Genomic DNA, 288,358 nt, shown 5'->3' with positions numbered 1-288,358 from the left:
AAATCATGTAAAATGGAAACACCTAGGTCAAAAGTACAGTCTAAAAGACCGAATCCCAGAAACTTCAGTAAGTTAGGAGGCCCTTGAACCCATCATGTCTGTCTTAATGTTAATTTTCCTCCTGAACCTTTAGACTCCTAATGGTACAGAGTTTCTATAAATTACTTAATGGGATATCACTAGTAACGTCAACATTTGTTGCTCACCCTTAACTGTCCTTTTAAAGTGCCAAGATGTGATTTAAATTTGTATCTCCACAGCATTATTTGGGACCTCTGATTTACAAGATCAGTAAGGTTACTACACTACCACATCACTAACCCAATTGTTCCCCATTAGGTCTTTGGTAGCTCTTTGTAGAGTAATCCAGTAAGTCCTATTTTATCCCTGCAAGTAAATATTCCTCCAGTGTCCATCCAATTTTCTGCTGAAATTATTGGAACTTTCTGAGTCCTCCAATTAATTAAATAATTAAATCAATTTTTCAACATTAGCTGTAGGAAAATTATTACATACAATTTAAAAGAACATAATTAATCCCACATGGGGAGGTATGTGTTACAAGGAAGATACACTTCCAAAAAAAATTGATAAATTATCACCCAACAGACAAATCAGAAATTAGTACATGGTATAAAAGAGAGCGCGGCAACTTGAGTATGCAATTTACCAAGTGATTGGATGAAGAGTGGTGGTAAACAGCTGTTTTGCAAACTAGAGAAAAATATCCATGGACATTCTCTTGGAGTTGCTGTTAGGGCTGTTGCTTTTTTTGTTAAATATAAAAGACTTTGAATTTGATATAGGCACCACAACTTTTAACTTTGCAGATATTTTAAAACCTGGCAATATTGGAAGTAATCAGAAGGAAAACAACTGACTTCAGGCAAACGTAGACAGACCAGAGAAATGGTCTGACATGGACAAATACATAGCAGATGCAGTTTAAGGCCAGTAAATGAGAAATAATGCACTTTCAGAAAAACAACATGGACAGATAGTATGAAGCAAATCCCCACTTAATGTTGACTCAAATTAATGAAGTATTATCAGTACAAGCATTTAATGTTGTCAGTTTAACTTTAATGTCATTAACCTTTCTGCAAGTAAGATAGCCTTTTTCCCAGTGCGTTCGCTTTTGTCCCAATTCCTCCTTACTCACAATGCCATCTTCATTTCTTTGCATTATTTCCCTCCCCATACCCTGAACTCATCAACCAGTCCCCCGACCATGACACTCCTGGCCTCTCTTCCTGTCATGTCTACTAGTTTCGTCCATCTCAGCCTTATTTCCAATTTTTGGTCTGTCTCTGCCTTCCTTCCTAATATTGCTCTTTCCCAGCCTTGCATTCTGCCTGGCCTCACTTGCTACCTCTTCTTACTTGAGCTGCGGGTCTGTTCTCTTTGCAACTAATTCTGTTCCAGAATTTGCGTTGATTCTTGTACTCTATCTAGTGGGAGAGGTCAACGTGCAAAGATAGTTCCGTGAGTCTGTCTGCTAACTGCACGGACCAACTTCTACTCAGTGGAGCCTGGTCAGACTACTGCACAGTATTTTTCTTTAACGTTGTACTGCATTTTGTTTATGCAATGTGATGCATTTTATTTATAAGTTATTTCATGTAGTGATGAGGTATTGCAAATTTATGGTACAGTATTTCAACTTTTACATAATATTTTCTGGGTGAGATTTGTAATGCAAGTTGTTAAGGTGGGTAAGAAAACACAAGGATAACTGGATTTGTAAATCAGTGTTGAATTCAAAACCAAGGAAGTCTTCCTAAACTTTTACAGATTAGATTAGACCAAAGTTAAAGTATTGTGTCTAATTCTGGGCACTGTTTGAGGCATGATGTCAGAACCTTGGAGAGAGAAAAGATATCCTGGACTAGTGGTGCTGGCAAAGCACAGCAGTTCAGGCAGCATCCGTGGAGCAGTAAAATCGACGTTTCGGGCAAAAGCCCTTCATCAGGAATATTCCATATTCCTGATGAAGGGCTTTTGCCCAAAACATCAATTTTAATGCTCCTCGGATGCTGCCTGAACTGCTGTGCTTTTCCAGCACCACTAATCCAGAATCTGGTTTCCAGCATCTGCAGTCATTGTTTTTACCGAGAGAAAAGGTATACCAGGATTCCAGGAGTGAGGGAGCTACTGCAAAACTTGGATTCGTCTCCGAGCTGAGAATTAGAAAAGGGAGATTCAATAGAAATATTCAAAACTATGTGGGGAGCAAGAGAGTCAGGAAATAGGGGCTGCAGATATAATTGGCAAAGGATTAGAAGGAAAATAAGAGATATTATTCACATAAGAGTTTATTAAAATTTGAAACACATCTGAAAGTGTGGTGGAGTCAGATTATTTTGGGACTTGCAAACAGCAGCTGAACATGTATTTGAAGAAGACTGATTTGAAGCATTACAGGGCAAAACTGGGGAATGAAAAGATATTGGTAACTGAAGTTACAGATAAAATGCAACTCTTACTTCATGGAGTTAGATTTTAAGAGGTATCATAGCCCCTTCCAACACCTCTCCCATCCCTGCTCCTAGCTACTGAATCAGGGATGTCAGTATTTATTAGGCAGCATACATTACTCTCCGTAGTACTTGCTGACTTAAGGACCTCATTTGACAGGTGGGCCACCTGACCCCACCCCGATGCTAGGAAAATTGTAATGGGAGTGAGGGTGGGGCAAGTAGGCACTTGAGCAAGCAACCCACTGAACATTACATTTACTCATGCCTTCAGATCCCCTGCTGGGGGAGCCTAAAATGATCTCAAGGATTGTCCTGAAAGGAAAGTTATAAAGTCATAGGCATGTACAGCACGGAAACAGACCCTTCTCTCCAACTCGTCCATGCTGACCAGATACCCAACCTAATCTAGTCCCATTTGCCAGCACTTGGCCCTTATCCCTCTAAATCTTTCCTATTCATATACTCATCCAGATGTCTTTTAAATGTTGCAATTGTACTAGCCTCCACCACTTCCACTGGCAGATCATTCCATATACGCACCACCCTCTGCATGAAAAAGTTGCCCCTTGGGTGCCTTTTATATCTTTCCCCTCTCACCCTAAACCTATGCCCTCTAGATCTGGACTCCCCCATCCCAGGGAAAAGACTTTGTCTATTTATCCTATCCATGCCCTTCATGATTTTATAACTCTCTATGAGTCACCCCTCAGCCTATGATGCTCCGGCGAAAACAGCCCCAGCCTATTCAGCCTCTCACAATAGCTCAAATCTTCAAACCCTGGCAACATCCTTGTAAATCTTTCCTGAACTCTTTCAAGTTTCACAACATCCTTCCGATAGGAAGGAGACCAGTTTTGCACGCAGTATTCCAACAGTGGCCTAATCAATGTCCTAACAGCTGCAACATGACCTCCTAACCCCTGTACTCAATACTCTGACCAATAAACGAAACCATACCAAACACTTTCTCCACTACCCTATCTACCTTCAACTCTACTTTCAAGGAGCTATGAACCTGCACTTCAAAGTCTCTTTGTTCATCAACACTTCCTAGGACCCTACCATTAAATGTATAAGTCCTGCTCAGATTTGCTTTCCCAAAATGCAGCACCTCGCATTTATCTAAATTAAACTCCATCTGGCACTCCTCAGCTCATTGGCTCATATGATCAAGATCCTGTTGTAATCTGAGATAACCTTCTTCACTGTCCACTATGCTTCCAATTTTGGTGTCACCTACAAACTTATTAACTAAAGCTCCTATGTTCATATCCAAATTATTTACATAAATAACGAAAAGTAGTGGACCCAGCACCAATCCTTGTGGCACCCCACTGGTTACAGGGCTCCAGTCTGAAAAGCAACCCTCCACCACCACCATCCGTCTTCTACCTTCGAGCCAGTTCTGTATCCAAGTGGCGAGTTCTCCCTGTATTCCATGAGATTAACCTTGCTAACCAGTCTCCCATGGGGAACATTGTCGAATGCCATTTAGACCATGTCTGGCACTTTGCTCTCATTAATCCTCTTTGTTACTTCTTGAAATCACTCAATCAAGTTTGTGAGACATGATTTCCCAAAGCCATGTTGACCATTCCTATCAGTTCTTGCCTTTCCAAATATGTGTAAATCCTGTCCCTCAGGATTCCCTCCAACAACTTGCCCACCATCAACAACGGGCTAACTGGTCTATAGTTCCCTGGCTTGTCCTTACTACCTTTCTTAAATAATGGGACCACGTTAGCCAACTTCTAATGTTTTAGCACCTCACCTGTTACTAGTGATGATACAAATATCTCAGCAAGGGGCCCAGCAATCACTTCCCTAGCTTTCCACAGAGTTCTAGTGTACACCTGATCAGGTCCTGGGGATTTATCCACCTTTATGCATTTCAAGACATCCAGCACTTCCTCCTCTGTAATATGTACATTTTTCAAAATGTCACCATCTATTTTCCCAAATTTATATCTTCCATGTCCTCCTCCACAATGAACACTTATGCAAAATACTTGTTTAGTATCTCCCCCATCTCCTGTGGCTCCACACAAAGGCTGCCTTGCTGATCTTTGAGGGGCCCTACTTGCTCCCGAGTTACCCTTTATCCTTAATGTATTTGTAAAAACCCTTTGAATTCTCCTTAACCCTATTTGCCAAAGCTATCTCATGTCCCCTCCTGATTTCCCTCTTAAATATACTCCTACTGCCTTTATACTCTTCTAAGGATTCAGTTGATCTATCCTGTCTATGCCTGACATATGCTTCCTTCTTTTTCTTAACCAAGCCCTCAATTTCCTGCACCTACCAGCCTTTCCTTTCACCCTAATAGGAATATACTGTCTCTGGACTCTCCTAATCTAATTTCTGAAGGCTTCCCATTTTCCAGCTGTTCCTTTACCTGCAAACATCTGCACCAAATCAGCTTTTGGAAGTTCTTGCCTAATACCATCAAAATTAGCCTTCCTCCAATTTAGAACTTCAACTGTTAGATCTGGTTTATCCTTTTCCATCACTATTTTAAGACTAATAGAATTATGATTGCTGGCCCCAAAGTGCTCCCCCAATGACACCTGCGTCACCTGCACTGCCTTATTTCCCGAGTAGGTCAAGTTTTGCACCTTCTTTAGTAGGTATATCCACATACTGAATCAGAAAATTGTCTTGTACACTTAACAAATTTCTCTCCATCTGAGCTCTTAACACTATGGCAATCCTAGTCTATGTTTGGAAAGTTACCATAACCACCCAATTATTCTTACAAATTACTGAAATCTCCTTACAAATTTGTTTCTCAATTTCCCTCTGACTATTAGAAGGTCTATAATACAATCCCAATAAGGTGATCATCCCTTTCTTATTTCTCAGTTCCACCCAAATAACTTCCCTGGATGTATTTCCAGGAATATCCTCCCTCAGTACAGCCGTAATGCTATCCCTTATCGAAAACACCACTCCCCCTCCTCTCTTGCCTGCCTTTCTATCCTTCCTATAGCATTTGTATCCTGGAACATTAAGCTGCCAGTTCTGTCCATCTTTGACCCATGTTTCTGTAATTGCTATGATATCCCAGTCCCATGTTCCTAACCATGCCGTGACTTTATCTGCCTTCCCTTTTAGGCCTCTTGCATTGAAATAAATGCAATTTAATTTATCAGTCCTACCTTGTTATTTGCTTGTACCTGCCTACCCTGACTGTTTGTCTCGCTTCTTTTCTCAACTGTACCAGTCACAGATTGATTTCTTTCCTCAGTATCTCCCCGAGTGCTACCCTGCCTCCTTACTAGTTTAAATCCTCCCGAGCAACTCTAGAAAATCTCCCTGCCAGTATATTAGTCCTCTTCCAATTCAGTGCAATCCATCCTCCTTGTACAGGTCACATCTACCCAGAAGAGGGTCCAATGATCCGAAAGTGTGAATCCTGCTCCATTACACCAGTTCTTCTGCTCTATTTTCCTATTCCTACCCTCACTAGCTTGTAGCACCAGGAGTAATCCAGATATTACTACCCTTAAGAATCTCCTTTTAAAATTCCTGCCTAACTTTCTATATTCTCCCTTCAGAATCTCATCCTGGTACTAATGTGTACAATGACCTCCTGCTAGTCCCTCTCCCCTTGAGAACATTCTGCACCCTCTCTAAATCATCCTCGATCCTGGCACCAGGGAGGCAACACACCATTCTGATTTTTTGCTGCTGGCACAGAAACATCTGTCTATGCCCCTGACTACAGAGTCCCCTAACTTGATTGATCTCTTGGAACCCGATGTACCCCTTATTACATTAGAGCCAGTCTTGATACCAGAAACTCTGCTGTTTGTGCTACATTCCCCTGAAAGTCCATCATCCCCTACATTTTCCAAAGCAGCATACTTGTTTAAAATGGGGATAGCCACAGAAGACTCCTGTACTACATGCCTACCTTTCCTACCTTTCTTGGAGTTAACCCATCTACCTGACTGTATCTGTGACTTTTTTCCCTTCCTAAGACTGCCATCCATCACACTCTTAGCTGTTGTAAATTCCTCATTGCCTCTAACTGTCGCTCTAACTAATCCATTCAATGTGTCAAGATTCGTAACCAATGACATTTATTGCAGATATAATCCTCAGCAACCTTTAAACTCTCCCGAAACTCCCATATCTGACATATCACTCTACTAGAGGCCATTTTGTTCCTTTCAATCTGCAGACCCAGAAAATAGTGCTGTCTTATTGTTCTACAAAACACTGCTCCAGGCTAACTGAATTCTTATGGCTTATATTTTTAAAATTTAATAGAGACAGGTTCCAATAAAAACGTATAATCAAGAAAGAACCCACTGTACTCACTACCCTAGACTTACAGCAAAACTATACTTAAAACTATTTACTTATATGTTTCTGTGCTATGACCTCTCTCAAACAGGTTCCTCCAAGATTGGTTGTGAATTTCGCTGTTTGTTAAGTTTTCCTAGACACACTCCGATGTCCAGCGATAAATGAATTCAAACAGCAAAGGCAGTAACTGCGCAGATTAACTGCTGTGTCAGTTCGCGGTATGGGTTTCTTTCTATCTCTCTCCCTTACAGACCATGTGCTTGCTACCTTTGTCTGTCTTTCTCCCTTTTAAAAATGCTGTTTTTTTGACTTCTTTTTCAAAGTTCAAAACAATTGCAATAACATATAAAACAGTAATTGCTGCTCCTGGAATTCAAGGAAATCACCTCCAACACCTAAAATACCTCAAAAAAGGAGCAGCCTATTACAGCCAGAAATTTTTCGCATCCTCCATCTTGGATTACCCAGATTCATCCAAATTGTCTGGCTGGAGATCTGTTGGTAATCATCGAAACAAACTAATAATAAGTTAATATTTCATGGCAGTCTGTTACCAAGGCTGCCTAATCAAAACTATGTTTCCAAATTGTATAGCTATTCATTCTAATCTGTTATGTTTGCAATGTCTTGACCTTGGACAGCTTAATACGTTTATGGCTTTTAATCTAATTTAACATTACTGTTTCTAATTCAATCAAGCCACCGATTTCAATTGGGAACCTTGTAACCTTAATGATGCAGTCATTTGTTTAAAACAGTGAAGTCAATTTCACATTAATCTCAAGGCTTCATTTCAGGCTCTCAAGTAGTAAAAATATATTTGCTCCAAGTACTCTTAAGGGATGAACCACTGCCCCTACTATAAACTATTCTTAATGCCAAGGAAGTTGGGGGAAAACATGCTTTATATAGCAATTTCCAGACCCTTGAGTCAATGTAAAATGCTCCACAACCAATTAATTATTTTACAGCTTTATTGTTATTATGATGTAATTGGGCAATTTGCCCAAAGCTAAATGCCATACAAAGCAAACCAGTTACACTTTTTGGAATGGTTATAATTGAGGGTGGAATGTGGATCAGGACACTATGACATTGTTTCTGTTTCTGTTTGGTGCCATGGGATCTTTTATATGTAACAGAGTCATTGGTTTAATGGTTTAATTGCTTAGACTTATAATAAAGGTATGAGCCTAACTCAAGTTTCTGAAATAGGCTTCAAATTAGAAGTTACTGGCTTAGGTGCTCACAAACTATGTTATGAAAGAGGAAGTGCTTCCTAATTGCCAATTTGTGGTCTAAAAGTCTTCATTCGGGTCTTATTTCCTCTCAAATCTGGTGACAAAGGCATCAGCACGGCAACCTCCTAGCTGTGGGCGGCACGGTGGCACAGTGGTTAGCACTGCTGCCTCACAGCGCCTGAGACCCAGGTTCAATTCCCGCCTCAGGCGACTGACTGTGTGGAGTTTGCATGTTCTCCCCGTGTCTGCGTGGGTTTCCTCCGGGTGCTCTGGTTTCCTCCCACAGTCCAAAGATGTGCAGGTCAGGTGAATTGGCCATGCTAAATTGCCTGTCGTGTTAGGTAAGGGGTTAATGTACAGGTATGGGTGGGTTGCGCTTCGGCGGGTCGGTGTGGACTTTTTGGGCCGAAGGGCCTGTTTCCACACTGTAATGTAATCTAATCATAACAGAATGGGTTACATCTTCTGTAGGTGGAAAGTTCTATTGGAACAGAAGTGCCAGCCTGTGCTCGTAGGGATGACAAATGGAGAAAAGTGCAACTTGTTTATGGTGCGTTGATCATCAGGTTGCTAGGGCAACTAGATTGCTGGAAAGATTCACAATAAAGAAGAGTGGGAGTCAACAGCTAACAATAGATGAAAGATGGGAATATACAGTAATGAAGGCAAACGGATGGAGTTGGGAGAGACACTTTAAAGTAATAAGAGAAAACTTAGGAGCAGTATTTCAGGGTGAGGGGAAACTGCATTATTTAATAACTTAATATCAGGGTATTCATGTTAACTGTGTTGCAACTTCCCATCTGGAGCTAAACTATGAATACAATCAGGCAGTTACAAAAGGAGCAGGACAAGGACTGCAGTTAAAAAATAATGAGGTCAGTATTGTGCCTGTTTCATAAAAAGGTGCCAAGTACTTCTCACCAGGCATCCAGCTCCTGCAATTTAGTCTAATGTTTTAGGATTGAATTAAATTGGCCCATTTCCTTCTCTAGTCAAATCGCTATGACAAAGATAAGCTGTAACAACCATATGATGATGGCCAGAGAAACATCACAAACATGGCTGTTGTTTTAAATCAATCCACTGTGTTTGTACAAAGTAAACAAAAGCAGCTGGTTCTGCACAATAGCTTGTAAGAGATCCAAGCATGCTAGTCTGAAATATCAGTGCTGAAGCTTTAAATGTGGCTTCTCCCAGCTGTTGAGCTTCTTTCCAGACTTTGTCATTACTCGGAACTCCTTCATGTGTAGCATTTAAATTGGAGTTTGAGCCATCATTTACCAAATGAAGGAGAACAGAGTGACCCCACAAAAAACTCAGGGTATATCCTTTTAGAGACAGAATCTTTTTGAAGTCTCAATCACCAACAAATCCAACTTTGTGACAGTCTGATTTGATTACTAGATAGAAAATTTCAGGAGTTCAATGCTTGAGGCAGCAATTTGTTCCATTTCCTTGCACCAATCTTTCTCACCTCAATTGGCAACATGAGGTTTGAGGCATGATTGAAACTGTAAAACTGATGCATCTTTTTGAAAAATACACACGGAAGGAGAGTCATGCAGAAATGAGGAAAATTAGATTTTCAGCAACAAGTTAGTTTGAAATAAAACTGAAACACTTAGCTCAGAGGAATGAACAATTACATTGATGGAAAACATGCATGAGATGGGGAGATGAGGAGAAAGGGAATGTAAGGAATGAAATATATGGTAAAGACACAACATGGAAATCTAACATAAAGGGTGGGGTCAAATTTATTATAATTTGAATTCATTTTGCTCTCTAGTGTCAGTGTACTTTCCCTTATAATATAATTCTGGCGCAGAAGTTTTCTTGAATTGTCTGATTTCTTCCCCTTATATTGGTAATTTTGCTGTTCTTTGATTGGCAAGTTCTGAACGTTGGACCAACAGAAAGATAAAATTGGAGGAAAGGTCCTTCTGTGCCATTGTTGCTAAATTTCTGTGTTTAGTCAGCAACCTTTCTAACCAAGAATTGTAAGTATTGCTGGCAGAATCAAAAATGGTGGAAATGATAGTGTGAAACAGCATTTTAAAAATACTTTCAGTATCATTGAATTAAAACGCGTGTCCTTTTGGGTAGGCTTATGCCCATCATCCTATATATCTTCCAAATTTCAGCTTTGGCACTTTTTCAGGAGCAAAGAGAAGAAACCATTTTTTTCTGGGAAGAGTGAGTAAATAACTAAACTAACCACTGGGCACAATCTCATATTTCCTCATTACCAGAAGCAGAGGCCAAGTTGTAGATTATCGTTCTGTCAGCCCTCTTGCCAGCAGTCAGTCTATGACTTTTAAAGGAAATGTTTGTACTTATCTTGTGGATGACACATATGATGCTGCTTTTATTGCACACCTCATTTGCCCTGATACATTGCTTGATTTTGTTGGCCACTTTAGAAATCATTAACATAGAAGCGTGGTACTGAAATCATGAGTAGACAAGATGAAGTCATGGTGTAACGTTCCCTTTCTCAACAACATGAGTAACTAATTGTGTCTTTTGGTAACATTCCAGCACCATCCAGAATCCTCCTTTTGTGGTCATCCCACAAATTACCAGTTAATTCAATTCAATTTGTCAAATTGCCATAGAATTTTAAATTCTCCTCCAAAGGATTGATCATTCTGGATCTGCTATCTGACTCTATATCCAATGAGGTTTGGAGAGAAATTCATGTAATGTCAATTTAAAAGTAAATAATTAAATAAATACAGCTCAATCATTAAAGCCCTTTTCAGCTGACTCATCAACTGAAGCTATTTGATAACAGGTAGGAAGTGTTTCTATAAGAAGAACATACCATCATCATCAAAGCCCTCTGCCTGGTTGACAATAACAGCTTAACAATTTATTTTGTGATGAGTTCTGACCATTGAAAATAATGCTTTTAAAATGTAAGCTTGTTTGTTTTGTTAGTAATTATTCAGATGTCAACATATATAACCTCAAATCACTTTTTAAATGACAATGCTGTCAGCTACATGTCCACCTTGTCAAGTTTGTATTTCATGGTATCTCGACTACTTTGTAGGCCAGGCAGAGGGGAATTGAACAAGTGGTCTGCCTGGTTTCCCCCTCAATGTAACCAGCACTGAATGAGGATTAATTTTTTAAAAATTTCAGAACAGTTTGCAGGATGTTGTGTACCTCAAACAACAACAAAAAACCGAGTATCGTATATTTTGCACATGAGACCAATGATTAATGAAGGAAGACACATCTGTCCTATTTGGGCCATTGAAATTCTAAATTAATTCTTTTTTGGAAAATGCATCTGTTAAGTGAAGTATACATTGGTTCATTTACATGTACAGGTATATGTTTTAATTAATAACTTGAATTATTCTGTGATCTTACATTCTGTACCAAACAGATGTTGCCTTAACTTGTGATTTTATGTACAGACGACAGTCTGCTAGCCCTGTTGCAAATTCTATTAGGCTTCGTGGAAATGCTGATGATTAGAACATCTGTGTTAAATTATTCTGCTCTCTAACCACACTTATGTTTTTCATGCTGCAAAGTGTTTTCAACCTACAGTGGTGTCATTAAGTTCTGTGGCACTCTCGACAGGATCACACAGTTGCTTTATTTGATTGGGAAGTTTAGACTAGATGGTCAGATTGGTCTTACCTCCATACAATGATGCTCTGATAGGATAAATGGAAAGAGGCTGTTGAATAAAGTAATATCATTCATGCCAGTCCACAATCAAGCTCTTTGTCAGTCAGTGACCTTCCCTACCTAGTATCAATGCTAATGAATGATGTTGAATGTTGCACTGGACATTCAATCAAACAACGTTACTGTTTTTTTAAACAGTCCGTTTTATGATTAAGCCCTTATGTTGATGAGTATTTTGGGTGAATTGTGTTTTCCTTTTTCTCTATTTTTCCTTTAGTTCAGGTGGCCTCATTCACCTTGCTATCCTTTTGGTCAAAAAATTGGAATGATACTGTTCTATCCTTTCTATCAAATATAACAGCAACAGTCAATGATGCTCTTTATTCAACTTGGCGAGAGTCATCTCTTCAGCCTTGTGGGAAGTGACCCACAGACAGTTCCCACTTCTTCTCCAGACAAGTGGGCTAAGACTACATAAAATTTGCCTTCTGGGAAAGTCCAAGAGAAAGTGCTAGTCAAGGTTGGCAATGTCTCCTACACTCTTACGACTGTAGCACCCAAATTCTTCTAGTTGAATAAGACCATTATCAATACGTAAGTAAAATATCAGCAACATGAAAAGCCAAGTCTTTTTATAGACTGTTGATGTAAAATAAATATTAAATCATACTTCTTGCAGACAATGAAATCTTTGATTGAGCTCAATTAAATTTGCAGTTCTTAATTTTTGTTGCAAATTTTCTTTACCATTTGATCATACCGATAATGACCTTCTTAAAGTAAAAATCAGAGCCCCATTCATCTTTTGTAGCAGTCTTGTTTCAGTTTCAGGACTCAGCAGCTCATGGACTTACTGGCAACTAACACTATATTCTTTTCTTTGTTTTTGATGCAAAAAGTAAAGAGCTCCTAAATGGCAAATCATAAATTACTGAAATTGGTGTCTGCTATGAAATAAATGATACTCTGAGTGATATCTTGAATTTTTTGACTATTTATCACTTTTATAACTGGCTGAAATGAATCTTTTAAAAAGCACGATTTTATTTGTATATCACTTTTTTTTGTCCAGATGGTTTATAGATTTAATCTTTAATTTCAAATAGGTCACAATTCCGCTTTTTTTCCCCTTCCATGAATAAGGCTCTTTCAACAAAATCATGGAGCTTAGCTTCCACCTATTTCTTTAGAAGCAGGCGTATATTGCTACAACAGATTCTCACTTCAGACATACCTTAATGGTGACATACTGGGTTTAATTGAAGCAAAAATAGTATTGCAGGCTGGTTTGAGCACATGTCATATTTATAATTATTAATGAGAAACCAGTACATGTGAGAAATGTTAACATGGCTTACAGTGAGATTGAGTTATAGTAAATTTTCAATTTGAAACATTTTATGTTTGATTATGTTATGCCATGTTTGCTGAGTACTGCTGTGCGCAGGCACCAATATTTAAGGAGTTTGTTATAATTCTGTCTTTTGCTGATGCCGTTAAAACTCATTGCAAGACACTGCTATACTTATTGAATCAGAAAATGGATTAGGGCAGGAGATCAATTTTACCTCATTTAATATGTTCGCCAAGTTGAAAGTTACTGATTCGTTTTTTTTTCTTCTACCTGTTTGCTCCTAGTGTAAAGTTGGAGGTGAAAATACTTAACAGTGAAATAATTTAGAAGTTTCACTAATTGTTGGTTCCTATTTTTGATACTATGGTAGTGTAAAACTATGGAAATATGTCCAGAATAATGAGGATCAGCCTATTCTAGGGGTGCACATTAAACTTTTGCAGGATTCTAGAAGTGTACTCATGACTGCCCCAGAACATAATTTATTTCTGCATTCTGCAGTGAAATAGAGTGCAAAGTTTACCACTGACACTGGCAAGATAATTTTTTAAAAATTAAATCATGCCATTTTAAGGCTGCACTGATTTATTAATGAATAGAAATCATGTTCTTTTTTCTTTATGAATCAATAACAAATATCACTTTCTCAAGGTTTCAAACTGACCTTTTCTATGCTTTAAAACCCTCCACAGAGAGTTCAATCTTTACTTTATCCATCACCATCCACATATCTGTTTGTGCAAGCTTATTATACATCATGTGGCTGCCATGTTTACCATATAACAACAGTTGACCGTGCTTAAAAAGTATCTTATTGGTTGTAAAACAGTTTGGGACATCTTGAGAACATGAAGGTAAGATATAAATGTAAGTATTTCATTTTCTCCTACTGTTGTTATCGGGATTATTAATTAAAGCATCATATGACATGGAACTTGTTGCTTGAAAGGGTGGTTGAGTCAAAAACTCTCATAACATTTCAGCAGTACTTAGTTATTCACTTGCATTTGCAGAGCCTCCAGGGCTGTGGGGAAAAAGCTAGAAAATGGAATCTGTGTAGCCAGATGTTTGCTGACTGCCATGGACCAATGAATCTCTAAAATTATGCTTAGTGAGAGAATTGCACACTCAAACTGAAATGAAGCAGATAATATTGAAGTTCTAATGGATCACCCAATAGGGTGTCTTATTAACTGTCATCAGAGTTCTTGTTTGCTCTCAGTAATCATAGAAAATGACCACTAGGTGGCCACTGAATCCCTGGAAACTTTCCACATCTTCTGGAAACTAAAAAGAATTGCAAACTTCACTCATTCCAACATGTCAAGTACTTTTGAAAAAATTAATGGTTATTGAGCTTTTTTTCAACATGAACAGATTACCCATTTTACGTTTGTGGTACTTTGCTTAGAATAGAAGTCATTGTGTTAACAGTCTACAAAACAGGATACTTGCTGAAGTGAAAAAACATCTGTAAATTCCATAACTTAACCCTTACAAGCTTTGACCTAAATCTGTTAGTAGCTTGCAGTCCAAATTGCCAAGACTGAACAATCAAAGCTTCTATATGGTTAAGAATAGTGACTTTTAAATTCAAAGATATGAAAACAACTGAAGCATAATGAAGGTGCCAAATCTGAGTTGTCATTACTCTACACAGCAATTAAATATTATTGATGGAACTAAGTTTTTGAGAAAATACCTCTGTTTTGGAACTTTCCTCATGGGACATCACAAAAAGTGAGCTATTCCCAGGTTTTCCATCAGTCTGAGCATGGCAAGGATTTAAGATTTAAGATCGCACATGTTTAGTGGTAGTAATCATTTATAGCTGCATTGAAACTACATGAGCAAGTTCTTGCCAGGTTCCCACGCACATTTTAAACATTGAGAAATATATTGTTACAATAGTATCACTCAAATGACAGGATATAAGTAGTTAAATTTTATTGAGACTCATTCATCTGATGTGTTCCTCATGTCGTTTATCAAAAATAGGTTAGATTTTAAAGTCTGTGAAGACATTAAGTATGCTGTCTCATGCTGTAATTTTGAACCCTACAGAGTGGGAAAGTTCTGAGTCCAAAACCTGCCCTTTATAGTTTTAGTTCATTCCAGCAGCAAAGATGGGAGTACGAGAATTAGCCAATTTAGTTGATGTACTCTGTATCACCACCTGCTGGTCATTGCCTCAGATGTTTGGTGATCAACTGCAGGACTAAAGAAGATCACTGAGTTCTGTTCAGCCAACTTGTTGTGAGACTTGAAGATTTGGATAATGATTTGAAATAATAGGAACACAGGAGGTTAATCCAAGTTGGTGAGAACTGGATCAATAGGAGTGTGGGATTTTGAACAGCTCAAAATTTTGGTGAGGATTTTCTGAATAAATTTGCAAATAATGGAGGGTGAGTAGGTCATGACTGTAACAGATGTGGAGAAGTAACTCAGCTTGGGATCGATCAGTGTTCCACACCAATGGATAAAGTACTGGTTTTAAGGGGAAGTTTAAATTAAAGGTGAACAAAGAGGTTTCAATTTTTTCAGCAGTGGAAAACTTAGATGTGGGGTCAGGCAACCATAGCTACCATAGATGATGACAAGGAGTAAAGTGAATAAATGCAATCCAAGATTGCCAAAATAATGCCTCCAGTTTCCGGAAAATGCCATAGAAAGCTTTCAACAACAAATTCTGAATTTTCTCTTCAGTCTACAAAAGCCTTTATCATAGGAACTGAGGAAGGACATTTGGCCCCTTAAGTCTGATCCACAATTCATATCTGATCTGAAGTTTATTCACCCATCTTAGTTGCAAATCCCATACCTATTAAAAATCTATCCAGCACGGCTTTGAAAGCTCAAGTTGTTCCACAGTGCAAACAGCCTTCCAGGGAGAAAATTCTAGATTTCAACTGCTCTTTATGTGAAAATAAGTTCTTCCTGATTCCATTTTAAGCTATGTTCTCCAGTAGTTGTTTTTCCCACTAGAAGAAATAGTTTATCTGTGTTCAATGACCAAATCCTGTTGAACTTGTCACTGTCCTAAGCAAAAATGTTGTTCTTTTAGGAAGCATGTATCCATACTTTTCAGTTTCAGTAGGATATTTAAAAACTTTGTTCACTATTTATGTTGTAATTACAAAGTCTTTTGGAAATTAGCTTTGCTTTGTTCTAATTGCCAATTGACAAAGTTGTTTCATATGATAACTAATGTCGAAAATCAGAAACATATGAAGGAGGAGCCAATATTACGCACAATCTTTATGTTTTTTATGTTTAATTGTGGTTTCATGTAGAAAAGGCCAAGTCACAGATGAGTAACGTGGATGATCCAATAGTTCCATAAAATTCACCAGTTGCATGTATCTTAGAGGGAAGTTGAATATATCTGATGAGCTTGTACTTTATTAGCTGGCCTTGCATAACAGTATTAATTTCAGCTCAAACTTCAAAAGCTTTCTAACATCAAAGGCATGTGCAGAATGTATGAGTGGTTTCAGAAACACACAGCCACTACCATTTTAAATAGATTTGATAGCTTTGAAAGCAAAACATGTTGGGAGGAAAGATTTAATTACAGTCTGTAGTTAATGTTGAAGGTAATAGAATATTTTTGCAGGTGGCTCACGTTAAAAAATCATTTGCTTTAATGGTAATTAATTCAACCATTGTGATGCCCAATTTGTTAAAAGTCCTGAATAGTGTTTGGATTGGACAGAGCATTATGTCCATGGCTGCTGATGTGCTCAATAATTTGTCCAACATTTAGATTAGATTAGATTCCCTACAGTGTGGGATTAGATTCCCTACAGCCCTTCGGCCCAACCAGTCCACATTGACCCTCCGAAGAATAATTCACCCAGACCCATTTCCCTCAGACTAAAGCACCTAACATTATGGGCAATTTAGCATGGCCAATTCACCTGACCTGCACGTCTTTGGACTGTGGGAGGAAACTGGAGTACCCGGAGGAAACTCAAGCAGACACAAGGAGAATGTGCAAACTCTACACAGACAGTTACCGGAGGCTGGAATCGAACCTGGGACCCTGGTGCTGTGAGGCAGCAGTGCTAACCACTGAGACACCATGCCACCCCTATACTTAATATTAGCAAACCAGATCTCTCAAAGATAGTTCTAAGACTAAGAAGATAAGGTGGCTAAGAAGGCATATAGGATATTTGCCTTTATTAGTCAAGGCTTTGAATAAAAAGTAAGAAGGTTATGGTGGAATTCCATATAACATTGGAGCACAGCTGGAGTACTGTGTGCAGTTCTGGTTGTCACACGATAACAAGGATGTGATTGCACTAGAAGGGGTGCAGAGGAGATTCACCAGGATGTTGCCTGGATGGAGCAGTTCAGCTGTGACGATAGACTAGATAGGCTGTGGTTCTTTTACTTAAAGCTGAGAAAGTATAGAAAGTAAGGGGCACAGATAGGATACAAAGAGAGTAATGTTTCCTTTAGTCAATAACCAGGAAGCACAGATTTAAGGTAAGAGGCAGGATGTTTAGAGGGGATTTGAGGAAACAAACCAGAGGGTGGTGGATTACTGGAACTCTGCCTAAAATGGCAGTAGAGATTGGAATCTTCAAGTCAATTGGGAAATATTTAGCTGATCACTTCTAATGACATAGCATGTGGTTACAGGCAAGGTATTGGAAAATGCGATTAGAATAGATAGATGCTTGATGACCAGTGTGAACATGATGGGCTGAAGGGTATTTTTCCATGCTGTGAAAACTCTTGAGACTATGACCAGAAAATTGAAGAGTGGCAAGAAATGGGTTAGAAATCTAATAAAGGAAAAGCTAAACAAAACTGCAAATCTAAAATTTTTAAAAAAACAGAAAAGTTAGAAGCACAGAAAAAAACTTGTGAAGTGAAATATCCCAAGGTGTTTTAGAGAGCATAATGAACCAAACTTGACAACAAACAACAGGAGAACAGATTTGATCTCAGGAGTATATTTCAAGGGATGCCTTAATGAATAGCACGTTAGCACAGTGGTTAGCATTGCTGCCTCACAGCATCAGGCATCTGGGTTCAATTCTCTGTGGAGTTTGCACTTACCCCCAGTGTCTGTATGGGTTTCCTTCCATTGTCGAAAGATAATGGTTAGGTGATTAGCCATGCTAAAAATTGCCCCATAGTTTCCAGGGGTGTGCAGTTAGTTGTGTTAGCCATGGTAAAAGCCCCATGCAGGTCGTGGTAATGGGGTGGGTCTGACACAGGGCAGATTTGATGGGCCAAATGGCCTGTTTCTGCACTGTAGGGATTCTATGAGAAGGTTAAAGGAATGGGCTGAATGGCTTGCTTCCGCACTGCAGGGGTTCTATGGTTAAAGCAGTAACACAGGGAAGAGCCAAAGTGACACTATAATTGAAGAGAGACATCAGTTAGTTTCAAGCATAGAAAGCAGAAAGATAGAAAGCACTTACAGGAAAACTCCTCTTTCCCAATACTACGTAAAATTGTATTAATTGTGTTCTGTGCAATTAGAATATTACAATACTGCAGCAGAAATCAACAATTGGATTTTCTATTAATGTTCCTAGATCCAGATCAGTACTAAATATACATAAGGTTTATTACCACTTTAGTTGATACTGCTTTCCATTCTGTTGTCCTTAGAGTTTTGTTCAAATAGGGAAAATATATCCCCAAGTTCATTAGAGTCATACAGTGGTAGAGTCCTACAACACGGAGACAGGCTCTTCGGCCCAAACTGGTCCATGCTGACCAAAATGTCCATTCACATTGACCCCATTTCCCTGCACTTGGCCCATATCCTTATAAGCCTTTCCTATCCACGTATTTGTCCAAATGCCTTGTTCAAATGTTGTTAATGTTCCCACCTCAACCACTTCAGATGGTAGCTCATTCTCTGTTGAAAATGTGTTGCTGGAAAAGCGCAGCAGGTCAGGCAGCATCCAAGGAATAGGAGAATCGACGTTTCGGACATAAGCCCTTCTTCAGGAATGAGGAAAGTGTGTCCTCTTCCAAGGATGCCTTCCTTGAAGAAGCTCTCTTCCTCCCTCTACAAAGAAGGGCTTATGCCCAAAACGTCAATTCTCCTGTTCCTTGGAAGAAGGGCTTATGCCCGAAATGTCCATTCTCCTGTTCCTTGGATGCTGCCTGACCTGCTGCGCTTTTCCAGCAACACTTTTTCAGCTCTGATCTCCAGCATCTGCAGTCCTCACTTTCTCCTAGCTCATTCTCTGTGTAAAAGAAGTTGCCCCTCCCCTCTGACCTTAAACTGATGCCCTCTAGTCGTTGATTCTCCAGCCCTGGGAAGAAGGCTGAGTGCATTCACTCTATCTATGCCTCTCATAATTTTATACACTTCTATATGATCGCCCCTCAGTCTCCTACGCTCTAAAGAAAAAAAGGCTTAGCTTGACCAACTTCTCGCTTTAACTCAGACCATTGAGTCCTGACAACATCCTTGTAAATTTCTTCTGCACTCTTTCCAGTTTAGTAACATCCTTCCTATAGCAAGGTGACCAAAACTGAACACAATACTCCAACTGCAACCTCACCAACGTCCTGTACAACTGCAACGTAACTTTCCAACTTCTAAATTCAATGCCCTGACTGATGAAGGCCAGTGTACCAAAAGCCTTCTTCACTGCCCTGTCTATCTGTGACTCCACTTTCAGAGAATTGTGCACCTGAGCTTCAAGTTTCCTCTGTTCCACTACATTCCTTAATGCCCTACCATTCACCATGAAACTCCTGCCTTGATTTGACTTTCCAAAATGCAAGACTTCACACTTATCTATATTAAACTCTATTTGCCATTTCTCAGCCCACTTTCCCAGCTGATCAAGGTCCTGCTGCAATTTCTAATAACCTTCCTCACTGTCCACGCTACTGCTTATTTTAGTGTCATCTGTAAACTTGCTAATCATGCCTTGTATGCTCTCATTCAAATCATTGACATAGACAACAAACAGCAATAGACCCAGCGCTGACCCCTGAGGCACATCTCTAATCACAGACCTCCAGTCCAACAAACATCCTTCCACCAATACTCTCTGCTTCCTACCATCAAGTCAATTGTGTATCCAATTTGCCAGCTCCACCATGTAATCTAACTTTCCAGAGCAGCCTACCATGTGGAAACTTATCAAAGGTCTTACTGACATCCATATAGACTACATCTACTGCCCTGCCCTCATCAACCTTCCTGGTCACTTCATCAAAGAACCATAACAAATTTGAGGCATGATCTGCCACATACCAAACCATACTGACCACTCCTAATCAAAGCTTCATACCACACTTTCAATGCAATGGATGTGCTGAACTATTTTGAACATCAGTAATTTTCTCGTACAGGGAATTTTCCTATTGAATAGTTTTATGTAATCTGAATCCTCTAGTCCATAACTCACCACCTGACTCCCAAAAGCATGTCCACCATCCAAAAGGCATAGGTCGAGAGTGATGGAATACTCTCCATTTGTTTAGATTAGTGCAACTCCAATATGCTCAAGAGGATTGACACTATCTGTAACAGAGCAGCCCATCGCCATCTTAAATGTTTTCTGTCTCCATCAGTAATGCACAATAAAGCTTAGCTTGTGTGCACTATCTCCAAGATGCACTGTAACAATTCACCAAATCTCCTTCCAAACCCATAACCAGCCAGAAGGACAAGGTCAACAAATGCATGAGAACATGACTACCTGCAAATTCCCCTTTAAGTCACACATTATCTTGACTTAGAACTATATTACTATTCCTTTGCTGTCACTGGGTCAAATTCTAGGAACTCCCTAATGTCCTTGTGTAATATATCTGCACCTGATGGTCTATAGCAGGACAACAAGTGACTCATCACCATCTTGTCCAGGACATCTACAGGTAGGCAAGAACTGGCCTTCCTAATTTTCAAATAAGGGACCCTGATAATTATTCAGAGATAAGAGCACAAGCAATGACATTTTCTGATGCTGTTCTATTCAGGAAGCCATTAATTGTTTAACTTAACAATCCAAACTCAAACTTCCAAAGATTACCACAAATGTTAATTGAAGGTAACCATCTATGCAATAATGAATGTAGCGGAAATGATGGATAAATTATTCCCGTCACTGTAACTGCATGCACTTAATGGTTAATTTTTTAAAAAAATTCACTTATGGAATGTGCGGTGTCTCTGGCTAGGTCAGAATATATTACCCATCCCTACTTGCTCAGAGGGGCATTTGAGAGCTGACCACGTTGCTGTGGTTCTGGAGTCACATGTCGGCCAGATGATAGATTTTCTTTTCTAAAGGACATTGGTGAACCAGACAGGTTTCTCCAACAATTAACAATGGTTTCAAGGTCATCATTAGATTTTTAATTCCAAATTCTTTATTGAATTCAAATTCCACGATCTGCCATGGCCGGACTTGAACCAAATCTAGAAAACCATTCACTGAAAATTCAATGCCAAATGTAATATATTGTAACTGAAAGTCTAAATGGATATCTCCCCTGTGAACCCTATAGAAATGAGAGTAACTCTATCCCAAGACTTTTGACAGTCAAATAGTTTGAAGGATAAGAAATTGGTATCAATGTGTCTTTTAAGTGCTCAACAGTTAACTACCCTACTTGCTCCTGCAGCAGTGGGCTTCTATTCATGCCTGTTAACAAATTATAAAAGGCAAAATGAATGTCTCAGAACTTGCTGTTACGTTTAGCTGTAAACCGGGATTAAACTTATAGCAGAACTTTTCACAGAACCACCTTTCTGTTAAACATGTCTCTGAAATGTACTGAATCATTCCAAGTATTATAGTTCAACTATGGGTCCTGTGTTTTCTTGATTGCTAAATCACATGAGGGAAACTGCCTAAAACTCCCAGAAACAGGAATGGATGAGCGTCACTTCTCCTCACTGCTGCCACTTTGGATCACTTCTATAAAACTTAATATATTTGCTTTTCTCAGTACCATACTCTTGGGTACAGATGATATATACTTCATATTCTAAAGTTTTTCCAAATTAATTTTACCAGTTGAGATTTTGCAATGCACTTCCTGCTCAAGCCACAATTGTACATTTCACCTTGTAATAAAAATGAAATATTGCAGATACTGAAAATCTGAAATAAAAACAAATTGCTGGAGAAACTAAGCACATCTGGCAGCATTTGTGTAAAGAGCAAAACAGTTGGTGTTTTAAGTTCGATGACTGTTCTTCTGAACTCCAGCTGAGTTTCTCCAGCACTTTGTTTTTATTTTAAAGCAAAACACACATTGTTTATATAATTACCTGATTTCCTTGTGAACAAGCCAGCACAAGATAAATCATAATGATGAGAATTTATTTCCTGCTTCTATAATGCCAAGCATAATTGACAAGTTTCCTGTGTTCCCAGCAGCATTCACACTCTCTTTTCTTCTGAGTGCCTCCCAATCTTTTCTAAATTTTCACAGTCTCCCAGAATCCAGTCCCTCACAATCGCTTTGAGTTTGAACTGCTTTTGCTTATTTGACTGCTACCTCCAGCAAATTCCAAATACTTTCAGAGGAGCACTCTGAAATCCAAATAGATTTAAATGAATTGTACCCATTTTTCAACACTTGCAAACCATACTTCTTCAATTTTACTTTTTGAAGCACATCGAAAAATCCAGAATTTATACATTTTAAAATTGGGATATTTACTGATTTGCAAATGGAGACTGAATGGTGAGCATTCAGACTCTCCTCCTATGTCTGTTCCCAGGCCTCTTGTGTCAGGCTCTTTTTTTCATCGTCATGTCAGATTGGGCTTTTGACTTATATGACAGAATGCAGATAGCTAGAATGCATTTCATTGCAAGTCGCTGATATTTTGCCCTTCAACTGAGGATTCCTACCTACCATGGTTGATCGGGCTCTCAAACTTATCTGTTTTCATTCACATTTTTCTATTCTCAGCCCCTCCTCTCTGGCCTCTCTCCCAGAACCACAATAGGGTCCTCTTGTCCTTTTCCACTCCATGAGTTCTATATTCATTTATTTTTAGCAACATGCTGCCAACATTATCCCTTCCAGGTCCCTTTCAGCATACCCAAGGGACCGTTACCTGCTCCTTCTGTCACCCCCAACACATCCTTTCCTTTCCAACAACATTGTTGTATGCATGCACAGGAAATATCACACCTTGTTCACCTCCTCCCTTCTCTCAGTCCAAGGCCTCAGACACTCCTACTTAGTGAAAAAACAAATTGTTGGTACTACTTTCAACCTCATGAATTGTATTTGCTGCTCATGATGTGGTCTTTTCTACACTGAGGAGATCAAACATAGATTGGGTGACTCCTTTACGGAATATCTCCATTCAGTCCACAAGCGTAACTCCAAACCTCCTATTATCTGTCAGCTTAATTTTCCATTTTACTTCCACTCTATTATTTCTGTCCTAGGTGTGTGTAATGGAAAATTATCCATTTACTGTGAAATTTGAAAGAGAATGCTTTTCTAAGGTCTGCAGTCAGCTTACCTCAGTTTGAATTCTGTAAACATTCAACTTGACCTTGTGATAGTCGAACTCAGTGAAAGCTGAAGAACTGTTATGTGTTGAGACTAAGGGATGAGAGAATAACAACTTGAGTCTTTGCCCTTGAGAGCGTGATAACAAACAGTATAAGGCAAGCATCTGAACAATGCTGCTTACACTTTACTTTGAGGCATCTAGCTGAGTGTAATGGAGTCAATTCTCCAGAATTTAAAACAAAGCTCCTTTCTTTGCTCTTGCTAATACTTGAATCAAGTCGATTTAATTTCCACGACAGCATGCTACAATGTTCCAACAAAGTACGGTGCAAATTTGAAGAACAGCACCTTTTTTTATTGAGCACTTTGTACGCTTCCGGATTCAACTTTGAGTTTGAGAGATTCGGGTCTGTAATTTCTGCCTTGTTTTGCTTCATGTTTATTTTCTAGTTTGTTTTTTTTTCTTGTTCCTCTCTTATTTCCTTTGTGTCTAGATGGCAGTTATCCTGCCATTCACACCCCGTCTAGACATACTTTTGGTTCTTCATTTGTCCATTCAAATGCCTTTGACCTCGCATCACAAAACCTTTTGAAATTTAATCTCTCATGCCCTCCAGCATACCATGGATCTTTCATAGCATCATACAGCATGGAAACAAGGCCCATCGGTTCAACTCGTCTGCGCTGACCAGATATCCTAAACTGATACAGTTCCATTTGCCAGCATTTGGCCCATATCAATCTAAACCTTCCTTTTTCATATACCTATCCAGATGCTTTTTAAATGTTGTACTTGTACCCACCTCCTCTACTCCGTGAAATGGTTGCCCCTCAGATCCCTTTTAAATCTTTCTCCTCTCACCTTAAACCGATGGCCTCCAGTTTTAGACTCCCCTATCTTGCGAAAAAGACCTTGGTCCTTCATGATTTGATAAACCTCTACAAGGTCACTCCTCAGCCTCCAGTGCTCCAGGGAAAATCGCCCCAAAATATTCAGCCTCTCCCCATAGCGCCAACCTTCCAATCCCAGTAACATTCCTGTAACGATTTTCTCAACACTTACAAGTACATTTTTTTTGTTTGTTTTTCCACCCATATTCCTTAACTTGCTCAAAACCCATTACATTTCCAACTTTTCCCAGTTCTGATAAAAGATCACAGACCCGAAACATAATTCACACTTCTGTCTCCACAAATGCTGCCAGATCTACAAAGTATTGCTAACATTTTCTGTTTCTGTTGCTGATATTTTAGTGGCCAGCTCTGTGCTCATTTTTCCGAGTAGATCTTTTAAGGCTGAGGGTGGATGGATGTGTGAAAATGCTGATTTATGTTTGTTTAATGTAATGCCTGGCTTTCAGTACGTAACTAGAAAACCTATTTAGTCTTGTTTAGAATCCACTTTCACTTAGTTTAAAAATCTTTGGGAGTTCCCCTTTTATATAAAGTAGTCATAACTTGTTATTCCTTCCAGGTCCAAATCAGAAGGAGGGTGGAAGTGGAACATGACGAAAAATAAAGTTGGTGCAATAAGGCTGATCATTGTGCTGGGAATGTGAACATGATTGCATACTGTTACCCACATTTCAGCTTCCAGTCAGTCACAGAGTGGGCTTTGATAGCCAAGGCTGCCTTCAGTCTGTACGGATATAAAGAACGCTGCTACTGCATTCACACTGTCTTGCAATACCTCACTGTCACACTAATGGGTTTTTCTGTTAAATGTATACATGCATACACAGACACACAATGTGTTGTACTGGGTCAGGAAAAGCTGGAATGAAAACATTTATAGCTGTATTTATGACAAATGATGTCAAGAACTGAAATTAGAAATAAGCTTTATGTTATTCAAAGTTAACGTCCTTTTCATCATCTCTGTTTTATAGCATCTAAAAATATTTCGGCATTGCAAAACTTACACTTGCTCTACCACAAGTAAGAATTCATTAACTCACATTACTCTTTATTACAGCCTTGAAATATAATCTCTCAGTTTGTGTATAGATGTTTTAAACTCCATTTATAATCACACGGTGAGTACATTTTTTTGGTTTTCACCTCTTCTTTTCTGCACCCATCTGTATTAATGTCATTGAATTTTGCCAGGATACAAATTTCCAGCTGAAATGTTCCTGACTCCTTTAGGACCACCATCCCAACAAAAATCAGTGACTTCAGCAAAAGAAAGCAAAGCAAATAAAATTTGTTCTTACACCAAATGTCACCCCTGAAGTAAACGGGGTCTCTCGTTAGTGGAGCCTTGTGACTGGTATTGGCGTTCCTGGTGCCATTTCATTAGCCTCCCCCCAACCCGGGTCTGGGAAGATTATATTTAACCTGGTGCAAAGTCTTCTTCCCATTAGAAGCTTTGGCGGAGCTACCCTGGTAGCTTCATGAGGGGTGGTCCTCCAGTTTGGTATTTATTGAAGCTGTAGGCTGTTTCTTTCAGCTTGCCTTCAAACTTTGGACTGCTCTTCATGCCAGCCCATTGGATGATGAATTGTATAGAGCAATCCTTAATGTGTTGAATACCATTCAATATTAGGAAATACTCGAATTCCCGGCTGGTAAACAATGGCCCAAGATCTGAGACCAACATTTCTGAGCATCTTACTCATGCAAAAGATGCATGCTGTTATTCTATTGTTGTTCTTGTGTTTGATCAAATAACCTTACGCATATACAGCCACTTTGAATGGGAATCCACTACGACTAAGAACATTGAGCCCATGAAAGGACCTGCATAGTTGGTGTGGATGAGTCCAGGTTTACACTGGATCGTGGGAGAGCTGCTGGCGGTAAATTTTGTCCTTATTAGCATTCTGGGCACTGCCCCACCAATGTGGCTATGTCTGCCATCCAATCCTGGCCACCAGATATAACCCCTCACATAACATCTTCATTTTGGAAACCCCTGGATAGCTCTAGTAGATTGAGCCAGTATCTGTGGTGATCTTTGCTTGGGACAACACTCTTGCTCCCCTTAATAATATGCTGTCCTCTAATATGCTGTGATCTGGTCTCTCCAGGTCCAAAAAGGTTTTATTTCTGGTTGTGACAGCCCTTTGTTTTCCCCTATCACGACCAGCTATTTCAGTTTTACCAGGATCAGATCTCTCTGTGTCCAAGTCTGATACTTCCAATCACAGCTGACAATATGATTAGATTAGATTAGATTAGATTCCCTACAGTGTGGCAACAGGCCCTTCGGCCCAACCACTCCACACCGACCCTCTGAAGAGTAACTCACCCAGACCCATTTCCTTCTGACTAATGCACCTAACACTTTAGGCAATTTAACATGGCCAATTCACCTAACCTGCACATCTTTGGACTGTGGGAGGAAACCAGAGCACCTGGAGGAAACCCACGCAGAGACATGGAGAATATGCAAACACCACACACACAGTCGTCCAAGGCTGGAATCTTGGAACTTGGAACCCTGATGCTATGAGGCAACAGTGCCAACCACTGAGCCATATAAAACCATTACAAACTCTTCCAGTGGTGTATCCACCTGTGGGAGGTGGCTCAATGCATCTGCATTTGCTACTTGGCCTCCTGGACTTGTAATTAGGCACACCTAGTATTAGAGCCCATTGCTAAACTTGGCCTGAGCTTTGGGCGGCACTACCTTGTCCTCTTTACGTAGACCTAGCAGGGCTATGTGGTCCATTATTATTGCAACTTTACATCTGTAGAGGTATTGGTGGAACTTCCTGACTTGAAATATGACCAAAAATCTTCCTTCTGTATCTGTGATTTTTATGCTCTGCATTAGCCAAAGATCTGAATGCATGTGTTCCTCTCCATTGGGCCACCTGTGAGTTAATGCTACCATAATGTCAGAGAGGGAGGAATACTGAATAGGATGAAGGAGTTATAATGAGGCTTGTGAAGAATATGTTCACTGGCAAGGACCATTTGGATCAAGTGGTTTGAGTGCTATAATCAAGCTACTTGCACTAAACCATAACCTAAGTCAGAAAAGGAGTGATAACATTACAGAGAAAAAAAATGTTTATTCTATATTTGGTAAAAAAGGAGGAAGATTGAACTCTCCCCATTCAGGTTTGCATTTGAGTGGTGTGAGACACAGACTGTTTTTTTATGACAAGGTTATATCGCTGATGATTCATACAAATCCTGTTGCTCCGTCAACCTGCCCAATTAATGGACACTTCCTACTGGCTCAAGAGGAAAAAATGATGAGCAGGAGACAGGGTCATCTTATACAAGTATACCACAGAGGTAACTTATAAGGGGTATTTTAGAGGAGGCAAAGTGGACAGGCAAGAAATTTCAAGGAGGGATTCCAGAGTTCAAGGTTTAAGGTATTGAAAGCATGGCTGTCATTGGACAATTGACATAAGTTGATGATAAGGTAAAAACAATGACTGCAGATGCTGAAAACCAAATACTGGATTAGTGGTGTTGGAAGAGCACAGCAGTTCAGGCAGCATCCAATGAGTTGTAATCAGAATTGGAGATCTGCAGATATCTAAAAGGGTTGTAGGACTAAAGAAAGTCACAGAGCTGGAAATGTATCATAGGTTTTTATCTTTGCAAAAGACAGCAGATATATATTATCACAACCAATTGCAAGTTCCCTTCCAAGCCATCCACCATCCTGACTTGGAAATATATTACCATTCCTTCAGTGCTGCTAGCTCAAATCCTAGAACTCTCTATCCAAGAGCATTGTGGGTCTATCAATGAACAGCAGTAGCTCAAGAAGGCAATTCGCTATCACCTTTCCAGGGCACCTATGGATGAGCAATAATTGTTGGGTCCAGCCAGTGATGGCCATATCCCACGACTGGAGTTTTAAAAATCACAATTATGACGGTTTGGGGGAAAGATATACTATTTTCAAAGGAAGGTTGGTTGATAACTAATTTAAGACATAGGCATAAACAAAGACATGAGATTTTTTTAAAAATCAGTCAGTGTATGATATAAAATATACAGTCTGAAAGCAGGTACAAGAATAACTTTTCAAAAAGAATTAGATAAATCATTAAAAAGGATTGTGGGGCACATAGGAGAGTGGGTGTAATTGTTCACTTTTTCAGAGAACTAACATGATGGGCTAAATAACTCCTCTATCTGTGCCATTAGATTCTAGGAACTTACGACTAGGACTGCAGCAAAATAATTGCACCATTTACATTTGGGAATTTGTTGACCAGAGGCAGTTATTAATATAAACTTACAGTTGCAATGTAAACGGAATGTCAGAGAGCTGAAAAGGAATAACTGTGGGTGAGTATATTGGACCCAGCCCATGTCCTGAGGCCACATGGAGGTGCAAGGATGTGACTGAAGGAGAGGGGAGATCGGAAATGCAGAAGACTCAAAAGCCCCCGATGGCCAACTGTTCTGGTCACTCTTTCTTAAAATGAAAATGTTTTCATGTCTTGATTTGAGCCAAAAGTAACACACATTGCAGGAAAGTTTTACAAAGTATTTACTGCACTAACGGCAAATAAATATTTGCTTCAAGAATGAAAAAAAGTAGAAGAAATAGGATACTTTCGAATGAATAGAACTTCTTATTACCTCTGCTTGTGATGTAATACAACATAAATGACGTGGAAATTCCTTTCTCATTAGCTACAGCAGTTTCAGTTGATTCTGCAGTAGCTGACACATCTGCAACATAAAAGAAAGCTCAACGGTTTCATAATTTGCAGAGGCAGCTCAGCAGATAAATGCATAACCTGCTGTGGGAATGAGTTATACAAGCCAAGAAAGTTCCAGATTTAAACCCAAGTCTGTGAACTACCTGAACCAAATTAGAAAGCTTTGCATTGTTGAGCATCTTTCATGATCCTGGACAATCTAAATTGTCTTAAGGTCAATTAAGTAAAGCAGCTGCTGTTTTGTAGAAAATATGGCAACCAATTTGCATGCAGCAAGTTTTCTGATACAGAAAGTACAGTAATCAGACTATTTTAGTGAAACGTGTTTGGAGATAAATATCAGTGTCACGTCGGGAGGGACATCTTTGTTGTTATGTGATATAGTCCCATCAAATCTTATACATCCACCCAAGAAGACAAATTTGGATTAATGTGCCATCTGAGAGGAAATAGAGATAGTATGATTTTGAAAAGTTTGCTAACAAGTTGACTGCAATGATTGACCAAAGTGGCAACTGGGTATCAACAAAAGGGGGACTGGGGGAAAGACATGGGATTGTTCCTTTTAAAGATCTATTGACCTTTTGGATTTCTCAGTGAAGTCTTGCTTTTAAATGCTTATTGGTTCCAAAAGTCAAAAACATTCCAACATTCAAATTCCTTACATCTTTTCTCTCTGATTGACATTGATTCACAGGTGCAGATGAACACATGGTCATCCTTAGAAATGATCATGTAGCCAATCTGCAAGGGAGTCATGTTCCTTTTTTTCTGGTGGTAAGCTTGGAGGCAAGAAGAGCATGTAATTAGATGTAACTGAACTCTGTCACCTTTCAGCTCCCACCAGAATTAAATTCTCGGAAGGAAGTGTAGACATTGTAATAACATCAGCTAGGTGGACCTCCTAGAATATGAGCTCCCTCATTGGGGCTGTTAATCTGGTCTAATCAGTGAGTCCTGGCTGATTGGTAAGAACAGGAGTATCAGACATCCTGTACCCTCTGAGAGTTGGCTCTGAGGGAGCTGGGTCAGTATCAAGGACTCTGCACATGTCGATAACAAGAGACAAGGTGGCAGGGTACAAGACTCTGTGGTGCTATTTCAATGGTGATGAAAGTGGGATTTGCTCCTGAAGAGATTCGCAATAGTCATCTTTGAGTTAGGGTATGCATTTCTGGCGTCATGCCATTATTTGGGAAGTTTGATTCGCTCAATCCTACCGTCGAAGACTTGGCCAAGTATGAGGAAAAAATACATTATTTTTTTCTGGGCAAATGACATTGTGGCAGATGAAAAGAGAGGAGTAATTCTCCAGAAAGATTGTGAACCTACAACTTTTTCAGTTATTAGCAGCCTAACTTTCCCTGAGGCACCAAATACAAAACCTTTCAAGAGTTGACCAACTTAGTTAAGGAATGTTACGACTCCAAGCATCCTCTAATCCTGAGACACTCCATTTTATCTGGTGGTTCAAGAGCCAGGGAATCCTTACTGGGATTTTTGACTTGGTTAAGATGACTGATAGAGGCATGTCACTCTGATTTAACCCTAAATGAGCTGCTGAGAGACCGTTTGCTATGTGGCTTAAATGATGTAACTGTGCAAAAGTGCTCACTTGCTGAAGCCCACCTGGACTTCATACAGGCTCTACAACTGGCTTAATCATTGAAAAATGGAGCATATGAGTTGCAGGGTATTCCGATGGAAGTGGGCACACTCACCAGTATTACTAACCTTGATGAAGGCAATTTCAAAGCCTCACTTGGACATAATCTGAACAGCAAAACTCCAAAAACAAAGCCAAGCCTCAGCCAAACAGTTTAAATTTTCTTCAGGATCTGGGCCAGTAAGCCATTGTGGTTGCTGCTGGAATACAGACTCAAAACAGCAATGCAGTCCCACTATACTTAAATTGATTAAGAGAACTCATAGGCAGGTATCCAGGAGAGTGCACTCCCTGAAAAGTTCACCAATATCTGGTTTGGAATAGTTAAATTACTTTGTACCATCCAAATCAGAACTCATCAAAATAAACATCTGGTTGAATGGTCACCTGGTTCTAACGAAAGTCAATACCAGCATAGCTGTTTCAGTGATAGCAGAACCAGTCTGGACTCCAACCTTAGGTTTGCGCAAGACCTTGGCGAGACTGAGAGCCTATATCGGGAAACTTTTACAGATTAAGGGTATAACTTTGGTCTGGTCTCTAATGAAAAGCAGCTGATTTTGTTACCACTGATTGTAGTAAAAGGCTTGGGCCCAAGCTCGATGGGGCAAAGTTGGTTAAGAAAGATTCACCTAGATTGGCTCAACATTTTTTGATTAGAAAAATAGCTGCCAGAATGAAATCCTAAATCCCATAGGTTTTTCAGGAAGGAGCCAAGGACAATTTGCATGTTGACCAGGAAGCAGTCCCACAATTCTGCAGAAAGCAGGAGGCTGGGAAATGAAGGAATCATCAAACCAGTCCAGTTTGCAGAATGGGCAGTACTGGCCGTATCGATTGTGAAGCCTGACAAGTTGGTTCACCTTTGTAGGGATTTTAAACAAACGGCAAACCACTTTTCACAGTTGGATAAATAATCAATCCCTCACATAGAGGATTGAGACACAAAGCTGGCAGGTGGGATGTCCTTCACGAATATGAGCCATGCATACTTGCAATTGCAGATAGATGAGGATACCCAGAAGTATGCTACAATTAATACCCATAAGGGTTTATAGATTTGGGGTATTGTCAGCCTGTGCAATTTTTCAGCGGATGATGGAGAAGATTTTACAAGGTCTACCCCAGGTTGCAATTTATCCAGATGACATGCTGATAACAGGGAAGACCATTAATGAGCACTTACAGAACTTGGACATGATTCTTAATCATTTCTCCCAAATGGGCATATGCTTTAGAAGGGAAAAATGTCTGTTTCAGGCCCCCGAAGTGACCTACTTGGGTGACAGAGTCAACAAGATAGGGTTGCACCCATTGGAAGATAAAGTTAGAGTGATTAAAGGTGTCGCGGCATCCATGTCTGTGCTGAAGCTTAGACCTTTTCTTGGGCTGGTGAATTATTACAGAAAGTTCACTCATAACCTGGCCTCTATCCAGGCACCTTTGCATCAATTCTTAGAAAAGTGTCATCCTTAGAAATGATCATGTAGCCAAGCCATAGCTTTCAAGGAAGTAAAGAAACAGCCATCATCCTCTAAGATGTTGGCATATTATGATCCCAAGCAAGATCTGGTATAGACAAGGAATGCCCCCCCCCCCCCCCCCATACAGCATCAAGGTAAGTATTAGTTCATAGGTGGCCCAATGGAGAGGAACATCCAATGGAGTATGCATCCAGAACTTTGGCTAATGTAGAGTGTAAATACACCAATAGAAAAGGTTGGTCATATTTTGAATCAGGAAGTTCCGCCATTACCTTTACAGATGTAAATTTGTAATAATAATGGACCACAAACCCATGCTAGGTCTACTTAAAGAGGACAAGGCAGTGCTGTCCATAGCATCAGGCCAAATGCAGCTAAGTGTGTATAATTACAAGTTAGAATACAGTCAGGGAGGGCAAGTAACAAATGAGGATGCATTGAGCTGCTTCCCACTGGCAGATATACCACCAGTAAAAGTAATGTCTTGGGATTAGCCATTGCTCTGGAGACAAGAGTACCATGGCAGATGGTGAAACTTGTATTCAGTAAAATAATCTGGAAGAAAGCTGGCTGAATGTCAACTATGTAACCACCGTTGATTGTTGTGAAAACCCATCTAATTTACCATTGTCCTTTAGTTATCATACTCTAAGGTGTGGGCACACTATGATCCCAAGAAAGATCTGGTATTAACATGCAATGCCTCCCTGTATGTTATTGAGGTCGTGGCCCAATGGAGAGGAACGCCTAATAGTGTATGCAATGGGGATTTCAGCTAACGTGGAGCTTAAATATGCTCAGGTAGAGAAGGAAGGCTTGGCATTCATATTTGAAATCAAGAAGTTCCACCAATACCTTTATAGACATGAATTTGTAACAATAATAGACCACAAATGCCTGCTAGATCCACTGAAAGAGGTCAAGGCAGTGCCACCCATAGCGTCAGGCAAAATTCAATGGTGGGCTTGAATATTAAGTGCATATAATCGCAAGTTAGAATACAGTCAGAGAAGCCAAGTAGCAAATACAGATACATTGACCTGTCTCCTGCTGGCAGATACACCACCACTCAAATAGTCCATAATGTTTTTACATTTTCTGGACACACTTGCAGTCACAACTGACAATATCAGATTTTGGACACAGAAAGATACAGTCCTGACTAACTGAAACTGCTGGTGGTGATGGAGGAAACCAAAAGACCATCGTAACCAGAATTTAAATCTTTTGGGCCTGGACAGACCAGAACACAGTAAAGGACAACATGTTATGATGGGGAGCAAGAGTGATTGTCCTGAGCAAGTGATTGTCCTAAGCAAAGGTTGCTGCCAGATACTGGCTGAACTCCATCGGGGTCATCCAGGGGTTAGCAAGAAGTTATATCTGGGTGGCCAGAATTGGATGCAGACATAGCTTCATTGGTGGGGGAGTGCCTGGGGTGCCATCAATGACAAAAATTACCGTCAGCTGCTCCCCCACATTCATGGGAATGGCTGGATAAACCCTGGTCTCAGTTAGACGTTGACTATGCAGGTCCTTTCATGGGCTCTATGTTTTTAGTCATTGTGGATGCCCATTCAAAGTGGCTGGACATGAAGGAGTTCATTCATCATATATGAGGCTAAAGATAGAAAAACTGCACATGGACTCCCAGAAGTGTTGGTCATAGATAACTGGACATCATTGACCAGCAATGAATTTGAGTTTTTGCTAAAGTCAAATGGTATTCGATATGTAAGGACAGCTCCATTTCATCCATCATCCAATGGTCTAGCAGAAAGTGCAGTTCATACTTTGAAGTCAGGCTTAAAGCAATAGCCTACAACTTCACCAGATACCAAACTGTCCTGGTTTATATTTGTATCTAGGACCACCCTTCATGCAACTACAGGGATAGCTCCAGCAGAGTTGCTAATGGGGAGAAGATGCTGTTAAATCTGATCTTCCTGGTCCTGGGTGGGGTGAAGGTGAAACAGCATCCAGAACACCAATGCCGGACACAAAATTCCACTGCGTGAGAGAGACAGTTTACTTCAGGGGACGAAACTTGATGTAAGAACTATGGGAATGGGCCTTAGTGGGTAAGAGGCATGGTCCATGCAAGGTCAGGTCCAGTGATGTATGAAGGTCGGTTAGATGCGATAGTCCTGAACAAGCATATGAAAGCTGCCAACTCACAAATGGTGTGCAAGCAAAACATACTTGACTTCTCGACTGCCTTTTTGACTGTTCTGGAAGCCATAGGTTCTCCCTTCCCATCATGCATTGAAGATACCTCCAAATCTGAGATAGACACGGTGGATGTTGCCGCCTCAGCGTCTTTGCCGCCTGAAGAAGAGAATGAATTTCTTCAGCGATGCTCTGGGCCCTAAAGGCATGCTACTGTGCGTTACGCACCTTCCATATCTGAGGAGAGTAGAACGAACCTGACCCGGTGCTAAAATGCCCAGGGGAGCTACAAAAAAGAGGTCCAGCCTATGTCCTCACACTTGACAGGGGAGAGATGTAGTGACTAGAACAAGGTGGGCTGGGTGGACTTCATAGAATATGTTAATCTAGTCTAATCAGAGAGCCATGGCTGACAGGTAAGAACAGGAGGGTCAGACAACTTGTTCACTCTGAGAGCTGGCTTTGAGGGAGCTGGGTCAGTGTCGAGAACTCTGCATGTATAAACAACAAGAGACAAGTAATGTTGAGAGAGTTTGAGCAGCTTGTGGGTAAATTAAGAAACAAAATCTCAAGGGTAACTTTCTCTTAATTATTACCTGAGCCACAAGCAAATTAACATCAGGGCAATGAAATTAGAGAGGTGCATGCGTAGCTCAAAGATTGGAAAGGATTTCATTTCCAGAAGTACTGTAAAAGGGACTTTGTACTGTTAGAACAGTGCTTCACCTGCTCCATGCTAGGATCAGTTGTATGGTGAGTGATGTAATATTTTATTCTTAACAGTGGGGCAAGGAATCAAATTTGAGAAAAAAATGGTCAATTAAGGAGTAGAGACAGGAAGGGATATTGAGAGTAAAAGACTACAAGTAAATCAATAGATGTGCATGGAGTCTACAATAAAAGGAGTAAACTATAACCTCTACATCTGAATGCATGTAGCATTTAAAATAAAACAGATGAACGGACAATGTATGAGCACAACAGAGAGGGGTGACCAAAATTCAGGTAACTAGGACAAAGAGGTGATCTGGGTAATGATAAAAACAAGAAGTAGTTTGTGAAAGTTGTATAAACCTCCTAACAAAAGCCATGCAATAGGATGCACTATAAAGGAAGCATTAGTTAAAAATTGTCAGAATGGTATGGTGATAATCATGGGAGACCTTAATCTACATACATCCTGGAACAATCAGATGAGTAAAGGTAGCTGAGAAAAGGAGCTCATAGAATGAAAAATGGGAATTTTGACGCATAACCTTACCCATCCTCCACAGTACCAAACTGTTTATCAACCATATTGTTGATAAAAACTGCTACTCCTTTACTATGTAGCCACATTTGTATGTTTTCAAATAATACAAATTATAAATTTAAAATGAACAAATAAAACTATAAATATACGAATATTTATCAAATATTCAGGGCAGGAGTGAGTAAGATGTTTCCCTTTGTTTGGCACTCTTGAACCTGGTGGCACATTTTGAAAATAAAAAAGCTGCCATTTAAGACTGAGGGTACTCAGAGGGTGGCATCTCTTTGGAATTCTATACCCTAGGCATTTGTGGAATCTCAGTCTTTCAGTGGATTTGAAGTCAAGTTTGGTAAAGTTTTGATTATCAATGGTAAAAGCAGACGATTTCAACTGACATGCCATTACAAGTTGTGTAGTGTGCCACAAAATTTTTAGGTACAGCATTATTTTGCATTGTGGCTAATTACTTGTAGCAAAATCAGGGAAGCCCCTTACCATTACCAAAACCTTAATCATGCCGACACTTGAAAATGTTGTAGTTGCAATTACAGTTGATAGTGCAAAAGAGATCAAAAAAATTCCACTCTGATAATACAATTAAATAGTGAATTGATGACATGTCAGTTGATATTAAGGTGGTGTAAGAGAAGTTAGCTATGAGTGGAAAGTTGGATTTGTAGATTAACCAGTCCACCAATATAAGTGGGCATTGCCAGCTGCTGGCCAACGCTCAGTATGTTGATGGGAACTCCATTCAGGAGAAATTTTCTTTTGTATGCAGCTACTGAGCCATGTGACTGGTGAAGAAATGTTTTGGGCAGCAGGTGCCAACTTGCGGGGAAACAAACTTAATGAGATTGAACTGATGGAGCAGCCTTCGTGAAAGGGAGAGCCAAAGGATTTATCAGTAAGGTGAAAGAACAAGATATTAACATTCAGCTCACCCATTGCATCCTCCACCATGAAGCTCTTGTAGTTGAAATAATGCCACCAGATTTCACTACAGTATTAGAGCAAACTGTGAAAAATGTGAATTACATTAAATCACTGGCCATTGAAATCATGTTTCTTCACTATTTCATAAGCAAAGATGGGAGTCAAGCATCAGAGTTTAATGTTACACGTTGAAGTGCAATAGTTATTGTGAGCAAAGTTTCTCTCCCATGATCATGATCTCCGGATGGATCGGACTAAGTTTTCAACAATGCATGAACTACTTTGTAAAGAATTCCTGTCTGATGATTACGGTGGGTTAAACTGGCATATCTCTTGACATTTTCAGCCATCTGAATGAGCTGAAATGCTAAAATGCTAAGAACCAGATGATCATGACTATTGTGAATAAACTTCAAATTTTACGTCATAGAAACATAGAAATATAGAGGTTAGGAGCAAGAGTAACCCATTTGACCCCTTGAGCCTGTTCCACCATTCACTATGATCATGGCTGACCAAGCTCAGTACCCTAATCCCATCCTCCCCCGACATCCGTTTAGCCACAACCTCCTTCATTAAAGCACATAATGTTTTGACCTCAAACACTTTGTGTGTAGTGAATTCTACAGGCTCACCATGCTCTGGGTGTAGACATTTCTTCTTATCTCAGTCTAAAAGATTACCCCTTATCCTTAAACTATGACCCCTGGATGAACATCCTCCTGCATCTAACCTGTCTAGTCCTGTTAGCATTTTATAGGTTTCTTTGAGATACCTGCCTCATTCTTCTAAACTCCAATGAATACAATCCTGACTGACTTGTTCTGATATCCAGGAATCAATTTGGTAAACCTGGGTCAACAACTGGTCTTCAGCGAGAGACAGTGGCAGGGGCTTCATTTGAGATATTTCCGCTAGCAACGTTAGTACCACACACAGGTGTCAAGGTGCACAGCCTCAAATTTAAATATTTCAAAGCATTGTAAGAGAAGTTCAAATTTTGCTTCCCCTCAACAAATATGGATGACTGTAACTGGATACGGGACCTGTTAAGTACAGGTTCTGATTCATCACAAAAAGTGACATTGAAAGAAAAAGAGGAATATGCAGAGCTATGAATGGATTGTACAATGAAGCTGAAGTTTGGATAAGTGGTTTTATGTATGTTTTGGCTGTCTGCAGAACATGAGTAAGTGAGGACTCCAGATGCTGGAGATCAGAGTTGAAAAGTGTGACACTGGAAAAGCACAGCAGGTCAGACAGCATCCGAGGAGCAGGAGAGTCAAAGTTTCAGTAATGTTTTGGCCTCAAACCTGATGAAGGGTTTCTACCTGAAACATTGACTCTCCGGCTCCTTGGATGCTGCCTGACCTGCTGTGCTTTTCCAGTGCCACACTTTTCAACTGCAGTACATGAGTATCTGATAATGTCTAGCCATGCTATTGCTGTACTCTTACTTTTCGCAACAACATAAATACGAGCCTCCCAGCCTGCCTTGATCCCGTACGATTCGCCTGCTGTTGCAACAGGTCCACAGCAGACAAGGGACCCCTGGCCCCACATTCATTTCTGGAACATCTGGATAGCAAGGATACCTATATTAGACTCCTACTCATTGACTACAGCTCCACCTTCAACACTATAATTCCAACCAAACTTATCTCCAAACACCTTATTCCACCAGATGGTGGAATAGACACCTAGGTCTCTATTCCACTATCTGCAACTGAATCCTCAACTTCCTGACCCACAGATTGCAACCAGTGAGAATACGCAACAGTACGTCCTCCATGACAAAGCTCCACACTGGCGCCCCACAAGGCTGTGTGCTTAGCCGCTTACTATAGTCCTTGTCCATTCATGACTGTGTGGCCAAATATTCTTCCAAATTCCACCTACAAGTTCGCTGATAAAACCACCTTTGTAGGCTAGATCTCAAACAATGATGAGACACAATACAGATGGAGTGCTTGGTTATGTGGTGTAAAGATAACAATCTCTCTCAACGTCAGCAAAACAAAAGAGCTGGTCATTGACTTCAGGAAGCAAGGTGGAGGGCAAGTACCTATCTACATCAATGGAGGTGAGGTGGAGATGGTTGAGAATGTCAAGTTTCTAGGAATGATGATCACCAACAACCTGTCCTGGTCCACCCAGGGTGATGCCACGGTCAAAAGGCACAAAAGCACCTTTACTTCCTCAGGAGGCTAAGGAAATTTGGCATGTCCGTAAAGACACTAACCAATTTTTACAGATGCACCATAGAAAGTATTCTGTCTGGATGCATCACACCTTGGTAATGGCAAATGCTCTGCCCAGGATTGTAAGAAACTATAAAGATTTGTGACCATAACCCAGTCCATCAAGCAAGCCAACTTTCCATTTATTGACTCCATCTGTACTTCCTGCTGCCTCGGAACAGCAGCCAATGTAATCAAAGACCCCTTCCACCATAGTTATAATCTCTTTCAAAATTACAAAAAATATAAAAGCTTAAACATGCAAGCCAACAGATTCATGAACAGCTTCTTCCCCACTGTTATAAGGTTCCTGAATGGACCTCTCAAATTTCAAATTTAATGTTGACCTCGTTCTCTGTGCACTTTCTCTGAAGCTGTAACATTTCATTCCTTGCTCTATTCTATTACCCTTATGCACTTTGTATGGTATAATCTGTCTGTACTGCACGCAAAAAACAACTTTTCAATGTACCTAGGCACATGTGACAATAATACATCAAATCAAATCAAATTGAGCTAGCATTTTCAACACTGGTGTACAAAACAACAGGAGAGAGCACAGGATTGGGGCAAAACTTGTTTATTGCCCTCTCATCAATTCCTCCCTGAATTAAAAGACTCTTCACCCACTGGCAACCTAAAGTTATTTTCTCACTAACTCAGTAAATTGCAATTTACCCTACATTGTGATTTTCTCTGACCCATTGTTCATGATTAGTTACAAATAGTTGAGTTGACCAGATTTTGAAAATATGTCTATGCTTGGAGTCAAAAAAGGTGTACCTTTGCTGGTGGGTTTGGAACATTAATGCTTTGATCCCTCTTGAGATTGTTGTATGCACTATGTTGCAAACCTATTTAGCAAAATTGTGACCATACTAAATGTAAATATATGTGGTATTTGTGAGAAATCGATTCAGCTAAAAAAAAGTGGGTGTGCCATGGTTTAGATACAGTGGATTTCCAACAAGAGATGGAGGTTCATGGTGCATAGTTCTTTAAAATGCCACAGGTGCAGAAAATAGTCAAGAAGGTTTACAGAATGCTAGCCTTGAAAGGCTGGGTTATAGGGAGGCAGATGTTACGCTGCAGCTATACAAAACCATAATTAGACTGGGCATCACACCTTAGGAAGGATGTTTGGCTTTGGAAGGAGTTCAACACAGATTTATAAAAATGATACCTGGGCTTCAGCGGCTGTATTATGAATAGTTACACAGCAGATGTGACAGAGGTCATTGGGTATACTTTCTTAACCATAGCATATTACTTATAGTAAATGATTCCAAAAAAAAGTAAGCATTAAAATAGCTATCTGATTAGTCTCATTTGTTCAATGTTATATTTTTCATTTTGCACTTAAAATGATTGTATTCTTTATTTTGTGATGATACCTGGTGAGTCACTTTGATAGGTCACACAGGTTGGCCACCACAATCTCAAACTGGTTTTGACTGACCTCATTGTGGTCCAAAACTAACACGTAATCTCATGTGTGTTATCCTCAAAGCAAGACATACGACAAGTTTACAAGAATGTTGGCTAAAACTGTTGAGGATATATAAAAAATTAATCAATTGGAATCTTTCCCTCCCACCTCTGCTGGATCTGCCCTAGTAGTGGGACAGGACATATTCAGGGATAGCGATGATGGTGTCTGGGGTATTGTGTTTATGTATGGTTCCATGAGTATGACTGAGTCAGGCTATTGCTTAATGAGTCTGTGAGACAGCTCTCCCAATTTTGACACCAGCTCCCAGATGTTAGTAAGGCGGACTTTGCAGGGTTGACAGTTTTTACTGTTGTCATTTCTGTTGGCTAGTTTAATGCCAGGTTGTCCATCAGATTTCATTCGTTTTTTTTAGACTTTTTAATGATTGTTACAACTGAGTGGCTTGCTCGGCTATTTCAGAAGGCAGTTGACAGTCAACCAGTGGTTCTAGCGTCACATGGAGGACATTAATGAACAATTTGGGGTTTTCCAACAATTGACAGTCATCATTAGACTGGTCATCATAGTCAGCATTAGACTTTTTATTCAGATATTTATTGAATTCAAATTCCACCACCGGCCATGGCAGGATTCAAACCCATGTCCCGAAATGTCTAATAGATTAATGGTCTAGCAATAATATCACCCTGCCATCCCTCCCCATTACCAATGTGTAATGAGTCCAGCAGTGGTTATTCTGGCAGAAAATTGTTCAAAATATTTGAAGAGGCATGTTTGAACTAAGAAGAATAATGGTATTGATTTCGCAATCCTTTCTCATCAGTTGACATTAATAAACCTTACATGAAGTCTGGATTTCTGCTAAACCAGTTAAGTTGCAAGATATTATTCTGGCTGCTTTACTTCTCTCTGCTTGCACAAATCAGCCTTTTTTTCAAGATACTTTGAATCCCTTATCTTTGTATGCTTCTAATCCACATACACTTCAACTGTATTTGAATCAGCTGTTTCTATTTCAGCTATTATTTTTGAGAGCTATGCAAAAGGGGCAGTAGATGGAGGTGAAACAGAGAATGCAACAATAGCTGACTCTTTTTTTTAGGTAATAAGGCAACTTGATGCAATATTTAAAGGCTTAGCTTGTACCTGTGATTTGCCATCTTGATGTGAGAGAGGATGCATTCTAATTTCCACTGTTACTGGGAATTGGACTAGTTGCTTGTGATCCTAGTAATGTGCAGGCTACATGGATCACTTACTGATCAAATATAGTCTGGTCTTCTGATTTGTCACAACTGCGCCAGCTCTCCATCTGCTGTGTACATCAGGACTGGGACAAGAAGGCATTTGTACCATTTTAATGGCTAACATTATTCTTTATTTTCACACATTCTAATCAAGAGTTTACATGACTCTTCAAATGGTGCTTTAAAAAAAGTATTCAGCAGTAGGGTTCTCAAATTTGCCACTCTTGTTTTTTTTCTGACAGTTTTAATCTGGTCGCTATTTTTTCAGGTGAACATCTGGAATATTTTCTTTTATGAAAATATTATTTTTGTTACAGGAACACTCCAAAATTGATCAAGGTTAATATGCAATGTATTCTGGAGGGAGTAATTGACAGCCATGTTTTTCACTGAGTTTACTGTTTTTGATTCCAAGGATTCTGAAATACAGCTTATTTCCATAATAACAATGATTAGTTTGCCGGTTAGGGCTGTAAATTAATTTCACCAGTGTCAAAGCAAATATGGAAAAATATTGAACAAAGTGCATAATTTTTTTAGGATAAGAGAAATTTAACTGTGTATGTCAGCACAAGTTTTCTGAACAAATGGGAATTTTTTCAAGGGGTTATCCAGACTCTCTGTCGTAACTCCAATGCAAGATCAGCAAAATCTCCGGATGCATGTTCAAATGGAGTTTCCACCAGTGTTGAAGTAAAGAAATTCCCAATTAAGCAGCAGAGTTTCAGTGGTTTATCATGAATAACAGCTGATCTGTCAAATCTCAGTAGTTGTTGCAGTACTTGCAGAATAATAGTCCATTGTTACAAGCCACACGTGAAAAATTAGCAAACTCCATGAGTGAAGTCTGCTATTGTTCCTGTAACTTTCAAATCTGGCGTTTTGGTTTTTTAAAATTTCTTTTTTGGGTTGATTTCTCAATTTTGGTTCTCTCCCTGAAAAGACTGATCTTCATTGGAAGGGTAGTGAAATGAGATGCACCACAGTCTTCTCAGGCTGACATGTCAGGAGACTTGGAGAGCAAGTTCTTGTGACTGGTTTTGGAGATCAGCAGTCAGAATTTCCTAATTATAAATGACATTCTGACTCTTGGGAGATTCGGGTAGTGGGTCAGAAGGAATTTGTAGCTACGTTAAAGAGAAATATCTGAAACTAAGTATTAATTTCAAAACTGGAGGCTGGAAAGTACCTTCTGCTGTCTGATCAGCATGGCAGTGATTGAATTGAAATTATGTGCACAGCACTGTCAATGCAGATCAGATCCCAATGCCATACTGCCCCCTCCAAATATGATCTTAGTAAGAAGCATTCCTGGGGTCAAAGGTCATGTGAATCTATTATCCTTTGAGTACTTCAGCCAACAATATAAAGGAATTTAAATTGGGATCATTCAGCCTGGAACAACTCTCAATGATGCAACTAGCTTTGTTGTGAAATGGCCATTAATTGTACGAGCTGACTGCTGAGTTTGGAAGCAATAGGAATTGCCCAAGGTCAAATATCTGACATTCACTGACAAAGCATCATTGGTTATTACTGAAGTTTGTTTCTGTTCACTATTGATCAATATCCTGGTTACTTAAATTGTGGGAGCTACTTTGTCCACAACTTTCATTGTTGTAACAGTGCTGTTTAAAAGGTTGGGTTTCTCATTGGCTGGAGCTCTCTGGGATGGTCAATGTTTCAGATAGTTATAATTTCACAATCTTAAGAGTGTGAAATCCCTCTGACTACCTGTAAGTTATTCATTCAGCAAACCACAGGCTGTCTTTAAGGGTAGCATGAAAACCTGTCTTGTTTAAGTGAAGTGCTTATTCTGTCCTCTTTCCACAAAGAAAAGAGAATTTGTTAAAATTTAATGTATTCAAGTAACCATGTATAAAGTGTTAATATCTGTGCAGTTTGCTAGTATTTAATTAGGTATTGGACAAAAAGGGAGTTTATTCCAGATGATTGGGAAGGGTTGGGTTTATGGTTTGGGGGTGGGGGTGTCAGAGAAGAACAACAAATCCGCTCACTGGAGTAATGGATAACCATAAACCACAAAACTCAGGGGATATCTAGGCTCCAAAACCACGAATGATGACACTGAAAAATCATCAAATTTGACTTTGTTCTGTCTTTTGGGTAAGAACTCTCCAGTACATAATTTTGCATAAACTATTATTATTGATTGCTTTTAGAAAGTATGTAACAGTACAAAGTTATTTTCTGTGTTGATCTGCTCCAGCATTTGCCTTACAATGCACTCTGATTGCTTTCTCCCTTATGCTGGCCTAATAAATATTGACAGTGCCTTTGGTGATATATGTTTTTCCACTCAGTTAGCATACTTCTAGCAACATTTCCTGCCTTGTATTGATTTATTGCTAAATCAGTAAACCACAAAAAAGTTGTGTGTCACATTTATGCCATCAGAAAATTAACAAATTAAAATGCCATATTGATTAACAGTACACAATGTTCCTAAAATGTCGTTCATTGTGAACTAAAGATGAATAATAATTTGCCCTCGGACAATGTAATTAATATCTGAACAATCCTGAACCTGCATGATTCCTATCATCCAAAATCTAAGGCATGTTTCTCAGAATGAATTCACCTTCTTGCATCTGCAAAACAGTATCCATGGAGAAGGACCAAAGGGTCTGTTTCCATGCTGTACATCTCTATGACTCTATAAGTCCCCTCATCAGTTTCATGATTCTGTTGTCTCATTATTTTAACAGAAGTTTACAGTGCACGTACTGGAAATTTCTTTCACATCCACTCTTGTAAGTTTTCAATTAATCATTTTCAGGTCATAATTTCATTACTTAATCATCTCCCCTAAAACATGTATTCAGCTCTAATAAACCATCATGTCTGACATTGATACACTTTCGATATCCCTGAATACTCATGTTGGACATAATCTTAAGAAATTCTGATTTTGCAAATTGAATAATGTGCCGAATTCTCAGTTTGGATGCTTTGTCTTATCAAAGTGTGAAATGCTGTGATAGATGAATAGGAAATTTAAATGCCAATTTGGAAGAGAATTTGCTCTTTAGCTATTGAACTTTATTTAGTGTTACAAACCAGTCAATGAATTCAGAAAGGTGTGGAGTGATTAAAATGTACCTTATGCCACTTGGAATGAGTAATGTTCCAACTGTTGGAGCAGAAAGCAAGCTATTTGTAGAGCTTGCAAGTTCAAAAGTAACCAGTCTTGAGCAAGACTAGAGACTGGATGAGTTGAAAAGTGTGGCGCTGGAAAAGCACAGCAGGTCAGGCAGCATCTGAGAAGTAGGAGAGTCGACATTTCGGGCATAAGTTAGGAATGTGGAGGAGGAAGGAGGCTGAGAGATAAATGGGGTGGGGTGGGGTGTGGGGGGAGAGGAATGGTATCTGGGGAGGTGATAGGTGGATGCAGGTGGGGGGGGTAATTGTAATAGGTCAGTGGGGAGGGTGGACCTGTCCTCCCTATCCATCTTTCTTCCTACATATCTGCTCCACCCTGTTTCCGAGGATAGGAAATAGCCAGCAAAGTTATTCATAATAGTGTGTTCTTTAATTCTTTCAAGACAAAACTGGATTAATATCTGGTTGGAAGTGGAATTGATGGAATTAGTGCCTCTTTGTTCTGAGACTATGCCCTCTGATCCTAGACTCTCCCATGAGTGGAAACAACTGGCCAGCATTTACCCTGCCAAACTCCTTAAGAATCTTATATGTTTCAATGCGATGCAACAATTCTTGTGATATTGTGGTACACAGTAATCAGAGGTTTATTGTTTGTGGAAAGCAACCTGCTATGGTTGAACGTAAGTAATAGTGTGAACCTGGACAGGCATTCTCCAGTTCTCATGAATCACCGTCAAGGATCAAAGAATATTTGTGCAGAACTTCCCCTTTCTCTAAAGCAGATTGAATGAGTGAGATGATGTTTAGGAATGGGCAGATTATACCTGAGTGTGTGGAAGGAAGTATTCTTGATATGATCTGGTTCACATTACATGGGATAGTTCACTATCATGTATGTTATATATGGGGTTTTTGATATGGTGAGATACACAATGGAGGAACTTAAATGGGTGAGTAGAATCCATGATAAGTATGTATAACGTGACATAGAACTAGATTCAATTTATGGCATAGAGTCTATGTAGAGTAGATAGTAGCATTCTGTAGAAGAAATGGATATGGAATGCTAAAAAGTGTTTTCTTAACTCCATGCTTTTTTGTCACCTGGAGTTTTTTATTATGGTTGATGGGATATTTGCCAGTACGTATTGCCCGTCCCTAATAGCTCTTAAGAAGGTCATGGTCAACCACCTTCTCAAACCACTGCAATTTAGTGTAATTACTAGGTATTCCACAATGTTATCAGGTAGGGAATTCAGATTTTCAATTCATAATGATGAAGAAATGATGTATTACCAAGTCAGGATGGTGTGTCACTTTGAGGCTCATGCTCTACATGCGCACTTCGTTTCCTTGTCCTTCTCAGAGATAGATGTTGGGGTTGAGAAAATGCTGATGAAGAAGCCTTGGTAAGTTGTTGCAGTGTTTCTTGTAGATGTTGGCAATGTAGTCACAGTAGTGGAATGAGTGAATGTTTAAGGCAGCGGATGGGGTCTCATTCAAGCAGTTGTTTTGTCTTGGATGTTATTGAGCTTCTTAGCTATTGTTACAACTATAGTCACACAGAAATGTGGGGAAAATTCCTTCATAATCCTGACTTGTGCCTTATAGATGGTAACGGGCTTTGTGGAGTCAGGTACTGAGTTACTTTGAAGAATTCCGAGCATCTGACCTAATCTTAATGCCACAGTCTTTTTATCGCTGGTCCAGTTTGTTTTCTGGCTAATGGCAATCAGCAAGAAGTTGATGATGGGCTTTTATAAATGGTCATGCTGTTGAATGTCAGTGAAATGCTATGTCCCTTCTCAGCTGTGCGTGACGACAGGTGTTCTGAAAGTCACTGTATGCGTGGATCTCTGATGCCTGCACAGCCAGTAAGAAAATTAGAGACAGCTCAGATGGGAGGTAGCGTAATGAATCTGTGCGCAAAACCTATATTTTTTGAGACAGGCCCCATTGATAAGGGAAACCAACAATGGAATAGGCCCTTCCAGTTGTCGAGAAAATGAAGACTGAACCTGGTTAAAATCATATATAAGTTCACAGAGAGTATTAATAACTTAGCAGTAGGTAATAAATCTAGTGGCATGATGTGGCGGGCTAAAGAAGATAGAGGCTCGATCTAATAGCTGAGAATAAACACAGATAGTTGCTGGAGCTGTCACTGTTATTTGAAGAGAATATTCTTGGATCCACACCATTGAGCACGTTGAGGAGATTCTGCAAGATATTTGATAAAGACTGGAGCTTGCACTGGTTGTGTGCTGCTATTGGCTGGGGATCGAGAAGAAGAACTGAATTTCTTTAGAGTTATAGAGTGATACAACATGGAACCAGACTCTTCAGAGCAACCAGTCCATGCTTAACGTAATCCCAAACTAAGCTCATATCCCTCCAAACTTTTCTTATTCATGTGCTTTTCTAAATGTCTTTTTTTTATATAGATATTTTTATTGAAAATTTAACATGTTTTTACAAGTTTACAAATGAAAAAAAACACAAGTACAAACACTAGTATACAATTAAATCTTAAATAAATAATAGCCAAAATTTGTCAAACAAAAAGAAGAGATACAGAGAAGAAAAAGAAAAAGACAAAACTCAACTAACTACTAATCTAACCCATAACTAACCAGAGCGTATGATCAAATATCTTACATTATTCAAGAGAAAAAAGAAGGATAACATAGTAATTAAGTAGTGAAGTACATGCTTGGAATGAGTTAACATCAGATCGTAATAAAACCTGTATTCATGCGGGATTCCTCTCCCAAGGGGCCCCGGACCAGCCAGAACCGTTGCCTCAGCTAGATGAAAGCCCTTGATAGAATGGCCAAAATATCTATCTATTTAATTCAAAAAGGGCTGCCATATTTTATAGAATAATAGTTTTTTGGAGCACCATATTTGTAAGGAAATCAAGGGGAATACATTCCATGATTAATCTGTGTCAATTCGGAAGTCCCGGAGGGCCCTCAGCCACCCAGTCTACTTAGATATTTTTCCTTGCACAGAAGGTGAGAATGGAAAATAATTTCCTCCTGTGCACATCCAGAGAAGGTAAGCTCAAAGCCCAGAAAAAGAGATACTGGATCTACTGTAATTTCCATTCCCAAGATTTCTGTCAGGGCATTTACTACTTTGGTCCAGTATTTGTGGATCGTATGATATGTCCATAAGCAATGTGTAAGAGTGCCCACCTCTGTTTTACATTTGGGACACATTGGAGATGCTCCTGCCCTAAATTTTGCCAATCGTTTCGGTGCTATATGGACCCTATGAAGTATCTTTAACTGAATGGCCTGGGTTCTGTTACAAATGGAGATTTTTTTGCCATTTTTCCAGATGTCATTCCATATTTCCGCAGAAATTTCCAGCCCCAAATCCTGATCCCATGTTCTAAGCAGACGGTCCATATCTTCCGACGCTTTACCATGTAATAAATGATAAAGAGTGCATTTATTTATCATTCCGAGGGTACACCCATTGGCCACAACATCCTGCGCTCTCTATCTGGTTTACAGAGACTATCTAATAAGCGTAGTCTTCTTCTATGTGTAGTCTCGAATTTTGAAGTATCGAAAGAGGTCTCCATTAGGTGATCCAAATTTCTGATGCAGCTGTTCAAAACACATCAGGACCTCCTCCTCAAGCAGATCCCCTAAACAGGAGAAACCCCTGAATGTGGCATCTGTAAGCCCTGGTTGAAAACCCCATGCCCCCACTATAGGAGTATAGGGGGATGTTTTATGTGAATTACCCTCGTTTTGCTGCATTATATTCCAAGCTTTAATTGTGTTTAGTACTATAGGGTTTTTACAGTGGTCTGTAATGATTTTCACCTTATCTAAAAATAAGAGATTAATAAGAGGGCACTTTACTTGAGAAGCCTCAATGTCCACCCAGACTGATTGCAGGTCAGACGAGACCCAATTGGCTATGCAGCTTAACAAGGAACTTAACTGATACTTCCTAAAGTCTGGAAAATCCAGCGCTCCCCTTGCCTGTGGAAACTGTAGCTTCCTTAATTTAATGAAGGGCCATCTATCTTTCCAGATGAAAGAACCCAGCCAACCATACAATTTGTGCAGTGCCAGCCTCGGCAACATCACCAGGAGCATTCTCATAGGGTAAAAGAGACGGGGCAAGACATTCATTTTAATTAGGGCTATTCTACCGAGCCAGGAAATTGGAAGGTCTCCCCAACTTTGAAGGTCCTGCCTTATCCTTTCCAATAGATGCACAAAATTGGCCTTGTATAGCTGGCCAAATACTGGGGTGATAAAAATGCCTAAGTATAAGAAACCCTCCAGAGACCACCAAAAGGGGAAGTGGGATCCGTCCAATAATTGGGACATACTAATGAGGCCACCCATCGGCATGGCCTCCAATTTTGAAAAATTAATTTTGAGGCCTGAAAATGCACTAAATGTATTAATAACTTGGATTAAGCGAGGCACAGACATCAGAGGATTACTAAGAAAAAGGAGAATAAAGGGTAATTTTATGTTTACCTGTCCCAACCCTTGGGGCCGTTATATTAGGGTCAGCCCGTATAGCTTCCGCTAGTGGCTCAATTATTAGCATGAATAGCAATGGTGAGAGAGGACATCCCTGACGGCAGCCCCTACCCACACTGAAGCTATCCGAACCTAATCCATTGGTGATCACAACTGCTTTGGGATCATTATACAGTGTTGAGACCCATTTGGCAAATACTTTTCCAACACCAAACCTTTCCAATGTATAGAACAGGTATGACCATTCAACCCTGTCAAATGCCTCCTCCGCGTCCAATGAGACTACTATTCCCGGTATATTTTCTTGATGATAGACTTGAAACATATTCAAGACCCTTCTAATATTATTAGATGATCTACGGCCCTTGATAAATCCCGTCTGGCCCTCTTATAGGATATATGACAGTACCCTCTCTAGCTTTAATGCTAATGTTTTAGAATTTTAAAATCTATATTTAACAAGGATATTGGTTTGTATGATGTGCAATCTTCTGGATCCTTTCCTTTTTTGAGAATAAGAGAGATATTCGCCTCTTTCAGCAAAGGAAGGAGGCAGCACTGACTATATGAGTAGTTATGCATGTCCATAAGTGGGCCAGCTAATAGTCCTATGAAGTCTTTGTAAAATTCAACCTGAAAGCCATCTGGGCCAGGTGCCTTATCACTCTGAAGTTTATCACCAAATTCATATAATCTTTGTTTTGCAAATAATATTTCCCTCTTTGCTGTTTGGGTGAGCACGGTATTCAGAGCTGTCCTAAGGGCTGTAATCCTTTGTAATTTGGCAATAGAAGGTCTGTCAACGTCTGCTGTTTCAGCTGCTTTTAAGCGAGTCTCAAGTAGACGCTGTTGTTCTCCCTTTAATTTTTTTCTGGTTTGCCGAGTATGAAATGATCAGACCTCACGCATAAGCTTTAATAATCTCCCACATCATTGACAGATTACTAGCCATACCTGAATTAATTTACAAGAAAGTTTTAAATTCTTGAGAAAAATGTTTTACAAATTTACTATCCTTAAGAAGGAATCCATACTCATTGTTCCTAGCCTTGATTTCCATATACACAGCAACGTGATCAGAAATTATTATATCATCTATTTTACAGGATGATATGGAATTTAAAAAAGTCGAGGGGGCAAAAAACATGTCAATTCTAGTGTGACATTTATGTGGATTAGAGTAAAAAGAGAAATCTCTGCCTTGTGGGTGGAGCCACCTCCACACATCTTCTACTCCTAATTCTTTATTCAAATCCGCCAATTGTCTAGGTCTGGGGGATACACCGCAGTACTCTTGGGTATCCTGTCTATTTCTGGGTCCATAATATAATTAAAGTCTCCCCCCCCCCATAATTGTATGACGAGAACTGAGAGCCATCAGTTTGGAGAAGGCTTCCATTATAAATTTGAAAAGATGCGCCAGGAGACAATACAGATTTAAAATCCCATATTCCTCTCCATTTATAAGGGCTTTAATTAGTATATATCATCCAGATTCATCTTTTATCTGACTTAGGATTTTGAAAGGGAGATTCTTCCGAATAAGAATGACTACTCCCCTACTTTTTGAGCTGAAGGAAGAAAAGAAGGCCTGACCAAAATCCACCCTGTTGTAATTTCAAATGTTCTTTATCCAATAAGTGTGTCTCCTGTAGGAGAGCTATGTCAACCCTTTTTTGAGATTTGATAATATTTTCTTCCTTTTGATTGGAGAATTACTCCCCTTGACATTCCAGGTGCACCATTTAATCGAATGACTGACCATAATCATCCAGACAAGTCCAAGACCCCCTGGGAGGAGAAACCCCATCCAAAACACCCGGAGCATGGACCATAGAAAATTCACAAAAATAGAGATTCTTTAATACGCTCACACCAATATAATAAAAAAACTTATTTCTAAATAGAAAAAATATAAAACATATTTAAACGGAGATTTTCCCCCTTGTTTCCAGGGGGCATCACTTCCTTTCTGAAAACCCACCATATCCTCTCCCAACCAGTGTCCCACCCTCGACCCAAACACCCCATAATAAAATGAAGAAAATTCAAGTGTACTACAAAGCTAAAGTTAACAGCGAGTACCCTACCCCCCCAATCCACACCAACAGCTAGATATATTTGGTGATGTTAATACCACGTATAAACATATAAAACTATAAAATTACAGTCTCAGCAGATAATAATTAAGTATGGTAATACAAAATAACAGGGGGAAACAACCCCGCTTTAAACGAAAGAGAAAAAAATAAGACAAAGCAGAGACCTCTCCTCACCTAAATCGACTAGACCACCTGGCTTATATATATTTTTTAAAAAGGGAAAAATTGCAGAGTGGAGAACAAATAAGCCCCCCTCCCTACTCCCTGGAGATAATATTAAGCAATAAAGTAATAAAAGAGAAAAAAGGGTGAACTGGGGAAGGGCGAGGGCAGAACAACATCATTCACCACACAAGTTAACTTTTACAATTTATCTAAAAGAGTCCAAAAATTCCTTGATCTTCTCCAGCAATCCGAAGTTATACACTGACCCTTCGTGGCTAAAACGTAGCGTCACTGGGTAGCACAGGAGTACTGAATGTTTAAATCCCTTAAACGCTTCTTCATTTCCTCAAACGCCCTCCTCTTTCAGACCAGAGCTGGGGAAAAGTCCTGAAACAACATAATCTTGGATCCTTTGTAAATCATGGCTTGGGGATCTTTCCCAAGATTTCTGGAAGCTTCCAGGAACATCTGCTTCTCCTTGTAGCACTGCAGCTGGAACAGGACCGGGCGGGGGCGCTGGTCCAAGCCACGCCTGCGTATTGCAACCCGGTGGGCCCATTCTACCCTTACCTGGCCTGATCCAGCCTCCAGATTCAATAACTGCAGAAGCCACTGCTCCAGAAAAATTGTAAGCTGGCCTTCCTCTTCCCATTCGGGAAGGCCCAGCAAACAAATATTTTTTCGATGACCTCAATTTTCATGGTCGTCGATGTGATCTTCTAAGGCCCGGACTCGCTGTTCGAGAGTCCGGACCTGACCCACGGCCGATTCTGCAACAGCCTCAGAGGTCATGGCCTTTAGCTCAGCCCCTCTAACTCGATGTTCAATTTTTTCTCTGTCTCGGTCGTGCTTCTGCAGTGCGACTGACAATGATTTCCATCTGTTCCTGGATTCTTCTATGAAGGCGTGAACCTTCGCTTCAAGCTTGGAAATCGCTGCAACAAGGCTCGCCACCAAAGGTAAGTCCCCCGGGGCGGTTGCGGACGCCTCTGCTGCTGCTGGGGAGAGTGGGGGAGGGGTTCCTGTGTGCTGTGAGCTGCGGGCATTCTTTCCTTTAGTCATTTTAACGGGGCACTAAACTGCTCACGTTTGGTGCAAAATAACTAGCTGTATTAAATAAAAGCTATTTTAAATAATTTGGTAGGTGTGGTGGAGGCGGGCAGCCCATTTTGCCTGAGTCTTGGGCAGAGCACTACAGACTCAGACTTGCTGGGTTGCCGCCATCTTGGATCTCCATCTAAATGTCTTTTAAACATTATAACTGTACCCACGTCCACCACTTCCTCTGGAATTTCATTCCACACACAAGACATTCTCAGTGTAAAAAAGCTGCCCCTCATGCCTTTCTTAAATCTTTCTCCTCTCACTGTAAAAATATGCCCCCTGGTCTTGAAATCTCCCCCTCTATGGAAAAGACACCTGCTATTAGCATTTCCTGTTCTCTATAGTTTATAAACCTCTATACGGTCACCTCATAACCTCCTATGCTCCAGTGAAGAAGTCCCAGCCTCTCAGTATAACTTAAACACTCCATTCCTGGTAACATTCTGGTAAATCTCTTCTGAACCCTCTGCAGCTTAATAATATCCTTCCTATAACAGGGAGACCAGAACTGCGCACACTACTCCAGAAGAGGTCTCACCAACATCCTGTACAACCTTAACATAACTTCCCAACTCTTAACTCAAAGGTGAGGAAGTAAAGATCTTTAAAAACTTTGTGACAGAGTTTAATTACATAAATGCTGTATAGACTCCTGAGTTGATTTAGAAGATCTGTCTTAGTTATATCTGCCATTTAAAAATAATATAATTTATATCTAACTGCAATTTTCCTGTTAGTTCATGTTTAGTTAATATTGACTTTGGGTTTAGAGATGGGTGATGAACCAAAATAATATTTGATGTTTGCTTTTTTGACTGTTGTATAACAATAATTATATTTTAAACCATTGAATCTTATGATTTCATTCTTCCAGTAAATAACAGGAATTTTATATTTTTTTCTAAAAGTGTCATAACCATTTTTAGATTCTCTCGTCAGAGATTGCCATTCCTGTGACTTGAGTGGCACAAATGTTACTTAGAGTCATAGAGATGTACAGCATGGAAACAAACCCTTCGGTCCAACCTGTCCATGCCGACTAGATATCCCAACCCAATCTAGTCCCACCTGCCAGCACCCGGCCCATATCCCTCCAAACCCTTCCTATTCTTATACCCATCCAGATGCCTCTTAAATGTTGCAATTTTACCAGCCTCCACCACATCCTCTGGCAGCTCATTCCATACATGTACCACCCTCTGCATGAAAAGTTGCCCCTTGGGTCTCTTTTATATCTTTCCCCTCTCACCCTAAACCTATGCCCTCTAGTTCTGGACTCTCCAACCCCAGGGAAAAGACTTTGCCTATTTATCCTATCCATGCCCCTCATAATTTTGTAAACCTCTATAAGGTCACCCCTCAGCCTCTGACGCTCCAAGGAAAACAGCCCCAGCCTGTTCAGCCTCTCCCTGTAGCTCAGATCCTCCAACCCTGGCAACATCCTTGTAAATCTTTTCTGAACCCTTTCAAGTTTCACAACATCTTTCCGATAGGAAGGAGACCAGAATTACACGCAATATTCCAACAGTGGCCTAATCAGTGTCCTGTACAGCCGCAACATGACCTCCCAACTCCTGTACTCAATTCTCTGACCAATAAAAGAAAGCATACCAAACACTGCCTTCACTATCCTATCTACCTGCGACTCCACTTTCAAGGAGCTATGAACCTGCACTCCAAGGTCTCTTTGTTCAGCAACACTCCCTAAACTTGACACTAAATATTCTGTAATGGTTAGCAACTATCACTACTTCTAAAGTTATGTTGGAGAAAAGACCATTAATAAATCAGTTGTAAATGGTCATGACCTGAACACTATCCTGATAAATTCCTGCAATAGAACATAGAACAATACAGTGCAGAACAGTTCCTTTGGCCCTTGATGTTGTGCCGACCTGTGAACTATTCTCAGCTCGTCCCCTACACTATCCCATCAGCAGCCATATGCTTATCCAAGTACTGTTTAAATGCCCCGAATGTGGCTGAGTTAACTACATTGGCAGGCAGGGCATTCCACGCCCTTACCACTCTCTGAGTAAAGAACCTGCCTCTGACATCTGTCTTAAATCTATTACCCCTAAATTTGTAATTATGCCCCCTTGTACAAGCTAACATCATCATCCTAGGAAAAAGACTGTCACTGTCTATCCTATCTAATCCTCTGATCATCTTGTATGTCTCTATCAAATCCCCTCTTAGCTTTCTTCTTTCCAATGAGAACAGATCCAAGTCTCTCAACCTATCCTCATAAGACCTTGCCTCCAGACCAGGCAACATCCTGATAAATCTCCTCTGCACCTTTTCCAATGCTTCCACATCCTTTCCGTAATATGGCGACCAGAACTGTACACAATATTCCAAGTATGGCGGCACTAGCATTTTGTATAGTTGCAACATGATATTGCGGTTCCGGTACTCAATCCCTCTACCAGTGAAACTTAACACACCGTATGCCTTCTTAACAGCACTGTCGACCTGAGTGGCAACTTTCAGGGATCTATGTATATGGACTCCAAGATCCATCTGCACATCCACACTACCAAGAATCTTTCCATTGACCCAGTACTCTGCCTTCCTGTTATTCTTCCCAAAACATCACCTCACATTTAGCTGCATTGAACTCCATTTGCCACCTCTCAGCCCAATTCTACAGTTTATCCAAGTCCCCCTGAAACCCATAACATTCTTCCAAACTGTCCACTACTCCACCAACTTTAGTGTCATCTGCAAATTTACTAATCCATCCACCTATGCCTGCGTCTAAGTCATTTATAAAAATGGCAAACAAAAGTGGTCCCAAAACAGATCCTTATGGCACACCACTAGTAACTGGACTCCAGGCTGAATATTTTCCATCAACCACCACTCGCTGCCTTCTTTCAGAAAGTCAGTTTCTAATCCAAACTGCTAAATCACCCTCAATCTCATGCCTCAGCATTTTCTGCAACAGCCTACCATATGGAATCTTATCAAAGGCTTTACTGAAGTCCATGTATACCACGTCAACTGCTCTACCCTCATCTACATGCTTGGTCACCTTCTCAAAAAACTCAATGAGGTTTGTGAGATACGATCTGCCCTTGACGAAACCATGTTGAGTATCTGAAATCAAATTGTTGCTTGCTAGATGATTATAAATCTTATCTCTTATAATCCTTTCCAAAACTTTTCCTACAATAGAAGTAAGGCTCACCGGTCTATAATTACCAGGGTCATCTCTACTGCCCTTCTTGAACAAGAGCACAACATTTGCAATCCTCCAGTCCTCTGGTACTAAACCTGTAGACAATGACGATTCAAATATCAAATACTATCTCCTCCCTAGCTTCCCAGAGAATACTCAGATATATCCCATCCGGCCCAGGGGACTTGTCTACTTTCACTACTTCTAGAATTGATAACATCTGTTCGTAACTAACCTTGATCCTTTTTAGTCTAATATCTCGTAACTAATTCTTCTCCTCTACAATATTCTCCTTTTCTGAGTGAAACCAATGAGAAATGTTTGTTTAGCACCTCTCCGATCTCCACAGGGTCCACACACAACTTACCACTTCTGTCTTTGACTGGTCCTATTCCTACCCTAGTCATCCTTTTATTCCTCGCATACCTATAGAAAGCTTTAGGGTTCTCCTTTATTCTATTTGCTAAAGACTGCTTGTGTCCTCTCTTTGTTCCTCTTAATTCTCTCTTTAAATCCTTCCTAGCTGATCTGTAACTCACCATCGCCTCATCTGAACCATCTTGCCTCATCAACACAAGCCTCCTTTTTCTGCTTAACAAGAGATGCAATTTCTGTAGTAAACCACGGTTCCCTTCCCTTATCACTTCCCCCCTGCCTGACAAGGACATACCTATCAAGGACAAGGTTCTTTAAACCAGCTCCACATTTCCATTGTCTGCACCCCCTGCATTTTGCTACCCCATTCTATGCAACCTATTTCTTGTCTAATTGCATTATAATTGCCCTTGGCCCATTGATAACTTTTACCCTGTGGCATGTATCTATCCCTTTTCATCGCTAAACTAAACGTATCTGAATTATGGTCACTCTCTCCAAAGTGCTCACCTACAACTAAATCAAACACCTGGCCTGGTTCATTACCCTCCCCTCTTGTCAGCCCTTTGACATACTGTGTCAGGAAACCCTCCTGTACACATTGGACAAAAACTGATCCGACGTACTAGCGTTTCCAGTCAATGTTGGGGAAATTAAAGTCCCCCATAATGACCACCCTGTTCCTTTCACTCTTACCCAGAATAATTTTGCCATTCCTCTATTCCTGGAATAGCGGGACTGTCTTACGCTGAAAGATTGGAGCGACTAGGCTTGTATACGCTTGAGTTTAGAAGGCTGAGAGGGGATCTGATTGAGACGTATAAGATTATTAAAGGATTGGACACTCTGGAAGCAGGAAGCATGTTTCCGCTGATGGGTGAGTCCCAAACCAGAGGGCACAGTTTACAAGTAAGGGGTAGACCACTTAGAACAGAGTTGAGGAGATTCCACCTCCCTGGAACTTTGCGGAGACCTATAAAAAGCTCCAAGCAGTGTGATGTCTCTGTTTCTAACCTCAACCCACACTACCTCAGTAGACGAATCCTTGTCAAAGGTTCTTTCAGCCACCATTGTACTATCCTTGACTAACAAGGGCACACCTCCCCCTCTTTTACGACCTTGCCTGTTCTTAATGAAAGATCTAAACCCTGGAACCTGCAACATCCATTCCTTACTCTGCTCTATCCATGTCTCCAAAATGGCCATAACTTCGAAGTGCAAAGTATCTATCCACTTCTGGTGTTGAATGATGTCCTGGAGCTGAGATGATTGACCTCCAACAGTCACAACCATCTTGCTTTTTGATATGAATGAATCCAGCCAGTGGAATGTTTTCTTCTTAATTCCCATTGGTTATGAGATTTCTTATTTCTATTGCATGTTGCATTTGCTGTTTTGCATGCATCTTACTCTGTATTGTAACTTCACTAGGTTGAACCTCACTTTTAGATCCACATGTGGTATCACTGTTCTCTCAGACACACTTCATTGAACCAGGATTGATTTCCTGACTTGTTAGTAATCATAGGCTCAGAGAAAATGGTCATGAGGTTACAGATGCTAAAGAGCAGGTGCAGCATGTGGTAAACAGAATGAAGCGATCCCACAATCAATGGATCAGATCAAAAATATGCAGTCCTGCCCCATTAATCATGAATGGTAGTAGACAAGTAATGGTTGCCAATAGTATCGCACAGCACTCACTCAGCAAAAACCTGCTCACTGATATTCACTTTGGCTGCTGCCAAGATCATCATTACAGCCTTAGTGCAAACATGAACAAAGGAGATGATTTCCAGTATTGAAAAATGTGATGCTGGAAAAACACAGCAGGCCAGGCAGCATCCGAGGAACAGGAGAAACGGGAATAAGCCCTTCTTCAGGAATGAGGCTGGTGTGCCAGGCGGGCTGAGATAAAAGGTAGGGGGGAGGGGATTTGGGGGAGGGGTGCTGGGAATACGATAGGTGGAAGGAGATGAGGATGAGGGTGATAGGCCAGAGAGGGGGTGGGCGCGGAGAGATCGGGAAGAAGATTGCAAGTCAAGAGGGCGGTGCTGAGTCCGGGGGTTGGGACTGAGATAAGGTCAGGGGAGGGGAAATGAGGAAGCTGGAGAAACCTACATTCATCCCGTGTGGTTGGAGGGTTCCTAGGCAGAAGATGAGGCGCTCTTCCTCCAGGGGTCGTGTGGTCAGGGTCTGGCGATGGAGGAGGCCAAGGACCTGCATGTCCTTGGTGGAGTGGGAGGGGGAGTTCAAGTGTTCAGCCACGGGACAGTTGGGTTGGTTGGTGCGGGTGTCCCAGAGGTGTTCCATGAAACATTCCGCAAGTAGGTGGCCTGTCTCCCCAATGTAGAGGAGACCACATCGGGTGCAACGGATACAGTAAATGATGTGTGTGGAGGTGCAGGTGAATTTGCGATAGATATGGAAGGATCCATTGGGGCCTTGAGGGGAGGTGTGGGTGCAAGTTTTGCACTTCTTGCAGTTGCAGGGGAAGGTACCGGGAGTGTAGGTTGGGTTGGTGGGGGGTGTGGACCTGACGAGAGAGCCGCGGAGGGAGTGGTCTTTCTGGAATGCTGATAGGGATGGGGATGGAAATATATCACTAGTGGTGGGGTCTGTTTGGAGGTGGCGGAAATGAGGGAGGATGATACAATGTATCCGGATGTTGGTGGGGTAGAAGGTGAGGACCAGTGGGGTTCTGTCCTGGTGGCGATTGGAGGGGCGGGGTTCAAGGGTGGAGGTGCGGGAAGTGGAGGAGATGCGGTGGAGAGCATCATTGACCATGTCGGAGGGGAAATTGCAGTCTTTGAAGAAGGAGGCCATTTGGGTTGTTCGGTAGCGGAATTGGTCCTCCTGGGAGCAGGTGCGGCGGAAGCGAAGGAATTAGGAATATGGGATAGCGTTTTTACAGGGGGCAGGGTGGGAGGAGGTGTAATCTAGGTAGCCGTGGGAGTCGGTCGGTTTGTAGTAAATATCTGTGTAGAGTCGGTCGCCCGAGATAGAAACGGAGAGGTTTAGAAAGGGGAGGGAGGAGCCTGAGACAGTCCAGGTAAATTTGAGGTCAGGGTGGAAGGTGTTAGTAAAGTGGATGAACTGTTCAACCTCCTCTTGGGAGCACAAGGTAGCACCAATACAATCATCAATATAGCTGAGGAAACGTTGGGGGTGGTGGTGCCAGTGTAGCTGTGAAAGATGGACTGTTCCACATATCCGACGAAGAGGCAGGCATAGCTGGGGCCCATGCGGGTGCCCATGGCTACTTCTTTGGTTTGGAGGAAGTAGGAGGATTAGAAGGAGAAGTTGTTAAGAGTGAGGACCAGTTCAGTCAGTCGAAGGAGGGTGTCAGTGGAAGGGTACTGGTTGGGTTGGCAGGAGAGGAAGAAGCGGAGGGCTTGGAGGACTTCGTGATGGGGGATGGAAGTGTATAGAGACTGGATGTCCATGGTGAAGATAAGGCGTTGGGGGCCAGGGAAGCGAAAATCATGGAGGAGGTGGAGGGCGTGGGTGGTGTCCCGAACGTAGTTGGGGAGTTCTTGGACTAAGGGGGACAGGTCAGTGTCGAGGTATGTAAAGATGGGTTCGGTGGGGCAGGAGCAAGCTGAGACAATGGGTCGGCCGGGGCAGTCGGGTTTGTGGATTTTGGGCAGGAGGTAGAAACGGGCGGTTCAGGGTTGTGGGACTATGAGGTTGGAGGCAGTGGATGGGAGATCTGAGGTGATGAGGTTATGGATGGTCTGGGAGATGATGGTTTGGTGGTGGGAGGTGGGGTCATGGTCAAGGGGGCAGCATCACATTTTTCAGCGTCGATTCTCCTGCTCCTCGGATGCTGCCTGGCCTGCTGTATTTTTCCAGCATCACATTTTTCAACTGAATGTAGATATCTCCAGCTTCCTTATTTCCCCTCCCCTGACCTTATCTCAGTCCCAACCCCCGGACTCAGCACTGCCCTCTTGGCCTGCAATCTTCTTCCAGACCTCTCCGCGCCCACCCCCTCTCTGGCCTATCACCCTCATCCTCATCTCCTTCCACCTATCGTATTCCCAGCGCCCTCCCCCCTACCTTTTATCTCAGCCCGCCTGGCACACCAGCCTCATTCCTGAAGAAGGGCTTATGCTGGAAACGTTGATTCTCTTGCTCCTCGGATGCTGCCTGGCCTGCTGTGTTTTTCCAGCATCACATTTTTCAATTGATTGTAGATTTCTCCAGCTTCCTCATTTCCCCTCCCCCCACTTTATCTCAGCCCCTACCCTTGGATTCAGCACCGCCCTGTTGACATGCAATCTTCTTCCCAACCTCTCCGCCCCCACCCCCTCTCCGGCCTATCACCCTCACCCTCACCTCCTTCCACCTATCGTATTCCCAGCACCCCTCCCCCTACCTTTTATCTCAGCCCACCTGGCATACCAGCCTCATTCCTGAAGAAGGGCTTATGCCCGAAACGTCGATTCTCCTGCTCCTCGTTTGCTGCCTGGCCTGCTGTGTTTTTCCAGCAGTCCTCACTTTCTCCTAGATGACTTCCAGTGGTCAAGTGCTAGTGACATTAAGAGAGTAGTTAACTGAGTGTGGCATCAAGAAGCACTTGCAAAAAATAAATGTCAGTGGGAACCAAGAAGAAAACTAGTTAGACTTATGTCTCTTAAAAATGAAGATTCAGTAGAACCTGCACCTGCTAGTGCTGATGGCCCACATCACCCTTACTGATGCACAGTTTTTGACTCCTAGATCTGATTTCCCATTTAGCAGCAATGATATTGCCACACAACACACGGAGGATGCTCAGTGTGAAGAAAGTCCCATCTTCCCACCAGGGCTGTACAGTTGTCACTTCTCTGAATACCATCATAGTTAATTACATTTCAATGACACGTAGATTGGTGAGGACAAGGTAATCTCCTGTTGATTCATTCACCATCTGTCAATGTCTATCTGGCAGATATGCTGTTGGCCAACTTGGCCATTTATGGTGCTTCTGAGCTACATTTGCTCTAATTTCTTTTCTGCTGAGCAGACGCCAGAGTTTCATGCATAGCAGTGCTCCTGGAACCTGATGTCAATGTTTTAGTCTGTGCACACAGCTTAGAGGTAATGCTGCTATTGAGCCACATTTAGTGATGGACATTGAATTTTCTCACCCAAAACACATTCTTTGCAATCCTTCTCTCAGTGCATCTTCTAAATCATTTTCAGTGTGCAGAAGGACTGATTTATGAGGTGAGGGGGGTTGTGTTATGATAATCATGAGGATGGTCTTTAACCCTGATGGTATGAAACTTCCCAGGGCCACTCTACATTGCAAACCACAGTGCCTCCACCTCTAGTGATTCAGTCCTGCCAAGGACAGGACAGTGTGTCTAGACGGGGTACACTGAAATATAGAAATGGAAGAGTCTGGGAAAATGTCTGAAAGGTATGATTGTCTGCGTATGACTAGTCTGTAGGACAATACTCCTCGCTTTTGTACAAGCCACCAGTTGTTAGTGAGGAGGACTTTTCAGGAGTTACTGGCTTTGCACGTGTATTTATCATGATTAGTGCTTAATCAATGTCAAATGATTTTATCCATAGAGTCACTGAGATTTACAGCTCAGAAAAAGGCCCATTAGCCCATTGGTCTGCATTGGTCAACAGTGGACACCTAACTATTTTAATCCCATTTTTCAACGCTTGGCCCATTGTCTTGTATGCCTTGGCACAAGACTTGGAACAAGTACTTTTAGTGATGGGTTGAGGGGTTTCAATGAGCATTTAAAAGTCAGTCAGATTGCTGTAAGTCTAGAATCACATGTAGGCCAGGCAAGGCAAGGAAAGCAAATTTCCTTCCGTTAAGCAAAATGGTGAGCCAGATGGATTTTTTTTACTATAACCCTGTAGCTTCAAGGTCACATGATTAGTAGCAGCATTTTTTCCAGATTTATTTAATTAATTGAAGTTAACTTCCACAGTTGCTGTGGCCAAGCTCATGATTCTCGACTATTCATCCATTATATGAACAAGCCACTCACAAGGAGCTGCGGTTCATGATGAAGATTGCTGCCACCATTCTAATTAAGCATATGAGGGCCTGCTTTTTCTAGCATGGTAGAAGGAAACCATTTCCTGATCTGACCAGAAGAGTGTCTGAAAGTTAACAAGATATAGTTTATTACATGTTAGCAACTAGTTACAGATTACATTAACACAATAGACAGTGTAATAGAACTTAGACAAGGACTAGATGTTAAGATCCTAAGCTGTTTTACCTTTGAGTCCCTGTGACATCATGGCTGGCACTATGGCACTCTTCAGTATCAACCCTTAAAGACCTTCATACAAAATAGCCAAGTAGCATAATTGTTGTGGTCCAGTGGCCCCAACTGATATGGGGCAATGCCCAATTGATGTTTTTACCAGACAAGTCAAATCTCTGACAAGACCCTGGCTGGAGAAATTTTCTTTGTGATCATGGTGATAATTTACTGAAACACAAGCGTACAATGTTGCAGTCTTTTTGTTTTATAAAACAAAAATGCATTAACAACAGAAATGAAGATAAACAAGAAAAGAAATTGTTCCATTTCCTCATAATAGATTCATACACACAATAGAAATAACCCAAGAATTCTTTTTGGATTGAAGAGAAACCACAGATTTGCATTGGGGTCAGTATACCTGGTGCAGCTTTACAGTTGTTGTTGCAATCCTAGGAGCATCTAGTGCTGTACTTTTAGCAAGGCTGAATCTGGCTAATTTTCAAGGAGGGGAGAGAGAGAGAGAGAAACTCTTTTAATACTTTATTGGGCTTGAAGTAACAAGAATTTCAGTTCATATGCTGCAACTGTCGATGACTCTTTCTTTATTATTATGCTCCTGACTTGGCTTCCTCCCGATTCTACACTATCCCACAACTTCCGTTTCTTTTTTTCTTCAAATTTTCAAAAACTTTTCTTTTCCATTGACTATCCCAACACTGAGGTCTGGAATTAATAATAACTTCTTATTCTAAGATAATTTAATTCCACAAAGCTCCTTTTTTTTTAGGAATGCCACTTAACACGTTTTTCTATCAAAAGATTTGTGAGTACTTTGGAGCATAATATATGCTTTTCTCTCAAGTGGTTTCCTAGTCCAGACTGCCAAAAATGAAAGGCAGAGACTACAAAGTTTGTCTCGCATTATGGTATTATGTGTATTATAGTTTCATTTTATTAAAATCTAGCTGCCTCACAGTGCCAGGGACCCCCAGGCGACTGTCAGTGTAGTTTGCACATTCTCCCCGCATGGGTTTCCTCCAGGTGCTCTGGTTTCCTCCCACAGCCCATACATGTGCAGATTAGGTGGATTGGCCATGCTAAATTGCCCGTAGTGTCCAGGGATGTGCAAGCTAGACGGATTAGCCATGGGAAATGCAGGGTTACAGAGGTAGGATAGGAGGATAGGTCTGGGTGGGATGCTGTTCAGATAGTCAGTGTAGATTCAATGGGCCAAATGGTTCCACACTAAAGGGATTCTATTCTAACTCCAAACACACAGACAAACCCATAAATTTAACCTCAAAGTCCAAGAAATCAAATTTTGAGCAAATGATATTAAAATGCCTCCATATAACCCCCACAGTTTCATTATAATTCTTTCAAAGAAGAACAAAACTGTATCAGGAAGAGCATTTTCATTGCTAATCAACGTTATCTTGCCACTAATTTTATGTCACACTGGCAATAATAACATGTTAGTATTAAATATACAATAAATGATATGACATTTGTATTTACATATTACATAATCTCTGCACTGTGTAATTGTTCACATATATTGCAGTTCATTTTCAATGGAGAAAAATACCAAAGTAGAGTCATACAGCACAGAAATAGACCCTTCGGTCCAACCAGCCCATGCTAAACATAATCCCAGACTAGACTAGTCTCACGTACCTATTCCTGACCAACATCACTCGCAGCCTTTCCTATTCATGTACTTATCCAAATGTCTTTAAACATTGTAATTGTACCTGCATTCACCACTTCCTCAGGACTTGCAATGTGTAAAATAAAGTTGTCTGCTGCCATGATCTGATTTAATTGGAGTGGCAGGATTTTTTAAACCCTGCTTCTGAAGGTAGAAGAAATGCTTTGCAACGTGCCACCCCTCCACTTATTTACAGGTGATGAATATCCATTCTGTCACAGAAACTGGGAGCATTTGTTAGGACAGTTGCTCCATTTTGTATGCTTGGCTGAATTCGTCAATTCCCCTGCTCCTTGGATGCTGCCTGACCTGCTGCGCTTTTCCAGCAACACATTTTCAGCCCTGGATTTCGAAAGCTTGAGATCAGCAGGTGGTCTTTTGATCAAAGAACTATGGAAAGTGTTACTGGACTGCAGTATCAGAATACATCTTTGGTACGGTTTCAGAAACTTCAAGGATTGCAACCTTTTGCTCTTGAGCTTTTTTTGGTCTAGTATGAATGATGATGCCTTTGAAATAAATATTTTCTTTTTAGTGGTTTAATGGTTTTCAGGCATTTTAATCTAAATCTCATTGCTGTTGCATGGTCCCTGAGAACTGTACATTCTCTATAGTGGATGTAGGGCTATAAAGGATTCATCGGAGTATGCAAGTGAGATGAGGAAATGTGTAGTAATATGGCATTGCATTTTTGATGAATGTAAGAAGGATAGAGAGTGAGGGAGTGTGGTTGGTTAGGACTGCAGGAGCTGGGCTGGTGTTTTGAGACCCAGAGAGGGACATCACATCAGCTGCATCTGAATCATATTGCCCATGTACTTCCCCAGGCCTGGTACAATGCAATATGAACTCAACCCCTGTGTCAAAAGACAAAAATTCCTTGTCAGGCTACAAATGGGACAGATGTGCACTTTGCGAGTTGTGCAAGTATGCAGGCTGGATTTTCCTGAGGCCAGATAAAAAATATTGGCTCCTGGTGTGTGTTGGTTTGCAAATAGCTTGACATAAGTAACCTGTATCTTTTGTCACAACATTAGCATGCACAAGGTTAACACGTATTCCTGATGATTGGAGCCAACCGAGGAGGTTCACTAAACTGTGACAGTTAAATGGAAGAAAATTACAATAACATTACATGTTTATCAGTCAAAACACTGATCAATCTAATTTGTAATTGAATGATTCACAGATTAACTCAGCCAAATAATAAATAGTATAATGCTTTGCACAAGAGAACCAGAAACAGTCCACTATGTATTAATGTACTTTTCCAGAATGTTCTTTTTGGCTTTTATTAAAATGCAGTAACTTATTGAATCAAAGGAGCTTTATTCAATTACCTGTGGAATACATTGACTAGTTCTGGATTATAATTGTACCTCTATGTTAGGCTTAAGGAACTGGAGACTACACCTGAGACTTTAATCACTCTGAACCTTATACAAGGATGTCATGTACCAACAATGATTAAATACATATTAGGGAACCAAAGTTGCATATATCAACAGATTTAATCATTTCCCCTCCCATTGAAATGAATCCTTCAGCTACTAATTATCACTCTTCCTGATTCTCACAGATGAAGAATACCTGTTCCATCATTTTGGTCTGAATCTTACATTCCTTTAGCTAAGTTTGCGTTACATTTAGTTTTTTGGAGGGATTCCCACTGTGAGACCTTGAGAGATTTCTCATCATAAATTACCAAACTCACATCATTAAATACCTACCCTTTCCTAAAGTGTCCTTCACATTTGATTCCATCTCCATCTTACCATGTGCCATTCCTTGAACAGCTCGCCACTCACCAGATATCCACCAAATGATTGGCATTTCTTGTACCCATACCATCTTAAAGAGCCCATTGAGCATTTAGACCAGCACTATCAATCTACAGCTGTCCTGCAAAGTTATGAACATTTGCCCCAAACATGCTAAACAAGGGGAAATTGGCACCCACTGTGAGGGCAGGGATCTGGAGGTGGCATGGACATGGGATGTTCTGTTCACCCTGGACCAGCAGTGGAGGCCATGATACCTAGAGGAATGTCCAGCAATGTAGGAAGGAGGAGGAACTGGTCACTGACTTCAGGAAGCAGAGTGGAGAGCACACCCCTGCCTGCGTCGGTGGTGCTGGAGTAGAGATAGTCCAGAGTGTCACTTTCCTGGGAGTGATGATCACCAATAATATGTCCTGAATTAGAGTAGTGCTGGAAAAGCACAGCAGGTCAGGCAGCATCTGAGGAGCAGTAAAATTAATGTTTCAGGCAAAAGCCCTTCATCAGGAATGAGGCTGGGAGCCTCAGGGGTGGAGAGATAAATGGGAGAGGGTGTGGCTGGGGCGGGTGGGGGGGGGAGGTAGCTGAGAGTGCAATAGATGGATAGAGGTGGGGGCAAAGGAGATAGGTCGGAGAGGTAGGAAGGAAGATTGACGGGTCATGAGGACGGTGCTGTCCTGATCCATCTACGTTGATGCAATGGCCACCAAAGCACAACAACGACTCTACTTCCTCCGAAGGAAATTTGGCACGTCCACAAAAAACTCTTACCAGTTTTTGTAGATGCACCATAGAAAGCATCCTACCCGGATAAATTACAGAGTGGTATGGCAACTGCTCATCTCAAGACCACAAGAAACTACAGAGAGTCATGATTGTAGCCCAGTCCATCACACAGACCGGCCTTCCATCCACTGATTCCATCTATACTTCCTGCTGCCTTGGGAAAGCAACCAACATAATCAAAGATCCCTCCCACCCCGTTTTTACTTTCACCCTCTTTCATCGGGCATAATATATAAAAGTTTGAATACGTGTACAAACAGATTCAACGTTAGATTAGATTACTTACAGTGTGGAAACAGGCCCTTCAGCCCAACAAGTCCACACCGACCCGCCACCCACCCAGACCCATTCCCCTACACCTAACACTACAGGCAGTTTAGCATGGCCAATTCACCTGACCTGCACATTTTTGGACTGCGGGAGGAAACCAGAGCACCTGGAGGAAACCTACGCAGACACTGGGAGAACGTGCAAACTCCACACAGTCAGTCACCTGAGGCGGGAATTGAACCCGGGTCTCTGGCACTGTGAGGCAGCAATGCTAACCACTGTGCCACTGTGAAAGCTTCTACCCCACAGTTATCAGATTTTTGAACAGATCTCTCACATGTTAATGTTAATCTCTCTCTCTCTGTACCTTCTCTGCAGGTGTAACACTATTCTACACTCTGTTCTGCCATCCTGATACACTTCATACATTACAATCTGCCTGTACAGCACACAAAATAACACTTACAGTATATTGGTAAGTGTGACAATAATAAATCAACCTCAAAACTGAAACTCTATTAGTATGAGTGCCATCATTTTCTCTGCTACCTTCAAACAAAGCTCGTGCTTCGCTACACTCTTTACTACAAATTCTTCCCCAGTCACACTCATCCCAACCCTTGACATCTCCAACCCCGTATGCTGTCTGCATTGCCTATTCACTCACTAGGGATAACTAACAGCTATCACTTTCATTTCCCATAATACCTGCCTCTGCCTCATTCTGACAGTAATGCAGTCCACAGTAGGCCAGAAATAATTAAGATGGATGGTGGGCTGCCAGGCATTCAGTTCACCACCTCTTTTGTCATGAGTATCCTGACTCTTGACCAGTCCAAGCTGACTGTGTTCAAGCCCCTTGATTGATATCAAAGGTTGCCTGTGCTGTGCCCACTGAACCAAGGGGACTCCCCTTGACTGAAGACTGTTGACAACTGTGAAAAGCTCCCTGACTTTGTGTCTGCTCTGAATAGCAAGGCAAGATAGAACTAAGATGAACCTGACTGAGGCAAAGCAGAAAAAGGCAATGCACTGTAAGGCAGGGATGCTGTGAGCATCCAGGTAGGCTCAGAATGAGCAAGCAAACAGCCTGGACTCGCCGCTTGATCCAGTCCATGAACTGGGTGTGTATCCCTGACAGTGCAGTGTCATTGTAGCAGTATTACAATGATAGTTGCCAGTGCAGCATTGAAGTTCAGAGTGTACAGATTGAAGATGTACCGTAAGAGTTCTTAGAGGATGGCACATATCAATGTTTGTGGATGCAGGGTTTGTGTGGCCGGTGCCCTGAGATATTGATGCCTGATATCAAACGTGGAGATCCTTTGGAGCAAGTGGTGAGTTGCTGAAGTTTCCAGGTATTGGCTCTGATATCTATGTCAAGAATTCTTGAAATCTAGCTTATTCAGCTCAATTGGTAAGATAGGAAGTCGAATATTAATTATGTCAGTGGGCCATTAATAAGGCACTTAACAAACTATAATCCCCCTCATCTGGCAACTCATTGCTGCCTAGTGATAAATTTGCCTTGCCACTCGGTAGATGCATAGAAGATGCAGCGAGATAGTCCCAACATCAAGGTAGGCTTTGCTGGACATCTCAACTGATTCCGCCACAAATCTAGTTGTGGCCAATATTGGTTAGGCCTCAATTCTGTTTCAGGGCCCATTTTACTCAGTGTATCTGCTGTTTGTTCAGTTTTTTTTTAAATTTCACCATTAACCTGTCACTTATTCTGAAATTTGAAAAAATTCTGAATTCCGAAAACCAGCTGGTCCCAAGCATTTCGGATAAAGGATTGTGCACCTGTACTGTAATTTCAGAGATGTGCAGCCAATTTACACACAAGCTCCCACACACGCAAACAGAGAATCTGTTTTTGTAATGTTATTTGAGTGTTGAGGCAGGGATAACTCTTCTGCTTTTCTAAGTAGTGTTATAGGATATTTATGTTCACCTACGAGGGCAGACAAGGTCTTTATTTGATGTCTCATCTGAACTCCAGCAATTCAGCAATTTCCCAATTCTGCACTTGAGTATCAGCCTTTGCTTTTGTACTAGAGTCCTGGAATTAGACTTGAACCTAGAAATTCAGAAATGAGAATGGTACTAACTGAACCATAGCTGACACACAAAATATATTACATACATATGCTGAAAAGCCATCAAAAGTTTTGTTTCACTTCATCCAGCTAAGACTAATGATCACTGAATAATCACTGTAAATTCTTAGGACTTTCAAAGACATAGTTTGGTTCAGAAGCATATTGTATACTGTATATTGTTTAGATTACTTACAGTGTGGAAACAGGCCCTTCAGCCCAACAAGTCCACACCGACCCGCCACCCACCCAGACCCAGACCCATTCCCCTACACCTAACACTACAGGCAGTTTAGCATGGCCAATTCACCTAACCTGCACATTTTTGGACTGTGGGAGGAAACCACATACTGTATATTGTTGTTCTGGATCAATGAATTAATGTGCCAATATCTTACGTTAATCCAGTTATTTCAAGACGCACATAAGATACTGTTAATTGGGTGGAAACTTTATGGGGAGAGAGGGCAACTCCAAGTTTATGCCTCTTAGATGCAAAATTATCTCTGATTGCATCTGAGGGGATGTAAAATATCTGTTGTCAATTAGCAAGATGGAAGAAAATTGTAATGCTCGAACACATTGTGCAAACCAAATTACAGATCATGTTTATTCATAATTAAAATGATTCACAGAAGCAAGAATAATGCAGCCAAAATATTAAATAGCACAGTACTTGCGTCAGAGGACTGGAAAGGATCCACAAGAAATTAGTGTACCCTTTTCAGGATCTGACCCGTGGCCTTTGTTGGAATTCAATAATTTATTTGAATCAGGTGAACCTTGTTCTGTTCCTAGGTACTGCACATTATTATTGTTTCTTTCAGAAGGAGATATTGCAAATGAAATGTTCGTGATGCTAAGAAATAATTTTCAAATACATTTACATCAATTTTGATTCAGCGGGATTCTGGAAGTTATTATGGATAATAAACCTTGTTTTCCTATTTCATAAAAAATTATCAGTAGCAAATTCCAGTTTACAAAATAGGAAGCTGGGATTTGACCTGATTGAAGGTTAGACATCAGAGCCAAAATGAGAGGTAAAATTTAATTGAAGGATTATTTTACAAGACATATACAAGAAAGTAAAAACTAATAAGGACTGGCAGCTATATAGAGAAGTGTGGAAAGTAAATTATGTGATTACTTGGATGGTCAGAGGGAAATAGGAAAATGGTTTATAGTCAGTGGCAAAGAGGATCCAAAGACATTCTTGTGTCTGATTAATTCAAGAAGTGCACAGAGTGTTCTTTTAGTCTTTTAGCTAAACAGTTGGAAAATAGCAGATTAATTAAAGGAGTGTTTCAAATAAGTATATAAATGAAAGCTATGGACAATTTCCAGATACTCTCTAATTGGCTCAGGGATCTATAATGTTGATTAAGGTCAGTGTGACGTGTTACCAGTTGATTCTGAGAACACATTTCATTCAGTGGAATGCAAACTTTTGCAAGGAACTTGTACTAAAATAGGTGTACGAATATTCAATTTTGTTAAATTGAATACCTTGCTTTACTCCAGCACGGAATCTTCATTTGTCATGCATGGATTTTTTGTTTGCAACCTTCATGTTACAAGTGGGCGTTCATTTATCGCTGCTGTTTTCATTCCTCAGTTATGTTATGAAACAGCTTCTAATTTGCTGCTGTGAAGCATAAAATCTCACGTAATGCAGAAAATTTACTTTTCCAATTTATTAATTAAGTGGCACTCTGCCATTGATGAATTCTTATTGTTGGTTGAGCAGAAAAATTAGAGAAGGTGGCTTTGGTTTCCCACCTCCCTCTTCTTTGGAATGGGTTCAGACATTTGGGATGCAGGTTATTTGGTATCTGACTTCCTGTACAGGATAGGTTGTATGTAATTCACCATGAGTAGCTGAAAGCAATGCTGTTGCAAATTTAGGATCTTGTCTTAAGTTTTCCCTTTAGGACAGCAGTTCTAATTTTTATAAGACAATGGTTCTGAAGAGGTTTATATTCATGTTACATTGGCTCTGACCATTCTAGTGACGTCTCACCACAGTCTGTGGCTGGAGACAAGGGGTTCTACTCTTGCCTTTGAAGGAAGGAAATATTTCTGTAGTTACTCCCTAACTTCCTAGTAATTATGTCTGATCAAATCTAGTTATCCTTATTGCTATCATGCAATAAATCTTCTTGTTGTCTCAAAGAACAGTGTATCTTCTATAAATACTCTACAGTGATGTATCCTCAAGAGAAAACTGGTAATACCAAACTGCTACGGACGATTCTAATCCCGTACCTCACGCTGTTAGAGAAAGCAAATACCACAGGGTACCAGGAATGGTCACCTGGAAAAGTACGACACTGATTACTCATGCATTGAACTGACTGAGTTATGTTTTGGGTATTTATCAAATTACACAATAGCAAGAGAGAAATGGGCGAGTTGAGAAGGACTCTATGATAGGCAGTCAACATCACAGAGGAGTGGGTGATGTGACGACCCTGTGACAACTTGTGAGGAGAGGGTTCTGGGGTTATAAAACCAGAATGAGAAAAAGTGAGGTTTCAGAGGAGCTTCAGATCATAAAGCCAGCAGAGTTAACAGCAAGAGATTGAGTTGGAGTTACAGCTAACCCCACCAGGAATCCCACTTGTGAAGATATGAAGAGGCTGATGAAAGTGACGCCAGCACCATGCAAAGAGCCAAGCTGTAGTAGTGGGTAAGTTTTTTTACACCTTAAACCTGCATTAAAGGAAAGCTAGGAGTTGCAACTTTCCTCTTGTATTGATTGGTATATGTGACAGATAAATGTGATAAATAAATCTACATAACTCAAACTACAGTAAGAAGCTTTGTTTACAAGCAGTACAGGCAGATCATAGTAAGCAAGGATGTACAGAACAAAAGATTTAGATGGAGGCATACAGTAACATTGCACAGGGCCTACAAGAGAGATAAATATTAGCAAGATCAGCATTATTTGAGGCTAGAGAGTCCATTCAATAGTCTAATAACGGCCAAGAAGAAGCTGTCCTGAGCCTACTCGCGCATGTATTCAGGCTTCTGTATCTTACACCTGATGAAAGAGGTTATAGGCGATCATTACTGGGGCGCACAGGGTCCTTGATGATATTGGTAACCTTTCTGCGACAGCGAGCCATGTAAATGGAGTCCATGGATGGTTGGTTCCTGTGATGGCTTGGGTTGCGCACACAGCCCCTCTAGTTTCCTACAATCCTGGGCATAGCAATTGCTATACCAGGCCATTATGCACCCAGATAGTAAGCTTTTAATTGTGTGTCTGTAGAAGTTGGTAAGGGTCCTTATGGACATGCCAAAATTTCCTGAGCCGCCTGAGAAAGAAGAGATGTTAACGTGCCCACTTGACCATCACAACTACAGGGGAAGACCAGGACAGGTTGTTGGTTATCATCTCTGAGAAGCCCTCAGTTCCATTGATGTAGATGAGGGCACGTTCTCCTTTCATACTAAAGTCAATGATCAGTTATTTAGTTTTCCTGACATTGAGAAAGAGATTGTTTTCATTATACCACGTCACCAAACCCTCTATCTCCCTTCTGTATTTTGACTCATCATTGTTAGATATCTGTCCTACTATGGTGGTGTCATTAGCGAACTTATGGATGACATTTGTTCAGAATTTGGAAACACAGCCTTGGGTGTACAGGGAGTACAGTAGGGGGCTAAGGACAGATCCTTCGGCGGAGGTGGAGGGGCTCCAGTGTTGTGTCATTGTGGAGGAGGTGCAGTTATCCTATCTTAACTGATTGCGGTCTGTGGGTCAGAAAGCTGGGGATCCAGTTGCAAATGGCAGAGGGCAGAGCCAAGACCAAAGTCATGGAGTTTTGAGATCAGTCTGGAGGATAATAGTGTTGACTACATCTCTGCCTTCAATGAGAGGAAGTCTGAAGTAGGTGTTCTTGGTGTCCAGATGCTCCAGGAATGAATGCAGGCCTGGGGATATGGCATGCTGTGGACCTTTTTGCCAGTAGACAAATCGTAGGGGATTGAGGCAGGCTGGGATGCTAGAGTTGATGTGGGTCATGTCCACGCTCTCGAAGCACTTACGAAGCATCCCGACTTGAATGCTTCACATCTGGCCTTCAGTAGGGAGTGGATTTCCAGGTTCACCCAAGGTTTACGGTTGGGGGAACACTGACTTCTTTGGTACACAGTCCTCTACACATTTGCTCATGAAGTCCATGACGGTGGTGGCGTACTCATATTGGTTTTATGCTGAGTACTTGAACACAGTCTAGTCCACCAAATCCAAGTAGTCCCAGAGACAGTCTTCCACAGCCTCAGTCCAGCATTGTACTTCCTTTTGTAAAGAACCCTCCCGTTTCAGCTTCTGCTTGTAAGCTGGGAGGAGGAACATCACTGTGATCTGATTTTCCGAAGTGTGGTCGCTACGTCCAAACAGCAAGAGATGTAGATCAGGAAACAAACCCCAATGCCCTTTGCCTTACCGGAGGATGCTATGTGGTCCATGTGGTGTATGGAGCACCCATCAGCTTGTAGGGTGCAGTTGCAATTGGTAGGGGTAAGCCAAGTCTCTATGAAACAAAGCAAACAACAGCCTTAATGCCCTCTGTTAGGTAAGTCTAGATCTGAGTTCATCCATTTTGTTTTCAATAGCCTGGACATTCACTAAGAGGTGGATGGAGAGAGTGGGGTCATGAAACCTCACCTTCAGGCCAGCATATTTTCCCCCGTTTCCTACTATCTGGTCATTCCCGTGATTTGGTGGACAAAGTCTGCTTCAGCTGGTTGAGCTGGGCCACCCCCAGGGCAGGATGTCGCAAGGTTGTAGATTAGGTGTGGGCTGGTTTAGTCTTCTTGGGGATGGGTCCCAGCACTGGAATTTTTGCTTTTGGGCAGTCCAAGACGCTGATGGAGTGAGTCTTTTTCTGTAGGTAAGTGAGTCAGGCCTGGTCAGGCTGAGGATCCTGGAGGTCATGTTGATGCCAGTTAAGTACTTGTCATTCTGGTTCTATTTGGCTTAAATTTAGGGTGCAGAGTATTTTAACTAAAGGTATGGCAGAAGAGCTCAGCCCCATATGTTATATGGCCCACAATACATGGGCAGTCTTAGAAGCTCTTGTAATCTGGATGATTACAGCTACAGGAAGTGCACCAGTTCGACCAGTTTCAGCATCAGCTGGAGCTGCAGCAGTGCATCTATGAGGCTTAGAGTTACATGGATAGCACACTGATTTGATTTATTATTGTCACATGTGCCTAAGTACAGTGAAAAGTTTTGTTTTGCATGCAGTACAGGCAGATTATACTATAAAAAGTGCATAGGGATAATAGAACAGCGAGAGGAAAACAATATTACAGCTGCAGAGAAGGTGCACAGAGAGCAAGATCAACATTAAAGTTAAAATTTGAGAGATCCCTTCAAAAGTCTAATACCAGCAGGAAATAAGTTGTTCTTGAATCTATTTGTACGTGTATACAAACTTTCATGTCTTCTGTCAACAGAAGAGGGTGGAAGAGAATATAACCACAGCTTAAGAAGGTGCAGTTATGGGAAATAATGGCCGAGCAGCAGGCAGAAGATGGGAGGCTGACAGGTAATCGGGAAAACCCCAGCATGCATCTTACTCAAGAACAGTTGCTCTGTATTGGTAAATGGGAGTGACATTCTTCTGGGGAATGCAGCCAGAGACCAGCTATAAGGGAAAGGGGAAAGAGACTGACAGCAATAGTGACAGTAGATTCATTAGTGAGGGTGTTATAGAAAAGCATTTCTGGGGCCTTAGATGTGACTACAGGATGCTGTATTGCCTCTTGTGGCCAAGATCAAGGATGTCACTGTGGCTGTAAGGGGGAGGGCAAACAGACATTGTGGTTCACTTTGGTGCCAAAGAATTGGGTAGAAAGAGAGTTAAGGTCCAGCAACAAAAACTTAGAAAATTAGGTAGCAGTTTGGGGGGAAAAAAGGACCTCAAGAGCTTGTGGTGCTGTTACTGCGGTTTTGAACCAATTTGTCAGGGTGATGGGATACAGAGTGGAGGTACAGTAAGGGGCAAAGTACAGTCAAGGAGTCTTGCAAGTGAGGCAGAAGAGTTCAGGGTGTTGATTAACACAATTGCTATCATGGAGGCATGGTTGAGGGAGGGTCAGGACAAGCAGTGCAATATGCCAGGATATAAAACCACGGTGGCTCAGGGGTTAGCACTGCTGCCTCACAGCACCAGGGTTCCAGGTTCGATCTCAGCCTCGGGCAACTGTCTGTGTGGAGTTTGCACATGCTCCTAGTGTCTGTGTGGGTTTCTTCCGGGTGCTCCAGTTTCCTCCCAAAGTCACAAAGATGTGCAGGTCAGGTGAATTGGCCAGGCTAAATTGTTCATTGTGTATTAGATTAGATTAGATTGATTAGATTGTTTACAGTGTGGAAACAGGCCCTTCGGCCCAACAAGTCCACACCGACCTGCCGAAGCGCACCTACCCATACCCATTCCCCTACATCTAACACTACGGGCAATTTAGCATGGCCAATTCACCTAACCTGCACATCTTTGGACTGTGGGAGGAAACCGGAGCACCCGGAGGAAACCCACGCAGACACGGGGAGAATGTGCAAACTCCACACAGTCAGTTGCCTGAGGTGGGAATTGAACCCGGGTCTCTGGCGCTGTGAGGCAGCAGTGCTAACCACTGTGCATTAGTCAGAGGGAAATGTGTCAGGGTGGGTTACTCTTCGGAGGGTCGGTGTGGCCTGGTTGGAATCTAATCTAATCTAAAATCTTCAGGCACGACAAGTAGGCAGCGGCAAGGGGAGGATGGGATGTTGGGAAAGCAGTTAAAGAGGAGATAGTGTCTGAATATTCATCAAACTGTCAACTACTGATGATATCTGAGGAGGTTCTTTAAATAAGGCCACAATGGGTAGAAGATAAAAACAAAAAGGGGACCAATCACTTTGCTGGCAGTGTCCTATAGACTCAAGAGTATGTTGCTGGAAAAGCACAGCAGGTCAGGCAGCGTCTGAGGAACAGGAGAATTGCTGTTTCGGGCCAGAGCCCTTCATCAGAAACGTCAATTCTCCTGGTCCTCGAATGCTTCCTGACCTGCTGTACTTTTCCAGCAACACACTCTTGACTCTGATTTCCAGCATCTGCAGACCTCACTTTCTCCTAGTGTCCTACAGACCCCAGACAGGAGCAGTAGAGAAATGGATATGTCGGCAACTTTGAGAAGTGCTAAGATAATAGGGTAATAGTAGAGGGTTTCAATCTCCTTAAACTGTGATGTACAAAGTGTGAAAGGCTAAGTGGGGGCAGAATTCTTAATGTTTCCAGGAAATTCTCTTAAATCACCAAAGAGGTGGTAGTGCTGGGCTCAATTTTGAGAACAAATACCAGGCAAGTGGTAAAACTGTTAGTGGGGGAACAGTTTGGTGATAGTGATCATAACTCTGTAGGATTTAAGATAGTTATGGAAAAAGGAAAAAGATGGACCAGAATTAAAGGTTATGAATTGGAGGGAGATGATTTTAATATGTGAGACAGAATCTGGCCAAAGCAGACTGGGAGCAGCTGCTGTAAGAAAAACTGCACAGCACAGTAAGAGTCTTTAGAAGAGGAAATAGCGAGAGTGCAGAGCTGGCATATTCCTTTAAAAAGGTGAAGGGGCCAACATGTTGAGAGATTTGAAGCAATTGGATAAGGGAAAAATAGAAGCTCATGGTAGATACTGATGACTGAATCCAGCGGAAGTCTCAGAAGGATATAGAAAGTGTAACGATTACTTTAAAAAAAATTAGGCGATGAAGAGAGGATGGATAAAATAAATAAAAATCCAAAGATATTAAATAAGTGCATTCAGGGCAAGAGGATAATCATGGAAAGGGTAGTACTCATTATGCACCAAAGTGACAATCAGTGTGTGGAGCCAAAAGGTGTAGGTGAAGTGTTAAATGAGTACTTTACATCTGGGTTTACGATAGAAAAAGACTATGCAGTTATAGAAATCAAGGAGGGGGAGTTGTGATATTTAACAAATTAATACTGAGAGGGAAGAGGTATTAGGAGGCTTAAAATTGGATAATTCTGCAAATGAGGGAGTACCAGGCTATAGTAGGCGGCAAGGAAGGAAATTGCAGGGCCATGTCATTAATTTTCAAATTCTCTCTGAATATGAGAAATGCATCAGATAAGTTGAGAACAACTAATATGGTACCTTTATTCAAGAAGTGCAATGGGAATAAACAAGGATTGATAGTTTAAAAATTGGTCATAGAGCAACTGTTGAAAACAAAAAATCTGAGGGACAGAATTAATCTCCGCCTTGAAGAGGCAACGATTAATCACAAATGATCAAAGTAGTTTTGCTGGGGAACATCACGTCTAACAAATTTGATAAAATCTTTTGAAGTGAGTAGGTGTGTAAATGAGGGTCATATAATCAATGTATTCCGCATGGACTCAGTAAGGCTTGGTTAAGAAGGTAACAATACATAGAATCTAAAGTTTTGCAAATTAGATCCAAAACTGGCTTAGTGGTATGACACAGAAGATGATGGTGATTGAAAATGTTTTTGCAACAGGAATTCTGTGTCCAGTGACATACTGCAGAGTTCGGTGCTGGGTCTTTTGCTATTTGTTGTGTATGTAAGTGATCTAGACATGAAAGGAGGGGATATGATCAGCAAGTTCATAGAGTACACAAAAATTGGTGGTGTGATAATTAGCAAGGTGCAAAGCCTTAGACTACAGGACAATATAGATGGGCTGGTCAGATGAGCAGAACAGCGGCAAATGGAATTTAATGCTGAAAAATGTGAGGTAATGCTGAAAAATGTGAGGTGATGCTTTTTGGGAGGATTAAAAAGGTAACAGAATACGCACATTGAATGGTAGGACCTTAGGATGTTCAGAGGATCAGAGGAACTTTGGTGTGCATAGACATAGTTAAGAAGACATATGGGATACTTGCCTTTATTAGTCAAGCCACTGAATCCAAGAACAGGGAGGTTATGATGGAATTGTATCAATGTGAGTTAGGAATACTCTGCAGTTCATATTGTCATACTAAAGGAAGGATATGATTGCTGAAAGTGAGATAACTGGCTGCATTGGATTTGAACTGTTTTGTTGAGCAAAGGCATACCTGAACAATTTTCCAAATTGCTGAGTTGAATTTATATTGCTGGGGACCTCAACATTGTGCCGAGATGGATCATTCACTCGACACTTCTGGTTGAAGATAGATGTAAGTGTTTTAATCTCGTCTTTTGCACTGGTGTGCTCGGCCCCCTCACCATTTGAGGAGGGGGATATTTTTGAGCCTCCACCTCCTGTTGGTTGCTTAATTAGACACCACCATACACCATTGAAAACAAGAATGTTTTTTAAAAAAACCTTTTTTCCAATGATTTATCTCCAGCATCATTCACTGCAATGATCTGGAGATCAACTTACAATTCCTGGTGACTCCTGAACAACCCTGGAGATTTGGCTACCCAAGTTTGGTCTTGAGTCACCAGAACATCCAAAAGGCATCAAAATCCAGAAAGCAGAAGTGATCCAAGAAACAGTGTAAAAGCACAACTACTAAGCTGGCTAGGGAAATAAGGCTGATTTTAGTTGTACACGTTCAATTCCCCACTCCCAAAACCATAGTGATAGGCAAGATGTTAATATGCAGAGACAGCAGTCTTGACCTTCGTGTTGCAGCCCTGCATTCCAGCTACCTTACCACTGTTTTCCACAAGAAAAAAAATAAATCTGATTAAAGGCATCGTAAAGACCTGCCAAGTTTCTCTCTCAAACCTGTTGTAGTTCAAGCTATTATTTTTTTTTATTATGCCTGACAAAATGTTTACTTAAAATCTAACCTTAGTGATTTTCCTGTTATGCTGAAACTCATTGAAGAATATAACATAATTAAACTGGACTCCATCTGGAAGTCACTAAAACACACTGGCAGGTAATATGGAAAAACACGTGCAGCACATTATCTCATTTCTCAAGTATTTAACCATTTTCTTCAACTTTATGTCTTGCAATATGTTTTTAAACATATGACTCCATCTTTATCCTCAATAGCACTAAAAACCACAGGCATCTGTATTTGTTTCCTTTGTAAACTATACAGCTCAGACCCCTGCTGAATAAAACTAGTAATTTAAACTTAAGGTGGCTTTAAAATGTAGGGTAGCTATTGCTCTACTGGATAGAAAACTATAAGGCAATATATTTTGTGTGTTAGATCCTAATGGGCAAAAGTTTTTTGGCTCATTTGTACTTTTCCTTTTTAATTATATTTTGTCAGGACTATCTTCTTTCAAATACTCTGTTTGGCTGTGCTGAATTTTTTACTTTGTCATCCAACTTTATTTCATGAATGCAACTTTTAAAATTGTAACTGCATTGCTAGTTAGTTTTGGAATATTTTGCCTGTTTTATACTCTGATAGACACAACTCGTACAGATGTTTCACATAGAAAAGTTTTGATATCTACAAAATGATTTGTAAGATGAAGTACTGGATTGGCAAATAACATCGAGACTGAATATTAAATGGCGGCATGATGTAATTCCATCTTCCATTGATGTCTTTGGCATGGTCCACTAATGTCATTGTGTCTGTAAAGAAAATCTATTAACAATCCTTCTTGCTGAAAAAGATGCCAAACCATACTAATCGGGTAGATGCCGAGTTAAATCTAGCAGTGTGTGAGCTAATTGGAACCAAAGCACTGTAATTGGTTTTGAATGAGCATCCCTGTGCCAGGAAGGGTTATCACCTCAGGGTTTTCTATAACTGAGTGCACTGGAGTAACTGCTACTGGAAAGCACCTCTTTTGCAAATGTTGGATGTGAACAGAGTCAGAGTCAGCAGTGTTAGCCAAAGTTGAAAAGTTTCTATTGCTTGGTATCAACACGGTTGCATGGTGAAAGACAACTTGCATGAAATACTCCACTAAGTTGACGCCACTCTATGCAACCCAGCATAAAGCCTGTGGGAGATGAGGGAGGAAAATAGCTCATGTCCAGCTTGGTTGAATTGGTAGCAGAGCTGAAAATGTGTTGCTGGAAAAGCACAGCAGGTCAGGCAGCATTCAAGGAACAGGAGAATCAACGTTTTGGGCATAAGCCCTTCTTCAGGAATGAGGAAAGTGTGTCCAGCAGGCTAAGATAAAAGGTAGGGAGGAGGGACTTGGGGGAGGGGCGTTGGAAATGCGATAGGTGGAAGGAGGTCAAGGTGAGGGTGATAGGCCGGAGTGGGGTGGGGGTGGAGAGGTCAGGAAGAAGATTGCAGGTTAGGAAGGCGGTGCTGAGTTCGAGGGATTTGACTGAGACAAGGTGGGGGGAGGGGAAATGAGGAAACTGGAGAAATCTGAGTTCATCCCTTGTGGTTGGAGGGTTCCTAGGTGGAAGATGAGGCGCTCTTCCTCCAACCGTTGTGTTGCTATGGTCTGGCGATGGAGGAGTCCAAGGACCTGCATGTCCTTGATGGAGTGGGAGGGGGAGTTGAAGTGTTGAGCTATGGGGTGGTTGGGTTGGTTGGTCCGGGTGTCCCAGAGGTGTTCTCTGAAACGTTCCGCAAGTGGAAGGCCTGTCTCCCCAATATAGAGGAGGCCACATCGGGTGCAGTAGATGCAATAGATGATGTGTGTGGAGGTGCAGGTGAATTTGTGGCGGATATGGAAGTATCCCCTGGGGCCTTGGAGGGATGTAAGGGGGGAGGTGTGGGTGCAGGTTTTGCATTTCTTGCGGTTGCAGGGGAACGTGCCGGTAGTGGAGGTTGGGTTGGTGGGGGGTGTGGACCTGATGAGGGAGTCACGGAGGGAGTGGTCTTTTCGGAATGTTGATAGGGGAAGGGAGGGAAATATATCCCTGGTGGTGGGGTCCGTTTGGAGGTGTCGGAAATGACGGCGGATGATACGCTGTACATGGAGGTTGGTGGGGTGGTAGGTGAAACCAGTGGGATTCTGTCCTGGTGGCGGTTGGAGGGGCGGGGCTCAAGGGCAGAGGAGCGGGAAGTGGAAGACATGCGGTGGAGGTCATCGTCGACCACGTCTGGGGGGAAATTGCGATCCTTGAAGAAGGAGGCCATCTGGGTTGTACGGTTTTGGAACTGGTCCTCCTGGGAGCAGATCCGGCGGAGATGAAGGAATTGGGAATATGGGATGATGTTTTTACAGGGGGCAGGGTGGGAGGAGGTGTAGTCTAGGTAGCTGTGGGAGTCGGTTTATAGTAAATGTCCGTGTTGATTCGGTCGTCCGAGATAGAAGTGGAAAGGTCTAGGAAGGGGAGGGAGGAGTCTGAGACGGTCCAGGTAAATTTGAGGTCGGGGTGGAAGGTGTTGGTAAAGTGGATAATCTGTTCAACCTCCTCGTGCCAGCACGAGGCAGCGCTGATACAGTCATCGATGTAGAGGAGGAAAAGGTGGGGGGTGGTGCCAGTGTAGCTGCGGAAGATGGACTGTTCCACATATCCTACGAAGAGGCAGGCATAGCTGGGGCCTATGCAGGTGCCCATGGCTACTCATTTGGTTTGGAGGAAGTGTGAGGATTGGAAAGAGAAGTTGTTCAGGGTGAGGACCAGTTCAGTCAGTCGAAGGAGGGTGTCAGTGGAAGGGTACTGGTTGGTATGGCGGGAAAGGAAGAAGCGGAGGGCTTTGAGTCCTTCGTGATGGGGGATGGAGGTGGACAGGGACTGGATGTCCATGGTGAAATAAGGTGTTGGGGACCGGGGAAGCGAAAATCATGGAGGAGTTGGAGGGCGTGGGTGGTGTCCTGAACGTAGGTGGGGAGTTCTTGGACTAAGGGGGACAGGACCGTGTTGAGGTATGTAGAGATGAGTTCGGTGGGGCAGGAGCAGATTGAGACAATGTGTCGGCCGGGGCAGTCAGGTTTGTGGATTTTGGGCAGGAGGTAGAAACGGGCGGAGTGGGGTTGTGGGACTATGAGGTTGGAGGCGGTGGATGGGAGATCCCCTGAGGTGATGAGGTTATGGATGGTCTGGGAGATGATGGTTTGGTGGTGGGAGGTGGGGTCATGGTCAAGGGGGCAGTAGGAGGAGCTGGCGTTTAGCCTCAGTGGTGTAAAGGGCGGTGCGCCAAACTACTACCGCGCCTCCCTTGTCTGCTGGTTTGATAGTGAGGTTGGGGTTGGAACGGAGGGAGTGGAGGGCTGTACATTCCGAGGGTGAGAGGTTGGAGTGGGTGAGAGAGGTGGAGAAGTTGAGGCGGTTAATGTCGCGGCGGCAGTTGGCTATGAAGAGATCGAAGGCGGGTTAGAGGCCAGCACGGGGTGTCCAGGTGGATGGGGTGTGTTGGAGGCGGGAGAAGGGGTCGTCAGGGTGGGCAAGAGTCTTTGTTGAAGAAGTAGACACGGAGGCGAAGGCAGCGGAAGAATTGTTCGATGTCACGCTGCGCGTTGAACTCGTTAATCCGAGAGCGTAGGGGAATGAAGGTGAGGCCTCTGCTGAGGACTGATCTTTCATCCTCGGAGAGGGGTAGTTCTGGAGGGATGGTGAAAACATGGCAGAGCTGGGAGCGAGGACCTGGGGCGGGGTTGGGCATGGGGGGGCGGGAATGGAGATCGACGTGGGGGCGGAGTTGGGCGTGGTGACGGAGATCGGCGTGGTAGCAGTGCTTTCAGATGATTTAGGATGGTCTTCATTGAACAGAGTGCTTCAATTTGTCTATGAATGGTGCTGAGGATGAGCAGGGGTAGGTGGTAAGAATAGTTTCTCTGTGGCATGTTTCTTCCTGAAGATGATCAGAAGAAAATTCAACATGTTGACCTATCTTGGGCTGTTATCCAAAAGGATTGAACTAGTAGTCATTCCAACAGTGAACAAATGGCCTTTTGCACAGATGTATCTTTCAGTCAACCATTTAAAATGGCTGCATCTCCCATAAGGCACCTGGAGCCTATGTGAACAGGACATGCAACTGTTCCTCTCTTTAAATCAAATTGAAGAATTGTTAATGAATAACATAACCTGAACCAGGAAAAAAGGTGTCAGTAAAAATGTTGACTTCAATGCTAAATTTGGCACAGAAAGCAAATTAGAGAAAAGATGAGATTAAGAGAGAAATTAAAAAGTCAGGAAGAAATCATCTTTAAAGTCTCCAATGTTAATCCATTGTGAAGGAATCAGATTCCAGACTAGTGGAAGTTAATTTTCAGTGCAGGGAAGGTTGTTTCATGATTGTTACAACTTGGTTCTTTGAAAGGGTACTTCTATTTGGATGAACAAGCACTAACCTTTTGTTGTGAATTTTGATGGTATCCATGAGTTAAATATGGAGACATCATGTTGAAGGCAGACAGTGAGGTACCACGTTCAAACAGCTCTTGAAGGTGTAGACAAATCCCTACAACAACCTCTGGATAAGAAGCTAGTGAGATCACTGGAAGCCACTGCCTAATTTGCAAATAAATAAACCAGGCCACTGTTACTTCTGCAACAAAATCATTGCTAAATAATTGGGTGAGTGAAGAAAGTTTTAAAAAAGGGACCTAAGGGGCAACTTTTTAAACATAAAGTGGTTCATATGTAGAATGAATTGCCAGAGGACGTGGTAGATGGAGGTACAGTTACAGTTAAAAGATATTTTAGATAGGTAAGTAATTAGGAAAGGTTTAGAGGGATACGTGTCAAACTCAGGTAAGTAGGACTAATTTAATTTTGGAAACTTGGTCAGCGTGGATGAGTCCTGCCAAAGGGTCTGCTTCATGTTGTATGACTGAACAGAAATAAAAAAAAATTGCAGTTGCTGGAAATCTGAGAATTGACACTGATAGTTGAGCATGAAAATGTGAGGAAAGGCATATTTATGGACACCATTATACTTATACACATATTGAAGATCTTGGATATTTTTCACTACCTAACTTTGTTTCTTCCTTCCTCAGTGCTGTTGATGGAGCTAAAATTGTACTGTACAAAGAGTTTAGATAACTTTATAAATATACAACAGGTCCATCAGTCTCTTTTAAGAGAAACAAACAGGGTTAATGTCACTACACTATTAACCTGTCCTGCCACCTTCAGGGATATGTAGACAAGCACCCTAAGATCTCTCTGTTTGTCAAGCTGCTTAGTGCCTTGCCATTCAGTGACTACTTCCTTGTCTTGTTCCTCTTTCCAAAGCACATCACCTTACATTTATCAGAGTTAAATTCTATTAGCCATTGATCTCCTCATCTGATCAATCCAATTTTATCTTCCTGTAACCCAACACCATCCTCCTCACTGTCAACCATTCATACAATGTTTCTGTCATCTGTAAACATGTTTATCATTCCTCTCACATTTTCCTCTACATCTCTGAATATCACAAACAGTGGAGGACACAGCACTGATCCCTGTGGTGCGCCACTCTGGTTTGAGCTTCAGTCACATAAACAGCCTTCTAACATCACCCTCTGTCTCCTAGCACCAAGCCAATTTTGGATTCATCTTGCCCAAGTTTCCCTTAATCCAATGAGCTTTTACTTCTATCAAATTTCCCATGTGGAACCTGGTCAGAGGCCTTCACTGAAACCCATAAAGTATGCCAACTGCCCTACCCTCATCCAAACACTTGGTCATTTCCTCAGAAAGTTCCAGTACATGTGTTAAGCATGAACTCTGAAATAACTCTACAGAAACCGGTATTCTGACACCAAGTTACCCTTTATTTACATGTAGAGACTCCTTGACACTGATCTAGCTTGGTCAGAGTCAGTTCTCAGAGTGAACAGAACCTCTGACACTCAGATTTATATCTGTCAGCCAGGGCTCCCTGTTTGGCCCAGATAAACAGACTCAATCAGGGAATTCATTCTATGAGGTCTGCCTGGCTTATATCATTACAGTCACTATATCCTCCCCCTCAGAGTCAAAGGATATAGGTCAGTTTGTTTTGTAGCTCCTCCTGGGGTGATTTAGCACCGGATCATGTTCCTCTAGCTCTGCCTTTGATATGGGCGACATGCAACAAACAGTAGCTCGTCTCTTGTGTCCAGAGCGCCTCCAAAGAAATTCATTTTCCTGTTCAGGTGGCAAAGACGTCAGGGCAGCGACATCTGCTGTGCCTATCTCAGATTCCAAAGTATCTTCAGTACTTGACAGAGATGGAGAACCCACGGATTTTGGAATAGTCGGAAAGGCAGTCGAGAAGCCAGGCACATTTTGCTGCCACACCGTTTGCGAGTTTACAGCTTTCATATGGTCCACATGATTGCTCAGGACTGTCAAACCTACCCGAACTTTGTGTCACTGGATCTGACCTTCTGTCAACTATGCCTCTTACCCATGTAGGCCCATTCCTGTGGTTCCTACACCAAACTTTGTTCCCTGAAGTAAACTGTCACTCTCACTTAGTGGGATCTTGCATTCATTATTGGTGTTCCTGATGCCGTTTCACCACACCCCCACACCCCTCCCCCACCACCACTACCACCCCAGGTCTGGGATGATCAAATTTAACCAGGTGCAGAGTCCTTGCTCCATTAGCTGTCCCTATAGTTGCATAAGATGTGGTTCTTTAACCAAATAGGCACCAGGACGGTTTCTTTAAGCTTACCTTCAAAGTTTGAACTACTCTTTCCTCTGGACCATTGGATGATGGATGGTATGGAGTTGGCCTTATATCATTTGCCTTTAGGAGATACTCAACTCCCCTGATGATAAATGGCCCTTTAACTGTGACTAACACTTCCAGCAGTTTATGTATTGCAAAAGATGTGCAGTTTTTCTATCATCATCCCTGTGTTTGAATGAACTCTATATCCAACTACTTTGAGTGGGCATCCACAATTACTAAGAACATTGAGCCCATGAATGAACCATGCATAGTCAACATGTAACTGAGTTCAGAGTTTGCCCCTGCCATTTGCACAAGTGTGGAGGAGCTGCTTGCAATAATTTTTGTCATTGGCACTCTGGACACTGCCCACCAACACAGCTAGGTGTGCCTCCTATCCTGGCCTCTAGACATAACTTTGCAACAAAATCTTCATTTTGGAAACTCCTGGATGATACTGGTGGAGTTCAGCGAGTATCTGGTTGTGATGACCCTTTTGTTTCCCCCATCATCAGCTGTTTCAGTTTTGCCAGGATTATTCTTCTACATTCAAAGTCTGATATTGACAGCTGTGACTGGAAGTGCGTTCAGAAAATGTTAAACCATTTCAGACTATTCCAGTGGCTATACAGTGTATCTGCCAGTGGGAGGCGGCTCAATGCATCTGCATTTGCTACTTGGCCTCTGGGATGGTGGCTCCAACCTGTAATTATACGCACTTAGTATTAGAACCCAATGCTGAATTTGGGCTGAAGCTATAGGCGGCACTGCCTTGTTCTTTCTTTTATTGAAAAGAAAAAAGGTATTTTACAAAATTACAAAACTAATACAAAATAGTGTAATCACTTTACAGTTAATGACAATTTCAGTATAAAAAAAGCTAACTACTAATCTACTCTACAAACTACCAAAGCACAAAATAAGATATAATAAGAAGAGCTCTATATATTAAAAAAAGGCTACAGTATAGTACATAACTAACAACAAAAAGAAAAGAAAAAATATAAATAAATACGCACTCAAAGTAAAATTATGTCAAGTCATAACAAAACCCGTACTTATTCGGGATTCTTCCTCCCAGGGGCCCCTGAACCGACAGACATAGTCCTCATGGCTAAACAAAGGTCCTAGACAATATGGCCAATACATCTGCATCGACGTAGCTCAAGAAGGGCCACCACATTCTATAAAACAATTCCATTTTTTGGTGCACCATATTTGTAGGGAAGTCTAGAGGGATATATTCCATAACTATATCCTATGCCAATTCAAAAGTCCAGGGGACTTTCGGATACCCAGCTTGCTAATATGTTTTTCCTTGCACAAAAGGAGAGGATAGAAAATAATTTCTTCCCATATCCATCTATAAGAGGGAAAATTTGAAGAGCCCAAAAGTAGAGACACCGAGTCTAACCCAATCTCTGTTCCCACAATCTTTGCCAAGACATTCGCTCTACTGTCCCAGTATCTACGAATCTTATGGCATGTCCACAAACAATGCGTGAGAATACCAACTTCTAGTTTACATTTAGGACACATTGGAGATGCTCCTGCCTTAAACTTTGCAAGTCACTCTGGTTGCCATATGGGCCCTATGAAGTATCTTCAACTGAATAGCTTGAGTCCTATTACAGATAGAGATCTTCCTGGCATTTTCCCAGATGTCCTCCCACATCTCGAAGGGGATTTCCATCCCTAATTCTTGAGTCTAGGTTTTACATAGCCGTTCCATGTCCTTCGATACATTATTACCTAGCAAGTGATAGAGAATACTGACCGAGTACTAAATGCATCGGCTGAAGCCCTCCCCTTTCCATATCCATTTTATAAGGATTGGTCATCAATGTGGTCTTTTTCTGTACGAAGTCTTGTACTTGAAAGAGCCCCTTGGTAGGCAACCTGAACTTCTGACATAACTGTTCAAAGGACATCATGACCTCCCCATCAAATAAATCTCCCAAGCAGGAGATTCTTCTGGACTCCCAAAGTTTAAATCCAGCGTCTGTCAATCCTGGCTGAAATCCCAAAGTTCCCACTATAGGGTTAAAGGGAGAGGTTTTTTGTACATTACCTTCACTGTGTCGTATCATCCTCCAAGCTTTGATTGTGTTTGGGACAATCGGGCTTTTACAATGATCTGTGACCGTTCTCATCTTATCCATAAACAATAGATTGATGAGGGGGCATTTTGATTGGGAAGCCTCAATACCTAGCCAAATTGATTGTGAATCGCAAGAGACCCAATCAGCCACATATGATAGCAGAGAGCTCAATTGGTACTTTCTAATATCTGGAAAATCTAGACCTCCCCTTACTTTGGTAGCTGTAATTTATCTAATTTAATAGGGGGCCATCTATGATTCCAACCAAAAGAACCAAGCCAACCATAAAGTTTGCGCAGCACCTGTCTCGGCAACATCAAGGGAAGCATTCTCATGGGGTATAATAAGCATGGGATAATATTCATCTTAACCAAAGCTATTCTTCCTAATCAGGATATTAGGAGATCTTCCCAACGCTGGAGGTCCTGCCTTATTTTCTCTAATAGATGAATATAATTAGCTTTATATAGCTGACCAAATACCGGGGTAAGAAAAATATCTAAATAGAGAACACCTCCCAGTGACCACCGAAAGGGGAAGCGGGATCCATCCGCAAAGTTGGATATGCTAGTAAAACCTGCTACTGGCATGGCCTCTGATTTTGTGAAATTAATTTTGTACCCTGAAAACACACCAAATAAATTAACCACTTGTATTAAGCAGGGTGCAGACGTCAATGCATCATTTAAGAAAAGAAGAACGACATCCACATAAAGAGTAATTTTATGCTTGCCTGATCCTACCTCCGGGGCTGTTATACTGGAGTCAGTTCGGATGGCTTCTGCCAGCGATTCAATCGGTAGTGAAACTAATAGTAGTGAGAGAGGGCATCCTTGATGACAACCTCTGCCAACACTAAAACTATCCGATTTTATGCCATTGATAATCACCGCTGCTTTCGGGTCATTGTAAAACTGTGACCCATTTAGTAAAAACCTCTCCGATACCAAACCGCTCCCTAGTACAAAAAAGGTATGGCCATTCTACCCAATCAAATGCTTCCTCTGCATCTAGGGAGACAACTAATCCTGGTATTGCTTTTTGCTGGCAGGCTTGTGCCATATTTAACACTCTTCTGATATTATTAGTAGATCTGCGACCCTTAATAAACCCTGTCTGATCCTGTTTTATAATAAACGGCAAGATCCAGTCTTATTGCTAGCACTTTCGAGAGGATTTTAAAGTTCATGTATAATAAGGGTATAGGCCTGTATGAAGTACAGTCATCTGTGGCTTTCCCTTTCTTGAGGGTGAGAGAGATATTTGCTTCTCTCAGGAGGATGGGAGATAACCCTGACTAAATGAGTAGCTGTACATGTCTATAAGTGGTCCGGCCAACTCGTCTATAAACTCTTTATAAAACTCAACCTGGAATCCATCTGGCCCGGGCACTTTGCCACTCTGGAGCTGCCTCACCACCTCCTGCAGCTCCTGAATTGTCAGGGGGCATTCAAAAAGGACACCTGCTCTGAGGTTATGCCTGAAAGATCCAGATTCTTTAAAAAAAAGACTCCATCCTCCTTGCTCTATACTCACAGCCCTCTGACTGGTACAGCTCAAAATAAAACTGTTGATCTTTTTAGGATCACAAGTCAAAGTACCAGCATCATCTCTAATAGATGTAATGGACTGGAGGGCCGCCTTCTTTCTGGCAAGGTATGCTAGATACCTGCCTGGCTTATTTCAGTACTCGAATAGTCTCTGCTTCCCAAATAGTATCTCCCTCTTTGCTGTTTGAGTAATTGTAGCATTCAAGGTAATCCTGAGGACTGTAATCCACTGTAATTTAGTAATGGACAGCCTATCAGCATACGCTGACTCAGCTGCCTTCAGACGAGCCTCGAGCAAATGCTGTTGTTCTCCCCTCTGTTGATTCCGGGTCGTAGAATATGAAATAATTAAGCCGTGCGCATTTTAGATTAGATTAGATTGCTTACAGTGTGGAAACAGGCCCTTCGGCCCAACAAGTCCACACCGACCCTCTGCCTTAGCAGTCTCCCACATCACCGATGGGTTATTGGCCGTACCTATGTTAATCTCCCAGAAAGCTTTAAATTCCTGCAGGAAATATTCTATGAACTTGCTATCCTTTAGTAGGAAAGGGTCCATACGCCAAAGTTGGGAGTCTATCTTATCACCGCTAATCTTGACTCCTATATAGACTGCTGTGTGGCCAGAAATAGGTATATTCCCAATTTTACAGGACAGTATCGAATTCAGAAAGATCGAGGGGACAAGAAACGTATCAATTGTGGTGTGGCACTTGGGTGGGTTAGAATAAGAAGTGAAATCTCTCCCCTCAGGGTGAAGACACCTCCACACGCCTACCAATCCCAGCTCCCTATTCAGATCAACCAACTGCCTAGATCGCAGAGATATGCTGCAGAGCTCCTAAGTTACCTGTCCACCTCGGGATCAATAATACAAGTAAAATCTCCCCTATAATAATGTGGCGTACCCCAAGGACCACCAGCCTGGAGAATGCACCTGTTATGAATTTAAAAGGATGTACGGGAAGGGGGTGGGGTGGGGTGCAATATACATTCAAAATCCCGTACTCCTTTCCATATATTAGAGCTTTAAGTATTATAAACCGTCCAGACTCATCCTTTATCTGGCTTAACATTTGGAATGGAAGATTTTTCCGAATAAGAATGGCCACTCCTCTACTTTTTGAGTTGAAGGATGAAAAGAACACCTGGCCAAATCCTCCCTGCTGCAGCTTCAAGTGCTCCTTGTCAGTTAGGTGTGTCTCCTGTAAAAGGGCTACATCAACCCTCTCTTTTTTTTAAGACTTGATAATATCTTTTTCCTTTTTATTGGCGAGTGGGTCCCTTTAAAATTTCAGGTTCACCATTTAAATGAACGGCTAGCCATGATCGCTCAAGAAAGTCCGAGACCCCCCAGGAGGAAGAACTCCACACAACAAACAGAGTAAAAACCGTAAACAATTCATGTAAGTTTAAAAAAGCAACCTTTACAAAACTACTAAAAATTACTCCTAAAACGTAATAACTAAAAAGTAACAGGGGGCACTCCTACTGTCCAATAATCCCGCCATGACTCCTTCCAGCTGGAGCTATGCCCTCACCTCAGACATCACAAAATAAAATTAATGAATACCAATGTCGTATAACAAGGAAATTAAAAGTGGGCATCCAGCCCATCCCCTCCATATTATTACCCTAGGCATTCTTAACAAAGCAGCATCATGAAATAATATATAAAAAATTACAAACCCAGAAAATATTAAAGGAAAACTCAAAAAAAACTTGAAAACACCCCCCAATAACCAGAAAAAACAGGCAAATTATAAATAACAGTTAAAAGACAACCCCCCCCCCCCAGAAAAGATAAGAAGAAAAAGGGGAAAGGAGGAGAAAAAAAGGGAATAAAGAAAAAAATAATTGTCCATATAATTCAAGTCCTTCAGCCTATTTAAGAGCATCCGAAAATTCTTTTGCTTTTTCTAGCGAACTGAGCTGATACACAAACCCTCCATGTCTGAAGCGCAGTGTTGCCAGGTATCTCGAGGAGTACTGAATATTTAAATCCCTCAGAGGCTTGTTTACCTCGTCAAGTGCCTTCCCCTTACATACCACAACTGGAGCGAAGTCCTGGAACAGCATTATTTTCGATGCTTTGTATACCATAGTTTGGGGATCCTTCCCCAAAGCTCTGGAGGCCTCCAGTAGCATTTGCTTGTCTCTGTAGTGCTGAAGTCGCACTAGGACCGGGCGGGGGTGCTGGTCTGACCCAGGCCTTCAAACAGCAACCCGGTGGACCCGCTCAACCCGCACCTGGCCCAGCCCCAACTCCAGCTTCAGCAGTTGTGGGAGCCATTGCTCAAAAAAAATCTACAAGCTGGTCTTCTTCCTTCGGTTAGGGAAGGTCCAGCAACCAAATATTCTTCCGATGACCTTGATTTTCAAGGTCGTCAATCTGCTCTTCCAAGGCCCGGACTCGGCGTTCCAGACCCTGGACCTGACCCACAGAAGATTCAGCAGTGGTCTCGGCGGCTGCAGCCTGTTGCTCTGTCCCTCCGACACGCTGCCTGAGTTTTTCGATCTCCCGGTCATGCTTCTGCAGCATGGCTGAGATTGACTCCCACTGGGTCTCCTTCATCGAAGCATCGATCTTCTCTCGGAGCTTCATAAACTCCAGGATCAGGCTCGCCTCTGCAGGTAAGTCCCCTGGGGTGGCCACGGATGCATCTGTTGCTGTTGGGGGCAGGGGTCATCCCTGCCTGTTGCGATCCTTTTCCCTTAGTCATTTTGAAATGTACCAAACTGCTAAAATTTGGTACAAAAAACTATTGTTAGCGGTTTAAAACGTGAGAGGAGGGTGGGTCCCCTACTTTGTCTGGGTCTTGGGCAGAGCTCTGACATACTGGGTCACCGCCACCTTGAATCCCCACCTTGTTCTCTTTTAGTAGCCCCATTAGGGGTTTGTAGTATTACTTTTCCAAATTTATCTCCATAAAGGTATTGGTGGAAGTTCCTGATTCCAAATATGACAATAAAGTTTTGCTCTCTATCTGGGAGTATTTATGCTGTTCATTAGGCGAAGTCCTGGATGCATATGCTATTGGGTGTTCCTCTCCATTGGGCCATCTATGAGCTAATACTACCCCAATGCCATAGAGGGAGGCATCGCATAACAATACCAGATCTCACTTGGGATTATAGTATGCCAACACATTAGAGATTGATAGCGGTTGTTTCATTTCCCTGAAAGTTATAGCTGAACTATGTGACCATTTCTAAGGCTGACCCTTTAGGGGCTGATACAAAGATGCCAGATTATGTGTGAACGTTTTGTAATAATTCACCAACCAATAAAATACCTAAGCTGTGGTACAGATGTGGGAGCCAGGACACTTTTGATTGCCTTCACTTTATCGTTAAATGGTGTAACCGGGTCTTCTCAACTCTGTAGCCCAAATAGATCACTTGGGATGCCTAGAACACACATTTTTCCCTCCTAATGCATAAGCCCACCTCAGAGAAATGTCGAAAAACTCAGTCTAATTTCTTGAAATGTTCCTTATTGGTCTTTTATTAGCATGTCATCCAGATAAATGGCAACCTGGGCTAGACCTTGTAAAATGGTCGTCTTCATCTGCTGAAAAATTGCACAGATTTCCATTTGGGGGATCGTTAGTCTTGTACATTGGAACAAAGCCTTATGGATATTAATTGTAGCGTACTTCTGAGTATCCTCATCTAACCGCAATTGCAAGTATAAGTTGCTAATGTCCAACTTCGTGAAGGGTACCTGCCATGACAGCTTTGTATATAAATCCTCGATGAGAGGGACTGGGTATTTATCCAGTTGTGAAAAACAGTTCACCATTTATTTAAATCCCCACAAAGGTGAACCAACAAATCGGGCTTCACAATTGGTATGATTGGCACTACCCATTCTGCAATCTTTGTTTTCCAGCTCTTGACTTCTGCCTTACTTTTGCCTGTAAGGAAAATGGCACTTTGCAGAATCATGGAATTACTCTCTGATCAACATGCAAGGTGGCCTTAGCTCCTTTGTTAGTCCCTGGACTTTCCTGAAAAACTTCCAGATATTTACATCCATGGTCAGCAAGGTTTTGGAAAGAATTCTGAGAGATAGGATTTATGGCTATTTGGAAAAGCATAGCATGATTAAAGGCAGTCAGCATGGCTTTGTGAGGGGCAGGTCATGCAAAACTAATCTTATTGAGTTCTTTGAGGAGGTGATGAGACAGATCAACGAAGGTCGAGCAGTAGATGTGTATATGTACTTCAGCAAGGCATTTGATAAGGTTCCCCATGGTAGGCTCATTCATAAAGTCAGGAGGTATGGGATACAGGGAGATTTGGCTGTCTGGATTCAGAATTGACAGAAAGCAGAGAGTGGTTGTAGATGGAAAGTATTCTGCCTGGAGGTCAGTGTCGAGTGGTGCCCCGCAGAACTCTGTTCTTGGTCCTCTGCTCTTTGTAGTTTTTATAAATGACTTGGATGAGGAGATTGAGGGTGGGTTAGTAAATTTGCAGACGACACAAATGTTGGAGGTGCCATTGATAGTATCGAGGGCTATTGTAGGCTGCAGCGCGACATAGACAGGATGCAGAGCTAGGCTGAGAAATGGCAGATGGAGTTCAACCTGGATAAATGCAAAGTGATGCATTTTGGAAGGTCGAACTTGAATGCTGAATATAGGATTAAAGATAGGATTCTTGGCAGTGTGGTGGAGGAACAGAGGGATCTTGGTGTTCAAGTACACGGATCTCTCAAAGTTGCCACCCTAGTGGATAGGGTTGTTAAGAAAGCATATGGTGTTTCGGCTTTCATTAACAGGGGAATCGAGTTTAAGAGCTGCAAGGTTTTGCTGCAGCTCTACAAGTCCATGGTGAGACCACACTTGGAATATTGTGTCCAGTTATGGTTGCCCTACTGTAGGAAAGAAACTTAGGCTTTGGAGAGGGTGCAAAGAAGGTTTACCAGGATGCTGCCTGGACTGGAGGGCTTATCTTATGAAGAGAGGTTGACTAAGCTTGGACTTTTCTCTCTGGAGAGAAGGAGAAAGAGAGGTGACCTGATTGAGGTATACAAGGTAATGAGAGGCATGGATAGAGTCAATAGCCAGAGACTTTTCCCCAGGGCAGGATTGACTGCGATAAGGGGTCATAGTTTTAAGATATTAGGAGGAAGGTATAGAGGAGACGTCAGAGGTAGGTTCTTTGTGCAGAGAGTTGTGAATGCATGGACTGCATTGCCAGTGGTGGTGGTGGAAGCAGAGTTATTAAGAACATTTAAGCGCCTGCTGGACATGCACATGGACAACGGTGAATTGAGGGGTGCGTAGGTTAGGTTATTTTATTTTACAGTAGGAATAATCCTTGTCACATCATCATAGGCCAAAGGGCCTGTTCTGTGCTGTACTTTTCTATGTACTATGTTCTATTTAATTAGGACTTAAAACTTCGATCATGGCTGATATCATCCTCACCACCAATCTTCTGCCTTCTCTCCATATTCCTTCAACCCATCACCAAATAAAAATCTGCAACTCCTCCTTAAATTTACTCACTGTCCCAGCATCCACCACACTTTGGAGTAGTGAATTCCACAGATTCACAACCATTTGGGAGATGTAGTTTCTTCTCAAGCGGTGGTAACTAAAACCAGCTGATTCTCATCCGAGATTGGAATCAAAGTTGAACCCTTAATCTGTAAAAGTTCTGCAGTATAGGTTCTCAGTCTAGCTGGTGTCTTGCACAAACTTAAGGTTTGGAGCCCAGAGTGAACTTTGTTAAAAACTGGTTCTGTGATCACTGAAATGTCCATGTTGGTATCGTCCTCTATTAAAACTGGGTGACCATTTAACCAGACATTTATTTTGATTGGTTCTGATTTGGCTGTTGCTAAGCTGTTTAACTGTTCAAAACCAGATGTAAGTGGACTTTCTAGACTGTACTTTCCTGCATACCAGTCTATGAGCTCTCTTTCTCAATTTAGGTCCAATGGGACTCTTTTGCTGTCCCTAGTCTACATACTAGCAGCAACTACAGTGGATTGTTGGCCTGGATCCTGAAGAAAATTTAACCATATGGCCAAAGTTTGGCTTTGATTTGGGTATTTTGCTATGGGCTGATCTCAGATATTTCCGGCGTGAGACTATGCAATTGCCTTCACTCAAGTACTGTTCCCCAAGCTTAGTCAGACTGGCAAGGGTTTCTACTTACATCAGAATACCTTACAATTCACATGCTACACTTACAGCATTTTCAGATGATCAGACCAGGTGTAGTGCCTGTTTGAAGTCCAGTTGGGCTTCAACTAGAAAGTGCCTTTGCATGATTACATTATCAATCCACACACCAAATGGTCTCTCAACACCTCATTAGAGTTGAACCAAAGTCACATACCTCTGCCAGTCATCTTAACCTCATCAAAATCATCTGATTCTTGAATTGCCGAGGGAAACTGATAGCATGTTAGAATCTTTGGGGTAGTAATATTCCTTAACTAAATCCACCAACCCTTGAAATGTTTTTGTATCTGGTGCCCCAGGGAAACTTAGGTTCCCAAAAAAGCTGCAGGTCCACAATCTGCCTAGAGAATTACTCATTGCCTCTCGTTTGCCCAATGTCATTTGCCCAGAAAAAATAGTACATTCATTCCACAAACTATGCCCAATGTTCAATGGTATGATCAAATGGGTTAAGTATTCCAAATAACAGCATGATGTCAGAAATGCTTATCCCAACTCAAAGACAACTGCTGTGAGTGCATTTCTTCAGCAGCATGTTTTTTTTCTCTTGTCTCCACTGAAACAGTTCCAGAGAGGCTGGTATCCTACCACCAAGTTACCCTTTATTTACACATGGAGAGTCCTTAACACTGATCCAACTTCCTCAGCACCAGCTCTGAATGACAAGAGCCTCTGACAATCCTGTTTATTATCTATCAGCCAGGGCTCTCTGATTGAACCAGATGAACAGCTCCAATCAGGGAACTCATTCCATGAGGTCTACCTGGTTGGTCTTGTTACAATCACTACAACCGTCCTCTGACAAAGCCAATGCTAAATATCCTGAATCAAACTTTGTCTCTTTAAAAGGATATTAATTTTCTCCTTTACTATTTTTTCCAATAGCTCCCTACCACTGAGGTTAGACTCTCTGGTATATAGTTCCTTGGTCTATCTTTGCCACCCTTCTTGTAAAGTGAAACCACATTAACTGTTCTCCAGTCTTCTGGCACCTCCCTGTGGCCAGACACAATTTACAAAATTGAGTTAGAGCCCCTGTAATTTCCTCCCTCGTCTCCCACAACAACCTATGATACAACTCGTGTGGTCTGGGGTTTTGTCCACCTTTAAATCTGCCAAAATTTCTAATATCTCCTCGCTTCTTATTATCAATCTGCTAAAGAACTTCACTATCCATACTCTTGAATTCTATATTTGCAAACTGCTTCTCCCAAATTAGGACAGAAATTAAACAGTCATTTAATACTCTACCAATGTACTTCGGCTTCTCATGCACAGATTGTCCCCTTTCTCCCTATTAGGCCTCTATCTTTCTCTGGTTTCTCTCTTCCTGTTGATACACCTGTAGAATATAATGGTATTTTCCTTAATCTTGTCTGCCAGCATTTTCTCATGCCCCTCTTTACTTTCTTAATTGCTCTCTTGAGCTCCCCTTGTACTTCCTATAGCCCTCTTGGACCTCCTTTGTTTTGCTCCTTTTGTACCTGTTGTACGTCTCTCTTTTCATTTTTATCCAGTCCTGAATATTCCTAGACCTCCATGGTTCACTAGGCTTATTCTGATTAGCATTTCCAAAACTTTGTTGCATAAAATCACCTCAAGCTGGACATACTTGTTGTTCCTTGGGGCCAATTCAATTCCTGCTCTGTTTTGTGTTAGCCATCCAGCTGAACGTGGTTACTGGACCTATGAGGCATGAGTTTGTGAAATAAAGACCCATTGCATGCCTCAGTACACCACTTAACTGCATTCATTTTGAGGGTGTTGAATTTGGCTGTAGTGTTTGAAAATGCTTAAGATTTCAGAATTAAACTGTGGTTATAAAGTCTCTGCAAAGAATTTCACTTCTACTAAGGATTATTAACAACACTGCTGGAATTTTCACTTGCATTTATGTAGTACCTGTTATGCTATAAAACAGCTCAAACTACTTCCTCAATGGCAAGTAGGGACAGGCAATAAATGCTGGCCAGCACATTCTATGAGTGAATTAAAAAAGGAATTTCACAGGAGTATTATAAGACAAATGATGCTAACGCATGTGTGGAATTAGATAGGTGACAAATTGTAGATAGGTGAAAGAGGCAGAGGCTCCATAAAGGAGGATAGAGAAGTGGAGAGGTTGAGGCAGCTTAGTAGCTAGGCAGCTGAAAGTGTGGCTGTCAATGCTGGTGAGATTTAAAATGGGTAATATGAAAGAATTGGATGGGTGCTGAGATTCCAGAGAGTTGTATGGAAAACTGGGGGAGGTGCTGGAGATAGAGAGGGATGAAACTTTAAAATTGAAGACACTGAAGATATTGAAGATATGGATCAGTGAACTATGGGGGAAGGATGATCGGGACTTGGTGGTTTAATTCCTTGCTGAAATATGGTTCAAGGGTCATTAAATGCTCATCACTAGTTACCACCTGTCTTCTCTCTCTCTTTCTCTTTCGGAGAACAGGACTATGGTGATTATACCTAGTTTGCTAACATTCACTGTCAGGCTTCACACATGAATAGTGGGTATTTAGTTGCAGTTTTGGAGGTCACATGGCAACTATGGAACTAATTCCTTGTGAGGAATTAATTAGGTTTAAGTATGTCTTTGCCGAAAACAAATTGATAGCCTATTTTTTGTTATATTGATGCTGTGTAGAGAACCTCTTGCTGTACCTTCACAAGCATCATGAGAGCGAGATAATGTGGCTGGAATGTTTTCCTTGGATATCAGTTATTGGCATTGTTCCATGATATTAAACCAAAAGACTGCAGAACATCATAAAGGTTATAATGAGATTTAAGAATGTGATTGTGGTTTTAAAAAATATGTTTGTATTTTCCACAGGTAACCACTAGATGGCTGCCTAGCTCTTCGAATTTCTTCAAGTCCAGAACACAATCCCTAAAGTTCTGTTCTGCTGAACTCAATCAAATGGTCTGCAGTGATAAACGTTAAACAGTTTTGTTTTAGAAAATTTGTATCATATGTTGAATTGATTTTAACTGGTATTCAAATGTCTTCAGATGTTTTTTGCTTTTCCAAAGATGCTATATATATAAATGCAAATTATTTATTATTTTGCCCTGTAGAATTCTTGGCTTTCTCAGTACTTTCTGAAACCGATCTGTTGGCTGGAGATCTGTTCCCAGCACTTTGCTAAGATGGAAAACGGTGATAACCTTCCTGTTACTGCAGTTAAACTGTTGTCAAATAATTTTAATGAAAGTCATTTTTTTTAAAATGTATTTTTTAAAACTTTTTTTTTGACTCTCCGTACATCATGTTGCTGTTGCCCCGTCATGACTAGATGATGCCTCAAAGGCAAACCAGAGAGCACTTGGGTGTCTGTTCCATTAATGTTCCTGGATTGTACTGATGCAATTTCTGTTTACCTTTGCCTTCTGCTGGTGTGACCTTGTAAGGAATCATCAAAATAAGTCTATGACACATCTTCTCTTCAGGGTTGAGGGGCAGGTGGAAAGCCTTCTGGCGACTAATATTAAATATTGGGGTTGCTCTCCCTCCTTCACCTCACTGTAATCTTAGACAAATGAAAAAAGTCAACATGAGAATCAACATTCTTTTGGAATTAATTTCCAAAGGAAATTTCATGATAGGATATTGATTAATTCCCCAGCATATCTCAGATAGCGATTGAAGAAGACTCCAATTATTGTTTTTAGTCACCCAATAGCTTACAGTGGCATTGGTAAAGGTTGGGCACTAATTCACTCATCCAACCTCTGAAACATAAATAGTCATGGCTCTGGGTTACACCATTAAAAAATGGTTCAGGACTGAGGTCTCAAAACAATTTTGTAATATCTTCAGTCTGTACCTTTCTGCCTTTTGAAAAATCTTGGTTCATTATCTAAATTAAAGCTAGAAAATTAAAAGCTTTGCAGAAAACCTGGATGTACATAAAGATTTTGTTATATTAGGAAATAATGACATTTTTACACCTGAGTCCAACCTAGTGTGCTTTTTATAGGCTCTTCGGGTCAGTGCTACAGTCCTGGAGATGCAGTCTTTTGGTTCTTTTCCTGATGAAGTGCTTTTGCCTGAAATGTTGAATTTTCTGCTCCTCGGATGCTACCTAACCTGCTGTCGACTCAACTCTAATCTCCAGGATCTGCAGTACTTACTTTCACCTTTTGGTCCTGCCTGTCTATCCAGGGTCTCGGGTAAATATTTGTGAAGAACTTAGAAATGGAGAAGATAGGAGTAAGCCATTTAGCCTTTTGAGGCTGCACTACCATTCATTACAATTATGGTTGATCATCAAGCTTAATACCCTAATCTCATCCTTCCTCCATATTCCTTGATCCCTTTAGCCACAAGAGCTATATATATACCCCTTCATTAAAACACAAGATTTATTGGCCTCAACCACTTTCTGTGATAGTGAATTCCATAGGCTTACCACACTCTGGGTGAAAAAAATTTCTCTTTCTGAGTCCTGAAATGTTTATCCCTTATCCTTCAACTTTGTTTCCTTACCTGGACCCCCCACCCCCACACCACCCCCCCCCCCAACCATTGAAACATCCTTCCTACATTTAACTCATGTAATCTTGTTAAAATTTTATAGATATCTATGAGATCTCCCCTTATTCTTCCAAACTCCAGTGAATACAATCCTAGATTAGAGTGGTGCTGGAAAAGCACAGCAGGTCAGGCCACTCTAATCTAGACTCTGGTTTCCAGCATCTGCAGTCCTTGTTTTTACCTAGTTGAATATAACCCTAACCAACTCAATCTCTCCTCGTACATCAGTTCTGCTATCCCAGGAATCAATCTGGTAAACCTTTACTGCACTCCCTCTTTAACAAGAACATCCTTCCTCAGATAAGAAAGCCAAAACTGGACACAATATTCCAGGTGTGGCCTCACCAATCACCTGTAAGGTGTCCTGCTACTGCTCCAGCCAATATCCTTCCGTCAAGAAATAACACCACAAAACAGAATATAACTGACCATGCAGACATGGCTGTTTGTGCATTGCTGGTTTAATGGATGCTGGCACAAGAATCAATGGACTGTAGCACCAAGGGAGATTTTGAGACTTCCTGTCTGGCAGAACCATGGTGCAGAACTGCAGTAGAGTGCAGGAAATGGTGGGCAGACACCAACTGATCTGTTTCCAATGTCACTGTGATTGCCATAGCCTTTCCCACACATACACACCCTAGCCTCAGGACAGCCGGAGGAACCCGGACCCAGCTTATTTGAAATACACCTTGAGAATGGAAGGCACACAGAGAACCCTGCTTGCTACTTTAGGACAGTGTGAGAAGTACTGTTGCTTTGCATGAGTTAGACATGTTTTAACATCAAGTTGAGTCAGATCTTGAGAATTTTTCAATTTCATGCTCAACTATTTCAATCCCATGCATTAATTTTCCATTCTGATCATGTAGTCAATTTGTAAAGTTATCTTCATCTATCTATCTTCATCTATCAGTGGCATGGTGGCTTAACAGTTAATACTGCTGCCTCACAGCATGAAGGACCCAGGTTGGGTGACTGTCTGTGTGGAGTTAAACATAGAATTAGAATAGTACAGTACAGGAACGGGCCCTTCGGCCCATGTGTGCCAAACGTGATGCCAAATTAAACTAATCCCTTCTGCCAGTCATTGATCTATATCCCTCCATTCCTTGAATATTCATATGCTTATCTAAAGTCTCTTTAACATCCCTATTGTGTCTGCCTCCACGACCTCCCCAGCAGCGTGTTCCAGATTCCTATCACTCTCTGTGTAAAAAGAAACTTGTCCCTCACATCTCCTTTGAACTTTCTCCCTCCCACCTGAAACACATGCCCCCTAGTATTAGACTTGTCGACTATAGGGGGAGAAAGATTCTGACCGTCAACCCTATCTATGCATCTCATAATTTTATAGACTTCTATCAAGTTTCCCCTCAGCCTCCGCCACTCCAGAGAAAACAACCTGAATTTTTCTAGCTTCCCCTTATAGCTCATACCTTCTAGTCCGGGCAGCACCCTGGTAAATCTCTTTTGCAATTTTTCCAAAACCTCTACATCCTTCCTGTAATGTGACGACCAGAATTGAATGCAATACTCTGAATATGGCCTAACCAAAGTCTTGTAAAGCTGCAACATGACATCCCTACTCTTGTACCCAATTCCCTAACCAAAAAAGGCAATCATGCCATCTGCCTTCTTTACCACCCTATCTACTTGTGTGGCCACTTTCAGGGAACTATGGACTTGAACACCAACATCCTCACTTGAGATGTGCCAAAGTTTTGCACATTCTCCATCTGTCTGTGTGGGTTTCCTCTGGGTACTCTAGTTTTCCACCCACATTCCAAAGATGTGTAGGCTAGGTGGATTGGCCACAATAAATGTTCTGTGGTGTCAGGGATGTGTAGTCTAGGTGAATTAGCCATGGTAAATGTGGAGTTATGGGCGTAGGATGGCAGTGTTGGGATATTCTTTGGAGGGTCGGTGCAGACTCAATGGGCCAAATGGCCTCTTGCTGTGCTGCAGAGATTCTATTATTCTATCTTTCTTTTGCTTTGTCCAGCTCATGCTCAGACAATATAAAATAGGGGATTCAATTCTCAAGGGGCTGCAGGAACAGGGGGTTCTGAGAATGTATATGTGCAAATCGCTAAAAGTTGCAAGATGGGTAGAAAGCATACTAAGTGATACAGCATTCTTGACTTCATTAATAATGGCATAGAGTACATGGGCAAGGAGGAGATGCTGAACTTATGCTGCATTTTCTGAGAGTTAACATCTCTGATTTCACTGCTCCCCTTCATATAACCAGTTTGGATTGGAATTGTGCATCCACATTCAAATGCTTTAAATTATTGATAGTTGGGTGTTCCAGCATCAATCCTTCAAACATTCAACTTCATTCTTCTCATAATTCCAATGCAAATTTATGTAACATGTGCTTATTGTTTTCTATTCTCCAGCCAATTTCTAACTCCTATCCTGAATAGCCAAAATTTAATTCACAACATAATTCAAAAGCTTCTGGAAATAAAGATATGAAAGGTATGTGGAAACCTGTACCAAGAAGCACTCCAGAAAAAGAGACCCTAAAAGGAAGCTTTGTGTTTAGTTTTCCATAGCTGATGGGAGCAGGGGTTCTCCTCCTGAATCCACAATACAATCCTGCATTGCTGCCAGCATGGGCTCTTCACCATCACAGGATTGGACACATGCCTGCCTCTCCTTTGCAATAAACCAAACTAGTTTCTACTCTGATATAGGCGAAGGTGAGGACTGCAGATGCTGAAAACCAGAGTTTAGATCAGAGTGGTGTTGGAAAAGCACAACAGGTCAGGCAGCATCCGAGGAGTAGGAAAATCAAAGTTTCGGGCAAAAGCCCTTCATCCAGAACGTAAATTTTCCTGCTCCTCGGATGCTGCCTGACCTGCTGTGCTTTTCCAGCACCACTCTGATCTAAACTCTACTCTGATATGGGATTGGCTCCACAGCTGGTGGGCTGATCTGGTGCACTCATTTTCTGCTTATGGCTTGCCAATTGTATCCTATAATTGGGCACTAGCACGCATGTTCCACCAGAACTCTTGGGTGTGGAGGGATATCTATGAAGCCCTTTGGCACACCTCAAGTCGGAGTGTGCAGCAGGTCAGCGTCACAATGAATGAGACTGGGAGGAGTGAGCAGCAGGTCTACCTCACTGTGAAGCAGACTCATTTTTTTTTAGATTAGATTAGATTACTTATAGTGTGGAAACAGGCCCTTCGGCCCAACAAGTCCACACCGCCCCGCCGAAGCGCAACCCACCCATACCCTTATATCTAGGATGGCCAATTCACCTGACCTGCACATCTTTTGGACTGTGGGAGGAAACCGGAGCACCCGGAGGAAACCCACGCAGACACGGGGAGAATGTGCAAACTCCACACAGTCAGTCACCTGAGGCGGGAATTGAACCCGGGTCTCTGACGCTGTGAGGCAGCAGTGCTAACCACTGAGCCACTGTGCCACCCTCAGGAATGTTGTGGGGAAGCTTCTAGAGATAGTTATTCTGGATAACATTAGTAGTTACATGGAAGAATGGTGAGTTGTTTAGGAAGAGTCAACATGGATTTCTAAAGGGGAAATCATGGTTTAACTAAAGGTTTGGAGTTTTTTGAAGAGATAACAAAAAGGCTTGATGTTGTTGATGTGGTGCACGTGGATTTTCATAAATCATTTGATAGTGCCTCACAACAGACTTGTGAAAAAATTATAGGTTATGGAATAAAAGATTCAGTAGCAACATGGGTACAAGATTAGCTGAGTGACAGAAAGCAGAGGGTAATCATCAATGGATATTTTTCAGGCCGGAGGAATGTCAGTAGTGGAGTTTCTCAGGGTGTGGTATTGGAACCATCGCTTTTCCTAATATGTATTAATAATCAAGATTTGGGTGTTTGGAGGAGGGGATTGCAATTTTAAAGTTTGCAGATGACACAAAACTCTGAAGAATTGTATACTGTGAGGAGGACAGCGTAGAACCACAAAAGAACAGTCAAGTTGATAGAAGTGGGCAGATAGGTGGCAGATGATTTTCAGTGCATTGAAGTGTGAGGTCATTCATTTTGCAAGGAAGAACATTAAAAGACAATATAAAATAGGGGTTACAATTCTAAAAGGGGTGCAGGAATGGAGGGGCCTAGTATGTATGCATGCAAATCATTGAAAGTGGCAGGAAAGGTCGAGAGTGCAGTAACTGAAGCATGCAGTATTCTTGGCTTCATTAATAGGGGCATAGAGTACAAGCGCAAGGAAGTGATGTTGAACTTGTATAAGATGCTTGTTTAACCTTAGTATGAGTATTGTATACTGTTCTGGGCACCACATTATGGGAAGGATAATCATGCTTTGGAGAGAGTGCAGAAATGATTTACAGGAAGGCTTCTAGGGATAAGGAACTTCACTTAAGAAAACAGATTGAAGAAGTTGAGACTGTTCTGCTTGGAGAGAAGAAAGCTAAGAGGAGATCTGACAAAGATTTTCACTTTTGCTCGAAACGTCGATTTTGCTGCTCCTCGGATGCTGCCTGAACTGCTGTGCTCTTCTAGCACCACTAATCCAGAATCTGGTTTCCAGCATTTGCAGTCATTGTTTTTACCCAAAGATTTTCAAAATCCTTAGCAGGCTAGATAAAGTGTCAGGGAGAAGCTGTTCCTGCTCACAAAAGGAACAAGAACAAGAAGGCATAGATTTTAACTTACGTACAAAGAAGCAAGGATGAAGTGAAGAAAACCTTTTTCTTTCAGTGAGGAGTGAGGGTGTGGAAGGCACTCCCTGGAAATGTGGCAGAGGTAACTTCAATTGTGGTATTCAAATGGGCATTGTATAGTTATTTGGATAAAAATAAAATGGGGAATATGAGAGAAAAGGCAGGAGATTATGTAATGATGCTCATTTAACAAGCCCATGCAGGCGCAATAGGCTGAATGACTGTTTATAATTTTGTGTGCAGCATTTCAGCATCACTTGTGAAGCAGACTGGAGAGTGGACCTATGTGAGAAGTGCAGAACTGTTGGAGATAAAATCCTGTAAGAGAGAGCCATTTCAACCTGTTTCTGTTTATCAGAGTCAAAGTGGGATATGTAATAGGAAAACGGGTAGGTAATTGTTGGGTGTAGATCTGTTTTTTTGTGGCAAACAGTTTAAATTAGGAGATGTTCTTATGGGCTGAAGAGTACATGCAAGAATTTCATTTTTAAAATAATCAGCAGAAAAATTAATTAATTAAATAGAATAGAGATGACCGGGCGGGTGATGCATTGTAGCTATAATATGTGAGAGCTAGTAGGAGACAATGTGATCTATAGTGAACACACCTGTAGTAAGTAGGTAAAAACAATGACTGCAGATGCTGGAAACCACATTCTGGATGAGTGGTGCTGGAAGAGCACAGCAGTTCAGGCAGCATCCGAGGAGCAGTAAAATCGACATGAAGGGCTTTTGCCCGAAACGTCGATTTTACTGCTCCTCAGATGCTGCCTGAACTGCTGTGCTCTTCCAGCACCACTAATCCACACCTGTAGTAAGTGTCGGCTGCACAAGGAAATGAGGCTCAGATTTGATGTGCTGGAGTCTGAGCTGTGGATACAGGTTGTTCTATTATTATGCGACAGTTGTGTTCCTCTGCAACATTATGCTATAGAAAACTGCTATAGAAAATCACGCTGTAGAATATCGCTCATAGAATATCACTATGCCCATTCAGTAGAAAGTTTGTGTTATGCAAACAACGTCCAGAATTCATCAATCATGTTATAGCCAATTCACACTGATGAAACACGTGCTATAGCAGAAAGACTTGTATTATGACACATTAGGGAAGTAGAGAGTTATCTGGAAAGTCTGTTTCCGGAGGCAATTACACCCCTTAGAATAATTAAATAAAATTTGGTCTGTGGTCAGGAACCAAAAAGTATGATTGTAGTGAGGCAGGTATTACGATTCAGAAGTGAAGGTTATTGAAGAGACAAATGATAATTAAAGAGTGACAGGAAGGGGCATAAAATGTAGGCAGAAGAGAGCAGCAGTAATTAGAATAATAACAGTAAAAAGTCAAAAGTTAAAGGCTCTTTATCTGAATGCATGCAGCATTTGTAACAAAATAGAGATGATGGCAGAAATAGAAATAAATGAATATACATTACAGTTAGCCATTACAGAGATGTGGTTGCAGGGTGACCAAGAGTGGGAACCCAATATCTGAGGGTTTAATGTTCTGGAAGAAGAGGCAAAAAAGAGAAAGGAGATGGAGTTGCATTGTTAATTAAGGAATGTACAAGTGTGGAGTTGAGTAGTCGTATAGGTGCAGTAGATTGTGAAGTTTGGGTGGGATTAAGGAATGGCAAGGGAAAAAAGTCACAGGAGTCATCTATAACCCTCCCAAAGAGTCGTCTCACTCTAGGACAAAGTATTAAGGGAAAGTGGTGGCATTATAGTAATGGTGCTTGTCTGAACTGGAAACTCAGGCTGATAGTTTGCGGATGTGTGTTTCAATCCTACCATAGCTGGAATTCTTTGAGGAAATAATAAGCAGAGTTAATACACCCCATTGTAAAATGAATTTCTATTGTTGTTTTCACAACCTTATGGCTATATTTGTACACCTGTCTCTGAATCTTATATCAAAGCTCTTTGCTAAAGAATGTAGGGTAGTACAGTGGCTCAGTGGATAGCAGTGCTGCCTCATAGCTCCAGGGACCCGGGTTCAATTCTAGCCTTGAACTGTCTGCGAGGGTTTCCTCAGGATGCTCTGGTTTTCTCCCATAGTCCAATGATGTGCAGGTTAGATAGATTGGCCATGCTAACATGCCCATGGTATCCAGGATGTGCAGGCTAGGTGGGTTAGCCATGGGAAATGCAGGTTCCCAGGTAAAGATTAAATCTTTAATAAAGTATGCAAGAATAAGGGGTGAGGAATATAATAAACTTGTAGAAGAGATGAATAGATTTAAGATTTGTAAGAAACATTGAAGGACAGTGTCACAGCTTATAGTTACCCTGCTCTTAGCAAAAGATTTCAATGAGGTAATGGCCATGGACTTAAGGTTTTGAGGAAAAGAAAAAAAATGTACTTACATATTTAGTAGATTTGGCAACCAGATATTTTTCAGTCATCAATAATACAAAGTAAAGATAAGAAAACAACTATGGCTAATGTAACGGAACAGTAGATAGGACCCTGTTTGTACCACTGGCAAAATGGTTATTTATATGTTTGCAAATATGACCATAAAGTTGTGAATACAGCAGCAGAAAATTCTTTTGCTAATGGGATACATGGAAAGAATCATGCGATAATAGACAAAATGATTCATAAAATTTTGGCAGATCAGCAAAACTGTAAATTATTGTCTGCTCCAGTATGGACTGTTTATGCTAAGAATTTGTTGCGGTTGGTGGGATTATGTAGTGCATATCAATTAATTTTTGGTGTGAAATCTAAATTTCCATCAGTATTAAGTGATCAACACCAAGCATGAGAAGGAGCTACAGTTAAGCTTTACTTTTGTGGAGTATTTGAATGCTTTGACTGCAGACAGGCTCTCATTAAGATTGAATTCTTAAAGAATTCTATGAATCTTAATGTCTAAGGCCATTGGAAAACAGTTTAAGTCAGGGAAATATAGTGGGCTTAAAGAATGGACATGCCCTTGGAAGGTTATTGGTAAAGATAGATAAAGTTGTGCAGCAGGAGCGATGACAGCAGAAACCAGGGGGCTGTTGGGAAGGTAAATTCTCCATTTAAAAACTTGCCTCATGTACGCCTCTAGTGTCTCCTAACCACACCAACTCCGCCCCCCACCCCCCACCCCAACTCCTCTAACCAGACAGAAAAAGACTCTGGTGTGCTGATAAGCTACAGCTTTTCTATTTCTTCTGTAGAGTGCAATTGGTTAAAAATTTACTTTCTCTTTGTATTTATCTATTAATTGGTTATTTGAAAAAGACCATAGCAGAGAATTATTAGAAATTATTTAACTCATAAATTTACATAAATTTATATAATACAGTAATTAACTCAGTAGAAATGGCTGGGTAGGTGATGTGCTGTAGCTGTATGATGTGGGAGCTGGCTGATCCCATTGTGAACGGCACTGACCACATCTGCAGCAAGTGTTGGTTGCTGGAGGAACTGCAGCTCAGAGTTGACGATCTGGAATCTAAGCTTCAAACACTGCAGCATATCCAGGGGTTGGGGGGAGTGGGGGTGGGAGGGGGGGGGTGTTGTTGGGGCGGAGGAGAGAGAGTTACCTGGACACTTTGTTTCGAGAGGCACTCACACCCGGGAGATTAAGTAATTCAAATTCAGTTAGTTATCAGAAACAACAGGGTGTGATTGCAAGTGAGGCAGGTAGGGGGAGCCTGAGTTCAGGAGTGGAGGAGCCTCAGCTTTTGACCTTATCCAACAGGTATGTGGATGAGGAAAAGGGCTGTGAGGAGGATGAGCCATTTGACCATAGCATCATGGTGCAGAAGGCTATTCAAGAGGGGGGAGCAAAAAGACAAGTGGTATTTATAGGGGAGTCTATAATTAGGGGGCTAGACAGTATCCTTTGCAAGCCGGATCAGGAGTCCCATGTGGTGTGTTGCCTGCCCGGTGCCAGGGTGCAAAATATCTCTGACTGGCTTAAAAGGATATTGGAGTGGGAGGGGGAGGATCCAGTTGTCGTGCTCCACATTGGGACTAACAAGGCAAGGGTAGAGGACCAATCTGGGGATTTCCGAGCACTAGGAATGGAATAAAATTAAGGAACAGGTCCTCGAGGGTCATAATCTCTGGATTACTGCCTGAGCCAGGGATAAGAAAATTGGGGAAGTAAGCACGTGGCTAATGAAGTGCTGTGGGAAAGAGGGGTTCTATCTCATGGGTCATTGGCATCAGTTTTGGAACCGAGGGGATCTGTACCGATGGGACAGACTCCACCTGAACTGATGTGGAACCAGTGTAGGACTGTGTGTGTGTGTGCGTGTGTGTGGTCGCAAAGGGAAAACAACGGAAGTATGATGATAAATACAAAGATAAACAGCTGGTTAGCATATGTGCAGGAGGGTTAAAGTTCAAGGCAGATTATGAAAGAAGTAAACAGGAAGGATAATTCAGGAGATGATATTAGAGATGTTGAAAATCATGAGGGTAAGAAAGCTCATATAAAGGCACTTTACCTGAAAGCTTGTAGCATTTGTAACAAGGTTGATGAGTGAGTTAACGGCACATATCATCGTGAATGAATATGATTTGGTAGCTATTACAGAGACATGGTTACAGATGGTCACGACTGGGAGTTAAATATTCAGGGGTATCAAACTATTTGGGAGGACAGAAAGAAAGGTAAGGGAGGTGATGTAGCTCTGATATTCAAGAATGACATCAGGTACTGAGAGATGATATAGGTTCTGTGGAGAATACAGTTGAATCTATTTGGGTGGAAATTAGAAATTCTAAGAAGAAAAAGGCAGCGTGGTTAAGGTAGCCTTGAGGAAGAGTTCGTTGAGTGTATCTGGGATAGTTTTCTTGAACATTATGTAATGGAACCAATGAAGGAGCAAAGTATCCCAGATCTGGTCCTGTGTAATGAGACAGGAATAATTAATGACCTCAGAAATAGGGATCCTCTTGGAAGGAGTGATCACAGTATGGTTGAATTTAAATAACAGATGGAGAGTGTGAAGATAAAATCTAATACTAGGGTCCTGTGCTTAAACAAGGGAGGCTATGATAAAATGGGGGAGGACTTGGCTAAAGTAGACTGGAAACAAATATTTTATGGTGGGACAGTTGACGAGCAGTGGAGGACTTTCAAAGCAATTTTTCAAAGTGCTCAGCAAAAGTATATTCCAGTGAAAAGGAAGGACCGTAAGAGGAGGGGTAATCTGTCATGAGTGTCTCAGGAAAAAAGGAAGGCTATCAAATTGAAAGAAAGGCATAAAAAGTGGCCAAAAACAGCATGAAACTAGAAGATTGGGAAAACTTTAAAGGTCAACAGAAAACCACAAAAACAGCTATAAAGAAAAGTAAGATAGATCATGAGGGAAAAGAAACTAGCACAGAATACAAAGACAGATAGCAAAGGTGTCTATAAATATATAAAATGAAAAAGATTGGCTAAAATAAACATTGGTCCTTTAGAGGATGAGAAGGGGAATTTAGTTATGGGGTATAATGAAATGGCCGCAGCATTAAACAGGGATTTTGTATCGGTCTTCACAGTAAAGGACACTAATAACATGCTGGTAATTGACAAGGAGATGAAGGTAGGTGAGGACCTGGAAACAATCATTATTATGGAAGAGGTAATGTTGGACAAGCTAGTGGAGCTAAGGATAGATATGTCTCCTGACTCTGATGGAATGCATCCCAGGATATTGAAAGAGATGGCGGGAAAAATAACAAATGCACTGGCAGTTATTTTCCAAAATTCGCTGGACTCTGGGGCAGTCCCAGCAGATTGGAAAACAGCAAATGTGATGCCACTGTTTAAAAAGGGAGGTAGACAAAAGATGGTGAATTATTGACTGGTCGACTTAACCTCTGTAGTGAGGAAGATGATTGAGTCTATTATCAAGGAAGAAATAGCAGGGCATCTTGATAGAAATTGGCTCATTGGGCAGACGCAGCATGGGTTCATGAAGGGCAGGTCATGCTTAACGAATCTTTTGGAATTTTATGAAGACGTTATGAGCAAGGTGGACAACAGGGACCCAGTGGATGTGGTGTACCTAGATTTACAAAAGACCTTTGACAAGGTGCTGCACAAGAGGCTGCTGCATAAGGTAAGGATGCATAGTGTTATGGGTAAAGAATTAGCATGGGTAGAGGATTGGTTGACCAACAGGAAGCAAAGAGTAGAGATAAATGGCTGGCTATTCTGGCTGGCAATCAGTAACTCGTGGTGTGCCTCAGGGATCAGTGTTGGGACCACAATTATTTACAATTTATATAGATGATTTGGAGTTGGGGACCACGTGTAGGGTGTCAAGTTTACAGATGACACTAAGATGAGTGGCAGAGCAAAGTGTGCAGAGGACTGTGAAACTTTGCAGAAGAACGTGGATACATTAAGTGAGTGGGCAAAGGTCTGGCAAATGGAATACAATGTTACTAAGTGTGAAGTCATCCATTTTGGTAGAAGTAACAGTAAAAAGGATTATTACTTGAATGGTAAAAAGTTGCAGCATGCTGCTATGAAGAGGCACCTGGGTGTCCTTGTGCATGAATCACAAAAAGTTGGTCTGCAAAAGTAATTAGAAAGGCAAATGGAATTTTAGCCATCATTGCTCAAGGGATTGAGTTTAAAAGCAGAGAGGTTATGTTGCAGCTATACAGGTGCTGGTGAGGAGCATTGTGTACAGTTTTGGTCTCGTTACTTGAGAAAGGATGTACTGGCACTGGAGGGGGGTGCAGAGGAGGTCCACTAGGCTGATTCTGGAGTTGAGGGAGTTGGCTTATGAGGAGAGACTGAGTAGACTGGGATTATATTCATTGGCATTCAGAAGAATGAGCGTGGATCTGATAGAAACATGTGTTAGAGGGATGCAACTGTTAGAAGAGCAGGGAGAAAATAAAAGCTGGATGAATGTACAGGATTAGATCTCCATGGATTCAGAATATTAAGTGCAAAGATGGAAAGCACAGAAATGCCATGGAAGCTCAAACAACATGCCTGGGGGTGAACATGCCCCCAGTCATTTTCCAAATAAGATATTTTCCGTAGTGACACTTTGATCCAATCTGTTCGATTTCTAATCTAGTGTACTTAAAGATTGACTTCCAGTTTAGAATTCTGCTTTAAGTCTATTTATGACAATGTTTTCAAATTCACTGCTCCTGATCTACAAAAATATCTGCATTCATCATAAAGATGCTTGAACTGTGCCCCTTACGGTGCCAGAGAAACATGGCAGGGTCTGCTTTTAACTTAAGACTACCCAATTTTACATTTGGCAAAGGTTCTAGCTTTAAAGTTGAAAGAATTCCTATTAATAGGAGACTCATAGGTGGTCAAACAGTAGCAGTCCAGAAAGTGATAGAGAGCAAGACAGAGGGTGTCTTTTAACAAAAGTAAGAAATACTGTATAAACCAGGAATACCACCAGAAACAGAAGGCCATGTGATCAGGAAACCTTCATGCCATGATCAGACCAGAAGACAAATGAAGAAAAAATGCCAAGCAACAAGAACTATAAAGCTGGAGAGAAGTTGGGGTGCCAAAAAGATGCCAGATAGGGGACAATCAGCCTATCACATAGATGACTACATATTGAAAAGAAGTCCCCAATAGGACTTGTAAGGTTAAAGCAAGGCTAATTGGCACAAGGATTTTTAAGAAGATCTGAGGTATCAAGATATAAGGTTAGATTTACCAATAGCAGAATAAGTAAGAAATGTTGACTTGTTTGGTTTGTTAGAAACAAATGCCTGAGAGTGTGGATCAATTGATATTAAAGCTGCATTTTTGCTTTATGTTTGGAAACTTCCATCATTGAGGGATGACATGAACATGGAACTTGTTGGCTACAGCAATGCTTCTCATGAAAATATCTGTGCTAGGTGTCAGTGCAGGAAGGTTTTTAATTTTTTTGTGGGGAAGTGGGGTAAATGCTGTTCTTTAGTTTGGGCACCTAAAAACGTCAGAAGAGTAGAAAAACATACTTTAGTAATGGAGACTCTTACTCTTCATGAGGCTGTAAATTGTGGCATTTTTTCTTAGCAAAAATATTGGAAGAAATGCTAAAGAGATACAGCGCTGCTACATTGATAAAAATTCATGATAAAATAACATACACTCTATAGATTGTGTGAATAGAAATGTCAGGATCAATAAAGATAGAGAATAGAAAGACCTTCATATTGAAATGGGTGGATAGAAGCAGTTAGCAACCTAATTGTTTTACAAAGAAAATAGCAAATTCTGAGAAAATGTTAGACATAACTGGGAAAAGGACACTTGGAACTTTAATGTGCAAAGAAAAAAATTGAATATAATTCAAATAACTCCACAAAGGCAGGTATCCTATCACTCTTTATTTACATGAGCATAGTACAATGATACTGACCCAACTAGCTTAGAGATGGGCCCTAGAGTAAGCAGGGCCTCCAACACTTCTCTTTATATTTTTTTTCAATAAAGAAAACCAAAATGAACAAATATCTTCCCTAGAAAGGGGATGGGGGAGAAGAAAAAGGAACTCCTCCTCCTCCAATGCACAGAGACCATCAACAGTAGCAGCAGAAACACACTGACTGTAGCCTAGTGAGCACAGAGCACCCCTCTTTATTTTTTTCTGTTTTTTTTCTTTTTTTTCTTCTTTTTCTTTCTTTTTTTTATTTAACCCCCACGCTACTGCCTAACTGCGGTAGTGCTTATTTTTTTTTTCCCCAGCACCCATGTTGTGTGTGTGCAGGTGTGAGACACAGTAAAAGACTCAAGGTGCACGAAATCTTTATTCAGTTTCCACCACCAGGAAGAAAGGAAACACCTGAGTGGCCAGTGACAAGCAGTGCCCTTCACCTCAAAGGGCAATGTTGTGTGGTCAAACAGTGAAGGGGAGGGAGCACTCCTCTTTTTTTTTACCACAGGGCAATGCGTAGTTTTCTTTATTTTTTTTTTAAATCTCCTGTTTATTTTTTTTTCCTTTTTTTTTGTTTTTAACCCCCACACTACCGCCTAAGTGCGGTAGTGCTTATTTTTTTCCCCAGCACCCATGGTGTGTGTGTGTGTGTGTGTGTAGATGTGAGACACAGTGAAAGACACAAAGTGCACAAATCTTTATTCAATTTCCACCACCAGGAAGATAGGAAAAACACCCGAGTGGCCAGTGACAAGCACTGCCCTTCAAACCACAGGGCAATGCTGTGTGAGCAAAACAGTGAAGGGGAGGGAGCACTCCTCTTTATTTTTTTTTATTTTTTTTTCTTTTTTTTCTCTTTTTTTTCTTTTTTTTTCTTCTTTTTTTCTTTATTTTTTTTTGTTAATTTAACCCCCACACTACCGCCTAACTGCGGTAGTGCTTATTTTTTCCCCAGCACCCATGGTGTGTGTGTGCAGGTGTGAGACACAGTGAAAGACACAAAGTGTACGAATCTTTATTCAATTTCCACCACCAGGAAGATAGGAAAAACACCCAAGTGGCCAGTGACAAGCACTGCCCTTCAAACCACAGGGCAATGCTGTGTGAGCAAAACAGTGAAGGGGAGGGAGCACTCCTCTTTATATCTATCAGCCAGAGCTCCCTTATTGGACCAGGTTAACAACCCCAATCAGAGAAATCATACTATATGAGGTCCACCTAGCTGACCTCATTCTGATCATTACAATAATCTGTCATTTTGAATGTTTTTTTAACAATTATTGATTGATTTGTCTAAAATGATAAATTTTTATCATCTAATATAATTGAAGGAATGCCTCAGCCCTAATGAAATGAGGGAACAAGTGGTAGATATGTTAATTAAGAGATAATTGGGTTTGAATTGATTTTATAAAAATGGAGAGATAGTAATTTGTGGAGTGATGTTTTATGCAGTGTGGTAAGCTGAAATAAAGTTCTCACATAAAAGTGTAGACTTGAATTTTGTTTCAATATAGTTATCTTTTGGAGTTTAACACAATGATCTTATGAAGTTTTTGAAATGGTCTTTGTTGGCGTGGGAAAGCACAGCTGGAAGAGACGTGGTCATCAGTACATTTTGATTTATTTCAGTACTTTATCAATTATTTAGTTGCAATGTATTGATATATTACATTTTTAGCACACAATGAGAACAATGTCCTAAAGTATTAAGTAAATTTAGAAAATTTAAAAAGTTAATATGGCAATGACAATGTTTTTACATTGTAGCTTTTACATCCACATCATTCACATTTTCTGCGTGTAGTCAACCGTTATTGCAAACAAGTTAATTTGTTTGTACTAACAAATTAATATACCTGCGCCACTGGCAACTTAGTTTGCTGGCAGTCATGACAGCTTTGCACAGTTCATTTTGTGATTGGTTTTGGCTATGCTTTCATCTATGCTAGAGTGGCACATTGATATCTTTTAAACTTCACTGGCAAGGATTCAACACAAGATGGTGCCTTGAATATTTTAGATACATGTATGTTGAGAGTGTGGTGCTGGAAAAACACAGTAGGTCAGGCAGAATCTGAGGAGCAGGAGAATCAATATTTTGGGCAGTAACAATAACAAAATAATACTGACTAAAATTTGTTTCTATTATATTGGGATTCGTTTTGTTAGCACCCTGCCCACTGATGCTTGATCATTGACCCAGCCACTGATGACAACATTCCCCAAACCTACCTTCTTATCACTGGCCCATGGGCCACTCATCCATCTCAATGACTTTCATTGATCACGAGTAATAATTCAGTGACAGCTTATCATCACTTGAATAAGAGGCTTATTATCAGGCCCAGCTCAGGCCTCACTGTTCATTTACAGGGATTTTTGCACTGTGAACCCAAAGAGGGTCATATCCAAATTTTTAGGCCTTAGAATTAAAAGAGGAATCAGACTTGCAAAACAACTAATTTTTCATGATTGTGCTTAATCTGGTTTTGATTAACATTATAAGGTAGTGGCCATCCTAACTTTCTAACTCACTGTGTTGGCTGGCATAGATGTGTTTTTAAGAATTAAAATATAACAACGGTGAATAATTATGCAAATGTGACGTCACGATATCTCCCAAGTGTCTTAGTTGCAGTCTTTTCACTAGCACCTGGCAAACTCAGTTAACCTTTGTCTCCATCTAATTCATTCAATTAAAATTGTTTGCTAGATGCTTCTATAGTCCAGCTGCTATACTTGTTATAGGGAGGAGGTAAACCTATGGTTTTATAATTTTTTTTAAACAGACTGTCTTATGATACTTGATTGTAAAAAGAATATAAAGCAATTAATGGGAAAGCCAATGAAGTGTTAAAACATAAACAAAAATACAAGTCGCTCTGCTATAATGCGACAGTTACATTCCTCGTGCTATCAAGAATCATGCTATGGAAAACTGCTATAGAAATTTGTGCTGCAGAAGATTGTATACCCAATCAGTAGAAAGTTTGCGTTATCCAAACAGTGTCCGCAAGTTGTTAATCATGTTATACTAGAATGACCTGTAAGGAACATAAAATGCAGGCAGATATTATGTAAAAACAGCAGGGCAGTCATCAGTCTGTGTGCAGTTATGGTCACCTGGACACAAGGGAAGCGTCTACCTTGGAGATTGTGCTGAGGAGGAGCTATAAAAGTTGAACTCACTCCTCAGTTGTTTGAAAAATATGGAAAGATATGGACTTTTCAACTATGAATAAATGTCTGCTGAGAAGTAATCTAGAGTTATATAAGATTGTAAAGAGTTGAAAATTACTTTGACATAAATTGTGAGTGTACAACAAAGATGTTCAAGTTCAAATTAGTAAAAGATAACTTTAAAATTAGAATTAATAAGTTTTTCATGCACAAAGTAGTTTCCTGGGTCGAAGAGTGAGGGTGAAAACCTCAATTCATTTTAAAAAAACAAATGTTTGCAGCAACCTGGGAGTTTAGTTATTTCAATCAACTAACTAAAATGGCCTTCCTCATCCATGTTCACCAAGACAGTGAATCTTTCTTGGTGGTATGTTGAAAGGTGTATTGGATTTCAAATGTTTTAAAAGCATGAATTGTAGTCAATGCCTGGGAGAACTTTGTAGGGCTAATGGATAAAATGTTTATTCTATTGGGTTTACGACAGGCAGAGAAAACACATCAATGCAATTAGCTTCTTTATGATTTCAGAATGGAAGGTTTAAACTTTTAGTTCAGAAGATAGAAAAGTTTCTCCTGGCAGGAGAATCAGATCAGTTCAGGGGAACCAGTCACTTTAGCTGAAGTGTTTTAGCATAAAGCTTCCAAAGTAGGAGACTTTGGACAGAAGCCTTCAAGTTGGTAGAATTGAAAAAGATTATGCCATCAAACTGTGAGGGGTTCATACCAGTGGAATCAAAAAGGAATTGTAAAAAAGAATTGGGATTTACAATCCAAGGGGAAAAGTAGTACTGGAAAGAGTCAGTTAAGAATTAAGTAACTGAAATAGGAGTGATATTGGTCTGATATAGGAGTGATGGAGCCTCTGCGACTCATGGTGTTGTGAATCAGATTGAAACTTTGTTTTGGTGTTCGTGCTAAGATCTTTCTGTCCTCTCTAAACATAGCTTTATTTTTTATAGGTAGGAAACTTTTATGTTCTGTTACTAAAGAACATCCGTAGCCTCATGTGATTATGTTTCAGTGACCAATTACCATGTTAACCAAGTGCAAAAATTCAATATATTATCTAACAAACCAGATTTTATTTTGGGATCTGACTTGCCTAGTATTACGATCAGTTGAAATCATAACTGTGGAGTAACATCAAAGCAGAATCTGAGCCTGTCCTCATCTGATGATCATACACAATTGTCTTATGATTTTTCTCTTTCAGCACTCCAACTGCTGCATAGATTGGGGATCAAGCTGAGCTACTACACTCAGTACAACCAGACAATTTTCTGATCTAGGTTTGCACTTGGTATATATTTTGTCTCAGATTGTTAGCTACATTTAGGGAAATAATATGCATGTGCCAGTTATTATTTATTTTAGATAGGAGCAAAACAGTAACGGGAAATGGAGAGAATTATGAAAATTGATTATGTACCTCTGAACAGCTGAAGCAAATATTAAAATTAAGGAGTGATCTGCTCTGATCTAACCCAAAGAGAGGAAAATGGAAATAATCATTTTGCAAACTACTGTTCAATATCCAAACTTAATTTCCTTTCTAAGGCCATGAAAAGATCGTCTCTTCCTAAATCTGTGCTCATCATTTCTGAATGGACCTCTTTAATGTTAATGATGATCTCTCTTTGCACCTTCTCAGCAGCTGTTTGGTTACCCTGATGCATTTGTATACAATGATCTGTCTGTAAAGCACATAAGACAACATACTCTGTACCTCTTCATGTGCCAGTAATAAATCAATTAAATCAAAGTGGTGAAAGGAATGTTCCATAATTGGAACTGGCAAATGTTAATCCTTGATTCAATACCACCAGAATGAATAACTGGTTCTCTCATCTTATTATGGTTTGTGGTACTTTGCTGCACATAAATTTATAGTTGCGTTTGTCTTCAAGACAATGATTTAAATTCCAAAAGGAATTCATTGATTTTCATATTCTTTGTAATCTTCTGAGTGTAAGAAAGTTGGTTTATAAATGCAAATTTGTTCTCTTTTCTGGTTAAGATTGTGGTATATAAATGAAAACAACAAAGTAAAAGAATGAAGAAGGGAATAAGAGTCAGGTAGGCTGGGAATATTGCATTTAACTCATAAGCATTTTAAAATTGCTTATTTGCATGTTAGTTAATTGAAACTAACAATGTTGTCATCGCTCCAATGGAAGAGATCAAATTGTAGCAATTTCCATGATTTTGGAATCACAAATTAATTTGAATCTGATGGGGTGGTGGAGAGAACCGTGGGGACCATGCTATGTTTCTTCTTACTTCAGTCACACCAACCTAAAGACTTTTTTCCTGATGGCTTTAGAAATGGTGTTTTTGAAAGGCCACTTCCCACTGTTGCCCTGATCTATTGACAGATGACACTTGAAACGATGGACATCCATTGCTACAATTTTTATATTCATCAGCTATGACTCCTGAGGGACCATCCTGAGGCACCACTGATTGAATTATCTCCCTGTAGAAATCTATTCACTAGTGACAACTGTCTCGTATTGCTTCAGGAAACATCGAAGCTAATGGAATTTACACCTCAATGGTCTACCATCCTATCTCACCTATATTGGCATCCAGGCATCAATTTGTTCAGACTGTAAGCACATCTCTGTCACTTAGCCTGCTCTCATGCACATTTTATCTGCCACTCTGGATCCTCATTCATGGTTTCTCTTTCCCTTTTTCTTTTCACCTTTCCTGACATTTTAGCTTCTTTTGCTTCTTCATCTTCATGTATTCTTTCTTCATAAACAATTATTCTTCAGTATTCATATCTTTCATCATTAAAACTACCCCAGCCCTTGCTACAGCTAACCTGCTGCCAAAACCTTTATCTGTTACTTTTTTACTTCGAGACTGAACTGTTGCAATTTGGCTGGACTCCCAAGTTCTATCTTTTACAGACTTGAGGTCATTTAAAAATTTTGCTGCCTATGTCTTATCTCATGCCAGGTCCTGCTCACTAATCACCCTTATGCTAACTGATCCATACTGATTACTGGTTAAGAAACAGCCTGATTTAAAAATTTTAAATCACTCCACAGCCTCTCCCCTCATAACTTCTTTTTAAAAAAGGTCAGACATTAATATTCCACCTAGCGAGTTTTGAGGAGATTTGTGGCACAAGTTGAGGTTCTGGATGTAAGTTTGCTCGCTGAGCTGGAAGGTTTGTTTTTTAGACATTTCGTCATTATGCTAGGTAACATCATCAATGAGCCTCCAGTGAAGCACTGGTGTTATGACCCACTTTCTATTTGTGTTTAGGTTTCCTTGGGTCGGTGATGTCATTTCCTGTGGTGATGTCATTTCCAGTTATTTTTCTCAGACGGTGGTAAATGGGGTCTAAGTCGATGTGTTTGTTGATAAGAGTTCTGGTTGGAATATCATGCTTCGAGGAATTCTGTCTGGCTTGTCCTAGGATGGATGTGTTGTCCCAGTCGAAGTGATACACCTCATCTGTATGTAAGGGTACGGGTGATAGTAGGTCATGTCTTTTTGTGGCTCTTTGATGTTCATGTATCCTGATGGCTAGTTTACTGTCTGTTTTGTCCATTGTAGTGTTTGTTACAGTTCTTGCAAAGTATTTTGTAAATGACGTTCATTTTGCTTCTTGTCTTTTAGGGTCTTTGAAGTTAATTAGCTGCTGTTTTAGTGTGTTGGTAGGGTTGTGGGCTACCATGATGTCAAGAGGTCTAAGTAGTCTGGCAGTCATTTCTGAGATGTCTTTGATGTAGGGGAGTGTGGCTAGGGTTTCTGGATGCATTTTGTCTGCAAGTTTGGGTTTGTTGCTGAGAAATCGGAGGACTGTGTTCGTTTCTTTTTGAATACACTGTATAGGTGATTGACCTCTGCTCGTCATAGTTCCTCTGTGCTGCAGTGTGTGCTGGCTCATTGAAATAATGTTCTAATGCAGCTTTGTTTGTGGGAATTGGGATGATTGCTTTTGTAGTTCAGTATTTGGTCCGTATGTGTTGTTTTCCTGTAGACACTGGTTTGAAGTTCCCCATCAGCTGTTCGCTCTACTATCACTAGTATCCTTACATACAGATAAGGAAGGACTCCACTTCGACTGGAACAATACATCCATCCGAGGACAAGCCAAACAGAGACTTGCGTGAGAATTCGTAGAAGCATGGCATTCCAACACAGAACTCTATCAACAAACACATTGACTTGGACCTCATTTACGACCCTCTGAGAAAAAGAACAGGAAATGATGTCACAACAGAAAATGACATCACCAACTCAAGGAACATAAATAGAAAGTGGGTCATATCACCAGTCCTTCATTGGAGGCTCACTGATGATGTTACCTAGTATGGTGACAAATTGTTTGAAAATGAACCTTCCAGCTCAGCAAGCAAACTTAATTCTAATAATCCATTTTTTAAGAACTATTGGATGTCTCAAAACAATACTTCTGGTGCAGTCACTTTTGAAATTTCAGAAACACTCCTCTAGTCTTACACCTCCCGTGATCTTTATACTCTGCCAATTATGGTCTTTTGAACATTTCCCATTTTAATTTTCCAACTATTCATGGCTGTATCTTCTACTGTGAAGATCTTCAACTCTGGAACTTTCTTCTTGGTTATTTCCAACTAGCCTGATATTTCTATACGTGACTTGGTGTGGATATTTCAAATTCAGTTTGGCTCTTTGGAACTCGGTCTTGAAATGTTAATTTTGTTTCTCTCTCCACAGGTGGTGTCTGATCTATTGCATTTTTCTAGCACTTTGGTCGTTGGATCTGAAATAAAAGTTCAATATTTGCTTCATTTGCAAATTGTAATGGAAGATTTGGTTTCTATCAAAATATTTTTTAAGATCCTTCATTACACATTTCATGTGTACGTCCACATTTCTTTTCCTTTTTAAATCCTATGTCCACTTTTTATTTAAAGGTAAGTATTTGGGTAAAATTGTCATCCTTTTCATCCCTGCAGCATCACCAGAGGCAGGATGTGTCATTACACAATGACAAGTTTACACAGGTAATTGCCATTACAAATGTTGCCATGTGCAAGTTAGGTGAATTGGCTATGCTAAATTGCCCAGTGTTCAGGGATAAATTATAATAATAGGGTAGGGGAAAATATCTGGATGGGTTACTCTTCAGAGGGTCGGTGTGGACTTGGTGGGTTTCCACACTGTAGGGATTCTATGATCCTGTATATATAGGAAATTAAATGTAGGATTACATTGTATTGATAGTCATTCTTGCAGTGATCCCCATTTCAGTTGTTGACACGTCGGTTATACCTACGTGGGACAGGGGCGTGAGACTGGTGTTACGCTTTCTGAGAGGGGTGGAAATATGAGTTAAGCAGGAGAGAAATACACACAAAAAAAAATGTACGCCAGGGGTGCCACCACTCCAAAGCAGAAGATGGGGGAAATGTTTAGGGCGTATTGCTGAGAGAAGCAGTGTGTGGTGGGTTGGGTCATCTGCCTCGTTGGTGGTTTCCCCTTCCTGTCGGTGCAGCAGGATCAGGGACCGGGTGCGGATTGAGGGTTTTGTCGGCACTCGGAGGGAGGTGGTCGGTGTGCGGTGTGCGGGCACCGCATTGCCACATGATCGGTGAGGAGGCAGCGGTGGCGGGACGGTCACATTGAGCGAGCGAGCGAGTGAGTGAGTGAGTGAGGAGCCGAGGGCCCGGAGCGCGAGCCGCCAACCGACCCGGCGCGAGGGGCTGGAAGCAGCTGGTGAGTGAGCGACAGTTGGAGCCGCGGGCTGAGGGGAACGCGGTTTTTTTAAAAAAAAATAACAACAACAACGGCCCGGCGGAGGCCTCAGGGCCGAGAACGGCACCGGGATGTCGTCGGTGAGGTGATGGTCCCTTCTCGTAAATGGACAGTGAGGAAGCCGTGAAACGTGCGGCGGCCAAGCGGCCCCCTTTCCCACGCCCCGCTCACTCGCCCAGTGAACACACATTGACCTCCCACTCGCCCACCGGTGGACCCCCCCCCTCTCCCCGTGCCTCCACTCCAGCCCCAAAACGCACCGCCCACACACACACACTACCCCCCCCACCCCCCCCACACACACTAACCCCCCCACCCCCCCACACACACTACCCCCCCCCACACACACTACCCCCCCCCCCACACACACACTACCCCCCCCCCCACACACACACTCTACCCCCCCCCCACACACACACTACGCCCCCACCACACACACTACCCCCCCACCACACACACACACTACCCCCCCTCCCCCTCCCCTCTCCCCCCCGCACGCTCTCCCCCCCTCCCCCCGCACGCTCTCCCCCCCCTCCCCCCGCACGCTCTCCCCCCCCCGCACGCTCTCCCCCCCCGCACGCTCTCTCCCCCCCCCCCCCACGCTCTTCCCCCCCCCCACGCTCTTCCCCCCCACGCTCTTCCCCCCCCCACGCTCTTCCCCCCCCCACGCTCTTCCCCCCCCCACGCTCTTCCCCCCCCCACGCTCTTCCCCCCCCCACGCTCTTCCCCCCCCCACGCTCTTCCCCCCCCACGCTCTTCCCCCCCCCCCACGCTCTCTCCCCCCCCCACGCTCTCTCCCCCCCCACGCTCTCTCCCCCCCCACGCTCTCTCCCCCCCCACGCTCTCTCCCCCCCCACGCTCTCTCCCCCCCCCACGCTCTTCCCCCCCCCCCACGCTCTTCCCCCCCCCCACGCTCTTACCCCCCCATGCTCTCCCCCCCCCCCCGCTCTCCCCCCCCCCCCCCTCCCCCCCCCCCCCCCCCGCTCTCTCCCCCCCCCCCAGGCTCTTTCCCCCCCCCCCAGGCTCTCCCCCCCCCAGACTCTTCCCCCCCCCCCCCCCCCCCCAGGCTCTCCCCCCCCCCCCCCCCACGCTCTCCTCCCCCCCCCCCCACGCTCTCCCCCCCCCCCCACGCTCTTTCCCCCCCCCACGCTCTTCCCCCCCCCCACGCTCTTCCCCCCCCCACGCTCTTCCCCCCCCCACGCTCTTCCCCCCCCCACGCTCTTCCCCCCCCCCACGCTCTTCCCCCCCCCACGCTCTTCCCCCCCCCCCCCACGCTCTTCCCCCCCCCCCACGCTCTTCTCCCCCCCCCCCACGCTCTTCCCCCCCCCACGCTCTTCCCCCCCCCACGCTCTTCCCCCCCCCACGCTCTTCCCCCCCCCCACGCTCTTCCCCCCCCACGCTCTTCCCCCCCCCACGCTCTTCCCCCCCCCACGCTCTTCCCCCCCCCCACGCTCTTCCCCCCCCCCACGCTCTTCCCCCCCCCCACGCTCTTCCCCCCCCCCACGCTCTTCCCCCCCCCCACGCTCTTCCCCCCCCCCCACGCTCTTCCCCCCCCCCACGCTCTTCCCCCCCCCCACGCTCTTCCCCCCCCCACGCTCTCTCCCCCCCCCCCCCACGCTCTCTCCCCCCCCCCCACGCTCTCTCCCCCCCCCCCACGCTCTCTCCCCCCCCCCACGCTCTCTCCCCCCCCCCCCCATGCTCTCTCCCCCCCCCCACGCTCTCTCCCCCCCCCCACGCTCTCCCCCCCTCCCCACGCTCTCCCCCCCTCCCCACGCTCTCCCCCCGCACGCTCCCCTGCCCATATGCTCGCCCCCCCCGAATGGCAGAATAAAAAATATCTGTTTAGTTTCATATTGTGAAGCCAACTCATCCGAGTTGACTAGTCTCACTAAATAGAATTCCTTTGTTTAGAATTCATGAAGTTTTTGTTTTTGTGGTATTGAGTGAATCTACAACTTTTACAATTAAAGAATCAATTTGATTACATAATAGTCGTGGCATTAAATAATTAACATAGTTAATTCAGCTATGTACAGTGGCAAATCTACTTTGGAGTAAATGTTTAATATTGTATCCAGTTAAAAATAAATATTCAGTTATGAATCCACCAAAACATAAATTAAAGATTTGCAAACAAGTAACATGTACAAGTTGTACCTTCCATCCCAGTATAAATTTGTAGTTTGTCTTTTTTGGAGAATTCAAATTTACGTACTTTTCAAAAATAATGAAGTCTGCAGTATGTCATGTATGAAGGCTAACTTTAAAGAGGACCTCTGTTGTATGTGGATCTGGAAAAGTAATACCTTCTGTTGTCATGGTTAATTCATCTTGAAAGGGCGAATTCTTGATGTATCAAAACAATTTAATGGTAAACAAATTTCAGAGTTCAGCATCAGAGTTAGCAGGTGCACTGTTCTTAATGCCTCCCTGTGCTTGCAGCAAAATTTATTTATGAATCTGCCTTTGGCAGAAATTCAAGTTCTGTTTTGTATTTGAAAAGAATAAACATTTTTAGAATTTGTATTAAGCATTTTTAACACTCGCTTATTAATTTTTTTATAACGGAGAAAGGTATTTAGAACATTTATGGGAAATGTAAATAGAATGGGTATGTTTCTGTTGTAAGTACAAGTCTGAGATTAGAAATTATAAGTTGTTCTGCAGCAGGCTTCATGTTATTTCTACTGCTTGATTCTAACACCATATATACTCAGGAGATAGTTCTGTGAATTCTGGGCATGTCCAATTTCTATTCTCATTGAATAAATTTTAACATTCTTCATGATTTGGAGGTTCTGGTGTTGGACTGGCGTGGACACAGTTAAAAATCACACAACAGAAGGTTATAACCTGGTGTTATGTGATTTTTAACTTTAAAAATTTTCAACAGCTTGGATTGGGTTGATTAGAGTGTCTTGACTAGTCAACTCTGTACAGATCATTTAAAACATGTTCAGTGAACCCATTGGAACTGCTGTCACATTTTAAATTAATTTGACACTTCCTTGGAGTTATATTTTGTGTACGATAATACGAATAGAGTGGGATGCTTTTTCTGGTTTTGATGTTGCTCCTCTGCCCATGGTCCATGACAGAGCACTTAACAAGAAGGACTGTAAAGTTGAACACACTTTCTCTATTTCTTCATATTTCTGCCTTTATATTCTATCTTTTGGTTTATTTTTCTAGGTTTAAAATGGCACTGGAGAGTGGCAACACTGTACAATACTTTTCACTGTATTTTGTTACAAAATACATGTGACAATTAATAAATAAAATCAATCAAATCAAATCAAACCAGGACTGATCGCTAGAATTGTACCAACTTGACTCGTGCTTTCATGTGTTATTTGCTGTGTGATTTTCTAGATTTGCAGTTTAATGCACCCTCATTTAACACTGACTTCATCCTTGCCTTTCATTTATCAAGGTTTTGAGCCTTGTAGTCTCCTTTTGCATCAGCCTTAATATTGAGAAGCTTGCTTTTTGCTTTGCTCAAGTTCTTTTCCTTGAATAAAAAATGTTTCAAGACTTGCGTGTTCTTTCTTCATTTGTATAGGCTTCTGAAATACCAGCTTAACATTCCAGGACTAGAGAATAATTGGAATCTAACCATTTCAGCCCCAGGATATCACTTCGAGTTCTCCATGGAAATGTCCTAGGCTCAACCACCTTGAAACTCTTCATCAATGGCCTTCATTTATCATAAGGTTAGAACTGGGAATGTTCAGTGATGATTGAATATTGTTCTGTTTCATTTGCTGCTATTCAGATAATGAGGCTGCCTGTCCCCAAGTAGCAACACCTAGACAACACCCAGGCTTCCACAAATGATTGGCTGTTCTCGGCAATGACTGCCTTCAACGCAAGTGCCTGACTAGCTCCCCTTGACATTCAATGACATTACCATTGCTGAATTCTTACCATCAAAGTTCTGGAGATTACTGTAATCAGAAGCTTAATTGGATCAAGTTAAGATCATAATACTGGTGCCAAAAGAGCAGATCAAAATCTGGGCATTTGAGCAAATTACCTGACTCCCTAAAGCCAACATAGAAGAAAAGTGCTGAAGCTCCTTATTTAGTAGTGCCGTGGGAGAGACTTACATGGGCTGTAATGTAGTAGAAAGTGAGGACTGCAGATTCTGGAGATCAGAGTTGTGAGTGTGGTGCTGGAAAAGCACAGCAGGTGAGGCAGCATCCGAGGACAGGCGAATCGACGTTTCGGGCATAAGCCCGATGAAGGGCTTATTCCTGAAATGTCGATTCGCCTGCTCCTATGGGTTGTAATGTGTTAAAATGCATTTTGCCAGGTCAATTAGGGATCAACAATAATCACATTCCATTAATTAATTTGTGAAAAAGAAGTATTGTCATCACCTCTAGTTTGCAGTCTTTGTTCCCAGCCCATATCCCATAGTCAGTATCCGTCTTGATTTCCTTTCAGTAATCCAACACTGTCACAACACACCCATTTTGCAACCCCATTTTCTCTTTTTATTGAGATCAAATCATGTTGCAATACTCTGTTTTCAGGACTGCAGAACTTAAATCCTTCTTGTCACTTAGTGTTTCCTACCGGCTATAAAGCTCAACCTTTAAAACTTAATTTTTTGCATTTTCTAATGGTTTTTGATTGACTTCAACTTTGCTGTCTTTTAAAAATCTTGCTGCTGTGCTGCAAAGTGGAACTTCACCCTTCAACGAGGTTTCTTTCTAATGAAAAAGGAAAACTACTTGCATAGACAGATACTTTAAATGAGATGCAGTCAATTAGTGAGCTGATGTGAACAAATTGTTGAGTTCTCATTTAAAACTGAATTGTATTTAAATTCCTTCTGTGTAATGTTAAGGTTTATCATCATTTTGTAGCTGCAGTAAATATTATTTTATCCCAGTTGTTTTTGCAGTACCACCTATTCTTTAAAGTGTGTTGCTGTTAAGCTGTGAAGTGACTCTACGCCATTCAAACCTTTGGGATGTAGGTTTGAAGATAATACAGTTTTAAACTACTACATAATGTTTGATTTCTTTTTGTATTTCAATATTTATGTCAGAACCAGAGTAATAATCAAGCAATTATATCTGAGTCAATCTGTTGGTTATTTTGTTTAATCTCTGTTAGGTCTAGTTGATCCAAAGATGTTTTATTTTTCTATTTTCAATAACTGAGCAAATTCTCGTATTGAGCACATAAATGAAAACAACAGTAGTAGACTTGCCAACATTTAAGGGCATTTAAATGGTTCTTGGATAAACATATGGACGAAAATGAAATAGTTTAGATTGATGGGCTTCAGATTGGTTTCACAGGTCAGTGCAAAATAGAGGCAAAAGGGCTTGTAATGTGCTGTAATGTTCTATGTTCTAATGTTTTTGGGAGCTGGAAGTGTACAAGTTGCAACCTGCAATATGTCTGGATGTCTTTGGTGCTGGAAGTGCAGAATTTGTAACCAGCAATATGTATGGATGAATCTCAGTTAGTTTGAACAATTAAGTGTTGCAAAACTGTCAAGCTTAAATGTTTATTTGTTCATGGCATGTACGAGCAGGGCTAGAATTTATTACATTCTTAATTGTCTTGCAAATGTGGTGGTGAGCTGCCTTGTGTTGCAGTTTATCTGGTGGAAGTTATTACAGTGTGGTGTTAGGGAGTGTTCCAGGACTTTGACCAAACAACAGTGAAGAAAAGGCAATATATTTATGAGCCAGGATCATATGTGATTTGGAGGGAAAACTGGCAAATGTTGGTCTTCTCAGGCATTTGCTACTTTGGTGTCATGAAATTGTATAGGGTACTTGTGAAGTGGAAGGCAAGAAGCTAGAATTTGTTTGTAAAAAGGATAGGAAGTGTGTGTGGTCCCTTTAAGATGTATTTTTCAAAGCTTGGAGATTTTAAAATAAGTCTGTAAGCTGCTGTAGACATACACACAATTTTAAATTGGAAATGTGTAACAATTGGCTGTGTGATTGGAAAATCTTAGGCTTGTTTTGATGTTAAAGCAAACAGCTTGAGTATTAGCCGATTAATTTTAACCAGGCCCCAGATATCAAAACCCAATTAAATTTATATCTGATGGTTTTCACTATCTTACACCAATTTGGTTTGTAAGAGAATTGTTCTATCATCATTGGTATTAAGAAGGGGGCAATTACACAGAGGAGAGAGCACACCCACCATCTGAGAAAAACATCTCGCGCTCTCAGAAATCTCCATGCTCTTTTTTTTTTGGAAAAACAAAAGCTCCACCTATTCATAAAGATGCACAGCACTCTTAGAAAATATTCCTGACACCAAACTTCATTGGAGAGAGGTGTTCAGTAAGAAGAAATTATCTAAGTAACAAGAAATATCTCTATCAATAGGATCAGCAGAAGAAAGGCTGGACAGACAGAGGGAAAGGCAGAGCATTCCAGAAGACACATTATATGTGAAGTTTGAGAGGCTTTGTTTTAATTTATTACTTGGATTTATATGTGGGACTTGAGTTTATTGATGCAGCATATATGCCAGTAGAATTTAGTTCTGTTAGGAAATAGTTAGTAATTAGGGGGCAATTGTGTGATTTGCTGGTAATTTTGTTAATTTGTTCACTGTTAGAGTTGAATAAATAAATTGTTATTTATTGCTTATGAAGTCAGTATCAGGGATTCTTTTTATTTCACCACTCTTTTAACAGATTATGAGGGGCAAGGTGAGCTTCTCTGAGTGTTTCAGGTTTAATTATTAGAAGAGAATCTCTACTGCTGTCATAACAGATTGGGGCTTGTGTTTGGCTTAATTATCAGAGGGGTTTGACCTTTTGTCACACTAGTTCTATTAGGTGGTAGAAGTTGTTGCTTTGAAAGGTGCTGTTGGACGAGTTATGAATTGTTCCTGTGTATGTTTTAGATAATAGTGTTGCCGTACTGTGTCAGGAACAGAATCAGTTCTCAAATGGCCTTGGCTGGTGTTGAGCATTTTGAGTGTTGAATGAAGGGCATTTGTCTTAACATGAAATGTACTCCATGCAACTTGAGACTTGAAGTAGACTGGCTTTGGGTGAGTTTTCTATCATAGAATTCTGTGCCTCTGACCCACTCTTGTAGCTGCAATAATTATAGGCTGCATTTGCTGACACTGAGGAGCATGTGTAGTATTGTCCAGGGCGGTGATTTTAGCTCATGAATGGTTTCTTTGGAGATCAGGCACTGGCTAGAGTTGGGGGGGTGGGTTGGGAATGGGAATGGGAGGAGGGGTCTTGGAGGTCGGGGAGGGAGGAGAAAGGGAGAAGCCTCTTAAATTTCCCCCCATCCAGGCCAGGTTTTGTCTCCTCCCTCCTCTCCAAACCCCTTCTCTCCCCCCCCCCCCCCCCCCCCCCCCCCCCAATCTCTTATGATCTGCCATTCTCTGGGGGGTCTTTTCTGCCACTGAACCCTATTTCCGTCTTGTGGCTATTCTGTGCACAATGTGGTGTACATTTTGGGCATGACACAACAATGCGTGCATGCATGGTTCCAAGTGAGCAAGCAGGCTCAGTTGTCACTCAGTTTTGGTGTGAGCACCTACTGTCATATTTATGTGGCAGGTCCAGTTGTTAATGGTGTAATGTTGAATATCAAGATGGTTGGATTCTCTCCTGTTTGGGATTGTTATTGTCTGAAACTTGAATGACATGAATGTTACTTCTTATCAGCCCAACTGCATCTTGCTGCACTTGAGCTGTTTCTGTATCTGAGGAATTGCAAATGGTGTTGAATAATGTGGAAATGATCTGTCAACAGCACACTTTTGAGTTCATGATTGAGGGCAAGTACTGTAGTTGATAAAGCAGCTGAGGATGATTTAGTCTAGAATAGTCTCCTGAGTGAGTGACTTCTAATGGTGCACTGGTAGTGCACCATAACTGTAAGTCTGGAAGCCTGGGTTCAAGTCCTATCTGCTTCAGAAGTGGGTGGAATTAACTCTGAACAAATTGATTAGAAAATATCTATCCTGAGTGAGTGAGGGCTGTTGTATTGCAGTGGATGTGTTCCGACCTCTGAACCAGGAGACCAAGATTCAAATCCTACCTACTAAAGAGGTGTGTCATAATCTCTCTGAACAGATTATTTTCTTCTAATCAATGTCTTGAGTGAGTTAGGGCTCTTGTAGTAGAGTGGTAATCTCTGAGCCAGAAGACCCGGATTCCAATTCCACCTGATCCAGAAGTGTGATGTAATACATCTGAATAGGTTGATTAAAATAACTATTCTGAGGGAGTTAGAGGGCTCTTGTGGCACAGTGGTCTGTCTCCACCTCTGAACTAGGACGTCCTGAGATAGGAGGTTCAGATTCATGTCCAACCTGTTAAAGTACAGATTTGAGACGGCCCAGAGAATTCCTTGTGGACTCAGACCTGTAAAACCTCTCTCTAGGTTCATCCTGGAAATCGTACTCTTTAGAAGTCTGAAATAAAAACCTCTTACAGCTTAGTTTAATTTTAATCATCCCCGTTATTCACGAATAGCATCACTGTTACAACATAACACTGATACCTATAAGCTAAACTAACTAGGTTTTAATAACCTAGGAGAGTAGGGTACCAGCTCTTCACGTGCCCCAGCAGGCTACTCCGATATACTGATACAAAGTGGCTTCCTTTATACAAAGGTTGACAAAAACCTTGCATGTTCATAATTAGATAACAGTGAAAGACAATAATTCGTAAGGAAGAAAAGTTAATTGACAGGTCTGTGTATGCTTGTCTAATTATTCCTACAGGCCCTAAGCCATTCATCAAGTTGGAAAAATATACCCAGCCAAGTTAGGCTCTGCTAGCGAGATAAACTCCTATCAGAAGGAGGTACCAGTCTGAGTTAATTGGAGAGTTCATAAGGTAACCTTGCACAGCTCACATGTCAGATACAATTGTTTTAGCAAGGAGGGCAAACTTTTGATTATAAAATGGTTTCCTGACACATTGTGCCAGAATCTCTTCAATGTTAGGCTTTGAATAATTTCTAAGCTAGGAGCAGACTCCTGCTTTTCAAGCACTGAATCATTCTGTACCTGAGGCTAAGATGTTGCCGTAAGGTTGCATTTAAACTGATTCATTAGTCTTTGAATTAAACATGCTTTCTTCTCAGAGTTGTGGTTCAAATCCAAATAAGACATAACATCTGATTCGTTAGAATTGACAGTGGGGCAGTCTGTAGAGTGGTCTGCAAGAACAGCAAGTAAGTTAAAGCTGCATCAATATTACCTTTTACAGAGTTGGTATTTAATAACCGGTAATGGCTACTCAATATTATCATAAAGTCCCAAAATGCAATTAAATTCAATTCCTACTGGCTCCAACAACCTTAGCACCAAAATGGTCTCTCTCTCTCTCTCTCTCTCTCTCTCTCTCTCTCTCGTGTCCTTTTGAATTCTCAAGTCAGGGTCTTGTAACAGCAAAGATGTTTTTCTCTCTATGACTGTCCTGCTTGCAAGGGGTAATAAAAATCCATTATAATTGACAGGACATGACCGTTAATTACAAGGCTTTTGATAGTACAGAGTTATGTTTCAGGGTCAGAATCAAACACTGTCTTAATTTCGTAAGGGAACGGCTGTGAATGTTATCACTTGGTGTCCTGTTCACACAGATTCACTAATGCTAAGGCAAATGTTCATAATTGCCTTACAGCATCCTGTTATCACTTGGTGAGCACAGGTGTCCCTATCTTCTGCATCCCATGAGTTCCCCCCCTTTTTCTGAGCCTTCGTGCCTATCTATTTTCTAGTGCAGTAAATGTGTTCTATAATTCAGCATTACATTTTAGTCTAAATGCTTAAAGACAAGTATTAAGGCCATAGACTTTCTCAAACCTGCTTTGGAGTTGTGTGATAACCTTTCCTAATGTGATTTTAAAAGTTTCAATGCTGAGGAAGTTTAGGGTTTTTGTGCAGTGATACTGTCGCTACCCCTGGGCCATGGTGGAGTTGAGTGCTGTCTGCTGTAGAGAAGTATCATAACATGTCTGAGCAGGTTGATTCAAAAACATCTTTTTAAGGGTGTCCTTAAGTAGTCTCGTAGAGGTGAGATGATTTGTCCTCAGCAACCACCATCCTATTTCTTTGTGTCAGGTATGACATCAATCACATAAGTGGATTCAACACCAAAATCAGATCAATCGTGATCATGCTGAATGTGGATAAAGCTTAAGAGGCTGTGTGTCCTACTCTATGATATCCTCCTTAATGGTACAAAATTACAATGAATAAGTACTAAACATCTAAATAGTTCCTTGTGCATAGCCCTATATTGCATTAAATGTTGCTGATGCATTTTTGCACTTCAGTCACTGGCAATGAGTTGACATGATCAGAGCCTGTTTCTCAGGATGAATTCAAATATTTAACAGCCTTTAGTATGCATCAAACTGAATGGATTTTGAATGGTGAGTAAAGATTGAATTAGGGAGGGTAATACACAAGAATGACAAAATCAAAGTTTCTTTCAAATTAAAAGTACATTAAGAACTGTTGTAGATTCATGGATTAAGAAATGGATTATGTAGTTCCTTATCAGAAAGAAAGAATACAGAACAAAGTTTGGTGTAAAATGCATTTTTTATTTCTACACAATCAAATTTTGTAAATGTAGCTGGAATAATATGTAATGTTCAGTTAAGCTGCTCTGGCATTAAAATATCCGAAATGTTATGGAAGAATTCTACATAAACGTTCTACACAACAGCTTTGTCTTTTTAGAATTTTACAAGTAGTCAATGAGAGCATGTTGAATTTTCCCTGAAATAATATGATCAATAGAATGCACACTGTATACATTGTGTGGCAGGGCGAGCATATCTCCACATATTACTTTTGATTCAAGCTGCCTTACAATTATATTACAGCTGAGACAAGACCATTAGGATATTCTATGGAGCATGTTTAAGCTGACAGAATTCACCTGTTAAAACATTTCAATTTTCTTTTTACTAATGAATAAAATTTAATGATATCCCAATGTAGTTGTTTTAAATTGCTGTCCAAATTATTTAAAGGGATTATAGTAAGTTTGACTATAAATCAGTGTATTTATTTTATGTGCCTGGAATGTAATATTGTACATGAGATGACAACATGATGGGTGTGTTGCTGGACTAGTAATCCAGAGCCCCAGTCAAATGATCTGAAAACATAAGAAATAGGAGTAGGCCATCTGGCACTCTGCCATTCAATAAGATCATGACTGATCTTTTTGTGGCCTCAGCTCCACGTAGCCGCCCTCTCCCCATAGCTCTTAATTCCTTTATCTATCTTAGCTTTAAAAACATTCAATGAGGAAGCCTCAACTACTTCACTGGGCATTAAATTCCACAGATTCACAATCCTCTGGGTGAAGAAGTTCTTTAATTCAGTTCTTAATTTTGGGACTATGCCCTCTTGTCCTGGTTTCACCTGCCAGTGGAAACAACCCCTCTACTTTTATCTATTCCCTTTTTAATTTTATATGTTTTTATAAAATCCCCCCTCATCTAAATTCAAATGAATATAATCCCAGTCTACTTCATCTGTCCTAATAAGCCAACCCCTTCAACTCAGTAATTAACCTAGTGAACCTCTACTGCACTACTTCTAGTGCCAATATATCCTTTTTCAAGTAAGGAGATCAAAACTGCGTGCAGTACTCCAGTTGTGGCCTCACCAGCATCTTGTACGGCTGCAACATAACCTCCCTGTTTTTAAACTCAATCCTTTTAGCAATGAAGAACAAAATTCCATTTACCTTTTTAATTACCTGTTGCACCTACAGACCAATCTTCTGTGATTCATGCACAAGGACACCTAGGTCCCTCTGCACTGTAGCATGCTGCAATTTTTTACCATTCAAGTAATAGTCCTTTTTACTGTTATTCCTATCAAAATGGATGACTTCACATTTATTAACATTGTATTCTATCTGCCAGACCTTTGCTCACTCACTTAAACTATCTATGTCCCTCTGCAAATTTTCACAGTCCTCTTAATGTCATCAGCTAACTTTGACGTAGTACACGTGGTACCCAGCCCCAAATCATCCATGAAAGTAGTGAATAATTGTGGTCCCAATACTGATCCCTGAGGCACACCACTAGTTACTGATTGCCAACAAGAAAGGCACTCTTTTATTCCCACTGTTTGCTTCCTCTATCCATGCAAATACATTACCTGTAATGCCATGCATCTTTATCTTCAGCAGCAGCCTTTTGTGCAGCTCCTTGTTAAATGCCTTTTGGAAATCTAGATACACCACATCTACTGGGTCCCCTGTTTCCACAATAATGTCTTTATAGAATTCCACCTGCCTTTCATGAAAGCATGCTGCATTTGCCCAACGGGACAATTTCTATCTAGATGTCTTACTAATTCTTCCTTGATTATAGATTCAAGCATCTTCCCCACCACAAAGGTTAAGCCAACCATCTATAATTCTACATTCTCTATTTAAACAGTGGCATCACATTTGCTGTTTTCCAAACTGTTGGAACTGCCTCAGAGTCCAGTGAATTTTGGAAAATTACCGCAAGTGCATTTGTTATTCCTCCTGCCATCTCATTTAGTACCCTGGGATGCATTGCATCAGGGCTAGGAGACTTAGAGTCATAGTCATAGAGATGTACAGCATGGAAACAGACCCTTCGGTCCCACCTGCTCCATGAGCTTGCTCAGTACTACCTGTTCCATGAGAATGGTTGTTTCCAGGTCCTCAGCTACCTTCACCTCTTTATCAATTACTGGCAGGTTATTCACAGCCATCCACCTTGAAGGCTGACACAAAATGTGTGTTCAATGCCTTGGCCATTTCCTCATATCTCATTACTAAATTCCCCTTCTCATCCTGCCTCTCTTTTGTTTTATATATATTTATAGAAGCACTTGCTACCTGTCTTTATATTCTGAGCTAGTTTACTCTCATAATCTAACTTTCTTTATAGTTTTTGCTGTTGGCCTTTAAAGTTTCCCCAACTTTCTAGTTTCCCACTGGTCTTTGCCACTTTGTATACCTTCTCTTTAATTTGGTAGCCTGCCTTATTTCCTTGGACACCCATTGCAGATTACCCCTTTTATACAGTCATTCCTTTTCACTGATATATACTTTTGCTAAGTATTTGGAAGAATTGCTTTGAAAATCTTCCACTGTTGGTCAGTTGTCCCACCATAAAGTCTTTGCTTCGTGTCTGACTTAGCCAACTCCTCCATCATCCTATTGTAGTCTCCTTTGTTTAAGCTCAGGGCCCTAGTATTGGATTTTATCTTTGCTCCTTCCGTCTGTATTCTAAATTCAGCCATACTGTCATTGTGCTTTCCAAGAGGATCCAAAACTATGGGATCATTAATTATTCCTGTCTCATTACACAGGACCAGATCTCTGATAGCTTGTTCCCTGGTCAGTTCCATGACGTACTGTTCAAGGAAACTATCATGAATACATTCAGTGAACTTATCCTCAAGGCTATCCTGTCTGACATGCAGATTAAAGTCCCCCATGATAATTGCTGTGCTATTTTTATAGGGATAAGTTATTTCTTTGCTTATTGCCCGCACCAGATATTATTATTTAGTGGCCAATAGACTGTGCCTGTCATTGACTTTTTCTTCTTAGAGTTTCTCATAACCACGCAAATGGATTCAACATGGATTCAAATCCTACTAGTACAACTGGTGGAATTTAAATTTACAAGTCTGGATTATAAAGCTTATCTTTGCGACTATGACAAACGTCATGAATTGTCGTATAAACAAATTTGGTTTATTAATGCCCTTGGGGAAAGAAATTTGCCATCTTTACTGGTCTGGCTTGTATGACTCCAGATCCACAGCAATATGCTTTATTCCTAAATGCTGTCTGATGTAGTTGAGTAAGCCAGTTTGTTCAAAGACAAATGGGGTTGGGTATCAAGTGTTGGCCTTACCTGAAATGCCCATGCTCCATTAAAGAAATTCTTAAAAAATTAATACTGAAAGATATAAGCTTAAATTAATACTGAAAGATGTAAGTTTTGAGTATTTTGATAAACTTCTGACGTTGCAAGGAATGACAGTTTAAAAAAAAATTAAAGGTTCTTTTTCTGAATGTGTGGAAACATTCACAATAAGTTAGACAATACAGCAAGAGATTGTGGATTAGATTTTAAACATTTTAGAGACATGAACACATGTTTATGTTGGGAAATTAATATTTCAGGGTGCTCTATTTCAAGAAAGTAGATAAAATGGCAAAGGAGGAAAAGAAGGCTGACAATAAGAGATGACATCATGAGGTTAGTGAGGATGAATCTTGCCTAAGAAGATTGTGAAGTAGAGTTAGGGAAAATGCTGGTGGGAATAGTTTATAGACTAGCCCTATGTAACAGAGGCAGTGTAAAACTTGTGGAGAAACTTGAATGTTTTATAAACTTGACCAATCAAACTGGAAAGGATGGTCCAGAAGATGGGTGTTTGACAGTCTCCTGAAACAATTCATTTAATGATCTGAAGCTGAGAGATTGAAGTGACCTTTAATTTTAATGTTTTTATTTACTGCATAAACTCATTTCGTACTGATCTGTTCAGCCAATAAACTGATATGGGTTAGTTTTCATTTCGGTCGTTAATTTGAAAGACCATGCAATAATATGCCATGTGTGGGGTTCATGGTGTGGGGCAATTTTATTATGGAGGGTAGAGAACAACTGATAAACAGAATTGAGATAAATGAAACATAAGTGAGCCATTCAGTTAATCTAGCCTGCCCCACCATTCAATAAAATCATGGCTGATGGGACATTTTGCGTTTTACTCACCCATCCCCATAACCCAGTACACCTCTATTAATCGATTTCTACCTTCAACATACTCAAAGGCTGTAGACTCCTGCACCACAGAAGGCTGTGAAAACAAAAGTGCCTTCTGAGTAAAATAATTTTTTCTCCTCTTGGGCCTAGGTAGCATCCGTTTTATTTTGAAATTGCTCCCCCCACCCCAGTTTTAGGTTGTGCAACGAGGGGAAACATTTCACTTGCATCTACCCCGTCTATCCCTTTAAGTAGGTTTTAATGAGATCAGACCTCATTCTTCAAACTTCTAGAGCATATAGGTCCTGTTCCTCTAATCTCTCTTCAGAGGAGAGAGACCATAAGACCACAAACTATAAGAGCAGAATTAGGCCATTTGGTCCCTCTAGTCTGCTTCACCATTTGATCATGGCTGATATGTATCAACACTAATTTCCTGCCTTCTCCCTGTAACCCGTATCCCTTTACTAATCGTGACCCTATTTATCTATACCAATCATGAACCTATCCTTAATGCACTAGATGAATTGGCTTCCACACCCTTCTGCATCCATTCCAGGAACAGAGCTGGTGACCCATCAGTGCATACTCTCTATGGCAATCCTGAGATAAGGAGACGTAGACTGCACACACTATTCCAGATATGGTCTCATCAAGCTTTTACTCAATTGAAGCTAGACTTCACTCCTCCCATACTCTAATCATCTTGGACTTAAAAGCTAGCATTCCATTAGTCTTCCTCAAATCTTTCTGCACCTGCTTATTAGCCTTCGGTGATTTATTGACAAGGATACCTGGGTCCCTTTGCACATCTGCAGTTTTTGACCTTTTACCATTAAATAAGTAGTGTGCACATCTGTTTATTCTAACAAAGTGGATAACCACCTATTTTTACACATCATATTTCATCTTCCATATTCTTTTCACAAACCTTTTCCAAATCCTGCTAAAACCACTTTACATTTTCCACATGCCACGTGTTCCCACTTAGCTTTGTATCATCTGCAAATTTAGAAATAATACATTTGATCCTACCTCAATCATTTATATATTTTGAATATCTGAAACCCAAGCACAGATCCTTGCAGGGCTCCACTAGTCATAGCCTGTCAACATCAGAATAACATTTATTCCTGCTGTGTTTTCTGTTAGCCAATCATTGATTCATGCCAGTACATAACCCATGTGCTGTAATCTTTCTAAACAGTCTCCTGTAAGCGGCTTTATCAAAGTCTTAATATCCAAGTATACTATATTCATCATTTCTCTTTTATCAATTTTGTTAGTGACAACTTTAAAAAATTTGGAAGTTTGTTAAATATGATTTCACATTAGTAAACTCATGCTGACTATGCCCAATCAGATCTTTGCCAACCAAATATCTGCTTATCCCTTTCTTTATAATAGTTTGTAGCATTTATCCTATGACTGATTTAGGGCTGATAGGCTTGTAGTTTGCCATTTTCTATTTAACTTCCTTAAATAGTGGGAGATGACTTTTGCTACTTTCCAATTTATAGGAATCATTTTGAAGTCTAGAATTTTGGATGACAATCACCATTGCATCAAATATCTCTAACTACATCCTTCAGTGCTTTGGGATGAAGACTATCAGAATTTTGGGAATTTATTAGCTTTCAGCCCATTAATTTCTCAAGTACATCATCTCACGAATCCTAGTTTCCAAGAATTTCTCGCTCTCCTTAACCACTTGGATATCTACTTCCAGGAGAGTTCTTGCATCTTCCTCTGTGAAAACTGATGCAAACCAATCATTTAGCTTGTCTGCCATTTCTCTGTTCCCCATTGTAAATATTCCTGACTCAGCCTCTAATGGATCCACATTTGTTTTTGCCAGATGTTGCCTTTTCACATGCCTATCAAAGCCTTTGGAGTACGTTTTTGTTATTTGCTAAATTGCATTCATTTTTCGTTTCCCCATCCTTTTCAGTTTCTCAGCTGCTTCTTTGTTGTATTCTACAAACCTCCCAGTCCTCTCCAATTGCTGCTATTTCTGGCAACTGTGCAGGCCTTTTCTTTTAATATTATGCAAAAACCAGGAACTTACTTTGTTAGCCATAGTTGATTGACTGCTTTTGAATTTTCACATCTTGAAGGAGTATATAGTTGCTGTATACCAGTGGCATGGAACTTCCTAGATAGACAATCATACTTATTACCAGTGATTGCTGACAGCAACAGTAGTTGCTGTATGTCATTACAATAGCACTTCAAAGACTATCCATTGCTTATGTGCAGTTCTTTAAAATATATTTTCCAATTTACCTCAGCTATTTTGTACCTCGTGCCTTCATAATTTCTCTTATTCAAATCCTTGCTTCAAAATGAACTACCTTACCTTCTGGTCACTAAAGATTCTTTTATAACAAGTTTCCCAATTAGCCTTTTTTCATTACATATCACAAAATCTGAAATAATACGTCCTTGAGTTGCTCCTCAAATGTACTCTTGTGGAAAACCACCTCTAACACACTCCATAATTTCTTCCCTCGCAACTTTAATGCTCAATTGGTTTACCTGGTTTGTACAAAAATTGAAGTCACTGACGATAATTGTGTTACCCATGCCACATTCTCCCTTCATATAATTAATACTATGCTCTACACTACCAAACCTGTTCGGTGGAGAAGTGAGGACTGCAGATGCTGAAGATCAGAGTTGAGAGTGTGTTGTTGGAAAAGCACAGCATGTCAGGCAGCATCCAAGGAGCAGAAGAATCAACATTTCAGGCATAAGCCCTTCATCAGGAAATCATCTCCCCTGTGCTAGTTTCCTAGAACTTCTCATTCTGTTTGTTCCTTTTAAATAACTGCAGCCAAGGTCTGCTGCCCGTTGGTGTTTCTTAGCTCCACCGAAACAAATTTCATATTGTTCTTCCAATCTAAGATCCTCCCTTACTAATGTAATGACCCCAACCCTGTTATCAGCGCACTTCCACCTTCTTTTCCTCACTGTCTATCTTCCTAAATGCTGAATATTCAGTTCCTAGCCCTTGTCACCATGCAGCCATTTTGATGTAATGGTAATTAGATCGTGCCATTGTATTTTCATTTGTGCTTGTAGTTAATTTTCCTTGTGGTTGCTGCATGCATTCAGGTAAAGTGCCTTTAACTATGGGCGGCACGGTGGCACAGTGGTTAGCACTACTGCCTCACAGCGCCAGAGACCCAGGTTCAATTCCTGCCTCAGGCGACTGACTGTGTGGAGTTTGCACATTCTCCCCGTGTCTGCGTGAGTTTCCTCCGGGTGCTCCGGTTTCCTCCCACAGTCCAAAGATGTGCAGGTCAGGTGAATTGGCCATGCTAAATTGCCCGTAGTGTTAGGTAAGGGGTAGATGTAGGGGTATGGGTGGGTTGCGCTTCGGCGGGGCTGTGTGGACTTGTTGGGCCAAAGGGCCTGTTTCCACACTGTAAGTAATCTAATCTAATCTAAACTATGTCTTTCTGATATCTTTTTGACTTTCTGTTGCTAATTTTATTTCCTTCCAATTTGGGTTACTCCTGAGCTTCACATCAGGCTGACAAGCCAGTTTAAGCTCACTCTAACAGCACTAGCAAATATCCCACTGAGGATATCTATCCCAGTCCCATTAAGATGTAACCTATCCAGTTTTTATAGGTCCTACCTGATAATAAGTAGGTAGGAAAGCAAGTTGTGAGAATGTTAGAATTTGTTAAAGGGTATAGATAGGTTCAGTGAATGGCAAAGATTGGCAGACAGTACAAAATATGGCAAGAGGAGAGGAAAACAAATGAAATGCAGAATGTTATTTGCAATCCCTACAGTGTGGAAATAGGCTCTTCAGCCCAACAAGTCTACACTGACCCTCCAAGGAGTATCTCATCCAAACCCATTCCCCTACATTTTAGCTTTCATGCATGAATCACAAAATGTTAGCTTACAGATACTTTGATTGCAAATTGTGTTGTTTTTTTAATTGCAAGATCAGTGAAGTATAAAAGTATGTAAAATATGCTACAACTACAGGCCATTAGTGAGATCACATCAAGGGTGCTGTGTATGGTTTGGTCTGTTTGAGGGGGAGTATAATTGCATTGGAAGGAGTTCAGAGTAGGTTCGCTAGGCTGACTCCTGGGATGAGGAGAATCTGAGGAAAGGTTGAAGCTATGCTCACTGGAGTTGAGAAGAATGAGAGGTGATCTGAATGAAACACAAAATTCTGAAGAGGTTTGTGCTGACTAAATGCTTTCAATCATAGGAGAATCTAGAACGGAGACCATGTTTAAAAATAAATGAGGTTTCCCATTTAAGAATAAGAAGAATACCTTCAGTTTGGTCTAGTCTTACACTACCTTACCATAGAGCACTGGAGCTGGGCCACTGGAATGTATTCAGTGCTGAGTGGATGTATTTTTGATGATCAAGAAAGTTGAGGGTTACCGAGAAGCAGGCAGAAAAATGGAGTGAAGCCCATACTTGGACCTACTAGCATCTTTATTGGTAGAGCAGTCTTCTCTTGTTCTTATTTCGTATGCTTTTATTTATTGTCGGTAATGTTACAATGCCCTTTTCACATGTGCTGCACAGTCAAGCATATATAATTTGAAATTGTACAGCTTGTTTTCAACTCCAAAACTGAGTTAGTTAAGTGGTATTATAGGGTTTTGATGGCTATTTTGGGCATGATGCAGGCACCTTAGAAAGCTAAAAGGGTCAATCCTTGCATTTTGTAATTCTAGACATACAAATAACATATCAGCATTCTGAAGATGAGTTACTGCACTCAGTGTTAACTCTGCTTGCTTTCCACAGATGCTATCAGACCTGCTGAGTTTCTTCAGCAATTTAATTTTGTTTGATTTCCACCGTTCCCATTTCTTTAGTTTAGTTTAGAAATGTATCTTGATATATCTGATGTTCTCAAGACCTACACTGGAACAAAATTGTGGCAGCTGGTGGAATTTAAATTGAATTAATAATTTTAGAAATTGAAAGCCAGTTTTCAAGATCAGTAGTTACTATCATCGTTGGTTGTAAAACTCATCTGTCCTTTAGGGAAGGAAATCTGCTATCTTCACTAATCTGGCCTACGTGTAATTCCAGGTCCACAGTAAAATGGTTGACTACTTAACTGCCATAAGCTAGTAGACCACTTGACTCAATATGTGGTTGGGCATTGGCAACAAATGCTAACCTTACCAGTGATGCATCCTATAAAAGAATAAAGGAAAATAAACTGCAGACAAAAGTACCGATTGCTCAGTAGTAAGGGAAAGGTTAAGAACCTAAAAATAATTTATGGTATATTCTTCACCGTGTTGCAGAGGAAAAGACTGTAATGTCAAAATTGGGACTTATTTGTAAAATCAATGAAAATCAGCAATTTATTGTTTCTAATAAATGACTCTGCAGATGAATGACACCTTGATAAATTATTCCACTTGACTCGATTGTTTACCTTCATTGGTAACAATTGCTATAATTGGTTTTATCAGTGAAATTTAGTATCCCTAAGATGAGTGCTTGGTTTAGGAGAAAGATCTCAGGTTATTTAAAGCAGTTATCAGAGTTTATGAAACTCCTCTCAAGACCTACTGTATGGAGTGGAAGCTGATCAGTTTATCAAGATTTTGTTCATTACAATCTTAATTAAGTTGCAATTTGTATCACAATATTAGTTAAATAGCTTAAGCCTATGAGCACAGAAAGGAATATATGGTCTAGCCACATAGAAAAAGAGCATTGTTGGACACTGAATGTAATTCTGATTTGGAAGGAAAGCTCAAATAATACTCTAATAGACATGGTTATAGGCTCTGCTTGATTAGATTAGATTATTAGATTCGATTACTTACAGTGTGGAAACGGGCACTTCGGCCCAACAAGTCCACACCGACCCTCCGAAGAACAACTTATCCAGACCCATTCCCCTAATTTACCCCTTCACCTGACACTTCGGGCAATTTAGCATGGTCAATTCATCTAACCTGCACATCTTTGGACTGTGGGAGGAAACCGGAGCACCCGGAGGAAACCCACACAGACACTGGGAGAATGTGCAAATACCACACAGACCATTGCCTAAGGTGGGAACTGAACCCAGGTCTCTGGCGCTATGAGGCAGCAGTGTTAACCATTGTGCCACCGTGCCGCCCACAGATGTAGCAGGTGATTAGCTCACATTACTTTATTATCCTCAATATTAAAACTAGTTTTGTATTAAAGACTGAGTTTAATAAGGTTGTATTCATGCATCTCCTTGTCTGACTTAGTATTAACCCTGGCAAATATGATTTAACTATACCACTCCTATACTTCTGAAACTGATTTGAACTGATTTAGAACACTTAAAAGGCAAACCAACCTGGGTGTCATATAAAATTATGCCGATATAATTGGTAATACCATCATCTATGTTTGTATGTAAGGGATGTTGTTCAAGGTGGAAGTGCTGCAGAGCAATTAGCTGGATATTTTATGACTAAATGTGTGTTCTGTTGAAGATCTCTTGTACAGTCAGTTCTGCTGTAACACGATCGATGAATAGGGGAATGCTTCTTCTAAAACGTGAAATGTATAATGTGTGTTGGCTATAATGCGATATATCGCCAGCATTTTGTTATTTTTATAGTGCGTTTTTTATATGTCGTGGGGTCGCACAGGAACACAACTAGTATTATTGAAGAACTGGCTGTATATGGTACAGGATTTATCAATGAAATATCTTATTTTTGTTTTAATATCAGGGGTAAAGTTAAGAGCCAATTCTACTATCAATATGACAACAAATTGGTCTTTTTTGGTCTTTTTTTGGTAAGTACTCATGAAAACAAGATTTTACTGCCTTGCATGAACCACTTCAATATGGTGTTTCTTAATTTGGACAATTGAAAGGATGCTGTCTCATTTTTAATGTAATGCAGTGTTCATTACAAGTGAATTGTAAAGCTGGGAAATAAGGAGACTAGTGAGTTTTGAGGAGATTTGTAGCTCAGGTTGAGGTTCTGCATGTAGGTTTGTTTGCTGAGCTGGAAGGTTCATTTTCAGATGTTTCGTCACCATAACAGATAACTTCATCAGTGAGCATCCAGATGAAGCACTGGTGGTATGGCCTGCTTTTTTATGTGTTTAGGTTTCCTTGCATTGGTGATGTAATTTCCTGTTCTTTCTCTCAGGGGATGGTAAATATGATCCAAGTCAATGTGTTTGTTGATTGAGTTCCAGTTGGAATGCCATGCTTCTCGGAATTCTCGCATGTGTTTCTGTTTGGCTTGTCCTAGGATGAATGTGTTGTCCCAGTCGAAGTGGTGTCCTTCCTCATCTGTATGTAAAGATATTAGTCAGAGTGGGTCATGTCTTTTTGTGGCTAGTTGATATTCATGTATCCAGGTGGCTAGTTTTCTGCCTATTTGTCCAATGTAATGTTTGTTACAGTTCTTGCAAGGTATTTTGTAAATGATATAGTTTTGCTTGTTGTCTGTATAGGGTCTTTTAAGTTCATTAGCTGCTGCTTTAGTGTATTGGTGGATTTGTGGACTACCATGATGCCAAGGGATCTGAATAATCTGGCAGTCATTTCCAAGATGTTTTTGATGTAGGGGAGAGTGGCTAGGATTGTTGGACGTGTTTTGTCTGCTTGTTGCTGAGAAATTGGCGGACTGTGTTCAATACAGGAGACTGTCAAAGATGGGCATCGTGTTTTAAGCTCAGGAATGTCCAGATGTTTAGTGTAGAAAAACATGCCAATATGCTTAGAAATCTTCCATTTGTTGTAGATAATGTCGTCCTTGGGTACTATAGCACAGGTGATTCCTAAGAATACTCTGTTTAGGTCCAGAAGTAGTTCCACACTCGCCATTAAATAGTTATGCAGTAATGAGAGCTCTTGCGGTGTAATGGTACTGACCTTAACCTATGAGCCAGAAACTGAATTCAAATTCCACTTGTTCCAGCGATGTATCATAATATCTCTGAACAGATTGATAATTTACAGTAAGTATTAAGGCTGTTATGGTGCAGTGTTAGACCCATGTTTAAGTCCCATCTGCACCAGAGATGTGTAATAATGTCTTTAAGCAGGTTGATTATAAAAACAGTCTGTACTTATTTAGGAGTGTAACACTAAACTATAGCAAGAGAGTGCCCTTTATTACCTGTATTATATGTTATTGAGTGCAGATAACTACATCTTTCGCAAGGTGGATTTAAGCACTTAATGGAATCAGATCAGAGTAAATCCATTTTTTTGCAGTTAGCTAGTCCATGAACAGTGTTAAAATTGACTGTGAATTTTGCTTGATTCAGCTCATATGGAACCATGCTTGAGGAAAATAAATTTACCACCTTATTCATATTGGTGGGGTCGTTCAACTATTCTCAGTTGGTTTACTGATGAGACGAATTCTGGGTTAAATATGATTCTTCCTTTTTTAGGGCTGAGCTTTTTTTTACCAAAAGGAATTGATTTATTAATTGAGTATCTGTGCCTTTCCTGGAGATTTCCCTTTGACTCTTTACCCTGATCAGTGATCTGTCATTAGACCTTCATGTGTAATAGTGAAAGGGCATATCGTCTGTTAATGTGTCCTTAGATTAGATTAGATTAGATTAGATTAGATTAGATTAGATTAGATTAGATTACTTACAGTGTGGAAACAGGCCCTTCGGCCCAACAAGTCCACACCGCCCCGCCGAAGCGTACCCACCCATACCCCTACATCTACATCGACTCCTTACCTAACACTACGGGCAATTTAGCATGGCCAATTCACCTGACCTGCAGGTCTTTGGACTGTGGGAGGAAACCGGAGCACCCGGAGGAAACCCACGCAGACACGGGGAGAACGTGCAAACTCCACACAGAGAATCGCCTGAGGTGGGAATTGAACCCAGGTCTCCGGCGCTGTGAGGCAGCAGTGCTAACCACTGTGCCACCGTGCCGCCCATTTTACTGTCTTGTGTTTCCCTGTTGAATTGCATGTAGGAGCAGCCTCAATTTTAATGAGGAGAAAAGATTGAGATTGAGGAGAAAAGAATATATTAGCTGCTTTCCTTCCTCATAGTTGCTTAAAGGATACTGATATCTTCTTCTTAAAGGATCCTAAACTGTAAGCAGTTGCTGTCCCTCAATTTTCTAGCTTTTTGCCATCTCAAACAAAAAAAAGGCAGAAGCCCTTTTTAGCACCTTGAATTTTCATATGATCATTCAAATGAAGGTGTGTCAAATGACAGGCTATTTTGAAAGAGAAATTGGATGTGGACATTGCTGGCTCAGCCTACATTTATTGTCCATCCCTCATTCCCCTTGAGAAGGTGATGGTGAGCTGCCACTGCCTTAAAGCTATGCAGTCCATGCGGTGTAGGTACATCTTGTGTTGTCAGGAAGGGAGTTCCAGTTTTTAGGTTCAGTGACTGTGAAAGAATGACTGTTATATGTCCAAGTCAAGATGGTGTGTGGATTTGAGGGGAACTTGCAGGTTGTGATGTTCTATTGGATCTACTGCCAAATCATTTTAGGTGTTAGAGTTTTCAGTCCTGGAAAATGCTGTCTGATGAGACTTGTAATTGTGGAATCATTGAGTCATACAGCAAGGAATTGAAAAGTGGGGCCGTGGAAGGTCAGGCAGCATCTGAGGAACAGGAGAGTCGACGTTTCTGGCATAAGCCCTTCATCAGGAATGTCGGCAATGAGGGGGGGGGCTGGGGGGAGGGGAATGCTGAGAGATAAATGGGGGGGATGGGGAAGATGGGAAGGTAGTTTGGAAGGAGATAGGTAGTTGCATGTGGTGGCGATAGGTCAGAGCACAGGATGGAGCGGACAGTTGGGAGAATTCAAGACGGCGGTGCCGAGTTGGAGGATTGGATCTGGGATGAGGTGGGGGAGGGTAGATGAGGAAACTGGTGAAATCCATGTGGTTGGAGGGTCCCAAGGCGGAAGATGAAACGTTCTTCCTCCAGGCATCGGGTGGCTAGGATTTAGTAGTGTAAGAGGACCAGGACTTGCATATCCTTGGCGGAGTGGGAGGGGGAGTTAAAGTGCTCAGCCACAGCGGGTCGCGATTGTTTGGTGTGTGTGTCCCAGAGATGTTCTCTGAAACATTCCGCAAGTGAGCGTCTTGTCTCCCAAATGTAGAAGAGACCATGTTGAGAGCAATGAACACGGTAGATGAGGTATTTGGATGTGCAGGAAAATCTCTGCCGCATATGGAAGGAACCCTTTTAGACCTTAGATGGTAAGGGGGGTGGTGGCGAGGGAAGCTGCTGGAAGTGGAGGGTGGGTTGGTGGGGGGCATGGACCTAACAAGGGAGTTACAGAGGAATGGTCTCTGTGGAATGCTGATTGGGGTGGGCAGGGAAATATATCACTGGTGTTGGGGTCTGACTAGGTGGTGGAAATGGCAGAGGATGATGCATTGTATCTGGAGATTGGTGGAATGGAAAGTGAAGACCATGGGGGTTCTATCCTTGTTGCCATTGGAGGGGTGGGGTGAAAGGGCAGAGGTGCAGAAAGTGGAGGTGGTGTGCTGAAGGGCATTATTGACCACGTGGGAGGGGAAATTGTGGTCCTTGAAATAGGAGGCCATCTGGGGTGTTCTGGAGTGGAATTGCTCCTCCTGGGAGCAACTATGGTGGATGTGGAGGAATTAGGAGTAAGGGATAGCATTTTTACAGTGAGAAGGTGGTGGTGGAGGTTGTGGGAGGAGGTCTAGTCCAGGTAGCTGTGGGAGTTGGTGGGTGTGAAGTTGATATCAGTGTTGAGTAAGTCACCGGAAATGGAGAATTCCAGGAAGGGGAGGGAGGTGTCCGAGGTGGTCCAGGTGAACTTGAGGTCAGAGTGGAAGGTGTTTGTGAAGTTGATGAACTGTTCAACCTCCTTATGGGAGCACAAGGTGGCACCAGTACAGTCATCAAAGTACTGGAGGAGCAGGTGGCAAATAGTGCCAGTGGAACTACGGAAGATGGACTGTTCCATGTATCTGACTAAGTGGCAGGCATAGTTGGGACCCATGCGGGTGCCCATGGCTCCCCCTTTGATCTGAGGAAGTGGGAGCATTCGAAGGGGAAGCTGTTGTGGGTGAGGACCAGTTTAGCCAATCGAATGAGTGTGTCGGTGGAGGGGTACGAGTTGGGTCGGCGGGAGAGGAAGAAACCGAGGGCTTGGAGGCCTTCGCCATGGTGGATAGACATGCACAGGGACTGGATGTCCATGGTGAAGATAAAGCATTGGGGCCCAGGGAAACGAAACTCATGGAGGAGGTGGAGGGTGTGGGTGGTGTCCTGAACATATGTGGGGAGTCCGTAGACCAAGGGGGACAGGATGGTGTCAAGGTATGAAGAGATAGGTTCATTGGGGCAGGATAGTGGGAGATGATGGGTCGACCGGGACAATGAATTTTGTGAATTTTGGGTAAGCGAGAGTAGGTGGTGGCGAATGGCTCCAAGGATGGAACGGGGGATCCAGAAGGAGAACTGTTTCTGGAGGCTTTGGATTTGCTGTAGGTAATGGTTGTCCTGATCAGGTCCAAATTGTGATGGTCTGGATGTAGTCTAGAGTCCATGCAAGATAAATTGGTTGCATAGGAAGATGCTGAGGAAGGAGATGTGGCTGTAATAGTGGGCTTGAGTCTGACGTGGTTTAAGAGCTTCTGGGCAGAAGAGATGACCTGATGGGTACAGTGTGAGAGAGAGAGCGAGACTCATTGAGATCTTTGTGGAGGCAGGAGGAGAATTTCTTCAAGGTGGACATCCTTGAAAAAGGCTTCGCAGTAAGGTTATAACGACTAGGAGAAAGTGACCACGAGTCAGGCAGCTTCCAAGGAACAGGAGAGTCAATGTTTTGGGCATAAGCTCTTCATCAGGAATATGACGGGGGTGAGGCGGCTGAGAGATAAATAGGAGGGGTAGTGGGGCTAGAGGGAATGTAGCTGGGAAGGTGATAGGTAGATGCAGATGGAGGGGGTGATGGTGATAGGTCAGAGTGGAGGGTGGAGCAGATAGGTGGGAAGGAAGCTGGATAGGTGGGAGAGTTCAAGAGGGGGGTGCCGAGTTGGAGGGTTGGATTTAGGATGAGGTGGTGGGAGGGGAGATGAGGAAACTGATTAAATCAATGTTGATGCTGTGTGGTTGGAGGGTCCCAACGTGGAAGATGAGGCATTCTCCCTCCAGGCGTCGGGTGGCTAGGCTTTGGTGGTGAAAGAGGCCCAGAACTTGCACATCCTTGGTGGAGTGGGAGGGGGAGTTGACGTGGTTGACCGCAGGGCAATGGGATTGTTTGGTGCATGTGTCCCAGAGATGTTCTCTGAAATGTCTCATGAGTTAGTGCCCTGTATCCTCATACAACAAGGAAACAGACCCTTTATCCAACCCATCCATGCCGACCATGTTTCCCAAACTAAGCTTATCTCACTTATCTGTGTTTGACCCATATCCCTCTCAACCTTTCGTATTCATGGACCTATTCAAATGTCTTTTAATTGTTGTAACTATACCTGAATCTACCACTTCTTCTGGGAATTCATTCCACAGATGCACCACCCTCTGTGTGAAAACGTTGTTCCGCAAGTCCCTTTTAAATTTTTCTCCTCGCACTTTAAAAATATGCCCCCTAGTTTTGAACTGCTCCACCTTAGGGAAAAGACTTTTGAACTGCTCCACCTTATCTATGCCACTCAGGATTTTATAAACCTCTAGAAGGTCACCCCTCAATGTCCTTATTATGACACGGGGAACCCCTGTGTTAATTAAACAAAACACCTAGAAAAGCTTACCTTGCCTCATAATCTGTTAAAATATGAGTGACAGAGAACTCCCAAATTCTACTATTTAAAGAAAATAATATCAATTTATTCTTTAACTCTAAAAGCGAACTTTAAACAACTATTCACAACTCTAAGCCCCTCTTTCTCTTAATTGCTTATTACCTGCCTCCAACTTTATAACAACATGCTATTTCAATAAGGCGCTTAATAAAATTACATTAACTTAATTTCAAAACCACGGCTGTCGTCGTCAGAGTCTTCTTCCAGCTAAAGATCTTCCTGGGTCGTCGTCTTTCTTTTTACTATGAATGTTTCATATGAAAAGGTACCTTTTGACAGAGAGTTTCCGAATTTCTTGGATCTGTCTTGATGGCAGTTGCTCTCTCTCCAGTTTTCAAATTGCCTGCATTTTTATATCCCCAACATCGGATCGTTTCATTGGTTCAATATTGGCAAAGGAGAAAGTGAGGACTGCAGATGCTGGAGACCAGAGTTGAAAAATGTGGTGCTTGAAAAACACAGCAGACCAGGCAGCATCTGAGGAGCAGGAGAATCGACATTTCGGGCATAAGCCCTTCTTCAGGACTCAATATTGGCAAAGCAATAAATTCAGACTTGATTGGGTTTTAGTATCCTGGGGCATAATTTAAACTGGTTAACTTTGAACAGTTGTCAAAACAGCAAACTACTCTGGTATCCATTTGACAGCCAAATATTACGTATTTTCAATTTTCCAGTACACTCTGAAGCTGCCATCTAGTCATATCACAGGTGCTTGTAAGCTCTCACTCCAGAACGGCATTCATTTTCTTTTAAAGGTACAGTACATGCTTTGAACTTCATAACAGTTCTACACTCCACTGAAAAATGTCCCAACCTATCTATCCTCTCCTTGAGAAAGTGTATAAGCTATGAGCAGGTAGGGAAAGAGTTAAGTTTTGGGTTGAGTAACAAAGGCTCAGCTAGCATGACTTTGACGAGATAAGAACTTATAGTAAACAGTGATGTGTTAGAGGCAAAGGTAGTGGGTTAATGAGGTGAAAAAGCATTCATTATGCAAAGTCAGTTAAACAAGATGAAAAACATTCATTATGTGAAGCCAGTTAAGGTTACGAACATTCATTGCATAAAATCAGATGGCTTAAACTCTACTACGGACAGTCGCTGATTGTAGCAGTCACCCAATCAATATGAATGTTGCCTTATCCGGATGCTGCTCCCTTTAAGTGACTATATAATTGATTATGAATCTGCTGTTTGAGAGAAGATTGAGAACTTATGTCCCTGTATACGTGTGCAATCGTTCTCTCTCGCTCCAGGGCCCAGAATAAAGATGAAGGAAGTAAAACTATACTGTCTCTCTGAATGTTTTGCTTTGACTGAGACAGGAACGGGATGGCATCCTTTTAACTCAAAACCTCTAATCCTGGCACCATTATGGTAATTATTTTCTGAATGCTCTCCAATTTAATAATTTCATATAGCAGGTAATAGACTTTTAATCTGAAAAGCAACCCTCCTCCAACGCCCTCTGTCTCATAATGTCAAACCAATTTTGTATCCAACTGCCTCGCTATCCCTGAATCCCATGTGATCTAACTTTACTAATTCTTCCACCATGTGAAATCTTGCCAAAGGCTTTACTAAAATCTGTGTAAACAACTTAAACTGCTGTGCTCTCATCAACCTTTTTGGCTTTGTCCTTAAAATCAAGTTTGTGCAATGCGATTTCCCAGGCACAAAGCCATGCTGACTATTCATAATCAGTCCTTGCCACTCCAAATGCATGTAAATTTTATCTCTTGGAATCCCCTTCAACAACTTACCCACTATTTATGTCAGCCATCTTACAGCCTTTCTTGAATTAAGGCACACATTAGCCACCTTCCAGACGTCTGGATGATATAAATATCTTTGTTCAGGGCCATCCATTTCCTCCCTAACTTCCCACACCATTCTGGGCTACATTTGATCAAGTGCTGGAGATTTATTCACCTTTGTTTTTTTAAGATCTTCAAAACCACCTCTTCTGTAATGTGGACTATTTTCAATACATCAATATTTATTTCCCTGAGGTCTCTAACCTTCAAGTCTGTTTTCACTGTAAAACTGACACGAAATATTCATTCAATCCCATCTCCTGTGGTTCTACATGTAGAAGACCTCGTTGATTTTTGGGGAGCATATTCTCTGTCTAATTGCTATTTTGCTCTTAATGTTCTTTTAGAATCTCTTTGGATTATTCTTAACCTTATCTGCCAAGGCTATCTCTTTTCCCCTTTTTTTTTCCTTCCTGATTTCTCTATTAAGAATGCCCCACGCCCCCACTCTTTAAGAGATTCACTTGATCTCAGTTGTCTATATCTAACATATGCCTTTGTATTCTTGACTACAGCCTCAATATCTTTATGCATCTGTTGTTCCCTACTCTTACCAGCTTTTCCCTTTTCTGTAACAGGAGCACAATGAGCTCTCATTGTTTCATTTTTGAAAGCCTGCCACTTGCTGATCATCCCTTTACCTGCACATAGTTTACTGCAGTCAACTTTTGAAAGTTCTGTCTCATGCCATCAAAGTTTGTCTTATTTCAAATAAGAAACAACTTTTATTCAAGGCCTATCCTTTTCCATAACTATTTAAAAATTAATATAATTTTGATCACTAGCCCCAAAATGCTCCCCCACTAATACTTCAGTCACTTGCCCTATCTTATTTCCCCAGAGAAGGTGAAGTTTTGCTCCATCTCTAATAAGTACAGTTACCTATTACTACAACAGTGTGCCAGTGGAGGAAGAAATGAACATTTAAGGTGGTTGATGAGAGCAAATTAATGTTGTTTTGTTTTGTGCAATTGAGATTCCTGAGTATTGTTGGAACTGCGGTCATCCATGAAAGTGGAGAGTATTCTAGCACGCTCTTCCCTTGTTTAGTAGATGGCCTTTGGGAAGGTGAGCTACTTACAGCAGAATTAGCAGTCTCGATGGTGGGGTGAATATTATTTACCACTGATTAGGCCAAGACTCAATGTTGTTGAGGGTTTGCTACATAAAGACACCGACTACTTACTGTCAGAAGAGTTGTGACTGGTACTAAACTTTGTGTAATCACTAGCAAACATCTCTTTTTCTGACTTTGATGGAAGAAAGATAATTGAAGAAGCACCTGGACTGAAATGTTGGTGTCAGTGAATTGTGTTTCAGTTTGTGAGGCATTAACACCAGTAATGAGTAGAAGGGATCTGTTCCAGTGGAATGGACTTCACTTGAGCTGTGTTCGGACTAGTGTCCCAGCACATCGAAGGTCTTTAATACTCAATGAAGAGTAATGGGTGGTTTTATTGATGCACATAAGACTTTGAAGAGTCTTGACAAGGTAGATGTGGAGAGGATGTTTTATTTTATGGGAGAATCTAGAACTTGGGATCACTGTTAAGAATAAACAGACATGAGATGAATATTTTTCTCAGAAGACTGTGTGCCTTTGAAACTGTCTTGCTGATGCAGTGATGTAAACATAATCTTTGAATATTTTTAAGGAAGAGTTAAATAGATTTTTGCTAAGGAAGGTGTTGAAAGCTTATCGAGGATAGATGGAAATTGAATTTCAGTTCCAATCGAAACAGTTCCAATCAATGATCTTATTGATTGGTGAATCAATTTCCAGGAGCTGAATGCTCCATTTCTGCTTTTTGCTCAAATGTTTGTTTCATTGAGGAAAGGATGGTTGTGAAACCTTCCTCTGTTAGTGCTGAATTGTCCACTACGATTCACGGATGGATGGTCAGAACAGGAATGCAAAGCTTTGATCTAAAATGTTGGTTATAATCTGTCTTATTGCTTGTTGTTTGGCATGCAGCTAGTCTTATCTTTACCGGCATAGATTCTGCTGAATGGCAAAGATACCAAGACCAGAAAGCAGCTCATAAAAGATGCTAAGAAGGATTATTAAAAGAAATTTGTCAGGGACATCAAAATCAATAAGGAGCAATTTTATGGTTACATGAAAGGAAAGTGGGTGATCAGGAGCAGTATTGGTTCACTAATGACCAAAATTAGCATCTTGTTAATGATCATGGGAAAATGGCAGACATGTTGAATGTTACTTTAACTTCGTATTCGCAGTAGAAAAGCAGGATAGGTTGCTTGAAGTCCTGAGGAAACTTACAGTGGATTGGGAGCAGGGACTGAATTAAAATTTAGCTTCCTTTCCTCATTACCAATATATTAATGGAATTAAAGAGTGGCAAATCCCTGGAACCTAATGGTTTTCATTGGAGGATGTTAAAGGACATAGGGTAGCATGTTATAGATGTCCTAACTATGATCTTTCAGAGTTCCTTAGGAATGTCCCTCTGGACTGGAAAAGTGCACATCACACTGCATTTTGAGAAGGGCGAAAGATGAAAGCCAGTTAGCTTAATGTCTTTGGTGGGGAAGTTGTTGGAGTCTATAATCAAGGATGGAGTAACTGAGCACCTTGAAAATTTTTATTTAATCAAGGAGAACCAGCATGGATTTATGATAGGTAGGTCATGCCTGACAAATCTCATGGAATTCTTTGAAGAATTGACCGAGGTAGTGGACAGACGAAGATCTATGGGTCTTATTTATGTGGATTTCTAGAAGGCACTTGATGTTCCACTCACACAAGCTGTTAACTAAGGTAGAAGCTCATGGAATTGAGTGCAAATTACTACTGACGTGGCAGGGAAACTGAGTGGCAGCTGACAGAAAGTAGGGGTACTGGGTAGGTACACAAATTGGCAGAATGTGACCAATGGTCTCCTACATGGATCTGTGTCAGTGCCTCAATTATTCACACTACTTATTTATGACTTGGATAATGGCATAGGAAGTCATGTATCTAGATTTGCTAACGATGCAAAGTTAGGCAGCATTGTAGACCGTGTAGGTGGTAGCACAAAGTTATATAGGGCTATTGATAGACTAAGTGAATGAGTAAAACTGTGGCAGATGGAGTTCAAAATAAATGTGAAGTTATTCATTTTGGTCTGAAAAAGGGTAGATTGGAATACTTCCTAACTGATATGAAGTGCAATGCAAGTCCAAACAGACTTGGGTGTGGAAGTGCATAATCTTTAAAATGTCATAGGCAAATACAGGCTGTAGTCAACAAAGCAAATGAAATGCTGGTCTTTATGTTTAGAGGACTGGAGTACAAGGATGCAGATGTTATGCTGTAGCTTTACAAAACCCTGGTCAGACCCAGCTTGGACTATTATGAACAATTCTGCGGACCACAACTGAGAGTATATTGACCTTGAAGGGCATATATCGTAGGTTTACAAGAATGGTACCTGGACTTAAGGAATTAAGTTATGAGGAGAAATTATATAAATTAGGCCTGTTTGTCTACGTGGGTTTCCTCCGGGTGCTCTGGTTTCCTCCCACAGTCCAAAGATGTGCAGCTCAGGTGAATTGGCCATGCTAAATTGCCCGTAATGTTAGGTAAGGGGTAAATGTAGGGGTATGGGTGGGTTGCGCTTCGGCGGGTTGGTGTGGACTTGTTGGGCCGAAGGGCCTGTTTCCACACTGTAACGTAATGTAATCTAATCTAATCTTTACAGTTTAGAGGGTTGAAGAATGATCTGATCAAAGTCTTCAAGATATTAACCAGAAGAGATGGTCGATAAAGATAAACTATTTCCGTTGGTTGAGGATTCTAGAACTAGGGGCATAGTCTGAAAATTGGGGCCAGATCCTTTCAGGAGAGAGTCAAAAAAATGTGATGTTGGGAAAGCACAGCCAGTCAGGCAGCATTTGAGGAGCTCCTGAACATCATTCAGAAGAGATATTAAGAAGCACTTCCATATACAAAGAGTGGTAGATGTTTATAACTCTCTGACAAATGACAGTGGATGCTCAATCAGCTGTTAATTTTATATCTGAGATAGATTCATTTTTGTAAAGCAAAGGTATTAAGGGATTTGAACCAAAGACATATGGAGTTAAGCCACAGATCTGTCATCTTCTCATTGAAGGGTGGAACAGACGTGAGGGGCTGAATAGCCTACTCCTGTTCTTATGTTCCTATATTCCTCAGCTGAGAGGGGATGGTAGTTAGTAATCAGCCAGAGGTTTCTTACCTATCTTTGACCTTACGCCATGAGAATTTTGAAGCCTCCCAGCATCTAGCAAATGGAAATATGGGGGGGGGGGGGGGGGGAGGAATGGTAGCTGAGAGTGCAATAGGTGGATGGAGGTGGGGGTAATGGTGATAGTTTGGAGGGGAGGATGGAGCGGAAAGGTAGGCAGGTAGGACACGTCATGAGGTCAGCACCGAGCTGGAAGGTTGGAACTGGGATAAGGTGGGGGGGAAGGGAAATGAGGAAACTGGTGAACCACATTGATGCCATGGGATTGGAGGGTCCCGAGGCAGAAGATGAGGCGTTCTTCCTCCAGGCATTGGTAAGGGAGTGGTGATGGAGGAGGCCAAAGACCTGCACGTCCTCAGCGGAGTGGGAGGGGAGTTGAAGTGTCCGGCCATGGGGTGGTGTCCCAGAAATGTTCTTTAAAGCGCTCTGCGAGTACGTGTTTCCTCTTCCCCAATGTAGAGGAGACCGCATCGGCAGCAACGGATGTCTATCTCGCGCTCTCTCTCTCTCTCCCTCTCTCTCTCTCTCTCATTTACATATTACTGAACTGAAACCTACAGCCCATTCTAAAAGATGAAACCCTTTACAGCAATCTAGATTTGTACAATATATCATTTTAATTGCATGACGCTGTCATCTTTTGCTATAAATTCTGTCTGTTATGATCCAGCTCCACTAGTTAACTGATGAAGGAGCAGTGCTTTGAAAGCTAGTGCTTCCAAATATACCTGTTGGACTGTAACCTGGTGTTGTGTGATTTTTAACAATAACTGGAGGGCACAGTTTTAAGTTAAGGCGCAGGTTGTTTGGGAGGTATTTGAGGAAATTATTTTTCACCCAGCGAATCGTGGATATCTGGAACTCTCTGCTGAAAGGGGAGTAAATGCAGGAAGCCTCAAGACATTTAAGAAATATTCACGTGAGCACTTGAAATGCCATAACATATAAAGCTATGAGCCAAATGCTGGAAAGTAGGAGTAGAAAGTTGATTGTTGAATGACCAGCGCAGACACGATGGCACAAAAAGCCTGTTTCTGTGCTGTTACATCTCTGACTCTATGATTTTTGTAGATGTTGTGATTTGATTTATTACAATTTACTGTATATAGATTAGTTGAGGATTCTGGGTAATCCAAGATGGAGAACAGGAATAATTATGGTTGTAACAGGCTGCTCCTTTTTTGAGGTATTTTAGGTGTTGGAGGTAATTTCCTCAAATTTCAGGAGCAGCAATTACTGTTTTATATGCTGTTGCATTGTTTTGGAACTTTGGAGAAAAAAAGAAGTCAAAACAACTGCACTTTTAAAAGGGAGAGGAACAGACAAAGGCAGCACATAGTGAGGTCAGTACAGGAGGGAGAGAGAGAGAGAGACAAAGAAACCCACACTGCTAACTGACACAGCAGTGAACCTGCGTAGTTACTGCCTTTTGCTGCTTAAATTCATGTGTCGCTGAACATCGGTGTGCATCTGGGAAAATTAACAAAAAATGAAATTCACAACTGATCTTGGAGGAACCTGTTTGGGAGAGGTTACAGCACAGAAACAGATAAGTGAATATTTTTAACTGTGGCCTCACCGAATGTCTGCTGTAGTGACTAGAGTGGGTTCGTTCTTGGTCATTTTTTGTTTTATTGAGATATGTCTCTTCTTTAAACTTAAAAATATAAGTCACAAGTATTAAGTTAACCTGGAGCAGTGTTTTGTAGAGGAATAAGACCGTATTATTTTCTGGGTGTATAGATTGGAAGAAGCAAAAATAACCTTTCGTGATATGCTCTACTTGTCAGATGTGGGAGTTTAGGGAGAGTTTAAGTGTTACTGAGGATTATATCTGCATTAATTGCTATTGGTTGCGAATCCTATCAGATCAAATGGATCAGTTGGAGAGACAGTTAGAGACAATGAGGAATTTATAAGAACAAGGGAATGTGATGGATGGCAGTTATAGGAAGGGGGGAAGTTGCAGATAGAGTTACATAGATGGTAACTTTCTGAAAGTTAACAGCGGTATGCAGGTAGCAGAGGAGTCTTCCGTGGTTATCCCCATTTCAAACAAGTATGCTTTTTGGAAAATGTAGGGGATGATGGATTCTTAAGGGAATGTAGCAATAACAGCTACGTTTCTGGTATTGAGACTGGCTCTAATGCAATGAGGGGTACGTTGGGTTAAAAGAAATCAATTGCATTAGGGGACTCTCTAGTCTGAGGCACAGGTAGATGTTTCTGTGGCCAGCAGCGAAAAATCAGAATGGTGTGTTGCCTAGGATCAAGAATGTCTCCTGGAGGATGCAGAATGTTCTCAAGGAGGAGAGGGACCAGCAGGAAGTCATTGTACACATTGGAACCAATGACATAGGAAGGGAAAAACATGAGATTCTGAAGGGCAGAAATTTTAAAAGGACATCCTCAAGAGTAGTAATATCTGGATTACACCCAGTGCTGTGAGCTAGTGTTGGCAGGAATAGGAGGATAGAGCAGATGAATGCATGGCTGGTATATGGGAGAAGATTCACATTTTTGTTCTGGTGTAGAAGTGACCTATACAAGAAGGACAGATTGTGCCTGAATGGAAGGGGACCAATATACTGGCAGGGAGATTTGCTAGAGCTGCTCAGGAGGATTTAAACTAGTAAGGAGGTGGGGTGGGATCCAGGGAGATGGTGAGGAAAGAGATCAATCTGAGACTGGTCCAGTTGAGAAAAGAAGTAAGTCCAACAGGACAGGCAGGGACAAAGCAGAGAACAAGGTAGGACTGATAAATTAAACTGTATTTATTTCAATGCAAGAGGCCTAACTGAGAAGGCAGATGAACTCGGCATAGTTAGGAACATAAGACTGGCATATCATAGCAATTACAGAAATGGCTCCGTGATGGACAGGACTGGCAGCACAATGTTTCAAGATACAAATGCTATCGGAAAGACAGAAAGGGAGGCAAGAGAGGAGGGGGAGTGGCGTTTTTGGTTAAGGATAGCATTACAGCTGAACTGAGGGAGGGTATTCCTGGAAATACATCCTGAGAAGTTATTTGGGCTGAACTGAGAAATAAGAAAGGGATGATCATCTTATTGGGATTGTCTTATAGACCCCCTAATAGTCAGAGGGAAATTGAGAAACAGATTTGTAAGAGGATCTCAGTTATCTGTAAGAATACTAGGTTATGGTAAGGGATTTTAACTTTCTAGACATAGACTGAGACTGCCATAGTGTTAAGGGTTTAGATGTAGAGAATTTGTTAAGTGGGTACAAGACAATTTTCTGACTCAGTGTGTGGATGTAACTACTGGAGAAGGTGTAAAACTTGACCTACTCTTGGGGAAATAAGGCAGGGCAGGTGACTGAGATGTCAGTGGGGGAGCTCTTTGGTGCTAGCGATCATAATTCTATTAGTTTTAAAATTGTGATGGAAAAGGATAGACCAGATGTAAAAGTTGAAGTTCTAAATTGGAGGAAGGCAAGAACTTTTGAAAGCTGATTGGGGGCAGATGTTTGCAGGTAAAGGGATGTTTGGAAAATGGGAAGCCTTCAGAAATGAGATGAGAATCCAGAGAGAGTATATTCTTGTTAGTGTGAAAGGAAATGCTGGTAGGTGTAGCGAATGCTGGATGACTAAAGAAATTGAGGATTTGGTTAAGAAAAAGAAGCCAACGCCACCATTCATTATGATCATGGCTGATCATCCACAATCAATATCCTGTTCCTGCCTTATCCCCATAACCCTTAATTCCACTATCTTTAACAGCTCTATCCATCTTATTCTTGAAAATATCCAGAGACTTGGCCTCCACTGCCTTCTGGGGCAGAGCATTCCATGTATCCACCACTTTCTGGGTGGTGAAGTTTCTCCTCACCTCTATTCTAAATGGCCTACCTCTTATTTTTAAACTGTGTCCTCTGGTTCTGGACTCACCCATCAGTGGAAGCATGCTTCCTACCTCCAGAGTGTCCAATCCTTTAATGATGTTATCTCAATCAGATCCCCATATGTCAGGCATAGACAGGATAGATCGAGTGAATCCTTAGAAGAGTATAAAGGCAGTAGGAGTATACTTAAGAGGGAAATCAGGAGGGCAAAAAGGGGATATTAGATAGCTTTGGAAACTGAAGTTAAGGAGAATTCAAAGGGTTTTTACGTGTGCCACTAGAAGGGTGGTAAGGACAAGCTAGGGCACTATAGACCAGTGAGCCTGATGTCGATGGTGGGCAAGTTGTTAGAGGGAATCCTGAGGGACAGGATGTACATGTATTTGGAAAGGCAAGGACTAATTAGGGATAGTCAACATGGCTTTGTGCATGGGAAATAGTGTCTCACAAACTTGATTGAGTTTTTTGAAGAAGTAACAAAGAGGATTGATGAGGGCAGAGCGGTGGAACATGATCTATATGGACTTCAGTAAGGCGTTCAACAAGGTTCCCCATGGGACACTGGTGAGCAAGGTTAGATCTCCGGGAATAAAGGGAGAACTAACCATTTGGATGCCGAACTGGCTCAAAGGTAGAAGACCGAGGGTGGTGGTGGAGTTGTTTTTCAGACTGGAGGCTTGTAACCAGTGGAGTGCTACAAGGATCGGTGCTAGGTCCATTACTTTTCATCATTTATGTAAATGATTTGGATGTGAGCATAAGGGGTATAGTTAGTAAGTTGCAGATGACACCAAAATTGGAGGTGTAGTGGACAGCAAAGAAGGTTACCTCAAATTACAACAGGATCTTGATCAGATGGGCCAATGGCTGAGAAGTGGCAGATGGAGTTTAATTCAGATAAATGTGAGGTGCTGCATTTTGGGAAAGCAAATCTTAGCAGGACTTATACACTTAATGGTAAGGTCCTAGGGAGTGTTGCTGAGCAAAGAGACCTTGGAGTGCAAGTTCATAGCTCCTTGAAAGTGGAGTTGCAGGTATATAGGATAGTGAAGAAGGCGTTTGGTATGCTTTTCTTTATCAGTCAGAGTATTGAGTACAGGTGTTGGGAGGTCATGTTGTGGCTGTACAAGACATTGGTTAGGCCACTGTTGGAATATTGCACGCAATTCTGGTCTCCTTCCTATCGGAAAGATGTTGTGAAACTTGAAAGTGTTCAGAAAAGATTTACAAGGATGTTGCCAGGGTTGGAGGATTTGAGCTATAGGAGAGGTTGAATAGGCTAGGGCCCTTTTCCCCAGGAGCTTCGGAGGCTGAGGGGTGACCTTTTAGAGGTTTATGAACTCATGGGGGGGCATGGATAAGATAAATAGACAAAGTCTCTTCTCTGGGGTGGGGGAGTCTGGAACTAGAAGGCATAGATTTAGGATGAGAGGGGAAAGATATAAAAGAGAGCTAAGTGGCAACCGTTTCATGCAGAGGGTGGTACATGTATGGAATGAGCTGCCAGAGGAAGTGGTGGAGGCTGGTACAATTACAACATTTTAAAAGGCAACTGGTTGGCTATATGGATAGGAAGGGTTTGGAGGGATATGGGTCAGGTGCTGGCAGGTGGGACTCAATTGGGTTGGGATATCTGGTTGGTGTGGACGGGTTGGATTGAAGGGTCTGTTTCCATGCTGTACATCTCTATGAATCTATGACTCTAACTGCAAAGACCTAAAGGCAGAGTTGATCAGAAGCCACATTCTTGTTGGAATAGCCGATGAATACCTGTTAGATTTATTACAGTCAAATGAAAACCTCACCCTGAGAATAAAAAACAATTTATGATCCAGAGGTTCAAAAGCAAATGAGAGCAAACCTCAGAGGTGAAAAAAGCTGTTGTGCAGGTGATCTTCAGCATTAATACAATTAATACAATTCCTAAAGTACACGTTCCTGGAAGACATCATTTATAGGAAGACATCCTGTCAGCGCTGTGTTGGAGGCAAGTCTGTCAGTGAGATCAGTGCCCTGCAAATAAGACAATAATTCCAGTGTGAGAAAGTTTTTTTTTTACACAGTGACCAATATGCCAAAGTAGATATTTAACTTTTAAAAGACCTTCTGTCCTTGAAGTGTGGTAGCTTTTAGCAGAAGACAAACCAAATGACTTCCTAGCAGAAATGAAAGACTAGAAAAATACATTCTGTGCCACAGCCAGTTATATCACCATATTAGCAGATAACTAATTTCAATTTAGACACTGGAACAACTGCATCTGTAATGTTAAATAGAATTATGTGCCTCATGGGAAATTGGAAGTAGCTGCCATCAAGAGATATAGTATAGAGAAAGACTTTCCAAAAATATTCATAGGATTAGGAAGATTTATAATGGTAAAATAGTCCTGCACACCTACAAAGTCCTCTTCACCAAAATCTGAGAGCTCGTGTCAAAATTAGGAGACTCCCTCTACCACGAATTCTCACTGACAAGTCATACTCATGGAATCATACCGTAAAATGTCACAGACACTTCCATCACAGTCTATGGGTATGTCCTGTCCCACTGATAGGACAGGCCCTAGTAAAGATTGTGTGTGTGTTGCTGGAAAAGCACAGCAGGTCAGGCAGCTTCCAAGGAGCAGGAAAATCAACGTTTCGGACTGGAGCCCTTCTTCAGGAATTCCTGATGAAGGGCTCCGGCCTGAAACGTCAATTTTCCTGCTCCTCAGATGCTGCCTGACCTGCGGTTCTTTTCCAGCAACACACTCTCTCAACTCTGATCTCCAGCATCTGGGGACCTCACTGTCTCCCAGCAAAGATTGTGGCACTGTGGTATATGGTCAGGATTGAGTTGCCTTGGGAGTCCTTAACATTGACTCGGGACACCAGGGAGTCTCATGGTATCAGGTCATACATGGGCAAGGAACATAGAACAATACAGCACAAAATAGGCCCTTCGGCCCACGATGTTGTGCCGAACATTTGTCCTAGCTTAAGCACCTATCCATGTACCTATCCAATTGCCGCTTAAAGGTCACCAATGATTCTGACTCTGCCACTCCCACAGGCAGTGCATTCCATGCCCCCACCACTCTCTAGGTAAAGAACCTACCCCTGACATTCCCCCCCCCATATCTTCCGCCCTTCACCTTAAATTTATGTCCCCTTGTAACACTATGTTGTACCCGGGGAAAAAGTCTCTGACTGTCTACTCTATGTATTCCTCTGATCATCTTATAAACCTCTATCAAGTCACCCCTCATCCTTTGCCGTTCCAATGAGAAAAGGCCTCGCACTCTGTACCTGTCCTCGTACGACCTATTCTCCATTCCAGGCAACATCCTGGTAAATCTCCTCTGCACCCTCTCCAAAGCTTCCACATCTTTCCTAAAATGAGGCGACCAGAACTGCACACATTACTCCAAATGTGGCCTTACCAAGGTCCAATACAGCTGCAACATCACCTCATGACTCTTGAATTCAATCCTTCTGCTAATGAACGCTATTGCACCATAGGCCTTCTTACAAGCTCTATCCACCTGAGTGGCAACTTTCAAAGAGCTATGAACATAGACCCCAAGATCCCTCTGCTCCTCCACCTTACTAAGAACCCTACCGTTAACCTCGTATTCCGCATCCTTATTTGTCCTTCCAGAATGGACAACCTCACACTTGACAGGGTTGAACTCCATCTGCCACTCCTCAGCCCAGCTCTGCATCATATCTAAGTCCCTTTGCAGCCGGCAATAGCCCTCCTCACTATCCACAACTCCACTAATCTTCGTATCGTCTGCAAATTTACTGACCCACCCTTCGACTCCCTCTTCCAAGTCATTAATAAAAATAACAAACAGCAGAGGACCCAGAACTGATCCCTGCGGAACTCCACTTGTAACTGGGCTCCAGGCTGAATATTTACCATCTACCACCACTCTCTGACTTAGACCGGTTAGCCAGTTCTCTATCCAACTGGCCAAACTTCCCACTATCCCTCCTGACTTTCCGCATAAGCCTACCATAGGGAACCTTATCAAATGCCTTACTAAAATCCATGTACACTACATCCACTGCTCTACCCTCATCCACATGCTTGGGGTCACCTCCTCAAAGAATACAATAAGACTTATAAGGCAAGACCTACCCCTCACAAATCAGTGCTGGCTGTCCCTAATCAAGCAGTGTCTTTCCAGATACTCATAAATCCTATCCCTCAGTACCCTTTCCATTACTTTGCCTACCACCGAAGTAAGACTAACTGACCTGTAATTCCTGGGGTTATCCCTGTTCCCTTTTTTGAACAGGGGCACAACATTCGCCACTCTCCAGTCCCCTGGCACCACCCCCATTGACAGTGAAGACGAAAAGATCATTGCCAATGATTCTGCAATTTCCTCTCTTGCTTCCCATATAATCCTAGGATATATCCCGTCAGGCCTGGGGGACTTATCTATCCTCAAGTTTTTCAAAATACCCAACACATTTTCCTTCCTAACAAGTATCTCCTCTAGCTTACCAGTCCGTTTCATAGTCTCCTCTTCAACAATACAGTCCCTCTCATTTGTAAATACTGAAGAAAAGTACTCATTCAAGACCTCTCCTATCTCTTCTGACTCAATATACAGTCTTCCTTGATCGGACCTACCCTCGTTCGCGTCATTCTCATGTTTCTCACATACGCATAAAAGGCCTTGGGGTTATCCTTGATCCGACCTGCCAAAGATTTTTCATGCCCTCTGTTAGCTCTCCTAATCCCTTTCTTCAGCTCCCTCCTCGCTATCCTGTATCCCTCCAATGCTCTGTCTGAACCTTGTTTCCTCAACCTTATGTAAGCTCCTTCTTCCTCTTTACAAGACATTCAACCTCCCTCATCAACCAAGGTTCCCTCACACGACCATCTCTTTCCTGCCTGACAGGTACATACATATCAAGGACACGTCGTATCTGTTCCTTGAAAAAGTTCCACATTTCAACGACATCCTTCCCTGACAGCCTATGCTCCCAATTTATGCTCCTCAGATCCTGTCTTGCAGCATTGTATTTACCCTTCCCCCAATTGTAAAACCTGCCCTGTTGCACACACCTATCTCTCTCCATAACCAAGGTGAAAGTCACAGAATTGTGGTCACCATCACCAAAATGCTAACAAGCCCATCACTTGTCCCGGTTCGTTACTAAGTACCAAATCCAATATGGCCTCCCCTCTGGTCGGGCAATCTACATACTGAGTTAGAAAAGCTTCCTTGACACACTGCACAAACACTGCCCCATCCAATCTACTTGATCTAAAGAGCTTCCAATCAATATTTGGGAAGTTGAAATCGCCCATGACTACTACCCTGTGGCTTCTGCACCTTTCCAAAATCTGTTTCCCAATCTGTTTCTCCACATCTCTGCTGCTATTGGGGGGCCTATAGTAAACACCCAACAAGGTGACTGCTCCTTTCCTATTTCTGACTTTAGCCCATACTACCTCCAAAGGCAGATCCCCCTCAAACTGCCTTTCTGCAGCTGTTATACCATTTCTAATTAGCAACCCCACCCCCCTCCTTTTTTACCACCCCCCCCAATCTTACTGAAACATCTGTAACCAGGAACCTCCAACAACCATTCCTGTCCCTCTTCTATCCGCTGATCCCATTCCGAACAACACCGAGGGCAAATGGCATTCGTGCCACACAAATTCCAGGCAATGGATATCTCCAGTAATAGATAATCTAACCATTGCCCCATGACATTCAATGGAATTACCATCACTGAATTCCTCCACTATCCTGGGGTTACCAATGACCAGAAACTTAACTGCACTGACCATATAATCACAGTGGCTACAAAAGCAGGTCAGAGGCTATGAATGCTGCAGGATTAAATCATCTCCTTGTTCCCCTATTCTTCATCTATAAGGCACAAGTCTGCATTGTGATGCAAACTGCCTGGAATGAGTGCTACTCTGAATAGCACAAGAAGCTTGACATCATCCAGGCCAAAGCAGCCTGCTTGACTGGCACTACATTCACAAACATCTACTTCCTCTACCACGAGTTCTCATTAACAGGAGTGTATATCACCTACAAATATACTTCAGAAATTCACCAAAACTCCTTAGACAGCACCTTCCAAAACCACAAATTACAAGGGCAGCAAATACGTGGGATGTCGCACAGAGAAAGATGATTGTGATTGCTGAGGTTCTATCGTCTCAGCATCTCACTGGAGGAGTTCTTCTGAAAGCTGTTCTGGACCCACCTGCTTTCAGCTGTTTCATCAATCACCTTCCATCCATCCTAAGGTCAAAGGTTTGGGAAGTTTACTGGCACCATTAGTGGCACAGTAGATGCTGATGCATTCAGTGTCCATATGCAGAAAGAACTAGACCACTTCCAGGCTTGAGCTGATGAGTTGCAGTTAACGTTTGTGCCACCAGTGCCATTTAACAACCATCTCCAAGGGACCTCATTATTTTCCCTTGACATTCAGTGGCATTACTACTGTTGAACATCCTACTAACATGATCCTGGAGTTTATCACTGACTAGAAACTGAACTGAACCAACCTTAAAAATGTCTAAGTACTGTGTCTACAAGAGCAGGTAGGAGAATAGGAATTCTGTAACAAGTATCTCTCAACTTGTCCTTGTTCACCTCCATGTACAAGGTGCAAGTCAGGAGTGTGATGGAGTACTCTCCATGTGCATAGATCGCTGCAGCTCCACCAGTACTCGAGCTCTACATTGTACGGGGCAAAGCATCCCACTTGATGGCCAGTCATTCATCAGCTTCAACATTCCTTCATTCACCATCGATGCAACATGGCACAACTGTGTACTATCTACTAGATGTACTGAAGTAACTCACCAAAGCTCCTTTGATAGTCCCTTCCAAGCCCATAATTATTACCATCTCAAAGGACAAGGGCAGGAGATGCATCTACCATAGCAATTTCCCCTCCAAGATCCACACGTTTGTCGCTCTTTCAAAATCCTGTAACTCACTTCCTCACAGTGCTATGCATATTCCTACACTCCACGGACCGCAATGGTTTAAAAAGGCAGCTCATCACCCTCTTGTCCATGGTGACTAGGGCTTGGCAATAAATGTTGGGTTAGCCAGCAATATCCACAACTTGTGAATGGAAAACAAAATGCAGAATTTGGAACACCATTACAATGTGAATCAGTACCATCTGAGTTCTTGATGGGAAGGCACAGCCCTATTACTTCTAGGACTAAATGTTCAAGATTACAAATGTGTATAGGACAGAAGGAAATCCTACGGAACACAACAAGCAAGAAACAACAATAGGAGATATTGTACTTGGAATCTATGGAAACGAAATGAAGGTCAAAGACTATGCTCAGAGAGAGACAAATCAAATATCTTTTCTGGACTGCATCCAAGGCGGTACATTCAGAAGAAACATATGAAATCGTAATGCAATATATCAAAGAGATCGAACAGTCACCATTAGTTCCACAGAGGAGTCACCAAATTTGAAATGTTCACTCTCTTCTTACTCTTCCTATAAATGCTACTAGACGTGTTGCATATCTTTAGCTTTTTGTTGTTTTTTCAAATCCACATCGAAGTTGAAAAAAGATAAAGGCATACAGTCTAGGTCCCTTTCAGAAGTTTTACATTATCGTCCTCAGTTTACAATACTTCCACATTTTGTATCATCCTCAAAATTCGAAATTGTTTATTTTGCCCACGTTTCTGTTACCTGTTAATCAATGTTGTTAGTGTCCCTTTTATATCTTGACTCCTAACTTTGCTGTTTTTCTGTTTGCCACTTTATCAAATGCCTTTTGAAAATCTGTATAGACTACATCAAACACATTACAATCACCCTTTCTATTACCATATCAAAACCTTGAAGCAAATTAAAATTAAACATTTTTAATTTGACAAATCTGTACTGGCTTTTTAAGCTTAACACACACTTTTCCGTATGTTGCGGTTTCAAAAAAAACTCCCAATACTGGGGTTGGATTGACTGGCTTGTAGTTGCTGGATTTATTTGTATACACTGTTTGAATAAGGGTGTAACTTTTTCAATTCTCCACTTTTTGATTAGACTAGATTCCATACAGTGTGGGCCGAACTACTTTGGGACCATTCCTGAATCTAAGGAGGATTCCAAAATTATGATCAGCGTCTACAGATTTTCCACACTCAGTTTCTTCAGGATCTTTGGATGTATGCCATCAGTGGTTCGCACTGCTGCCTCACAGCGCCAGGGACCCTGGTTCGATTCTAGCCTCGGGCAACTGTCTGCGTGGAGTTTGCACATTCTCTCCATGTCGGCGTGGGTTTCCTCCGGGTGGTCCGGTTTCCTCCCACAGTCCAAAGATGTGCAGGTCAGGTGAATTGGCCATACTAAATTGCCCATAGTAATAGGTGCATTAGTAGGGAGTGGGGGAATGGGTCTGGGTGGGTTACTCTTCGGAGGGTCAGTGTGGCCTTGTTGAGCTGAAGGGCCTGTTTCCACACTGTAGGCAATCTAACCTAATCATCTGGCTCTGCTTGCTATAGTTTAAGTACAGTCTGCCTGTTTAATAGCTCTTTATTAATTTTTAACCGATTGGTTGTCTCAGCAGCTGCTCTTTCACTACGTTTTTGTCAGCATCATCTTTCTTGGTAATGACAGATACAGTGCACTAATTTAGTGTCTCAGTCTTTGCATAAAGTTGGAGCTTTGCCATTCACGTGAAAAATTTACTTAGGAATGGTAGAAATTTGGAACACTCCTTCAAACTTTTGTGTGCTAATTCAATTGAAATTTGCTAGACTGGGGTAAGATGGTCTTAACTAACTAAATTCTACAAAGGGAACACAATGAAAGAACTTGAGGCACAGATCATTCATGATCTGAGTAAGCCAGTGAATGACTAAGCTCAAGGAGCCAAAGGATCTATAACTGTTAAATCCTCCATCTAGTATTTCTTTGTTCTTCCAATTGAGCTTAGTATTCTTTTGCTCGAAACAACAGCTTTGACATTTCTTGTAAGTCTATTGTCCCTCTACTAAAATAGAGTCAGGATAACCTAAATATTAAATTCAAAGAGTTTTCTTGCTAATATGATACAGCCTGAATATACACTAGCACAAAATACAGAAAGCTAGCAGACAGAGGATTGGAGTTAAAGAATAAGGAAGTCTTACAGTGACTGTACAAAGTGCTGGAAGACCACATCTGGAATGCTGAGAGTAGTTTTGGCCTTCTAATTTGAGAAAAGATATTATTTCATTGGAGACAGTTCAGAGAAGATTCACTGGGATAATTCCTGGTGTGAGGAGGGATTGTTTTATGAGCAAAGGCAAAGATTGGGATTCCACTGACTAAAGTTTGTAAGGATGAAAGGTGATTTCATTGAAACATGCAGCATTCTTAAGGGACTTGACATGTTAAAGGCTCAGAGAATATTTCTTCTCAAGGGTGAATCTAGGACCAGAGGGGATGGTGTCAGAATACAGGAATGCCAATTTAAGACTGACATGAGGAATTTCTTTTGAGGGATGGGATTCTTTGGAATTTCTTGCCACAGAGAGCTGTGTAGACAGACTCCTTTATGTATATTTAATGTCGATGTAGAGGACTTAGAGGAATTGAGGGTTAGAGGGAAAGGGCAGGAAACTGGATGTGAGGAATGCCAGATCAGCCATGATCTTACTGAATGGCAGAGCAGGCTCAAAAGGCCTAATCCTTTTCCTATTTCTCTTGGTATTATAATGCAGTCTTATTTATTTTTAAAAAATGAATTAAAACTTCTTTAGCCTCTTACATGTGAAGCTCTAACAACCATAACAAGTTTTACATTTCAAGGATACTTGGACATAAGTTGCAACAAATAATTTTAACCATGCTAACCTATTGTGTAGTTCAGAGTATTGTACACTGGATATAGCTGTCAGCTTTCAGATAGAATTCAAACAAGTGATAATTATCCCAGGACCTAGGATCTTGTTTTTAATTGAATTTTGTTTTTTAGTTTTGTTTTTCTTGCCAATTTGCCAGTGGAGGAAGTTGATCAGGTTTGCACATAATGCTGCTGACTGCTTTTGCTCTTTGAGCTACAATTGTTGTTTGCCATTTTCTTTGCTGGGCAGCATTGGATATATGTTTTTGATTGGGTACAAATTGATTAAGCTTATTGAGTCTATAAAACACAGATTGGATTTGTCTATTGATTAATTTATTGCTGTCTGATTCAAAACCAGCCACTGTTCTCCTTGCAATTCATATGCTTTGAAACATTCTGAAAAATACTTCTGTTGACAGTATCTTTCTTTTCTTTCAGGCGTGAAAGTGACAACAGAGTTCCCCTGGAGCTAATATTGGGCTACTGGCACAATTTTTCGTATTGAGATAATTTGTGATACCAGTAACATTCTTAAATCTGAGGCCACAATGAAGCTGAAACAACGTGTCGTTCTGCTAGCTATCCTCCTTGTTATTTTCATTTTTACAAAGGTGTTCCTGATTGACAACTCAGATTCCTCTGCAGCTAACCGAGAAGATCAGCATTCTTTTCAGCGTATGATGGATAAACTCAAGATTGAACTGAATCCAAATTTGGAGCATACGCTGCAATCGCCATGGGAGATAGCAGCACAGTGGGTTGTTCCCAGAGAGGTATATCCAGAAGATACTCCAGAGCTTGGAGCCATTCTACATGCCATGGCCACCAAAAAGATCATTAAGGCTGATGTGGGTTATAAAGGAACCCAACTAAAGGCTCTACTTGTTCTTGAAGGTGGACAGAAGGTTGTGTTCAAACCTAAAAGGTAATGTTAGTATGAACAAAATGCACTGAATTTAATATAGTGTGGAACACCCTGCTATTCTGAAGAAAGTTTTCTGATAAAGCACGCATTCCTATGTCTTGATACTGCAAGTTAATGGTGAATTTGAACTTATGAATTAAGGGCCATAATAGAACAGTGCCCTTTCAGCCTTCTCTGCCATTTAGTGTGATCATCAGTAATGTTATTCCTCCACAATTCTGCCTCCCTTCAATAACATTCTACTCTAGGTTTGTAAGTTAACTCGTGGAGCTGGAAGTTTTGGTTTCAGACGTTTTGTCACCATAACTAGGTAACATCATCAGTGAGATGGTGAAGCAATGATGTTTGTCCTGCCTATCTATATATAGGTCTTGGTTTCTTTAGATGGGTGATGTTGTTTCTGGTTTTTTTTCAAGGGTAGGTAGTTGGGGTCTAAGTCGATGTGTTTCTTGATGGAGTTCTGGTTAGAATGCCATGCCTCTAAGAATTCTCGTGCGTGTCTTTGTTTTGTCTGTTCGAGGATGTGTGTGTTGTCCCAGTCACAGTGGTATCCTTCTTTGTATGTATGGAAACTAGTGATAGTGGGTCGTGTCTTTTGGTGGCTAGTTGGTGTTCATGTATCCTGGTGGCAGGTTTCCTGCTGGTTTGTCCAATGTAGTGTTGTTTTACAGTTTTTGCATGGTATTTTGTAAATGACATTAGTTTAGCTGGTAGTATCTAATGGATCCTTTAGGTTCATTTGTCATTGTTTAAGTGTGTTGATAGGTTTGTAGGCTACCATGATGCCAAGGGGTCTGAGTAGTCTGGAAGACATTTCTGATATGCCTTTGATGTAAGGTAATGTGGCTATAGTTTTTGGTTGTGTTGTGTCAGCTAGTTTGGGTTTCTTTCTGAGGAATTGGCAGATTGTGTTTACTGAGTACCCGTTTTTCTTGAAAACGTTGTATCGATATTTTTCTTGTTTGTAGTTGTTGGGTGCTGCGATGTGATGTAGCTCATTGAAATAATTTCTTGATGCAGTTCTGTTTGTGGGTGTTGGGATGATTGCTTCTGAAGTTAAGTATTTGGTCTATGTTTGTTGTTTTTCTGCGGACGCTGGTTTGAAGCTCTCCATTAATTGTACATTCAACTGTCACATCTAGGAACGGGAGTCTGTTGTTGCTCTCTTTTGTGAATTTTATGCCTATCAGGATATTGTTGATGGTGTTGTACGTTTCCTCTAATTTGTTCTGTTTTGTGATGATAAAGGTGGCATCCACGTCGCCAACCCAAAGTTTGGATTGGATAGACAGGAGGGCAGCTTGTTCAAGTGTCTGCATTACTGCTTCTGCTATGAGACCTGATATTGGTGATCCCATTAGTGTTCTGTTGACTTGTTTGTAAGTTTTGTTATTGAATGTGTTATTGAATATTATGTGAATATTGAATAAGTTTTGTTATTCAATGTTATTGAAGTGGGTGGTGAGGCATAGGTCCACGAGCTTGAGGCTGTTATCTTTGCTGATGAGGTTGGTGCTATCTGGTGCTTGTGGTCCTGTCTTTTCTAGTAGTGATGCAGGTGTTTCTTTGGCCAGGTCGATGTTAATTGATGTGAAAAGGGCTGTAATGTCAAAGGAGACCATTTTTCATCCTCTTCTATCTTGGTGTCTTTGGTTTACAGGAATTCTCAGGTCCTCTACATGGATTGGTTTGCATCTAAGTAAAATAAACTTTAAATGGAACTCTACACGCAACAGAACCAGTGATAAAGACTAGTGACAGCAAGGATACATATAAACCAAAGCACGAGCAATTGATTCTCTGTTTACAATCTTTGCATTTACATTGAAGAACCCACATGAAATGGGATCTTACCCAGTCTACCTGATTGGCCTTGAAGCCTTGGAATCGTCACCAATAGTAGCCAAATTTCTCACTCTTTATTATCAGTGTACAGATTGCATTCTTAAAATACAATGCTTCAAACTCGAATATGAACAGCAGCAAAATACTTTGTTTCCCATCTAGCAACTAACTTTCTAATTGTGTTGCTAGTCCTTAAACTATATTCATAAACTATAAAAAGAATTATGCTAGTCTTGCTACACCCTTCAAACAAGATTAAAACCAGTATAATTCAGGGTAAAAAACAATTTTATCTTGCCATTGTCTGGTTAAATGAACATTTAAAAAAAGTGCAAATGAGTCAGAGTCATACAGTGTGGAATCAGATGCTTTAGTGTAACGAGTCCATGCTGACCATGTTAACTAAACTAGTTCCACTTGCCTGCGTTTGGCCCATATCCCCCCAACCATTCCTATTCATGTACTTATTCAAATATAGAGTCATAGAGATGTACAGCATGGAAACAGACTCTTTGGTCCAATCCATCCATGCCGACCAGATATCCCAACCCAATTTAGTCCCACCTGCCAGCACCTGGCCCACATCCCTCCAAATCCTTCCTATTCATATACCCATCCAAATGCTTTTATAAATGTTGCAATAGTATCAGCCTCCATCACTTCCTCTGTCAGCTCATTCCATACACGTACCCCTCTCTGTGTGAAAAAATTGCCCCTTGGGTCCCTTTTATATCTTTCCCCTCTCACCCTAAACCTATGCCCCCTAGTTCTGGACTCCCCCACCCCAGGGAAAAGAATTTGTCTATTTATCTTACCCGTGCCTCTCATAATTTTATAAACCTCTAAAGGTCACCCCTTAGCCTCCGACACTCCAGGGAAAACAACCCTAGCCTGTTCAGCCTCTCCCCATAGCTCAAATCCTCCAACCCTGGCAACATCCTTGTAAATCTTTTCTGAACACTTTCAAGTTTCACAACATTTTTCCGATAGGAAGGAGACCAGAATTGCGCGCAATATTCCAACATTGGCCTTACCAATGTCCTCTACAGCCGCAACATGACGTCCCAACTCCTGTACTCACTACTCTGACCAATAAAAGAAAGCATACCAAATGCCGCCTTCACTATCCTATCTACCTGCGACTCTACTTTCAAGGAGCTATGAGCCTGCACTCCAAGGTCTCTTTGTTTAGCAACACTCCTGAGGACCTTACCGTTAAGTGTATAAATCCTGCTAATATTTGCTTTCCCAAAATGCAGCACCTCGCATTTATCTGAATTAAACTCTACCTGCCACTTCTCAGCCCATTGGCCCATCTGGTCACGATTCTGCTGTAATTTAAGGTAACCTTCTTCACAGTGCACTACACCTCCAATTTTGGTATCATCTGCAAACTTACTAATTGTACCTCTTATGCTCGTATCCAAATCATTTATGTAAATGACAAAAAGTAGAGGACCCAGCACCGTACCTTGTGGCACTCCACTGATCACAGGCCTCCAGTCTGGAAAAAAAACCATCCACCACCACCCTCTGTCTTCTACCTTTGAGCCAGTTCTGTATCAAAATGGTTAGTTCTCCCTGTATTCCGTGAGATCTAACCTTGCTAACCAGTCTTCCATGGGGAACCTTGTCGAGTACCTTACTGAAGCCCATATAGGTCACATCTACTGCTCTGCCCTCATCAATCCTCTTTGTTACTTCTTCAAAAAACTCTATCAATTTTGTGAGACATGATTTCCCACTCACAAAGCCATGTTGACTATCCCTAATTAGTCCTTGCCTTTCCAAATACATGTACATCCTGTGTGCTCACTGGTCTATAGTTCCCTGGCTTGTCCTTACCACCCTTCTTAAACAGTGGCACCACGTTACCCAACCTCCAGTCTTCGGGCACCTCACCTGTGACTATTGATGATCCAAATATCTTAGTAAGAGGCCCAGCAATCACTTCCCTAGCTTCCCACAGAGTTCTCGGGTACACCTGATCAGGTCCTGGGGATTTATCCACCTTTGTGTTTCAGGACATCCAGCACCACCACCTCTGTAATATGGACATTATGCAAGGTGTCACCATCTATTTCGCTACTTTCGATATCCTCAATATCCTTTTCCACAGTAAATACTGATGCAAAATACTCATTTAGTATCTCCCCCATTTTCTGCGGCTCCACACAAAGGCTGCCGTGCTGATCTTTGAGAGGCCCTAATCTCTCCCTAGTTATCCTTTTGTCCTTAATGTATTTATAAAAACCTTTTGGATTCTCCTTAATTCTATTTGCCAAAGCTATCTCATGTCCCCTTTTTGCCCTCCTGATTTCCCTCTTAAGTATACTCCTACTTTCTTTATACTCTTCTAACGATTCACTCGATCTAACCTGTCTGTACCTGACATGTGCTTCCTTCTTTTTCTTAACCAAACTCTTAATTTCTTCAGTCATCCAGCATTCTCTATACCTACCAGCCTTTCCTTTCACCCTAACAGGAATATACTTTCTCTGGATTCTCGTTATCTCATTTCTGAAGGCTTCCCATTTTCCAGCCATCCCTTTACCTGTGAACATTTGCCCCCAGTCAGCTTTTGAAGGTTCTTGCCTAATACCTTCTGAATTGGCCTTTCTTCAATTTAGAACTTCAACTTTTAGATCTGGTCTTTCCTTTTCCATCATTATTTTAAGTCTAATAGAACTATGGTCGCTGGCCCCAAAGTGCTCCCTCACTGACACCTCAGTCACCTGCCCTGCCTTATTTCCCAAGAGTAGGTCAAGTTTTGCACTTTCTCTCGTAGGTACATCCACGTACTGAATCAGAAAATTGGCTTGTGCACACTTAACAAATTCCTCTCCATCTAAACCCTTAACACTATTGCAGTCCCAGTCTATGTTTAGAAAGTTAAAATCCCCTACCATAACCACCCTATTATTCTTACAGACAGCTGCGTTCTCCTTACAAATTTGTTTCTCAATTTTCCTCTGACTATTAGGGGCTCTATAATACAATCCCAATAAGGTGATCATCCCTTTCTTATTTCTCAGTTCCACCCAAATAACTTCCCTGGATGCATTTCCAGGAATATCCTCCCTCATTACAGCTGTAATGCTATCACTTATCAAAAACACCACTCCCCCTCCTCTCTTGCCTCCCTTTCTATCCTTCCTGTAGCATTTGTATCTTGGAGCATTAAGCTATGTAATTGCTATGATATCCCAGTCCCATGTTCCTAACTATGTCCTGACTTCATCTGCCTTCCCTGTTAGGCCCCTGGCATTGAAATAAATGCAATTTAATTTATTGGTCCTACCTTATCTCTGCCTGTCCTGACTGTTTGACTCGCTTCTGTTCTCAACTGTACCTGTCTCAGATTGATCTCTTTCCTCGCTATCTCCCTGGGTCCCACCCCACCCCCCCACCTTATGTTTAAATCCTCCGAGCAGCTGTAGCAAATCTCTCTGCCAGTATATTAGTCCCTTTCCAATTTAGGTGCAAACTGTCCTTGTTGTACAGGTCACCTCTACCCAAAAGAGATTCCAAGATCCAAAAATGTGAATCCTTCTCCCAAACACCAGTTCCTCAGCCATGCATTCATCTGATCTATCGTCCTATTCCTGCCAACACTAGCTTGCAGCACCGGGAGTAATCCAGATATTACTACTCTTGAGGACCTCCTTTTTAAATTCCTGCCTAACTCTCTCTCATCTCCCTTCAGAATCTCAACCTTTTCCCTTCCTATGTCGTTGGTTCCAATGTGGACAATGACCTCTTGCTGGCCCCTCTCCCCCTTGAGAACATTCTGCACCCTCTCTGAGACATCCTTGATCCTGGCACCAGGTAGGCAACACACCATTCTGATTTTTTTGCTGCTGGCCACAAACATCTGTCTGTACCTCGGACTAGAGACTCCCCTAACATAATTGATTTCTTTTAACCCAACGTACCCCTCATTGCATTAGAGCCAGTCTCAATACCAGAAACTTGGCTGTTCTTGCTACATTCCCCTAAGAATCCAACATCCCCTCCGTTTTCCAAAACAGCATACTTGTTTGAAATGGGTATAGCCACAGAAGGCTCCTGCACTCGCTGCCTACCTCACTTACCTTTCCTGGAGTTAACCCATCGATGTGACTGTATCTGGGACTTTCTCCCCTACTATAACTGCCATCCATCACATACTGTTGCTGTTGTAAATTCCTCATTGTTTCTAACTTTCTCTCCAACCGATCCATTTGATCTGATAAGATTCGCAAACAACATTTTTTGCAGATATAATCCGCAGTAACCCTTGAACTCTCTTTAAACTCCTGCATCGAACAAGAAGCGCATATCACTCTACTAAAGGCCATTTTTGCTCCTTCACAATCTACAGATCCAGAAAATAACGTTGTCTTATTCCTCTACAAAACACTGCCTTAGGTTAATAGTTATGGCTTATATTTTAAGTTTAATCAAGAGACATCTCAAAAAAACATATAATCAGGAAAGAACCCACTCTACCATGTTCGAACTGTACCTGTATCCACCACTTCCTCTCCCAGTTCATACGACCCAGCAATCCCTTTGTGTCAAAAAAGTTGCCCCTTGTATCATTAGACAATAGGTGCAGGGGTAGGCCATTCTGCCGTTGAGCCTGCACCACCATTCAATATGATCATGGCTGATCATCCTTAATCAGTGTCCTGTTCCTGTCTTATCTCCGTAACCCTTGATTCCACTATCCTTGAAAGCTCTATCCAACTCTTTCATAAATGAATCCAGAGACTGGGCCTCCACTGCCCTCTGGGGCAGAGCATTCAACACAGCCACCACTCTCTGGGTGAAGACGTTTCTCCTCATTTCTGTCCTAAATAGTCGACCCCGTATTTTTAAGCTGTGTCCTCTAGTTCGGCACTCACCCATCAGCGGAAGCATCTTTCCTGCCTTCACAGTGTCCAATCCTTTAATAATCTTATACGTCTCAATCAGATCCCCTCTCAGTCTTCTAAACTCAAGGGTATACAAGCCCAGTCACTCTAGTCTTTCAACGTAAGGTAGTCCCGCCATTCCAGGAATTGACCTCGTGAACCTACGCTGCACTCCCTCAATAGCCAGAATGTCTTTTCTCAAATTTGGAGACCAGACCTGCACACAGTACTCCAGGTGTGGTCTCACCAGGGCCCTGTACAGCTGCAGAAGAACCTCTTTGCTTCTATACTCAATCCCTCGTGTTATGAAGGCCAGTATGCGATTAGCCGCCTTCACTACCTGCTGTACCTGCATGCTTCCCTTCATTGACTGGTGTACAAGAACACCCAGATCTCTCTGTACTGCCCCTTTACCTAAATTGATTCCATTTAGGTAGTAATCTGCCTTCCTGTTTTTGCCACCAAAGTGGATAACCAGACATTTATCCACATTAAACTGCATCTGCCATGCATCTGACCACGCACCTAACTTGTCCAGGTCACCCTGTAATCTCCTAACATCCTCCTCACATTTCACCATGCCACCCAGCTTAGTATCATCAGCAAATTTGCTAATGTTATTACTAATACCATCTTCTATATCATTAATATATATTGTAAAAATCTGCGGTCCCAGCACTGATCCCTGCGGTACCCCACTGGTCACTGCTTGCCATTCCGAAATGGAGCTCTTTATCACTACTCTTTTTCCTATCAGCCAATCAACTTTCAATCCAAGTTAGTACTTTGCCCCCAATACCATGCGCCCTAATTTTGCTCACTAACCTCCTATGTGGGACTTTATCAAAAGCTTTCTGAAGGTCCAGGTACGCTACATCGACTGGATCTCCCTCGTCTATCTTCAGAGTTACATCCTCAAAAGATTCATGAAGATTAGTCAAATATGATTTTCCCTTCATAAATCCATGCTGACTATGACCTGTTACTACTATCCAGATGTGTCATAATTTCATCCTTTATAATAGACTCCAGCATCTTTCCCACCACTGAGGTCAGACTATAATTTCCTGCTTTCACTCTCCCACCTTTCTTAAAAAGTGGTACAACATTCGCCACTCTCCAATCCGCAGGAACTGATCTCGAATCTATCGAACTCTGGAAAATAATCACCAACACATCCACGATTTCTCGAGCCACCTCCTTCACTACCCTGGGATGTAGACCATTAGGCCCCGGGGACTTATCAACCTTCCGACCTAACAGTCTCTCCAACATCAATTCCTGGCAAATATAAATTTGCTTAAGTTCAGGTCCTTCAGCCACTGTTACCTCAGGGAGATTGCTTGTGTCTTCCCCAGTGAACACAGATCTGAAATACCAATTCAATTCTTCTGCCATTTCTTTGTTCCCTGTAATATATTCCCCTGTTTCTGTCTTCAAGGGCCCAATTTTAGTTTTAACCATTTTTTTGCCTTTCACATACCTAAAAAAGCTTTTACTATCCTCCTTTATTTTTTTGGCCAGTTTACCTTCGTACCTCATTTTTTCTCTGCATATTTCCTTCTTAGTAGTCCTCTGTTGTTCTTTAAAAGCTTCCCAGTCCTCTGTTTTCCCACTTATCTTTGCTATGTTATACTTCTCTTTTAACTTTATATGTTTCTTAACTTCCCTCGTCAGCCACAGCCACCCATGCCTCCTTCTAGGATCTATCTTCCTTTTTGGAATGAACTGATCCTGTATCTTCTGCATTATACACTGAAATATCCGCCATTGTTCCTCCACTGTCATCCCTGCTAAGTTATTGCACCATTGAACTTTAGCCAGCTCCTCCCTCATAGCTCCATAGTTCCCTTTATTCAACAGAAATATTGTCACTTCCGATTGTACCCCCTCCCTCTCAAATTGCAGATTGAAGCTTATTGTATTATGGTCACTGCTTCCCAATGGCTCATTCACTTCGAGGTCCCTGATCAATTCTGGTTCGTTGCACAATACCAGATCCAGAATTGCCTTCTCCCTGGTAGGCTCCAGCACCAGCTGTTCTCAGAATCCATCTCGGAGGCACTCCGCAAAGTGTCTCACTTGAGGTCCAATACCATCCTGATTCTCCCAGTCTCCTTTATAAAAGTTTATCCTCTCTCTTAAAAATATGCCCCCTAGTTTTGAACTCTTCCACCCTAAGGAACTGTCCCTTGCAATTCACTTTACCTATGCCCCTCATGATTTTCTAAACCTCTGTAAGGTCAACCCTCAAACTCCTATGCCCCATTGAAAAATGTCCCAGTCTATCTAGCCTATTTTTATAACTCAAACCTTGCATTCCTACACCATCCTTGTAAATCATTTCTGAATCATCTCTCCAATTTAATAATGTCCCACCTACAGGAGGATAACCAGAACTGCGCACACTACTCCAGAAAAGATCTCCCCAACGTCTTGTACAACCTCAACGTAACATCCCAACTCCTATACTGAAAAGGTCTGAGCAAATGAAGGGGAATATGCTCAGCACCTTTTCAAACACCCTGTCGACCTGTAATATAAATTTCAAAGAATTATGTACCTGAACCCCACTGGGGTTCTCCACTGTATAATACTGCTCTATGAATGACGAACAAAGTACAAATTCCTGTGGAACTTTACTGGTCACAGGCCTCTAGTCCAAAAAACAAATCTGCACCATCACCTTCTGTCTCATACCATCAAGCCAATTTTATATCTAATTGGCAAATTCACCCTGAATCCCATGTGATCTAACTTTACTAATTAGTCTACCATGTGGAACCTTGTGAACGGCTTTACTGAGGTCCATGTAAATAACATCTACTGCTCTCCTCTCATCAATCATTTTGGTTACATCCTCAAAAAACGCATCAAACTATGCACCATCACATTAAACGGCTAAATATTATTGTCCTAGAGTACCTAGAGTATTTTAAAAGTAATGAGTGATAATTATGCTCAAAAAGAGACAAATTTTATGCTTATACCAACAAATTACTATAGTACAACTATATTAATATATTTAGGCTCTCAAAAAAACCACACTTGGATATTGAGCTTTAAGGAGGATTGAGCAAGAAAGATTTACCATCTTATATACATGAATTTGTTATTCATTTCAAAATATATACACAGTTCCATCTAAAGCTCCTGCTTCTGTTAGCAGCAAAAGTATTGGCTTCATAATCTGAAAGTCTTTTTAAATTCTAACCCATACTTGCAACAATTCCATCAACCTATAGTTTTCAACCTATAGAGCTGGGGTAACTAATTTCATGAACTATTTTGGAGGTTTAAAGAAAATGCAGTGGTGTTACTCTAAGGAAAATGCTTCAAAAAGAAATAGTTACTTTCAATCTTCTAAGCCTTGTTTTGAATCAGAAAGTTCATATCTTCAAAATGTTTTTAAAAGGATACTAAAAGTCTAAAATTGAAATCATTTAATCTTCTGAATCTGCAATATAAGAGCAGTACTGATCAACGTAGGTTGACTCATTCACTCGATATGAAGTGGCTGTTTGGTGCAGTGCTTGGAGGTAAGTCATTGCCGTAATATTGGATGTGCGATCTGTCAGATGTGTTGTTAAGCCAAAGGTGTGACTACCTGTTCAGCTGACTAAAAACTCCCATGGCACAATATAAAGAAGAAAATCTCCATTAGATTTCAAGTGACCAACAAATTATCTAGTCACCCATTGAATTTCATGTTTGTATGTCTGTACTGCGTATAAGCAGTGTCACGTTCCTGTACATCACAACCATGTCCGTACATCAGAAAACAATTGGCTATCAAGTGTTCCAAACTCCTGACAACACGGAAAGAAAATGTGCTTCCCATACCAATTCTGACAGGGGATGACAGTTGAGCTGTACCTCAACTCCATTTACCTGTCTTTGTTGTACATCTCTTTAAGTTCTTCTCCAACAAAACTTTGACAACTGCAACCTTAAAAGTTTCTATTATGTCATTACCCACAGCCTTTTAAGGAAGAAGTTCCAGATTTCCATTACCATCTTACAGAAAAAAAAATCCATTTTACTTCTAAATTGTCTAGCTCTCTTTTTAACTTTTGAGATTGCACTCTTATGGATTCTCCCATTCAGAAGAAATAAGAACATATGCCATAAATTGTTCAATCTGAATGGTCAGAATATTCAAAACAGCAGACCAAGAAGATGCTTTGCAAACATAGTTGATGTTTCAGGACAATGAGATCTTACCAAACCCGTTAGGCAGTGCTCCACAGTGGTAGAGATTAATTAACAGTGGCTAAGATTGTGGATCAGTGGCTTCAATTAAAATTGGTAGGGGTCTGGAATGGTGGATCACTGGCAGGGTCGGGTGCACCATGGTGGAGGTGGAAGTTTATTCGTGGCTAAGGTTAGAGATCTCTCACTAGGATTGGGAGATTAGTGCCTGGGATTGGAGATGGAGCAATTTGGGCAGTTAGTTGCTAGAATTAATGATGTTGGTGGTTCAGAGCATCTGCCACTAGACTGGTCTCATTTAGCATATTGGCAGCGGAGGCGCTGACTTGGGGATGCAGGCATATGGTGCGGCTGTTGGGTGCACATGGGTGATGATGCACACGCTGTTGGTGGTGGTGGGAACTCTCTGGGTTGTGCTTCGGAGCCAACAGAGACCATCACCCTTTGACTCAGCAACTGCTTGGAAACTGATGGCATGTGAATAAACTGAAATGACAGTATGGTCAGGTGAAGAATGACCACCCCAATCACCTCCCCTCCTTGGTGAGCACATGAAACTTTCAAGTATAGCTCAGCAACCTTCTGAATGAATGTCCCAACTGTCTTTCTCATCGATTAAGTGAAAAGAGTTTGCCGTGTATTGGAACTCTTCCCCAAGGAAACAACGTATTACGGCAGGTGACGGTGTGTATTCCATAAGTTAAAAGGGAAGTATTTATGTCAAAGTAAACAGTACTGGTGGGGGTGGAAGATTGCAGGTTCTGGGTTCATGGTGTCCATGAGGTCAAGGGGATGCAAAAGGAGTTGCCCAAATACCAATCTTTAAAATATTGTATTATATTCTGCCTCATTGCTGACTTGCCTTGCCCACTCTAAAGTCTCCCTCCAAAAACACCTTCCTGTCCAATGACAAAACCAACCATCCCTTCCCACCCTCCTCAATCAGCACATCATCTCAGTCAGCTTTCCTGCTCCCCATCACCAACCAACCTCCCACACACTCAATCAGCCCTGCCACTATCCAACAATCCCCCCAACTCAGTCAGCTCCAGCACCCCCACCATCATCCAACTCTCACCTTCCCCCCCCCCCAGTCACCAACACTCCACTTCCGATCAACTTAACTTTGATTAGCTATCCTATTCCCCACCACCCCATCCTCCTCTTCAGTTGCTCCAACTACCCATTAACCCCTTTATTCAGATACCACACAGGTATGTCTCTCAAACAGCACACCAAGAGGTATACTCATCATATCATCGTTATAAATAACATGTGACCTGAGGTCTCAACTATATCTCACTCAGGAGCAGGAATCATGCTGCTCTATATAACTTAATGGGAAATGACATGTTGTGTGATGAAGCAGATTTATAATAAGTACAGTACTTTTGTGGTTTCTGTGGATTTAGGTTCTTGGAGTTCTAGATTGGATGTATAGCTTTGTTAACAATGGCTTTTGGGGCCATTGTTATGCCACAATATCCAAAAGTGAGAGGATACTAACCAGAGTTCATAGGGAATTATCCAGAGGAGTTACTGAGATAAGTTTCCAGATTGATTCTGTGATGGAAGCTATTTGAGAGAGAAGCACACATTAAGCTTCAAAGGATTGACAAGTCTTTCGATGAAGTAACATGCTAAGCAGAATTCCAAAGAGAAGGAATTTAATGAAATTATCTTAGAATAGGAAGTTATTATTAATTTCAGACTGAAGTGTTGGGATACAATTGGCGGAAAAGTGAAGTTAAATTATTGAAATTTTAAAATAGAGCTGCATCAGAGATACTACAGTGCTGGCAGGAAACTAAATCAGGATCATAATAAAGAAAGGGTTATGTGCAGTTTCAGCAGATGCATTAACATTTTGATCACTTCAAGCCCATTAAATTAAAACAGACTGAAAAATCTCTCTTCCTTAGAAATAGTCTGTGATTAGTCTTGCTGGAGTGCTGAAATGGATGTTCTTGAAATGGTATTAGTATCTGTAAGCTGTACCATGCTACTCTGTTTAAAAATCCTTGAATGTGTTGTAAACGAATAGAATTTTTCCACTTGTTTATCTTCACTTCTGTTAGTGAAGTTTTGATTGTTTCACAGTTAAAACAAAGACTGTTACATTGCATGCTTGTGTTTTAGAAAAGGATCACTTTGAAAAAGATTTTTAAAAATATGATCTATCTAGCCGGGTTCGAGTCAAGAATCTGACTTGAGAGATATAAACATCAACTGGGTATTCCCCCATAACAACTGGGGCCATGAGATCACTAGAATAGCTAGCTGTAATAAATGTCTGTTGGTTTCTTCAATACCGAAATATCCATAGCCAGTTTCGAATGAGGTAAAATAAGCATCACAGCATCAGGGAAAATACTGCTGGAGTCAAAAATCACAACATGGTTAGCTGTGGTGGCTATTTTGCATTAATTTTTGCAGTGGAAGATATTCGGATGTTCCATTAATACTAAAGAATATAGGGGAGGATTTAAGTACCATGACTAAAGTAGTAGTCTTAAACTAATTGTGCTGAAAGGCATATAAGTCAGCTGGCCCTGATGTCTTGCATCTTAGAATTCTAAAGGGTGTAGCTATAAAGATAGTGTGTGATGATGCTGATCCTTTAACATGGTTGTGTTGTCTTTGGTTTCTTTTTGCAAAAGGGTTGTATGATGCAGTTGCTGAAATGTCTGTATTTATCTACTTTAAAAAGCTTTCAGGTTTTAAAAAAAATATATATTTGTACAATGAAAAAGGACTGACCAGTTCTCCCAGCTCAGCTTTATTCTGGTTTGGTTTGGTTTTAGCGGTCTGGCTGTTCAGAACAAGCATTCTGTTTTTTGAGGCTGCTGGTCAAAGAAGCAGCTACATGGAAGAAGGTGTTCCATGCTGAATCTCTCTGCCATCTCTCTCTCCTGTCAGACCCTGTGTTTGATTTTACCTTTCTTGCCAAGGGTTGTTGATGGGGATTGTTGTAGGAATTTGGAACAGTGTCATTAGGTTGGGATAGTCTGTTGGGTTTTCGGATAGGTTAAGTTATTCTATGTTTTGTTCTTTTTTTTTTGCTTGTGTTTCATTGGGTAATCTTGCAAATAAATTCTGTTTTGTTTAAAACTTAAGTGATTGGGCCAGTGGCATCACTCCTGGAATATCCACTGTACACATGCTTAAAGCAACTAACAAAGTTAGGGTCTGGGCCACTTTCTTGAAATGTTTTGAGGAGGTCTGGCCTGGTCCATAACAAGTGGATGCATTGATTGTAATTTTCCAAAAAATTATTGGATTTGTGAGAAGTACTAGAGGTTTAGAAAACTGCATATGTGACATCCCTTTACAAAAAGGGAGGGAAGGAAACAGATAATTATAGGCCAATTAGCCTAACCTCGACTGTTTTAAGAAAAAATTGCATTATTATTTCAGTGATTTATGCTGTAATTAAAGTATAATACTGGTGTGTAAACCACATGGATTACTTTTCTATTATTTAGTGTGTTTTTATACTAAGTATGTGGACCTCTTGATCAACCAGAATATTTGATCAACTGGCATACACCTGGTCCCATAGGTGCCAGTACTAATTTTGCTGTAATTCCCATTTTCCAGCACTTGTTCCATAGTCTTTAATGCTTTGCCATTGCATGTCCATGCACTAAGTATTTCTCTCACTGGCCATTTCACCCCTGCCACCAAAGGAAATTTTTTCTTCCTGTCTATGCCCCTCTTAATTTTAGACATCTCAATCGCACCACCTCTGCTACGAGGCAAAAATCCACAGTCTATCCAATCTTTCTTCATAACTAAAATTCTTCAGTCCAAGTAAGATCTCCTCTGCATCCTCATTCAATCATATGCCTCCTATAATGTAGATTTCAGAACTGCACACAATACACTTGCTCTGGCATAACCAATGTGGTTGTGAGAATGACCTGCTGTTAACCATGCCATAGAACATAGAAAAATACAGCGCAGTACAGGCCCTTCGGCCCTCGATGTTGCACCGACCGAAGCCTACCTAACCTACACTAGCCCAATAACCTCCATATGCTTATCCAATGCCCGCTTGAATGACCATAAAGAGGGAGAGTCCACCACTGATACTGGCAGGGCATTCCATGAACTCTCAACCCGCTGAGTAAAGAATCTACCCCTAACATCTGTCCTATACCAACCTCCCCTTAATTTAAAGCTGTGTCCCCTAGTAACAGCTGACTCCATACGCGGAAAAAGGTTCTCACTGTCAACCCTATCTAAACCCCTAATCATCTTGTACACCTCTCTCAAATCTCCCCTAAACTTTCTTTTCTCAAATGAGAACAGCCTCAAGTGCCTCAGCCTTTCCTCATACGATCTTCCTACCATGCCAGGCAACATCCTGGTAAACCTCCTCTGCACCCGTTCCAGTGCCTCCACATCCTTCCTATAGTATGACGACCAAAACTGTACACAATACTCCAGATAAGGCCGCATCAGAGTCTTATACAACTGCAACATGACTTCAGGACTCCGGAACTCAATTCCTCTACCAATAAAGCCCAGTACACCATATGCCATCTTCACAGCACTATTTACCTGGGTGGCAACTTTCAAAGATCTGTGTACATGGACACCAAGACCCCTCTGCTCATCCACACTACCAAGTAGCCTACCATTAGCCCAGTAATCTATCTTCTTGTTACTCCTACCAAAGTGAATGACTTCACACTTTGAACTCCATTTGCCACCTTTCTGCCCAGCTCTGCAACTTATCTATATCCTGCTGTAACCTGCCACATCCTTCTTCGATGTCCACCACTCCACCGACTTTCGTATCATCCGCAAACTTGCTCACCCAGCCTTCAAGCCCCTCCTCCAGGTCATTTATAAAAATGACAAACAGCAATGGTCCCAAAACAGATCCTTGTGGAACACCGCTAGTAACTGCACTCCAAGATGAACCTTTACCATCAACTACTACCCTCTGTCTCCTTCCAGCCAGCCAATTCCTAATCCAAACCTCTAATGCACCCTCAATGCCATACCTCCGTAATTTTTGCAGTAGCCTACCATGGGGTACCTTATCGAATGTCTTGCTAAAATCCATATACACCACATCTACTGCTTTACCCTCGACAACTTCCTTGGTCACCTTCTCAAAGAACTCAATAAGGTTTGTCAGGCACGACCTGCCCTTCACAAAACCAGTGGCTTGCATGAAATAAGTTTTAGACCTTAAGAGTCAGACATATTGGACTCAAATCGTCAACTCTTTTCTCTCTCCACAGATTTTTACATTTTCACAAATTACACTTTTATATAAGCATCTTATACTTTAAACTTCGGAGAGGAAAATTCTCTTTTTATGCTTGACACATATTGCAGTCTCTGCAGAATTATAATCCTTAAAATAATCAGTTCACAGATGCTTCCACCTTTCACCGACTTCCATATCCAGTGTTGCTCCACTTAGTAATTTCAAATGACCTTATGTAAGTGCCTTCCTTAGCTTTCTTTGAAGTTTCTTAAAACCTGTTCCAATATGATTCTTACCACAGACCATTGCAGGATAAATTTCTTGCAATCATTGGATGGCTGAAAGATGCATCTCTTTGACTAAAGCCTGTCTCCCTTTGATATCTAGTTGATCTAAACTTCAAAAATGGCCTTTTGTTGTTTGCTAATGTAACAAAGTTGTTTTTGGTATTCTTTGTTCTGTGTGGAAATCTGTTCTGAAAAATGGTTTCATCTGTCCTCTACTCTATGGCATCATGAAACGCATTTAACTTTGCATGCAGGTAGATATACTAATTAGGTATTTCTGATAACTCCCTTTCATCTTGGAGGTAGTGGAAGATTATATTGTAACCTGATATCAACATCACCTTCCTGAGACTATAGGGGACTCTGGAGTTTACCTTTTAAATACTTTGCATCTTCTCAGTGAGCCAGTCACAGCCTTTTGTCTCTAATGGGTCAGACCATTCCTTTTATTAGGAGAAAGTGAGGACTACAGATGCTGGAGTATCAGAGTTGAAAGATGTGGTGCTGGAAAAACACAGCAGGCCAGGCAGCAACCGAGGAGCAGGAGAATCGACGTTTCGGGCATAAGCCCTTCTTCAGGAATGAGGCTGGTGTGCCAAGTGGGCTGAGATAAAAGGTAGGGGGGAGGGAATTTAGGGGAGGGGCGCTGGAAATACGATAGGTGGAAGGAGGTGGAGGTGAGGGTGAGGGTGATAGGCCAGAGAGGGGGTGGGGGAGGAAAGGTCGGGAAGAAGATTGCATGTCAAGAGGGCGGTGCTGAATCTGAGGGTTGGGACTGAGATAAGGTGGGGGAGGGGAAATGAGGAAGCTGGAGAAATCTACATTCATCCCATGTGGTTGGGTCCTAGGTGGAAGATGAGGCACTCTTCCTCCAGGTGTCATGTGGCCAGGGTCTGGCGATGAAGGAGGCCAAGGACCTGCATGTCATTGGCGGAGTGGGAGTGGGAGGGGGAGCTAAAGTGTTCAGCCACGAGGCGGTTGGGTTGGTTGGTGCGGGTGTCCCAGACGTGTTCCCTGAAACTTTCCGCAAGTCAGCGGCCTGTCTCCCCAATGTAGCGGAGACCACATCGGATGCAGTGGATACAGTAACTTATGTGTGTGCAGGTGAATTTGCGACGGATATAGAAGAATCCATTGGGGCCTTGGAGGGAGGAGGTGTGGGCGCAAGTTTGCACTTCTTGTGGTTGCAGGGGAAGGTGCTGGGAGTGGAGGTTGTGTTGGTGGCCGTGTGGACCTGACGAGGGAGACGCGGAGGGTGTGGTCTCTCCTGAATGCTGATGGGATGGAGAGGGAAATATATCCCTGGTGGTGGGGTCTGTCTGGAGGTGGCGGAAATGACGGAGGATGATACAATGTATCTGGAGGTTGGTGAGGTGCAAGGTGAGGACCAGTGGGGTTCTGTCCTGGTAACATTGGAGAGGTGGGGTTCAAGGGTGGAGGTGCGGGAAGTGGAGGAGAGCATCATCGACCATGTCGGAGGGGAATTTGCGGTCTTTGAAGAAGGAGGCCATTTGAGGTGTTCAGTAGTGGAATTGGTCCTCCTGAGGGCAGAGGTGGAGGAATTGGGAATATGGGATGGCGTTTTTACAGGGGCCGGGGGGAGGAGGTGTAATCTAGGTAGCTGTGGGAGTCGGTTGGTTTGTAGTAAATGTCTGTGTTGAGTCGGTCGCCTAAGATAGAAATGGAGAGGTCTAGGAAGGGGAGGGAGGAGTCTGAGATGGTCCAGATAAATTTGAGGTCGGGGTGGAAGGTGTTAGTAAAGTGGATGAACTGTTCAACCTCCTCGTGGGAGCACAAGGTAGCGCCAATACAATCATCGATGTAGCGGAGGAAAAGGTGGGGGGCACACCTCCGCCCTTGAACCCCACCCCTCCAATCGCCACCAGGACAGAACCCCATGGTCCTCACCTTTCACCTCACCAACCTCCGGATATATTGTATCATCCTCCGTCATTTCCGCCACCTCCAGACAGACCCCACCACTAGGGATATATTTCTCTCTCCACCCCTATCAGCACTCAGGAGAGACCACTCCCTCCGCGACTCCCTCATCAGGTCCACACCCCCCACCAACCCAACCTCCACTCCCAGCACCTTCTGCAACCGCAAGAAGTGCAAAACTTGCGCCCATACCTCTGCACCTTCACACAAATCATTTACTGTATCCGCTGCACCGGATGTGGTCTCCTCTGCATTGGAGAGACAGGTCGCCTACTTGCGGAACGTTTCAGGGAACACCTCTGGGACACCCGCACCAACCAACCCAACCGCCCCATGGCTGAACACTTTAGCTCCCCCTCCCACTCCGCCAATGACATGCAGGTCCTTGGCGTCCTCCATCGCCAGACCCTGGCCACACGACGCCTGGTGGAAGTGCGCCTCATCTTCCGCCTAGGAACCCTCCAACCATACGGGATGAATGTAGATTTCTCCAGCTTCCTCTTCCCCCCCCCCCCCAACTTATCTCAGTCCCAACCCTCGGATTCAGCACCGCCCTCTTGACCCGCAATCTTCCTGATCTCTCCGCCCCCACCCCCTCTTCGGCCTATCACCCTCACCCTCCTCTCCTTCCACCTATCGTATTCCCAGCACCCCTCCCCCAAATTCCCTCCTTCCTACCTTTTATCTTAGCCTGCTTGGCACACCAGCCTCATTCATGAAGAAGGGCTTATGCCCAAAAAGGCCAATTCTCCTGCTTCTCGGATGCTGCCTGGCCTGCTGTGTTTTTCCAGCACCACATTTTTCAACTCCATTCCTTTTATTGTCAGATGAACTGCAGAAAAGGTCATACGATCCCCTTTTTGTTTGTCCTAATTTATTTTTATTCATTAATGAGATGTGGCATTCCTGGCTGAGCTAGCATTTATTGCCCATCCCTTGAGAAGTTCAAGGAGCTGTCTCCTTGAACCAGTGCATGGAGTGAAAAAACGCCTACAATACTGTTAGGGAGCGAGTTCCAGGAATTTGACCCATTAGTACTAAAGTTACAGTGGCATTATATTTAAGGATGAGTGGCAGAGAATATGCAGATGGTGGTGATCCGATGTGTCTGCAGAACTGTATCAGAGGAATCATAACTGTTCTTCAGGAGTCCTGTTGTACTAAAGCATCGACTCTGTTCCTGTCTCCACAGATGCTGCCAGTATAATAACTTCATCGATATGAAATAAAACAAAATAATCTACTGAGTTTTCTCCATTTTCTGTTTTTGTTTCAGATTTTCTGCATCTGTAAGGATATTGCTATTATTTACTTATGTGGTAGTCCATTTCAATTTCTGGCTAGTGATAACACTCATATTTTGTAGTGGGAGAATTCAGTTATCGTAACGTCATTTAATGTCGTGGGAGAGTGACAATCTCTGTTATTAGAGATTGTCATTGCTTGGCACAAACGTTACTTGCCTCTTGTCAACCAAAGCCTAGATTTGTACAGGCCTTGCTACATGTGAATGTGGACAGCTTCAGTATCTGAGGAATTGTGGCGTTCTGGGTTGCTTCAAGTCCCACGTACTCCAGAGCAGTTTAATAATGACTCATTTCAGGTTGATTAGAAAATACCTAATTCCTGTAGAGTTGGGAAGCCTGAAATCCAACAACCCGAACCACCTTTGTTTGTTTTAGGTTATTTCTAAATGAGTGCTTCTTGGTAGCATTATTGACTGCTACTTCTGTCACTTTATTGAAGATTGAGAATAGACTGATGGGGCAGTAATTGGCTGATGTGCATTTATTCTGCTTTTTGTGTACAGGACATGCTTGGGCAATTTTCTGCAATTCTTGGTAGGTACCTGTGCTGCAAATGAACTGGAATAGTTTGGCTTGGTGTGTGGCAAGATGTGAAGCACAAAGTCTTTATTATTAATGCTGGAATGTTGTCAGGGCCCATAGCTTTTGCAGAATCCACTGCAGCCAGCCATTTTATGATATCACATGGTGGGAATCAAATTGGCTGAAGACTGACATCTGTGATGCTCAGGGCTTCTTGTGGCAGGTGAGATTAATCATTTACTTGGCACTTCTGGCTGGAAATTATTGCAAAAAGCTTCAGTCATCTTTTGTAAAAATATGAAGTTATGGAATGGAGTCAATGCTACAATTTTTCAAGAGACAATGCCTGACCTGAGTTTCTCCAGCACTTTCTACTCCTAGATATTTTTCCAGTTGAGTGGTAAAATGGGAATGGTTATTAGAGACTATATGATACTTTAATAGATGAAATTGGTGGTGTAACACCTTGTGCTGGGTAAGTGGATTTTCTAAGCTGCAGGCACTGTGTAATTAATGGGATGGTATAATGCCATGTAGATAGCTGAACCAAATTAGCCTTTCTATCTTTTGTATTAACACAAAATTATCTCAAAATGTAATTATGAGATAATGTAAAAATGAGATAATTGTATTATCTCAAAATTAACCTCTATAGTTCCTAACCAGATTTCTTGAATAACCAGTCCCAGACTTCTTGAACAAATAATTCCAGATGCCAGTTTATATCTTAAATGACTTAGTAACTTTAGCAATAAAAAATTAAATAAAATAATCTAATTGGTCTATACTATGAACTCAAAGCCTTTGTTTTCAGCCCATTCACATAGAAGACAAATAAAAGTTGCAGGATAAATGAAAGAAAATAAAAAAACTGACCCAGATTACTTAAGTGAGTTTTTCCACTGGCACAGACAATGATTTCTTGGTTGAATTCTCTGAAGATGTTGATGAGGGTCACCTTTACAGTTCACTCAGATAAGGGCAGTAATACTAACAACTTAGTTTTCTGTTTTCAGAGATTCAAAGAACTGCACATGGGAGGTTAGGCGGCGAGCTTTAATATCTTTATTCTGCAGCATCGACAGGGCAAACACTTCTCCGCTCCCTAACAGATTGACCACCTTCTCCACAAAGTTCGAGTTAGCATTCAGTTTTTGCCATCTGCTTGAGCATAACGTCTTTTCCAGACCTGGAACCAATCCCCAGATACTGACCTCATTAATAGCCAACTTCTGCTCTCTGTTTAAACATGTTGTTCTTCTCTGGTGACTGAGTGTCTGTAGAACCTTCTGATCAGGAACCAACCTGCAATTAATTTGCAGACCTAGCCTCATGAATAAACAAAAACTTGTTTGGTTTGTTCACCTTTTAACTTTTACCCACAGTCGAAAATTATCTTTAACTCACAGTTCTCAATCCAAACCAAAATTGATTTTTAAAAAAAAAGAAAAATCAACGAGAACTGTAACAATGGTCCCTCATTATCAATAGAACTAGAAAAATGTTTGGAGTGGAAGATGACAATAGCAACTGCTCCCTTGCAACTTACTCACTGAATCTTGTTTGTGGATGCATCTGTTTTGATACTTGCCACAGTTCAGAACTGTGAGATTCTTTAAATAACTGACTGATATTGTACTTTATAGTACTGATAATCAGTCTTTCCATCTGATACACTTGAAAACAACACATAGCTGTCTTCCATACTATAACAATCTGTTGAAGTTTAATTCTTGTTTAATTATTTCTTTTCCTTTTGGTTTAGGTACAGCAGAAGTTATGTCGTGGAAGGGGAACCATATGCTGGTTATGACAGACACAATGCTGAAGTATCTGCTTTTCATCTGGATAGGTACTGTACACATGTTTTTAGAAAAATAGTACTAGATTGAAAATTGTTTTCAGATTTTGCTAAAATCAAAAATCTTTTCGTTTCACTCTATTTGTGGAAAACTAAATTGCAGTCAGGCTAGTTAGCACTTTGTGTTTTCATTGTCGAACTCTCATTTCCCTCATGTTGCAATTATCTGATTTAAATATTGGGACAGCAGTGGCATAGTGGTAAAGTCACTGAACTCGTAATCCAGAAACACAGGCAAATGCTCTGTGGGCATGTGTTAGGACGGAATTTTAAATCAGTTAATGAATCTAGAACATAGAACATTACAGTGTAGTACATGGTCTTTGGCAGTCCATGTTGTACCAATCTGTGGAACCAATTTGAAGCATATCTATCTTACACTATTCTATTTTCATCCATATGTTTATTTCATGACCAGTTAAATGCCCTTAAAGTTGGTGAGTATGCAACTGTTGTAGGCAGTGCATTTCACATTTTTTGAGTAAAAAAATTACCTCTGACATCTGTCCTATATCTGTCACCCCTCAATTTAAAGTTATGTTCCCTCGTGCTAGCCGTCTCCATCCGAGGAAAAATGCTCTTACTGTCCATTTATTTAACTCTCTGATTATCTTATATGTCTCAATTAAGTCACCTCAGCCTTTTCTCATAAGACCTACCCTCCATGCCACATCCTAGTAAATCTTCTCCGAATCCTTTCCAAAGCTGCTATTTCTTTCCTATAATGCGGTGACCAGAACTGTATGCAATACTCCAACTGCAGCTGCACCAGAATTTTGTAGAGCTGCAGCATGACCTCCTGGTTTCGAAACTCAATTCTTCTACTAATAAAAGCGAACACACTGTATACCTTCTTAACAACCATATCAACCTGAGTGGTAATTTTCAGGAATCCATGCACATGAACACTGAGATCACTCTGCTCAAATACTCTACCAAGAATCTTACCATTAGCCCAGTACTCTTTATTCCTATTGCTCCTTCCAAAGTGAATCACCTCACACTTTTTCCACATTAAACTCCACTTACCACTTCTCAGCCCAGCTCTGCAGCTTATCTATGCCTCTCTGTAACCTGCAGCATACTTCAGCACTGTCCACAACTGCACTGACCGTAGTGTCATCCACAAATTTACTAACCCATCCTTCTATGCCCTCATATAGATCATTTATAAAAATGACAAACAGCAGTGGCCCCAAAACATTTCCTTGTGGTACACTGCTAGTAACTGAACTCCAGGATGAACATTTCCCATCAAATGTCACCTTTCAGCTAGCCAACTACTGATCCAAACTGCTAAATCACCCTCAATCCCATGCCTCCTGTATTTTGTGCTATAGCCTACTGTGGGAATCTTGTCAAATGTCTTACTGAAGTCCGTACACACCACATCAACCGCTTTACCCTCATCCACCTGTTTGGTCACCATCTCAAGAAACTCAATAAGCTTTGTGAGGCACGACCTACCCTTCACAAAACCGTGTTGACTTTCCCTAATCAATTTATTCCTGTCTAGATAATTATAAATCCTATCTCTTATAACTTTGTCCAACACTTTACCCACAACCAAAGTAAGGTTCACTAATCTTTAATTACCATAGTTGTCTCTACTCCCCTTCTTGAACAAGGGGACAATACTTGCTATCCTCCAGTCTTCTGGCACTATTCCTGTAGGCAATGAAAACTATTAAAATTAATCTAATAGTGAACATGGAGCCATTACCAATTGTTGTGAAACACCATCAGATTCACTTATGTCATCTAGGTAAGGGTATCTCATTGTTACCTAGTCTGGCTTCTACATGACTACAGACCTACAGCAATGCCAGGAACAGCATGAGGCATACCTAAAATTGAGGTGTACAGCACAGGACTGATTACATTCCAAAAAGTGGCAGCAACATTCAGTTGAGAGAACTAAATGTTCCCAAGACCAATGTATCAAAACTAAGCTCTGCAATTTTTTCACATCTAGTTGTTAAAGCTGTTGGACAACAGCTTTAACATTCCTATCCCCAGTGATGAAAGAACTGATCAACTCAATGCAAAAGATGAGGCTTAAGCATTTGCAATCATCTTCAGCCAAAGTGCTGAGTGAATGATCCATCTGTTCCCCTTGTTGAGGTCCACAATATTACAGATCCCGCTGTACCAGCAGCTAATTAAATTCTCACTACATGTTACTGAGAAATAGTGAAAGGCACTGTATACAGCAACGGTTATGGGCCCTGACCAAAGTTTTATTGTACTAAGGACTTGTGCTTAAGGACTTATTGCACCCCTAACTGACCTGTTCTCACGCAGGGAACGTGCAGGTATTTTCATGTCAATTGAAAGACAAGCAAGCTAATCGTAGAATCCTTACAGTGCTGAAAGAGACCCATTGAGTCTACACCAACCTTCTGAAGAGCGTCCCACCCACCCTATCCCTGTCACCCCACATTTAGCACAGCTAGCCCACCTAGCCTCCACCACCCTGGATACTAAGTGACAATTTTAGCACAGCCAAGCTACCTAACATGCACATCTTTGGACTGTGGGTGAAAACTGAAGCTCCCGGAGGAAACCCACACAGACGCAGGGAGAACGTGCAGACTTCGTACCTGAGGCCTTCGTGCTAACTACTGAGCCTCCATGGACTGGCCAGTGGCAACATGGGCATTTACCATGCACAGCAAGTTGAAGGTAAAGTCCAGGAAATTTATTCACAGATTCACTGTCAGAGGAGGTTTCCAGGGATAATGATGCAACAAAGAGCCATACCAGATACATATGAGTTCATCCCTGACGCATAATACGCAAAAGTTTCGAAGTTTAAGGATTTCATAAGATGAGACCGAGATTATGCACAGTAAACTGGGAAAATCTATTCAAGGATAAAACAATTGAACATCAGTGGAGAGTTTTTAAAGAAACATTTACACAATACGAAACCAGTTTGAGGTAGGGGGGAGAAACTTCACAAAAAAAGTAGCCATAGGCAACTGAAGAGATAAGGGACAGGATAACACCAAAAGAAAGGGCTTACAAAAATGCAAAAGCAGCACAGATCCTGCTGAATGGGAACGATGCAAAGTCCAGCAAAAGGTTTTTAAGAGCTACTAAAAGGAATTATGAAAGAAAACTTACCAGGAATATCAAAATCAACGAGAAATTTTATAGTTGCATGAAGGGAAAGTGGGTGGTCAGGAGCAATGTTGGCCTACTGAAGACTGAAAGTGGGGACATTGTCAATGATTATGGGAAAATAGCAGATATATTGAATAATCACTTTGCCTCAGTTTTTATGGTAGAAAAGGAGGGTAGTTTGTTACAAGTCCCAAGGAAATTAACAATGGATTGGGGCCCTAGACTAAATAAAAAATAACTTAATTTCCTCATTGCCAATGTTTATTTAATGCAATTTGAGTGACAAATCTCTGGACCTAACTTTTCATCAGAGGGTTTAAAGGGCATAGGGGACCACATTGTAGATGTCCTAACTATAATCTTTTAGCGTTCTCTAGATCCAGGAGCCATCTTTCTGCACATGTTACACTGCTTTTTAAGAATGGTAAAAGAGGAAAACCGGGGAATTACAGACTAGTTAGTCCAACATCTCTGGTGGGGAAATTGTTGGAATTTATCATTTAAGGATGGAGTAACTGAACATCTTGAAATTTTCAATTAATCAGGGAAAGCCAACATGGATTCACATCAGGTAGATCATGCTGACAAACCTCACTGAATTGTTTGAAGAGGTGACCAAGGTAATGGACAGGGGCTCATCTGTGGATATTGTTATATGGTCTTCCAGAAAGGATGAGTAGATTTGTCTTGTTTCCTGTTGTCTGTCACCACACCATGTGGTGAAAATTTTCATCTTTCCAAAGTGTAGGCACATAAAGACCATATATTTTTACTGCCTTATTTTTGGCCTGTGAACTTAAAAAAGCAAGGTACTGCTTTAAACCAAGGAAACTCTGCAAAAAGATCACCGTTTATTTATCATATCATGTTTAAATAATTCTTACTGGACCATGTATTGACTTGTATACAATATTGCCTTTTTTCTGGAACATCTGAACAGTGGAACACCTGCTTAACAACGATGTTTTGATTGGTTCTGACCAAGTGACTATAGCTTATGCGAGTCCAATACAGCAGAGAGCCACCCAGCGTGGAAAAGGAAATCATCAAAAAATCTCCCCCTTTACTGTGACTGATTAGGGATAGTCAACATGGCTTTGTGTGTGGGAAATCGTGTCTCAGTAATTTGACTGAGTTTTTTGAAGAGGCGACAAAGAAGATTGATGAAGGCAGAGTCGTTGATGTCGGTTAAATCACTTCTGCCAAGCGTTCGACAAGCTGCTGCATGATAGACTGGTTTGTAAGGTTAAATCACATGGGGTCCAGGGGCAGCTAGCCAATTGGATACAAAATTAGCTTGAAGGTAGGAGACAGATGGTGGTGGTAGAAATTTGCTTTTCGGACTGGAGTCCTGTAACCAGCAGTATGTCACAAGGATTGGTGCTGGGTCCACTGTTTTGTGTCATTTATAAATGATTTTGATGGGAATATAGGGATTATGGTTAATTAGTTTGCAGATGACACCAAAATAGGTGGTGCAGTGAAAGTAAAGATGATTATCTTAGAGTACAATGGGACCTTGATCAGACAGACCATTGGGCCGAGGAATGGCAAGTGGAGTTTAATTTAGATAAATATAAGATAATTTTGGTAAGGCACACCAGGGCAGGGTGTAATTAATTAATGGTTAGGGTCCTGGGAAGTGTTGCTGAACAGAGATTTGAGGTGCAGGTGCATAGTTCCCTGAACGTGGAGTTGCTGGTAGACAGGATAGTGAAGCAGGTGTTTGGCATATTTGCCTTCATTGGTCAGAATGTTGAGTACAGGAGTTGGAGTGTCATGTTGCGGCTCTGCAGGACATTGTTAGGCCAGTTTTAGAATATTACTTACAATTCTATTTGCACTTATGTAGGAAGGAGGTTGTTAAACTTGAAAGGGTGCAGAAAAGATTTACAAGGATGTTGCCGTGACTGGAGTACTTGAATTATAGGGAGAGGCTGGACGGACTGGGCCTTTTTTTTTCTCTGGGGTGTTGGAGGCTGAGGGGTGACCTTTATAGAGGTTTATAAAATCATGCAGGGCATAGATAGAGTGAATAACCAAGGTCTTTTTCCTAGGGTGAGGGAGTCCAAAACTAGAGGATATAGGTTTAAATAAGGAAGAAGAGATTTAAAAAGGCCTGAGGGGTACATTTTTCATGCAGCAGATGGAGTGTATGGAACAAGCTGCCAGAGAAATTGGTGGAGGTGGGTAAAGAATCGGGATGGATATACAAATAGAAAGAGTTTAGAGGGATATGGGCCAAATATTGCCAAATGGGACGAGGTCAGATTGGGATGTTTGGTCGGTATGAATGAGATGGACTGAAGAGTCTGTTTCCGTGTTGAATGACTGTTTGACTCTGTGTAGTGATGCCAGAAAGTTTCCTCTAACATCTAGCTGTCTTTCATTCACTTTTTTTTTTCTGCAAATGCCCTGTTGAAGCAGAAATCAAAAGCCTTTCAAGGCAGTGAATGTGAGGAAGCATCGGTGTGCAAACAGCTTGATATTAACTGTAAAGATCTGAGAAGGAATTGGAATAAACCAACAGAAACAACTTATCAACTGCTGTAGTCCTGACCGGTGGTTTCTCCCTGATATTGGTTTTGCCTTTTACCAAACTTAACGTCCAGGTTCTGCCAGTCTTTGTGTGTCAGTTTGTGAAGGGGATAATTTAAAAGAGTTGGGTTTCAAGTTGTATAGAGGTGGAAATTAGCAGTTCATATTTTCTAATTGCCATTGAGTAAAGACTATTTCTGATAAGCAGTTATTATCTTATTACATACGGAAACCTGTTGACTTTTGACCTGAGTTCATCAGCCAGATAAATTTGGTGACTTTGGATAGTTGACTAATTCTTTCCAGATTTGTGATGACTCTGGGAATAGTGGGACTTGATTTCCAGTGATCTACTCGAGTGAGTTATGACACAGTACAGAATGTTGACTACAGCCTTTCAAGAAATCTGCTTTCTGTCATATTCTTGTGGGCAACGAAGAATGGAAAACGTAGCATAGTCAACAGTATCCACAATGTGTTTATTAAAAAAAAATTAAAGACTATTATTTTTCTGTGATTCGTAGTCACTGATTAACTATTGAGCATTCAAGAAAACCTGCTTCATTCCAGGGTCATTCTTTGGAATATTAACCCCCTGGGAAATATGAATGCTTGCTTGTTGAATTTCCAGGATTTAAGACCAAGATAGATAATTTCTTTTATTCATTAAGGTAATCAAAAGATATGGGGAAGGGGCAAGGAGGTGGGATAAAAGTAAAAGATTAACCGTGATCTTATTGAATGATGAGCAGACTTGAGTTCCTGTCTGGCCACTGCCTCCTGAATTTGATATATTTCTGTTGCTGATGCTGTTTTAGCTCTCTGCAATGGTATAGGAAGCAGATATGATTCAAGTATTTCATCTGTTGCTACAGTGTGAAAATATGTGAAAAAGTGTGTTCAAATGTCAAGCTGGTAGTTGTGACAATCCCAGATTGCCAAGTTTATTTTATGGACTGTTTTACGACCAGGGATTGCAAGCCAATCTTAATATCCGTGGTTCACCACATATTGAAATTGAAATATTCAATAACCCTCAAAATTGCCCAATTTTTTATAATCAGAGTTTACAAATAACAGATCTGAGACACCAAGTTTATAACTTAAAAAAACATTAACAACTGATTCTTAATACTATAGCAGGACAAAGCTAAATGACAAGATAATCTAATTAATATCTAGGATTTATACCCAGTCTCTCTCAGGTGGCGACAGTTAAAAGATAAATTTAAAAGAAAATGGAAGAATTATAATATGCCAAATCAATTAAACAGTTTCAAATGATTGAATCCCAAGCCTTCATGCAATCCTTAGATAATGAGTTGTTCAGAAGTATGATTGTTTGCACTCATCGGTGAATGTAAACAGTTCAATTGATATACTTTCAGAAGTATTTATATGTTTCTTTAACAGACAGGGATTCTTTTCTACAATAATTCTTTAACTAGATAGAAACTAGGGAGAGTGAAACATTTCAGCCTGTCCCATATCTCCTTGGAAATCACTCTGCACCTGTCAAAGCCAGTCAGAATTTTTTATTCCCTCCCCTTTATTTTAATGAATAATATGTTGGCTAGGTAACATCAGTCTTCCTTTGACTAACCGTGTCGAACTAGTTGTGTCCACAGTGTTCCATGGATTGACAAGTAAATTGATTGTCCTCCAGATCACTCTAGCAGCAACTAATTGTTTTGTTTGCTTCCCTTTACTCTAAAAATCACACAGCTGTTCAGAGCTCGAGGGGTGACCTTTATAGAGGTTTTTAAAATCATGAGGGGCATGGATAGGGTAAATAGACAAAGTCTTTTCCCCAGGGTTGGGGGAGTCCAAAACTAGAGGGCACAGGTTTACGTTGAGAGAGGAAAGATTTAAAAGGGTCCTAAAGGGCAACCTTTTCAAGCAGAGCATGATGCGTGTATGGAATGAGTTGCCAGAGGAAATGGTGCAGGCTGGTACAATTACAGCATTTAAAAGGAGTCTGAATGGGTATACGAATATAGGAATGGTTTAGAGGGACATGGGCCAAGTGCTGGCAAATGGAACTCGGCATGGATGAAAGGGACTGAAGGATCTATTTCCGTGCTGTACATCTCTATGACTCTATAAACTCTAAACTTGGCTTACAATTCTACCAAAAAGAAGTAAAAGAGTGAGAATGTTTACACCTATTAGGAACCAGTGCCATTTTTCTTAAAGTAGATAAATTGAAAGGTCCAGAGTAATTAGAGAATAAAGCCACATGTTTTCATAGCCTTGAACAACCAGTAATGAATGTTACTGCATAATGTTAATATAATGCATAATAATTTGAATTCTAACACCTAGAATAACCTGCCATTTGTATGGATAAAAGACTATAATCAAACAACTCTGTGGCAAAAATCAAATACAATCTAGACTGATCCTACAGGTTTCTCAACGGTTTCCCCCCAGGTGTTAATCTATCTTGAATTTCATAAATAACATTTTTTGCTGATCTGACCTAGAATTAATTGAGAAATATCCTGGGACTGTGACTCTTAAATTCGTTTCAGAAATAATTCTGAGGTGTAATTCTCAACTCCGACCTGGAATTAGGATCAGTGTGTGGATATTAGGATTGGCTATTTCATTGGATGATTTGAGTGATTCAGAACACTTACCTGCAGAGGAAGATGTAATGCAGTGGTAATATCATTAGTCTGCTGTTTGGGGTTATTAACCTAATGTTCAAATCAAGGAGATAGTGGGATAATGGTAATCTCATTGGACTGGTAACCCAGAGTCCCAGCATATACAGCTATGGGTTCAAATTCCAGCAAAGCAGTTGGTGGAATTTAAGATGCCTTCTGCAGGTGAGAGGAGTTGGACCTACATGAATAGAACCTAAAGATAGGCTGAGAGTTGGGCGCATTTGCTTACTTTTCAGGAGGCAAGAGGATTTGGACCTATTTGGGAGTGTGTTTCAGGTTTGCTGGTTAAATACAGGCCGAAGTTCGGAACCTAGCTGAATACGTGTGCAAGAGATGGCTGCAAAAGCTTGAGCTCCAGGTTTCAGAGCTCAGTCAATGGCTGGAGTTAGTGAAGTGTATCCATGAAGCAGAGAATTATATGGAAGTGGTCACACCCCAAGTCAGGCCTTTCAGGAATGGATAAGTCACCAGACAGTCCAAGTGAAACAGTTAAGTAGTGCAGGAGTCTCCAGAGGTCCAGTCCAAACTGTTTTTCTGTTTTGGATATTGATGAGGGAATGGATCCTGAATGCAGCAAAAGCTATGCCCATGGCACCAGGCGAGGTCCAGATGTACTGTAGGGAAGCAAGAAGAGTGAAAGGGTAGTGGTGATTTTAGTTTCCCAAATACCACACTTAAAGATTTGGATGGTAAAGCATTTGTTAAATGTGTTCAGGAAAATTTTCTTTATCAATATGTACATGTTCCTACTAGAGAAGGAACAAAACTTGATAATCTCTTGTGTAATATGACAGGGCAAGTGACTGAAGTGATAGTAGGGCAACACGTTGGGTCTAATAATGTTTTTTAAAATAGTTATGGAAAAAGATAAGCCTTTCATAAAATTTGAAGTTTTTAATTGGAGTAGGCAAATTTTAATGGTATCAGACAAGAACTTTTAAAAATTGTTTGGAGTGGACTGTTTGCAAATAAAGGGACATTTGATAAGTGGGAGACTTTCAAAAGTGCAATAGCAAGATTTCAGAGTCATTATGTTCATGTTAAAGCAAACAATAAGACTAGTAGAATTAGAGAACAATGGTTGAAGAATGATATTGAAGTTCTAGTCAAGAATAAAAAATAATCATATATTACAGTAAAACAACTGTGTTCAAATTAACCTTTTGAACAGTGTTAAGAGTATAGGGCTATTCTTAAGGAGGAGATCAGGAAGGCAAAGAGAGGATCTGAGATAGCTGTGGTAAATAAGATCAAGAATAAGCCAAAGTGATTCTGCAAGTACAATAGGAGCAGAAGAACAGCTAGAAAGAGAGAGTAGGGCCTCTTAAAGATCAAACAGGTCGTCTTTGTGTCGAACCTCAGGAGATGGGTGAGATATTAAATTAATATTTTGCATCACTTTTTACTGTGGAGAAAGAAATAGAGATGAGAGGACTCTGAAATAAATAATGTTTTGAAAACAATTCACATTACAGAACAGGAGGTGATGGAGGTCTTAGAAAATATAAAGGTGGATAGATTTTCAGGATCTGATCCAGGACTTTGTGGAAAGTTAGGTGCAGGTACCTTGTAGAAATATTTGTATCATCTATAACTATGGGTGAGGTGGCTAATGTGCCTTTGTTTAAGAAAGGATGTAAGGAGAAGCCTAGGAACTATATGCTTGTGAGTCTGACTTTGGTGATGGGTAAGTTACTGGAACTGATTCTGAAAGGTAGGATTTATATGCAGTTGGAGAGGCAAGGAATGATTAGGGACAGTGAACATGGTTTTATGCAAGGGAAATTACAAACTTGATTTGAGTTTTTTGAGGAAGTAACCAAGAAGATTGACAAAGGCAGAGTGGTAGACATTGTTTACTTGTACTTTAGTAAAGCATTTGACCACATTCTAAATTATTAAAATTAGATTACATGGGATTCAGGGTGAGCTTGCCAATTTGAAGAAAAAATTGGCTTAATGACAGTAAACAGAGAGTGATAGTGGAGGGTTGTTTTCCAGACTGGTAACCAGTGGTGTTACACAGAAATCGTGCTGGGTCCACTTTTGTTTGTCATTTATATAAATGATTTAGATGAGAATATAGAAGGCATGGTTAGTAAGTTAGTAGGTGACACCAAAATTGATGGTATAGTGGACAGTAAAGAAGGTTATCTAAAATTATGAAGAGATTTGACGAATTGGGTCAATGGCTCAAGAGTAGCAAATGGAGTTTGATTTGGATGAATGCGAGGTGTTACATTTTACTAAGACAAAAAAAAGACCAGACTTATACAGTTAAAAGTAGGCCCTTGGGCAGGGTTGTAGAACAGAGTGTTTTAGGGGCTCAGATAATTTTTTGAACTTTGCATCACATGTAGATAAGGTGGTTAAGAAGGCATTCAGCATGCTTGCCATCAGTGCTCAGACCTTTGAATATAGGAATTGGGAAGTTATGTTGGTGTACAGGACTTTGGTGAGGCCCCTTCTGGAGTAGTATTGCCCTATTATAGGAAGAATATTATTAAACTGGAGAGAGTTCAGAAGAGATTTACCAAGATGTTGCCGGGAATGGAGTGTTTGAGTTATAATGGGAAGCTGGCTAGGTTGAGACGTAACGTTATAGAGGTTTATGAAATACTGAGGGGTATAGGTAAGGTGAAAGGCATGTGTCTTGTCTCTATAGTGGGATTTCAAGACTAAAGGGCCATATTTTTAAAGAGAGAGGAGAAAGATTTAAAAAGAACATAAGGGGCATTTTGTTTTGGTTTGTGTATGCTGTGAACTTCCAAAGGAAGTGATGGATGCGGGTACAGTTGCAATGTTTAAAAGATATTTAGGTAATTACACATATAAGAAATATTTGGCAGGATGTGGGCCAAGTGCTGAGAGGTGGGACTAATTTCGTTTGGGATTATGGTCCGCATGGACTGGCTGAACCAAAGGGTCTGGTACAGTATTGCATGACTCTATGGCTCAACTGAAAGAGGAATTCTTTAGTAAGAACAGATGGGCGTTTCTTCAGCAGTTAACGTGAATCCTGCGTCATTTGTTCCCTCCCTGGTTCTAGGGCGTTCTTCTGTGGCAGGATGAACAGGCCATGGATCACATTGATACTAACAATATAGGTGGAAGGGATGTAAATCCCTAATTGGAATTCAGGGAGGTAGGTAGAAAATTAGCAAGCATAACTTCAAAGTAATAGACTCTTGATTACTTCAAATGCCTTGTGTGAGTAAGTACCAAAATACGAAAATAAGACAGAAGAGTGCGTGGCTGGAAGATGATGTAGGAGGGATAGCTTTAACTTGCTGGGATATTGGGACTGGCTTTGGAGTGATGGCACTGGAACAGGCCAGGCGTATTACACTTGACCAGAGCTGGGATAACATTCATTTCAGGCAATTTGCTAGTGCTGTTGAGAGTTTAAACAAACTCAGCAAGCTTTTGGGAACCAGGAGAGAATATGAGCAAATAATACGAGGGTATTTGAAATTTTAGGAGAGGCACGCAGCACTAACATAACGAGTGGGTATTTAATAAGTGAAGTAAGAGAAAAAAGTAGTGAAGGTTAAATTTGGGTTACACAACATTCATGGAAGCATGGAATATGGTTAACAAGATTGGGGAGTTACGATCAGAAATTGCATGACTATGACATAATGAAGTTGAGACTTGGCTTAAGGAATGGAATGTCTGGGTGTTAAACATTTCTGATTACAGGATGTGTAGAAAAGATTAGAAAGGTAAAAAGGGGTAGCATTTTTGCTGGAGAAAGAGGTATTTGGGTGGTTAAAGTACAGAATCAAATTTGCGAGAGCTAAGGAATAAGGAAGATGCAGTTACATTGTAATATATACACCGCCAGAAGTTTGAGAGGTGTAAATGCCTTAGAGTAATTACAATGAGAGACTTAATTACCTATATTTCATTTGGGACAGTGGTAGTATAAGGGTCACGGAATATTTTTGGATTGCATTTGGGGGAATTTCCAAGGCAATCTGAGGATAAGACCGAGGGTATTGCAAGGCATAGTTTTTTGGAATGAGGTGGGCTAATTAGATCAAGTGACAGTGAAGAATACTTAGAAAACCTTAATCATTATATCATAAGGTTTAGGATGGCTCTGGAGAGTGATAATGGTCAGTCCAGAGTAAGGTGAAGAGCAGACTTCAATGGGGCAAGATGGATATTAGTTGAAAAGACTGGAACCAATGGTTGGCAGAAAAAACAGTAGCTGAACAATGGATGAACATCAAAGAGGAGAATGTTTGGACACAGGCAAGAGAAAGGTAGGGTAAACAAATCCAGAGTACCCTGGATGACAAAGTAAATGGAAACTAAATTTTAGAGTGTGCTTATGACAACTGTTAAGTAGTAAATACACTTGAGAACTAAATTGAATACAGAAGATTCAGAAGGGAGGTGAGAAATCAAATACAAGAAGTATTTATGAAAAAAAAGACTGCCAGGAAACAGGAAAAGGGATCCAAATTTTTTCTGAGACATCAATAGTAAAAGGGTGGTAAAAGGAGTAGTGGGAAGGTGATGGCCTGGTGGTATCACTGCTAGACTATTAATCCAGAAACTCGGCTAATGTTGTGGGAATCTGGATTCTGATCCCATCATGGCAGATCGCGGAATTTGAATTCAATAGAAGATCTGGAATTAAGAATCTACTGATCACGTTTAATTGTTGTTGATTGTCAGAAAAACCCATCTGGTTCATAAATGTCCTTAAGGAAAGAAAATCTGCCATCCTCACCTGGTCTGGCCTGTATGTAACTTCATATCCACAGCAATGTGCTTGACTCTCAGTTGTCCTCGGAAATGGTCTAGCAAGCCATTTAGTTGAACCAACCACTACAAAATCTCAAGGAAATGTAAACTGACAAGTCACCAGGCGTTGATCTAAGCACTGGAAAAGGCAATGGCAGAAACAACCTTGTTAAGCCTGCAAGGTCCTCCTCACTAACATCTGGGGGCTTGTGCCAGAATTAGGAGAGCTGTCTCACAGCCTAGTCAAGCAACAGCCTGACATTGTCAGGAAGGTGTGATTCAATGAGTATGACTATGTCCCAGACACCACCATCATCATCCCTTTGGCAGGACAGACTTGTCAGAGGTTGTGGCACAGTGGTATACAGTCGAGAAGGAATTGCCCTGAGAGTCCTCAGCATTGACTCCAGACTCTGAGGTCTCATGGCTTCAGATTGAACATGGGAAAGGAAACATCTGCTGATTACTATGTACCGTCTTCCCTAAACTAATGAATCGGTACTCCTCCATGTTGAACAACATTTGGAGGAAGCACTGATAGTGGCAAGGACACAAAATGAACTTTCTTGGGTCTTTGAATGTCCACCACCACGAGTAGCTTGGCACAGTACTACAGATCAAGTTGGCCGGGTTCTAAAGGACATGGCTGCTAGACTGGGTCTGCAGCAGGTGGTAAGGGAGTCAACAGGAGGGAAAAACCTGATGTCATCCTTACCAATCTGCCAGCTGCAGATGCATCTCTCCATGATAGTATTGGTAAGAATGACCACGGCACAGTCCTTGTGGAGATTAAGTCTCCCCTTCACATCGAGAATAACCTTCTTTGGGACAGAATTTGAACAGATCCAGCAACTCCAGACTCATGAGGCTCTCTGCACCATTAACAGCAGCAGAACTATACTCCAGGGCAATCTGTAACCTCATGGCCAGGTATATTCCCCACTCAACCATTACCATCAAGCCAGGAAATCAACCCAGGTTCAATGGAGAGTGCAGGAGAGTATGCCAGGAGGAGCACCAGACATATCTGAAGATAAGGTGTCAACCTGGTGAAGCCACCAAACAGGACCACTTACATGCCAAACAGCATAAGTAGTGAATGATACACAGAGCTAAGTGATCCGTCAACCAGGTCTAAGCTCTGCAGTCCTGCCACATCCAGTCGTGAATGGTTGTGGATGATCAAACAGCTCATTGGAGGAGGTGGCTCCTCAAATATCCCCATTGTCGATAATGGGAGAGCCCAGCACATCAGTGCAAAAGATAAGGCTGAAAATTTTGCAGGAATCTTCAGTCAGAAGTGCCCAGTGGATCATCCATCTGGGCTTCCTTTCAGTGGTCCCCAACGGAACAGATACCAGTCTTCATCCAGTTCGACTCATTCCACGTGATATCAAGAAATGGTTGGAGGCACTGAATAGTGCAAAGGCTACGGACACTGACACATTCCAGCAATAGTACTGAAGACTTGTGCTTCAAACGTGCCGCTCCCCTCGCCAAGCTGTTCCAGTACAGTTATAACACTCGTATCTACCCGACAATGTGGAAAATTGTCCAGGTATGTCCTGTACGTAAAAAAGCAGGATGTATCCAATCCAGCCAATTACTGCCCCAACAGTCTACTATCGATCATCAGGAAAGAGATGGGAGGTGTCACCAACAGAGCTATCAAGCACCATCTGCTCAGCAATAGCCTGCTCAGTGATGCCCAGTTTGGATACTGCCAGTGCCGCTCAGGTCCTGACCTCATTACAGCCTTGGTTCAAACATGGACAGTATAGCTGAATTCAAGAGGTGACATGAGAGTAACAGCCCTTGGCAGCAAGGACTCCTAGCAAATCTGAAATCAGTAGGTATCAGGGGCAAATTCTGTGGTTTGTGTCATACCTGACACATAGGCGATTGCCATGGTTGTTGGCACTAAGACATCTGTAAAAGAGTTTCTCAGGGTAGTGTCCTCAGCCCAACCATGTTCAGTTGCTTCTCATTCATTCATAGAATCCCTACAGTATGGAAACAGGTCCTTTGGCCCAACAAGTCCACACCGACCCAAACCCACTCCCCATTACCGTACGTGTACCCTGACTAATGCACTTAACCTACACTTCGCTGTACACTATGGGCAATTTAGCATGGCCAATTCATCTAACCATCACATCTTTGGATTGTGGGAGAAAACCGGAGCACCCGGAGGAAACCAACGCAGACACTAGGAGAATGTGCAAACTCTACACAGTTACTCGAGGCTGGAACCGAACCTGGGTCCCTGGAGCTGTGAGGCAGCAATGCTAACCACTAAGCCACCCAAATCAATGACATTCTGTCCATCATAAGATGGTATGTTCGCCAATGATTACATAATGTTTAGCACCATTCATGACTACTCAGATATTGAAGCAGTCCATGTTCAACATGATCTGGATAATATCCAGGCTTGAGCTGACAAGTAGCAGGTAATATTTGTGCCACACAATTGCCAGGCCACGGCCATCATGAATAAGAGACAATCTAACCACTGCCCCTTGATATTAAATGATGTTACCATCACTGAATCCTCCACTATTAACATCCTGGGGGGTTATCATTGACCATAAGCTCAACTGGACTCACCACATAAACACAGTGGCTACAAGAGGAGGTCAGAGGCGGGTAACTCACTTGACTTCTCAAAGCCTGTCCACCATCTACAAGGCACAAGTCAGGAGTGTGATGGAATACTCCCCACTTGCCTGGATGTGCCTCAACAACACTCGAGAAGCTTGACACCATCTGGAAAAGCAGCCCATGTAATTGGCACTACATCTACTCCTTCCACCACTAACGCTCGGCAGAATGTATATTGTCTACAAGATGCACTGCAGAAATTCACTAAAGATCCTCAGACAGCATCTTCCAAATCCACGACCACTTCCATCTAGAAGGACAAGGGCACCACCACCTTCAAGTTCCCCTCCAAGCCACTCACCATCCTGACTTGGAAATATACCACCATTCCTTCACTGTCACTGGGTAAAAATCCTGGAATTCCCTCCCTAATAGCATGGTGGGTCAACTCTCAGAAGGTGGACTGCAGCAGTTCAAGAAGGCAGCTCATCACTGCCGTCTAAGGGCAACTAGGGATGGGCAAGAAATACTGGCCAGTTAGTGACGCTGACCTCCCACAAAAGAAATTTTACAATAGTGACGATTGGGGGCATAAAAGGGGATTTATTCTTGCAGGTGATATGGGACAACTCAACAAATTGATGAGAGGGCTTCAAAAATTATGATTATTTATTTCATATTCACCTGTAGAGAGTCAGCCTTAGCACTGAGCAGTGTGAAGCTCACTTAGGTGGGTTACAAAACATCTGCAAGCTTTATATAAAATAAAACCAAAAGATGCTGTGAACCAGAAACAAAAACAGAGATCACTGGAAAAGCTCAGGTCTGGAAGCATCTGTGGAGAGAAATCGGAGTTAATGTTTCAGGTCAAGTTACTCTTCCTCAGCTGCTGAGCTTTTCCAACAATCTGTTTTTGTTTCAAACTTTTTACACGTTATGACAGCTTTCCACACTTGTCTGTTTCCAACTCATTTTACAGGCGACGTCTCCAAGATTGGTTGTATTTTCTGATGGTGATGCCTTCATACATCTGTAGTACCCATTTACTTTTACAATATGACTGAACATTTAGCCCTTAACTAACACACTGATTCAATCCTTCAGCTCCCCCTCTTATTGACTTGACTTAGTCCAAGGTAGCCAATTTGCGATAAAAATTTTCCCTTCAAGCTCCACTGCCCATAGATACTGGACAGGTATCAAGCTCAGGGTTTTAGAGGTACTTAGTTATTCTATCTTTACAGGTTGACTCTCTTCCATACCTTCTGATGCTACATTTCTCCAACGTCTGTGCTCCTTAATGGGGCACTTGCTTTCCCTAGTTATCTTTTTATCCTTAATACATTTAAAAGAATATCCTAAGTTATTTTGTTTTACTTGCCATTATTCTTTCATGCTCCCTTTTTGCACTCCCTTTTTAAAGTTCCCTCTTGCACAATCTGTACTCTTAAACCAGCACCTGCTGGTTTAAGCACTGTGTCTGCCCTAAGCTTGCCGATTGCTCTTTATCCAATTCTGCATATCACTTTATGTACAAGGTTCCCAGGGTTTTTTGGTCCCATCCTTTGCCTTCATTGGAAAATGTTGGCCCTGTACTCTCCCTGTTTCTTTCTTAAATGCATCCCACAGATTTGACACCGATATACTGAAAAGTATTGACTCCTAGACCACTCTGGACAAATCATACCTGATCTTATTAAAATTGGTCTTTCTCAATTTGAACTTGGATTTCAGGCCCATCCTTGTCTATTTGCATAACAATCTTGACTCTAACTGATTTATAATTGCTGTCTGCAAAGTTCTCTTCTGCTGACATTCCAAACACTTGCTCTGCTTCTTTACCTAAAATTAACCTCCCCCTCTCTTGTGGGGTGCATTTTAAGAATTCTGCTCCCTCTAAATCTTTCACACTTCCCCCTTGGGGAAGTTGAAATCTCTTGCTATCAATAGACAATAGGTGCAGGAGTAGGCCATTCTGCCCTTCGAGCCCGCACCACCATTCAATATGATCATGGCTGATCATCCTTAATCAGTATCCTGTTCCTGCCTTATCTCCATAACCCTTGATTCCACAATCCTTGAGAGCTCTATCCAACTCTTTCTTAAATGAATCCAGAGACTGGGCCTCCACTGCCCTCTGGGGCAGAGCATTCCACACAACCACCACTCTCTGGGTGAAGAAGTTTCTCCTCATCTCTGTCTTAAATGCTCTACCCCGTATTTTTAAGCTGTGTCCTCTGGTTCGGCACTCACCCATCAGCGGAAACATGTTTCCTGCCTCCAGAGTGAGCAATCCTTGAATAATCTTACATGTCTCAATCAGATCCCCTCTCAGTCTTCTAAACTCAAGGGTATACAAGCCCAGTCGCTCCAGTCTTTCAGTGTAAGGTAATCCCGCCATTCCAGGAATTGACCTCGTGAACCTATGCTGCACTCCCTCAATAGCCAGAATGTCTTTCCTCAAATTTGGAGACCAGAACTGCACACAGTACTCCAGGTGTGGTCTCACCAGGGCCCTATACAGCTGCAGAAGAAGCTATGTCAACACCCTATGACATTTACATTTCCCTACATTCCTGCTCTTCTCTTTTTCTCAGACTGTTAGGGGGCTGACAGTACAATTCTAGAAATGAGATTGACGCTTTTTGGTTTTTAAGTTCTACCCATATAGTGTCGTTTGTGGAGCCTTCTAAAATGTGATCCCTTTTTTGTACTGTAAGTGATTCCCTGATCAATATTGCGACACCCCTCCTTTTTTAATTCCTTCTCTGTCTTGCCTGAAGACCTTGTATCCTGGAATGTTGAGCTCCCAATCTTGCCCCCCCTCTCAACTATGTCTCAATAATAGCAATGACATGACACCTCCGTGTATTAATTTGTGCCCTCAACTCATCTGCCTTTTTTGTCAGACTCTTTGCATTAAAATAGCCATCACCAATGCTGTTGTTTCTCAGTTAATCCCTTCTTCCAAAAACTATTGACTTTTCAAATCACAAATCAATCAACACGCCACTTGCCTGTGATGTCACTGTTTGATTTGTTTTTTCAGTCTGCAATCCCTTGATGTTGTATGTGCTCCGCTGGACCTGAAAAATATGGCCTTACAAACTGTAAATCATTATAAAAAACTTAACAAACTATGAATCTAAAAAAAAGTCATTTTTTTCCCTCTGCACCAAGTTCCCAAAGACTTCCAAATTTCCAAAAATGCACACATTTGGGTTGTGTCTCACTCAGGACGTGATCTTTCCCAACTGCTGCTGCGAAGCTTACTGATCAAGTGAATGTGTTTTGAATGAATTGAAGTCTTGCTTGAAGTCTTGTTTGAGTTAAAATTTCCTTCAGCTGAGGATCCAGAAGACATTCAGTTTTCAGTTCCATTCATAAGATGCACACTTGACATCTGGAAGCTAAACTCAGGGCTCCTGGTATTATTGCTAGACTATTAATCCAGAGACCCACATAATATTTTGGGAACCTGGATTTGAATGCTACCATGTAAAATTGTGGAATTTGAATTCATTACCTGATCTGACAGTAGATGTTGTTTATTTGGATTTTAGTAAAGCATTTGACAAGGTTCTGCATGGTAGACTAATTAGTAAAGTTGAGTCACATGGGACTCAGGGTGAGCTTGCCAATTGGATACATAATTGGCTTAATGGCAGGAGACAGCAGTGGTAGAGGGTTGCATTTTGGACTGGAGATCTGTGACCAGTGCTGTGCCACAGGGATTGGTTTTGGGTCCTGTTTTTGCCATTTATATAAATGATTTGGATGATAATATAGAAGGCATGGTTAGTAAGTTTGCAGACCGACACCGAAATTGATGGCATTGTAAACAGTGAAGAAGGTTTTCTAATGTTACATCTTGATCAAATGGTTTAATGGGCTGAAAAATGGCAAAAGGTGTTCAATTCAGATAAATGCAAGCAAGATATAGCATTTTGGTACAACAAGTAAGGGTAGGGCTTATACAATTAATGGCATGACTTTGGGAAGTGTTATACAACAGAGGGGTTCAGGTCCATAATTCTTTTCAAAATATATTTTATTGAGATAAAATATATTGTTTAATATTACAATAAGTACAAAACAATGCAATTCAAAACAGTACAAAAATAAACCCAAATTTAAAAAATCCCCAACCCACCCTCCTGTACAAATGTATAAACATATATAGAAAAATATAAAATTAAAAAAACCTAAACTAGCTATTTAACTAAATTAATAAATAACTAACAACAAACAAATAGTAATAACTCGCCCAGCCAAGCAAAACACTCATACATTCACAGTTCCTCTTCCTTGGATATTGGACTCGTGAAGCACAACTGTTATGGCTATATAAAAGCCCTTGTTAATGTGGCAGATAAATCTGTGTCCAGGTATTCCAAAAAGGGCTGCGATGTCTTGTAAAAATTATCAATTTTGTAGTATACCATATTTGTGAGAAAATCCAGGGGAATATGCTCCATAACAATCTTTCCCCCAACCCAACAGGCCTGGGGGTTTTTCGGATATCCAACCTAACAAGATATTCTTTCTTGCACAGAACGTGAGAATATTGAAAAGTTTTTTCTTATGCAGGTCTGCAGTAAATACAGTGGGTAGGCCCAAAAGGAGAGAGATAGGGTCCTTTTCCATCCTTACACCCAAAATCCTCTCCATTGCGCCCACCGCAATACTCCAATATGTTTGAAGCCTATTGCAAGACCAAAGACAATGGGTAAAAGTGCCCGTACAGACCTTGTACTTCAGACATGCTGAAGATACCCCTGGTTTAAATTTTGACAAACGGTCTGGAGCCAAGTGGACCCTGTGGAGAATCTTCAACTGTAAAGAATGAATCCTATTGCAAATTGATATCTTCCTTTCATTCTCCCAAATTTCCTCCCATGCCTCTGAGGAAACTTCAACACCCAGCTCTCTTTCCCACATCTTGCGGAGTCGATCAGACTCATCTGAGGTGGCACCCACCAATTGATGATATAAAGTACTGACAGAGAGTGTACTCTTTCTATGTCAGATTTGCAGGGATCAGTCAAAAGTGTGGTCATTTTTTGAATAAAATCCCTAACTTGAGAAAAATGAAAGAGATCTCTATTAGATAATTCGTACTTCCGTATTAACTAATCGAAGGACATCATTACGTCTCCCTCAAATAAATCACCCATGCAAGACACGCCCCTAGCTGCCCAGCGTTTAAAGCCTGAATCTGTCATACCCACTTGAAACCCGGCATATCCACTAAAGGTGTAAACAAAGATGTTATGGCAATGTTCCCTAACAGTCCTCATCTTGTCCAAAAACAGCAAACTGGTAAGGGGGCACCTTGCCTAGCCATATTGAAAGAGGATCCCCACAAACCCAATCACTCATGTAGATCAAAAGTGAGCTTAATTGATAATTTTTAATATCTGGAAGGTCTACCCCCACCCCCCCACCCCAATCTGTGAGGAAACTGCAGTTTGGTTAATTTAATAAGGAGCCGCTTACGATGCCAAATAAAGGAGCTGAACCAGCTGTTCAGTCTCCTGAATGTTTGTTTATTGAAAATCATGGGGCGCATCTGTATAGGGTATAGCAAACGAGGGGGAATATTCATCTTAATAAGCGCTATCCGACCCAACCACGAAACTGGGAGTGCCTCTCATCTTTGAGATCTTGTTTAATTTTTCCAAATAATTGAATAAAATTGGCTTTAAACAGCGAATCCAGAACTGGAGTGATGAATATGCCCAAGTACAGAAAACCCCCCTGTGACTACCTAAATGGGAATCTATAGTCGCCCTCAAGAGCCAGCTCCTTCATAAGACCACCCATAGGCATAGCCTCTGATTTAGCAAAATTAATCATATACCCTGAAAAAGCACCAAACGCATGAATGCATTGTATCAGGTGAGGCACTGAAACTACTGGATTTGCCAAAAAAGTTAGGACATCGTCTGCATACAGCGAGATCTTATATAACTTTGATCCCACTTCTGGAGCTGATATATTGGGATTCCCATGAATGACCTCCGCCAATGGTTCAATCACCAACATAAAAAACAGTGGTGAAAGGGAGCAGGCCTGCCAGCAGCCCCTAAAAATATTAAAATTGCTTGATCGTACCCTGTTGGTAATGACCGCTGTGAGCGGTACACCATAGAGAACCTTCACCCATCTTATGAAGACTTCGCCCAAACTTAACCACTTTAGAGTATAGAAAAGGTACGGCCACTCAACCCAGTCAAATGCCTTCCCTGCATCTAAAGAAATCACCAATCCCTGTATTGACTGCTGTTGGCATGCTTGAATTACATTAAGCAGCCTCCTTACATTATTGGAGGATCTACGACTCTTTATAAAGCCCATCCGACCCTCTTTAATAATAGAAGGTAGCACAGTCTCCAGCCTTAACTCAAGACCCTTAGAGAGGATTTAAAGTCCACATTTAAGAGCGAAATGGGCCTGTATGAAGCACAGTCTTCTGGGTCCTTCACTTTTTTAAGGATAAGTGAAATATTGGCGCCTCTCAGAGATGGTGGGAGACAATCATGGCTGTATGAGTCATTAAACTATTCAGCATCGGGCCTGACAGTAGACTTATAAATTTCTTATAGAATTCACTGGGAGGTCCAGCAGGAGCGGGCGCCTTTCCACTCTGAAGCTGCCTCACAGATTCCTGCACTTCTTGCTCTGATAATGGGGCATTGAAAAAGGACTGTTGTTCAGGAGTCACACCTGGGAGCTTCAGATCTCTAAAAAAGGATTCCATTTTGGCCTGCCCCTCCTCTCAATCCTCAGATTGATTTAACTTTGAGTAAAATCTCTGGAACGCCACATTAATCTTTTTAGAATCCATGTTAGGTTCTCAGACCCCTCCCTGATCGCCATAATGGTTTGTGGGGCACTCCTCTATCTGGCAAGGTATGCTAAGTATTTGCCTGGCTTGTCACCATGCTCGTATAACCTTTGCTTCGTAAAAGCCAGTTCCTTCTTTGCCGTCTGCGTGAGCACAGAATTTAGTGCAGACCACAGTGCTGTAATTCTCTGTAGTTTGACCGAGGGTCTGTCAAAGTAGGCCTTCTTTGCTGCCTTCAACCTTGCTTCAAGGAGACATTGCTGCTCACCCTTCTGCCGCTTCCTACTGGTGGAATATGAAACAACTAACCCCCTATCATAGGCTTTGGCAGTTTCCCAGAGAACGGATGAGCTATCAACCGAGCCTATGTTGATGTCTAGGAATGCTCGAAATTCCCAAGAGAAATGCTCCACAAACTTACTATCCATGAGGCTAAAGGGATCCATTTGCCAGTACCTTGAACGCACTGTAACACCCTTAGTCTTAACCATAAGGTTCACTGGAGCATGATAAGAGATGGTAATATTACTGATCGTATAAGATGCCACCAGATCCAGGGTTACCGCAGGGGTCAGAGAAACAAAAAAGTCCTTGTGTGACATCTGTGCGGATTGGAAAAAAACATGAAATCCCTACCTGTAGGGTGGAGAAGCCTCCAGACGTCCACCAACCCTAATTCCCCACGCACACCCACTAACTGTTTAGTTTGTATAGAGGGTATCGAGGGACCTTTGGGCAACCTGTCTACTGTGGGATCCATGAGACAGTTAAAATCTCCCCCTATAATGATGTGCCGGGACTCGAGATTTATCAATTTAGAAAAAGCATCTACCAAAAGTTTAAGGGGATGAGCTGGGGGGCAATAAACATTTAAAACACCGTATTCTTCCCCATTTATCAAGGCTTTAAGAATTACAAACCTCCCGGATTTGTCTTTAACACATTCCAACAAGTTAAATGGGAGATTGTTCCTAACCAATATGGCCAACCCCCCTGCTTCTGGTATGAAATTATGAAAAATCAACTTGGTCAAAGCCATTTTGCTGTAATTTCAGATGCTCCTTGTCATCCAAATAGGTCTCCTGTAGCAAAGCAATATCCACCTTCTCCTTTCTAAGACTCAAGAGTACCTTCTTCCTCTTAATTGGTGAGTGACTTCCCTTGATATTCCAAGTACACCATTTAATCAAATCATTGGCCATAATTTTCTGCAACTAGAGAGGAGGAACCTGAACCACAAACTGCTGAGCCTTCATGTCACATGATCCACCAAATATAAAAACTGCATAAACTAAAACCACTACATTTAACAAACCTACAAAATTATTACAAATAAAAAACAAAACCAAAAAAACCAGACCAACACATAAAGTGCCAACAGCGCTGAGTAGGGGAACTCACCCCCTGCCCGGAGGGGGCAACTACCCATCCTTAACTGCCCGTAAATAGGCATGTAACCATCCCAATCACCATCACTTCTCCCAGCTAAAGCCGCATCGCAAGCACAAACTGAAAAGAATATATGCCCCATAGAATATCGATATGAATAAAAAAATTATTTTATATATTAAGAAAAGGAGGAAATAAATACCCCACTCATCCCTTGGTATATCCTAACTTGGAAATTGAAAATGTACACCTTAACCACCGCCAGACTTGGTTAAACCAAATTATTATCAATAGAGGAAAAATAAGCTCCAACCAGATTTCCTCCATTTCTTTTATAAAGTGATAAATACATACCCAAACAACATTATTTATACATAGTACAATTGCTCAAATTAGGTTAGTTTGTCCACAAAGTCTCTTGCTTTCTCTGTGTCAAAGAGATGCATGGAACCTTCCAAGGTGATCCGAAGCACTGCCAAATATCTCAGGGAGTACTGAATCCCAAGCTCCCTCAGTCTCCTCTTGACACCGTTGTAAGATTTTCGTTTCTGGATCACCGCCACTGAAAAGTCCTGAAAAAACATGATCTTAGAGCCCTCATAAATTAAGGCCTTCAGATCCTTCCCCTGGACTCTGGAAGCCTCTATGACTCTCTCCTTATCCCAGTATTGATGGAACTGCACGAGGAGAGGGCGATGACGTTGACCCTGATCTGATCTCCGCGCTACAACCTGACTAGCCCTCTCGTGCCAGCCTCCAAGTCAAGGAATTTCGGAAGCCAATCCTCAACAAATTCTGCAGGCCGCTCACCTTCCTTACCCTCAGGCAGACTGATGATCCGAATGTTTTTTTCTCCTGCCAGTTTTCAAGATCATCTACTTAGTCACGTAAATTATTGACCTGCATTTTCAGGGCTTGGATCTCATTCTTGAATGAACTGACATCAACTTCCACCACTGTGACCCTGTGCTTCACCTCAATCATCCTCTTCTCCAGGTCTCCTAGCTGCTGCTCATGCTTCAGCAGCCTGAGAGAGATTGGAGCCAGCTTTTCTTCAGTTTGCTTCCCCAGCATCTCACGAGTCTTCGAGAACTGGTTCATTAGATCCTGGAGAGTAATCGGCTCCGAGGCTGCTGCAGGTTGTACTGCAGACCCAGCCTCGGATGCTACTCCTCTCTTCGGCATCTCTGGACAGCTGAAAATAAAGGTAATTTAATTTTTAGACTTTTATTGGGACTCCACAATCTTTCTGGAGTCCCAAGAAATCCCAATGACCTGAGTTGGGTGGGTTAAAGGACCGTCCTGCTCCTAAGATGCGAAGCTCTGCAGTGTGATCTTCTCAGATCACCGGCATCTTAGATCCCCATAATTCTTTTAAGTTTGCATCACATATAGACAAGGTGGTTAAAAAGGCATTTGGCATGCTTACCTTCAGTATAGGAATTTGGCCGCTAAATTGAGGTTGGATGCAACATTGGTGAGGCCTCTTCTGGAATACTGTGTCCAGTTTTAGTTGCCCGGTTATAGGAAGGATATTGTCAAGCTGGAAAAGGTTCAGAAGAGATTTACCAGGTATGGAAGGTTTTGAGTTATAAAGAAAGGCTGGATAGGCTCGGACTTTTTTCACTGGACTGTAGGAGATTGAGAGGTGACCTGATAGAAGTTTATAAAATAATGAGGTATAGATAGAGTTGATGGTAGTTGTCTTTTCGCTAAGATGGGGAGTTTCAAGACCAGAGGGGACATTTTTAATGTGAGAGGGGAGAGACACAAAAATGTCATGAGGCAAATTTTTTAGAGAATGGTTCGCATGTGGACTGAACTTCTTGAGGAAGTGGTGAGTTCAGGTACAATTACACCATTTAAAAAACATTTGGATGGGTACATGAATAGGAAAGATTTGGAGGGTTATAAACCAGGAGCAAACGGGTGGAATTAGTTTAGTTTGGGATTATGTTTGGCATGGACTGGTTGGACCGAAGGGTTTGTTTCTGTGCTGTATGATTCTGTGACCTATGACCTTTATGACTTCAGATCCAGAACTATGTGGTTAATTTGAAAATGTCCTCTGGACAGCTAGGGATAGGAAATGAATTCTGGCCTAGCACCCATATCCTGTGAATTAATTAATAAAGAAAACACAATGGTCATGGATGAGGAAGCTGAGGGAAGACTCTGAGATTATGAAGGTAAAAACAATGACTGCAGATGCTGGAAACCAGAGTCTAGATTAGAGTGGTGCTGGAAAAGCACAGCAGTTCAGGCAGCATCTGAGGAGCCTTCAGGCTCTCTGCCTGTATTCCCGATGAAGGGCTTTTGCCCGAAATGTCGATTTTACTGCTCGGATGCTGCCTGAACGGCTATGATTTTCCAGCACCACTCTAATCTAGACTCTGAGATGATGAAAACAAGGCAAATGTGTAAATTCTATTGGAATTTTTAATGCAATGTGCTTCAGGAAAGTAGTGAAATTAGCATGAGTTGTGCTGTGTCTAAAAGGTTGGGGTAGAACCATCTGAAGAAAGTCACAAAACCTGGGTGTGATAATACCATTAGGCCATCACTTCTCTAACTGTAAAAGGCTGAATTCTCTTATACTGTATTTCAGTAGTCTAGTGTTTGAATAACGAAATAAATATTTATTAATTAAAAGTTTATTTGAGGTGTTAACAAGCATGATAAAGGAGAACCGGTTGATTTAAAACATTTAGATTTCCAATAGGAATTGGATAAGGAAAGACACAGCATAAGAGCCATGGTGCTGAAGGTAGTATATTAGCTTGAATAGAACATTGACTAATTAACAGACCAAAGATTAGGATAAAGGGGGATTTTCTGGAAGGTAACCTGTAACTAATGGGTCATAACAATGTTGGGGCCACAATATATGTTAACAACTTAACTGACGTAAGTCAATTACTATCACCAAGTTTGAGGATGATGCAAAATTAGGTGGAAAACAGTACTGAGAATGACAAGATTCTGCAAAGAGTAGTTGAGATGAGTGGGACAAAAATGTGGCAGATGAAATAGGATGAGGGAAAATGTGAGGTTATGCACTTTGGCAGAACGAATAGAAGATGTTGCATTTTGGTAAGGCACATCAAGGCAGGACTTGTACAGTTAATGGTACGGCCCTGGGGAATGTTGCAAACAAGGAGACTGAAGGATGCAGGTGAAAGTTCCTTTAAGGTGGAATCATAAGTAGACAGGGTAGGTGCAGGAGTAGGCCATTTGGCCCTTGGAGCCTGCACCACCATTCAATATAATCATGGCTGATCATGCAATTTTAGTATTCCAGCTTTCTCTCCACATCCCTTGACCTCTTTAGCCACAAGGGCCATGTCCACCTCCCTCTTGAATATATATAATAAACTAGCCCCAATAGCTTTCTGTGGCAGAGAATTCCACAGGTTCAAGCTCTGAATGAAGAAATTCTTCCTCATCTCAGTCCTGAATAGCTTGCCCCTTTTTCTTTGACTGTGACTCATAATTCTGGACTTACAAACATTGGGGACATTCTTTCCGCTTCGAGGATTTTACATTTTTAAAGAGATTCCCCCTTCATTCTTGTAAATTCCAGTTAGTACAAGCCCATTCAATCCAGTCTTTCTTCATCTGTCAGTCCTGCCATCCCAGGAATCGGTCTGCTAAGCCTTCAATAGGGCTCCCTCAATAGCAAGAATGTTCTTCCTCAGATTAGGAGACCAAAACTGCAGGACTCAAGGTGTGCCCTCACCAAAGCCTTGTATAACTGAAGTAAGACATCTCTACTCCTGTACTCCCATCCTCTCGCTATGCCATTAGCTTTCCACCTGCTGCAGCTGCATGTCAACCGTCAGCGACTATTCCACCATGACACCCAGGTCTCAATGCACCTTTCCTTCTCCTAAACTGCTGTTCAGGTAATAGTCTGCCTTCCTATTTTGCCACTAAAGTGGATAATCTCACATTTATCCACATAATATTGTATTTGCCAGTCAACCGCAAGTCACCCTATAGCCCCTTAGCATCCTCCTCACAGCATACACAGCCACTGAGCTTAGTGTTGTTTGCAAATTTGGAGATATTGCATTCAGTTCCTTCGTCCAAATCATCCCAGCACTGAACTCTGCGATTCCCCACTTGTCACTGTATGCCACTCATTTATTCCAACTCTGTTTCCTGTCTCTATCCGCGTCAATACATGAGCTTTAATTTTGCTTACGAATCTCTTGTCAAAAGCCTTTTGAAAGTCCAGATGCACAACATCCATTGATGTATCCTTGTCCACTCTATTAGTTATGTCCTCAAAAATTCCTGAAGATTTGTCAAGCATGATTTCCCTTTAATGAATCCATTATGACTTGTACAGATTCTGTCACTGCTTTCCAAATGTTTAGTTATCACATCCTTAATAAATGACTCCAGCATATTCCCCACCACCAATCTCAGTCTAACTGGCCTATGATTTCCTGTTTTCTCTCTCCCTCTTTTCAAAAAGTGGGCTTACATTAGCTACCCTCCAGTCCATTGGTTAAAGGAAAGCAGGTCTGGGAATTGAATATTCCAAGGGTACTCAGCATTTCGGAAAGATAGACTGAAAGGAAAAGGTAGCATAGTTTTGTTGGTAAAAGAAGAGATTAGAGTTGTAGTGACAAATGACATAAGCATGGAAAATCAAAATGTGGAATCAGTCTGGGTAGAAATAAGAAATAGCAAAGTTTAGAAGTACTTGGTAAGAGTAATCTATAGGCCCCCAAACAGTAGTTCCACAGTGGGGCCCATTATAATCCAGGAAATATTAGAGGCTTGTAAGAAAGGTATGATAATAATCTTGGGTAATTTTAACATGCATACAGATTGGAACAATTAAATTGGCAAGGATAGCCAGGAGACAGAGTTCACTGAATTATTGAGATTGTTCCTTGGAGTAGTATGTTGTGGAACCAACCAGGGAGCAGGCTACTCTGGATTTGGTATTGTATAATGAGAGACCCCTTGTTGACATCAAATTTGAGGATCCTCTTAGGAGTAGTGACCATAGTATGATAGAATTCAAAATTCAGTTTGGGGGTGAGAAAGTGGAGTCCCATATTTGTGTTCTCGAATTAACCAAAGGAAATTACTTGGGAATAGGACAGATTTGGCCCAAGTAGATTGGGCAGGAAGGCTAAAAGGTAACAGAGGAGAAAGTGAGGACTGCAGATGCTGGAGATCAGAGCTGAAAATGTGTTGCTGGAAAAGCACAACAGGTCAGGCAGCATCCAAGGAGCAGGAGAATCGATGTTTTGGGCATGAGCCCTTCTTCAGGAATGAGGAAAGTGTGCCAAGCAGGCTAAGATAAAAGGTAGGGAGGAGGGGCGTTGGAAATGTGATAGGTGGAAGGAGGTTAAGGTGAGGGTGATAGGCTGGAGTGGGGGTGGGGGCGGAGAGGTCAGGAAGAAGATTGCAGGTTAGGAAGGTGGTGCTGAGTTTGAGGGTTGGGACTGAGACAAGGTGGGAGGAGGGGAAATGAGGAAACTGGAGAAATCTGAGTTCATTCCTTGTGGTTGGAGGGTTCCTAGGCGGAAAATGAGGCGCTCTTCCTCCAGCCGTCGTGTTGCAATGGTCTGGCGATGGAGGAGTCCAAGGACCCGCATGTCCTTGGTGGAATGGGAGGGGGAGTTGAAGTGCTGAACCACAGGGTGGTTGGGTTGGTTGGTCCGGGTGTCCCAGAGGTGGTGTCTGAAACGTTTCGCAAGTAGGTGGCCTGTCTCCCCAATATAGAGGAGGCCACATCGGGTGCAGCAGATGCAGTAAATGATGTGTGTGGAGGTGCAGGTGAATTTGCGGCGGATATGGAGCCTTGGCGCCTTGGATTTTGGATTTGTTGTAGATATTGGTTGTCCTGGTTAGGTCCAAATTTTGTTGGTCTGAACGTATTTTCGGATTTGTTGTAAGAGAGCAGATGAGCAGTAGCAGTTGTTTAAGGAGCTACTCGATTCCTCACAACTAAAATATATCCCAGTGAGGAAGAAAGGTGGTAAGCGGGTTTTAAAAGACATCCATGGCTAAACAAGGAGGTCGAGGACAATATAAAATCAAGAATTAAGGTATGCAATATTGCAAAGGCCATTGGCAGGCTGGAATATTGGGAAACTTTTAGATATAAACAAAGGGATACTATAAAAGTAATAAAAAGAGTAAAGATAAATTATAAAAGAAAATTAGCACAAAATATCAAAAAGGATAGCAAAAGCTTCTAAACATATATAAAAAAGAAGAGAGTGGCTATGGTGAATGTTTGGTCCCTTGGAAGATGAAATTGGAGAGTTAATAGTGGCAGAGATGCTAAATCAATATTTTGCCTCAGTTTTCATGGTAGAAGGCAATAATACCATTCGTATTGGAATGGGCAAGTCAGTGGCAATAGAAAGGGTAGAGCTTAGAATAATTGCTAGGGGACCAGTCCCCTGGGCCTTATGGCCTACTTCCTGGCGTATTAAAGGAAGTGGCAGTGAAGCAATCCATTGTTTGCTATCTTCCAAAATTCCCTGCACACGGGAAAACTTCCAGTGGATTGGAAGAATACTAATGTAAATCCCTTATTCAAAAAGGGAGGGAGGCAATATACAGACCAGGTAGTTTAATATCTTTTGTTGGGAAATTGTTAGAATCAGTTATCAAGGAAGCAGTATCAGGACAGTTGGAAACTCAAAAATACTATCCATTAGAGTCAATGTGGTTTTATGATGGTCAAGTCATATTTGACTAATTTGGTAGAGTTCTTTGAAGATGTAACAAGCAAAGTGGATAAGGGGATCCAGCAGATGTAATATATTTGGACTTCTGAAAAACGTTTGATAAGGTGTCAGACAAAAAGTTAATGCATAGGTTAGATCATGTGGGAGTTGGGGTAATTTATTAGCTTGGATAGGTAACTGACTGAAGGACACATGACAGAGTCGGGATACTTCTGGATGGCAAGAAGTAACTAGTGGGGTGCCATGTGGTTCGGTCCTTGGGCCCCAACTATTTACAATCTACATGAACAATTTGGATACAAGGATAGAAGGCTCTATAGCCAGATTTGCAAATGGCACAAAAATAGTTGGGACTGTAAAATGCAATTTAGGAGCAGGTTCATAGTTCCTTGAAAGTAGTCATAGGTGGATAGGATACTGAAGAAGGCATTTGGTATGCTTTCCTTTATTGGTCAGAGCATTGCGTATAGAGTTGGAAGGTCATATGGCGGCTGTACAGGACATTAGTTCAGCCACTTTTGGAATATTGTGTGCAATTCTGGTCTCCTTCCTATCGGAAGAATATCATGAAACTTGAAAGGGTTCATAAAAGGTTTACAGGGATGCTGCCAGGGTTGGAGGATTTGAGCTAGAGGGAGAGGCTGAAGAGGTTGGGGCTGTTTTCCCTGGAGTGTTGGAAGCTGAAAGGTGACCATATAGAGGTTTCTAAAATCATGAGGGTATGGATAGGATAAACAGACAAGGTCTTTTCCCAGGGGTGGGGTGTCTAAAACTACAGGGCAGAGGTTTAGGGTGAGAGGGAAAAGATACAAAAGGGACCTAAGGGGCAACATTTTTCACACAGAGGGTCGTACGTGTATGGAATGAGTTTCCAGAGCAAGTGGTGGAGGCTGGTACAATTGCAGCATTTAAAAGGCATCTGGATGGGTATATGAATGGCAAGGGTTTAGAGGGATACAGGCCAAGTGCTGACAAACAGGACTAGATTAGTTCACGATATCTGGTCGGCATGGATGAGTTGGACCGAAGGATCTGTTTCTGAGCTGTACATTTCTATGACTGTAAGACTCTTACAAATGGATATAGGAGAGTGGGCCAAAATATGGCAGATGGAATTTAATGTGGATAACTGTGAGGTCATGCATTTAGGTCGAACAAATGTGAAGGTGACATATTATCTAAGTGGGGAGAGATTTTGGAGTGCTTTGGTATGTAGGGGTCTAGGTGTTTTTGTTCATCAGTCACAGAAATCTGGCATGCAGATACAGCAAATAATAAAGAAAGTGAATGGAGTGTTGGCTTTTATAGCTAAAGGAATAGAACATAAAGGTAAGGAAGTGTTGTTGCAACTATACAAGATATTGGTGAGACTGCACCTGCAGTATTGTGCACAGCTTTGGTCCACTTATTTGAGGAAAGATGTAGTTGCATTGGAGGCAGTTCAGAGGAGGTTCACTAGATTGATCCCAGAGATGAGGGGTTTGTCGTATGAAGAGAAACCGAATAGTTTAGGCCAATACTCTGTGGAATTTAGAAGAATTAGGGGAGATCAAATTGAGGTATTCAGGATGATGAAAGGTATGGATAAAATAGATGTGGAGCGGATGCCTCCTCTTGTGGGGCATCCCAGGACAAGAAATCATAAACTTAGGATAGGATTTAAAACACAGTAGAGGAGAAACTGCTTCCCTCGAAGAGTTGTGAATCTGTGGAATTTGCTACCCAAAGTGTGGTAGCTGCTGGGACAATGAGTAAATAGTATGGATGAGTTTTACCAAAGGGTGTGTCTCTGTGCTGTATTGTATCTCAATATTGCTTAAATGGAGAAAGGGACAGGACGAATAGGCTGTGCCATTTTCCTCCCTGAAGTGTTGGAGACTGAGAGATTACTTTATAGAGGTTTACAAAACCATGAGGGGGGCGGACAGGTCTTTTTTTTCTTATGGTAGGAGAGTCCAAAACTGGAGGGCATAGGTTTAAGATGAGGCGGGCAAATTCTTCCTGTGTATATGTATATTTGGAATGAGCTACCAAAGGAAGTGGTGAAGCCGAGTACAATTACAACATTAAAAAAGTATCTGGATGGGTATATGGATAGGAAGGAATTAGAGGGATCTGGGATAAATGCTGGCAAAGAGTCTAGATTATTTTGGAATATCTGGCCAGCATGGATGAGTTGGACCGAAGGGTGTGTTTCTGTGCTGTTTGACTCTATGACTGTATCTCAATATTACTTAAACAGAGAAAGACAGCAGAAATCAGTAATCATGTAAGAATGACAAAAAGCTAACATACCAGTTCAATAGAGATGGCGAATGGGCTATTGGCCTTTATTTCAAAGAAAATTGAATATAAACAAAAAGGGAAGTCTTGCCAAAACTGTATGAGCACTTGTCAGAACAGAGCTGGAGAACAGTGAAAGGTTTTAGTCCCCTTTTGTAAGGAAAGATACATTGGCATTAGATGACAGTAAATCCCCAGCGTCTGCCAATTTACATTCCAGAATATTTGAAGACTGTAGAAATAGTGGATGCATTGTTGGTCATCTTTCAAAATTCTATAGACTGTGCAACAGTTCTTATAGACTGGAGTGCAGCTAACATAACCCCCACTTATTTAATAAGACCAGTGAGAAAAGGGGGAAATATGGACTAGTTAATCCAACATCCGTATTAGGGAAAATTACTAGAGTCTATTATAAAAGATTTAATAGCAGAGTACTTGGAAAACAGTACAGGTAGACGATCCTTTATTTGAAATGCTCGGGACCAGCTGTTTTTCGGAATTCAGATTTTTCCGGTTCTCAGAATCAGTGACAGTTTAATGGTGAAAGTTTTAAAAATCTCACCGGGGGAGCAGACTTCTATGTAAGAACGTGCTTGGCCACGCCCCCCCTACGTCACATCTGAGTAACACGCAATGAGTGGGTGTCAACTTGGGTTAACTGCTCGCCAAACAACCTTGTTAATGAGAAAAAAAAATTCATAAAAGACCTTTGGATGTTTGGATAAAAGATCTTCTACCTGTAATGGGATCAGATTCAGCAAGGATTTATGAAAGGGCAATCATACCTGACAAGTTTCTGGAATTTTTTGAGGAAACAACTGCTAGAATTGGTAAGATGGAGCCAGAAAGTGTGGTTTACTCAGACTTGCAGAAATCTTTACTCAGGTCCAACCCAAGAAAAATTAAAGTGCATAGGATTTTGGGTAGTGCACTGACATGGATGGAGAGCTCGTTGGCAGATAAGACAAAAATAAGCGGATCTTTTTCTTAGTGGCAGCCAGTGGATTAGTTTATATTGCAGCTTCTGTCACTTGCTGACTTTGTTCCCAAGACTATATAGAGCTTTGCCCCTTCTCTTGTAGGGCTACCTGCATACTGGTTTAAAAAGTTCTCTGGGGTTCATATTAAGAATTCTGTCTTCTCTAAGCCATTCATACTTTGTCTGTCCCAGTTCATATTATGGAAATTTAAATTCCGCACTATGACTATCATATATTTTTATACTTCTCTGAGACTTGCTTACATTTCCATCATTCTATCTCTGCCTGATCATTTGGAGTTGACAGTACTCTGCCAGTTATGTGATTACTTTTTTATTACTTATAAGTTCTACCCATATGGCCGTATTTGAGTAACCTTCTAAGATATCACCCCTCTTTATTTCAGTAATTGCCTCCTTGATCAATATTGTTGCACCATCTGCTCTTTAACACAACCAGCTTGTGTGCAGGATGCAGCGGGTAACTGGTTTACACTTTAAAAAAAAAGGTCTCTGACTTATTATTTAAAAGTCTCAGCTTAAAAGCTCTGATGAGAGGAAATAAAATGGCTATCTTCAGCTTAAAATTATTTATACTGCAGAGCAAAAGCAGGTTCTTCCCTTCCATAGGTCTGATGGCTTCTGGTACTAACATTCACTTCCAGAAGGTCACCTGGAAGCCAATGCACAGTTTTTGGCAGATAACGATAGCTGATCATCATACCATAGATCATTTAGTACTTGTTACCAAATCTCCATACATACATGGACCTATGGCTTCAACTTGTTGAACCAACAAATGTGTAAACTGCACTTACAGTGAGTACCAGATAACATGCTATTTGTTGATGGCCACATCTCCGTTTGTACACAGCTCCCTGGCTCTGGTGTGTCTATAAACAGCACTTACAATGAATATCAGATAGCTTTTTCTAAAATGTACAGCAATCCTTGTTTTTGAATCTGTACTATTCCCATTTCAGTGCTCAATCAAAAAATATAGAAAAATAAAAAGATACAATCTTTATATCCCAAATTCAATCATACATCGCACTGGGAGCAATTCAGGGATTAGAACCTTTGAGGTACTTCTTTTCAATCTGCTACCTAACTCCCTAAATCCTTGCTGTCAGACCACATTCTTCTTTCTACTTATGTCATCGGTTTCTACATGAATTATGATCTCTGGATGTTTATCCTTCTTCAGAATGCAGTGCAGCTGTTCAGTGAGTCCTTGGCCCCTGGTCCCATGGAGGCAACAAACCATCCTGAAGTCATGTCTGCGAACTACAGAAATGTCTGTCTGTACTTTCACTATTGAGGCTTCTACTACAATTTCACTTCCTCTTTTTCTCCTCCTTGTTTATGTACTCCCTGGAGGCACCATCACTTTCACCATTCTGCTCCACAGAAAAACTGCTCTCGAGACTCTTCTGACTATCTACCTGGCTCCCATCTTCTGACTGGTGAGCACCCATTCCTTATCCAACTGCACTGTCAAGAAGAATGACAGCATCTACAAAAGTACATAACACTCAGCCTTACAGATACCCTGCCATTCCACTAGCTAACATTCCAGCTATTAAACCTGGCGCTTAAGTTGGTTAAACCAGTGGCAGTTACTGCTTATGTTGTCATCCATACTGCCAGGGGCATAAGACCGCCCACATATTGTAGGCCGTGCAGCACATCTCTGCTATAATAAGCCAAATAAAAAAATTAAATGTTTTTAAAAATGAACTTTTCTCTTTCCTTAATGTAGCTTTAAAATGGAGAATAAGAACTTATTCATTACCTCCTAATTAGTTCAGTGTTTTGAGCTGATTTACTTTTGTCAGTCTTTTGGAAAATTGGCTTTATTCCTGTTGGGGTTAGCTGCTGTTACAACTGGCTTGATCTGGGTCTCAATCTTCTAACTTTCACTGAGAACCTCCCATAGTTCCTGTTCATCCTTAGTCGTTCCCCTCTTGCTGCTGTTGCAATTGGCTCAACCTGAGCCTCGATCCTCGAGTTTTCATTGATGAGTTCTGCTCCCACTGTTCTCCTTCAAGTTTGCTCCGTTCCCACTGTTGCTCCTGCTTGAACGTTTTGATTGAACTGTCCTTCAACTTTCAAATTGTAGGAAATTCTTCTTAACATTATAGACTCTCTCATAATTTAACTAAAGATTCTGTAAAATATGCAGTGCATTTTCTTCAAGACCAATCATTATATTCTTCTTCCTAAGGCATAGTGCTTTAGAACTGCTTACAACATTCCAGTTGTTGTCCTTTGTATAGCTCTATCATTGCATCTATCCCCCAAGACTCCTCACACTTCTACTTTTTCTGGTGTTTCACAATTTAGAAATTTTGTCTTTTTGTTTTTGCAAATATTGAAAGCGATTAATTTTGTATAATAATGAGTAAATAAAATTCAACACATTTTACAGAATACCAATTGAGCAACAAATCAACCACTGAAGTGGTCATTCATCATTCAGGGTGGACTAGCGGCAGTGGAAAGGTAACTTCAGGGTACTTGCTGTGTGTCTGGTTATGGTGCAATTGAGGATTGGGCAATTTCTGTGGTGTGGATGATGGTGCTGTCTTGATCCATCATTGAGGTCATCTTGCCTAGGGTCTCACTGGTACTGAGCACTGAGAGGGCTGAAGCAAGACCACATCTTTATCCAGCCATTGCAGATTGCATTTTACAAGAACAGGAAAATTATTCAAGTTGTCATTTCCAATACCTATTCTGGAATCAATATTAAAAGAAAATTAATCATGACTGTATTTATGTTTGGAATAGCCTGTTGTGTGCACGTATTGGCTATTGCATTTCCTCTTACAGTGACACACTCAAAAGTACTTCATCCTTGGTCGTGAGTATGACTGTTTTGAGGAACTCTGCAGGACAGGCCCCATTTTGGAAAACATCACAGTACTGGTGGAAATGGTGGCTCCCACTATCAGGCCAGCTGTATTCAAGGAAGAGGTCCCTGACAACATTGGAGGGCAGGCTTCGAGTGGGCTTACTATAGACTGAGTGAGGACCAACATCATGCAAAGAGATTTTGTTGGACTTGTAGTGACTACAACTGCAGATTAGGACTGGGATGCTGGAATCTTCTTCATTGAAGCTAGTTCAACTTGGGAGTGACTTTTGCTGATATATCCTGGTGCACTGGTTTGCTTGATTGTGCTGTGCCTTGGGAGCTTGGGACTGATGACAGAGAGTCACAGTAGTGCTGACTGTGTTGCCTGCACTTTACCCTCTTGATCCATTTAAAACCTATTTAAGGTATAAGCTGGTTCTGTGTTCATGTCCCACTCCAGGATAGAAACACCAAAGTGAAGGCTGAAACTCTAGTGCTCCAAAACAGATGTAGTTCTGAGCTTTTGCAGGTACTAGGTACTGAAATGAAATACTAAACCAAAGCTACATTGGGTGAATGGAAAAGATTCCACGCACTACTTTTAAGAAGAGCAGGGAAATTATTAAAGTTGTCATTCCTAATATCTATTCTGTAATCAATATTTTTAAAAAATTTAATTATGACAGTATTTTTGTTTGTAATAGCCTTTTGTGTGCACATATTGGCTACTGCATTTTCTACAACAGTGCCAATGCTTCAAAAGTACTTCATTGAATGTAAATTGATTTGAGAATCAGTTGGTCATAACATAGCATTATTTAGCAATGAGTCTTTTTCTCTAAGACACAAAATGCATTACAAATGTTTAGAAGAATTATTAACAAGTAGGTAGAATAGTGTGACATGCCCATACTTTCTGATGCAGTTGTAAAGCTATTTGTTTTTAACATTTATAATTTGTCTTCAACACTCAGAAGCACCTTTCGACTTTTAGCCTTCTTGCATTGTCTTCTTGAGCAGTTGACCTGACCATTCCCGTTTCTGACATATCATCTACCCAAAATTAAGTATCGACTTTTCTCATATTTACAAATGTAATGAGCATAATTTGGATTGTTATAAGCATGAAGAAAGCTTTACATTCTCATTTTCTCTCTCTCTTCCCTCACCCTTGCTCCCCTAATTTTTCTAGTATCTGCATAGCAACTGTCATCACTTCAGGTAATTCTGCCACCAAGTAAATTTTCACATCATTTGGTATATGACATTCTGTTTTTGTTAACACTTGTATTTACATGATAGGTGCTATGATCTTGTAAATCTGAAAATGATAGCAAATGCTGGATCTAAGGCAAGTTCACCAGTTTCTGTACATTGCAATTAACAGAAACTTAGACCTGTTACGTGGTTCGAGAATTTTATCCTATTTTTCTGATTAGGGAAAAACTTAATTTAAAAAAATATAACTTCAAGGGCTTGTTCTGGCTCACTAAATTTGCAGAGAAATGAACTGCAGTTTTAGCCCTGATTAAATTGCATGTTTTTTTGCTTCTGCAATCAAATCCAATCAAAATTAAAATTTGTGCAGGGAATTGCCAACTGTAGCAAGGAACTACAGTATCATTCTGTAGCATTAGTCATTCTGATTTCACACATCACACTTCCATCTGCTTGTTATGCTACTTGCATAGTCTTTGAATAGTGGAGTACCCATTAGCACTAGTGAAACTTCCTTTGAATTGCTTAGAATGTGAGAAAATTGTACATGCTTGAATGTAAACTTGAATGATACAAATGGCTTGCTGACAATTAACAATGAGAAAGTAAAATACTGTGCAGTTTGCAAGTGGAAACATCACAAAGAACAAAATAATCTCTTTTCTGAAGTTTTAATAAGAGCCATTGCATTGATTGAAACATTAATATAACATTAACTCTAAATTCAAAATGTGGTAGTACAGTAGATAGGGGAGAAGGTAAGTCAAGGTGAAAATTCATATGGTGCTGAACCATTAAAATTATTCTCAAAATATTTATTAAATAATTAGAAGAATTAAATAGAGTAGAATTCTCCAGAAAATAATCAGCAAAATAAAATTGCATGTGTAGCAGTTTTGTGGCAACCAGAGAGAAAATAAAAACTTAAGAATGCTGAACTTAAGGAATGGAACAAGTCAGGTTTCAGGTTCTTGAGTCTATTCATTTCCGTTCTGTGATAAAGTACCTTGTGTTCTTTGTCTCTCTCTTATTTTTCTTTGTTGATTGCTTAAGAGTTCTGTCTTTTATTAATCCATTCACAGGATATGGGCATTGCTGGCTAGGCCTGCCCATCAAACGTAGGCAAATGGGACTAGATCAGTTTTGGAAACCTGGTCAGCCTGGATGAGTTGGACCAGAGGGTCTGTTTCCATACAGGATGATGTTATGACTAATTGCCCTGGACAAGCTGATGATGATCTGAATTCTTGAATATTTGCCAGTATACTAGGGTTGATAAAAACATTAGTGCTGGTAGAAGGGGTGTCCCAGGGTCACTAAACAAAAAAAAACCTATAGATCCTGGAAATCTGAAGCAAAAACAAATAACTGGACAAATTTGGCAGGTCTGGCAGTATCTGTGGACAGAAAGGAGAGGCAACATTTTGGGTCTAGTGACTCTTCCTCAGAACACACTGAGTTTCTCTAGCTATTTCTGTTTTAGCTGCAAGATTGTGATCCAGTAGCAATGAAGCAACAACAACATAGCTTTAGGTTTGTGAAGTCAGGTGGTGGTGTACCGCCCATACATTAACTACCCTTATCCTTGGTGATGGAGGCTGCTGGTTTGGAAGCAGTTGTGGTGGATTACTGGAGTTCATTTGTAGATGGTGCCACTAATAAAGAGAGTAAGTATTTTGGTGGGGTTTGGATGGGAGTATGGCTACCAATTAAGTAGGCTGTTTTGTCCTGGATGTTCTCTAGGTTATCAAGTGTTGTTGGTTTTGAAGGTGGGCAGGCATGTGGACAGTATTTCATCATTTTTATAACTTATACCTTGTAGATGGTAGACAGACATTGGGGAGACAGGAAGTGAGTTACTTGCCATTGGATTTTGAGCTCCTGACCTACTCAAGTAGTCATAGTGTTTATGCTGATCCAGTTTCATTTTCATCAATGGTAATCCCACGATGTGGTAGTAGAGGATTCAGTAATGGTAATGTCATTGAATACCACAGGGCAATGGTTAGATTCTCTCTTGGTGGAGATGGCCATTGCCTGGCACTTGTGTCAATGTTTACTCACCAGTTGTCATAGACATCTTGGTCTGACTGCATATGGGCGTGGAATTCCACTGGATTATCTTCATTATGCATGAGGTGGCTTTCTTATTCATTCATGGAATGAGGACATGGCTGACTAGGCCAGCATCCCTAATTGCCTAGACTGGCAGTTAAGAGTCAACCATGTTGCTGTGAGTCCACACTAGTTAAGGAGGACATTTGACAATGGATTAATGGTCATCATTAGCCTCTTAATTCCAAAGTTTTAAAATTGATTTCAGATTCCACCATCTGTCATGGTGAGATTCGAACCCAAGTCCCCAGAACATTACCTGGGTCTCTGGATTAATAATCCAGCAATAATACCATGAGGTCATTGCCTCCCCAGCATGCGCAGACATCAGTATAAATTATCTAGTACTTTGAGGTGGGATTGAGGTATCATAAAGCTATGAGTAGGGAATTGGAATGATATTTGACTACTATTTTGCTAAAACTGATGTTTATGAACTGTGTTACAGTAAGGAAGAAATTGATGAGTTAATCCTTTTTGGGAATTCCAGTCCAAGTGTTATATTGAAGTATATATCTGTTAACTAATTTGTCAGAATTAGGAAGCTAGTGCTGGTATTCATTGCATTTCTGGAGGACAGAGTGACCAGAGGGATACTGTTATGAATGAAACTTCATTGACACTCAATGTTGTTAACAATAGAATGATGTAAAATCAATAATTTGAAGGAATGATAAATTAATATAATGTACTATGACATTTTGAAAATATGCATTTCAGTTCAAATTATATGTTCCTTCCCATTTAACTTGCCACTTTTTTTTATACAAGTGATTGCCATAAAGTTAATTGTTAAAATTGCTTTGTGTTCATCTGGTGCTATCCACAAACATTTGCAGTGAATAGCTGATCAAAAAGTAATATATAGCCTCCTCATTTCCAACTGTAATATCTCAAAGTTCCAATTAATTGAAATTAATTTCCCAATTATATGTCCACTCTGCAAGTCTGCTTGGATCTTATTGCATTTGTTGCAGTCCACCTCAGTCTTCCCCTGTCCAAATCTCTCTTTGGGAGAAAATAAATGCTGTAATTAGTTTTTGATGAATGTAAAGATACGTAACTCTCACCATTAAATATCTGTAACAAAAGTTGACATTGATGTAGTGCATTTTAAATAAGATGATGTCCCAAGGCCCTTAACAGGCACATTTTAAACAAAAGGCAGTAATCCAAATATGGAGCTATTAGTTCAAATGGCCAAAACCTTGGTCAAAAAGGGAGGTTAGAAAGAGCATTTGAAATGAAGAAAACACATCATAGAGATGGAGAGATGTAGAAAGAGAATTCCAGAACTTAGGTTATACATTAAGGCATGGCTGGCAATGCCGAAGTTATCAAATTTGGGGATGCTGATAAGGCCAGAAATGGTGAGTACAGAAATGCCAAGGAATTTGCGATTGAAGTAAAGGATTAGGGAGGGGACAAAGCCATGGAGAAATCTGAAAACCAGGATAAGAATTTTGAAGTTGGGAATTGCTGGGTGTTTGAGTGGCACAAATGTTATTTCGTATTTGTCTGTGCAAAAACTGCTTTAATATTTGTGGTGTTAGAAATGGTGCCAAATATTGTGCAATCATCAGCAAACATCTCCACTTCTGACCTTATGATGGAGGGAAGGTCATTGATGAAGCACCTGAAGACTGTTGGGTTTAGGACACTACCTAGAGGAACTCCTGGAACCAAGATGACTGACCTCCAAAAACCACCTTCCTTTGTGCCATCTATGACTCCCACCAGCAGAGGTTTCCCCTATTTCCCTTGATTTCAGTTTTACTAGGCCTCTTTGATACTTTGAATTTGATATCAATGGGAGTAACACTCACCTTGTCCAGGGGTAACAAATGCACGAATGAGGGTTTCAGCAGCAGATGAGCTAAGATAGAATGGCCATTTTATGGAAATGAAGGTAGGAAGTCGGAATGGTTACATAAATATATGGTTGGAAACTCATCTCAGCTGTCAACCATGGTACCAAGGCTGAGAACAACTAAATCTCAGCTGCTAGAGCGATGTGGTTGAAAGTTAGGGAATGGAATTTGAAGTGGTGTTCAAAAGTATTGGACTAAATTGTCTGATCACAATTTGCTTAATACAATCCATTTTCAGACATTTCTTCCACCAGCAGAAACAAAAATAGATCAATGTAGTCGCTCTAGAGTAGGACCAGCAAGAATTGGAAGGTCAAGAGAAATAGAGGACTTGCCTCACTTTTACAACAGTAGCTGCCATATTTGGACAACTTTTTATAGGTCTCAATTTTTTTTTTATTGAATGAGTGTGGTTTAGTCAATGGGTGAGTGAGTAAATGGTGGAGGTGGTCAAATTGGGGGCATTTAGGTAGTCTTTGGGTCATCTGGTCTTATTGAGATTAGTCTAGGATGTCAGGACTGGTTTGGAGATTGATGGAAAAACTATTGGATTTAAGTGATTGATGGGATAATCATGATTAGTTGTTGTCAAGTTTAGTCTGGTCAGTAGAGCAGTCAGGTTTCATCAGGTTGGGAAAGTGATGGTGAGCTGGAGTTGGCTGTATTATGCTGTTGAGTAATGTGTGCTAGCCACTGAGTTAGAGCAGATATTAAATTTTATAACATTTCAGAGGTATGTATGCAGGCAAGCTCTCTGTATCTGGCTCTAGTCTCCATCCTGAGCTCAGGATCAGAGACATTAGAAACATAAATGAACCCATAAGAAGATTGAACTTGCCAGATACCTGTCTATAAGTCAGGAATTCGACTGGGCCCTGATGCGGATCTCCCAATATTTGTCTGGTCTTCAATCTGGACACAAGAAAATTTTAGGAAAAATCTCACTGTGCTTTTGGACAATGTTGCTGAAGGGTAGGATGTAGGTGAGAAATAGGAGGGATTCTGTTTGACATTTGCTTCATTTAAATCACTTGGAATTATTCTGGAGGTAGGTAACAGATAGTAGAAATAAAGGTAGAATACAACAAGTGGTGTATCCCAGGGATCTGTATTTGGACTTTTAATCTTTCACCATATAATATCACCACTTACTTAATAGAATAAAATTAATTATCCAGGTTTGGAGACAGTACATTGTTGGGTAAGGTACAACGTCTAACTGAGAGGAAGGAGTTAAGAAAGGGCATAAATTAAGTGAATGGGGGGAAAGCTGTGATACATAAATTCAATGTGAGACCATTCAGTTTTTCACATGATAAGTAGTTAATTGAAAGGGATTCGTAGAAGGTCTTGAGTTGATTGGTCGTTTTTAAAAATTCTTTCATGTGACCATGGATGTTGCTGGACGAGTCCTATCCATAATTGCTTTTAAACTCATTTCAACTTTTGTTAAGTCACATGTCTGGAGCCACATGTTGGCCAGACCACTAAGGACAACAGATTATCTTCCTGGTGAAAGGATGGTTTTACATTCCAGATTTGTTAATTGAATTTAAATTCTATCAGCTACCATGGTGGGATTTGGACCCAGGTCTCCAGAGCATTAGCTTCGACCTCTAGTTAAGTCTATTATCACTTTGCCACCATTATTACCCTTTGTGTTCTGTATTTATGTGCCCGCATTTCATTTTGTGTACACGTTCAAAGTGAGATAATTCAATCTTCTCATAATTGCTATGTGGAGTTCTCTGTCATGATTTCTCTTGATAGTGGCCGTCAAGACTTTCATCGAGAAATGTAGTTTGCTTCTTAGTGATTGCTGACATTAAACACAAGAAAATGTCTAATGTAATAATTTGAAAAGTTATCAATGAGGACCTGACACACAAATGGTAATAAGTATAATGATAACAATTGCTCTCAATGTCGGAAAAACAAAAGAACTGATCATTGACTTCAGAAAGAAAGGAGGAGGAATGTGCCTGTCTACATCAATGGAGCGCGTGTCAACTTCCTGGGAGTGATGATAACCAACATTCTGTCCTAGACCTCCCACATAGATGCTACGGTCAAGAAGGCTCAACATTGCCTCCTCTGTCAGGCGGCTTAGGAAATTTGATATGTCAGTAAGGGCCCTCACGAATCTTTGGTGCACTATAGGAAGTATTCTATTTGGTGCCTAATGGCCTGGCACAGCAACTGCTCTGCCTAGGATCATAAAAACTACAGGAAGTTGTGAGCACTGCCCAGACCCATCACAGAAGCCAAGCTCCCTCCATGGACTCCCAATTACACTTCCCATTGCCGCAGAAAGGCTAGAACATCTTCAAAGACCCCTCCCATCCTGGTAATCCTCTCCTACAACCTCTTCCGTCAGATAGAAGGTTCAGAAACTTGACACATAAGAACAGCTTCTTCACTGCTGTTATTAGACCGCAGAATGGACCCAACTTCAAATAATATTGCTCTTACTTTGTTCACTTCCTGTGCAGCTATAACCTAGTATGCCTCACTCTGTCTAAGCTCTGTATGTCCTTGTTTGCTATGATCTACCTGTACTGCTTGCAAAACATTTCACTGTACCTAGGTACATGTGACTACAATAAATCAAATCAAATCAAATTTTACTAAGACTGGTTTTGTATTTGGCAGTTTGAATTTTGTTACTGCACTTCGCTTCAAAATTTAAGGTTAAAGTTGATTTTTAAAAATACTGTCCAGAAATTAAGGGGGAATCGTTATTTTTATTCATGATTTCAACTTGTTTTGGAAATTATTTTCCTGTTGACTGTTTTATAAACCATTTTGAAATATTTTGTATACATTTGAATCTGTAGAAATACATTTTCAAGCACGCATATTAATTTTAAGGTGTGTGGAATAACAGATTTTTTGAATATCTAAAGTTTAGAAATACATTTTCGTTTGTCCATCAGAACATTTGCTGTGAATCTGGACACCCTCTACTTGCCCAAACCCACAACGACTAAAAATTCAACCCGTAGAAAGTTATTTCAAAACCTGAGTCCCATATTAATCAAATGTTTGCACTTCTGTTAAACGTCAGGTATGTTAAACTGGTGGAAGTAATGGAATCTCTTGATAAGGAATATTCATTATGCTAGTCTCTCAGAGTCTTGTGTTATTGTAGCAAGTTTTATTCATTGCTGTACTCCAACTACCTTGCAATTAAAGTCAATAAATGTCATTTACCTTTCTCATTGCTTGTATGCTAATATTCTGCAAACTGTATAAGCAGGCACTCATGCATGGATCACGATCCATAAGTAGTGCTGTGAAGGCAAGTATCCTTTATGCTGCCTTCATTTTGCTTTAGCTACTGTATTTCCCAATGAACGGAATAATGTAATCCATAAACTGAGTTATTTGTAGATTCATTAAAATATTTAAATTGCCAGTCTCTGGGATCAGGTTGTCCATCAGAACATTTTCTGTGAATCTGGACACACTCTACTTGCCCAAACTCTCAACGACTAAAAATTCTTTAGGAACCTCAAATTTGTTGGGGGGCGTGTGGGGAAGGTGGTTTGATGGGTTTTCTTGAAGGCATTCAGAATTTTAAAAATTGTACTTTCTAGCCTCTTGGTCGAAGTGTGGTGCTGGAAAAGCACAGCAGGTCAGGCAGCATCTGAGGAGCAGGAGAATCGATGTTTCGGGCATAAGCCCTTCACCAGGAATGAGGCTTGTGGGTCAGGGCTGAGAGATAAATGGAAGGGGGTTGCAGCTGAGGGGAGGTAGCTGGGAAAGCGATAGGTGGATGAAGGCGATAGACCAGAGGGGGCAGTGATTGACAGGTTCAGAGGGCGGTGCCAAGTTGGAGGCTTGGGACTGGGATAGTGGGCGGCATTGGTGGCACAGTGATTAGCGCTGCTGCCTCATCATGCCAGAGATCCGGGTTCAATTCCCGCCTCAGGCAACTGTCTTTGTGGAGTTTGTACATTCTCCCTGTGTCTGCATGGGTTTCCTCTGGGTACTCCGGTTTCTTCCCATGGTCCAAAAATGTGCAGGTTAGGTGAATTAGCCATGCTAAATTGCCCGTAGTGTTAGGTGAAGGGGTAAATGGAGGGGAATGGGTCTGGGTGGGTTGCTCTTCGAAGGGTCGCTGTGGACTTGTTGGACCAAAGGGCCTGTTTCCACACTAAGTAATCTAATCTAATCTAATCATGATGTGGGGAAAATTAGGCGTCGGGTGGTAATGTATCGGCGGTGGAGGAGGCCCAGGACCTGTATGTCTTTGAAGGAGTGGGGGGGGGAGGGGTTGAAGTGTTCAGCCTTGAGGCAGTGGGGTTGGTGGGTGTAGGTGCCCCAGAGATGTTCTCTGAAATGATCTGCAAGAAGGCGTCCTGTTTTGCCGATGTAGAGGAGACCATACCGAGTGCAGTGGATGCAGTAGATGACATTGGTCGAGGTACAGATGAATTTCTGACGGATATGGAAGGATCCCTTGGGGCCTTGGACAGAGGTGAGGGGAGTAGTGTGGGTGCAGGTTTTGCACTTCCTGCAGTGGCAGGGAAGGGTGCCAGGAGTGGGGTGTGGGCTGGTGGGGAGTGTGGACCTAACAAGGGATTCATGGAAGAAATGGTCTTTTTGGAACGCTGATAGGGTTGAGGAGGGAAGTTTGGAGGTGGCGGAAGATGATGCTTTGTATGCGGATGTTGGTGGGGTAGAAGGTGAGGACTAGGGCGGTTCTGTTCTTGTTGCATTGGGAGGGGTGGTGTTCAATGGCGGTGGTGCGTGAAGTGGAGGAGGTGCGCTGGAGGCATCCTCAACTATGTGGGAAGGCAAGTTACAATCATGGAAGAAGGAGGCCATCTAGGACTTTGAGATTGAACTGGTCATCCTGGGAACAGATGTGGTTAAGGCAGAGGAATTGGGAATAAGGGATGGCGTTTTTACAGGAAGGAGAGTGAGAGGAGGCGTATTCTAGGTAGCTGTGGGAGTCGGTGGGCTTGTAGTATATGTATGTGGTTAGTCGGTTGCCAGAGACGACGATGGAGAGGTCCAGGAAGGGGAGGGAGGTTGCCGAGATGGTCCAGGTGAATTTGAGGTCAGGGTGGAAAGTGTTGGTGAAGTTGATGAACTGTTCAACCTCCTTGTGGGAGCACAAGGCGGCACTGATACGGTCATCGATGTAGCAGAAGAACAGGTTGGGGTTGGTGCCAGTGTAACTGCAGAAGATGGACTATTCTACATATCCGACAAATAGGCAGGCATAGCTGGGTCCCATGCAAATGCCCATGGCTACCCATTTGGCTTGGATGAAATGGGAGGATTGGAAGGAGATGTTGAGGGTGAGGACCACTTCAGCCAGGTGGATGAGGGTGTCGGTAGAAGGGTACTGGTTGGGGTGGCGAGAGAGGAAGAAACTGAGGGCTTGGAGACCTTCATCGTTGCGGATCGATGTGTACAGGGACTGGATGTCCATGGTGAAGATGAGGCACTGGGGGCTGGGGAAATGAAACTCATGGAGGAGGTGAAGGACATGGGTGGTGTGACGAATGTAGTTGGGGAGTTCCTGGACTAACGAGGACAGGACAGTGTCAAGGTGGGAAGAGATGAGTTCGAACCTTCCGATAATCCCTCCATACACTGGTTTCCTCTAACCTCCCGATAATCCCTGCATACATGGGTTTCCTCGAACCTTCCGATAATCCCTCCAAACACGGTTTTCCTGGAACCTTCTGATAATCCCTCCATACATTGGTTTCCTCGAATCTTCCAATAATCCCTCCAAACAGGGGTTTCCTCAAACCTTCCGATAATTCTTCCATACATGGGTTTTCTCGAACCTTCCTATAAAATTCTCCTTTCTCGCCTCTTCCAGGCCACTCATTTATGTGCTAAAGCTCTCCCTTGGATCTTTGCCAATTGCGCTGAACAGGAAATCAATTAAATCAATTTTAATTTCAATTTAGAAATTACAAAAGGCTTGTATCACCTGAGGCATGATTTTGTGAAATCCCAAATGCTTGTTTACTCTGTTAAATTGGTCCAAGAGAAGTTGCCATGCAGATGTTTGTGTTTAATTAATGAGATCTGCTTTAGCTATTGCCTTAGATCCTGTTTTATTAGCAACATAGAACATTACAGCACAGTACAGCTCTTCTGCCCACTATGTTGTGCCAACCTGTGAAACCACTCTGAAGCCCACCTAATCTACACTATCATGTTTATCATGATGTGTCTTTGCCAGTAAATGTTCTTCTATTTTTCATGAATTTGTTAAATTCAGTAAATCCAGAAACTAACACTAAACTGTATGAGCAATAAGGAGACTCCAAGACAACCAAGAAAAAATACCAGTTACCTAAATTCTAAAATCAAAACAAAATGTTTGAAAGTACTTGACAGATCCAGAAGCGCCTGTGAGAAAAAAATGATAACCTTTCATCAGAGCAGTTTATCTCTCCACAGATGCTGCTCGAGTTGCTGAATTTTCCCAGCATTTTCTGTTTTAACTTTGCTCCATAACACTGTCTTAGCTTCTATTATATTGGAATTCCATAATAGGGTTTTGTCTGTCATTACTTCTAAACTTCAAAATGTTGAATCAGAACTGACTGGCAAGTCTTCTCATCTTTTTTTTATTGATTGCCACTTTATAGTCATAATAGGAATTTGAGGCCACAAACTGAATTCTTATTGCTTACTTTTGTATAAGAAAAGTTATTTACCAGAAAAGATAAACTTTTTGATCTATATTGTTTCACTTAGAATCTTGGGATTACGCCGGGCTCCAGTGGTTGTTGGGAGATATGTGAACTTGCACACTGAGATAAAACCAGTTGCCTCTGAGCAGCTTCTGAGCACCTTCCTCACACAGGGTATGTATATATTTCATTTTGGGTATATAGTAATTCCAGATAATTACTGCTGTTCATTCCACAATAACACATATACATGAAGGTACTGTTTTAACACAGCGGTGTACAAATTGAATGCACATACTTTGATAATGTTATAGGATGGTGAGGTGGAAATCTTTTCCTTTGCAAGTCTTTTTCTGAATCTGCTATGACTGTTTAATTGTTCAAGTGGAGGGTCTATTTTGATATTGAAATAATACCATCAATGCCTTTCTCCTGAAGCAATATGTTCTGAAAAATTAACAGGAGTTAAGCTTCCCCATGTCTTGTCTCATGTCATAGTGGCTCAATAGTTAGTACTGCTGCCTCACAGCACCAGTGACCTGGGTTTGATTCCAGGGCAACTGTGTGTGTGGAGTTTGCATATTTTTGCCGTGTCTGGATGGGTTTCCTCTCACAATCCAAAGATGTGCAGGTCAGTTGAATTGGCTCTGCTAAATTTATCCATTGTGTTCAGAGATGTGTATGTTAGGGTCATTAGTCAGGGTTAAATATAGAATAATAGGGTAGGGAATTGGGTCTAGGTGGGTTACTGTTTGGAGAGTTGGTGTGGACTTGTTAGGCTGAAGGGCCTGTTTTCACTTTGTAGGGATTCTGTTCTATTCCTCTAAAGACAGCTAACTTGCAGCTTTTTGTAATCAAACGACATTCAAAGCATAACATAAAATTATACCTAATAAAAATGGTGGTAAAACATTACAAACTAGGGATTATGAAAGAAGTGCTTGTGTAATTCGGAATTCATCTGCTTTTCCATCTCATTGTAATGTTTTGCAAAGTTTATAAAGAAGTGAACACTTCTATATTTCTGTAGTAGTTTCCGTCCATATTTTAATATCCCATCAGATGTTACTGCAGCTGAGTTTTTAGTGTTTAATGGAGATATTGGATAAGAAAAGTGAAGTTCGTGTTGGAGCCCTTTGGGCGTTTTTATTTTCTGGATGCAATGAAAATCATCTGGATCAAACTACTGTATTCAACCACATAACTACAAGTGCATAAAGAGCTAGAATACTGGAATTCTAGGCACTTTGATTTCTTTTCAGGATACTCCATACTTCTTTACAAAACTAACTAATTTTAACAATAACATAGAGAAAGGCTGTGTTTTCTCTCTGAAGTGCTAACTCTGATGTTTGCTTTTAATTTGCAGCAGTTGCAAATGATAAGACCATTATACATCGGAGTCAAAGTAGGCCACATAGTCCATCCAGTCAACTCCACCATTCAATGGGATAATGGAGTTTTGCATTTTTCTGCCACAAAACCTTTGATTGCTTCACAGATTGAAAATCTATTTCAGATTTGAATATACTTTATTTAATCTAGACCCACATTCCTCTAAATTAGACAGTTATACAAATTCACCATCCTGAGACAAAACAAATCCCTTACTCATGAGATTACTGTCTTGTCCTAGATTATACCATAAAATGAAACAGCCTTTCTGCACCTACCCTAAGAATCTTGTTGCAATAAAGTGGTCTCTCATTCTTTGAAGTTCACATCAGTACAAGCCCAGTCTAATCAACCTTTCCTAATAAGAAATTTCTTATTACATGGAATCAAGCAAGTGAAACATCTCTGGGTTGTCTCTAATGGGGCACCCGCATGGGCCCTGGCTATGCCTGTCTCTTTGTCGGCTACGTGGAACAATCTATCTTCCACAGTTACACCGGCACTACTCCACACCTTTCCTCCGCTACATTGATGATTGCTTCGACACCACCTCATGCTCCCACAAGGAGGGCGAACAGTTCATGAACTTCACCAACACATTCCACCCCTACCTTAAATTCACCTGGACCATCTCTGACACTTCTCTCTCCTTCCTGGACCTCTCTATCTCCATCAACGGTGACCAACTCAGCACTGACATTTTCTACAAACCCACCAACTCCCACAGCTATCTGGATTACACCTCCTCCCACCCTGCCTCCTGCAAAAATGCTATCCCGTATTCCCAATTCCTCCGCCTCCGCCCCATCTGCTCCCAGGAGGACTAGTTCCACCATAGAACACACCAGATGGCCTCCTTTAGAGACCGCACTTTCCTCTCCCACGTGGTTGATGATGCCCTCTAGTGTATCTCATCCACTTCCCACACCTCTGCCCTCGAACCCCACTCCTCCAAAGGCAACAAGGACAGAACCCCTTTGGTCCTTATCTTCCACCCCACCAACCTCAGTATACATTGCATCATCCTCCACCATTTCTGCTACCTATAAAAGGACCCCACCACCAGAGATGTATTCCCTCCCCACCCCTATCCACTTTCCGTAAAGACCGCTCCCTCATGACTAACTTGTCAGGTCCATACCCCCCCAACAACCCACCCTCTCCTCCTGGCACCTTCCCCTGTCTCTGCAGGAATTGCAAAGTCTGCGCTCACACCTACCCGCCCACGTCCTTGCACATCCATCAAAGTTTCACCTGAATTTCCACGTTATTTACTGTATCTGTTGCTCCCGATGTGGTTTCCTCTACATTGGGGAGAGAGGACGCCTACTTGCAGAGCACTTCAGAGAACATCTCTGGGACACCCACACCAAGCAATCCCACTGCCCCGTGGCCGAACATTTCAACTTCCTCTCCCACTCTGCCGAGGACATGTAGGTCCTTGGCCTCCTCCATCACCACTCCCTTAGCCGCCAACACCTGGAGGAAGAATGCCTCATCTTCCACCTTGGGACCCTCCAACCCCATGGCATCAATGTGGATTTCACCAGTTTCCTCATTTCCCCTCCTTCCCACTTTACCCCAGTTCCAATCTTTCAGCTCAGCACCGGCATCAAGACCCTGTCCCAACTGTCCATCTTCCTTCCCATCTATCTGCACCACCCTCCCCTCTGACCTATCACCTTTACCCCCACCTCCATCCACCTATTGCACTCTCAACTGCCTTCCTCCCAGCCCCACCCCCCCTCCCATTTATCTCTTCACCCCCAAGGCTCCTAGCCTCATTCCTGATGAAGGGCTTTTGCCCAAAACGTCAATTTTCCTGTGCTTGGATGCTGCCTGACCTGATGTGCTTTTCCAGCACCACACTCTTGACTCTAACGCGAGGATATATTTCCTTAGATGGGGAGACCAAAATTGCTCATAGGATTCTAGGTGTGATTTGACTGAGGCCTTTTTTGGTTTTAGCAATTGTTCTGTATTTTTACATTCTGTTTCATTTGAAATAAAGGCAAACACTCCACTTGCCTTCCCTAGGACCCACTGATCTTGTGTGCTAGCTTTTTGTGATTCATGCACAAGGATTCCCAAATTGCATTACTTCATTTTCCCAAATTATATTCCATCTGCCAGGTTTTTGCCAACCCTCATACACTGTCTGTATCCTTTTGTAAACTCTTTCTGTCATCCCCATTAGATGAGTTCCCACTTACTTAGTGTCATATGTAAACCTGGCGATAGTGTTTCACTTCCATCATCGAAGTCACTAACATATAATGTAAATGAATTGTGGCCCCAGCACTGATCCCTGTGGCACTCCACTAGATAAGGGGTTACAATCCTGAAAATGCCATTTAATCTCAACACTGTCTCCAGTTTGATTTCCAGTCTTCTGTCCATGCTCATATATTACCCGCAACACCATAGATTCTTATTAAGTAGCCTTATGTGCTAATTGGAAATCTAAATATATTATGTCTGTTGGTTCCCCTTTATCCTGTTTATTATTTCAGAAAAATATTTTTAAAAAATTGTTAGGCATGACTTCTTCATCGCGAAGTTATATTTACTCTGTTTGATTATATTGTATTCTAAATGTACTGGGATTACATCATTTATAATAGACTCGAACATTTTCCATTGGTAGATGTTAAGTTAAATGGCTTATATTTATTTTTTTTTCTTGCCTTTTTGAATTAGGATGTTACATTAGCAGTTCTCAATCTTCTGGCACTTTACAGCATCTGAGGATTATCAGAAATTTACTACTGTCCGATTTTTTTTTTTTTAGCCAATTTTGTATCCATGTTATTGCTGACCTTCGTACTGCATGAACTCTAATTTTGTATCACACTTTTGGAAGTCCATTTACACCACACTAACAGTATTGCCCTCACATTATCTCTTCAAAAACCTCCAGTAAAATATGACTGACTTAACTCCAAAGTGGTTTTCCATATTTTTAATATGACTTTTAATTTTGTCCTGAATAATACTTATAGTGGTTTCCCCACAACCAAAGTTAAACCAATAGTAAATTAGGCTTACTGTTACAAATGTTTTTGAACAGAGTGTAATATTTGCAATTTTCCGGTCCTTTGACACTATCTCTAAAGGCAGGGAATATTGAAAACGTATTGCCAGCCTCTGCAATTTCCCCTCTTATTTCCTTCTAAATCCTTGATTGCCATCCTTCTGGTTCTTGTGCTTTATCAACTATAAATATCAACAGCTTATCAAGTACTATTACGTTATCAATTTTGGATCCGGGTTTCCTATTCTGATACAGTTGCCTAGGAAGCATTTGCCTAACAAGTAAACACAAAGACCTCAGCAATGTCTCCATGTGTAAATTTCCTTTTTGGTCCCTATTTTTCTGACTTCTTTCATTGTCCTTTTACATTGATGTGTTTATGAAGACTTTGGGATTTCCATTGATGTTAGACTTTTCTCATAATCCCTCCTTTGCTTATCTCATAAGCTTTTTCACCTCACGTATAAACCTTATGCATTCAGCGTAGTTCACAGTTGTATTTACTAACTGTACCAGTCATAAGCACACATTTTATTCTTTAGCTTCTTTGTCATCCAGGGAGCTCTGGATTTGTTTGTGCTACTTTTTCCTTTTCATGAAATTAATCTTGACTGTACCTAAAATACTTCTCTTTGAAATTAATCCATTGTTCAGTTACAGTTTTCCCACCAACCTTTGTCCTAGTCTATCTGGTCTAGGTCTGTTCTTAGGAGAAAGTGAGGACTGCAAATGCTGGAGATCAGAGTCGAAAAGTGTGGTGCAGGAAAAGCACAGGTCAGGCAGCATCCAAGAAGTAGGAGAGTTGACGTTTTGGGCATAAGCCCTTCAGGAATGTTCTGATAAAGTTCTTATGCCTGAAATGTTGACTCTTGCTCCTCGGATGCTGTCTGACCTACTGTGCTTTTCCAGTGCCATACTTTTTGTCCTAGGTCTAGTCTTAGCCCATTGAAATCAACTGTCCACCAACTGAACATTCTGACTCTAGATTTACTGTTGCCATTTTATATTGTAATTCTACATCTTATGGTAGAGCCATCACTATCCTTTATATGTACCCCACTGACAGTTGATGTACTTGATATAACTCATTCCTAACAACTAGGGCTAGTTGTGCCTCCTTTCTTATTGGGCCAAATATATAATGCTGTAGGGAATTCTTCTGATAATCTACGAACATTTACCCTTTTTCATCATTAACATTACCAGTATCCCAGTCTATATTGGGTAATCAATATTCCCCATTATAACTACTGTGTGATATTTACATAACCCCTGTAATTTCCTTGCAAATAGGATCCTCTAATTTCCACTAGTTACAGTTTATAGATTGCACCATGCAATGCAATTGTATCCTTTTTGATCTTTAGCTCTAGTCAAATTAATTGTCCTTGAACTTTCTGGAATGGCTTTTTCTGTATCATTGCAATGCTCTCTTTAACTGATATCACCTCCTCTGCCTAACTTGTGGTGTGACCCCATCTCTGAATTTGGTGTTACCCATAAATCTCAGCCTCATGGTTGCACCACAGTGACTTCAGGAGTGCTCAAGCTCCGAAACATGGAGCTCAAGCTTGTGAAGCTTTTCATACTTGCGTTACATTGCTTTGTCTAGACCTCTTTACAAGTAGACTGCTTCCCGCATGCTGAAGTATGAGCATTCTGAGCAGCAGTGGTACGAATAGCCTGAAGGTGTGATTCCCTGAAGAAAGTGTCTAAGAGCCCAGTTACTTATTGAGGTGAAGGCCATAAAACTATGTCAGAAACTTAGAGCCATGGAAGAAACCAGATGGTATAATTTTAAATCATCAAAATCTTTTAACTGAAAACGGAATAATTCCATTGATGGGGGCCCTAAATAAGTTGCTTAAATTGCTCAATTAAGGTAGGATTGAGCAATATTGTTTTCTCTCAAACTTGGAAATTCTCTTCCCCAGACCGCAATGAGACTACACTCAAAACTACATGAGTGATTATTGGTCAACAAAGTAGTGGAGGGAGTTTTGTACTTGTGGTGGTGGTGTGGCGAGGCTATGATCTTATTAAATGATGAAACATGCCTGAACAGTCTATACTACTTATGAGAACTACCAGTGTTAATATTATATATTTTTAACTTTTCTGTTTGTTATTTTAACAATCAAGAACAAATTTAATTTCAAAGTAAAATACTGAGTATAGTGGAAATGAGGCAGACTAATTGACAGAATCCAAATGGCTTTTTCCATGTTCAAGGGCAGAGCTCTCAATTTTTCTACGTGAAAGCTGAATTATATTTGTACACTGAATAAATTAGTATCTCAAGCAATAGTAAAAACAATTATTTTCTCATCACTTTAGCACAGTTAAAACAATGAGAGTCAAAAATACTTTACTTTCATTACTCCCAAATTAGTGATGCAGAAACATTTGTAAGCCAGAAGTTATGCCATTCAGGTTGCGCATTTGTAGCAAGATACACATATTGGAATTTGCTCTCGACTCTTCTGTTATTTATTTATTTCACAGTATTGCTGAATGCAGCTTACCAGTCTGATGCAAATGTGCCAATGTCCATTACTAACTGAGATAATACAGAGTCCCTCCAGTTTTCGCACTGATCACTGAAATCCTGTGGGACTTCTCTTAATTTTGTGATTTAACATAATCATCTCACTGTGATCAGATCAGAAGAAAATGGTATCTCATTGGAGAAAAACTTTTTTCCTTCATCATTTGTTCATTTAAATGATAAAATAACTTAATTAATCTTGTGGAATGCTTCAAGTAAAATTATTCATTTTCTTGATTTGTCTTAACAAATTATTTTATTGTTTTTAGGTAACAATAGCTGCTTCTATGGAAAATGTTATTACTGCAGAGAATCAGAACCAGCCTGTGCTGATGGGCACATTATGGAAGGATCTGTGATACTGTGGCTACCTGACATCTGGCCATTACAAAAACATAGACACCCATGGGGCAGAACCTACAGAGAGGGAAAGCTAGCCAGGTATACTCCATCATTTAGCTACTTATTCCCCCAGATGTCTGTTAGCGGTTGTTTATTTAAGAGCAAAATACTGCAAGAAATCTGGAACAAACAGAATGCTGAAGAAACTCAGCAGGTCTGTGGAGAGAAAAACAAAGCTAATGTCTCAACTCCAGTATGATCCCTCTTCAAAGCTGAAAGATTTTGGAAACATTTTTTTAAATACTTTTGACAAAGGTGGAAGAGGAACAAAGGAGCAGATGGTGGAGAACTTATATTTATTGTACCAATACTTGGCCCTTCTTCAATGGCCACTCTCCCAGCCCCAAAGAAATAAGTCCTTATTGAAGATGAAATACACAATAGAATTATAAATAACAACCTTTCACATAGAAAGCATTGCAATGAGTCAGAGGTGATAACAGGCAAAGGTGAGATACTTGTCCACCTGGAGAACTGAAGGAATGAAACGGAGAAAAAATAGAAGGAAAGTTAGGCATATAGGTCACTTACCATCTCACCTGACTCATTTGCTGTGATAATTTTGCCAAAATCTTGCCCAACTCTGTCACCCTCGACCTTGGTGGTCAAGAAACAAAATAAATGTTTACTTTTGATGGGTGCCCTTGAGGGTGACTACTTCATTCTCACTGACTCCTTTATTTGGTAATGCAACTAATAATATTACTGTTTTATGATGTGGAGGAGCCAGTGTTGGACTGGGGTGGACAAAGTTAAAAATCACACAACACTGGATTATAGTCCAACAGGTTTATTTGGAAGCACTAGTTTTCGGAGCACTGCTCCTTCATCAGGGTGGTTGTGAAGCAGGACCATAAGACACAGAATTTATAGCAAAATTTATACTGTTTTAATTTGTGTTGACGTGAGCATTTAGACGCTCACAGAACCCCATTAAATTTAAAACCACATCTTACAAGGAAAGCTATAATTTTACAGATATCATAGTTTTTAAATTGGAACAGAACAATGGACATAAGATAGCAGAGGTTTTTTTTTCCAGAATAACTGATACAAGCTTCTACATATAAAAAGCTATCACCCTAAAGGCACTTTCCCCAAACCGGTGAGGTCACAAATAATGTATTTCAATCACATTTATAAAGTTAGAATACTTTAAGAAGACAGTTTCTACCCTGTTTATAGCATCTCAGATCTTATTACAGATTCAAAATTAGCAATAGACATTCATTATAGCAACATCTACAGTTTTTTTCCATCGAGTAGCTCCTTAACATGTGCAGCTTGAAGCTAAGATAAATTCACAAGTAATTCATTTCCTCTTTAATTTCATGTTTTCCTGGCTTCTAGATAGCTGAGTATTCCTTTGTTGACAGGTTTTAAAATGTTGTTTCTGTTCAGGATTTTTTCTTTCCTCCCCCTTGTAGCCAGCCTCTCTCTCAACCTGCTTGAAACTGCCTCCTCTCCCCCACCACTCCTGAAGCTTTCATTTCCAAATGACGAGAAGTAACAGGAACAGGAGTAGGTCTCTAAAGCCTACTTTGCCTTTCAGTAGAATCGTGGCTGATCCAACATTCCTTGAGTCCATTTTCCTGTATTTTCCTCATAACCCCTGATTCCCCAACTAATCAAGAATTTATCTATCTCAAGCTTAAACATACGCAAGGACTCTGGCATACAGCTGTCTATGGCAAGAAGTTCCAAAGACTTTCAATTCTCTGAGGGAAAAATTCCCCCTTATCTCAGTCTTCAATTGGTATCTCTTTATTCTGAAATTATGCCCTCTGTCTTAGACTCACCCATGAAAGAAAACATCCTCTTAGCATTTGCCCTGTCAAGTCCCTTGAGAATGCTATATGTTTCAATGAGATCACCTCTCACCCTTCTAAACTCCAGCATGTAGAGTCCAAACGTGTTTAGACTTTACTTAAAAAATAGTTTCTTCATATCAGGGATCATCCTCGCAAACGTTCTCGGAACTGACTCCAATGAAAAGATATCTTTCCTTAATTAAGAGGACCAAAACTGCTGGTCTGACCAGTTGTAATAAGACTCTTATACTCCAATCTCCTTGAACTAAGGGCCAACATTTTATTAGCATTGCTGATTACCTGCTGCACCTGTATGTTAGCTTTCTGTGTTTCATGCACAAGTACCACCAAGTCTCTTTGTGTTACAACTTACTGCAATTTTTCTCCATTTAAATAATATTCTCTCTTTTGTTCTTCCTTGTAAAATGAATAACTTCACATCTTCCCACATTATACTCCATTTGCCAACTGTTTGTCCCAGTACTGAGTCATGGGCTGTCCTGAAAAAGAACCACTTATCCATGTTTTCTATTCTCTACCCATTAGCCAATTGTCTATCCATGCCACTATACTATCTCCAACACTGTGTACTCTGATCTTATGGATTAACCTCTTCCTGAGGTCCCTTGATGAATTGCCTTCCTGCTTTCCTCAGCCCAGTGGTTTCCTCACTTACTCACAATGCCTACAAAGTGTCTCGCTTTCTCAGAGACTTCTTGCTGCATCCTGCTTTTTCCCAATTTACTATCTTTCACAATCATCCTCCTTTCTTACATCTCCAGCCCCAAAAAGGTTTCAGGAATGAGAGATTTGAACCTTACGATTAGGTCAAAGAATCCAACGTTGAGGGGAGAGTAGATATAGAGCTGCATGTGATTATGATAGTTTAAATAAGATAAAGAGATGTTGCTGATGATACAATTACTGGGAGATTTCGATTTGAGTTTTGAGCATGAAATGGGAAAGGTCAGTTTATCCAGATGCTAAAACTGCCCTACTATCCATTTCAGCACCCATTAGCTTCTATCAGATACCTATTCCTTTAATACCACCAGTTTGGAGTCAGCTTTAGTTCATTTGAATCCATCATCCATGCAGTTGTTCACTCCATACATAACAGTACAAGCTTTTTCCAGGCTTTTTCTCTTTACACCGTCAGTAAACTTGGATATCCCAAATTCTGATTTCCACCTGGTCCGTATTCTTGGCTTCATTATTCTTGGCTCACCTTCAAGGAGACTAATTCAATAGGCCTTTATTGTCAGCAGTCTGTGAATCTGGAAGATATGTGATCTGGGAGGCTCTCCAGATTTCACCAAAGATCCTCAGACAGGATGTTCCAAACCCACGACCACTTTCATCTGGAAGGACAAGGGCAGCAGATATATGGAAACACCAACACCTTCAAGTTCCCCTCCAAGCCACTTATCATCCTGACTTAGAAATATATCATCATTTATTCACTGACACAGGGTCAAAATGCTGGAATACCCTCTCTAATGGGGGGAGGGGTGCAATACAGTATTATGGACCAGATCAGACCTGCTCAAAATATTTTAAGAAGGTAGCCTAGACCCTAACATTTTCCTATTTTAAAGGCAAATGTAACGTGCTTGTATTGTTCAACCCTTTTAAAAAAGAGAAATTGTTGTTTATTTTATATTGACTAGCCTGCTCGGCAGCTCTGTCTTAAAAGAAAAACCTCTGAAAGCACAGTGGCAAGGCCTAGAAGATGACGGAGGCTTCATTTGTGTGTGTGTGTGTGTGTGTGTGTGTGTGTGTGTGTGTGTGTGTGTGTGTGTGTTTGTTTGGGGTGGGGGAGGTTGGTGATGGTTCTGAGGGAGTAAAGCATAAGGGCTAGGGAAAGTTGTAGACTCAAGGTAGGTGGGGGAGGGAGGTAGGCCAGGAGAGAGAAGCAGGCTCCATGGGAGGGGAAGAGAAAAAGGGTCTGCAAAGAAGTGATGATGGTTTTAAGCCTGTCAGCAAATGCCCATGCATTTCTTTTCTTTCAAATGTATGCAATGCCAAAATGAGCTAATGTCCAAGAATGAATTGGATATTGTGTGTGATGCTGGCAGTGGCTTAATAGTAGTAACATTGCATATTCAAATAATGTTACAGATTTGTCAGGAATCAACAAAATATTTAAAGCAAATTTAAACAGGAGGTAGTGATGAGAAAGGTAGCAAAACAGAAGAGTCTAGATTAAAGTGGCATACTGACTGTGAACATTGTCCCCTTTTTTTTAAGTGGGATGTGGGCATCGCTGGATGGCCAGCATTTATTGCCCATCCCTCTGTGCCCTTGAGAAGATGGTGGTGAGCCACCGCCTTGAACCGCTGCGGTCCACTTGCTGTGGGTTGATCCACAATGCCATTAGGGAGGGAATTCCAGCATTTTGACCCTGTGTCAGTGAATAAATGGTGATATATTTCTAAGTCAGGATGGTGAGTGGCTTGGAGGGGAACTTGAAGGTGTTGGTATTCCCATAAACCTGCTGCCCTTGTCCTTCTAGATGAAAGTGGTCGTGGGTTTGGAGCATCCTGTCTGAGGATCTTTGGTGAATTTCTGCAGTGCATCTTGTAGATAGTACACGCTGCTGCTACTGAACGTTGGTAGTGGAAGGAGTGAATGCAGTGCCAATCAACCGAGCTGTTTTGTCCTGGATGGTGTCAAGCTTCTTGAATGTTTTTGGGGCTGCACTCATCCAGGGAAGTGGGGAGTATTCTATCACACTCCTAACTTGTGCTTTGCAGATGGTGGACAGGCTTTTGGGAGTCAGGAAGTGAGTTACTTGTCACAAAATCCTGAGCTTCTAACCTGTTCTTGTAGGCACTGTGTTTACGTGGTGAGTCCAGTTTAAGTTTCTGATCAGTGATAACTCCCAGGATGTTGATAATGGGGTACTTAATGATGGTAACACCATTTAATGTGAATGGGCAGTGGTTAGATTGTCTCTTGTTGGCAATGGTCTTAGCCTGACATTTATGTGATGCGAGTTTTACTTGCCACTTGTCAGCCCGAGCCTGGATATTGTCCAGATCTTGTTGCATTTAGACACCGACTACTTCAGTTTCTGAGGAGTTGTGAATGATGCTGAACATTGTGTAAGCATCGGTGAAAATCCCCATTTCTGACCTTATGATGGAAGGAAGGTCATTGTTGAAGCAGCTGAAGAAGATTGGGTCTAGGACACTACCCTGAGGTGCTCCAGCAGAGATGTCTTGGAGCTGAGATGACTGACCTCCAACAATCACAACTATCTTTCCTTGTGTCAGGTATGATTCGAACCACCGGAGAGTTTGCCACCTCATACCCATTGATATCCGTTTAGCTAGGACCTCTTGATGTAACACTTGGTCGATGCAGCCTTGATGTCAAGGGCTGTTAGTCTCACCTCAGCTCTTTTATCCATTTTTGAACCAAGGCTGTAATGAGGTCAGGAGCTGAGTGGCCCTGGCAGAACCCAAAATGGGCCTCACCAAGCAGTTTATTGCTGAGCAAATGGTGCTTGATAGCACTTTTGGTGACACCTTCCATCACTTTACTGATGATCGAGAGTAGACTGATAGGGCGGTAATTGGCCAACTTGTGTTTGTCCTATTTTATGCGTACAGAACATATTTCGCCTTTTTTTCACATTTTTGGGTTGATGCCAGTGTTGTAACTGTACTGGAACAGCTTGGCTATGGTCCTTAGCTTTTACAATATTCAGTGCTTTCAACTGTTTCTTGATATCACGCTGAGTGAATTGAATTGGCTGAAGTCTGGTATCTGCAATGGTGGGGACTGCGGAAGGAGGTTGAGATGGATCATCCACTCAGCACTTCTGACTGAAGACTGCTGCAAAAGCTTCAGCCATGTCTTTTGTACTGATGTGCTGGGCTCTCCCATCTTTCAGGATGGGGATATTTGTGGAGGTGGAGCTGCCACCGCCTCGTGAGTTGTTTAATCAACCGCGACCATTCACAACTGGATGTGGCAGGACTGCAGAGCTTAGATCTGATCCATTTGTTATGGGATTGCTTAGCTGTCAATCACTTGCTGCTTGTGCTATTTGGCATGCAAGTAGTCTTGTTTGGTGGCTTCAGGTATGTCTGGTGCTGCTCCTGGCATGCCCTCCTGCACTCTCCATTGAGCCAGGATTGATCCCCTAGTTTGATGGTAATGGTTGACTGGGGATATGCCAGGCCATAAGATTACAAATTGTGCTGGAGTACAATTCTGCTGCTATTAATGGCCCACAGTGCCTCATGGATGCCCAATCAAGTTGCTAGATCTGTTTGAAGTCTATCCTATTTAACACATTGATAATGCCACAGAATATGGTGGAGATATTCTCAATGTGAAGGCGAGACTTTGCCTCTGCAAGGACTGTGCGGTGGTCACTTTTCACGATACTGTCATGAACAGGTGATCTACAGCTGGCAGATTAGTAAGGATGTCAATCCATTTACGCTATAGTTTCAAGTTATTTACTTGATCTTAAGTGTGATTTTCCAATATGCAATCTGTAAGAGTTTAGATGTTTAATTGTATGTTGTACTTTGCTTGAGCCTGGATGATCATATAGTCACCACATGGAAATTGGTCTGTGATCATGTGATCCATCATTCTTCATGTTTAGAATGTTTTTCTCTCATGTTGGTTCCTTCATCCCTGCCACAGACCCAATCTAGCAGTTGTATCCTTTAGGACCTGACCAGCTCGATCAGTAGTACTGCTGCCAAGCCACTCTTCGTGGTGAACATTGAAATCCATCACCCAGAGTACATTTTGTGCCCTTGCTATCCTCAGTGCTTACTCGAAGTGTTGTTCAACATGGAGGAGTACTGATTCATCAGCTGAAGGAGTATGATGCTAGATGGTAATCAGCAGAAGGTTTCCCTGCCTATATTTAACCTGAAGCCACAAGACTTCATGGGGTCCAGAGTTAATGTTGAGGACTCCCAGAGCAACTCCCTCCCGAGTTTATACTGCTGTGCCGCCACCTCTGCTGGGTCTGTCCTGTCAGTGAGACAGGACATATCCAGGAATGGTGACGGTGGTGTCTGGGACATTGTCTGCAGGGTATGATTCCATGAGTATGCTTATGTTAGGCTGTTGCTTGATTAGTCAGTTAGACAGCTCTCAATTTTGGCACAAGCCCCCAGATGTTAGCGAGTATGACTCTGCAGGGTTGACAGAGCTGTTTCTTTTGTTATCTTTTCAGGTGCCTTGGTCAATGTTAGGTGATCCGTCTGGTTTTACTTTTATTGATGTAAACAAAGTGAGACAGGGTAATAATAAACTACGGTTGATGAATACTATATTAAAGGGTGTATGGTGACATGTCATGCTAGAGAAAAATACATCAATAGTAAGACAATGGAAAAATTTTAAAATGGGAATTTAAATCAATACACTCGATCAAAATGTAAGGAGGGTTTGCAAGAACAGAGCTGAATGAAGTGAAGGATTTAGTGAGGTAAGATCCAAGGTACATACTATTGAATGATATAGACTTTATGTAAGTTAGAATTCAGGAAAGCAACAAAGAATTGTATGATAGAATTAAAGCATGGATATGCTCAGTGTTAGAGATGAGGTTGAAATGGAGGTGAGCTCTTGATACTGGATTTGATATGGCATTTAGGGCAGAACACAGTTTAAGGAAGTTGTCACAATTGATTGCACAATGCTTGGTGAACAACTGACTGTAAAGGAGGTTTGAATCAGCAACTGAGATTTGCAATTTTTGGCAGGTGTCCTTCATGCCAGCTCCAGCGAGTTTATTGTATTACAACTCCTGGGTCAATATATTTTCAAGACAAAGTGAGAAAAAGGATAAAATTGATTAAAACTTTGCACGCCAAACAACCTGTTATACAGAAAAAAAATTCACGAAGACAGCTTTGGATTTCGGAGCTTTATGAATTTTGGAAGGATTGTGTACCTGTATGTACATCAGCCCACGTGTAGAGTTTATTTTTAAGTTAACTTGTATCCTACAAAAGGAACTGCACTTAACGCAATGAAAAATATCTTATATTAAGCAATACTCAGAATTAATTTTGATATAATGGTATGTACTATAAGTTGTTTCAAAGTTGTTGGATATTGCATCTCGATGTATTCATTTTTTTGTAGGTGGGAGTATGATGAGAGTTATTGTGATGCAGTAAAGAAGACCCCACCCTATGATTCCGGCCCTCGTCTTCTGGATATAATAGATACAGCAATTTTTGATTACTTGATTGGCAATGCAGACCGTCATCACTACGAAAGTTTTCAGGATGATGGTGGAGCAAGCATGTTAATATTGTTGGACAATGCAAAGAGGTACATTACAGAAACTTCATTGTACACTTAATGGTCTAATTAGTAGAATAGCATTGTGGGTGATATTTACGAACAATATATATTAAGAATAGTTAAAATTTAAGATTTTTTTTCCTTCAAATAAATCCATTATAACAGGCCTTGTTTCATTTTGGTACATTTACGTCTATGTAAACCAACTTTAAGGGCATAGGATGGCATAGTTTTATGCAGTTTTAAAATAACTGAATTTATGATAGTAACGCATGAAACATTGGTGTTATGTATATCGTTTTTTATTATTGGTCTTTTATTGTTTTCGTGGTTTAGATTCTAAACTGTATTTTCCCCTGGGTACTTGAACATAATGGCGTAACTGACTCTCTCATTGACAATAACCCAACTTCTCATGAAGTATAGGTGATGGATACAGGAAGCCAATATTGTTTACCTGATCAATATTAGTAGTAGTATTGCAACATTGAATGGTGGAATTTTGCCTGTCTTCACTCCAGCAGCTAGTTCTTTAACAATGAAATCAATGGGAAGCACACCTACAGTTTTCCAGTAAGTTACTCATTGTGTCTGAATCATGTTGGTAAATTCTCATGGAATTTTGTCATATCCTTATGGTCTTGGTTTCACTGTTACATCATTTTAGTTTAATGGTTTCTCACTTTTATGTAAGTCATGCAATTTGTTAAATGGGAAGTTTGTAATAGAGTGATCGAGTCATACTTTGATTTAGTACATTTCGGATCTTAAAATTGAAACTTTTCATTATGGTAGTCACCCAAATTTTCAAGTCAGGATACAGCTTTAGCAGTATGTTTAATTGATGAGGCTATCAATATTTACCATTAATCCAGAAAAAAAGAGATCATCATCCAGAACATGCACATGCATTGTTAAGTGCAAGATCTAGAATTTATGTTTTGAGTTACCCAGCTCCTGCGCAGGCTGTGCCATAACAAAATCTGGCTGAAGGACTCTGTATTGATATACATTCAATGCATAAAACTGAGCCCTTACCCTGCCTATTATCTACCCATTGTTCGGGAAAAAGTAAGACTAATGCATTCTGTAGAAAATGACCCTAAAAATATATACAAGTGTGAAGTCTTTTCAGAAATTAATGTCAGTGGGAGTTTGTTTTAAGATTTTAAATGTTTTTTTCTCTTAGTTCTTTTGCTTATCTGATTTTGCTTCCTTTGCATGCATTAAACATTTTTTATACTTGCTGGTCTGTCACAGCAAGGGTTCTTCAATCTGGTTGCTGTTGCATCCTGTGCTGATACATTGCATAGGTGTCTGAAAGTGTCCATGCTGTATGTAATTCTGCTTGGAGCAATTCTATTCTCAAAAGCCCACTGGCCAGCTGTTTGCATGTAAATATCATTGCATCTTTACTACTGCATACTTAATTCTAATTCATATTACAGGGTAATTGAATGTGAAAGTCCTTACTCTTTCACATTATGTAAGCTGCCAGGGGAAACTTATAGAAATGGTGTCAACCTAATTTCCAGTAGAAATTTAGAAGTGCAGTTATGGATGTGGGCATGTCGAGATTATGTCACTGGATCTATAATCCAGAGATTTGAGAAAATTAGTTCAAATCCCACAATGATAACTGGTGAAATTTAAAATCACTTATTAACTTGGAATTAAGATCTAGCTTCAATAAAAGTGACCATAAGAGTATCATCGATTGTCATGGAAACCCATCTCATGGAAAGAAATCTGCCATCCTACCTGCCTGGCCTTCAGACCATAGCAGTGTGGTTGATTTTTAGCCATTCTCTACAATGATCTAGCAAGGTAGTTAAGGTTGGGCAACAATACCCATTTATCATAAAAAGAGGAAAAAAAACTATCACCACTGCTTGAGATGTAAAATGAGGCCTGGTGCTAATATAATCTACAGATAGCTTTACACAGCAAAACAGAAGTTTTGTATGTGGCATTTGAGAACTTTGATATTCTTTACTTAAGCATCCAAGTTGAATTGCCTAGCACTAACACCTGGGATAAGGATCTCTTCACCAAAAAGATTTTAAAATCATTATTGTCTTCTGTTTGTTTCTAGTTTTGGGAATCCAAGTTTAGATGAACGAAGTATCCTCGCAGCTGTTTATCAATGTTGCATGTAAGTGCCTAGCAGCTCATAAAGCTGCAAAGAAATTATTCAACAGGCATGAATTATTCTGTTGTGTAATCATCCAAGCTAAAGTCAGTTTTAAAAGATGAAAATAGGTGTCTGGTTGAAATGCAAAAATTCTATTTTATAGTCATAGAGTCATCGAGAAATATGGCACAGAAACAGACTCTTTGATCCAACTTGTCCATGCCAACCAGATATCCTAACCTAGTCCCATTTGCTAGCACTTTGCCCATACCCATCTAAACCCCTCCTATTCATATACACGTCCAAATGCCTTTTAACTGCTGTAATTGTACCAGCCTCTACCACTTCCTGTGGCAGCTCATTCCATACACGCACCGCCCGCTGTGTGAAAACGCTGCCCCTTGGGTCCCTTTTAAACCTTTCCTCTCTGAACCTAAACCTATGCCCTCTAGTCTGGACTTGCCACCCCAGGGAAAAGACCTTGTCTATTTTTCCTCCCCATGATTTTATAAATTTCTGTAAGGTCACCTCTCAGCCTCCAATGCTCCAGGGAAAACAGCCCCAGCCTATTCAGCCTCTCCCTATAGCTCAAATACTCCAACCCTGGCAACATCCTTGTAATTCTTCTCTGAACACTTTCAAGTTTTGCAAAATCTTTCCAATAGGAAGGAGACTGGAATTGCACGCAATATTCCAAAACTGGTCTCACCAAAGTCCTGTACAGCCATAACATGATGTCCCAACTCCTATACTCAATGTTCTAACAAATAAAGGAAAGCATACCAAACACTGCTTTCACTATCCTTTCTCCCTGTGACTCTACTTTCAAGGAACTATGAACATGTACTCCAAAATCTCTTTCTTTAGTAACACTCCCCAAGACCTTACCATTACGTATAGAAGTCCTGCTCTGATTTGCTTTTCCAAAATGTATTTATCTAAATTAAACTTCATATGCCACTCCTCAGCCCACTGGCCCATCTGATCAAGATCCTGTGGTACTCCGAAGTAACCTTCTTCGCTGTCCACTCCACCTCCAATTTTGGTGTCATCTGCAAACTTATTAATTATACCTCCTATGTTCGCATCCAAATCGTTTATATAAATGACAAAAAGTAGTGTACCCACACTGATCCTTGTGGCACTCCACTGGTCACTGCCCTCCACCACCATCCTCTGTCTTCTACATTTGAGCCAGTTCTGTATTCAAATGGCTAGTCCTCCCTGTATTCCACGAGATCTAACCTTGCTAACCTGTCTTCCATGGGGAACCTTGTTGAACACCTTACTGGAGTCCACCGCTCTGTCCTCACCAATCTTCTTTGTTACTTCAAAAAAACTCGATCAAGTTTGTGAGACATGATTTCCCACACGCAAAGACGTGCTGATCAGTCCTTGCCTTTCCAAATATATGTAAATCCTGTCCCTCGGGATTCCTTCCAACAACTTGCCAACTATAAATGTTATGGTCATCGGTCTATAGTTCCCTGGCTTGTCCTTACCACCCTTCTTAAACAGTGGCACCACGTTAGCCAACCACCAGTCTTCTGGCACCTCACCAATGACTATTGATGATACAAATATCTCAGCAAGGGGCCCAGGAATCATTTCCCTAGCTTCCCACAGAGTTCTAGGGTACACCTGATCAGGTCCTGGGGATCTATCCACTTTTATGCGTTTCAAGACATCCAGCACCACCACCTCTGTGATATGGATATTTTTCAAGATGTCACCATCTATTTCCCCACATTCTATATCTTCCATGTCTTTCTCCACAGTAAATACAAATGCAAAATACTCATTTTGTATTTCCTGCGGCTCCACACATAGGCTGCCTTACTGATCTTTGATGGACCCTGTTCTCTCCCTAGATAGCCATTTGTCCTTAATGTATTTATAAAAACCCTTTGGATTCTCCTTAACCCTATTTGCTAAAGCTATCTCATATCCACTCTCTGCCCTCCTGATATTCCTATTAAGTATACTCCAACTGCATTTATATTCTTCTGAGGATTCTCTCAATCTCTCCTGTCTCTACCTGACATATGATTCCTTCTTTTTCTTAACTAAACCTCAATTTCTCTGGTCAGCCAGCATTCCCTACACCTACCAGCCTTTGCTTTCACCCTAACAGGAATATATTGTCTCTGGACTCTCACTTTTGAAGGCTTTCCATTTTCCAGCTATTGCTTTACCTGCGAGCAAGTGCACCCAATCAGCTTTTGAAAGGTCTTGCCTAATACTGTCAATGTTACCCTTCCTCTAATTTAGAACTTCAACTTTTAGATCCGATCTATCATTTTCCATTACTATTTTAAAACTAATAGAATTAGAGTTGCTGGCCCCAAAGTGCTCCCCAATGACACCTCAGTCTCCTGCCCAGCCGTATTTCCCAACAGTAGGTCAAGTTTGCGCCTTCACTATTAGGAAAATTCACCTACTGAATCAGAAAGTTTTCTTGTACACACTTCGTTAATTCCTCTCCATCTAAACCCTTAACACTACGGCAGTCCCAGTCTATGTTTGGAAAGTTAAAATCCCCTACCATAACCACCCTATTATTCTGACAACTGAAATCTCCTTACAAATTTGTTTCTCAAATTCCTGCCGACGACTCAGGGATCTATATACAACCCTAATAAGGTGACTATCCCTTTCTTATTTCTCAGTTCCACCCAAATAACTTCCGGATATATTCCCAGAAATAGCCTTCCTCAGTATAGCAGTAATGCTATCCCTTATCAAAAACGCCACACCACCTCCTCTTTTGCCTCCCCTTTATATCCTTCCTATAGCATTTTGTACCTGGAATATTAAGCTGCCGGTCCAATCCAAGCCTGAGAGACTTTTCTGTAATTGCTGTGATATCCCAGTCCAATACCTAATCATGCGCTGAGTTCATCTGCCTTCCCTTTTAGCTCTCTTGCACTGAAGTAAATGCAGTTTAATTTATCAGTCCTACCTTGTTCTCTGCTTTGTTTCTTCCTGCCCTGACTGTTTGACTTGCTCCCTTTCACAATTGTACCAGTCTCGGATTGATCTCTTTCCTCAGTGTTTCCCTGGGTCCCAACCACCTCCCCCACCAGTTTAAATCCTCTCATGCAGGTGTAGTGAATCTCCCTGCCAGTATAATCAAGAAAGAACCCACTGTACTCACTACTGAGTAGACTGACAAAAAGGTTACACTTTAAAAACTATGCACTTGTCTATTCCTGTGTTGCGAGCTCTCCCATACAGGTTCCTCCAAGATCAGTTGTGAATTTTGCTGTTCATTTTTCCTAGACGCACTCCAATGTCCAGAGATACACGAATTCAAACAGCAAGAGCAGTAACTGCACAGATTCACTGGTGTGTCAGTTAACAGTGTAGGTTTCTTTCTCTCTCTCCTTCACTGACCATGTGCTCGCTGGAGATATTCTTTCATTTTGACAAACTGTCCAAACAACATGATATATGGACACATGCGAAGTTACATTAACAGAGTACTTGTGCGAACTCCTTTTAAGCCTATAATTTTTGTTTTATGGCACGTTGAACCCACAGTGGTGTGTAGATTTGTGATTCCAGTCCTTTACACAGTAAATCAAAGTTCTCCAACAAGGAAAGCACTGTTGCACCAGGCCATATGAATGACAGAGTGTCAGTAATGTCATGTATATGCACATTTTTTCTTGAAAGCTGTTTTGTAGCTTGTGTCTTGTAATGCAATAAGTTAAGAGTATTTCAGATTGTCCTGGGTTAGAATAGAGATAAGAGAGAGACAGCTTAAATGACTTGCAATTTTGGTTTAATAAAAAAAAGGAAACTTTTATTACAAGGCAACAACAATATTTGCTTCTTAAGTAAACTGATATAACTTTTCTGATTTAGGCTAAAAACAAAACCCACCCATTACAAATTAATGTTGAATATCGATTAGAAGCAGCACTGAGGGTGGCAAGAGGAAAGAGTAGACTCTGGGTGGACAATTTCATGGAGTAATTTGATAAAACGACTACTGACTGGGCTGTCTGAGTCCTGAAGGATAAATCTGCCAAACCGGGCCAATAGCAAGTGATGAGTGAACCAACATATGGAGAAAATCAACTTGATCTCATTCTTGCTAATATATCTGTCACAGATACACTGTACCACAGAGTGACCATTGCACAGACAGGCAGGTATGAAGTCTGGTCTTTACACTTACAATACCATCCATCTTTTGTGGGGCATTACCACTATTAAATGGGATTCAGAATGGCTCTAGCAGCTGAAAATGGGACACCTATGAGACACTGTCAGCAGCAGAATTATTTTCAACCACAATCTGCAATCTCTTAGGCTGGCATATTCTTAACCATTGCCATCAAGCCTGGGGAACCAACCCTGGCTAAATAAAGAATGGAAGACAGCAGCATATGTCAAAAATACACTGTCTACTTGTTGAAGCTACACTGTATGCATGCTAAGCTGCAAATGCAGCATACTCTTGCTGGAGCTAAGTGATCCCATAATTAACAGATCTAATCAAAGCTTTGCAATGCTGCCACATTGAGTTATGGTTGGCAAATAAACAAGTTATGAAAGGAGATAGTTCCGTAAAATTCACCACCTCAATGGTAGTTGAACCCAGCATTAATTCAGCAGACTGGGCTGGAACATTTGTAATCACCTTTAGTCAGAACATTATGTGGATGATTCATTTCTGCCTCCTCGAGTACCTCACCAATGCAGTGTGTGCCATGTACAAGGTTCATGGTTGCAACTTGCCACAGCTTCTTGATGCTACCTCCCAAAACAGCGACCCACTAAGAAAGACAAGAGAAGTGGAATCCTGTGCATGTTACCACCACCTGCAAGTTGCATATCATTTGGGCTTAAAAATATATTGCTATCCCTTAATTGTTGGGTCCGTGACTACTGATGTTTTTTGAAAGCCTTATTTGCAGAGTTGAGTTAGTGATGTCATCACAAGTGTTTGCAATAAGAAAATTAATCCTCCATTTCAATATTTATCCCATATTTATCTTATAAGAAATGTTCGGGCAAGTTTAGAGATTGAAAGGATCTGCAATGAACCAAACTTATGCGTTGAATTTGGCAGGTGTGTGTTAAGTAGATGCAAAATGATTAGCAGGCCTGTTGAATGCCAGGTTGATTTTAAGCTCTTGTTCGCTCTGAGGGTGTCCCACTTAGATAAAATCCTAAATTAAAATATAAAATGGCACATTTTGTCAAATTACATTTGTAGTTTCCAGGATCAGCCATTGCAGTAAGTGCTCCCCTAGTGCTGTGGTGTTAAAATTCTAGAACTCTTGCTCTAACAGAGAGAGAGTGTTTCTTTGTGACTCGTGCAGCTGCTCACCAGCATCTGAAGGGAAACCTAGGGTGGACGATAAGTACAGACCTTGTCAGCTGTAAGTGAGATAAGGAGTGACAATTTGATTCCAAGGTACTTAAACTCTGTCTACGTATAATCTTATTTATTATCATTTTTAATTTTCCAAAAGTAGAAGCAAACAATAGTATTCAAGAAAAAATGCTGGATTCGAGTAAGCAAAAGGATTAAACTTTATTTTCAGAAAATTTGTGCTTCTTAACACTTATGGTCCTAAATATGAATGGTTTAGAGTTTATATAAGTTAGAATTCAGAAAAACAGCAATGAAATAATGCACGCACGCGCTCAGTGTTAGGGATGAGCTTGAAAAGGTGGTGAGCAATGTTGCCAAGATTTTGATGCTGGATTTTATATAGCATTTAAGGCAGAACACTGTTTAAGGAAGATGTCAAGATTAGTTGCAAGACACCTGATGAACAACTGGCTGTAAAGGAGATTTGAATCAGCAGTTACCTTGCCCAAACAGAATTTGCTGATCTCACCCATAGCTGTGGAACAGAATAGAAAAATCCATACGTGATGGGAGCCATGATAACTTGTTGGGGTAACATTAACAAAGGTTTGGAGTTATCTTCTGTTACAGTTGGGGAAAAAAGTGCACAGATTTGCTGAAAAGAGCTAACAAACAAATATATGCTTACTAAGATTGCAGCTTTGGGAGTGATGCAGGTCAATGTGTAGTCCGTACGAACTTATTCTACGCTCCTTTTGCATTCAGTTCCTGGTATTTGTTTAGAAGCATAGTTTAGGCAACTCATGGTATGGGAGGGTCCTGTTCACACATCCACAGTTTCCAGATGATATTGCTCATGTTCGTATAGTAAAAAAAATTATTTTCTAAAATTGTATAGAGCACACCTGGGTTTTAAAAAAAAACTAGGAAGCCAAGTATCAAAAAATACTAATTTGACTAGTTTCAGAACCTGAACTGTAGTTAATATATTGTTAGACAAAGCAAAAATTATTGGAGCTTGTGAAAAAGGCAATGTAATGCTAATGGGGACTATAATCTTCAATCAAACTTTTAATCAATTGACAAAGGTGGTATAGGAGATGAGTTTGTAAATGGTTTTCCGTCAGCTTCCTTGAGGAATATGTTTTGGAACCAAATGAAGATAAAACTGTTTTAGATTCTATTATATAATAAGGCAGGATTAATTAGTAATGTCATTAGTAGAAGATCCGCTGGGAAGTAGTGATCCTAATACAAACTGAATTCTGTTTTAAGTTTGCATATGACATATTCCAATCGTAAACAATCTTAAGGTTAAAGCTAATTACAGAGAGAGTATAAGAGAGAGCTGGCTAAAATTAGTTAGATCAATAAGAACTAAAATGTCTGATTGATATCAAACATTTATAAAGTAACTCTCCTATTCAGCAGAAATTCAGTGGAAAAGATACATCTGTACATTTACTAAGCCAGTAAATGTAAAGAATATCTTTTTATTTTTCTGTATTTTTGACTGTGATGTGAAGTCTGAAAAGGACCGTTTTAAAGCCCAAGGATTGTGAATGATTACTGCACTTTCCAAAAGCAAGTTACCTGACACTCATAAGTGTTGTTTACACAGCAGTTTGCACGGGCAATAGGGGAAAAATCCTGTTGCGGATGAGCCAGAGCCAAGGGATGTGTATGAATGGAAATTTGGCCACCAACAAGTAGCTGACTGGTCTGTGGACGAGTGGCCTGTTAGCAATGTGAAAGGCTTCTGCCTGTCACCAATTATGTGATTGTTCCCAGATAGCTGAACATCTTATGGACTTGAATGTTTGAGGGAGAAGCATTTGGACCTTTCAAAGGGAAGGAGCTGTGTTTCTGCTTGCTTTAAAAGAAACTCAAACCAAAACAGAGCCAGTTTCTTTCTCCTCAACAGTTGCTATAAAAATAGGTCAGATACATAAGTGTAAGCCAGTCACCCTTTGTCACCTGCAAACAAGTGAAAATATCTAGAGAAGGAATGTTGGGAAACAGCTTTCTGATCAGCAAAAGGTTCATTTCAGCAAATCTTAAATTGTCTTCTGAGATTTAGTTTTCTCCCAAAACATTTTTTTGGTATCTATCTTGATGTATGTTTAGAGAGGTAGTTTTATAAGTTGATTCGAGTTTTAATGAGTAGAGTTATATGTTGATGGTTCATAATCATTTATTTGTAATAAATAGTACTTCTTGTTAAGTATAGAATCCTGATCCATGCTTTCTGGCAACCTGGGCCTAAAATTCAAGTAAATTAGGAAATTCACTTCTAAAAATCTTTAATTTTGTGTCGATTCTTGGATTAGTGGGATTGTTTTTCAGCACACTATCCATGTGAGGCATAACATGAAGGATGGTATTAAATTAAAAGGAAAGAATTACAATGTTGCCATGATATTTCTAAGTCTGATTATCTTAGAGTGTTTTAGAAACCAGGAAAGGGCCACCAAGATGTTGATTAACAGATGAAAGCTGTATGATACAGTATGGCAGATAGAGTATGCATGCAAAAACAGAATTGTAAGAGTTTTTGCAAATATGTAAAAAGAAATACAGCATCCAAAATAAAGGTTTTAACAGAGAGAGCAGAAATTGTCAAGGGTGATGAGGAAATGGTAGAGACAGTGAACAAATATCTTGGTTCTGTTTTCAAAGTGGAAGGTACAAGTTACATACATAAATTAGAATGACTTGAAGGCTAATCAATTGAGGAAATCATGCTAAATATCAGCAGAGAAGTAGTACGGGAGAAATTCAATAGACTAAAATTGCCCGCCAACCATGTAGTACCCTCTTCTCATACAGATTATTGTTTGCTTAAACATTTGTTATTCTTGTGATTCTGTCCTGATGTGTGCAAAATAAAAATCTTTGTCAGCATGTCATCTTTTATGACAACGCTTGAACTTTGTACTACTGAGAGACTAAAATTGGGCACATCTCCAGGACTTACATCAATCGTTCCAATACATTGGAAATTGTTAAATATAACACTCTTCTAGAAGATTGGGAGACAGAAAACAGGGAAGTATGTGGCAGGGGGATGGGAACCAAATGAGGGATTAGTGGACAGTAAGGAGGTAGTAACTAAAGCCTGTAAAGAACTAAATAATGAAGTCAGTGTGACTAAAGGGAATAGTAGGCAGGAAGCAGATGATGAAAGCAAAGGGATTGGTGGTCTGAGGTGCACTTGTTTTAATGCAAGAAGTGTAGTAGGTAAGGCAAATGAACTTAGGGCATGGATTAGAACCTGGGAGTATAATGTTATTTGTATTACCGAGACTTGGTTGAGGGAAGGGCATGAGTGTTTTTTTAGATTTTTTTTAGATTACTTACAGTGTGGAAACAGGCCCTTCGGCCCAACCAGTCTACACCGACCCGCCGAAGCGCAACCCACCCATACCCCTACATTTACCCCTTTACCTTTAGCATGGCCAATTCACCTGACCTGCACATCTCTGGACTGTGGGAAGAAACCGGAGCACCCGGAGGAAACCCACGCAGACAGGGGGAGAATGTGCAACCTCCACACAGTCAGTCGCCCGAGTCGGGAATTGAACCCGGGTCTCTGGCGCTGTGAGGCAGCAGTGCTAACCACTGTGCTACCGTGCCGCCCGTGACAACATAAATATCCCAGGATATTGATGCTTAAGGCGGAATAGAGAGAGAGGTAAAAGGGGTAGAGGAGTTGCATTATTGTTCAAAAAGAATATCACAGCTGTGCTGAAGGAGGGTACTAGGAGGACTTGAGCAGTGAGGCAGTATAGGCAGAGCTCAGAGATAGGAATAGTGCGGAAACAATGTTGGGGCTGTACTACAGGCCTCCCAACAGTGAGAGTAAGATATGGGTACAAATATGGAAGCAGATTATGGAAAGATGTAGGAGAAACAAGGTGGTGGTGATAGGCAATTTTAATTTTCCCAACATTGACTGAGATTCACTTAGTGTTGGAGATCTAGATGGAGCAGAATTTCTAAGGAGCATCCAGGAGGGTTTTTTAGAGCAGTCTATAAATAGTCCAACTCAGGAAGGGGCCATCCTCAACCTCATGTTGGGGAATGAACCTAGCCAGGTGGTTGAAGTTTCAGTCAGGGATTACTTTGGGAATAGTGATCACAATTCCGTAATCTTTAGATTAGTCATGGACAATGATGAGAGTGGTCCTAAAGGAAGAGTGCTAAATTGGGGGAAGACCAACTTTACCAAAATTTGGCAGGAGCTGGGAATGTAGATTGGGAGCAGCTATTTGAAGGTAAATCCTTCACATTTGATATGTGAGAGACTTTTAAAGAGTGGTTGATTAGTGTGCAGGAGAGACATGTTCCTGTGAAAATTAGGGATAGAAATGGCAAGTTTAGGAACCATGGATGACAGGTGAAATTGAGAGACTAACTAAGAGGAAAATGGAAGCATACATAAAGTCGAGGCGAATGAAGACAGACAAAGCTTTGGAAGAATATCGTGAATGTAGGACCAATCTGAAACAAGGAATTAAGAGGACTAAAAGAGGTCATGAGATATCTTTAGCAAACAGGGTTAACAAAAATCCCAAAACCTTTTATTCATATATAAGGAGCAAGAGGGTAACTAGAGAAAGGGTTGGCCCACTCAAGGACAAAGGAGGAAAATTTTGCGTGGAGTCCGAGAAAAATGGGTGAGATTCCTAATGAGTACTTTGCATTCCCCGTGGAGAGGGACGTGACAGATGTTGAGATTGAGGATAGATGTTTGATTACTCTAGGTCAAGTAAGCATATGGAGGGAGGAAATGTTAGGTATTCTAAAAGGCTTTAATGTGGACAAGTCCCTAAGTCCGGATGGGATCGATCCCAGATTACTGAGGGAAACAAGAGAGGAAATAGCTGGGCCCTTAACAGATATCTTTGCAGCATCCTTCAACACTGGAGGACTAGAGAAGTGCTCATTTTGTCCCCTTTGTTTAAGAAGGGTAGCAGGAATAATCCAGGTAGTTATAGACCGGTGAGCCTGATGTCATTGGTAGGCAAGCTGCTGGAGAAGATATTGAGGGATAGGATCTATTCCCATTTGGAAGAAAATGGGCTTATCATTGATGGGCAACATGGTTTTGTGCAGGGAAAGTCCTGTCTTACCAACTTAATATAATTCTTTGAGGAAGTGACAAAGATTATTGATGAGGGAAGGCTGTAGATGTCATATACACAGACTTCAGTAAGATGTTTGATAAGGCTCTGCATGGTATGCTGATGGAGGTGAAGTCACATGGGGTCCAGGATGTATTAACTAGATGGATAAAGAACTGGCTAGACAACAGGAGACAGTTCTCCGTTTTGAGAAAATCCCTTCCACTACTACTCTCTATGACCTGTGCTGTTCCACAGGGATCTGTGCTGGGAATACAGTTGTTTGTGATATACATAAATGATTTGGAGGAAGGTATAGGTGGTCTCATTAGCAGGTTTGCAGATGACTCTAAGATTGGTGGAGTAGCAGATAGTGAAGGTGACTGTCACAGAATACAGCAGAATATAGATAGTTTGGAGATTTGGGGAGAGAAATGGCATATGGAGTTCAATCCTGGCAAATGTGAGGTGATGCATTTTGGAAGATCCAATTCAAAAGCGAACTATACAGCAAATGGAAAAGTCCTGGAAAAAATTGATGTACAGAGAGATCTGGGTGTTCAAGTCCATTGTTCCCTGAAGGTGTCAATGCAGGTCAATGGTGTGATTAAGAAGGCGTATGGCATGCTTTCTTTCATCAGAGGGGGTATTGAGTACAAGAATTGGCAGGTCATGTTACAGTTGTATAAGAATTTAAGTTGGCTACATTTGGAATACTGCGTACAGTTCTGGTTGCCAAATTACCAAAAGGATGTGGATGCTTTAGAGTGGGTGCAGAGGAGGTTCACTAGAATGTTGCCTTGGATGGAGGGCGCTAGCTATGAAAAGAGGTTGAGTAGGATTATTTTCATTAGAAAGATGAGGTTGAGGGGGGACCTGATGGAGGCCTATAAAATCATGAGAAGTATAGACAGTGTGGATAGCTAGAAGCTTTTTCCCCAGAGTGGGCAAATCAATTACATGGTGTCATGAGTTCAAAGCAAGAGAGGACAGATTTAACGGAGATATGCATGAAAAGTTCTTTATGCGGAGGGTGATGGGTGCCTGGTACACGTTGCTAGTGGAGTTGGTAGATGTAAGCACGATAGCATCATTTAAGATGTTTCTAGAACAGCTACATGAATGGGCAGGGAACAAAAGGATACAGATACTTAGAAAATAGGCGATAGGTTTAGATAGAGGATCTGGATTAGCACAGGATTGGAGGGCTGAAGGGCCTGTTCCTGTGCTGTAACTTGCTTTGTTCTTTAAGGGTCAGTCAGCTTAACATCAGTCATTCGGAAAGTGCTAGAATCTGTTACAAAAGAAACTTTTAAAACTCAGTTCGAAAAGTTCAGTATGATCCAGACAAGATGGTTTGACGAAAAAAAAATCCTGTTTGACAAATTTATTGAAGTTTTTTGAGGATATAACTAGTGGGGCAGATAAAGAGGAACTGGTAAATGTATAATGCTTGGATTTCCAAAAGGTACTTGATAAAGTATCATAAAAGATTTACAATAAGGGGGCTCCAATGGATGTGGATTTTGAAAAGATGTTTAATAAAGTGTGTGGATTGAGAATAACATACTAGCATGCAGTTTTGATAAAGGGTCAGTTAGACTTGAAAAGTCAGCTCTTTTCTCTCCTTATAGATGCTGCCAGACCTGCTGAGATTTTCCAGCATTTTCTCTTTTGGTTTATTAGCATGAATTGAGAATTTGTTAACAGGCAGAAAGCAAAGAGTAGGAATAAATGGGTCATTCTTAAGTTGGTAGGCGGTAACTTGGCATAGGTTCAGGGGAAGAATAAAAGTGACCTAAGGGGCAACTTTTTCATGTAGAGGGTGGTGCATGTATGGAATGAGCTGCCAGAGGACTCTAACTCGTGGAATACTGCAAAGTCCTAGATTTTAACTATACGTTAATGATTTGGACCTGGAGGATAATTGTAATAATTCCAAGTTTTCAGATGTTACATACATGGAGCAAAGAACATCGAACAATACAGCACAGGAACAGGCCCTTTAGCGTGTCTGTGCCAACCATAATGCCATTCTAAACTAATCCTATCTGTCTCTACATGGTCTGTAACCTTTTATTCCCAGCCTGTTCGTGTGGCTGTTTAAATGCCTCTTAAATGTTGCTATTGTTTCTGCTTCTACCACCTTCCCTGGCATTGCGTTCTGGGCACCTGACGTCCTCAGTGTAAAATGTCTTGCCTTGCACGTGTCCTATCACTTTAAACCTTTACCTCCAAGTATTTGGCATTTCTATCCTGGGAAAAAAAACTCCAACTATTCATCCTATCCAGGCGCCTCATAATTTTATATACTTCTAAAAGTCACCCCTCAGCTTCTGACACTTGAGCAAAAACAATTCAAATTTGTCCAACCTCTGCTTCTAGCTAATACACTCCAATCCAAGCAAAATGCAAGTAAACTTCTTTTGAATTTGCATTTGAATCCCTACAAGTGTGGAAACAGGCTCTTCGGGCCAACAAGTCCACATTGATCCTCCCAAGAGTAACCTACCCTGACCAATCCCCTATCCTACATTTGCCCCTGACTAATGTACCTAACCTACACATCCCTACGAGTAATTTAGCATGGCCAATTGACCTAACCTGCACATTTTTGGAGTGTGGGAGGAAACTGGAGCGCCCGGAGGAAACCCATGCAGACACTGAGAGAATTTGCAAATTCCACACAGACAGTCGCCTGAGGTTGAAATTGAACCTGGGTCCCTCAGCTAACCACTGAGCCACCGTGCCGCCCTTTGCATCCTCTCCAAAGTCTCCACCTCAGAGATGGATATGTTCTTGATTGCTACTGGGATCAAAGATTACAGGGGGAAAAGTGTAAAAATGGGGTTGATAAACCTACCAGCCATGATCGAATTGCGAAGCAGACCCAATGGCTTAATTTCTGTTCCTATGTCTTATGGGCTTATCGTTATTTATATACTGTGGTAGAATTTGGGACTGTGAGTTCAGGAAGATGCAAAGAAATTCTGTAGGAATTTAGACAGACTAAGTGAGTGTACAAAAGTACAGCTGATGGAAATATGGAAAAGTGTTTGGTTATCCACTTGTGAAAAAACTGATGTGTGGATACTCAAAAGGACTTAGATGTTATTGTTCATAAGTTACTGAAAGGTGCTTTCAGGAAGCAATTCAGAAGACAAAACAGTATATTCGCCTTTATTGCAGGAGGATTTGAATACAGAAATAAAATGTTTCCACTGTATAGAGCACTGATGAGACCACACCTGGAATAGTGCATGAAGTTCTAGTCCCCTTGCCTAGGGTAAGATACACTTATCATAGATGAATGCATGGAGGTTCACCAGCCTGATTCCTGGGATGGTGGGACTTTGCTATGAGATTGAGGAAACTGGGCCTGTATTCTCTGCAGTTTAGCAGAATGGGAGGAAACTTATAAATTCTTAAAGGGATAGACTGAGTTGATGGAGTTTCCCTGGCTGTGGGGTCTACAATCAGGAGACACTGTCTCAGAATAAAAGATGAACCATTTAGGATTGAGATGAGGAAAAACATTTTGATCAGAGGGTGGTGAATCTTTGGAATGCTCTACCCATAGGCTTGGGAAGCTCAGTTATTAAGCAAGTTTCAGGACAGAAATTCATTAACTGCTAGTTACTAATGGCATCATATTATGGGGATAGTACAGTACATGGTCAACCATGATCTGAAATAACTAAGCAGCCTTGAGCGGCTGAATGGCCCGCTCCTAAATTCTTCTGTATGTAAGAGGTTAATACACAAGCTAAGGGCTCAAAGTTGGTATGATAAATGAGTAGATATTTAGGATTGGTTAATAGATCAGGATGGGGTAGAGATAATTGGGGCATTTTCAAGTTGCCAGGCTATGACTAGTCAACATATTTAATGTTGACTAATAAGGAGACACAAAGTCACGTATCCTAAGTTTTTTGATTGTACAAAGCTCGGTGAAAATGCAAGTTGTGAGGAAAACTCAGGTTGCAAAGAGACAGCAAAAGGCCAATCAACTGTACAGCAAAGTTGTAGATGGAAAGTAATATAGGGATGTCTGAAATTCATCACTTTGGTAGTAAGAACATATAAAAATAGAAATTTGTATAAACCTTTGTTACATCTGTGAGATTTATTATGTTTTGGGACTGTCTCAGTTCAGGATTATATGAGGGGGATCATGTGATCTGTTCTTAAATCTGCCTGACAATTACCAATTTAAGGATAGCCAAATTGATTTTACAATGAGTTCTTAGAAGTTGTGCCTGCATTCCTAAAAATCATAACTTGAAATGACACGACTTTAAATGAATCATATGTTCTCGTAGGAATCAATGTTAAAGTCACAGTTGGGTTCCTACTTTTAACCTGGAATAAAATTGTTAGAATACTCTACTATACATGTATAGCACTGTGCATTCCCAGTTGAAATAACCTGCAAACTGAAATACATCACTAAATAATGTATAATGAATACAGGTCAGTACCCAATAACCCCTGTCCAGTATTTGAAAAGATGTTTTTAAAAGCATTCGTTATTTAGATTGATCACACTCTTGTGGCAGAGTTTAGTCAGTGCTGATGGGTAGGGGGAGAAAAATGAAGAACACAACGGTTACTGAAGTTACCGAATTCAATATTGCAGCAAGCCCAGGTCAGAAATGTCAGCATGAGACCAAGGTGGTTTATTGAAATGAAAAGCAGTTGGGAGGTCAAGGTTATTCCTGCGCATAGAACAGAAGTACTCCCCAAAGTAGTCATTAGCCTGCACTTGATCTTGTCAAAGTAGCAGCAAATGCAATGGCCTAGATTGAAAGATGTACAAGTAAAACACTACTCCACCTGGAAAGTGTGTATGGGGCCTTGAATATATGAGGAAGTGAACAGGCAAGTATTACACTTTTTACGATGACATGGGAAACTGCCATGGGGACTGATGGAGGAGTGGACCTATCATGGAAGAGAAAATGTGTTTGGTGGTGGCATAATGCTGAATGTGGCAAAAATAGCAAAGGATGATCATTTGAATGTGGCGACTAGTGAGGTGGAAAACAAGGACAAGTGGGACACTGTCATTGTTCTGGAAGGGAAGGGAAGGGAAGGGGTGAGGCCAGAAGTCTGGAAGATGGGTTGGACATGCTGAAGACATTGTCAGCCACATTGGATGGGGGTGAAATGACAGGGCCTTGTTTGAGGAAAACAAAGGTCATATTGGAGGCAGACCCGTGGATCATGGCATCATCAGAACAGATGCAGTGGAGACAGAGAAACCGGGAGAATGGAATCCTTGAAGGAAGTAAATGTAGTTGAGGTAACTGTGGGAGTCATTGGGCTTGTAATAGATACTGGTGGATAGCTTGTGCTCACAAATGGAAATAATGAAGTCAAGAAAGGGAGGAATCAGAGATGGACTATCTTAAGATGAGAGGAAGAGAAGCTGGAATTAGATTAGATTAGATTACCTACAGTGTGGAAACAGGCCCTTCGGCCCAACAAGTCCACACCGCCCCGCCGAAGCGTAACCCACCCATACCCCTACATCTACATCTACCCCTTACCTAACACTACGGGCAATTTAGCATGGCCAATTCACCTGACCTGCACATCTTTGGACTGTGGGAGGAAACCGGAGCACCCGGAGGAAACCCACGCAGACACGGGGAGAACGTGCAAACTCCACACAGTCAGTCGCCTGAGGCGGGAATTGAACCCGGGTCCCCGGCGCTGTGAGGCAGCAGTGCTAACCACTGTGCCACCGTGCCGCCCACTGTAACCAACACTGATTAAAATTTCCAATTCCAGACAAGGGCAACACCAAAGATGACATAGTTGTATAGAAGAAAGATTTGTGGGTGAACCTCAGTAGATTGAGACAAGGAATGTTCCACAGACCCCACAGAGAGACCCATGTGGTACCCATGGTACACCTCTAACTTTGAGAAAATCGGATGACTTAAGGGAGTTGTTGTTCAAAGTGACGATGAGCTCAGCCAAGTGAAAGAGGATGGTAGTGGATGGAGACTTTGCAGGTACTTTTTCAAGGGAGAAGCAGAGAATGACAAAGAACAAGTGGCTAGTACCAGAAAACTGGAAATTGTGGAACCAACATAGTGTCTATAGGGAGAAAGAATAGAGTCAAGGTAGAAAAAAGCTTCAGTGGGGCAGGAATTGATGAGCTGTTCATGGATTTTGGGGATACAGTAGAAGAAGGCTGTGTGGGATGGGGAAACTGAGGTGTGAAGTTGTGGGTGGGAGATCTCTGGAGGAAACCACGTCCATGACAGTCCTGGAAACAACAGCTTGGTTTTCATTGGTGAGATTTTGATCCATGGGGAGATAGGAGGAAGTGACTGAGAATTGGCATTCATCTTCTGTCAGGTATAGACAATAACTACTACTCTTATCACCAAGTTTGGATAACAAGATCAGGGTTGGACTTGAGGAAATGGAGTGCAACAATTTCAGAGGGAAACTGTTTAGAGTGGTGAGAAGAGCAGATAAATTAAGGTAACCAATGTCATGTCAGGAGTTCTCAATGAATAGATCAAGTGTTGGAAAAAAAAGAGTGAGGTGGAGTGGGGACGTGAAAAGGCTGGTGCAGCAGGGAGAGGGACCTCCCTCTGGGGGCGGTGCGGTGACTCAGTAGTTAGCACTGCTTCCTCACAGCACCAGGGTCCCAGGTTCGATTCCAACCTCGGGCGACTGCCTGTGTGGAGTTTGCACATTCTCCCTTGTCTGCGTGGGTTTCATCCCATAGTCCAAAGATGTGCAGGTCAAGTGAATTGGCCATGCTAAATTGTCCATAGTGTTAGGTGCATTAGTCAGAGGGAAATGGGTCTGGGTGGGTTGCTCTTCAGTGTGGACTTGTTGGGCTGAAGGGCCTGTTTCCACACTGTAGGAAATCTAAATCTAAAAAAATCTAAGTGGTGAAGACAATGGAAGAAGTTCAGCATTGTGTCATGCTCAAAATTCATTGAGCTGGGGGCATAAAGCTAAATCATTTGCTGAGCACAGATTGTTCAACGTCATGGGGGGGAAAAGCAAAAGGGTATGGTGAATATATGGGAAGAAGTATCCAGAAGGTAATCAGTACCCTGGATTGTTTGGAGCTTATGTTTCATAACAATATTTAAAATACATTTGGCCGAGTACATGAATAGGAAAGGTTTAGTGTGGTATCGGCCAAATGAGGTAAATGAGACTAGTTCAGTTTAGGAAACCTGTCAGCATGGACGAGTTGGACCAAAGGATTTATTTCCATGCTATATTGACTGTACACCCACTGAGACATAGTTGACACTATGATCTGAAAAGAAGTCAAATGTTTTTGCCGATAGTGACTGTTGGAAGGGTTAGGAGGAGGAAGCAAGGCCGTTAAAAAAAAATTAAAATGACATTAAAATGGGATGGTGCTAAGCGAGACAACTTGAAGCGAGGACTTACCAGTAGTGAGAATGTGTAACATATTCATGCGTTTGCTGTTGTGAATACCAGGAGACAGACTGAGTCTTCCAAGCACCAGAAATATGTTTAAGTTGTCAGGTTGTGAAGGGGTACTTTGAATTGTGCATTTGATTCCAGGACAGGACAGACAGCTGAATCAAAATCCTGGAACTTCCTCCCCTAATGACATTATTGGTCTACTGATATCAAATGGACCGCAGCAGTTCTAAAAGACAGCTCACCACTAGCACTACTCACGAATTAGTAAAAGTAGTTGAGGTCTCAAGGATAGGTAATCAGCATTTAACCTGGTTACAATGAATTACAATGCCAATGTAATTCATGTTGCTGAATGGCTTTGAGATGCGGTTCCAGATTTTCTGAAAATAACATGATGTTATAGATAGAATAGTCTGTCAGGGAGAGAAAGTAGTTAGAGAATTAAAATTTCTAAACAGCATCATGATGGAATACATGTGGAATATTTCACTTCAAAACATCAAATTCATGAGGAATAAAAACGATCATCATTAAAAATGATTTAATTTGCATTAGAGGGAGGATCTCCAGTTATACTTTTCATCTTTAAGAGTAGGTCTGAAATTAGAGATAACCAACTGTGAAAAGAAAATAAGAGAAATAAACCCTGAGGAACTAAAAATTATTGTGGACTGATTCTGGCAGAATTGAATGTCAACTTTGTAAGGTACACCTTTTGTGTGTGTGTTTTTTGTGCTAAAAGTAAGAAATGGGGGTATTTTGTCTATGGTTTGAAGTATACTTTTTTATATATTGTTCAGTCAGTATTTTTAGTCTTTTAATATAATAAATATCTTAAAGCATGAAATGTCATTCTTTCTGCTGGAATGTTCAAATTTCTCTTTATTATTACTTTTGTTGAGGACTATGACAGTGTGAAACCTATAAATGTTGATATTCAGAGAGACTTGAGTGCACTCACACAAGGAACACATGTTAGTTAGTATGCAGATACAGCAAATTATATCTTAGCCTTCATTGCAAGTGAACTGGATTGCAAAATCTGAAATATTCCATCAATCGTACGTGGTTTTGATAAGACCACATCTAGAATGTTGTGTGCCATTTAGTCTCCATATTTACAGGAGGATAAGCTTAGTAAATAAAGATTCACTGGATTTTCCCTATGATGAGAGGGCTGTCCTATAATAAAGAAATTGCCTAAATTGACCCGATATTCCTGGAGTTTAGAAGAATGAGATATGATCTCTTTGAAACATTCAAGATTGAACAGGTTTGATTAGTACATAATTGCACAGTGGTTTCCTGTGACTGGGTGATCAAGAACAAGGGGCACAGTTTCGGAATAAGGAGCCGATCGTTTAAGACCCAAGATGAAAAGTTCTTCACTCACATGGTTGTGAATCTTTGGAATTCTGTACCCAGAAGGTTGTAGATGTTCCATCACTGAATATAGTTGAGGCTGAGATAAGCAGATTTTTGATCTCTCTCATAATCAAGGTATGGCAAATGAGCAGGAAAGTAGAGTTAAAGCCTTAGCTATGATCATACAATGAAAGAACAAAGAAATTTCAGCACAAGAACAGGCCCTCCAAGCCTGCGCCAATCCATATCCTCTATCTAAATCTGCCACCCATTTTCTAAGGATCTGTATCCCTTTGTTCCCTGCCCACTCATCTATCTGTCTCGATACATCTTAAATGACGCTATCATTCCTGCCCCTACCACCTTCTCTGGCACCACATTCCATACACCCACTACCCTCTGTGTGAAGAACTTTCCACTTTCCAGGTGTCAGATCTTGCAATGGGAGAGCATTTTGGGAATAGTGACCACAACTGCCTCACATTCTACATAGCTATGGAGAAGGAGAAAAGCAGGCACAATGGCAGGATATTTAATTGGGGAAAAGGAAACTATGATACTATCAGACGTCATTGGGAAGCATGGACTGGGAGCAATTGTTCCATGGAAAGGGCACTATAGACATGTGGAGACTGTTTAAGGAACAGTTGTTGCGAGTGATGCACAAATGTGTTCCTCTGAGACAGGCAAGAAGGGGTAAGATAAAGGAACCTTGGATGATGAGAGCAGAGGAGCTTCTCGTCAAAAGAAAGAAGGCAGCTTACGTAAGGTGGAAAAGCAAGGGTCTTGCTCAGCTCCACAGAATTATAGGCAGGCGAGGAAGGAGCTCAAAAATGGTCTGAGGAGAGCCAGGAGGGGGCACGAAAAAGGCTTGGCAAGAAGGATTAGGAAGAATCCAAAGGCACTTTACACGTATGTGAGGAATAAGAGAATGATCAAAGAAAGAGTAGGGCCGATCAGGGATAGCATAGGGAACTTGTGTATAGAGTCTGAGGTGGTAGGGGAAACCCTAAATGAGTTTTTTGCTTCTGTCTTTACTAAAGAAAAGGACCTTGTAGTGAATGAAATCATTGAGGAGCAGGTATGCATGCTGGAATGGATAGAGATTGAGGAAGCGGATGTGTTGAAAATTTTGACAAACATTAAGATTGACAAGTCGCCAGGCCAGACCAGATTTGTCCTCAGCTGCTTTGGGAAGCGAGAAATGCGATTGCTTCGCCGCTTGCAAAGATCTTTGCATCCTCGCTCTCCACCTGAGTTGTACTGGAGGGAGGCAAATGTAATTCCTCTCTTCAAGAAAGGAAATAGGGAAATCCCCGGCAATTACAGACCAGTCAGTCTCACGTCTGTCGTCTGCAAGGTGTTAGAAAGGATTCTGAGGGATAGGATATATGACAATCTGGAAGAGCATGGCTTGATTAAAGGCAGTCAGCACGGCTTTGTGAGGGGCAGGTCATGCCTCACAAATCTTATTGAGTTCTTTGAGAATGTTACTAGATAAGTTGATGAAGGTCGAGCGGTTTTGTGTATATGGACTTGATAAGGTTCCCCGTGGTAGGGTCGTTCAGAAGGTCAGGAGGAATGGGATACAGGGAAATTTAGCTGTCTGGATACAGAATTGGCTGGTCGGCAGAAGACAGCGAGTGGTAGTGGAAGGAAAATATTCTGCCTGGAGGTCAGTGGTGAGTGATGTTCCACAGGGCTCTGTTCTTGGGCCTCTACTCTTTGTAATTTTTATTAATGACTTGGATGAGGAGATTGAAGGATGGGTCAGCAAGTTTGCAGACGACACAAAGATTGGAGATGTCGTTGACAGTATAGAGGACTGTTGTAGGCTGCAGCGTGACATTGACAGGATGCAGAGATGGGCTGAGAGGTGGCAGATGGAGTTCAACCTGGATAAATGCGAGGTGATGCATTTTGGAAGGTCGAACTTGAAAGTTGAGTACAGGATTAAAGACAGGATTTTTGGCAGTGTGGAGGAACAGCGGTATCTTGGTGTGCAGGTACATAGGTCCCTTAAAATTGCCACCCAGGTGGACAGGGTTGTTAAGAAAGCAAATGGTGTTTTGGCTTTCATTAATAGGGGGATTGAGTTTAAGAGCCGTGAGATCTTGTTGCAGCTCTATAAAACTTTGGTTAGACCGCACTTGGAATACTGTGTCCAGTTCTGGTCACCCTATTATAGGAAAGATGTGGATGCTTTGGAGAGGGTTCAAAGTAGGGTTACCAGGATGCTGCCTGGAATGGAGGGCTTATCTTACAAAATGCGGTTGACTGAGCTTGGACTTTTCTCATTGGAAAAAAGGAAGAGAGGGGAACCCTAATTGAGGTGTACAAGATAATGAGAGGCATAGATAGAGTTGATGGCCAGAAACTTTTTCCAATGGCAGAAATTGTTAACATGAAGGGTCATAGTTTTAAGCTGGTTGGCGGAAAGTATAGAGGGGATGTCAGAGGCAGGTTCTTTCCACAGAGAGTTGAGAGAGCATCGTTGCCAGCAGCAGTTGTGGAAGCGAGGCTATTGGGGATATTTAAGAGACTGCTGGACATGCATATGGTCACAGAAATTTGAGAGTTCGTACATTAGGTTTACTTCACATGAGGTTCAGTGGTCGGCACAACATCGTGGGCTGAAGGGCCTGTTCTGTTCTGTGCTGTATTGTGTGTTCTATGTATACCTCTCCTAAACTTTTCCCCTCTCACTTTGAACTCCTGACCCCTCGTAATTGAGTCCTCCACTGGGAAAAAATTTCTTGTTATCCACCCTGCCTACACCTCTCATGATTTTGTAGGCCTCAATCAGGTACCCCCCTCCGTCTCCTCCTTTCCAATGAAAATAATCTTAATCTACTCAACATCTCCTCATAGCTAGTACCCTCCATATCAGGCTATATCCTGGTGAACCTCCGCTGCATCATCTCCAAAGCATCCACATCCTTTTGGTAATGTGGTGACCAGAACTGTACGCAATGTTCCAAATGTGGCCAAACTGAAGTCTTATACAACTGTAACATGACCTGCCAACCCTTCTACTCAATACCCCATCCGATGAAGGAAAGCATGCCACATGCTGCCTTGACCATTCTACTGACCTGCATTGCCATCTTCAGGGAACATGGACCTGAACACCCAGAACTCTCTGTACATCATTTTACCATAGGCCTTTTCCATTTACTGTATAGTTCACTCTGAAATTGCATCTTCCAAAATGCATCACCTCGAATTTGCCAGGATTGAACTCCATCTGCCTGGATTGAACTCCATCTGCCATTTCTCTGCCCAACTCTTCAATCTATCCATATTCTGTTCTACTATCTGACAGTCCCCTTCACTATCTCCTACTCCACCAGTCTTGAATGGCTGAACTGTGAACCTGCCTCCATCACATGTCCAGGCAGTGAACTCCATTCATTACCTACTCACTGTGTAATGAGTTTTTTTCTCGCCTTGCATTTTTTCTTTTGCAAAAGATTAAAATTGTGCCCTCTGATTCTCTACGCATTTATGAATGAGAAGTTTCTCCCTATCTACAGTCTCTAGGCCCATCATGATTTTGAAAACCTTTACCAAAGGATTCCAGCTTCTCTAACCTTTCCTCTTAATGTAAAGAGTCATCTCTGGAATCATTGTAGTAAACACATGCAAAAAAATAGCTTGGCCAATGATATTCAGTTTGGATTCCACCAGGACCATTTGGCTCCTGACCTCACTACTATTTTGGTCCAAACATGGATGAAAGTGCTGAGGTGAGAATGACTGCCCTAGACAACAGGAGCAACCTTTCTGCTCATTGGGGTCATACCTCATACACAATTAAGATGGCTATATTTTTTGTGGGTCAGTTATCTCAGCCCAAGGACATCTCTGCAGGATTTCCTCAGGGTAGTGTCCAAGGCGTAATCATCATCAGTTGCTTTATCTACGATTACTTTCCACCACCATGCATGAATCCTCAAATACTAAAAGTATTGTGGCTAGGACCTTCCACCCGCTTCCTAGTGCACCTCCACCAGCTAGACAGCATGTATAATGGAATACCTTCTGCTTGCCTGAATAGGTGTAGCTTCAGCAACACTCAAAGCTCCACACCATCCAAAACAAAGCGAACTGTTTGATTTGCACCTCACCTGCTATCTTCAACTTCTGCTCCCTTCAACATCTGCTCCCTTCATTATGGACACACAACAGCAGTGAGGTGTACCATCTTCAAGATGCGCTGCAGTAACTCACCAAGGCTCCTTTGGCACCATCCAAACCCCTGACATCTACCACCAATAGTAGCAGAAGAATAGGAATACCATCACCTGCAAGTTTCCCATTACCATTCTTGTCACTGGGTAAAACTCAGAATTCCTTTCCTAACAGCACGGTGGGCATTCCTGCACCCTAAAGACTGCAGTTCCGGAAGGCAGTCCAACACTATCTTGAGGGCAGTATGGGGTGTGTAATAAATACTGGCCGAGCCAGGTGCGCCCACACATTACGAACGAATTTTTAAAATCAGGTATTTTTTGATCATGCATTGAAGTTTACTGCTTGTTTACCATGCAGAACACATTTGTTGTGTGCAATATTTTTATAGAACAAAAAATTCCAATTTGTGAATTTCCAGTGATACTTTTGTTATTTGCATTTTGTGCTCTAGTTTATGTCCTATTCTGTAGCCTCATGCTTATTGCTTGCTATAAATTATTTGAGTTTTCACTTTGTCTTGTTTTGATCTGGTTTCTATATAAACTCTTTCTTTTTACAGTATTAGAGTGTCCACCTGGAATAGGTTAAACTACCTAAAGAATGGAGTTCTGAGTACTGCTATGCGGACTGCCATGTCACATGATCCCATAAACCCAGTTTTGACAGATGCACATTTGGACGCCATGGACCGAAGGCTGATGGCTATCATAGCAACTATCAAGCAGTGCATTGAGCAATTTGGGACAGACAGTGTGCTGGTGGAAGACAGAATGAAACTATCTCACTTGAAATAAGACATTTGAATTGGAAATCAAATAATACTGCTGTTCTGCATATGTCAAATATAGACAGTTGTAAACAATGCACAGTATGGAATACAAACTGAAGGAATTTTAAGAAAATGTTTCTATTCCCTTCAGGGATATAAATTATTTGGAAAAGTAGGCTTGTTCCTCGGAGAGTGATGAAATATTGGTTGGTCCAATTGAATTCTGCATTTGATGCAGGTGAGCATAAATGGAGGCAATAAAATTGCTTTCTGATTAAACGCTTTCACTTGATCTTTATTGTAACAGTAGGTATGTTTCTCATCTTTCACATTTTGTCAAAGAAGGTCAACTTGTTTTAAGCATCCCAAAGAAAGGTGGTAAATCTCTGCTTACTCTGGCAGCTGTTACCCTCAGCAAGCGGAAGGTTAAGTACATTTTTTTGATCTTAACATTGCCAAATAATAAAATCTAGGATATCCTGCAGCTAGATTTAGTTTACGTGCCTGCCTCAGTTACATAAATGATATTATATGGACAAATTACAAAACCCACTAATGTAGGTCCTGACTTACTGTATTCCCATTAGAAATTGGAAATGTAGAAAAAATTGCCTATACAGCACAGTAATGACATTACTGCAATGCAGATTAAATGGAAGAAGGCAAGAATCTGAAAAAAAAACTGTCCTCAATTTCTGTAAATTCAAAATGTTAAACTACAGAACGTAATATTTATTTTCTTACTTTGACTATTGAGAATTTAAAACTGTCTAATTGCAGGGCTGAAGGTAAAGGTACTTTTTTTTGTAATAATAGTGCTCAATAAAACTTATCCAATTATTACAGTGCACATGGTGAACTTCAAACCATAATTCATATTAAGTGTTGCAATGTTCATTTCACAGCCAATGTGAATCTTGATGCCAAACAGGCATTCATTCTAAACCATAGCTAGAACTTCAGTTCTCAGCCAAACCTTTGAGCATTGTGTGGTTGTGGGGAAGGGAGATATAGCTGGTTACTATACAACAATAAAGCATGGGACCAACTGAACGGTTAACGTTTCACAGTTGAGACTGTTCTGAAGAGCTTGGGTTTGAAAGTGTTGTAAACTTGTCTGTTTTTTGCTGTTTTGAATGTTTTGTTTTTAAAATGGAACTTGCTTAAAGGTAACAGAACAATTGAATAGGTGTTGGGATTGTTAGCTTTACACTGTGCCAAGTTTGATCTGTTGGTTTACTATTTGATACTGTGTGCACTAAACAAGCTTGTGGGAGACCCAAACCTAGCAGTGGAACTTCCAAATCTGATGGGCACTGGTACTTCTCTCCCCCCTTCCACTTCTGATCCACCAGATTTGGTTGGATGTTTACAATGATTCTTGCAAAGCAGGAAGGCTTGGACTGTTTAAATCACTGATTCAAACTTCAGCAATGGAAATCTTTTTTGAAAAATAATAGTGGTATGTAAATAATTATAAATTATTTGTTTGGAGTAGACTTGAGCTATTGCTTACTGTAACTATTATAAATGGAAGATTACTCCATATTTTAGTGGAGAAGATGGCTGGTGCTGTAGTTCACATTCTCTGGTAATCTACCATTATTTGGAAAATAATGTTCTGATCACCACCAATGCAAATAAATGATTTAAGCAATGTGTAGGATAACACCTTCTATTTTAATAATAAAAAAAATAAAGCACAGCTTCAAAAAATTTGCATTTTATCAGTGCAATAGAAAATGTTAAGTCTCTATTAAAGGCCAGTAGTCAATAATGTTTTTTGTCATTCACTTTCATGTTAGAGCATGTGCCCTGAATGTAAAATGGTTATTTTTAATGTCACATAAGCATGATCATTTCCCACAAAGAATGCATGCAGTTATTCTTTCAGATGTTTACCAGTTTAGTCTTGTAGCTCTCTTGCACGCTGTTTCTCCTCACCTTGACAACGTGGTTAATGGGAACTTGCCTTGTAGTTATTTGGTGTATAAACTGGAGCAGCAAGATACTGAAGGAATATGGGAAATGTGAGATTGTCAAATAACAAATCTGACCTTAACTCTTCGTTTGCAGCTTTCCCTAATGGGAGTAATTTTTGTTGTCCGCTGAAGCTGACTCTTTATTGCAGAGTTCTAACCACTAGCAATGAACCATTCCTTTTCATTCTAAAGGGCACATAATTGTTTGAATGTCGGATAAAGTATGTTTTATTTTCTGTTGATCTTGTATTCAGAAAAATACACATGCTGTCAAGTGAAAAAATATCAAGATTTTAAGCACTGAAAATGATGGACTTTTATTATCAGTAATGAACATTTGAGTTTATTTCCTGTTGTGACACAGTGCTATTGAGAGACACAAAGTGGAAGCTTTCCATCTCTCACACACTCATCAGGACTGATGTGCAAGCAACCAAACTTGGTGTTCTCTTTATATTTATATAGCTTGAGAAGAGGGCACTGATCGGTTGGACGATGGTTGGTATAGTGTTCCTTTCATAAGTTTGTTTTTAAAGTGTGTTAGTCCTGAGAAGTGCAAGACAGAAGCTTGATTATCTTGTTTTTGAAATCTAAGCTCAAACACACAAAATCTGCTGCAAAAATAGCAGACTATCCACTGAGGTTCCCGTGCATTTAAGTTGGAGATGCCTTGTCAAATTCGTGACCATCCAACATTTTCAAATTGAGTCGATTTCACTGGCTTCAATTTGTGCAATATAAAACCCAGTCTACCCCACGCACTGCACAGATTTACCATCGGATTTTTCTGCCTTTAATCCCAAGCATTCGAATGGAATTTGACAGTTCATGTTGGAAGTTACTTTTTTTGGTAACAACTGCCATCCTAACAATAGTTCTTCCATTCCAATTGCCAAAAGATACCAAAAACATTCAACTGATTTTAAGCAGGATTTTGGGATCAAGGAACATCATAACTGAAGTGACCAATTGCAATGCTCATTTCTTCACCCTTCACTCGCATGCAAAGCATGTCAGTAGAAATCAGACTTCCAGCACACTGTGTTAATGTAACACTATTACAGTTGTGTAGCTCTTTCTTGAAGATTCTCGCCTTCTTGATGCTGTGTCATTACAAAGCTAGAAAAATTCATCTCCTGTGAAGGGTTTAGACTGATCTGTATCCCTCAACTTGCTCTGAAAGCACTGCTCATATTTTGATAATATCACAAATTCTACTGTAACAGCTGAGACAATTCACAATTATTTTACAATATTTAAACTTAAAACAACTCTCAACATTCTGAAATTTCTCTTATCTATCAACGCCAATGGATTTGATGTCAATCAATTCCAGAACTCTTATCCTAGTCAAAACTTAAATTTGTTCTTATTTGGGCATTTCTTTTTGTGTACAAGGCTTTGTTGAAATATGTCCATGAATTTTGCAGATACACTGTTTACAGATAAATGGATTAACCACAACAAAAAGCATTACATTACCTCTTCCTGTCTTGAATAACATAGATAATGGCACCTGAAATTTGCCATAAATTCCTTACAAGATACATTTTGAATAAATCAGGAGCTCACAAAATGCAACCAAAACATTAGACCTTTAAAGCAGGTACAGGCCATTTTACCCTAGGTTTTGTCAATGTTTTTGCTCCATATAGGGTAAGATGAAATAAGGTGGGAGAGAGCTAATCATATTCTTTTATCCCTTATGTACACTTAACTTCTGAGACGCTTCGAGGCAAATGATTTCAACCACTCTTTGGTTTTGTGATTTTCACATTCTCCTCACTCTGCTTAAATGGGTCTCTCTTGCATTCCTTATCGGATTTATTAGTGACTTTTTTTTTCTAGTGATCCTTGTTTTGGATTCCCTCGAGTGAACAGGTCTCCTCTGAGCCTGTGATATAGCTCTACATAATTGTAATGAATTACATAAGGTCACCTCAGGACATTTACCTCGCATCACCGAATGACAACCACTTGTTCTTGGGCGAGATTAGAGTAGTGCTGGAAAAGTACAGCAGTTCAGGCAGCATCCGAGGCACGGGAAAATTGACATTTCAGGCAAAAGCCCTTTTCCAGGAATGAGCATTCCTGATGAAGGGCTTTTGCCCTAAACATTAATTTTCCTGCCCCTTGGATGCTGCCTGACCTGCTGTGTTTTTCCAGCACTAATCTTGACTCTAATCTCCAGCATCTGCAGTATCCACTTTTGTAAGGTAAAAACAATGACTGCAGATGCTGAAAACCAAATATTGGATTAGTGGTGCTGGAAGAGCACAGCAGTTCAGGCAGCATCCAACGAGCAGCTGCTCGTTGGATGCTGCCTGAACTGCTGTGCTCTTCCAGCACCACTAATCCAGTATCCACTTTTGCCTAACGTCTTGTTTCTAGTCAGTTCAATTTTTCCTAATTATGGAACCCACTGGTGCTGTTGTTGTAAATCTGTTTTGCAATTTGTGTACCAATCAATCCATGTCATAAGCTCTGTTTGCAAAAGTGACCCTAAACTTCCAGTTGCCTGACACTTCAACACACCACCATGTTTCCACGCCAACAATTCTGCCACAGGCCTGCAATGTTCCAGTGAGCATCTGTACAAGCTCAAAGAACAACATCTCATCTTCCACTTGGAGACCCTGTAGCCACTAAGACTCAACAGTGAGGTCAATACCTTTAGAGTCTGATTCCATTCTTCCATGTTTATTACCCACCCCATACCCAGTCCTATTATGACATGGGTTGCTTCAAGCACAGTCACACATTCCCACGTGCTCCTAGGCCCATTGTCACATTATATGGCTTGCATTCAGCACACTGGCCCATTTTCTCGCTCTTAGTTCTTGTTACCACTTATTCAGATTTACTTCTTTCCTGGCCAGCTATCTCCATATTTACTTACTCTTTGCATCTCTCTTTAGGCTCCATTTTCCACCTACACCACTTTTTCCCAGCTACTAACAGTTTTGAAGAAGACTCGAGGTGTTAAGAATGCTTTCTTCCCACAGATGTTACCAGGCATTATTACAATAAGCACATCCTTAAAAACCTACCCGTGAATGCCTTTTGCACTCACAGCACTTAAACAGATTAAAACCCACTTAATTAACAAGTAAATTATTTTAAAAGTCTATTTTGCAAACATTTGAGAGGAGCCATTTTACAATTTCCAATCTTGCTGTAAAATCAGAAAGTATCTGTTTAAGATTCTACAAAAGTTCACCTCTGCTTTTTCCATTTTCTTCCTTTAGAAATTACCTTTTTAGTAGTGACTCGATTAGTGATTCTGCAGGTTTATGTAAAACTTCATTTAGCCTAAAGATAACAAAATAGAGTAATAACCCAATTGACTTAATGAGATCTAAATCAGAGTCATTGAAACAAAGAGCAAACAAAAATAGCAAAGAAATTGGCCCTTTAAACCAACAGACACCAAACTACATTAACCCCATTTACTTGCACTTTGGTCTGTAGTCGCCTGTGACCTGGAATTTTAAAGTTCATCCAGATGTTGCTT

General features: G+C 41.2%; 1 protein-coding gene across 4 annotated transcripts; it reads left to right on the top strand.

The window, feature by feature from the left end:
• The first annotated feature begins 121,423 nt into the window (after nt 1-121,423).
• On the top strand, nt 121,424-283,702 carry fam20b (FAM20B glycosaminoglycan xylosylkinase). Of its 4 annotated transcripts, XM_072573449.1 has the most exons (10): nt 121,434-121,956; nt 125,558-125,708; nt 143,492-143,558; nt 169,767-170,253; nt 192,258-192,344; nt 241,083-241,192; nt 248,265-248,436; nt 256,338-256,529; nt 258,598-258,657; nt 282,653-283,702. In XM_072573449.1, the coding sequence occupies exons 4-10, from the start codon at nt 169,877-169,879 to the stop codon at nt 282,885-282,887; spliced, it is 1,233 nt and encodes a 410-aa protein (XP_072429550.1). In that variant the 5' UTR covers nt 121,434-121,956; nt 125,558-125,708; nt 143,492-143,558; nt 169,767-169,876; the 3' UTR covers nt 282,888-283,702. The 4 variants fall into 4 exon arrangements, with proteins under 4 accessions (XP_072429553.1, XP_072429552.1, XP_072429550.1 ...); XM_072573452.1 differs by lacking the exon at nt 258,598-258,657 and having other exon boundaries at nt 121,424-121,956; XM_072573451.1 differs by lacking the exon at nt 143,492-143,558 and having other exon boundaries at nt 121,431-121,956.
• Nucleotides 283,703-288,358: the final 4,656 nt, after the last annotated feature.

This window comes from Chiloscyllium punctatum, chromosome 7 (genome assembly GCF_047496795.1).
Source record: "Chiloscyllium punctatum isolate Juve2018m chromosome 7, sChiPun1.3, whole genome shotgun sequence".
Classification (NCBI taxonomy): Eukaryota; Metazoa; Chordata; class Chondrichthyes; order Orectolobiformes; family Hemiscylliidae; genus Chiloscyllium; species Chiloscyllium punctatum.
The sequence above is the reverse complement of the archived record's forward strand: the minus strand, read 5'-3'. Positions and strand labels throughout refer to the sequence as shown.

Coding starts and splice junctions, on each gene's coding strand:
- fam20b (XM_072573451.1), top strand. CDS start 169,877: ATGAAGCTGAAACAACGTGTCGTTCTGCTAGCTATCCTCCTTGTTATT. Junction 241,193..248,264: donor GAGCACCTTCCTCACACAGG/GTATGTATATAT, acceptor TATTGTTTTTAG/GTAACAATAGCTGCTTCTAT. Junction 258,658..282,652: donor GCTGTTTATCAATGTTGCAT/GTAAGTGCCTAG, acceptor TTCTTTTTACAG/TATTAGAGTGTCCACCTGGA.